We start from the raw sequence: 288,358 nt of genomic DNA, 5'->3' as shown, positions 1-288,358 counted from the left end.
GTAAGCGCACTGGGTCGTTGGGAATTAGCCACTTGTGATTTTTCTTATTTGTAAATAAAATTAAAGTGTGGCCAAGTAAGCGCACTGGGTCGTTGGAAATTAGACGCTTGGGATTTTGGTAATTAATAAATAAAAAAAAATGTGGCCAAGTAAGCGCATTAAGTCGTTGGGGATTAGCTGCTTGAGATTTTTCTTAACAATAAATAAAAACAAAGGCGGCCAAGTAAGCCCACTGGGTCATTGGGGATTATCCGCTTGAGATTTTTCTTATCAATGAATAAAATAAAAGTACGGCCAAGTTAGTGCACTGGGTCGTAGGGGATTAGCCGCTTCAGATTTTGGTAATTAATAAATAAAGAAAAGTGCGGCCAAGTAAGCGCACTGGGTCGTTGGAAATTAGCCGCTTGGGATTTTGGTAATTAATAAATAAAAAAAAGTGTGGCCAAGTAAGCGCATCGAGTCGTTGGAGATTAGCCGCTTGAGATTTTTCTTATTAATAAATGAAATAAAAGTGTGGCCAAGTAAGCGCACTTCGTCGTTGGGGATCAGCCGCTTAGGATTTTGGTAATTAATAAATAAAATAAAAGTGCGGCCAAGTAAGCGCACTAGGTTGTTGGGGATTAGCCGCTTGAGATTTTGGTAATTAATAAATAAAATAAATGTGCGGCCAAGTTAGCGCACTGGGTCGTTGGGAATTAGCCGCTTGAGTTTTTTCTTACCAATAAAAAAAATAAATGTGCGGCCAAGTTAGCGCACTCGGTCGTTGGGAATTAGCCGCTTGGGATTTAGGTAATTAATAAATAAAAAAAAGTGTGGCCTGGTAAGCGCACTGGGTCGTTGGGGATTAGCCGCTTGAAATTTTTCTTATTAATAAATAAAATAAAAGTGTGGCTAAGTAAGCTCACTGGGTCTTTGGGGATTAGCCGCTTGGGATTTTGGTAATTAATAAATAAAATAAATGTGCGGCCAAGTTAGCGCACTGGGTCGTTGGGAATTAGCCGCTTGGGATATTGGTAATTAATAAATAAAGAAAAGTGCGGCCAAGTAGGCGCACTGGGTCGTTGGGGATTAGCCGCTTGTGATTTTGGTAATTAATAAAAAGTGCGGCCAAGTAAGTGCTTTGGGTCGTTGGAGATTAGCCACTCGAGATTTTTCTTAATAATTGATAAAATAAAAGTGCGCATAAGTTAGCGGACTGGGTCGTTGGGGATTAGCCGCTTGGAATTTTGGTAATTAATAAATAAAATAAAAGTGCGGCCACGTAAGCGCTCTAGGTCGTTGGGAATTAGCCGCTTAAGATTTTGGTAATTAATAAAAAGTGCGGCCAAGTAAGTGCTTTGGGTCGTTGGGGATTAGCCACTCGAGATTTTTCTTAATAGTTAATAAATTAAAAGTGCGGCCAAGTAAGCGCACTGGGTCGTTGGGAATTAGCCGCTTGTGATTTTCCTTATTTGTAAATAAAATTAAAGTGTGGCTAAGTAAGCGCACTGGGTCGTTGGGAATTAGCCGCTTGGGATTTTAGTAATTAATAAATAAAAAAAAGTGTGGCCAAGTAAGCGCATTAAGTCGTTGGGGATTAGCTGCTTGAGATTTTTCTTAACAATAATTAAAAAAAAGGGCGGCAAAGTAAGCGCACTGGGTCGTTGGGAATTAGCCACTTGTGATTTTCCTTATTTGTAAATAAAATTAAAGTGTGGATAAGTGAGCGCACTGGGTCTTTAAGAATTAGCCGCTTGGGATTTTGGTAATTAATAAATAAAAAAAAGTGTGGCCAAGTAAGCGCATTAAGTCGTTGGGGATTAGCTGCTTGAGATTTTTCTTAACAATAAATAAAAACAAAGGCGGCCAAGTAAGCCCACTGGGTCATTGGGGATTATCCGCTTGAGATTTTTCTTATCAATGAATAAAATAAAAGTACGGCCAAGTTAGTGCACTGGGTCGTAGGGGATTAGCCGCTTCAGATTTTGGTAATTAATAAATAAAGAAAAGTGCGGCCAAGTAAGCGCACTGGGTCGTTAAAAATTAGCCGCTTGGGATTTTGGTAATTAATAAATAAAAAAAAGTGTGGCTAAGTAAGCGCATTAAGTCGTTGAAGATTAGCCGCCTGAGATTCTTCTTATTAATAAATGAAATAAAAGTGTGGCCAAGTAAGCGCACTTCGTCGTTGGGGATTAGCCGCTTGGGATTTTGGTAATTAATAAATGAAATAAAAGTGCGGCCAAGTAAGCGCACTAGGTCGTTGGGGATTAGCCGCTTGTGATTTTGGTAATTAATAAAAAGTGCGGCCAAGTAAGTGCTTTGGGTCGTTGGAGATTAGCCACTCGAGATTTTTCTTAATAATTAATAAAATAAAAGTGCGCTTAAGTTAGCGCACCGGGTCGTTGGGGATTAGCCGCTTGGAATTTTGGTAATTAATAAATAAAATAAAAGTGCGGCCAAGTAAGCGCTCTAGGTCGTTGGGGATTAGCCGCTTAAGATTTTGGTAATTAATAAAAAGTGCGGCCAAGTAAGTGCTTTGGGTCGTTAGGGATTAGCCACTCGAGATTTTTCTTAATAGTTAAAAAATTAAAAGTGCGGCCAAGTAAGCGCACTGGGTCGTTGGGAATCAGCCGCTTGTGATTTTCCTTATTTGTGAATAAAATTAAAGTGTGGCCAAGTAAGCGCACTGGGTCGTTGGGAATTAGCCGCTTGGGATTTTGGTAATTAATAAATAAAAAAAAGTGTGGCCAAGTAAGCGCATTAAGTCGTTGGGGATTAGCTGCTTGAGATTTTTCTTAACAATAATTAAAAAAAAGGGCGGCCAAGTAAGCGCACTGGGTCGTTGGGAATTAGCCGCTTGTGATTTTCCTTATTTGTAAATAAAATTAAAGTGTGGCCAAGTAAGCGCACTGGGTCGTTGGGAATTAGCCGCTTGGGATTTTGGTAATTAATAAATAAAAAAAAGTGTGGCCAAGTAAGCGCATTAAGTCGTTGGGGATTAGCTGCTTGAGATTTTTCTTAACAATAAATAAAGACAATGGCGGCCAAGTGAGCCCACTGGGTCATTGGGGATTATCCGCTTGAGATTTTTCTTATTAATGAATAAAATAAAAGTACGGCCAAGTTAGTGCACTGGGTCGTAGGGGATGAGCCGCTTCAGATTTTGGTAATTAATAAATAAAGAAAAGTGCGGCCAAGTAAGTGCTTTGGGTCGTTGGGGATTAGCCACTCGAGGTTTTTCTTAATAGTTAAAAAATTAAAAGTGCGGCCAAGTAAGCGCACTGGGTCGTTGGGAATCAGCCGCTTGTGATTTTCCTTATTTGTAAATAAAATTAAAGTGTGGCCAAGTAAGCGCACTGGGTCGTTGGGAATTAGCCGCTTGGGATTTTGGTAATTAATAAATAAAAAAAGTGTGGCCAAGTAAGCGCATTAAGTCGTTGGGGATTAGCTGCTTGAGATTTTTCCTAACAATAATTAAAAAAAAGGGCGGCCAAGTAAGCGCACTGGGTCGTTGGGAATTAGCCGCTTGTGATTTTCCTTATTTGTAAATAAAATTAAAGTGTGGCCAAGTAAGCGCACTGGGTCGTTGGAAATTAGACGCTTGGGATTTTGGTAATTAATAAATAAAAAAAAGTGTGGCCAAGTAAGCGCATTAAGTCGTTGGGGATTAGCTGCTTGAGATTTTTCTTAACAATAAATAAAAACAAAGGCGGCCAAGTAAGCCCACTGGGTCATTGGGGATTATCCGCTTGAGATTTTTCTTATCAATGAATAAAATAAAAGTACGGCCAAGTTAGTGCACTGGGTCGTAGGGGATTAGCCGCTTCAGATTTTGGTAATTAATAAATAAAGAAAAGTGCGGCCAAGTAAGCGCACTGGGTCGTTGGAAATTAGCCGCTTGGGATTTTGGTAATTAATAAATAAAAAAAAGTGTGGCCAAGTAAGCGCATCGAGTCGTTGGAGATTAGCCGCTTGAGATTTTTCTTATTAATAAATGAAATAAAAGTGTGGCCAAGTAAGCGCACTTCGTCGTTGGGGATTAGCCGCTTAGGATTTTGGTAATTAATAAATGAAATAAAAGTGCGGCCAAGTAAGCGCACTAGGTCGTTGGGGATTAGCCGCTTGAGATTTTGGTAATTAATAAATAAAATAAATGTGCGGCCAAGTTAGCGCACTGGGTCGTTGGGAATTAGCCGCTTGAGTTTTTTCTTACCAATAAAAAAAATAAATGTGCGGCCAAGTTAGCGCACTCGGTCGTTGGGAATTAGCCGCTTGGGATTTAGGTAATTAATAAAAAAAAAAAAGTGTGGCCTGGTAAGCGCACTGGGTCGTTGGGGATTAGCCGCTTGAAATTTTTCTTATTAGTAAATAAAATAAAAGTGTGGCTAAGTAAGCTCACTGGGTCTTTGGGGCTTAGCCGCTTGGGATTTTGGTAATTAATAAATAAAATAAATGTGCGGCCAAGTTAGCGCACTGGGTCGTTGGGAATTAGCCGCTTGGGATATTGGTAATTAATAAATAAAATAAATGTGCGGCCAAGTTAGCGCACTGGGTCGTTGGGAATTAGCCGCTTGGGATATTGGTAATTAATAAATAAAGAAAAGTGCGGCCAAGTAGGCGCACTGGGTCGTTGGGGATTAGCCGCTTGTGATTTTGGTAATTAATAAAAAGCGCGGCCAAGTAAGTGCTTTGGGTCGTTGGAGATTAGCCACTCGAGATTTTTCTTAATAATTAATAAAATAAAAGTGCGCTTAAGTTAGCGCACCGGGTCGTTGGGGATTAGCCACTTGGAATTTTGGTAATTAATAAATAAAATAAAAGTGCGGCCAAGTAAGCGCTCTAGGTCGTTGGGGATTAGCCGCTTAAGATTTTGGTAATTAATAAAAAGCGCGGCCAAGTAAGTGCTTTGGGTCGTTGGAGATTAGCCACTCGAGATTTTTCTTAATAGTTAAAAAATTAAAAGTGCGGCCAAGTAAGCGCATCGAGTCGTTGGAGATTAGCCGCTTGAGATTTTTCTTATTAATAAATGAAATAAAAGTGTGGCCAAGTAAGCGCACTTCGTCGTTGGGGATTAGCCGCTTGGGATTTTGGTAATTAATAAATAAAAAAAAGTGTGGCCAAGTAAGCGCATTAAGTCGTTGGGGATTAGCTGCTTGAGATTTTTCTTAACAATAATTAAAAAAAAGGGCGGCCAAGTAAGCGCACTGGGTCGTTGGGAATTAGCCGCTTGTGATTTTCCTTATTTGTAAATAAAATTAAAGTGTGGCCAAGTAAGCGCACTGGGTCGTTGGAAATTAGCCGCTTGGGATTTTGGTAATTAATAAATAAAAAAAAGTGTGGCCAAGTAAGCGCATCGAGTCGTTGGAGATTAGCCGCTTGAGATTTTTCTTATTAATAAATGAAATAAAAGTGTGGCCAAGTAAGCGCACTTCGTCGTTGGGGATTAGCCGCTTAGGATTTTGGTAATTAATAAATGAAATAAAAGTGCGGCCAAGTAAGCGCACTAGGTCGTTGGGGATTAGCCGCTTGAGATTTTGGTAATTAATAAATAAAATAAATGTGCGGCCAAGTTAGCGCACTGGGTCGTTGGGAATTAGCCGCTTGAGTTTTTTCTTACCAATAAAAAAAATAAATGTGCGGCCAAGTAAGCCCACTGGGTCATTGGGGATTAGCCGCTTGGGATTTAGGTAATTAATAAATAAAAAAAAGTGTGGCCTGGTAAGCGCACTGGGTCGTTGGGGATTAGCCGCTTGAAATTTTTCTTATTAGTAAATAAAATAAAAGTGTGGCTAAGTAAGCTCACTGGGTCTTTGGGGCTTAGCCGCTTGGGATTTTGGTAATTAATAAATAAAATAAATGTGCGGCCAAGTTAGCGCACTGGGTCGTTGGGAATTAGCCGCTTGGGATATTGGTAATTAATAAATAAAATAAATGTGCGGCCAAGTTAGCGCACTGGGTCGTTGGGAATTAGCCGCTTGGGATATTGGTAATTAATAAATAAAGAAAAGTGCGGCCAAGTAGGCGCACTGGGTCGTTGGGGATTAGCCGCTTGTGATTTTGGTAATTAATAAAAAGCGCGGCCAAGTAAGTGCTTTGGGTCGTTGGAGATTAGCCACTCGAGATTTTTCTTAATAATTAATAAAATAAAAGTGCGCTTAAGTTAGCGCACCGGGTCGTTGGGGATTAGCCACTTGGAATTTTGGTAATTAATAAATAAAATAAAAGTGCGGCCAAGTAAGCGCTCTAGGTCATTGGGGATTAGCCGCTTAAGATTTTGGTAATTAATAAAAAGCGCGGCCAAGTAAGTGCTTTGGGTCGTTGGAGATTAGCCACTCGAGATTTTTCTTAATAGTTAAAAAATTAAAAGTGCGGCCAAGTAAGCGCACTGGGTCGTTGGGAATCAGCCGCTTGTGATTTTCCTTACTTGTAAATAAAATTAAAGTGTGGCCAAGTAAGCGCACTGGGTCGTTGGGAATTAGCCGCTTGGGATTTTGGTAATTAATAAATAAAAAAAAGTGTGGCCAAGTAAGCGCATTAAGTCGTTGGGGATTAGCTGCTTGAGATTTTTCTTAACAATAATTAAAAAAAAGGGCGGCCAAGTAAGCGCACTGGGTCGTTGGGAATTAGCCGCTTGTGATTTTCCTTATTTGTAAATAAAATTAAAGTGTGGCCAAGTAAGCGCACTGGGTCGTTGGGAATTAGCCGCTTGGGATTTTGGTAATTAATAAATAAAAAAAAGTGTGGCCAAGTAAGCGCATTAAGTCGTTGGGGATTAGCTGCTTGAGATTTTTCTTAACAATAAATAAAAACAAAGGCGGCCAAGTAAGCCCACTGGGTCATTGGGGATTATCCGCTTGAGATTTTTCTTATCAATGAATAAAATAAAAGTACGGCCAAATTAGTGCACTGGGTCGTAGGAGATTAGCCGCTTTAGATTTTGGTAATTAATAAATAAAGAAAAGTGCGGCCAAGTAAGCGCACTGGGTCGTTGAAAATTAGCCGCTTGGGATTTTGGTAATTAATAAATAAAAAAAAGTGTGGCTAAGTAAGCGCATTAAGTCGTTGGAGATTAGCCGCCTGAGATTTTTCTTATTAATAAATGAAATAAAAGTGTGGCCAAGTAAGCGCACTTCGTCGTTAGGGATTAGCCGCTTGAGATTTTGGTAATTAATAAATAAAGAAAAGTGCGTCCAAGTAGGCGCACTGGGTCGTTGGGGATTAGCCGCTTGTGATTTTGGTAATTAATAAAAAGTGCGGCCAAGTAAGTGCTTTGGGTCGTTGGAGATTAGCCACTGGAGATTTTTCTTAATATTTAATAAAATAAAAGTGCGCTTAAGTTAGCGCACCGGGTCGTTGGGGATTAGCCTTTTGGAATTTTGGTAATAAATAAATAAAATAAAAGTGCGGCCAAGTAAGCGCTTTAGGTCGTTGGGGATTAGCCGCTTAAGATTTTGGTAATTAATAAAAAGTGCGGCCAAGTAAGTGCTTTGGGTCGTTGGGGATTAGCAACTCGAGATTTTTCTGAATAGTTAAAAAATTAAAAGTGCGGCCAAGTAAGCGCACTGGGTCGTTGGGAATCAGCCGCTTGTGATTTTCCTTATTTGTAAATAAAATTAAAGTGTGGCCAAGTAAGCGCACTGGGTCGTTGGGAATTAGCCGCTTGGGATTTTGGTAATTAATAAATAAAAAAAGTGTGGCCAAGTAAGCGCATTAAGTCGTTGGGGATTAGCTGCTTGAGATTTTTCCTAACAATAATTAAAAAAAAGGGCGGCCAAGTAAGCGCACTGGGTCGTTGGGAATTAGCCGCTTGTGATTTTTCTTATTTGTAAATAAAATTAAAGTGTGGCCAAGTAAGCGCACTGGGTCGTTGGAAATTAGACGCTTGGGATTTTGGTAATTAATAAATAAAAAAAAATGTGGCCAAGTAAGCGCATTAAGTCGTTGGGGATTAGCTGCTTGAGATTTTTCTTAACAATAAATAAAAACAAAGGCGGCCAAGTAAGCCCACTGGGTCATTGGGGATTATCCGCTTGAGATTTTTCTTATCAATGAATAAAATAAAAGTACGGCCAAGTTAGTGCACTGGGTCGTAGGGGATTAGCCGCTTCAGATTTTGGTAATTAATAAATAAAGAAAAGTGCGGCCAAGTAAGCGCACTGGGTCGTTGGAAATTAGCCGCTTGGGATTTTGGTAATTAATAAATAAAAAAAAGTGTGGCCAAGTAAGCGCATCGAGTCGTTGGAGATTAGCCGCTTGAGATTTTTCTTATTAATAAATGAAATAAAAGTGTGGCCAAGTAAGCGCACTTCGTCGTTGGGGATTAGCCGCTTAGGATTTTGGTAATTAATAAATAAAATAAAAGTGCGGCCAAGTAAGCGCACTAGGTTGTTGGGGATTAGCCGCTTGAGATTTTGGTAATTAATAAATAAAATAAATGTGCGGCCAAGTTAGCGCACTGGGTCGTTGGGAATTAGCCGCTTGAGTTTTTTCTTACCAATAAAAAAAATAAATGTGCGGCCAAGTTAGCGCACTCGGTCGTTGGGAATTAGCCGCTTGGGATTTAGGTAATTAATAAATAAAAAAAAGTGTGGCCTGGTAAGCGCACTGGGTCGTTGGGGATTAGCCGCTTGAAATTTTTCTTATTAATAAATAAAATAAAAGTGTGGCTAAGTAAGCTCACTGGGTCTTTGGGGATTAGCCGCTTGGGATTTTGGTAATTAATAAATAAAATAAATGTGCGGCCAAGTTAGCGCACTGGGTCGTTGGGAATTAGCCGCTTGGGATATTGGTAATTAATAAATAAAGAAAAGTGCGGCCAAGTAGGCGCACTGGGTCGTTGGGGATTAGCCGCTTGTGATTTTGGTAATTAATAAAAAGTGCGGCCAAGTAAGTGCTTTGGGTCGTTGGAGATTAGCCACTCGAGATTTTTCTTAATAATTGATAAAATAAAAGTGCGCATAAGTTAGCGCACTGGGTCGTTGGGGATTAGCCGCTTGGAATTTTGGTAATTAATAAATAAAATAAAAGTGCGGCCACGTAAGCGCTCTAGGTCGTTGGGAATTAGCCGCTTAAGATTTTGGTAATTAATAAAAAGTGCGGCCAAGTAAGTGCTTTGGGTCGTTGGGGATTAGCCACTCGAGATTTTTCTTAATAGTTAATAAATTAAAAGTGCGGCCAAGTAAGCGCACTGGGTCGTTGGGAATTAGCCGCTTGTGATTTTCCTTATTTGTAAATAAAATTAAAGTGTGGCTAAGTAAGCGCACTGGGTCGTTGGGAATTAGCCGCTTGGGATTTTAGTAATTAATAAATAAAAAAAAGTGTGGCCAAGTAAGCGCATTAAGTCGTTGGGGATTAGCTGCTTGAGATTTTTCTTAACAATAATTAAAAAAAAGGGCGGCAAAGTAAGCGCACTGGGTCGTTGGGAATTAGCCACTTGTGATTTTCCTTATTTGTAAATAAAATTAAAGTGTGGATAAGTGAGCGCACTGGGTCTTTAAGAATTAGCCGCTTGGGATTTTGGTAATTAATAAATAAAAAAAAGTGTGGCCAAGTAAGCGCATTAAGTCGTTGGGGATTAGCTGCTTGAGATTTTTCTTAACAATAAATAAAAACAAAGGCGGCCAAGTAAGCCCACTGGGTCATTGGGGATTATCCGCTTGAGATTTTTCTTATCAATGAATAAAATAAAAGTACGGCCAAGTTAGTGCACTGGGTCGTAGGGGATTAGCCGCTTCAGATTTTGGTAATTAATAAATAAAGAAAAGTGCGGCCAAGTAAGCGCACTGGGTCGTTAAAAATTAGCCGCTTGGGATTTTGGTAATTAATAAATAAAAAAAAGTGTGGCTAAGTAAGCGCATTAAGTCGTTGAAGATTAGCCGCCTGAGATTCTTCTTATTAATAAATGAAATAAAAGTGTGGCCAAGTAAGCGCACTTCGTCGTTGGGGATTAGCCGCTTGGGATTTTGGTAATTAATAAATGAAATAAAAGTGCGGCCAAGTAAGCGCACTAGGTCGTTGGGGATTAGCCGCTTGTGATTTTGGTAATTAATAAAAAGTGCGGCCAAGTAAGTGCTTTGGGTCGTTGGAGATTAGCCACTCGAGATTTTTCTTAATAATTAATAAAATAAAAGTGCGCTTAAGTTAGCGCACCGGGTCGTTGGGGATTAGCCGCTTGGAATTTTGGTAATTAATAAATAAAATAAAAGTGCGGCCAAGTAAGCGCTCTAGGTCGTTGGGGATTAGCCGCTTAAGATTTTGGTAATTAATAAAAAGTGCGGCCAAGTAAGTGCTTTGGGTCGTTAGGGATTAGCCACTCGAGATTTTTCTTAATAGTTAAAAAATTAAAAGTGCGGCCAAGTAAGCGCACTGGGTCGTTGGGAATCAGCCGCTTGTGATTTTCCTTATTTGTGAATAAAATTAAAGTGTGGCCAAGTAAGCGCACTGGGTCGTTGGGAATTAGCCGCTTGGGATTTTGGTAATTAATAAATAAAAAAAAGTGTGGCCAAGTAAGCGCATTAAGTCGTTGGGGATTAGCTGCTTGAGATTTTTCTTAACAATAATTAAAAAAAAGGGCGGCCAAGTAAGCGCACTGGGTCGTTGGGAATTAGCCGCTTGTGATTTTCCTTATTTGTAAATAAAATTAAAGTGTGGCCAAGTAAGCGCACTGGGTCGTTGGGAATTAGCCGCTTGGGATTTTGGTAATTAATAAATAAAAAAAAGTGTGGCCAAGTAAGCGCATTAAGTCGTTGGGGATTAGCTGCTTGAGATTTTTCTTAACAATAAATAAAGACAATGGCGGCCAAGTGAGCCCACTGGGTCATTGGGGATTATCCGCTTGAGATTTTTCTTATTAATGAATAAAATAAAAGTACGGCCAAGTTAGTGCACTGGGTCGTAGGGGATGAGCCGCTTCAGATTTTGGTAATTAATAAATAAAGAAAAGTGCGGCCAAGTAAGCGCACTAGGTCGTTGGAAATTAGCCGCTTGGGATTTTGGTAATTAATAAATAAAAAAAAGTGTGGCCAAGTAAGCGCATTGAGTCGTTGGAGATTAGCCGCTTGAGATTTTTCTTATTAATAAATGAAATTAAAGTGTGGCCAAGTAAGCGCACTTCGTCGTTGGGGATTAGTTGCTTGGGATTTTGGTAATTAATAAATGAAATAAAAGTGCGGCCAAGTAAGCGCACTAGGTCATTGGGGATTAGCCGCTTGAGATTTTCGTAATTAATTAAAAGGGTGGCCAAGTAAGCGCACTGGGTCGTTAGGGAATAGCCGCTTAGGATTTTGGTAATTAACAAGTAAAATAAAAGTGCGGCCAAGTAAGCGCACTAGGTCGTTGGGGATTAGCCGCTTGAGATTTTGGTAATTAATTAAAAGGGCGGCCAAGTAAGCGCACTGGGTCGTTAGGGATTAGCAGCTTAGGATTTTGGTAATTAACAAGTAAAATAAAAGTGTGGCCTGGTAAGCGCACTGGGTCGTTGGGGATTAGCCGCTTGAAATTTTTCTTATTAATAAATGAAATAAAAGTGTGGCTAAGTAAGCGCACTAGGTCTTTGGAGATAAGCCGCTTGGGATTTTGGTAATTAATAAATAAAATAAATGTGCGGCCAAGTTAGCGCACTGGGTCGTTGGGGATTAGCCGCTTGGGATTTTGGTAATTAATAAATAAAGAAAAGTGCGGCCAAGTAGGCGCACTGGGTCGTTGGGGATTAGCCGCTTGTGATTTTGGTAATTAATAAAAAGTGCGACCAAGTAAGTGCTTTGGGTCGTTGGAGATTAGCCACTCGAGATTTTTCTTAATAATTAATAAAATAAAAGTGCGGCCAAGTAAGCGCACTAGGTCGTTGGGGATTAGCCGCTTAAGATTTTGGTAATTAATAAAAAGTGCGGCCAAGTATGTGCTTTGGGTCGTTGGGGATTAGGCACTCGAGATTTTTCTTAATAGTTAATAAATTAAAAGTGCGGCCAAGTAAGTGCTTTGGGTCGTTGGGGATTAGCCGCTTAAGATTTTTCTTACCAATAAATAAAATAAAAGTTTGGCCAAGTAAGCGCACTGGGTCGTTGGGGATTAGCCGCTTGAGATTTTTCTTACCAATAAATAAAATGAAAGATTGGCCAAGTAGGCACACTGGGTTGTTGGGGATAAGCCGCTTAAGATTTTTCTTAACAAAAAATAAAATAAAAGTGCGGCCAAGTAAGTGCTTTGGGTCGTTGGGGATCAGCAACTCAAGATTTTTCTTATTAATAAATAAAATAAAAGTGCGGCCAAGTAAGCGCTCTAGGTCGTTGGGGATTAGCCGCTTAAGATTTTGATAATTAATAAAAAGTGCGGCCAAGTAAGTGCTTTGGGTCGTTGGGGATTAGCCACTCGAGATTTTTCTTAATAGTTAATAAATTAAAAGTGCGGCCAAGTAAGCGCACTGGGTCGTTGGGAATTAGCCGCTTGTGATTTTCCTTATTTGTAAATAAAATTAAAGTGTGGCTAAGTAAGCGCACTGGGTCGTTGGGAATTAGCCGCTTGGGATTTTAGTAATTAATAAATAAAAAAAAGTGTGGCCAAGTAAGCGCATTAAGTCGTTGGGGATTAGCTGCTTGAGATTTTTCTTAACAATAATTAAAAAAAAGGGCGGCAAAGTAAGCGCACTGGGTCGTTGGGAATTAGCCACTTGTGATTTTCCTTATTTGTAAATAAAATTAAAGTGTGGATAAGTGAGCGCACTGGGTCCTTAAGAATTAGCCGCTTGGGATTTTGGTAATTAATAAATAAAAAAAAGTGTGGCCAAGTAAGCGCATTAAGTCGTTGGGGATTAGCTGCTTGAGATTTTTCTTAACAATAAATAAAAACAAAGGCGGCCAAGTAAGCCCACTGGGTCATTGGGGATTATCCGCTTGAGATTTTTCTTATCAATGAATAAAATAAAAGTACGGCCAAGTTAGTGCACTGGGTCGTAGGGGATTAGCCGCTTCAGATTTTGGTAATTAATAAATAAAGAAAAGTGCGGCCAAGTAAGCGCACTGGGTCGTTGAAAATTAGCCGCTTGGGATTTTGGTAATTAATAAATAAAAAAAAGTGTGGCTAAGTAAGCGCATTAAGTCGTTGGAGATTAGCCGCCTGAGATTCTTCTTATTAATAAATGAAATAAAAGTGTGGCCAAGTAAGCGCACTAGGTCGTTGGGGATTAGCCGCTTAAGATTTTGGTAATTAATAAATAAAAAAAAGTGCGGCCAAGTAAGTGCTTTAGGTCGTTGGGGATTAGCTGCTCGAGATTTTTTTTATTAATAAATAAAATAAAAGTGCGGCTAAGTTAGTGCACTGGGTCGTTGGGGATTAGCCGCTTGAGATTTTGGTACTTAATAAATGAAATAAAAGTGCGGCCAAGTAAGCGCACTGGGTCGTTGGGAATTAGCCGCTTGGGCTTTTGATTATTAATAAATAAAAAAAAGTGTGGCCAAGTAAGCGCATTAAGTCATTGGGGATTAGCAGCTTGAGATTTTTTTTAACAATAATTGAAAAAAAGGGCGGCCAAGTAAGCGCATTGAATCGTTGGGGATTAGCCGCTTGAGATTTTTTTTATTTGTAAATAAAATAAAAGTGTGGCCAAGTTAGCGCACTGGGTCGTTGGGAATTAGCCGCTTGTGATTTTCCTTATTTGTAAATCAGAATAAAGTGTGGCCAAGTAAGCGCACTGGGTCGTTTAGAATTAGCCGCTTGGGATTTTGGTAATTAATAAATTAAAAAAAGTGTGGCCAAGTAAGCGCATTAAGTCGTTAGGGATTAGCCGCTTGAGATTTTTCTTAACAATGAATGAATAGGGCGGCCAAGTAAGCGCACTGGGTCGTTGGGGATTAGCCGCTTGAAATTTTTCTTATTTGTAAATAAAATAAAATTGTAACCAAGTAAGCGCACTGGGTCGTTGCAAATTAGCCGCTTGTAATTATCCTTATTTGTAGATAAAATAAAAGTGTGGCCAAGTAAGCGCACTGGGTCGTTGGGAATTAGCCGCTTGGGATTTTAGTAATTAATAAATAAAAAAAAGTGTGGCTAAGTAAGCGCATTAACTCGTTGGGGATTAGCCGCTTGAGATTTTTCTTAACAATAAATAAAAAAAAGGGCGGACAAGTAAGCGCACTGGGTCATTGGGGATTAGCCGCTTGGGATTTTGGTAATTAATAAATAAAATGAAAGTGCGGCCAAGTAAGCGCACTAGGTCGTTGGGGATTAGCCGCTTGAGATTTTGGTAATTAATTAAAAGTGCGGCCAAGTAAGTGCTTTGGGTCGTTGGGGATTAGCCATTAGAGATTTTTCTTATTAATTAATAAAATAAAAGTGCGGCCAAGTAAGCGCACTGGGTCGTTGGGGATTAGCCGCTTGAGATTTTAGTAATTAATAAAAAGTGCGGCCAAGTAAGTGCTTTGGGTCGTTGGGGATTAGCCACTCGAGATTTTTCTTATTAATAAATAAAATAAAAGTGCGGCCAAGTAAGCGCACTGGGTCGTTGGGGATTAGCCGCTTGGGATTTTAGTAATTAATAAATAAAATAAAAGTGCTGCCAAGTAAACGCACTAGGTCGTTAGGGATTAGCCGGTTGAGATTTTTCTTACCAATAAATAAAATAAAAGTACGGCCAAGTAAGCACACTAGGTCGTTGGGGATTAGCCGCTTGAGATTTATCTTACCAATAAATAAAATAAATTGTGCGGCCAAGTTAGTGCACTGGGTCGTTGGGGATTAGCTGCTTGGGATTTAGGTAATTAATAATTAAAAAAAAGTGTGGCCTAGTAATCGCACTGGGTCGTTGGGGATTAGCCGCTTGAGATTTTTCTCATTAATAAATAAAATAAAAGTGTGGCTAAGTAAGCGCACTGGGTCGTTGGGGATTAGCCGCTTGGGATTTTGGTAATTAATAAATAAAATAAAAGTGCGGCCAAGTAAGCGCACTAGGTCGTTGGGAATTAGCCGCTTGAGATTTTTCTTATCAATGAATAAAACAAAAGTACGGCCAAGTTAGTGCACTGGGTCATTGGGGATTAGCCGCTTGGGATTTTTCTTATCAATGAATAAAACAAAAGTACGGCCAAGTTAGTGCACTGGGTCATTGGGGATTAGCCGCTTGGGATTTTGGTAATTAATAAATAAAATAAAAGTGCGGCCAAGTAAGCGCACTAGGTCGTTGGGAATTAGCCGCTTGAGATTTTGGTAATTAATTAAAAGTGCGGCCAAGTAAGTGCTTTGGGTCGTTGGGGATTAGCCATTAGAGATTTTTCTTATTAATTAATAAAATAAAAGTGCGGCCAAGTGAGCGCACTGGGTCGTTGGGGATTCGCCGCTTGAGATTTTGGTAATTAATAAAAAGTGCGGCCAAGTAAGTGCTTTGGGTCGTTGGGGATTAGCCACTCGAGATTTTTCTTATTAATGAATAAAATAAAAGTGCGGCCAAGTAAGCGCACTGGGTCGTTGGGGATTAGCCGCTTGGGATTTTAGTAATTAATAAATAAAATAAAAGTGCTGCCAAGTAAACGCACTAGGTCGTTAAAGATTAGCCGGTTGAGATTTTTCTTACCAATGAATAAAATAAAAGTACGGCCAAGTAAGCGCACTAGGTCGTTGGGGATTAGCCGCTTGAGATTTATCTTACCAATAAATAAAATAAATTGTGCGGCCAAGTTAGCGCACTGGGTCGTTGGGGATTAGCTGCTTGGGATTTAGGTAATTAATAATTAAAAAAAAGTGTGGCCTAGTAAGCGCACTGGGTCGTTGGGGATTAGCCGCTTGAGATTTTTCTTATTAAGAAATAAAATAAAAGTGTGGCTAAGTAAGCGCACTGGGTCGTTGGGAATTAGCCGCTTGGAATTTTGGTAATTAATAATTAAAAAAAAGTGTGGCCAAGTAAGCGAATTAAGTCGTTGGGGATTAGCTGCTTGAGATTTTTTTTAACAATAAATAAAAACAAAGGCGGCCAAGTAAGCCCACTGGGTCATTGGGGATTATCCGCTTGAGATTTTTCTTATCAATGGATAAAATAAAAGTACGGCCAAGTTAGTGCACTGGGTCGTAGGGGATTAGCCGCCTCGGATTTTGGTAATTAATAAATACAGAAAAGTGCGGCCAAGTAAGCGCACTGGGTCGTTGGAAATTAGCCGCTTGGGATTTTGGTAATTAATAAATAAAAAAAAGTGTGGCCAAGTAAGCACATTGAGTCGTTGGAGATTAGCCGCTTGAGATTTTTCTTATTAATAAATGAAATAAAAGTGTGGCCAAGTAAGCGCACTTCGTCGTTGGGGATTAGCCGCTTGGGATTTTGGTAATTAATAAATGAAATAAAAGTGCGGCCAAGTAAGCGCACTAGGTCGTTGGGGATTAGCCGCTTGAGATTTTGGTAATTAATAAGAAGGGCGGCCAAGTAAGCGCACTGGGTCGTTAGGGATTAGCCTCTTGGGATTTTGGTAATTAATAAGTAAAATAAAAGTGCGGCCAAGTAAGCGCATTAACTCGTTGGGGATTAGCCGCTTGAGATTTTTCTTAACAATCAATAAAAAAAACGGCGGCCAAGTAAGCGCACTGGGTCATTGGGGATTAGCCGCTTGAGATTTATCTTACCAATAAATAAAATAAATTGTGCGGCTAAGTTAGCGCACTGGGTCGTTGGGGATTAGCTGCTTGGGATTTAGGTAATTATTAATTAAAAAAAAGTGTGGCCTAGTAAGCGCACTGGGTCGTTGGGGATTAGCCGCTTGAGATTTTTCTCATTAATAAATAAAATAAAAAAGTGGCTAAGTAAGCGCACTGGGTCGTTGGGAATAAGCCGCTTGGGATTTTGGTAATTAATAAATAAAATAAAAGTGCGGCCAAGTAAGCGCACTAGGTCGTTGGGGATTAGCCGCTTGAGATTTTGGTAATTAATTAAAAGTGCGGCCAAGTAAGTGCTTTGGTTCGTTGGGGATTAGCCATTAGAGATTTTTCTTATTAATTAATAAAATAAAAGTGCGGCCAAGTAAGCGCACTGGGTCGTTGGGGATTAGCCGCTTGAGATTTTAGTAATTAATAAAAAGTGCGGCCAAGTAAGTGCTTTGGGTCGTTGGGGATTAGCCACTCGAGATTTTTCTTATTAATAAATAAAATAAAAGTGCGGCCAAGTAAGCGCACTGGGTCGTTGGGGATTAGCCGCTTGGGATTTTAGTAATTAATAAATCAAATAAAAGTGCTGCCAAGTAAACGCACTAGGTCGTTAGGGATTAGCCGGTTGAGATTTTTCTTACCAATAAATAAAATAAAAGTACGGCCAAGTAAGCACACTAGGTCGTTGGGGATTAGCCGCTTGAGATTTATCTTACCAATAAATAAAATAAATTGTGCGGCTAAGTTAGCGCACTGGGTCGTTGGGGATTAGCTGCTTGGGATTTAGGTAATTATTAATTAAAAAAAAGTGTGGCCTAGTAAGCGCACTGGGTCGTTGGGGATTAGCCGCTTGAGATTTTTCTCATTAATAAATAAAATAAAAAAGTGGCTAAGTAAGCGCACTGGGTCGTTGGGAATAAGCCGCTTGGGATTTTGGTAATTAATAAATAAAAAAAAGTGTGGCCAAGTGAACGCATTAAGTCGTTGGGGATTAGCTGCTTGAGATTTTTCTTAACAATAAATAAAAACAAAGGCGGCCAAGTAAGCCTACTGGGTCATTGGGGATTATTCGCTTTTATCAATAAATAAAATAAAAGTACGGCCAAGTTAGTGCACTGGGTCATTGGGGATTAGCCGCTTGGGATTTTGGTAATTAATAAATAAAATGAAAGTGCGGCCAAGTAAGCGCACTAGGTCGTTGGGGATTAGCCGCTTGAGATTTTGGTAAATAATTAAAAGTGCGGCCAAGTAAGTGCTTTGGGTCGTTGGGGATTAGCCATTAGAGATTTTTCTTATTAATTAATAAAATAAAAGTGCGGCCAAGTAAGCGCACTGGGTCGTTGGGGATTAGCCGCTTGAGATTTTAGTAATTAATAAAAAGTGCGGCCAAGTAAGTGCTCTGGGTCGTTGGGGATTAGCCACTCGAGATTTTTCTTATTAATAAATAAAATAAAAGTGCGGCCAAGTAAGCGCACTGGGTCGTTGGGGATTAGCCGCTTGGGATTTTAGTAATTAATAAATAAAATAAAAGTGCTGCCAAGTAAACGCACTAGGTCGTTAGGGATTAGCCGGTTGAGATTTTTCTTACCAATAAATAAAATAAAAGTACGGCCAAGTAAGCACACTAGGTCGTTGGGGATTAGCCGCTTGAGATTTATCTTACCAATAAATAAAATAAATTGTGCGGCCAAGTTAGTGCACTGGGTCGTTGGGGATTAGCTGCTTGGGATTTAGGTAATTAATAATTGAAAAAAAGTGTGGCCTAGTAAGCGCACTGGGTCGTTGGGGATTAGCCGCTTGGGATTTTGGTAATTAATAAATAAAATAAAAGTGCGGCCAAGTCAGCGCACTAGGTCGTTGGGAATTAGCCGCTTGAGATTTTGGTAATTAATTAAAAGTGCGGCCAAGTAAGTGCTTTGGGTCGTTGGGGATTAGCCATTAGAGATTTTTCTTATTAATTAATAAAATAAAAGTGCGGCCAAGTAAGCGCACTAGGTCGTTGGGGATTAGCCGCTTGAGATTTTGGTAATTAATTAAAAGTGCGGCCAAGTAAGTGCTTTGGGTCGTTGGGGATTAGCCATTAGAGATTTTTCTTATTAATTAATAAAATAAAAACGCGGCCAAGTAAGCGCACTGGGTCGTTGGGGATTAGCCGCTTGAGATTTTAGTAATTAATAAAAAGTGCGGCCAAGTAAGTGCTCTGGGTCGTTGGGGATTAGCCACTCGAGATTTTTCTTATTAATAAATAAAATTAAAGTGCGGCCAAGTAAGCGCACTGGGTCGTTGGGGATTAGCCGCTTGGGATTTTAGTAATTAATAAATAAAATAAAAGTGCTGCCAAGTAAACGCACTAGGTCGTTAGGGATTAGCCGGTTGAGATTTTTCTTACCAATAAATAAAATAAAAGTGTGGCTAAGTAAGCGCACTGGGTCGTTGGGAATAAGCCGCTTGGGATTTTGGTAATTAATAAATAAAAAAAAGTGTGGCCAAGTAAGCGCATTAAGTTGTTGGGGATTAGCTGCTTGAGATTTTTCTTAACAATAAATAAAAACAAAGGCGGCCAAGTAAGCCCACTGGGTCATTGGGGATTATCCGCTTGAGATTTTTCTTATCAATGAATAAAACAAAAGTACGGCCAAGTTAGTGCACTGGGTCATTGGGGATAAGCCGTTTGGGATTTTGGTAATTAATAAATAAAATAAAAGTGCGGCCAAGTAAGCGCACTAGGTCGTTGGGAATTAGCCGCTTGAGATTTTGGTAATTAATTAAAAGTGCGGCCAAGTAAGTGCTTTGGGTCGTTGGGGATTAGCCATTAGAGATTTTTCTTATTAATTAATAAAATAAAAGTGCGGCCAAGTAAGCGCACTGGGTCGTTGGGGATTCGCCGCTTGAGATTTTGGTAATTAATGAAAAGTGCGGCCAAGTAAGTGCTTTGGGTCGTTGGGGATTAGCCACTCGAGATTTTTCTTATTAATAAATAAAATAAAAGTGCGGCCAAGTAAGCGCACTGGGTCGTTGGGGATTAGCCGCTTGGGATTTTAGTAATTAATAAATAAAATAAAAGTGCTGCCAAGTAAACGCACTAGGTCGTTAGGGATAAGCCGGTTGAGATTTTTCTTACCAATAAATAAAATAAAAGTACGGTCAAGTAAGCGCACTAGGTCGTTGGGGATTAGCCGCTTGAGATTTATCTTACCAATAAATAAAATAAATTGTGCGGCCAAGTTAGCGCACTGGGTCGTTGGGGATTAGCTGCTTGGGATTTAGGTAATTAATAATTAAAAAAAAGTGTGGCCTAGTAAGCGCACTGGGTCGTTGGGGATTAGCCGCTTGAGATTTTTCTTATTAAGAAATAAAATAAAAGTGTGGCTAAGTAAGCGCACTGGGTCGTTGGGAATTAGCCGCTTGGGATTTTGGTAATTAATAAATAAAAAAAAGTGTGGCCAAGTAAGCGCATTAAGTCGTTGGGGATTAGCTGCTTGAGATTTTTCTTAACAATAAATAAAAACAAAGGCGGCCAAGTAAGCCCACTGGGTCATTGGGGATTATCCGCTTAAGATTTTTCTTATCAATGAATAAAATAAAAGTACGGCCAAGTTAGTGCACTGGGTCGTAGAGGATTAGCCGCCTCGGATTTTGGTAATTAATAAATAAAGAAAAGTGCGGCCAAGTAAGCGCACTGGGTCGTTGGAAATTAGCCGCTTGGGATTTTGGTAATTAATAAATAAAAAAAAGTGTGGCCAAGTAAGCGCATTGAGTCGTTGGAGATTAGCCGCTTGAGATTTTTCTTATTAATAAATGAAATAAAAGTGTGGCCAAGTAAGCGCACTTCGTCGTTGGGGATTAGCCGCTTGGGATTTTGGTAATTAATAAATGAAATAAAAGTGCGGCCAAGTCAGCGCACTAGGTCGTTGGGGATTAGCCGCTTGAGATTTTGGTAATTAATTAAAAGGGCGGCCAAGTAAGCGCACTGGGTCGTTAGGGATTAGCCGCTTGGGATTTTGGTAATTAATAAGTAAAATAAAAGTGCGGCCAAGTAAGCGCATTAACTCGTTGGGGACTAGCCGCTTGAGATTTTTCTTAACAATAAATAAAAAAAAGGGCGGCCAAGTAAGCGCACTGGGTCATTGGGGATTAGCCGCTTGGGATTTTGGTAATTAATAAATAAAATCAAAGTGCGGCCAAGTAAGCGCACTAGGTCGTTGGGGATTAGCCGCTTGAGATTTTGGTAATTAATTAAAAGCGCGGCCAAGTAAGTGCTTTGGTTCGTTGGGAATAAGCCATTAGAGATTTTTCTTATTAATTAATAAAATAAAAGTGCGGCCAAGTAAGCGCACTGGGTCGTTGGGGATTAGCCGCTTGAGATTTTAGTAATTAATAAAAAGTGCGTCAAGTAAGTGCTTTGGGTCGTTGGGAATTAGCCACTCGAGATTTTTCTTATTAATAAATAAAATAAAAGTGCGGCCAAGTAAGCGCACTGGGTCGTTGGGGATTAGCCGCTTGGGATTTTAGTAATTAATAAATAAAATAAAAGTGCTGCCAAGTAAACGCACTAGGTCGTTAGGGATTAGCCGGTTGAGATTTTTCTTACCAATAAATAAAATAAAAGTACGGCCAAGTAAGCACACTAGGTCGTTGGGGATTAGCCGCTTGAGATTTATCTTACCAATAAATAAAATAAATTGTGCGGCTAAGTTAGTGCACTGGGTCGTTGGGGAATAGCTGCTTGGGATTTAGGTAATTAATAATTAAAAAAAAGTGTGGCCTAGTAAGCGCACTGGGTCGTTGGGGATTAGCCGCTTGAGATTTTTCTCATTAATAAATAAAATAAAAGTGTGGCTAAGTAAGCGCACTGGGTCGTTGGGAATAAGCCGCTTGGGATTTTGGTAATTAATAAATAAAAAAAAGTGTGGCCAAGTAAGCGCATTAAGTCGTTGGGGATTAGCTGCTTGAGATTTTTCTTAACAATAAATAAAAACAAAGGCGGCCAAGTAAGCCCACTGGGTCATTAGGGATTATCCGCTTAAAATTTTTCTTATCAATAAATAAAATAAAAGTACGGCCAAGTTAGTGCACTGGGTCATTGGGGATGCCGCTTGGGATTTTGGTAATTAATAAATAAAATAAAAGTGCGGCCAAGTAAGCGCACTAGGTCGTTGGGAATTAGCCGCTTGAGATTTTGGTAATTAATTAAAAGTGCGGCCAAGTAAGTGCTTTGGGTCGTTGGGGATTAGCCATTAGAGATTTTTCTTATTAATTAATAAAATAAAAGTGCGGCCAAGTAAGCGCACTGGGTCGTTGGGGATTAGCCGCTTGAGATTTTAGTATTTAATAAAAAGTGCGGCCAAGTAAGTGCTTTGGGTCGTTGGGGATTAGCCACTCGAGATTTTTCTTATTAATAAATAAAATAAAAGTGCGGCCAAGTAGGCGCACTGGGTCGTTGGGGATTAGCCGCTTGGGATTTTAGTAATTAATAAATAAAATAAAAGTGCTGCCAAGTAAACGCACTAGGTCGTTAGGGATTAGCCGGTTGAGATTTTTCTTACCAATAAATAAAATAAAAGTACGGCCAAGTAAGCGCACTAGGTCGTTGGGGATTAGCCGCTTGAGATTTATCTTACCAATAAATAAAATAAATTGTGCGGCCAAGTTAGCGCACTGGGTCGTTGGGGATTAGCTGCTTGGGATTTAGGTAATTAATAATTAAAAAAAAGTGTGGCCTAGTAAGCGCACTGGGTCGTTGGGGATTAGCCGCTTGAGATTTTTCTTATTAAGAAATAAAATAAAGGTGTGGCTAAGTAAGCGCACTGGGTCATTGGGGATTATCCGCTTGAGATTTTTCTTATCAATGAATAAAATAAAAGTACGGCCAAGTTAGTGCACTGGGTCGTAGGGGATTAGCCGCTTCGGATTTTGGTAATTAATAAATAAAGAAAAGTGCGGCCAAGTAAGCGCACTGGGTCGTTGGAAATTAGCCGCTTGGGATTTTGGTAATTAATAAATAAAAAAAGTGTGGCCAAGTTAGCGCATTGAGTCGTTGGAGATTAGCCACTTGAGATTTTTCTTATTAATAAATGAAATAAAAGTGTGGCCAAGTAAGCGCACTTCGTCGTTGGGGATTAGCCGCTTGGGATTTTGGTAATTAATAAATAAAATAAAAGTGCGGCCAAGTAAGCGCACTAGGTCGTTGGGGATTAGCCGCTTGAGATTTTAGTAATTAATTAAAAGTGCGGCCAAGTAAGCGCACTGGGTCGTTAGGGATTAGCCGCTTGGGATTTTGGTAATTAATAAGTAAAATAAAAGTGCGGCCAAGTAAGCGCATTAACTCGTTGGGGATTAGCAGCTTGAGATTTTTCTTAACAATAAATAAAAAAAAGGGCGGCCAAGTAAGCGCACTGGGTCATTGGGGATTAGCCGCTTGGGATTTTGGTAATTAATAAATAAAATAAAGGTGCGGCTAAGTAAGCGCACTAGGTCGTTGGGGATTAGCCGCTTGAGATTTTGGTAATTAATTAAAAGTGCGGCTAAGTAAGTGCTTTGGGTCGTTGGGGATTAGCCATTAGAGATTTTTCTTATTAATTAATAAAATAAAAGTGCGGCCAAGTAAGCGCACTGGGTCGTTGGGGATTAGCCGCTTGAGATTTTGGTAATTAATAAAAAGTGCGGCCAAGTAAGTGCTTTGGGTCGTTGGGGATTAGCCACTCGAGATTTTTCTTATTAATAAATAAAATAAAAGTGCGGCGAAGTAAGCGCACTGGGTCGTTTGGGATTAGCCGCTTGGGATTTTAGTAATTAATAAATAAAATAAAAGTGCTGCCAAGTAAACGCACTAGGTCGTTAGGGATTAGCCGGTTGAGATTTTTCTTAACAATAAATAAAAACAAAGGCGGCCAAGTAAGGCCACTGGGTCATTGGGGATTATCCGCTTGAGATTTTTCTTATCAATAAATAAAATAAAAGTACGGCCAAGTTAGTGCACTGGGTCATTGGGGATTAGCCGCTTGGGATTTTGGTAATTAATAAATAAAATAAAAGTGCGGCCAAGTAAGCGCACTAGGTCGTTGGGAATTAGCCGCTTGAGATTTTGGTAATTAATTAAAAGTGCGGCCAAGTAAGTGCTTTGGGTCGTTGGGGATTAGCCATTAGAGATTTTTCTTATTAATTAATAAAATAAAAGTGCGGCCAAATAAGCGCACTGGGTCGTTGGGGATTAGCCGCTTGAGATTTTGGTAATTAATAAAAAGTGCGGCCAAGTAAGTGCTTTGGGTCGTTGGGGATCAGCCACTCGAGATTTTTCTTATTAATGAATAAAATAAAAGTGCGGCCAAGTAAGCGCACTGGGTCGTTGGGGATTAGCCGCTTGGGATTTTAGTAATTAATAAATAAAATAAAAGTGCTGCCAAGTAAACGCACTAGGTCGTTAGGGATTAGCTGGTTGAGATTTTTCTTACCAATAAATAAAATAAAAGTACGGCTAAGTAAGCGCACTAGGTCGTTGGGGATTAGCCGCTTGAGATTTATCTTACCAATAAATAAAATAAATTGTGCGGCCAAGTTAGCGCACTGGGTCGTTGGGGATTAGCTGCTTGGGATTTAGGTAATTAATAATTAAAAAAAAGTGTGGCCTAGTAAGCGCACTGGGTCGTTGGGGATTAGCCGCTTGAGATTTTTCTTATTAAGAAATAAAATAAAAGTGTGGCTAAGTAAGCGCACTGGGTCGTTGGGAATTAGCCGCTTGGGATTTTGGTAATTAATAAATAAAAAAAAGTGTGGCCAAGTAAGCGCATTAAGTCGTTGGGGATTAGCTGCTTGAGATTTTTCTTAACAATAAATAAAAACAAAGGCGGCCAAGTAAGCCCACTGGGTCATTGGGGATTATCCGCTTGAGATTTTTCTTATCAATGAATAAAATAAAAGTACGGCCAAGTTAGTGCACTGGGTCGTAGGGGATTAGCCGCTTCGGATTTTGGTAATTAATAAATAAAGAAAAGTGCGGCCAAGTAAGCGCACTGGGTCGTTGGAAATTAGCCGCTTGGGATTTTGGTAATTAATAAATAAAAAAAAGTGTGGCCAAGTAAGCGCATTGAGTCGTTGGGGATTAGCCGCTTGGGATTTTTGTAATTAATAAATGAAATAAAAGTGCGGCCAAGTAAGCGCATTAACTCGTTGGGGATTAGCCGCTTGAGATTTCTCTTAACAATAAATAAAAAAAAGGGCGGCCAAGTAAGCGCACTGGGTCATTGGGGATTAGCCGCTTGGGATTTTGGTAATTAATAAATAAAATATAAGTGCGGCCAAGTAAGCGCACTAGGTCGTTGGGGATTAGCCGCTTGAGATTTTGGTAATTAATTAAAAGTGCGGCCAAGTAAGTGCTTTGGGTCGTTGGGGATTAGCCATTAGAGATTTTTCTTATTAATTAATAAAATAAAAGTGCGGCCAAGTAAGCGCACTGGGTCGTTGGGGATTAGCCGCTTGAGATTTTGGTAATTAATAAAAAGTGCGGCCAAGTAAGTGCTTTGGGTCGTTGGGGATTAGCCACTCGAGATTTTTCTTATTAATAAATAAAATAAAAGTGCGGCGAAGTAAGCGCACTGGGTCGTTTGGGATTAGCCGCTTGGGATTTTAGTAATTAATAAATAAAATAAAAGTGCTGCCAAGTAAACGCACTAGGTCCTTAGGAATTAGCCGGTTGAGATTTTTCTTACCAATAAATAAAATAAAAGTACGGCCAAGTAAGCGCACTAGGTCGTTGGGGATTAGCCGCTTGAGATTTATCTTACCAATAAATAAAATAAATTGTGCGGCCAAGTTAGCGCACTGGGTCGTTGGGGATTAGCTGCTTGGGATTTAGGTAATTAATATTAAAAAAAAAGTGTGGCCTAGTAAGCGCACTGGGTTGTTGGAGATTAGCCGCTTGAGATTTTTCTTATTAATAAATAAAATAAAAGTGTGGCTAAGTAAGCGCACTGGGTCGTTGAGGATTAGCCGCTTGGGATTTTGGTAATTAATAAATAAAATAAAAGTGCAGCCAAGTAAGCGCACTAGGTCGTTGAGGATTAGCCGCTTGTGATTTTCCTTATTTGTAAATAAAATTAAAGTGTGGCCAAGTTAGCGCACCGGGTCGTTGGGGATTAGCCGCTTGGAATTTTGGTAATTAATAAATAAAATAAAAGTGCGGCCAAGTAAGCGCTCTAGGTCGTTGGGGATTAGCCACTTAAGATTTTGGTAATTAATAAAAAGTGCGGCCAAGTAAGTGCTTTGGGTCATTGGGGATTATCCACTCGAGATTTTTCTTAATAGTTAAAAAATTAAAAGTGTGGCCAAGTAAGCGCACTGGGTCGTTGGGAATCAGCCGCTTGTGATTTTCCTTATTTGTAAATAAAATTAAAGTGTGGCCAAGTAAGCACACTAGGTCGTTGGGAATTAGCCGCTTGGGATTTTGGGAATTAATAAATAAAAAAAAGTGTGGCCAAGTAAGCGCATTAAGTCGTTGGGGATTAGCTGCTTGAGATTTTTCTTAACAATAATTAAAAAAAAGGGCGGCCAAGTAAGCGCACTGGGTCGTTGGGAATTAGCCGCTTGTGATTTTCCTTATTTGTAAATAAAATTAAAGTGTGGCCAAGTAAGCGCACTGGGTTGTTGGGAATTAGCCGCTTGGGATTTTGGTAATTAATAAATGAAAAAAAGTGTGGCCAAGTAAGCGCATTGAGTTGTTGGGGATTAGCTGCTTGAGATTTTTCTTAACAATAAATAAAAACAAAGGCGGCCAAGTAAGCCCACTGGGTCGTTGGGAATTAGCCGCTTGGGATTTTGGTAATTAATAAATAAAAAAAAGTGTGGCCAAGTAAGCGCATTGAGTCGATGGAGATTAGCCGCTTGAGATTTTTCTTATTAATAAATGAAATAAAAGTGTGGCCAAGTAAGCGCACTTCGTCGTTGGGGATTAGCCGCTTGGGATTTTGGTAATTAATAAATGAAATAAAAGTGCGGCCAAGTAAGCGCACTAGGTCGTTGGGGATTAGCCGCTTGAGATTTTAGTAATTAATAAATAAAATAAATGTGCGGCCAAGTTAGAGCACTGGGTCGTTGGGAATTAGCCGCTTGAGTTTTTTCTTACCAATAAAAAAAATAAATGTGCGGCCAAGTTAGCGCACTTGGTCGTTGGAAATTAGCCGCTTGGGATTTAGGTAATTAATGAATAAAAAAAAGTGTGGCCTGGTAAGCGCACTGGGTCGTTGGGGATTAGCCGCTTGAAATTTTTCTTATTAATAAATAAAATAAAAGTGTGGCTAAGTAAGCGCACTGGGTCTTTGGGGATTAGCCGCTTGGGATTTTGGTAATTAATAAATAAAATAAATGTGCGGCCAAGTTAGCGCACTGGGTCGTTGGGAATTAGCCGCTTGGGATATTGGTAATTAATAAATAAAGAAAAGTGCGGCCAAGTAGGCGCACTGGGTCGTTGGGGATTAGCCGCTTGTGATTTTGGGAATTAATAAAAAGTGCGGCCAAGTAAGTGCTTTGGGTCGTTGGAGATTAGCCACTCGAGATTTTTCTTAATAATTAATAAAATAAAAGTGCGCTTAAGTTAGCGCACTGGGTCGTTGGGGATTAGCCGCTCGGAATTTTTGTAATTAATAAATAAAATAAAAGTGCGGCTAAGTAAGCGCTCTAGGTCGTTGGGGATTAGCCGCTTAAGATTTTGGTAAATAATAAAAAGTGCGGCCAAGTAAGTGCTTTGGGTCGTTGGGGATTAGCCACTCGAGATTTTTCTTAATAGTTAATGAATTAAAAGTGCGGCCAAGTAAGCGCACTGGGTCGTTGGGAATTAGCCGGTTGCGATTTTCCTTATTTGTAAATAAAATTAAAGTGTGGCTTAGTAAGCGCACTGGGTCGTTGGGAATTAGCCGCTTGGGATTTTAGTAATTAATAAATAAAAAAAAGTGTGGCCAAGTAAGCGCATTAAGTCGTTGGGGATTAGCTGCTTGAGATTTTTCTTAACAATAATTAAAAAAAAGGGCGGCCAAGTAAGCGCACTGGGTCGTTGGGAATTAGCCGCTTGTGATTTTCCTTATTTGTAAATAAAATTAAAGTGTTAATAAGTAAGTGCACTGGGTCTTTGGAAATTAGCCGCTTGGGATTTTGGTAATTAATAAATAAAAAAAAGTGTGGCCAAGTAAGCGCATTAAGTCGTTGGGGATTAGCTGCTTGAGATTTTTCTTAACAATAAATAAAAACAAAGGCGGCCAAGTAAGCCCACTGGGTCATTGGGAATTATCCGCTTGAGATTTTTCTTATCAATGAATAAAATAAAAGTACGGCCAAGTTAGTGCACTGGGTCGTAGGGGATTAGCCGCTTCAGATTTTGGTAATTAATAAATAAAGAAAAGTGCGGCCAAGTAAGCGCACTGGGTCGTTGAAAATTAGCCGCTTGGGATTTTGGTACTTAATAAATAAAAAAAAGTGTGGCTAAGTAAGCGCATTGAGTCGTTGGAGATTAGCCGCCTGAGATTTTTCTCATTAATAAATGAAATAAAAGTGTGGCCAAGTAAGCGCACTTCGTTGTTGGGGATTAGCCGCTTGGGATTTTTGTAATTAATAAATGAAATAAAAGTGCGGCCAAGTAAGCGCACTAGGTCGTTGGGGATTAGCCGCTTGAGATTTTGGTAATTAATAAATAAAGAAAAGTGCGTCCAAGTAGGCGCACTGGGTCGTTGGGTATAAGCCGCTTGTGATTTTGGTAATTAATAAAAAGTGCGGCCAAGTAAGTGCTTTGGGTCGTTGGAGATTAGCCACTCGAGATTTTTCTTAATAATTAATAAAATAAATGTGCGCTTAAGTTAGCGCACCGGGTCGTTGGGGATTAGCCGCTTGGAATTTTGGTAATTAATAAATAAAATAAAAGTGCGGCCAAGTAAGCGCTCTAGGTCGTTGGGGATTAGCCGCTTAAGATTTTGGTAATTAATAAAAAGTGCGGCCAAGTTAGTGCTTTGGGTCGTTGGGGATTAGCCACTCGAGATTTTTCTTAATAGTTAAAAAATTAAAAGTGCGGCCAAGTAAGCGCACTGGGTCGTTGGGAATCAGCCGCTTGTGATTATCCTTATTTGTGAATAAAATTAAAGTGTGGCCAAGTAAGCGTACTGGGTCGTTGGGAATTAGCCGCTTGGGATTTTGGTAATTAATAAATAAAAAAAAGTGTGGCCAAGTAAGCGCATTGAGTCGTTTGGGATTAGCTGCTTGATATTTTTCTTAACAATAATTAAAAAAAAGGGCGGCCAAGTAAGCGCACTGGGTCGTTGGGAATTAGCCGCTTGTGATTTTCCTTATTTGTAAATAAAATTAAAGTGTGGCCAAGTAAGCGCACTGGGTCGTTGGGAATTAGCCGCTTGGGATTTTGGTAATTAATAAATAAAAAAAAGTGTGGCCAAGTAAGCGCATTAAGTCGTTGGGGATTAGCTGCTTGAGATTTTTCTTAACAATAAATAAAGACAAAGGCGGCCAAGTAAGCCCACTGGGTCATTGGGGATTATCCGCTTGAGATTTTTCTTATCAATGAATAAAATAAAAGTACGGCCAAGTTAGTGCACTGGGTCGTAGGAGATTAGCCGCTTCAGATTTTGGTAATTAATAAATAAAGAAAAGTGCGGCCAAGTTACGCACTGGGTCGTTGGAAATTAGCCGCTTGGGATTTTGGTAATTAATAAATAAAAAAAAGTGTGGCCAAGTAAGCGCATTGAGTCGTTGGAGATTAGCCGCTTGAGATTTTTCTTATTAATAAATGAAATAAAAGTGTGGCCAAGTAAGCGCACTTCGTCGTTGGGGATTAGCCGCTTGGGATTTTGGTAATTAATAAATGAAATAAAAGTGCGGCCAAGTAAGCGCACTAGGTCGTTGGGGATTAGCCGCTTAAGATTTTGGTAATTAATTAAAAGGGCGGCCAAGTAAGCGCACTGGGTCGTTAGGGATTAGCCGCTTAGGATTTTGGTAATTAACAAGTAAAATAAAAGTGCGGCCAAGTAAGCGCACTAGGTCGTTGGGGATTAGCCGCTTGAGATTTCGGTAATTAATTAAAAGGGCGGCCAAGTAAGCGCACTGGGTCGTTAGGGATTAGCCGCTTAGGATTTTGGTAATTAACAAGTAAAATAAAAGTGTGGCCTGGTAAGCGCACTGGGTCGTTGGGGATTAGCCGCTTGAAATTTTTCTTATTAAAAAATAAAATAAATGTGCGGCCAAGTTAGTGCACTGGGTCGTTGGGGATTAGCCGCTTGGGATTTTAGTAATTAATAAATAAAGAAAAGTGCGGCCAAGTAGGCGCACTGGGTCGTTGGGGATTAGCCGCTTGTGATTTTGGTAATTAATAAAAAGTTCGGCCAAGTAAGTGCTTTGGGTCGTTGGAGATTAGCCACTCGAGATTTTTCTTAATAATTAATAAAATAAAAGTGCCTTTAAGTTAGCGCACTGGGTCGTTGGGCATTAGCCGCTTGGAATTTTGGTAATTAATAAATAAAATAAAAGTGCGGCCAAGTAAGCGCACTAGGTCGTTGGGGATTAGCCGCTTAAGATTTTGGTAATTAATAAAAAGTGCGGCCAAGTAAGTGCTTTGGGTCGTTGGGGATTAGCCACTCGAGATTTTCCTTAATAGTTAATAAATTAAAAGTGCGGCCAAGTAAGCGCACTGGGTCGTTGGGGATTAGCCGCTTAAGATTTTTCTTACCAATAAATAAAATAAAAGTTTGGCCAAGTAAGCGCACTGGGTCGTTGGGGATTAGCCGCTTGAGATTTTCCTTACCAATAAATAAAATGAAAGATTGGCCAATTAGGCACACTGGGTTGTTGGGGATAAGCCGCTTAAGATTTTTCTTACCAAAAAATAAAATAAAAGTGCGGCCAAGTAAGTGCTTTGGGTCGTTGGGGATTAGCCACTCGAGATTTTTCTTAATAGTTAATAAATTAAAAGTGCGGCCAAGTAAGCGCACTGGGTCGTTGGGGATTAGCCGCTTAAGATTTTTCTTACCAATAAATAAAATAAAAGTTTGGCCAAGTAAGCGCACTGGGTCGTTGGGGATTAGCCGCTTGAGATTTTCCTTACCAATAAATAAAATGAAAGATTGGCCAAGTAGGCACACTGGGTTGTCGGGGATAAGCCGCTTAAGATTTTTCTTACCAAAAAATAAAATAAAAGTGCGGCCAAGTAAGTGCTTTGGGTCGTTGGGGATCAGCAACTCGAGATTTTTCTTATTAATAAATAAAATAAAAGTGCGGCTAAGTAAGCGGAATAGGTCGTTGGAAATTAGCCGCTTGAGATTTCGGTAATTAATAAAAAGTGCGGCCAAGTAAGTGCTTTAGGTCGTTGGGGATTAGCTGCTCGAGATTTTTTTTATTAATAAATAAAATAAAAGTGCGGCTAAGTTAGTGCACTGGGTCGTTGGGGATTAGCCGCTTGAGATTTTGGTACTTAATAAATGAAATAAAAGTAAGGCCAAGTTAGCGCACTGGGTCGTTGGGGATTTGCCGCTTGGGATTTTGGTAATTAATAAATAAAGAAAAGTGCGGCCAAGTAAGCGCACTGGGTCGTTGGTAATTAGCCGCTTGGGCTTTTGATTATTAATAAATAAAAAAAAGTGTGGCCAAGTAAGCGCATTAAGTCATTGGGGATAAGCAGCTTGAGATTTTTCTTAACAATAATTGAAAAAAAGGGCGGCCAAGTAAGCGCACTGAGTCGTTGGGGATTAGCCGCTTGAGTTTTTTTTTATTTGTAAATAAAATAAAAGTGTGGCCAAGTTAGCGCACTGGGTCGTTGGGAATTAGCCGCTTGTGATTTTTCTTATTTGTAAATCAAATTAAAGTGTGGCCAAGTAAGCGCACTGGGTCGTTTAGAATTAGCCGCTTGGGATTTTGGTAATTAATAAATAAAAAAAAGTGTGGCCAAGTAAGCGCATTAAGTCGTTAGGGATTAGCCGCTTGAGATTTTTCTTAACAATGAATAAATAGGGCGGCCAAGTAAGCGCACTGGGTCGTTGGGGATTAGCCGCTTGAAATTTTTCTTATTTGTTAATAAAATAAAATTGTGGCCAAGTTAGCGCACTGGGTCGTTGCAAATTAGCCGCTTGTAATTATCCTTATTTGTAGATAAAATAAAAGTGTGGCCAAGTAAGCGCACTGGGTCGTTGGGAATTAGCCGCTTGGGATTTTGGTAATTAATAAATAAAAAAAAGTGTGGCTAAGTAAGCGCATTAACTCGTTGGGGATTAGCCACTTGAGATTTTTCTTAACAATAAATAAAAAAAAGGGCGGCCAAGTAAGCGCACTGGGTCATTGGGGATTAGCCGCTTGGGATTTTGGTAATTAATAAATAAAATAAAAGTGCGGCCAAGTAAGCGCACTAGGTCGTTGGGGATTAGCCGCTTGAGATTTTGGTAATTAATTAAAAGTGCGGCCAAGTAAGTGCTTTAGGTCGTTGGGGATTAGCCATTAGAGATTTTTCTTATTAATTAATAAAATAAAAGTGCAGCCAAGTAAGCGCACTGGGTCGTTGGGGATGAGCCGCTTGAGATTTTAGTAATTAATAAAAAGTGCGGCCAAGTAAGTGCTTTGGGTCGTTGGGGATTAGCCACTCGAGATTTTTCTTATTAATAAATAAAATAAAAGTGCGGCGGAGTAAGCGCACTGGGTCGTTGGGGATTAGCCGCTTGAGATTTTTCTTAACAATAAATAAAAACGTAGGCGGCCAAGTAAGCCCACTGGGTCATTGGGGATTATCCGCTTGAGATTTTTCTTATCAATGAATAAAATAAAAGTACGGCCAAGTTAGTGCACTGGGTCGTAGGGGATTAGCCGCTTCGGATTTTGGTAATTAATAAATAAAGAAAAGTGCGGCCAAGTAAGCGCATTGAGTCGTTGGAGATTAGCCGCTTGAGATTTTTCTTATTAATAAATGAAATAAAAGTGTGGCCAAGTAAGCGCACTTCGTCGTTGGGGATTAGCCGCTTGGGATTTAGGTAATTAATATTAAAAAAAAAGTGTGGCCTAGTAAGCGCACTCGGTCGTTGGAGATTAGCCGCTTGAGATTTTTCTTATTAATAAATAAAATAAAAGTGTGGCTAAGTAAGCGCACTGGGTCGTTGGGAATTAGCCGTTTGGGATTTTGGTAATTAATAAATAAAAAAAAGTGTGGCCAAGTAAGCGCATTAAGTCGTTGGGGATTAGCTGCTTGAGATTTTTCTTAACAATAAATAAAAACAAAGAGCGGCCAAGTAAGCCCACTGGGTCATTGGGGATTATTCGCTTGAGATTTTCCTTATCAATGAATAAAATAAAAGTACGGCCAAGTTAGTGCACTGGGTCATTGGGGATTAGCCGCTTGGGATTTTGGTAATTAATAAATAAAATAAAAGTGCGGCTAAGTAAGCGCACTAGGTCGTTGGGAATTAGCCGCTTGAGATTTTGGTAATTAATAAAAAGTGCGGCCAAGTAAGTGCTTTAGGTCGTTGGGGATTAGCCATTAGAGATTTTTCTTATTAATTAATAAAATAAAAGTGCAGCCAAGTAAGCGCACTGGGTCGTTGGGGATGAGCCGCTTGAGATTTTAGTAATTAATAAAAAGTGCGGCCAAGTAAGTGCTTTGGGTCGTTGGGGATTAGCCACTCGAGATTTTTCTTATTAATAAATAAAATAAAAGTGCGGCGGAGTAAGCGCACTGGGTCGTTGGGGATTAGCCGCTTGAGATTTTTCTTAACAATAAATAAAAACGTAGGCGGCCAAGTAAGCCCACTGGGTCATTGGGGATTATCCGCTTGAGATTTTTCTTATCAATGAATAAAATAAAAGTACGGCCAAGTTAGTGCACTGGGTCGTAGGGAATTAGCCGCTTTGGATTTTGGTAATTAATAAATAAAGAAAAGTGCGGCCAAGTAAGCGCATTGAGTCGTTGGAGATTAGCCGCTTGAGATTTTTCTTATTAATAAATGAAATAAAAGTGTGGCCAAGTAAGCGCACTTCGTCGTTGGGGATTAGCCGCTTGGGATTTAGGTAATTAATATTAAAAAAAAAGTGTGGCCTAGTAAGCGCACTCGGTCGTTGGAGATTAGCCGCTTGAGATTTTTCTTATTAATAAATAAAATAAAAGTGTGGCTAAGTAAGCGCACTGGGTCGTTGGGAATTAGCCGTTTGGGATTTTGGTAATTAATAAATAAAAAAAAGTGTGGCCAAGTAAGCGCATTAAGTCGTTGGGGATTAGCTGCTTGAGATTTTTCTTAACAATAAATAAAAACAAAGAGCGGCCAAGTAAGCCCACTGGGTCATTGGGGATTATTCGCTTGAGATTTTCCTTATCAATGAATAAAATAAAAGTACGGCCAAGTTAGTGCACTGGGTCATTGGGGATTAGCCGCTTGGGATTTTGGTAATTAATAAATAAAATAAAAGTGCGGCTAAGTAAGCGCACTAGGTCGTTGGGAATTAGCCGCTTGAGATTTTGGTAATTAATAAAAAGTGCGGCCAAGTAAGTGCTTTGGGTCGTTGGGGATTAGCCATTAGAGATTTTTCTTATTAATTAATAAAATAAAAGTGCGGCCAAGTAAGCGCACTGGGTCGTTGGGGATTAGCCGCTTGAGATTTTGGTAATTAATAAAAAGTGCGGCCAAGTAAGTGCTTTGGGTCGTTGGGGATTAGCCACTCGAGATTTTTCTTATTAATAAATAAAATAAAAGTGCGGCCAAGTAAGCGCAATGGGTCGTTGGGGATTAGCCGCTTGGGATTTTAGTAATTAATAAATAAAATAAAAGTGCTGCCAAGTAAACGCACTAGGTCGTTAGGGATTAGCCGGTTGAGATTTTTCTTACCAATAAATAAAATAAAAGTACGGCCAAGTAAGCGCACTAGGTCGTTGGGGATTAGCCGCTTGAGATTTATCTTACCAATAAATAAAATAAATTGTGCGGCCAAGTTAGCGCACTGGGTCGTTGGGGATTAGCTGCTTGGGATTTAGGTAATTAATAATTAAAAAAAAGTGTGGCCTAGTAAGCGCACTGGGTCGTTGGGGATTAGCCGCTTGAGATTTTTCTTATTAAGAAATAAAATAAAAGTGTGGCTAAGTAAGCACACTGGGTCGTTGGAAATTAGCCGCTTAGGATTTTGGTAATTAATAAATAAAAAAAAGTGTGGCCAAGTAAGCGCATTAAGTCGTTGGGGATTAGCTGCTTGAGATTTTTCTTAACAATGAATAAAAACAAAGGCGGCCAAGTAAGCCCACTGGGTCATTGGGGATTATCCGCTTGAGATTTTTCTTATCAATGAATAAAATAAAAGTACGGCCAAGTTAGTGCACTGGGTCGTAGGGGATTAGCCGCTTCGGATTTTGGTAATTAATAAATAAAGAAAAGTGCGGCCAAGTAAGCGCACTGGGTCGTTGGAAATTAGCCGCTTGGGATTTTGGTAATTAATAAAAAAAAAAAAGTGTGGCCAAGTAAGCTTATTGAGTCGTTGGAGATTAGCCGCTTGAGATTTTTCTTATTAATAAATGAAATAAAAGTGTGGCCAAGTAAGCGCACTTCGTCGTTGGGGATTAGCCGCTTGGGATTTTGGTAATTAATAAATGAAATAAAAGTGCGGCCAAGTAAGCGCACTAGGTCGTTGGGGATTAGCCGCTTGAGATTTTGGTAATTAATTAAGAGGGCGGCCAAGTAAGCGCACTGGGTCGTTAGGGATTAGCCGCTGGGGATTTTGGTAATTAATAAGTAAAATAAAAGTGCGGCCAAGTAAGCGCATTAACTCGTTGGGGATTAGCCGCTTGAGATTTTTCTTAACAATAAATAAAAAAAAGGGCGGCCAAGTAAGCGCACTAAGTCATTGGGGATTAGCCGCTTGGGATTTTGGTAATTAATAAATAAAATAAAAGTGCGGCCAAGTAAGTGCACTAGGTCGTTGGGGATTAGCCGCTTGAGATTTTGGTAATTAATTAAAAGTGCGGCCAAGTAAGTGCTTTGGGTCGTTGGGGATTAGCCATTAGAGATTTTTCTTATTAATTAATAAAATAAAAGTGCGGCCAAGTAAGCGCACTTGGTCGTTGGGGATTAGCCGCTTAAGATTTTGGTAATTAATAAAAAGTGCGGCCAAGTAAGTGCTTTGGGTCGTTGGGGATTAGCCACTCGAGATTTTTCTTATTAATAAATAAAATAAAAGTGCGGCGAAGTAAGCGCACTGGGTCGTTGGGGATTAGCCGCTTGGGATTTTAGTAATTAATAAATAAATTAAAAGTGCTGCCAAGTAAACGCACTAGGTCGTTAGGGATTAGCCGGTTGAGATTTTTCTTACCAATAAATAAAATTAAAGTACGGCCAAGTAAGCGCACTAGGTCGTTGGGGATTAGCCGCTTGAGATTTATCTTACCAATAAATAAAATAAATTGTGCGGCCAAGTTAGCGCACTGGGTCGTTGGGGATTAGCTGCTTGGGATTTAGGTAATTAATATTAAAAAAAAAGTGTGGCCTAGTAAGCGCACTGGGTCGTTGGGGATTAGCCGCTTGAGATTTTTCTTATTAATAAATAAAATAAAAGTGTGGCTAAGTAAGCGCACTGGGTCGTTGGGAATTAGCCGCTTGGGATTTTGGAAATTAATAAATAAAAAAAAGTGTGGCCAAGTAAGCGCATTAAGTCGTTGGGGATTAGCTGCTTGAGATTTTTCTTAACAATAAATAAAAACAAAGGCGGCCAAGTAAGCCCACTGGGTCATTGGGGATTATCCGCTTGAGATTTTTCTCATCAATGAATAAAATAAAAGTACGGCCAAGTTCGTGCACTGGGTCATTGGGGATTAGCCGCTTGGGATTTTGGTAATTAATAAATAAAATAAAAGTGCGGCCAAGTAAGCGCACTAGGTCGTTGGGAATTAGCCGCTTGAGATTTTGGTAATTAATAAAAAGTGCGGCCAAGTAAGTGCTTTGGGTCGTTGGGGATTAGCCATTAGAGATTTTTCTTATTAATTAATAAAATAAAAGTGCGGCCAAGTAAGCGCACTGGGTCGTTGGGGATTAGCCGCTTGAGATTTTGGTAATCAATAAAAAGTGCGGCCAAGTAAGTGCTTTGGGTCGTTGGGGATTAGCCACTCGAGATTTTTCTTATTAATAAATAAAATAAAAGTGCGGCCAAGTAAGCGCACTGGGTCGTTGGGGATTAGCCGCTTGGGATTTTAGTAATTAATAAATAAAATAAAAGTGCTGCCAAGTAAACGCACTAGGTCGTTAGGTATTAGCCGGTTGAGATTTTTCTTATCAATAAATAAAATAAAAGTACGGCCAAGTAAGCGCACTAGGTCGTTGGGGATTAGCCGCTTGAGATTTATCTTACCAATAAATAAAATAAATTGTGCGGCCAAGTTAGCGCACTGGGTCGTTGGGGATTAGCTGCTTGGGATTTAGGTTATTAATAATTAAAAAAAAGTGTGGCCTAGTAAGCGCACTGGGTCGTTGGGGATTGGCCGCTTGAGATTTTTATTATTAATAAATAAAATAAAAGTGTGGCTAAGTAAGCGCACTGGGTCGTTGGGAATTAGCCGCTTGGGATTTTGGTAATTAATAAATAAAAAATAGTGTGGCCAAGTAAGCGCATTAAGTCGTTGGGGATTAGCTGCTTGAGATTTTTCTTAACAATAAATAAAAACAAAGGCGGCCAAGTAAGCCCACTGGGTCATTGGGGATTATCCGCTTGAGATTTTTCTTATCAATGAATAAAATAAAAGTACGGCCAAGTTAGTGCACTGGGTCGTTGGGGATTAGCCGCTTGAGATTTTGGTACTTAATAAATGAAATAAAAGTGCGGCCAAGTTAGCGCACTGGGTCGTTGGGGATTAGCCGCTTGGGATTTTGGTAATTGATAAATAAAGAAAAGTGCGGCCAAGTAAGCGCACTGGGTCGTTGGGAATTAGCCGCTTGGGATTTTGGTAATTACTAAATACAAAAAAGTGTGGCTAAGTAAGCGCATTAACTCGTTGGGGATAAGCCGCTTGAGATTTTTCTTAACAATAAATAAAAAAAAGGGCGGCCAAGTAAGCGCACTGGGTCATTGGGGATTAGCCACTTGGGATTTTGGTAATTAATAAATAAAATAAAAGTGCGGCCAAGTAAGCGCACTAGGTCGTTGGGGATTAGCCGCTTGAGATTTTTCTTACCAATAAATAATATAAAAGTACGGCCAAGTAAGCGCACTGGGTCGTTGGGGATTAGCCGCTTGGGATTTTGGTAATTAATAAATAAAATAAAAGGTGCGGCCAAGTAAGTGCTTTGGGTCGTTGGGGATTAGCCACTCGAGATTTTTCTTATTAATAAATAAAATAAAAGTGCGGCAAAGTGAGCGCACTGGGTCGTTGGGGATTAGCCGCTTGGGATTTTAGTAATTAATAAATAAAATAAAAGTGCTGCCAAGTAAACGCACTAGGTCGTTAGGGATTAGCCGGTTGAAATTTTTCTTACCAATAAATAAAATAAAAGTACGGCCAAGTAAGCGCACTAGGTCGTTGGGGATTAGCCGCTTGAGGTTTATCTTACCAATAAATAAAATAAATTGTGCGGCCAAGTTAGTGCACTGGGTCGTAGGGGATTAGCTGCTTGAAATTTTGGTAATTAATAAATAAAGAAAAGTGCGGCCAAGTAAGCGCACTGGGTCGTTGGAAATTAGCCGCTTGGGATTTTGGTAATTAATAAATAAAAAAAAGTGTGGCCAAGTAAGCGCATTGAGTCGTTGGAGATTAGCCGCTTGAGATTTTTCTTATTAATAAATGAAATAAAAGTGTGGCCAAGTAAGCGCACTTCGTCGTTGGGGATAAGGCGCTTGGGATTTTGGTAATTAATAAATGAAATAAAAGTGCGGCCAAGTAAGCGCACTAGGTCGTTGGGGATTAGCCGCTTGAGATTTTGGTAATTAATTAAAAGAGCGGCCTAGTAAGCGCACTGGGTCGTTAGGGATTAGCCGCTTGGGATTTTGGTAATTAATAAGTAAAATAAAAGTGCGGCCAAGTAAGCGCATTAACTCGTTGGGGATTAGCCGCTTGAGATTTTTCTTAACAATAAATAAAAAAAAGGGCGGCCAAGTAAGCGCACTGGGTCATTGGGGATTAGCCGCTTGGGATTTTGGTAATTAATAAATAAAATAAAAGTGCGGCCAAGTAATCGCACTAGGTCGTTGGGGATTAGCCGCTTGAGATTTTGGTAATTAATTAAAAGTGCGGCCAAGTAAGTGCTTTGGGTCGTTGGGGATTAGCCATTAGAGATTTTTCTTATTAATTAATAAAATAAAAGTGAGGCCAAGTAAGCGCACTGGGTCGTTGGGGATTAGCCGCTTGAGATTTTGGTAATTAATAAAAAGTGCGGCCAAGTAAGTGCTTTGGGTCGTTGGGGATTAGCCACTCGAGATTTTTCTTATTAATGAATAAAATAAAAGTGCGGCGAAGTAAGCGCACTGGGTCGTTGGGGATTAGCCGCTTGGGATTTTAGTAATTAATAAATAAAATAAAAGTGCTGCCAAGTAAACGCACTAGGTCGTTAGGGATTAGCCGGTTGAGATTTTTCTTACCAATAAATAAAGTAAAAGTACGGCCAAGTAAGCGAACTAGGTCGTTGGGGATTAGCCGCTTGAGATTTATCTTACCAATAAATAAAATAAATTGTGCGGCGAAGTAAGCGCACTGGGTCGTTGGGGATTAGCCGCTTGGGATTTTAGTAATTAATAAATAAAATAAAAGTGCTGCCAAGTAAACGCACTAGGTCGTTAGGGATTAGCCGGTTGAGATTTTTCTTACCAATAAATAAAGTAAAAGTACGGCCAAGTAAGCGCACTGGGTCGTTGGGGATTAGCCGCTTGAGATTTTTCTTATTCATAAATAAAATAAAAGTGTGGCTAAGTAAGCGCACTGGGTCGTTGGGAATTAGCCGCTTGGGATTTTGGTAATTAATAAATAAAAAAAAGTGTGGCCAAGTAAGCGCATTAAGTCGTTGGGGATTAGCTGCTTGAGATTTTTCTTAACAATAAATAAAAACAAAGACGGCCAAGTAAGCCCACTGGGTCATTGGGGATTATCCGCTTGAGATTTTTCTTATCAATGAATAAAATAAAAGTACGGCCAAGTTAGTGCACTGGGTCATTGGGGATTAGCCGCTTGGGATTTTAGTAATTAATAAATAAAATAAAAGTGCTGCCAAGTAAACGCACTAGGTCGTTAGGGATTAGCCGGTTGAAATTTTTCTTACCAATAAATAAAATAAAAGTACGGCCAAGTAAGCGCACTAGGTCGTTGGGGATTAGCCGCTTGAGGTTTATCTTACCAATAAATAAAATAAATTGTGCGGCCAAGTTAGTGCACTGGGTCGTAGGGGATTAGCCGCTTGGGATTTTGGTAATTAATAAATAAAGAAAAGTGCGGCCAAGTAAGCGCACTGGGTCGTTGGAAATTAGCCGCTTGGTATTTTGGTAATTAATAAATAAAAAAAAGTGTGGCCAAGTAAGCGCATTGAGTCGTTGGAGATTAGCCGCTTGAGATTTTTCTTATTAATAAATGAAATAAAAGTGTGGCCAAGTAAGCCCACTTCGTCGTTGGGGATAAGGTGCTTGGGATTTTGGTAATTAATAAATGAAATAAAAGTGCGGCCAAGTAAGCGCACTAGGTCGTTGGGGATTAGCCGCTTGAGATTTTGGTAATTAATTAAAAGGGCGGCCTAGTAAGCGCACTGGGTCGTTAGGGATTAGCCGCTTGGGATTTTGGTAATTAATAAGTAAAATAAAAGTGCGGCCAAGTAAGCGCATTAACTCGTTGGGGATTAGCCGCTTTGGATTTTGGTAATTAATAAAAAGTACGGCGAAGTAAGTGCTTTGGGTCGTTGGGGATTAGCCATTAGAGATTTTTCTTATTAATTAATAAAATAAAAGTGCGGCCAAGTAAGCGCACTGGGTCGTTGGGGATTAGCCGCTTGAGATTTTGGTAATTAATAAAAAGTGCGGCCAAGTAAGTGCTTTGGGTCGTTGGGGATTAGCCACTCGAGATTTTTCTTATTAATGAATAAAATAAAAGTGCGGCGAAGTAAGCGCACTGGGTCGTTGGGGATTAGCCGCTTGGAATTTTAGTAATTAATAAATAAAATAAAAGTGCTGCCAAGTAAACGCACTAGGTCGTTAGGGATTAGCCGGTTAAAATTTTTCTTACCAATAAATAAAGTAAAAGTACGGCCAAGTAAGCGCACTAGGTCGTTGGGGATTAGCCGCTTGAGATTTATCTTACCAATAAATAAAATAAATTGTGCGGCGAAGTAAGCGCACTGGGTCGTTGGGGATTAGCCGCTTGGGATTTTAGTAATTAATAAATAAAATAAAAGTGCTGCCAAGTAAACGCACTAGGTCGTTAGGGATTAGCCGGTTGAGATTTTTCTTACCAATAAATAAATTAAAAGTACGGCCAAGTAAGCGCACTGGGTCGTTGGGGATTAGCCGCTTGAGATTTTTCTTATTAATAAATGAAATAAAAGTGTGGCTAAGTAAGCGCACTGGGTCGTTGGGAATTAGCCGCTTGGGATTTTGGTAATTAATAAATAAAAAAAAGTGTGGCCAAGTAAGCGCATTAAGTCGTTGGGGATTAGCTGCTTGAGATTTTTCTCAACAATAAATAAAAACAAAGACGGCCAAGTAAGCCCACTGGGTCATTGGGGATTATCCGCTTGAGATTTTTCTTATCAATGGATAAAATAAAAGTACGGCCAAGTTAGTGCACTGGGTCATTGGGGATTAGCCGCTTGGGATTTTGGTAATTCATAAATAAAATAAAAGTGCGGCCAAGTAAGCGCACTAGGTCGTTGGGAATTAGCCGCTTGAGATTTTGGTAATTAATAAAAAGTGCGGCCAAGTAAGTGCTTTAGGTCGTGGGGGATTAGCCATTAGAGATTTTTCTTATTAATTAATAAAATAAAAGTGCGGCCAAGTAAGCGCACTGGGTCGTTGGGGATTAGCCGCTTGAGATTTTGGTAATTAATAAAAAGTGCGGCCAAGTAAGTGCTTTGGGTCGTTGGGGATTAGCCACTCGAGATTTTTCTTATTAATAAATAAAATAAAAGTGCGGCCAAGTAAGCGCACTGGGTCGTTGGGGATTAGCCGCTTGGGATTTTAGTAATTAATAAATAAAATAAAAGTGCTGCCAAGTAAACGCACTAGGTCATTAGGGATTAGCCGGTTGAGATTTTTCTTACCAATAAATGAAATAAAAGTACGGCCAAGTAAGCGCACTAGGTCGTTGGGGATTAGCCGCTTGAGATTTATCTTACCAATAAATAAAATAAATTGTGCGGCCAAGTTAGCGCACTGGGTCGTTGGGGATTAGCTGCTTGGGATTTAGGTAATTAATAATTAAAAAAAAGTGTGGCCTAGTAAGCGCACTAAGTCGTTGGGGATTGGCCGCTTGAGATTTTTCTTATTAATAAATAAAATAAAAGTGTGGCTAAGTAACCGCACTGGGTCGTTGGGAATTAGCCGCTTGGGATTTTGGTAATTAATAAATAAAATAAAAGTGCGGCCAAGTAATCGCACTGGGTCGTTGGGGATTAGCCGCTTGAGATTTTGGTAATTAATTAAAAGTGCGGCCAAGTAAGTGCTTTGGGTCGTTGGGGATTAGCCATTAGAGATTTTTCTTATTAATTAATAAAATAAAAGTGCGGCCAAGTAAGCGCACTGGGTCGTTGGGGATTAGCCGCTTGAGATTTTGGTAATTAATAAAAAGTGCGGCCAAGTAAGTGCTTTGGGTCGTTGGGGATTAGCCACTCGAGATTTTTCTTATTAATGAATAAAATAAAAGTGCGGCGAAGTAAGCGCACTGGGTCGTTGGGGATTAGCCGCTTGGGATTTTAGTAATTAATAAATAAAATAAAAGTGCTGCCAAGTAAACGCACTAGGTCGTTAGGGATTAGCCGGTTGAGATTTTTCTTACCAATAAATAAAGTAAAAGTACGGCCAAGTAAGCGCACTAGGTCGTTGGGGATTAGCCGCTTGAGATTTATCTTATCAATAAATAAAATAAATTGTGCGGCGAAGTAAGCGCACTGGGTCGTTGGGGATTAGCCGCTTGGGATTTTAGTAATTAATAAATAAAATAAAAGTGCTGCCAAGTAAACGCACTAGGTCGTTAGGGATTAGCCGGTTGAGATTTTTCTTACCAATAAATAAAGTAAAAGTACGGCCAAGTAAGCGCACTGGGTCGTTGGGGATTAGCCGCTTGAGATTTTTCTTATTAATAAATAAAATAAAAGTGTGGCTAAGTAAGCGCACTGGGTCGTTGGGAATTAGCCGCTTAGGATTTTGGTAATTAATAAATAAAAAAAAGTGTGGCCAAGTAAGCGCATTAAGTCGTTGGGGATTAGCTGCTTGAGATTTTTCTTAACAATAAATAAAAACAAAGACGGCCAAGTAAGCCCACTGGGTCATTGGGGATTATCCGCTTGAGATTTTTCTTATCAATGAATAAAATAAAAGTACGGCCAAGTTAGTGCACTGGGTCATTGGGGATTAGCCGCTTGGGATTTTGGTAATTAATAAATAAAATAAAAGTGCGGCCAAGTAAGCGCACTAGGTCGTTGGGAATTAGCCGCTTGAGATTTTGGTAATTAATAAAAAGTGCGGCCAAGTAAGTGCTTTGGGTCGTGGGGGATTAGCCATTAGAGATTTTTCTTATTAATTAATAAAATAAAAGTGCGGCTAAGTAAGCGCACTGGGTCGTTGGGGATTAGCCGCTTGAGATTTTGGTAATTAATAAAAAGTGCGGCCAAGTAAGTGCTTTGGGTCGTTGGGGATTAGCCACTCGAGATTTTTCTTATTAATAAATAAAATAAAAGTGCGGCCAAGTAAGCGCACTGGGTCGTTGGGGATTAGCCGCTTGGGATTTTGGTAATTAATAAATAAAAAAAAAGTGTGGCCAAGTAAGCGCATTAAGTCGTTGGGGATTAGCTGCTTGAGATTTATCTTACCAATAAATAAAATAAATTGTGCGGCCAAGTTAGCGCACTGGGTCGTTGGGGATTAGCTGCTTGGGATTTAGGTAATTAATAATTAAAAAAAAGTGTGGCCTAGTAAGCGCACTAAGTCGTTGGGGATTGGCCGCTTGAGATTTTTCTTATGAATAAATAAAATAAAAGTGTGGCTAAGTAAGCGCACTGGGGCGTTGGGAATTAGCCGCTTGGGATTTTGGTAATTAATAAATAAAAAAAAAGTGTGGCCAAGTAAGCGCATTAAGTCGTTGGGGATTAGCTGCTTGAGATTTTTCTTAACAATAAATAAAAACAAAGGCGGCCAAGTAAGCCCACTGGGTCATTGGGGATTATCCGCTTGAGACTTTCTTATCAATGAATGAAATAAAAGTACGGCCAAGTTAGTGCACTGGGTCGTAGGGGATTAGCCGCTTCGGATTTTGGTAATTAATGAATAAAGAAAAGTGCGGCCAAGTTAGCGCACTGGGTCGTTGGAAATTAGCCGCTTGGGATTTTGGTAATTAATAAATAAAAAAAAGTGTGGCCAAGTAAGCGCATTGAGTCGTTGGAGATTAGCCGCTTGAGATTTTTCTTATTAATAAATGAAATAAAAGTGTGGCCAAGTAAGCGCACTTCGTCGTTGGGGATTAGCCGCTTGAGATTTTGGTTATTAATAAGTAAAATAAAAGTGCGGCCAAGTAAGCGCATTAACTCGTTGGGGATTAGCCGCTTGAGATTTTTCTTAACAATAAATAAAAAAAAGGGCGGCCAAGTAAGCGCACTTGGTCATTGGGGATTAGCCGCTTGGGATTTTGGTAATTAATAAATAAAATAAAAGTGCGGCCAAGTAAGCGCATTAACTCGTTGGGGATTAGCCGCTTGAGATTTTTCTTAACAATAAATAAAAAAAAGGGCGGCCAAGAAAGCGCACTGGGTCATTGGGGATTAGCCGCTTGGGATTTTAGTAATTAATAAATAAAATAAAAGTGCGGCCAAGTAAGCGCATTGAGTCGTCGGAGATTAGCCGCTTGAGATTTTTCTTATTAATAAATGAAATAAAAGTGTGGCCAAGTAAGCGCACTTCGTCGTTGGGGATTAGCCGCTTCGGATTTTGGTAATTAATGAATAAAGAAAAGTGCGGCCAAGTTAGCGCACTGGGTCGTTGGAAATTAGCCGCTTGGGATTTTGGTAATTAATAAATAAAAAAAAGTGTGGCCAAGTAAGCGCATTGAGTCGTTGGAGATTAGCCGCTTGAGATTTTTCTTATTAATAAATGAAATAAAAGTGTGGCCAAGTAAGCGCACTTCGTCGTTGGGGATTAGCCACTTGGGATTTTGGTAATTAATAAGTAAAATAAAAGTGCGGCCAAGTAAGCGCATTAACTTGTTGGGGATTAGCCGCTTGAGATTTTTCTTAACAATAAATAAAAAAAAGGGCGGCCAAGTAAGCGCACTGGGTCATTGGGGATTAGCCGCTTGGGATTTTGGTAATTAATAAATAAAATAAAAGTGCGGCCAAGTAAGCGCACTAGGTCGTTGGGGATTAGCCGCTTGAGATTTTGGTAATTAATTAAAAGTGCGGCCAAGTAAGTGCTTTGGGTCGTTGGGGATTAGCCATTAGAGATTTTTCTTATTAATTAATAATATAAAAGTGCGGCCAAGTAAGCGCACTGGGTCGTTGGGGATTAGCCGCTTGAGATTTTGGTAATTAATAAAAAGTGCGGCCAAGTAAGTGCTTTGGGTCGTTGGGGATTAGCCACTCGAGATTTTTCTTAATAATAAATAAAATAAAAGTGCGGCGAAGTAAGCGCACTGGGTCGTTGGGGATTAGCCGCTTGGGATTTTAGTAATTAATAAAAAAAATAAAAGTGCTGCCAAGTAAACGCACTAGGTCGTTAGGGATTAGCCGGTCTAGATTTTTCTTACCAATAAATAAAATAAAAGTACGGCCAAGTAAGCGCACTAGGTCGTTGGGGATGAGCCGCTTGAAATTTATCTTACTAATAAATAAAATAAATTGTGCGGCCAAGTTAGCGCACTGGGTCGTTGGGGATTAGCTGCTTGGGATTTTGGTAATTAATAAATAAAAAAAAGTGTGGCCAAGTAAGCGCATTAAGTCGTTGGGGATTAGCTGCTTGAGATTTTTCTTAACAATAAATAAAAACAAAGGCGGCCAAGTAAGCCCACTGGGTCATTGGGGATTATCCGCTTGAGATTTTTCTTATCAATGAATAAAATAAAAGTACGGCCAAGTTAGTGCACTGGGTCATTGGGGATTAGCCGCTTGGGATTTTGGTAATTAATAAATAAAATAAAAGTGCGGCCAAGTAAGCGCACTAGGTCGTTGGGAATTAGCCGCTTGAGATTTTGGTAATTAATAAAAAGTGCGGCCAAGTAAGTGCTTTGGGTCGTTGGGGATTAGCCATTAGAGATTTTTCTTATTAATTAATAAAATAAAAGTGCGGCCAAGTAAGCGCACTGGGTCGTTGGGGATTAGCCGCTTGAGATTTTGGTAATTAATAAAAAGTGCGGCCAAGTAAGTGCTTTGGGTCGTTAGGGATTAGCCACTCGAGGTTTTTCTTATTAATAAATAAAATAAAAGTGCGGCCAAGTAAGCGCACTGGGTCGTTGGGGATTAGCCGCTTGGGATTTTAGTAATTAATAAATAAAATAAAAGTGCTGCCAAGTAAACGCACTAGGTCGTTAGGGATTAGCCGGTTGAGATTTTTCTTACCAATAAATAAAATAAAAGTACGGCCAAGTAAGCGCACTAGGTCGTTGTGGATTAGCCGCTTGAGATTTATCTTACCAATAAATAAAATAAATTGTGCGGCCAAGTTAGCGCACTGGGTCGTTGGGGATTAGCTGCTTGGGATTTAGGTAATTAATAATTTAAAAAAAGTGTGGCCTAGTAAGCGCACTGGGTCGTTGGGGATTGGCCGCTTGAGATTTTTCTTATTAATAAATAAAATAAAAGTACGGCCAAGTTAGTGCACTGGGTCGTAGGGGATTAGCCGCTTCGGATTTTGGTAATTAATGAATAAAGAAAAGTGCGGCCAAGTAAGCGCACTCGGTCGTTTGAAATCAGCCGCGTGGGATTTTGGTAATTAATAAATAAAAAAAAGTGTGGCCAAGTAAGCGCATTAAGTCGTTGGGGATTAGCTGCTTGGGATTTTTCTTAACAATAAATAAAAACAAAGCCGGCCAAGTAAGCCCACTGGGTCATTGGGGATTATCCGCTTGAGATTTTTCTTATCAATAAATAAAATAAAAGTACGGCCAAGTTTGTGCACTGGGTCGTAGGGGATTAGCCGCTTCGGATTTTGGTAATTAATGAATAAAGAAAAGTGCGGCCAAGTAAGCGCACTGGGTCGTTGGAAATTAGCCGCTTGGGATTTTGGTAATTAATAAATAAAAAAAAGTGTGGCCAAGTAAGCGCATTGAGTCGTTGGAGATTAGCCGCTTGAGATTTTTCTTATTAATAAATGAAATAAAAGTGTGGCCAAGTAAGCGCACTTCGTCGTTGGGAATTAGCCGCTTGGGATTTTGGTAATTAATAAATGAAATAAAAGTGCGGCCAAGTAAGCGCACTAGGTCGTTGGGGATTAGCCGCTTGAGATTTTGGTAATTAATTAAAAGGGCGGCCAAGTAAGCGCACTGGGTCGTTAGGGATTAGCCGCTTGGGATTTTGGTAATTAATAAGTAAAATAAAAGTGCGGCCAAGTAAGCGCACTAGGTCGTTGGAAATTAGCCGCTTGAAATTTTGGTAATTAATAAAAAGTGCGGCCAAGTAAGCGCACTAGGTCGTTGAGGATTAGCCGCTTGAGTTTTTTCTTACCAATAAAAAAAATAAATGTGCGGCCAAGTTAGCGCACTGGGTCGTTGGGGATTAGCTGCTTGGGATTTAGGTCATTAATAATTAAAAAAAAGTGTGGCCTAGTAAGCGCACTGGGTCGTTGGGGATTAGCCGCTTGAGATTTTTCTTATTAATAAATGAAATAAATGTGTGGCCAAGTAAGCGCACTTCGTCGTTGGGGATTAGCCGCTTGAGATTTTGGTTATTAATAAGTAAAATAAAAGTGCGGCCAAGTAAGCGCATTAACTCGTTGGGGATTAGCTGCTTGAGATTTTTCTTAACAATAAATAAAAACAAAGGCGGCCAAGTAAGCCCACTGGGTCATTGGGGATTATCCGCTTGAGACTTTCTTATCAATGAATGAAATAAAAGTACGGCCAAGTTAGTGCACTGGGTCGTAGGGGATTAGCCGCTTCGGATTTTGGTAATTAATGAATAAAGAAAAGTGCGGCCAAGTTAGCGCACTGGGTCGTTGGAAATTAGCCGCTTGGGATTTTGGTAATTAATAAATAAAAAAAAGTGTGGCCAAGTAAGCGCATTGAGTCGTTGGAGATTAGCCGCTTGAGATTTTTCTTATTAATAAATGAAATAAAAGTGTGGCCAAGTAAGCGCACTTCGTCGTTGGGGATTAGCCGCTTAAGATTTTGGTTATTAATAAGTAAAATAAAAGTGCGGCCAAGTAAGCGCATTAACTCGTTGGGGATTAGCCGCTTGAGATTTTTCTTAACAATAAATAAAAAAAAGGGCGGCCAAGTAAGCGCACTGGGTCATTGGGGATTAGCCGCTTGGGATTTTGGTAATTAATAAATAAAATAAAAGTGCGGCCAAGTAAGCGCATTAACTCGTTGGGGATTAGCCGCTTGAGATTTTTCTTAACAATAAATAAAAAAAAGGGCGGCCAAGTAAGCGCACTGGGTCATTGGGGATTAGCCGCTTGGGATTTTAGTAATTAATAAATAAAATAAAAGTGCGGCCAAGTAAGCGCATTGAGTCGTCGGAGATTAGCCGCTTGAGATTTTTCTTATTAATAAATGAAATAAAAGTGTGGCCAAGTAAGCGCACTCCGTCGTTGGGGATTAGCCGCTTCGGATTTTGGTAATTAATGAATAAAGAAAAGTGCGGCCAAGTTAGCGCACTGGGTCGTTGGAAATTAGCCGCTTGGGATTTTGGTAATTAATAAATAAAAAAAAGTGTGGCCAAGTAAGCGCATTGAGTCGTTGGAGATTAGCCGCTTGAGATTTTTCTTATTAATAAATGAAATAAAAGTGTGGCCAAGTAAGCGCACTTCGTCGTTGGGGATTAGCCACTTGGGATTTTGGTAATTAATAAGTAAAATAAAAGTGCGGCCAAGTAAGCGCATTAACTTGTTGGGGATTAGCCGCTTGAGATTTTTCTTAACAATAAATAAAAAAAAGGGCGGCCAAGTAAGCGCACTGGGTCATTGGGGATTAGCCGCTTGGGATTTTGGTAATTAATAAATAAAATAAAAGTGCGGCCAAGTAAGCGCACTAGGTCGTTGGGGATTAGCCGCTTGAGATTTTGGTAATTAATTAAAAGTGCGGCCAAGTAAGTGCTTTGGGTCGTTGGGGATTAGCCATTAGAGATTTTTCTTATTAATTAATAATATAAAAGTGCGGCCAAGTAAGCGCACTGGGTCGTTGGGGATTAGCCGCTTGAGATTTTGGTAATTAATAAAAAGTGCGGCCAAGTAAGTGCTTTGGGTCGTTGGGGATTAGCCACTCGAGATTTTTCTTAATAATAAATAAAATAAAAGTGCGGCGAAGTAAGCGCACTGGGTCGTTGGGGATTAGCCGCTTGGGATTTTAGTTATTAATAAAAAAAATAAAAGTGCTGCCAAGTAAACGCACTAGGTCGTTAGGGATTAGCCGGTCTAGATTTTTCTTACCAATAAATAAAATAAAAGTACGGCCAAGTAAGCGCACTAGGTCGTTGGGGATGAGCCGCTTGAAATTTATTTTACTAATAAATAAAATAAATTGTGCGGCCAAGTTAGCGCACTGGGTCGTTGGGGATTAGCTGCTTAAGATTTAGGTAATTAATATTAAAAAAAAGTGTGGCCTAGTAAGCGCACTGGGTCGTTGGGGATTAGCCGCTTGAGATTTTTCTTATTAATAAATAAAATTAAAGTGTGGCTAAGTAAGCGCACTGGGTCGTTGGGAATTAGCCGCTTGGGATTTTGGTAATTAATAAATAAAAAAAAGTGTGGCCAAGTTAGCGCATTAAGTCGTTGGGGATTAGCTGCTTGAGATTTTTCTTAACAATAAATAAAAACAAAGGCGGCCAAGTAAGCCCACTGGGTCATTGGGGATTATCCGCTTGAGATTTTTCTTATCAATGAATAAAATAAAAGTACGGCCAAGTTAGTGCACTGGGTCATTGGGGATTAGCCGCTTGGGATTTTGGTAATTAATAAATAAAATAAAAGTGCGGCCAAGTAAGCGCACTAGGTCGTTGGGAATTAGCCGCTTGAGATTTTGGTAATTAATAAAAAGTGCGGCCAAGTAAGTGCTTTGGGTCGTTGGGGATTAGCCATTAGAGATTTTTCTTATTAATTAATAAAATAAAAGTGCGGCCAAGTAAGCGCACTGGGTCGTTGGGGATTAGCCGCTTGGGATTTTGGTAATTAATAAAAAGTGCGGCCAAGTAAGTGCTTTGGGTCGTTAGGGATTAGCCACTCGAGGTTTTTCTTATTAATAAATAAAATAAAAGTGCGGCCAAGTAAGCGCACTGGGTCGTTGGGGATTAGCCGCTCGGGATTTTAGTAATTAATAAATAAAATAAAAGTGCTGCCAAGTAAACGCACTAGGTCGTTAGGGATTAGCCGGTTGAGATTTTTCTTACCAATAAATAAAATAAAAGTACGGCCAAGTAAGCGCACTAGGTCGTTGTGGATTAGCCGCTTGAGATTTATCTTACCAATAAATAAAATAAATTGTGCGGCCAAGTTAGCGCACTGGGTCGTTGGGGATTAGCTGCTTGGGATTTAGGTAATTAATAATTTAAAAAAAGTGTGGCCTAGTAAGCGCACTGGGTCGTTGGGGATTGGCCGCTTGAGATTTTTCTTATTAATAAATAAAATAAAAGTACGGCCAAGTTAGTGCACTGGGTCGTAGGGGATTAGCCGCTTCGGATTTTGGTAATTAATGAATAAAGAAAAGTGCGGCCAAGTAAGCGCACTGGGTCGTTTGAAATCAGCCGCGTGGGATTTTGGTAATTAATAAATAAAAAAAAGTGTGGCCAAGTAAGCGCATTAAGTCGTTGGGGATTAGCTGCTTGGGATTTTTCTTAACAATAAATAAAAACAAAGGCGGCCAAGTAAGCCCACTGGGTCATTGGGGATTATCCGCTTGAGATTTTTCTTATCAATAAATAAAATAAAAGTACGGCCAAGTTAGTGCACTGGGTCGTAGGGGATTAGCCGCTTCGGATTTTGGTAATTAATGAATAAAGAAAAGTGCGGCCAAGTAAGCGCACTGGGTCGTTGGAAATTAGCCGCTTGGGATTTTGGTAATTAATAAATAAAAAAAAGTGTGGCCAAGTAAGCGCATTGAGTCGTTGGAGATTAGCCGCTTGAGATTTTTCTTATTAATAAATGAAATAAAAGTGTGGCCAAGTAAGCGCACTTCGTCGTTGGGAATTAGCCGCTTGGGATTTTGGTAATTAATAAATGAAATAAAAGTGCGGCCAAGTAAGCGCACTAGGTCGTTGGGGATTAGCCGCTTGAGATTTTGGTAATTAATTAAAAGGGCGGCCAAGTAAGCGCACTGGGTCGTTAGGGATTAGCCGCTTGGGATTTTGGTAATTAATAAGTAAAATAAAAGTGCGGCCAAGTAAGCGCACTAGGTCGTTGGAAATTAGCCGCTTGAAATTTTGGTAATTAATAAAAAGTGCGGCCAAGTAAGCGCACTAGGTCGTTGAGGATTAGCCGCTTGAGTTTTTTCTTACCAATAAAAAAAATAAATGTGCGGCCAAGTTAGCGCACTGGGTCGTTGGGGATTAGCTGCTTGGGATTTAGGTCATTAATAATTAAAAAAAAGTGTGGCCTAGTAAGCGCACTGGGTCGTTGGGGATTAGCCGCTTGAGATTTTTCTTATTAATAAATAAAATAAAAGTGTGGCTAAGTAAGCGCACTGGGTCTTTGGGGATTAGCTGCTTGGGATTTTGGTAATTAATAAATAAAATAAATGTGCGGCCAAGTTAGCGCACTGGGTCGTTGGGGATTAGCCGCTTGGGATTTTGGTAATTAATAAATAAAGATAAGTGCGGCCAAGTAGGCGCACTGGGTCGTTGGGGATTAGCCGCTTGTGATTTTTGTAATTAATAAAAAGTGCGGCCAAGTAAGTGCTTTGGGTCGTTGGAGATTAGCCACTCGAGATTTTTCTTAATAATTAATGAAATAAAAGTGCGCTTAAGTTAGCGCACTGGGTCGTTGGGGATTAGCCGCTTGGAATTTTGGTAATTAATAAATAAAATAAAAGTGCGGCCAAGTAAGCGCACTAGGTCGTTGGGGATTAGCCGCTTAAGATTTTGGTAATTAATAAAAAGTGCGGCCAAGTAAGTGCTTTGGGTCGTTGGGGATTAGCCACTCGAGATTTTTCTTAATAGTTAATAAATTAAAAGTGCGGCCAAGTAAGTGCACTGGGTCGTTGGGGATTAGCCGCTTAAGATTTTTCTTACCAATAAATAAAATAAAAGTTTGGCCAAGTAAGCACACTGGGTCGTTGGGGATTAGCCGCTTGAGATTTTCCTTACCAATAAATAAAATGAGAGTGCGGCCAAGTAGGCGAGCTGGGTTGTTGGGGATAAGCCGCTTAAGATTTTTCTTACCAAAAAATAAAATAAAAGTGCGGCCAAGTAAGTGCTTTAGGTCGTTAGGGATTAGCTGCTCGAGATTTTTTTTATTAATAAATAAAATAAAAGTGCGGCTAAGTTAATGCACTGGGTCGTTGGGGATTAGCCGCTTGAGATTTTGGTACTTAATAAATGAAATAAAAGTGCGGCCAAGTTTGCGCACTGGGTCGTTGGGGATTAGCCGCTTGGGATTTTGGTAATTAATAAATAAAGAAAAGTGCGGCCAAGTAAGCGCACTGGGTCGTTGGGAATTAGCCGCTTGGGATTGTGGTAATTACTAAATACAAAAAAGTGTGGCTAAGTAAGCGCATTAACTCGTTAGGGATAAGCCGCTTGAGATTTTTCTTAACAATAAATAAAAAAAAGGGCGGCCAAGTAAGCGCACTGGGTCATTGGGGATAAGCCACTTGGGATTTTGGTAATTAATAAATAAAATAAAAGTGCGGCCAAGTAAGCGCACTAGGTCGTTGGGGATTAGCCGCTTGAGATTTTTCTTACCAATAAATAATATAAAAGTACGGCCAAGTAAGCGCACTGGGTCGTTGGGTATTAGCCGCTTGGGATTTTGGTAATTAATAAATAAAATAAAAGTGTGGCCAAGTAAGTGCTTTGGGTCGTTGGGGATTAGCCATTAGAGATTTTTTTTATTAATTAATAAACTAAAAGTGCGGCCAAGTAAGCGCACTGGGTCGTTGGGGATTAGCCGCTTGAGATTTTGGTAATTAATAAAAAGTGCGGCCAAGTAAGTGCTTTGGGTCGTTGGGGATTAGCCACTCGAGATTTTTCTTAATAATAAATAAAATAAAAGTGCGGCGAAGTAAGCGCACTGGGTCGTTGGGGATTAGCCGCTTGGGATTTTAGTTATTAATAAAAAAAATAAAAGTGCTGCCAAGTAAACGCACTAGGTCGTTAGGGATTAGCCGGTCTAGATTTTTCTTACCAATAAATAAAATAAAAGTACGGCCAAGTAAGCGCACTAGGTCGTTGGGGATGAGCCGCTTGAAATTTATTTTACTAATAAATAAAATAAATTGTGCGGCCAAGTTAGCGCACTGGGTCGTTGGGGATTAGCTGCTTAAGATTTAGGTAATTAATATTAAAAAAAAGTGTGGCCTAGTAAGCGCACTGGGTCGTTGGGGATTAGCCGCTTGAGATTTTTCTTATTAATAAATAAAATTAAAGTGTGGCTAAGTAAGCGCACTGGGTCGTTGGGAATTAGCCGCTTGGGATTTTGGTAATTAATAAATAAAAAAAAGTGTGGCCAAGTTAGCGCATTAAGTCGTTGGGGATTAGCTGCTTGAGATTTTTCTTAACAATAAATAAAAACAAAGGCGGCCAAGTAAGCCCACTGGGTCATTGGGGATTATCCGCTTGAGATTTTTCTTATCAATGAATAAAATAAAAGTACGGCCAAGTTAGTGCACTGGGTCATTGGGGATTAGCCGCTTGGGATTTTGGTAATTAATAAATAAAATAAAAGTGCGGCCAAGTAAGCGCACTAGGTCGTTGGGAATTAGCCGCTTGAGATTTTGGTAATTAATAAAAAGTGCGGCCAAGTAAGTGCTTTGGGTCGTTGGGGATTAGCCATTAGAGATTTTTCTTATTAATTAATAAAATAAAAGTGCGGCCAAGTAAGCGCACTGGGTCGTTGGGGATTAGCCGCTTGGGATTTTGGTAATTAATAAAAAGTGCGGCCAAGTAAGTGCTTTGGGTCGTTAGGGATTAGCCACTCGAGGTTTTTCTTATTAATAAATAAAATAAAAGTGCGGCCAAGTAAGCGCACTGGGTCGTTGGGGATTAGCCGCTTGGGATTTTAGTAATTAATAAATAAAATAAAAGTGCTGCCAAGTAAACGCACTAGGTCGTTAGGGATTAGCCGGTTGAGATTTTTCTTACCAATAAATAAAATAAAAGTACGGCCAAGTAAGCGCACTAGGTCGTTGTGGATTAGCCGCTTGAGATTTATCTTACCAATAAATAAAATAAATTGTGCGGCCAAGTTAGCGCACTGGGTCGTTGGGGATTAGCTGCTTGGGATTTAGGTAATTAATAATTTAAAAAAAGTGTGGCCTAGTAAGCGCACTGGGTCGTTGGGGATTGGCCGCTTGAGATTTTTCTTATTAATAAATAAAATAAAAGTACGGCCAAGTTAGTGCACTGGGTCGTAGGGGATTAGCCGCTTCGGATTTTGGTAATTAATGAATAAAGAAAAGTGCGGCCAAGTAAGCGCACTGGGTCGTTTGAAATCAGCCGCGTGGGATTTTGGTAATTAATAAATAAAAAAAAGTGTGGTTAAGTAAGCGCATTAAGTCGTTGGGGATTAGCTGCTTGGGATTTTTCTTAACAATAAATAAAAACAAAGGCGGCCAAGTAAGCCCACTGGGTCATTGGGGATTATCCGCTTGAGATTTTTCTTATCAATAAATAAAATAAAAGTACGGCCAAGTTAGTGCACTGGGTCGTAGGGGATTAGCCGCTTCGGATTTTGGTAATTAATGAATAAAGAAAAGTGCGGCCAAGTAAGCGCACTGGGTCGTTGGAAATTAGCCGCTTGGGATTTTGGTAATTAATAAATAAAAAAAAGTGTGGCCAAGTAAGCGCATTGAGTCGTTGGAGATTAGCCGCTTGAGATTTTTCTTATTAATAAATGAAATAAAAGTGTGGCCAAGTAAGCGCACTTCGTCGTTGGGAATTAGCCGCTTGGGATTTTGGTAATTAATAAATGAAATAAAAGTGCGGCCAAGTAAGCGCACTAGGTCGTTGGGGATTAGCCGCTTGAGATTTTGGTAATTAATTAAAAGGGCGGCCAAGTAAGCGCACTGGGTCGTTAGGGATTAGCCGCTTGGGATTTTGGTAATTAATAAGTAAAATAAAAGTGCGGCCAAGTAAGCGCACTAGGTCGTTGGAAATTAGCCGCTTGAAATTTTGGTAATTAATAAAAAGTGCGGCCAAGTAAGCGCACTAGGTCGTTGAGGATTAGCCGCTTCAGTTTTTTCTTACCAATAAAAAAAATAAATGTGCGGCCAAGTTAGCGCACTGGGTCGTTGGGGATTAGCTGCTTGGGATTTAGGTCATTAATAATTAAAAAAAAGTGTGGCCTAGTAAGCGCACTGGGTCGTTGGGGATTAGCCGCTTGAGATTTTTCTTATTAATAAATAAAATAAAAGTGTGGCTAAGTAAGCGCACTGGGTCTTTGGGGATTAGCTGCTTGGGATTTTGGTAATTAATAAATAAAATAAATGTGCGGCCAAGTTAGCGCACTGGGTCGTTGGGGATTAGCCGCTTGGGATTTTGGTAATTAATAAATAAAGATAAGTGCGGCCAAGTAGGCGCACTGGGTCGTTGGGGATTAGCCGCTTGTGATTTTTGTAATTAATAAAAAGTGCGGCCAAGTAAGTGCTTTGGGTCGTTGGAGATTAGCCACTCGAGATTTTTCTTAATAATTAATGAAATAAAAGTGCGCTTAAGTTAGCGCACTGGGTCGTTGGGGATTAGCCGCTTGGAATTTTGGTAATTAATAAATAAAATAAAAGTGCGGCCAAGTAAGCGCACTAGGTCGTTGGGGATTAGCCGCTTAAGATTTTGGTAATTAATAAAAAGTGCGGCCAAGTAAGTGCTTTGGGTCGTTGGGGATTAGCCACTCGAGATTTTTCTTAATAGTTAATAAATTAAAAGTGCGGCCAAGTAAGTGCACTGGGTCGTTGGGGATTAGCCGCTTAAGATTTTTCTTACCAATAAATAAAATAAAAGTTTGGCCAAGTAAGCACACTGGGTCGTTGGGGATTAGCCGCTTGAGATTTTCCTTACCAATAAATAAAATGAGAGTGCGGCCAAGTAGGCGAGCTGGGTTGTTGGGGATAAGCCGCTTAAGATTTTTCTTACCAAAAAATAAAATAAAAGTGCGGCCAAGTAAGTGCTTTAGGTCGTTAGGGATTAGCTGCTCGAGATTTTTTTTATTAATAAATAAAATAAAAGTGCGGCTAAGTTAATGCACTGGGTCGTTGGGGATTAGCCGCTTGAGATTTTGGTACTTAATAAATGAAATAAAAGTGCGGCCAAGTTTGCGCACTGGGTCGTTGGGGATTAGCCGCTTGGGATTTTGGTAATTAATAAATAAAGAAAAGTGCGGCCAAGTAAGCGCACTGGGTCGTTGGGAATTAGCCGCTTGGGATTGTGGTAATTACTAAATACAAAAAAGTGTGGCTAAGTAAGCGCATTAACTCGTTAGGGATAAGCCGCTTGAGATTTTTCTTAACAATAAATAAAAAAAAGGGCGGCCAAGTAAGCGCACTGGGTCATTGGGGATAAGCCACTTGGGATTTTGGTAATTAATAAATAAAATAAAAGTGCGGCCAAGTAAGCGCACTAGGTCGTTGGGGATTAGCCGCTTGAGATTTTTCTTACCAATAAATAATATAAAAGTACGGCCAAGTAAGCGCACTGGGTCGTTGGGTATTAGCCGCTTGGGATTTTGGTAATTAATAAATAAAATAAAAGTGTGGCCAAGTAAGTGCTTTGGGTCGTTGGGGATTAGCCATTAGAGATTTTTTTTATTAATTAATAAACTAAAAGTGCGGCCAAGTAAGCGCACTGGGTCGTTGGGGATTAGCCGCTTGAGATTTTGGTAATTAATAAAAGGTGCGGCCAAGTAAGTGCTTTGGGTCGTTGGGGATTAGCCACTCGAGATTTTTCTTATTAATAAATAAAATAAAAGTGCGGCCAAGTAAGCGCACTGGGTCGTTGGGGATTAGCCGTTTGGGATTTTAGTAATTAATAAATAAAATAAAAGTGCTGCCAAGTAAATGCACTAGGTCGTTAGGGATTAGCCGGTTGAAATTTTTCCTACCAATGAATAAAATAAAAGTACGGCCAAGTAAGCGCACTAGGTCGTTGGGGATTAGCCGCTTGAGATTTATCTTACCAATAAATAAAATAAATTGTGCGGCCAAGTTAGCGCACTGGGTCGTTGGGGATTAGCTGCTTGGGATTAAGGTAATTAATAATTAAAAAAAAGTGTGGCCTAGTAAGCGCACTGGGTCGTTGGGGATTAGCCGCTTGAGATTTTTCTTATTAATAAATAAAATAAAAGTGTGGCTAAGTAAGCGCACTAGGTCTTTGGGGATTAGCTGCTTGGGATTTTGGTAATTAATAAATAAAATAAATGTGCGGCCAAGTTAGCGCACTGGGTCGTTGGGGATTAGCCGCTTGGGATTTTGGTAATTAATAAATAAAGAAAAGTGCGGCCAAGTAGGCGCACTGGGTCGTTGGGGACTAACCGCTTGGGATTTTGGTAATTAATAAAAAGTGTGGCCAAGTAAGTGCTTTGGGTCGTTGGGGATTAGCCACTCGAGATTTTTTTTATTTATAAATAAAATAAAATTGCGGCTAAGTTAGCGCACTGGGTCGTTGGGGATAAGCCGCTTGAGATTTTGGTAACTAATAAATAAAATAAAAGTGCGGTCAAGTAAGGGCTTTGGGTCGTTGGGGATGAGCCGCTTGAAATTTTGGTATTTAATAAATAAAATAAATGTGCGGCCAAGTTAGCGCACTGGGTCGTTATGGATTAACCGCTTGGGATTTTGGTAATTAATAAATGAAGAAAAGTGCGGCTAAGTAGTTGCACTGGGTCGTTGGGGATTAGCTGCTTGAGATTTAGGTAATTAATAATTTAAAAAAAGTGTGGCCTAGTAAGCGCACTGGGTCGTTGGGGATTGGCCGCTTGAGATTTTTCTTATTAATAAATAAAATAAAAGTACGGCCAAGTTAGTGCACTGGGTCGTAGGGGATTAGCCGCTTCGGATTTTGGTAATTAATGAATAAAGAAAAGTGCGGCCAAGTAAGCGCACTGGGTCGTTGGAAATTAGCCGCTTGGGATTTTGGTAATTAATAAATAAAAAAAAGTGTGGCCAAGTAAGCGCATTAAGTCGTTGGGGATTAGCTGCTTGAGATTTTTCTTAACAATAAATAAAAACAAAGGCGGCCAAGTAAGCCCACTGGGTCATTGGGGATTATCCGCTTGAGATTTTTCTTATCAATAAATAAAATAAAAGTACGGCCAAGTTAGTGCACTGGGTCGTAGGGGATTAGCCGCTTCGGATTTTGGTAATTAATGAATAAAGAAAAGTGCGGCCAAGTAAGCGCACTGGGTCGTTGGAAATTAGCCGCTTGGGATTTTGGTAATTAATAAATAAAAAAAAGTGTGGCCAAGTAAGCGCATTGAGTCGTTGGAGATTAGCCGCTTGAGATTTTTCTTATTAATAAATGAAATAAAAGTGTGGCCAAGTAAGCGCACTTCGTCGTTGGGGATAAGCCGCTTGGGATTTTGGTAATTAATAAATGAAATAAAAGTGCGGCCAAGTAAGCGCACTAGGTCGTTGGGGATTAGCCGCTTGAGATTTTGGTAATTAATTAAAAGGGCGGCCAAGTAAGCGCACTGGGTCGTTAGGGATTAGCCGCTTGGGATTTTGGTAATTAATAAGTAAAATAAAAGTGCGGCCAAGTAAGCGCACTAGGTCGTTGAAAATTAGCCGCTTGAAATTTTGGTAATTAATAAAAAGTGCGGCCAAGTAAGCGCACTAGGTCGTTGAGGATTAGCCGCTTGAGTTTTTTCTTACCAATAAAAAAAATAAATGTGCGGCCAAGTTAGCGCACTGGGTCGTTGGGGATTAGCTGCTTGAGATTTTTCTTATTAATAAATAAAATAAAAGTGTGGCTAAGTAAGCGCACTGGGTCTTTGGGGATTAGCTGCTTGGGATTTTGGTAATTAATAAATAAAATAAATGTGCGGCCAAGTTAGCGCACTGGGTCGTTGGGGATTAGCCGCTTGGGATTTTGGTAATTAATAAATAAAGATAAGTGCGGCCAAGTAGGCGCACTGGGTCGTTGGGGATTAGCCGCTTGTGATTTTTGTAATTAATAAAAAGTGCGGCCAAGTAAGTGCTTTGGGTCGTTAGAGATTAGCCACTCGAGATTTTTCTTAATAATTAATGAAATAAAAGTGCGCTCAAGTTAGCGCACTGGGTCGTTGGGGATTAGCCGCTTGGAATTTTGGTAATTAATAAATAAAATAAAAGTGAGGCCAAGTAAGCGCACTAGGTCGTTGGGGATTAGCCGCTTAAGATTTTGGTAATTAATAAAAAGTGCGGCCAAGTAAGTGCTTTGGGTCGTTGGGGATTAGCCACTCGAGATTTTTCTTAATAGTTAATAAATTAAAAGTGCGGCCAAGTAAGCGCACTGGGTCGTTGGGGATTAGCCGCTTAAGATTTTTCTTACCAATAAATAAAATAAAAGTTTGGCCAAGTAAGCACACTGGGTCGTTGGGGATTAGCCGCTTGAGATTTTCCTTACCAATAAATAAAATGAGAGTGCGGCCAAGTAGGCGAGCTGGGTTGTTGGGGATAAGCCGCTTAAGATTTTTCTTACCAAAAAATAAAATAAAAGTGGGGCCAAGTAAGTGCTTTAGGTCGTTGGGGATTAGCTGCTCGAGATTTTTTTTATTAATAAATAGAATAAAAGTGCGGCTAAGTTAATGCACTGGGTCGTTTGGGATTAGCCGCTTGAGATTTTGGTACTTAATAAATGAAATAAAAGTGCGGCCAAGTTTACGCACTGGGTCGTTGGGGATTAGCCGCTTGGGATTTTGGTAATTAATAAATAAAGAAAAGTGCGGCCAAGTAAGCGCACTGGGTCGTTGGGAATTAGCCGCTTGGGATTTTGGTAATTACTAAATACAAAAAAGTGTCGCTAAGTAAGCGCATTAACTCGTTAGGGATAAGCCGCTTGAGATTTTTCTTAACAATAAATAAAAAAAAAGGGCGGCCAAGTAAGCGCACTGGGTCATTGGGGATAAGCCACTTGGGATTTTGGTAATTAATAAATAAAATAAAAGTGCGGCCAAGTAAGCGCACTAGGTCGTTGGGGATTAGCCGCTTGAGATTTTTCTTACCAATAAATAATATAAAAGTACGGCCAAGTAAGCGCACTGGGTCGTTGGGGATTAGCCGCTTGGGATTTTGGTAATTAATAAATAAAATAAAAGTGTGGCCAAGTAAGTGCTTTGGGTCGTTGGGGATTAGCCATTAGAGATTTTTTTTATTAATTAATAAACTGAAAGTGCGGCCAAGTAAGCGCACTGGGTCGTTGGGGATTAGCCGCTTGAGATTTTGGTAATTAATAAAAGGTGCGGCCAAGTAAGTGCTTTGGGTCGTTGGGGATTAGCCACTCGAGATTTTTCTTATTAATAAATAAAATAAAAGTGCGGCCAAGTAAGCGCACTGGGTCGTTGGGGATTAGCCGTTTGGGATTTTAGTAATTAATAAATAAAATAAAAGTGCTGCCAAGTAAACGCACTAGGTCGTTAGGGATTAGCCGGTTGAAATTTTTCCTACCAATAAATAAAATAAAAGTACGGCCAAGTAAGCGCACTAGGTCGTTGGGGATTAGCCGCTTGAGATTTATCTTACCAATAAATAAAATAAATTGTGCGGCCAAGTTAGCGCACTGGGTCGTTGGGGATTAGCTGCTTGGGATTTAGGTAATTAATAATTAAAAAAAAGTGTGGCCTAGTAAGCGTACTGGGTCGTTGGGGATTAGCCGCTTGAGATTTTTCTTATTAATAAATGAAATAAAAGTGTGGCTAAGTAAGCGCACTAGGTCTTTGGGGATTAGCTGCTTGGGATTTTGGTAATTAATAAATAAAATAAATGTGCGGCCAAGTTAGCGCACTGGGTCGTTGGGGATTAGCCGCTTGGGATTTTGGTAATTAATAAATAAAGAAAAGTGCGGCCAAGTAGGCGCACTGGGTCGTTGGGGATTAACCGCTTGGAATTTTGGTAATTAATAAAAAGTGCGGCCAAGTAAGTGCTTAGGGTCGTTGAGGATTAGCCACTCGAGATTTTTTTTATTTATAAATAAAATAAAATTGCGGCTAAGTTAGCGCACTGTGTCGTTGGGGATAAGCCGCTTGAGATTTTGGTAACTAATAAATAAAATAAAAGTGCGGTCAAGTAAGGGCTTTGGGTCGTTGGGGATGAGCCGCTTGAAATTTTGGTATTTAATAAATAAAATAAATGTGCGGCCAAGTTAGCGCACTGGGTCGTTATGGATTAGCCGCTTGGGATTTTGGTAATTAATAAATGATGAAAAGTGCGGCCAAGTAGTTGCACTGGGTTGTTGGGGATTAGCCGCTTGAGATTTTTCTTATTAATAAATAAAATAAAAGTGTGGCTAAGTAAGCGCACTGGGTCGTTGGGGATTAGCCGCTTGGAATTTTGGTAATTAATAAATAAAATAAAAGTGTGGCCAAGTTAGCGCACTGGGTCGATGGGAATAAGCCGCTTGTGATTTTCCTTATTTGTAAATAAAATAAAAGTGTGGCCAAGTAAGCGCACTGGGTCGTTGGGGATTAGCCGCTTGGGATTTTGGTAATTAATAAATAAAATAAAAATGTGGCCAAGTTAGCGCACTGGGTCGATGGGAATTAGCCGCTTGTGATTTTTCTTATTTGTAAATTAAATTAAAGTGTGGCCAAGTAAGCGCACTGGGTCGTTGGGAATTAGCCGGTTAGGATTTTGGTAATTCATAAATAGAAAAAAGTGTGGCCAAGTAAGCGCATTAAGTCGTTGGGGATTAGCTGCTTGAGATTTTTCTTAACAATAAATAAAAAAAAGGGCGACCAAGTAAGCGCACTGGGTTATTGGGGATTAGTCGCTTGAGATTTTTCTTATTTGTAAATAAAATAAAATTGTGGCCAAGTTAGCGCACTGGGTCGTTGGAAATTAGCCGCTTGTGATTTTCCTTATTTGTAAATAAAATAAAATTGTGGCCAAGTTAGCGCACTGGGTCGTTGGGAATTAGCCGCTTGTGATTTTCCTTATTTGTAAATAAAATAAAAGTGTGGCCAAGTAAGCGCACTGGATCGTTGGGGATTAGCCGCTTGAAATTTTGGTAATTAATTAAAAGTGCGGCCAAGTAAGTGCTTTGGGTCGTTGGGGATTAGCCACTCCAGATTTTTTTTATTAATTAATAAAATAAAAGTGCGGCCAAGTAAGCGCACTGGGTCGTTGGGGATTAGCCACTTGAGATTTTGGTAATTAATAAAAAGTGCGGCCAAGTGAGTGCTTTGGGTCGTTGGGGATTAGCCACTCGAGATTTTTCTTATTGATAAATAAAATAAAAGTGCGGCCAAGTAAGCGCACTGGGTCGTTGGGGATTAGCCGCTTGGGATTTTGGTAATTAATAAATAAAATAAAAGTGCTGCCAAGTAAGCGCACTAGGTCGTTGGAAATTAGCCGCTTGAGATTTTTCTTACCAATAAATAAAATGAAAGTACGGCCAAGTAAGCGCACTGGGTCGTTGGGGATTAGCCGCTTGGGATTTTGGTAATTAATAAATAAAATAAAAGTGCTGCCAAGTAAGCGCACTAGGTCGTTGGATATTAGCCGCTTGAGATTTTTATTACCAATAAATAAAATAAATGTGCGGCTAAGTTAGCGCACTGGGTCGTTGGGGATTAGCCGCTTGGGATTTAGGTGATTAATAAATAAAAAAAAGTGTGCCCTAGTAAGCGCACTGGGTCGTTGGGGATTAGCCGCTAGAGATTTTTCTTATTAATAAATAAAATAAAAGTGTGGCTAAGTAAGCGCACTGGGTCTTTGGGGATTAGCCGCTTGGGATTTTGGTAATTAATGAATAAAATAAACGTGCGGCCAAGTTAGCGCACTGGGTCGTTGGGGATTAGCCGCTTGAGATTTTGGTAATTAATAAATAAAGAAAAGTGCGGCCAAGTAGGCGCACTGGGTCGTTGGGGATTAGCCGCTTGGGATTTTGGTAATTAATAAAAAGTGCGGCCAAGTAAGTGCTTTGGGTTGTTGGGGATTAGCCACTCGAGATTTTTTTTATTAATAAATAAAATAAAAGTGCGGCTAAGTTAGCGCACTGGGTTGTTGGGGATTAGCCGCTTGAGATTTTGGTAATTAATAAATAAAATAAAAGTGCGGTCAAGTAAGTGCTTTAGGTCGTTGGGGATGAGCCGCTTGGGATTTTGGTTATTAATAAATAAAATAAATGTGCGGCCAAGTTAGCGCACTGGGTCGTTGGGGATTAGCCGCTTGGGATTTTGGTAATTAATAAATAAAGAAAAGTGCGGCCAAATAGGGGCACTTGGTTGTTAGTGTTTAGCCGCTTGAGATTTTTCTTATTAATAAATAAAATAGAAGTGTGGCTAAGTAAGCGCACTGGGTCGTTGGGGATTAGCCGCTTAGGATTCTGGTAATTAATAAATAAAATAAAAGTGTTGCCAAGTTAGCGCACTTGGTCGTTGGGAATTAGCCGCTTGTGATTTTCCTTATTTGTAAATAAAATTAAAGTGTGGCCAAGTAAGCGCACTCGGTCGTTGGGAATTAGCCGGTTGGGATTTTGGTAATTAATAAATAAAAAAAAGTGTGGCCAAGTAAGCGCATTAAGACGTTGGGGATTAGCTGCTTGAGATTTTTCTTAACAATAAATAAAAAAAAGGGCGACCAAGTAAGCGCACTGGGTTATTGGGGATTAGTCGCTTGAGATTTTTCTTATTTGTAAATAAAATAAAATTGTGGCCAAGTTAGCGCACTGGGTCGTTGGAAATTAGCCGCTTGTGATTTTCCTTATTTGTAAATAAAATAAAATTGTGGCCAAGTTAGCGCACTGGGTCGTTGGGAATTAGCCGCTTGTGATTTTCCTTATTTGTAAATAAAATAAAATTGTGGCCAAGTTAGCGCACTGGGTCGTTGGGAATTAGCCGCTTGTGATTTTCTTTATTTGTAAATAAAATAAAAGTGTGGCCAAGTAAGCGCACTGGGTTGTTGGGGATGAGCCGCTTGAGATTTTGGTAATTAATAAAAAGTGCGGCCAAGTAAGTGCTTTGGGTCGTTGGGGATTAGCCACTCCAGATTTTTTTTATTAATTAATAGAATAAAAGTGCGGCCAAGTAAGCGCACTGGGTCGTTGGGGATGAGCCGCTTGAGATTTTGGTAATTAATAAAAAGTGCGGCCAAGTAAGTGCTTTGGGTCGTTGGGGATTAGCCACTCGAGATTTTTCTTATTAATAAATAAAATAAAAGTGCGGCCAAGTAAAAGCACTGGGTCGTTGGGGATTAGCCGCTTGGGATTTTGGTAATTAATAAATAAAATAAAAGTGCTGCCAAGTAAGCGCACTAGGTCGTTGGAATATAGCCGCTTGAAATTTTTCTTACCAATAAATAAAATAAAAGTACGGCCAAGTAAGCGCACTGAGTCGTTGGGGATTAGCCGCTTGGGATTTTGGTAATTAATGAATAAAATAAAAGTGCTGCCAAGTAAGCGTACTAGGTCGTTGGATATTAGCCGCTTGAGATCTTTTTTACCAATAAATAAAATAAATGTGCGGCCAAGATAGCGCACTGGGTCGTTGGGGATTAGCCGCTTGGGATTTAGGTGATTAATAAATAAAAAAAAGTGTGGCCTAGTAAGCAAACTGGGTCGTTGGGGATTAGCCGCTTGAGATTTTGGTAATTAATAAATAAAGAAAAGTGCGGCCAAATAGGGGTACTTGGTTGTTAGTGTTCAGCCGCTTGAGATTTTTCTTATTAATAAATAAAATGAAAGTGTGGCTAAGTAAGCGCACTGGGTTGTTGGGGATTAGCCGCTTGGGATTTTGGTAATTAATAAATAAAATAAAAGTGTTGCCAAGTTAGCGCACTTGGTCGTTGGGAATTAGCCGCTTGTGATTTTCCTTATTTGTAAATAAAATTAACGTGTGGCCAAGTAAGCGCACTGGGTCGTTGGGAATTAGCCGGTTGGGATTTTGGTAATTAATAAATAAAAAAAAGTGTGGCCAAGTAAGCGCATTAAGTCGTTGGGGATTAGCTGCTTGAGATTTTTCTTAACAATAAATAAAAAAAAGGGCGACCAAGTAAGCGCACTGGGTCATTGGGGATTAGCCGTTTGAGATTTTTCTTATTTGTAAATAAAATAAAATTGTGGCCAAGTTAGCGCACTGGGTCGTTGGGAATTAGCCGCTTGTGATTTTTCTTATTTGTAAATAAAATAAAAGTGTGGCCAAGTAAGCGCACTGGGTCGTTGGGAATTAGCCGCTTGGGATTTTGGTAATTAATAAATAAAAAAAAGTGTGGCTAAGTAAGCGCATTAACTCGTTGGGGATTAGCCGCTTGAGATTTTTCTTAACAATAGATAAAAAAAAGGGCGGCCAAGTAAGCGCACTGGGTCGTTGGGGATTAGCCGCTTGGGATTTTGGTAATTAATCAATTAAATAAAAGTGTGGCCAAGTAAGCGCACTAGGTCGTTGGAAATTAGCCGCTTAAGATTTTGGTAATTAATTAAAAGTGCGGCTAAGTAAGCGCACTGGGTCTTTGGGGATTAGCCGCTTGGGATTTTAGTAATTAATGAATAAAATAAATGTGCGGCCAAGTTAGCGCACTGGGTCGTTGGGGATTAGCCGCTTGAGATTTTGGTAATTAATAAATAAAGAAAAGTGCGGCCAAGTAGGCGCACTGGGTCGTTAAGGATTAGCCGCTTGGGATTTTGGTAATTAATAAAAAGTGCGGCCAAGTAAGTGCTTTGGGTTGTTGGGGATTAGCCACTCGAGATTTTTTTTATTAATAAATAAAATAAAAGTGCGGCTAAGTTAGCGCACTGGGTTGTTGGGGATTAGCCGCTTGAGATTTTGGTAATTAATAAATAAAATAAAAGTGCGGTCAAGTAAGTGCTTTGGGTCGTTGGGAATGAGCCGCTTGGGATTTTGGTAATTAATAAATAAAATAAATGTGCGGCCAAGTTAGCGCACTGGGTCGTTGGGGATTAGCCGCTTATGATTTTGGTCATTAATAAATAAAGAAAAGTGCGGCCAAATAGGGGCGCTTGGTTGTTAGTGTTTAGCCGCTTGTGATTTTTCTTATTAATAAATAAAATAAAAGTGTGGCTAAGTAAGCGCACTGGGTCGTTGGGGATTAGCCGCTTGGGATTTTGGTAATTAATAAATAAAATAAAAGTGTTGCCAAGTTAGCGCACTTGGTTGTTGGGAATTAGCCGCTTGTGATTTTCCTTATTTGTAAATAAAATTAAAGTGTGGCTAAGTGAGCGCACTGGGTCGTTGGGGATTAGCCGCTTGGGATTTTGGTAATTAATAAATAAAATAAAAGTGTTGCCAAGTAAGCGCACTGGGTCGTTGGGAATTAGCCGGTTGGGATTTTGGTAATTAATAAATAAAAAAAAGTATGGCCAAGTAAGCGCATTAAGTCGTTGGGGATTAGCTGCTTGAGATTTTTCTTAACAATAAATAAAAAAAAGGGTGACCAAGTGAGCGCACTGGGTCATTGGGGATTAGCCGCTTGAGATTTTTCTTATTTGTAAATAAAATAAAATTGTGGCCAAGTTAGCGCACTGGGTCGTTGGGAATTAGCCGCTTGTGATTTTTCTTATTTGTAAATAAAATAAAAGTGTGGCCAAGTAAGCGCACTGGGTCGTTGGGAATTAGCCGCTTGGGATTTTGGTAATTAATAAATAAAAAAAAGTGTGGCTAAGTAAGCGCATTAACTCGTTGGGGATTAGCCGCTTGAGATTTTTCTTAACAATAGATAAAAAAAAAGGGCGGCCAAGTAAGCGCACTGGGTCGTTGGGGATTAGCCGCTTGGGATTTTGGTAATTAATCAATAAAATAAAAGTGTGGCCAAGTAAGCGCACTAGGTCGTTGGAAATTAGCCGCTTGAGATTTTGGTAGTTAATTAAAAGTGCGGCCAAGTAAGTGCTTTGGGTCGTTGGGGATTAGCCACTCGAGATTTTTCTCATTAATTATTAAAATAAAAGTGCGGCCAAGTAAGCGCACTGGGTCGTTGGGGATTAGCCGCTTAAGATTTTGGTAATTAATAAAAAGTGCGGCCAAGTAAGTGCTTTGGGTCGTTGGGGATTAGCCACTCGAGATTTTCCTTATTAATAAATAAAATAAAAGTGCGGCCAAGTAAGCGCACTGGGTCGTTGGGGATTAGCCGGTTGGGATTTTGGTAATTAATAAATTAAATAAAAGTGCTGCCAAGTAAGCGCACTAGGTCGTTGGAAATTAGCCGCTTGAGATATTTCTTACCAATTAATAAAATAAAAGTACGGCCAAGTAAGCGCACTAGGTCGTTGGGGATTAGCCGCTTGAGTTTTTTTTTACCAATAAAAAAAATGAATGTGCGGCCAAGTTAGCGCACTAGGTCGTTGGGGTTAAGCCGCTTGGGATTTAGGTAATTAATAAATAAAAAAAAGTGTGGCCTAGTAAGCGCACTGGGTCGTTGGGGACTAGCCGCTTGAGATTTTTCTTATTAATAAATAAAATAAAAGTGTGGCTAAGTAAGCGCACTGGGTCTTTGGGGATTAGCCGCTTGGGATTTTGGTAATTAGAAAATAAAATAAATGTGCGGCCAAGTAAGTGCTTTGGGTCGTTGGGGATGAGCCGCTTGGGATTTTGGTAATTAATAAATAAAATAAATGTGCGGCCAAGTTAGCGCACTGGGTCGTTGGGGATTAGCCGCTTGGGATTTTGGTAATTAATAAATAAAAAAAAGTGTGGCCAAGTAAGCGCATTAAGTCGTTGGGGATTAGCTGCTTGAGATTTTTCTTAACAATAAATAAAAAAAAGGGCGACCAAGTAAGCGCACTGGGTCATTGGGGATTAGCCGCTTGAGATTTTTCTTATTTGTAAATAAAATAAAATTGTGGCCAAGTTAGCGCACTGGGTCGTTGGGAATTAGCCGCTTGTGATTTTTCTTATTTGTAAATAAAATAAAAGTGTGGCCAAGTAAGCGCACTGGGTCGATGGGAATTAGCCGCTTGGGATTTTGGTAATTAATAAATAAAAAAAAGTGTGGCTAAGTAAGCGCATTAACTCGTTGGGGATTAGCCGCTTGAGATTTTTCTTAACAATAGATAAAAAAAAGGGCGGCCAAGTAAGCGCACTGGGTCGTTGGGGATTAGCCGCTTGGGATTTTGGTAATTAATCAATTAAATAAAAGTGTGGCCAAGTAAGCGCACTAGGTCGTTGGAAATTAGCCGCTTAAGATTTTGGTAATTAATTAAAAGTGCGGCTAAGTAAGCGCACTGGGTCTTTGGGGATTAGCCGCTTGGGATTTTAGTAATTAATGAATAAAATAAATGTGCGGCCAAGTTAGCGCACTGGGTCGTTGGGGATTAGCCGCTTGAGATTTTGGTAATTAATAAATAAAGAAAAGTGCGGCCAAGTAGGCGCACTGGGTCGTTAAGGATTAGCCGCTTGGGATTTTGGTAATTAATAAAAAGTGCGGCCAAGTAAGTGCTTTGGGTTGTTGGGGATTAGCCACTCGAGATTTTTTTTATTAATAAATAAAATAAAAGTGCGGCTAAGTTAGCGCACTGGGTTGTTGGGGATTAGCCGCTTGAGATTTTGATAATTAATAAATAAAATAAAAGTGCGGTCAAGTAAGTGCTTTGGGTCGTTGGGAATGAGCCGCTTGGGATTTTGGTAATTAATAAATAAAATAAATGTGCGGCCAAGTTAGCGCACTGGGTCGTTGGGGATTAGCCGCTTGGGATTTTGGTCATTAATAAATAAAGAAAAGTGCGGCCAAATAGGGGCGCTTGGTTGTTAGTGTTTAGCCGCTTGTGATTTTTCTTATTAATAAATAAAATAAAAGTGTGGCTAAGTAAGCGCACTGGGTCGTTGGGGATTAGCCGCTTGGGATTTTGGTAATTAATAAATAAAATAAAAGTGTTGCCAAGTTAGCGCACTTGGTTGTTGGGAATTAGCCGCTTGTGATTTTTCTTATTTGTAAATAAAATTAAAGTGTGGCTAAGTAAGCGCACTGGGTCGTTGGGGATTAGCCGCTTGGGATTTTGGTAATTAATAAATAAAATAAAAGTGTTGCCAAGTAAGCGCACTGGGTCGTTGGGAATTAGCCGGTTGGGATTTTGGTAATTAATAAATAAAGAAAAGTATGGCCAAGTAAGCGCATTAAGTCGTTGGGGATTAGCTGCTTGAGATTTTTCTTAACAATAAATAAAAAAAAGGGTGACCAAGTGAGCGCACTGGGTCATTGGGGATTAGCCGCTTGAGATTTTTCTTATTTGTAAATAAAATAAAATTGTGGCCAAGTTAGCGCACTGGGTCGTTGGGAATTAGCCGCTTGTGATTTTTCTTATTTGTAAATAAAATAAAAGTGTGGCCAAGTAAGCGCACTGGGTCGTTGGGAATTAGCCGCTTGGGATTTTGGTAATTAATAAATAAAAAAAAGTGTGGCTAAGTAAGCGCATTAACTCGTTGGGGATTAGCCGCTTGAGATTTTTCTTAACAATAGATAAAAAAAAGGGCGGCCAAGTAAGCGCACTGGGTCGTTGGGGATTAGCCGCTTGGGATTTTGGTAATTAATCAATAAAATAAAAGTGTGGCCAAGTAAGCGCACTAGGTCATTGGAAATTAGCCGCTTGAGATTTTGGTAGTTAATTAAAAGTGCGGCCAAGTAAGTGCTTTGGGTCGTTGGGGATTAGCCACTCGAGATTTTTCTCATTAATTATTAAAATAAAAGTGCGGCCAAGTAAGCGCACTGGGTCGTTGGGGATTAGCCGCTTAAGATTTTGGTAATTAATAAAAAGTGCGGCCAAGTAAGTGCTTTGGGTCGTTGGGGATTAGCCACTCGAGATTTTCCTTATTAATAAATAAAATAAAAGTGCGGCCAAGTAAGCGCACTGGGTCGTTGGGGATTAGCCGGTTGGGATTTTGGTAATTAATAAATTAAATAAAAGTGCTGCCAAGTAAGCGCACTAGGTCGTTGGAAATTAGCCGCTTGAGATATTTCTTACCAATTAATAAAATAAAAGTACGGCCAAGTAAGCGCACTAGGTCGTTGGGGATTAGCCGCTTGAGTTTTTTTTTACCAATAAAAAAAATGAATGTGCGGCCAAGTTAGCGCACTAGGTCGTTGGGGTTAAGCCGCTTGGGATTTAGGTAATTAATAAATAAAAAAAAGTGTGGCCTAGTAAGCGCACTGGGTCGTTGGGGACTAGCCGCTTGAGATTTTTCTTATTAATAAATAAAATAAAAGTGTGGCTAAGTAAGCGCACTGGGTCTCTAGGGATTAGCCGCTTGGGATTTTGGTAATTAGAAAATAAAATAAATGTGCGGCCAAGTAAGTGCTTTGGGTCGTTGGGGATGAGCCGCTTGGGATTTTGGTAATTAATAAATAAAATAAATGTGCGGCCAAGTTAGCGCACTGGGTCGTTGGGGATTAGCCGCTTGGGATTTTGGTAATTAATAAATAAAAAAAAGTGTGGCCAAGTAAGCGCATTAAGTCGTTGGGGATTAGCTGCTTGAGATTTTTCTTAACAATAAATAAAAAAAAGGGCGACCAAGTAAGCGCACTGGGTCATTGGGGATTAGCCGCTTGAGATTTTTCTTATTTGTAAATAAAATAAAATTGTAGCCAAGTTAGCGCACTGGGTCGTTGGGAATTAGCCGCTTGTGATTTTTCTTATTTGTAAATAAAATAAAAGTGTGGCCAAGTAAGCGCACTGGGTTGTTGGGAATTAGCCGCTTGGGATTTTAATAATTAATAAATAAAAAAAAGTGTGGCTAAGTAAGCGCATTAACTCGTTGGGGATTAGCCGCTTGAGATTTTTCTTAACAATAGATGAAAAAAAGGGCGGCCAAGTAAGCGCACTGGGTCGTTGGGGATTAGCCGCTTGGGATTTTGGTAATTAATCAATAAAATAAAAGTGTGGTCAAGTAAGCGCACTAGGTCGTTGGAAATTAGCCGCTTGAGATTTTGGTAATTAATTAAAAGTGCGGCCAAGTAAGTGCTTTGGGTCGTTGGGGATTAGCCACTCGAGATTTTTCTTATTAATTAATAAAATAAAAGTGCGGCCAAGTAAGCGCACTGGGTAATTGGGGATTAGCCGCTTGAGATTTTGGTAATTAATAAAAAGTGTGGCCAAGTAAGTGCTTTGGGTCGTTGGGGATTAGCCACTCGAGATTTTCCTTATTAATAAATAAAATAAAAGTGCGGCCAAGTAAGCGCACTGGGTCGTTGTGAATTAGCCGCTTGTGATTTTCCTTATTTGTAAATAAAATTAAAGTGTGGCCAAGTAAGCGCACTAGGTCGTTGGGAATTAGCCGGTTGGGATTCTGGTAATTAATAAATAAAAAAAAGTGTGGCCAAGTAAGCGCATTAAGTCGTTGGGGATTAGCTGCTTGAGATTTTTCTTAACAATAAATAAAAAAAAGGGCGACCAAGTAAGCGCACTGGGTCATTGGGGATTAGCCGCTTGAGATTTTTCTTATTTGTAAATAAAATAAAATTGTGGCCAAGTTAGCGCACTTGGTCGTTGGGAATTAGCCGCTTGTGATTTTTCTTATTTGTAAATAAAATAAAAGTGTGGCCAAGTAAGCGCACTGGGTTGTTGGGAATTAGCCGCTTGGGATTTTAATAATTAATAAATAAAAAAAAGTGTGGCTAAGTAAGCGCATTAACTCGTTGGGGATTAGCCGCTTGAGATTTTTCTTAACAATAGATGAAAAAAAGGGCGGCCAAGTAAGCGCACTGGGTCGTTGGGGATTAGCCGCTTGGGATTTTGGTAATTAATCAATAAAATAAAAGTGTGGCCAAGTAAGCGCACTAGGTCGTTGGAAATTAGCCGCTTGAGATTTTAGTAATTAATTAAAAGTGCGGCCAAGTAAGTGCTTTGGGTCGTTGGGGATTAGCCACTCGAGATTTTTCTTATTAATTAATAAAATAAAAGTGCGGCCAAGTAAGCGCACTGGGTAATTGGGGATTAGCCGCTTGAGATTTTGGTAATTAATAAAAAGTGCGGCCAAGTAAGTGCTTTGAGTCGTTGGGGATTAGCCACTCGAGATTTTCCTTATTAATAAATAAAATAAAAGTGCGGCCAAGTAAGCGCACTGGGTCGTTGGGGATTAGCCGGTTGGGATTTTGGTAATTAATAAATGAAATAAAAGAGCTGCCAAGTAAGCGCACTAGGTCGTTGGAAATTAGCCGCTTGAGATTTTTCTTACCACTTAATAAAATAAAAGTACGGCCAAGTGAGCGCACTAGGTCGTTGGGGATTAGCCGCTTGAGTTTTTTTTTACCAATAAATAAAATAAATGTGCGGCCAAGTTAGCGCACTGGGTCGTTGGGGATTAGCCGCTTGGGATTTAGGTAATTAATAAATAAAAAAAAGTGTGGCCTAGTAAGCGCACTGGGTCGTTGGAGACTAGCCGCTTGAGATTTTTCTTATTAATAAATAAAATAAAAGTGTGGCTAAGTAAGCGCACTGGGTCTTTGGGGATTAGCCGCTTGGGATTTTGGTAATTAAAAAATAAAATAAATGTGCGGCCAAGTTAGCGCACTGGGTCGTTGGGGATTAGCCGCTTGGGATTTTGGTAATAAATAAATAAAGAAAAGTGCGGCCAAGTAGGCGCACTGGGTCGTTGGGGATTAGCCGCTTGGGATTTTGGTAATTAATAAAAAGTGCGGCCAAGAAAGTGCTTTGGGTCGTTGGGGATTAGCCACTTGAGATTTTTCTTATTAATAAATAAAATAAAAGTGCGGCTAAGTTAGCGCACTGGGTCGTTGGGGATTAGCCGCTTAAGATTTTGGTAATAAATAAATAAAAAAATGGGTCATGGGACCCACGGTAAGAACGAAGTTCTCTGAACATGACGAGTATAAAAACACAATTTCTCAGGTAACAAGGGGGTCGCCAGACTCATTGAAAGAACGAAGCTCTATAAACGTTAATACTGCATTCATGTAGTTCACTAAACAAAAACTCAAAAAACGAATAAAAAAAAAAAATAAAAATAATAGTTCAGTACTCACGATGGTTGAACTTCGTGAGAACGTCGTGCATAAATACAGTACTCACGAAGTTCAACCATCGTGAGTACTGAACTATTATTTTTATTTTTTTTTTTTATTCGATTTTTAAGTTTTTGTTTAGTGAACTACATAAATGCAGTATTAACGTTTATAGAGCTTCGTTCTTTTAATGGGTCTGGCGACCCCCTTGTTACCTGAGAAATAGTGTTTTTATACTCGTCATGTTCAAAGAACTTCGTTCTTACCGTGGGTCCCATGACCCATTTATCCTCCCTGGTTTGTTGTTGTTGTTTTTTTTTTTATATTTTTCTATTTATATTCATTCTTTTGTATTTCCTTTATTTCATTTCTTTTTTCATATTTCATTTCTTTTTTCATATTTCATTTCATTATTTTTTAATATAGTATTTTATTTGTTCAAATTTCATTTAATTTCATTATTATTTTTTTTCATATTTTATTTTTTCATATTTCGTTTCTTTTTTTTTCATATTTAATTTCATTACTTTTTTTTATTTATAACAGTAATTATTAGCATTACTGTAATGCCAAAAAAACCTTAGGTTTAATGAAAATACAAATATTTAATGCGTTATAACGCGCCTTATTATATTTAATTTACATAACCATATTTATGCTAATTAAATTTTTTTTTTTTTTTTTTTTTTTTTTTTTTTTTTTAGATGTATTATTTAGAAAACAAATACACGATTTATAAAACAAATTTATAATTGAATGTATTGTCAGTGAATACATTTAAAAGTGGAATGTAATAGTTACGAACCACACGATAAGTACAAGAAACCGAATTTATATAGTCGGCAGCGCTCGTAGCAGAGTGGGGAAGGTACAGGTCTCATATGCAGAAGGTCGAGGGTTCAAATCTCTTTACTGGAAAATGTTTTTTTTTTTTTTTTTTTTTTTTTTAGAATTGCAAAAGAAGAAAAAAATTGAAAGTGAAAGAAAAATTACTGTGGGGAAATAAAATTAAAATTTGTTAAAAAATTAATTGCTTGGGAGTGTGAGGGGGAATGGTGGGTAAAGGTGTGTAGAAGAGTAACACGGCACGGTTGACAGATATACATATATAGTGAGGAGAGGGGAAGTGTGTAGAGAACACTTGGTGAGGGGGGACGGGGTGAGGGGAAAAACTTGAGAGGAAAAGATTTCTGATTCAAAAAAAAAAAAATCTGTCGGTTTTAAAATTTCAGCCCCCCGAGTAACGCGACATAAAGAACTTCGTTCTAATAAAAGTGCGGTCAAGTAAGTGCTTTGGGTCGTTGGGGATGAGCCGCTTGGGATTTTGGTAATTAATAAATAAAATAAATGTGTGGCCAAGTTAGCGCACTGGGTCGTTAGGGATTAGCCGCTTGGGATTTTGGTCATTAATAAATAAAGAAAAGTGCGGCCAAGTAGGCGCACTGGGTTGTTTGGGATAAGCCGCTTGAGATTTTCCTTATTAATGAATAAAATAAAAGTGTGGCTAAGTAAGCGCACTGGGTCGTTGGGGATTAGCCGCTTGAGATTTTGGTAATTAATTAAAAGTGCGGCCAAGTAAGTGCTTTGGGTCGTTGGGGATTAGCCACTCGAGATTTTTCTTATTAATCAATAAAATAAAAGTGCGGCCAAGTAAGCGCACTGGGTCGTTGGGGATTAGCCGCTTGAGATTTTGGTAATTAATAAAAAGTGCGGCCAACTAAGTGCTTTGGGTCGTTGGGGATTAGCCACTTGAGATTTTTCTTATTGATAAATAAAATAAAAGTGCGGCCAAGTAAGCGCACTGGGTCGTGGGGATTAGCCGCTTGAGATTTTGGTAATTAATAAAAAGTGTGGCCAAGTAAGTGCTTTGGGTCGTTGGGGATTAGCCACTCGAGATTTTCCTTATTAATAAATAAAATAAAAGTGCGGCCAAGTAAGCGCACTGGGTCGTTGTGAATTAGCCGCTTGTGATTTTCCTTATTTGTAAATAAAATTAAAGTGTGGCCAAGTAAGCGCACTAGGTCGTTGGGAATTAGCCGGTTGGGATTCTGGTAATTAATAAATAAAAAAAAGTGTGGCCAAGTAAGCGCATTAAGTCGTTGGGGATTAGCTGCTTGAGATTTTTCTTAACAATAAATAAAAAAAAGGGCGACCAAGTAAGCGCACTGGGTCATTGGGGATTAGCCGCTTGAGATTTTTCTTATTTGTAAATAAAATAAAATTGTGGCCAAGTTAGCGCACTTGGTCGTTGGGAATTAGCCGCTTGTGATTTTTCTTATTTGTAAATAAAATAAAAGTGTGGCCAAGTAAGCGCACTGGGTTGTTGGGAATTAGCCGCTTGGGATTTTAATAATTAATAAATAAAAAAAAGTGTGGCTAAGTAAGCGCATTAACTCGTTGGGGATTAGCCGCTTGAGATTTTTCTTAACAATAGATGAAAAAAAGGGCGGCCAAGTAAGCGCACTGGGTCGTTGGGGATTAGCCGCTTGGGATTTTGGTAATTAATCAATAAAATAAAAGTGTGGCCAAGTAAGCGCACTAGGTCGTTGGAAATTAGCCGCTTGAGATTTTAGTAATTAATTAAAAGTGCGGCCAAGTAAGTGCTTTGGGTCGTTGGGGATTAGCCACTCGAGATTTTTCTTATTAATTAATAAAATAAAAGTGCGGCCAAGTAAGCGCACTGGGTAATTGGGGATTAGCCGCTTGAGATTTTGGTAATTAATAAAAAGTGCGGCCAAGTAAGTGCTTTGAGTCGTTGGGGATTAGCCACTCGAGATTTTCCTTATTAATAAATAAAATAAAAGTGCGGCCAAGTAAGCGCACTGGGTCGTTGGGGATTAGCCGGTTGGGATTTTGGTAATTAATAAATGAAATAAAAGAGCTGCCAAGTAAGCGCACTAGGTCGTTGGAAATTAGCCGCTTGAGATTTTTCTTACCACTTAATAAAATAAAAGTACGGCCAAGTGAGCGCACTAGGTCGTTGGGGATTAGCCGCTTGAGTTTTTTTTTACCAATAAATAAAATAAATGTGCGGCCAAGTTAGCGCACTGGGTCGTTGGGGATTAGCCGCTTGGGATTTAGGTAATTAATAAATAAAAAAAAGTGTGGCCTAGTAAGCGCACTGGGTCGTTGGAGACTAGCCGCTTGAGATTTTTCTTATTAATAAATAAAATAAAAGTGTGGCTAAGTAAGCGCACTGGGTCTTTGGGGATTAGCCGCTTGGGATTTTGGTAATTAAAAAATAAAATAAATGTGCGGCCAAGTTAGCGCACTGGGTCGTTGGGGATTAGCCGCTTGGGATTTTGGTAATAAATAAATAAAGAAAAGTGCGGCCAAGTAGGCGCACTGGGTCGTTGGGGATTAGCCGCTTGGGATTTTGGTAATTAATAAAAAGTGCGGCCAAGAAAGTGCTTTGGGTCGTTGGGGATTAGCCACTTGAGATTTTTCTTATTAATAAATAAAATAAAAGTGCGGCTAAGTTAGCGCACTGGGTCGTTGGGGATTAGCCGCTTAAGATTTTGGTAATAAATAAATAAAAAAATGGGTCATGGGACCCACGGTAAGAACGAAGTTCTCTGAACATGACGAGTATAAAAACACAATTTCTCAGGTAACAAGGGGGTCGCCAGACTCATTGAAAGAACGAAGCTCTATAAACGTTAATACTGCATTCATGTAGTTCACTAAACAAAAACTCAAAAAACGAATAAAAAAAAAAAATAAAAATAATAGTTCAGTACTCACGATGGTTGAACTTCGTGAGAACGTCGTGCATAAATACAGTACTCACGAAGTTCAACCATCGTGAGTACTGAACTATTATTTTTATTTTTTTTTTTTATTCGATTTTTAAGTTTTTGTTTAGTGAACTACATGAATGCAGTATTAACGTTTATAGAGCTTCGTTCTTTTAATGGGTCTGGCGACCCCCTTGTTACCTGAGAAATAGTGTTTTTATACTCGTCATGTTCAAAGAACTTCGTTCTTACCGTGGGTCCCATGACCCATTTATCCTCCCTGGTTTGTTGTTGTTGTTTTTTTTTTTATATTTTTCTATTTATATTCATTCTTTTGTATTTCCTTTATTTCATTTCTTTTTTCATATTTCATTTCTTTTTTCATATTTCATTTCATTATTTTTTAATATAGTATTTTATTTGTTCAAATTTCATTTAATTTCATTATTATTTTTTTTCATATTTTATTTTTTCATATTTCGTTTCTTTTTTTTTCATATTTAATTTCATTACTTTTTTTTATTTATAACAGTAATTATTAGCATTACTGTAATGCCAAAAAAACCTTAGGTTTAATGAAAATACAAATATTTAATGCGTTATAACGCGCCTTATTATATTTAATTTACATAACCATATTTATGCTAATTAAATTTTTTTTTTTTTTTTTTTTTTTTTTTTTTTTTTTAGATGTATTATTTAGAAAACAAATACACGATTTATAAAACAAATTTATAATTGAATGTATTGTCAGTGAATACATTTAAAAGTGGAATGTAATAGTTACGAACCACACGATAAGTACAAGAAACCGAATTTATATAGTCGGCAGCGCTCGTAGCAGAGTGGGGAAGGTACAGGTCTCATATGCAGAAGGTCGAGGGTTCAAATCTCTTTACTGGAAAATGTTTTTTTTTTTTTTTTTTTTTTTTTTAGAATTGCAAAAGAAGAAAAAAATTGAAAGTGAAAGAAAAATTACTGTGGGGAAATAAAATTAAAATTTGTTAAAAAATTAATTGCTTGGGAGTGTGAGGGGGAATGGTGGGTAAAGGTGTGTAGAAGAGTAACACGGCACGGTTGACAGATATACATATATAGTGAGGAGAGGGGAAGTGTGTAGAGAACACTTGGTGAGGGGGGACGGGGTGAGGGGAAAAACTTGAGAGGAAAAGATTTCTGATTCAAAAAAAAAAAAATCTGTCGGTTTTAAAATTTCAGCCCCCCGAGTAACGCGACATAAAGAACTTCGTTCTAATAAAAGTGCGGTCAAGTAAGTGCTTTGGGTCGTTGGGGATGAGCCGCTTGGGATTTTGGTAATTAATAAATAAAATAAATGTGTGGCCAAGTTAGCGCACTGGGTCGTTAGGGATTAGCCGCTTGGGATTTTGGTCATTAATAAATAAAGAAAAGTGCGGCCAAGTAGGCGCACTGGGTTGTTTGGGATAAGCCGCTTGAGATTTTCCTTATTAATGAATAAAATAAAAGTGTGGCTAAGTAAGCGCACTGGGTCGTTGGGGATTAGCCGCTTGAGATTTTGGTAATTAATTAAAAGTGCGGCCAAGTAAGTGCTTTGGGTCGTTGGGGATTAGCCACTCGAGATTTTTCTTATTAATCAATAAAATAAAAGTGCGGCCAAGTAAGCGCACTGGGTCGTTGGGGATTAGCCGCTTGAGATTTTGGTAATTAATAAAAAGTGCGGCCAACTAAGTGCTTTGGGTCGTTGGGGATTAGCCACTCGAGATTTTTCTTATTGATAAATAAAATAAAAGTGCGGCCAAGTAAGCGCACTGGGTCGTGGGGATTAGCCGCTTGGGATTTTGGTAATTAATAAATAAAATAAAAGTGCTGCCAAGTAAGCGCACTAGGTCGTTGGAAATTAGCCGCTTGAGATTTTTCTTACCAATAAATAAAATAAAAGTACGGCCAAGTAAGCGCACTGGGTCGTTGGGGATTAGCCGCTTGGGATTTTGGTGATTAATAAATAAAATAAAAGTGCTGCCAAGTAAGCGCACTAGGTCGTTGGATATAAGCCGCTTGAGATTTTTTTTACCAATAAATAAAATAAATGTGCGGCCAAGTTAGCGCACTGGGTCGTTGGGGATTAGCCGCTTGGGATTTAGGTGATTAATAAATAAAAAAAAGTGTGGCCTAGTAAGCGCACTGGGTCGTTGGGGATTAGCCGCTTGAGATTTTTCTTATTAATAAATAAAATAAAAGTGTGGCTAAGTAAGCGCACTGGGTCTTTGGGGATTAGCCGCTTGGGATTTTGGTAATTAATGAATAAAATAAATGTGCGGCCAAGTTAGCGCACTGGGTCGTTGGGGATTAGCCGCTTGAGATTTTGGTAATTAATAAATAAAGAAAAGTGCGGCCAAGTAGGCGCACTGGGTCGTTGGGGATTAGCCGCTTGGGATTTTGGTAATTAATAAAAAGTGCGGCCAAGTAAGTGCTTTGGGTTGTTGGGGATTAGCCACTCGAGATTTTTTTTATTAATAAATAAAATAAAAGTGCGGCTAAGTTAGCGCACTGGGTTGTTGGGGATTAGCCGCTTGAGATTTTGGTAATTAATAAATAAAATAAAAGTGCGGTCAAGTAAGTGCTTTGGGTCGTTGGGGATGAGCCGCTTGGGATTTTGGTTATTAATAAATAAAATAAATGTGCGGCCAAGTTAGCGCTTTGGGTCGTTGGGGATTAGCCGCTTGAGATTTTTTTTACCAATAAATAAAATAAATGTGCAGCCAAGTTAGCGCACTGGGTCGTTGGGGATTAGCCGCTTGGGATTTAGGTGATTAATAAATAAAAAAAAGTGTGGCCTAGTAAGCGCACTGGGTCGTTGGGGATTAGCCGCTTGGGATTTTGGTGATTAATAAATAAAATAAAAGTGCTGCCAAGTAAGCGCACTAGGTCGTTGGATATAAGCCGCTTGAGATTTTTTTTACCAATAAATAAAATAAATGTGCGGCCAAGTTAGCGCACTGGGTCGTTGGGGATTAGCCGCTTGGGATTTAGGTGATTAATAAATAAAAAAAAGTGTGGCCTAGTAAGCGCACTGGGTCGTTGGGGATTAGCCGCTTGAGATTTTTCTTATTAATAAATAAAATAAATGTGCGGCCAAGTTAGCGCACTGGGTCGTTGGGGATTAGCCGCTTGGGATTTAGGTGATTAATAAATAAATAAAAGTACGGCCAAGTAAGCGCACTGGGTCGTTGGGGATTAGCCGCTTGGGATTTTGGTGATTAATAAATAAAATAAAAGTGCTGCCAAGTAAGCGCACTAGGTCGTTGGATATAAGCCGCTTGAGATTTTTTTTACCAATAAATAAAATAAATGTGCGGCCAAGTTAGCGCACTGGGTCGTTGGGGATTAGCCGCTTGGGATTTAGGTGATTAATAAATAAAAAAAAGTGTGGCCTAGTAAGCGCACTGGGTCGTTGGGGATTAGCCGCTTGAGATTTTTCTTATTAATAAATAAAATAAAAGTGTGGCTAAGTAAGCGCACTGGGTCTTTAGGGATTAGCCGCTTGGGATTTTGGTTATTAATGAATAAAATAAATGTGCGGCCAAGTTAGCGCACTGGGTCGTTGGGGATTAGCCGCTTGAGATTTTGGTAATTAATAAATAAAGAAAAGTGCGGCCAAGTAGGCGCACTGGGTCGTTGGGGATTAGCCGCTTGGGATTTTGGTAATTAATAAAAAGTGCGGCCAAGTAAGTGCTTTGGGTTGTTGGGGATTAGCCACTCGAGATTTTTTTTATTAATAAATAAAATAAAACTGCGGCTAAGTTAGCGCACTGGGTTGTTGGGGATTAGCCGCTTGAGATTTTGGTAATTAATAAATAAAATAAAAGTGCGGTCAAGTAAGTGCTTTGGGTCGTTGGGGATGAGCCGCTTGGGATTTTGGTTATTAATAAATAAAATAAATGTGCGGCCAAGTTAGCGCTTTGGGTCGTTGGGGATTAGCCGCTTGGGATTTTGGTAATTAATAAATAAAGAAAAGTGCGGCCAAATAGGGGCACTTGGTTGTTAGTGTTTAGCCGCTTGAGATTTTTCTTATTAATAAATAAAATGAAAGTGTGGCTAAGTAAGCGCACTGGGTCGTTGGGGATAAGCCGCTTGGGATTTTGGTAATTAATAAATAAAATAAAAGTGTTGCCAAGTTAGCGCACTTGGTCGTTGGGAATTAGCCGCTTGTGATTTTCCTTATTTGTAAATAAAATTAAAGTGTGGCCAAGTAAGCGCACTGGGTCGTTGGGAATTAGCCGGTTGGGATTTTGGTAATTAATAAATAAAAAAAAGTGTGGCCAAGTAAGCGCATTAAGTCGTTGGGGATTAGCTGCTTGAGATTTTTCTTAACAATAAATAAAAAAAAGGGCGACCAAGTAAGCGCACTGGGTCATTGGGGATTAGCCGCTTGAGATTTTTCTTATTTGTAAATAAAATAAAATTGTGGCCAAGTTAGCGCACTGGGTCGTTGGGAATTAGCCGCTTGTGATTTTTCTTATTTGTAAATAAAATAAAAGTGTGGCCAAGTAAGCGCACTGGGTCGTTGGGAATTAGCCGCTTGGGATTTTGGTAATTAATAAATAAAAAAAAGTGTGGCTAAGTAAGCGCATTAACTCGTTGGGGATTAGCCGCTTGAGATTTTTCTTAACAATAGATAAAAAAAAGGGCGGCCAAGTAAGCGCACTGGGTCGTTGGGGATTAGCCGCTTGGGATTTTGGTAATTAATCAATAAAATAAAAGTGTGGCCAAGTAAGCGCACTAGGTCGTTGGAAATTAGCCGCTTAAGATTTTGGTAATTAATTAAAAGTGCGGCTAAGTAAGCGCACTGGGTCTTTGGGGATTAGCCGCTTGGGATTTTAGTAATTAATAAATAAAATAAATGTGCGGCCAAGTTAGCGCACTGGGTCGTTGGGGATTAGCCGCTTGAGATTTTGGTAATTAATAAATAAAGAAAAGTGCGGCCAAGTAGGCGCACTGGGTCGTTGGGGATTAGCCGCTTGGGATTTTGGTAATTAATAAAAAGTGCGGCCAAGTAAGTGCTTTGGGTTGTTGGGGATTAGCCACTCGAGATTTTTTTTATTAATAAATAAAATAAAAGTGCGGCTAAGTTAGCGCACTGGGTTGTTGGGGATTAGCCGCTTGGGATTTTGGTAATTAATAAAAAGTGCAGCCAAGTAAGTGCTTTGGGTTGTTGGGGATTAGCCACTCGAGATTTTTTTTATTAATAAATAAAATAAAAGTGCGGCTAAGTTAGCGCACTGGGTTGTTGGGGATTAGCCGCTTGAGATTTTGGTAATTAATAAATAAAATAAAAGTGCGGCCAAGTAAGCGCTTTGGGTCGTTGGGGATTAGCCGCTTGGGATTTTGGTAATTAATCAATAAAATAAAAGTGTGGCCAAGTAAGCGCACTAGGTCGTTGGAAATTAGCCGCTTGAGATTTTGGTAATTAATTAAAAGTGCGGCCAAGTAAGTGCTTTGGGTCGTTGGGGATTAGCCACTCGAGATTTATCTCATTAATTATTAAAATAGAAGTGCGGCCAAGTAAGCGCACTGGGTCGTTGGGGAATAGCCGCTTGAGATTTTGGTAATTAATAAAAAGTGCGGCCAAGTAAGTGCTTTGGGTCGTTGGGGATTAGCCACTCGAGATTTATCTCATTAATTATTAAAATAGAAGTGCGGCCAAGTAAGCGCACTGGGTCGTTGGGGAATAGCCGCTTGAGATTTTGGTAATTAATAAAAAGTACGGCCAAGTAAGCGCACTGGGTCGTTGGGGATTAGCCGCTTGGGATTTTGGTGATTAATAAATAAAATAAAAGTGCTGCCAAGTAAGCGCACTAGGTCGTTGGATATAAGCCGCTTGAGATTTTTTTTACCAATAAATAAAATAAATGTGCGGCCAAGTTAGCGCACTGGGTCGTTGGGGATTAGCCGCTTGGGATTTAGGTGATTAATAAATAAAAAAAAGTGTGGCCTAGTAAGCGCACTGGGTCGTTGGGGATTAGCCGCTTGAGATTTTTCTTATTAATAAATAAAATAAAAGTGTGGCTAAGTAAGCGCACTGGGTCTTTAGGGATTAGCCGCTTGGGATTTTGGTAATTAATGAATAAAATAAATGTGCGGCCAAGTTAGCGCACTGGGTCGTTGGGGATTAGCCGCTTGAGATTTTGGTAATTAATAAATAAAGAAAAGTGCGGCCAAGTAGGCGCACTGGGTCGTTGGGGATTAGCCGCTTGGGATTTTGGTAATTAATAAAAAGTGCGGCCAAGTAAGTGCTTTGGGTTGTTGGGGATTAGCCACTCGAGATTTTTTTTATTAATAAATAAAATAAAAGTGCGGCTAAGTTAGCGCACTGGGTTGTTGGGGATTAGCCGCTTGAGATTTTGGTAATTAATAAATAAAATAAAAGTGCGGTCAAGTAAGTGCTTTGGGTCGTTGGGGATGAGCCGCTTGGGATTTTGGTTATTAATAAATAAAATAAATGTGCGGCCAAGTTAGCGCTTTGGGTCGTTGGGGATTAGCCGCTTGGGATTTTGGTAATTAATAAATAAAGAAAAGTGCGGCCAAATAGGGGCACTTGGTTGTTAGTGTTTAGCCGCTTGAGATTTTTCTTATTAATAAATAAAATGAAAGTGTGGCTAAGTAAGCGCACTGGGTCGTTGGGGATAAGCCGCTTGGGATTTTGGTAATTAATAAATAAAATAAAAGTGTTGCCAAGTTAGCGCACTTGGTCGTTGGGAATTAGCCGCTTGTGATTTTCCTTATTTGTAAATAAAATTAAAGTGTGGCCAAGTAAGCGCACTGGGTCGTTGGGAATTAGCCGGTTGGGATTTTGGTAATTAATAAATAAAAAAAAGTGTGGCCAAGTAAGCGCATTAAGTCGTTGGGGATTAGCTGCTTGAGATTTTTCTTAACAATAAATAAAAAAAAGGGCGACCAAGTAAGCGCACTGGGTCATTGGGGATTAGCCGCTTGAGATTTTTCTTATTTGTAAATAAAATAAAATTGTGGCCAAGTTAGCGCACTGGGTCGTTGGGAATTAGCCGCTTGTGATTTTTCTTATTTGTAAATAAAATAAAAGTGTGGCCAAGTAAGCGCACTGGGTCGTTGGGAATTAGCCGCTTGGGATTTTGGTAATTAATAAATAAAAAAAAGTGTGGCTAAGTAAGCGCATTAACTCGTTGGGGATTAGCCGCTTGAGATTTTTCTTAACAATAGATAAAAAAAAGGGCGGCCAAGTAAGCGCACTGGGTCGTTGGGGATTAGCCGCTTGGGATTTTGGTAATTAATCAATAAAATAAAAGTGTGGCCAAGTAAGCGCACTAGGTCGTTGGAAATTAGCCGCTTAAGATTTTGGTAATTAATTAAAAGTGCGGCTAAGTAAGCGCACTGGGTCTTTGGGGATTAGCCGCTTGGGATTTTAGTAATTAATAAATAAAATAAATGTGCGGCCAAGTTAGCGCACTGGGTCGTTGGGGATTAGCCGCTTGAGATTTTGGTAATTAATAAATAAAGAAAAGTGCGGCCAAGTAGGCGCACTGGGTCGTTGGGGATTAGCCGCTTGGGATTTTGGTAATTAATAAAAAGTGCGGCCAAGTAAGTGCTTTGGGTTGTTGGGGATTAGCCACTCGAGATTTTTTTTATTAATAAATAAAATAAAAGTGCGGCTAAGTTAGCGCACTGGGTTGTTGGGGATTAGCCGCTTGGGATTTTGGTAATTAATAAAAAGTGCAGCCAAGTAAGTGCTTTGGGTTGTTGGGGATTAGCCACTCGAGATTTTTTTTATTAATAAATAAAATAAAAGTGCGGCTAAGTTAGCGCACTGGGTTGTTGGGGATTAGCCGCTTGAGATTTTGGTAATTAATAAATAAAATAAAAGTGCGGCCAAGTAAGCGCTTTGGGTCGTTGGGGATTAGCCGCTTGGGATTTTGGTAATTAATCAATAAAATAAAAGTGTGGCCAAGTAAGCGCACTAGGTCGTTGGAAATAAGCCGCTTGAGATTTTGGTAATTAATTAAAAGTGCGGCCAAGTAAGTGCTTTGGGTCGTTGGGGATTAGCCACTCGAGATTTATCTCATTAATTATTAAAATAGAAGTGCGGCCAAGTAAGCGCACTGGGTCGTTGGGGAATAGCCGCTTGAGATTTTGGTAATTAATAAAAAGTGCGGCCAAGTAAGTGCTTTGGGTCGTTGGGGATTAGCCACTCGAGATTTTCCTTATTAATAAATAAAATAAAAGTGCGGCCAAGTAAGCGCACTGGGTCGTTGGGGACTAGCCGGTTGGGATTTTGGTAATTCATAAATGAAATAAAAGTGCTGCCAAGTAAGCGCACTAGGTCGTTGGAAATTAGCCGCTTGAGATATTTCTTCCCAATTAATAAAATAAAAGTACGGCCAAGTAAGCGCACTAGGTCGTTGGGGATTAGCCGCTTGAGTTTTTTTTTACCAATAAATAAAATAAATGTGCGGCCAAGTTAGCGCACTAGGTCGTTGGGGATCAGCCGCTTGGGATTTAGGTAATTAATAAATAAAAAAAGTTTGGCCTAGTAAGCGCACTGGGTCGTTGGGGACTAGCCGCTTGGGATTTTTCTTATTAATAAATAAAATAAAAGTGTGGCTAAGTAAGCGCACTGGGTCTTTGGCGATTAGCCGCTTGGGATTTTGATAATTAAAAAATAAAATAAATGTGCGGCCAAGTAAGTGCTTTGGGTCGTTGGGGATGAGCCGCTTGGGATTTTGGTAATTAATAAATAAAATAAATGTGCGGCCAAGTTAGCGCACTGGGTCGTTGGGGATTAGCCGCTTGGGATTTTGGTAATTAATAAATAAAGAAAAGTGCGGCCAAATAGGGGCACTTGGTTGTTAGGGATTAGCCGCTTGAGATTTTTCTTATTAATGAATAAAATAAAAGTGTGGCTAAGTAAGCGCACTGGGTCGTTGGGGATTAGCCGCTTGGGATTTTAGTAATTAATAAATAAAATAAAAGTGTTGCCAAGTTAGCGCACTGGGTCGTTGGGAATTAGCCGCTTGTGATTTTCCTTATTTGTAAATAAAATTAAAGTGTGGCCAAGTAAGCGCACTGGGTCGTTGGGAATTAGCCGGTTGGGATTCTGGTAATTAATAAATAAAAAAAAGTGTGGCCAAGTAAGCGCATTAAGTCGTTGGGGATTAGCTGCTTGAGATTTTTCTTAACAATAAATAAAAAAAAGGGCGACCAAGTAAGCGCACTGGGTCATTGGGGATTAGCCGCTTGAGATTTTTCTTATTTGTAAATAAAATAAAATTGTGGCCAAGTTAGCGCACTGGGTCGTTGGGAATTAGCCGCTTGTGATTTTTCTTATTTGTAAATAAAATAAAAGTGTGGCCAAGTAAGCGCACTGGGTCGTTGGGAATTAGCCGCTTGGGATTTTGGTAATTAATAAATAAAAAAAAGTGTGGCTAAGTAAGCGCATTAACTCGTTTGGGATTAGCCGCTTGAGATTTTTCTTAACAATAGATGAAAAAAAGGGCGGCCAAGTAAGTGCACTGGGTCGTTGGGGATTAGCCGCTTGGGATTTTGGTAATTAATCAATAAAATAAAAGTGTGGCCAAGTAAGCGCACTAGGTCGTTGGAAATTAGCCGCTTGAGATTTTGGTAATTAATTAAAAGTGCGGCCAAGTAAGTGCTTTGGGTCGTTGGGGATTAGCCACTCGAGATTTTTCTTATTAATTAATAAAATAAAAGTGCGGCCAAGTAAGCGCACTGGGTCGTTGGGGATTAGCCGCTTGAGATTTTGGTAATTAATAAAAAGTGCGGCCAAGTAAGTGCTTTGGGTCGTTGGGGATTAGCCACTCGAGATTTTCCTTATTAATAAATAAAATAAAAGTGCGGCCAAGTAAGCGCACTGGGTCGTTGGGGATTAGCCGGTTGGGATTTTGGTAATTAATAAATGAAATAAAAGTGCTGCCAAGTAAGCGCACTAGGTCGTTGGAAATTAGCCGCTTGAGATTTTTCTTACCACTTAATGAAATAAAAGTACGGCCAAGTAAGCGCACTAGGTCGTTGGGGATTAGCCGCTTGAGTTTTTTTTTACCAATAAATAAAATAAATGTGCGGCCAAGTTAGCGCACTGGGTCGTTGGGGATTAGCCGCTTGGGATTTAGGTAATTAATAAATAAAAAAAAGTGTGGCCTAGTAAGCGCACTGGGTCGTTGGGGACTAGCCGCTTGAGATTTTTCTTATTAATAAATAAAATAAAAGTGTGGCTAAGTAAGCGCACTGGGTCTTTGGGGATTAGCCGCTTGGGATTTTGGTAATTAAAAAATAAAATAAATGTGCGGCCAAGTTAGCGCACTGGGTCGTTGGGGATTAGCCGCTTGGGATTTTGGTAATTAATAAATAAAGAAAAGTGCGGCCAAGTAGGCGCACTGGGTCGTTGGGGATTAGCCGCTTGGGATTTTGGTAATTAATAAAAAGTGCGGCCAAGTAAGTGCTTTGGGTCGTTGGGGATTAGCCACTTGAGATTTTTCTTATTAATAAATAAAATAAAAGTGCGGCTAAGTTAGCGCACTGGGTCGTTGGGGATTAGCCGCTTAAGATTTTGGTAATTAATAAATAAAAAAATGGGTCATGGGACCCACGGTAAGAACGAAGTTCTTTGAACATGACGAGTATAAAAACACAATTTCTCAGGTAACAAGGGGGTCGCCAGACCCATTGAAAGAACGAAGCTCTATAAACGTTAATACTGCATTCATGTAGTTCACTAAACAAAAACTTAAAAAACGAATAAAAAAAAAAAATATAAATAATAGTTCAGTACTCACGATGGTTGAACTTCGTGAGAACGTCGTGCATAAATACAGTACTCACGAAGTTCAACCATCGTGAGTACTGAACTATTATTTTTATTTTTTTTTTTTATTCGATTTTTAAGTTTTTGTTTAGTGAACTACATGAATGCAGTATTAACGTTTATAGAGCTTCGTTCTTTCAATGGGTTTGGCGACCCCCTTGTTACCTGAGAAATTGTGTTTTTATACTCGTCATGTTCAAAGAACTTCGTTCTTACCGTGGGTCCCATGACCCATTTATCCCCCCTGGTTTGTTGTTGTTGTTTTTTTTTTTATATTTTTCTATTTATATTCATTCTTTCGTATTTCCTTTATTTCATTTCTTTTTTCATATTTCATTTCTTTTTTCATATTTCATTTTATTATTTTTTAATATAGTATTTTATTTGTTTAAATTTCATTTAATTTCATTATTATTTTTTTTCATATTTTATTTTTTCATATTTCGTTTCTTTTTTTTATATTTAATTTCATTACTTTTTTTTATTTATAACAGTAATTATTAGCATTACTGTAATGCCAAAAAAACCTCAGGTTTAATGAAAATACAAATATTTAATGCGTTATAACGCGCCTTATTATATTTAATTTACATAACCATATTTATGCTAATTAAATTTTTTTTTTTTTTTTTTTTTTTTTTTTTTTTTTTTTTTTTAGATGTATTATTTAGAAAACAAATACACGATTTATAAAACAAATTTATAATTGAATGTATTGTCAGTGAATACATTTAAAAGTGGAATGTTATAGTTACGAACCACACGATAAGTACAAGAAACCGAATTTATATAGTCGGCAGCGCTCGTAGCAGAGTGGGGAAGGTACAGGTCTCATATGCAGAAGGTCGAGGGTTCAAATCTCTTTACTGGAAAATGTTTTTTTTTTTTTTTTTTTTTTTTTTTTTTAGAATTGCAAAAGAAGAAAAAAATTGAAAGTGAAAGAAAAATTACTGTGGGGAAATAAAATTAAAATTTGTTAAAAAATTAATTGCTTGGGAGTGTGAGGGGGAATGGTGGGTAAAGGTGTGTAGAAGAGTAACACGGCACGGTTGACAGATATACATATATAGTGAGGAGAGGGGAAGTGTGTAGAGAACACTTGGTGAGGGGGGACGGGGTGAGGGGAAAAACTTGAGAGGAAAAGATTTCTGATTCAAAAAAAAAAAAATCTGTCGGTTTTAAAATTTCAGCCCCCCGAGTAACGCGACATAAAGAACTTCGTTCTAATAAAAGTGCGGTCAAGTAAGTGCTTTGGGTCGTTGGGGATGAGCCGCTTGGGATTTTGGTAATTAATAAATAAAATAAATGTGTGGCCAAGTTAGCGCACTGGGTCGTTGGGAATTAGCCGCTTGGGATTTTGGTAATTAATAAATAAAAAAAAGTGTGGCTAAGTAAGCGCATTAACTCGTTGGGGATTAGCCGCTTGAGATTTTTCTTAACAATAGATAAAAAAAAGGGCGGCCAAGTAAGCGCACTGGGTCGTTGGGGATTAGCCGCTTGGGATTTTGGTAATTAATCAATAAAATAAAAGTGTGGCCAAGTAAGCGCACTAGGTCGTTGGAAATTAGCCGCTTAAGATTTTGGTAATTAATTAAAAGTGCGGCTAAGTAAGCGCACTGGGTCTTTGGGGATTAGCCGCTTGGGATTTTAGTAATTAATAAATAAAATAAATGTGCGGCCAAGTTAGCGCACTGGGTCGTTGGGGATTAGCCGCTTGAGATTTTGGTAATTAATAAATAAAGAAAAGTGCGGCCAAGTAGGCGCACTGGGTCGTTGGGGATTAGCCGCTTGGGATTTTGGTAATTAATAAAAAGTGCGGCCAAGTAAGTGCTTTGGGTTGTTGGGGATTAGCCACTCGAGATTTTTTTTATTAATAAATAAAATAAAAGTGCGGCTAAGTTAGCGCACTGGGTTGTTGGGGATTAGCCGCTTGGGATTTTGGTAATTAATAAAAAGTGCAGCCAAGTAAGTGCTTTGGGTTGTTGGGGATTAGCCACTCGAGATTTTTTTTATTAATAAATAAAATAAAAGTGCGGCTAAGTTAGCGCACTGGGTTGTTGGGGATTAGCCGCTTGAGATTTTGGTAATTAATAAATAAAATAAAAGTGCGGCCAAGTAAGCGCTTTGGGTCGTTGGGGATTAGCCGCTTGGGATTTTGGTAATTAATCAATAAAATAAAAGTGTGGCCAAGTAAGCGCACTAGGTCGTTGGAAATAAGCCGCTTGAGATTTTGGTAATTAATTAAAAGTGCGGCCAAGTAAGTGCTTTGGGTCGTTGGGGATTAGCCACTCGAGATTTATCTCATTAATTATTAAAATAGAAGTGCGGCCAAGTAAGCGCACTGGGTCGTTGGGGAATAGCCGCTTGAGATTTTGGTAATTAATAAAAAGTGCGGCCAAGTAAGTGCTTTGGGTCGTTGGGGATTAGCCACTCGAGATTTTCCTTATTAATAAATAAAATAAAAGTGCGGCCAAGTAAGCGCACTGGGTCGTTGGGGACTAGCCGGTTGGGATTTTGGTAATTCATAAATGAAATAAAAGTGCTGCCAAGTAAGCGCACTAGGTCGTTGGAAATTAGCCGCTTGAGATATTTCTTCCCAATTAATAAAATAAAAGTACGGCCAAGTAAGCGCACTAGGTCGTTGGGGATTAGCCGCTTGAGTTTTTTTTTACCAATAAATAAAATAAATGTGCGGCCAAGTTAGCGCACTAGGTCGTTGGGGATCAGCCGCTTGGGATTTAGGTAATTAATAAATAAAAAAAGTTTGGCCTAGTAAGCGCACTGGGTCGTTGGGGACTAGCCGCTTGGGATTTTTCTTATTAATAAATAAAATAAAAGTGTGGCTAAGTAAGCGCACTGGGTCTTTGGCGATTAGCCGCTTGGGATTTTGATAATTAAAAAATAAAATAAATGTGCGGCCAAGTAAGTGCTTTGGGTCGTTGGGGATGAGCCGCTTGGGATTTTGGTAATTAATAAATAAAATAAATGTGCGGCCAAGTTAGCGCACTGGGTCGTTGGGGATTAGCCGCTTGGGATTTTGGTAATTAATAAATAAAGAAAAGTGCGGCCAAATAGGGGCACTTGGTTGTTAGGGATTAGCCGCTTGAGATTTTTCTTATTAATGAATAAAATAAAAGTGTGGCTAAGTAAGCGCACTGGGTCGTTGGGGATTAGCCGCTTGGGATTTTAGTAATTAATAAATAAAATGAAAGTGTTGCCAAGTTAGCGCACTGGGTCGTTGGGAATTAGCCGCTTGTGATTTTCCTTATTTGTAAATAAAATTAAAGTGTGGCCAAGTAAGCGCACTGGGTCGTTGGGAATTAGCCGGTTGGGATTCTGGTAATTAATAAATAAAAAAAAGTGTGGCCAAGTAAGCGCATTAAGTCGTTGGGGATTAGCTGCTTGAGATTTTTCTTAACAATAAATAAAAAAAAGGGCGACCAAGTAAGCGCACTGGGTCATTGGGGATTAGCCGCTTGAGATTTTTCTTATTTGTAAATAAAATAAAATTGTGGCCAAGTTAGCGCACTGGGTCGTTGGGAATTAGCCGCTTGTGATTTTTCTTATTTGTAAATAAAATAAAAGTGTGGCCAAGTAAGCGCACTGGGTCGTTGGGAATTAGCCGCTTGGGATTTTGGTAATTAATAAATAAAAAAAAGTGTGGCTAAGTAAGCGCATTAACTCGTTTGGGATTAGCCGCTTGAGATTTTTCTTAACAATAGATGAAAAAAAGGGCGGCCAAGTAAGTGCACTGGGTCGTTGGGGATTAGCCGCTTGGGATTTTGGTAATTAATCAATAAAATAAAAGTGTGGCCAAGTAAGCGCACTAGGTCGTTGGAAATTAGCCGCTTGAGATTTTGGTAATTAATTAAAAGTGCGGCCAAGTAAGTGCTTTGGGTCGTTGGGGATTAGCCACTCGAGATTTTTCTTATTAATTAATAAAATAAAAGTGCGGCCAAGTAAGCGCACTGGGTCGTTGGGGATTAGCCGCTTGAGATTTTGGTAATTAATAAAAAGTGCGGCCAAGTAAGTGCTTTGGGTCGTTGGGGATTAGCCACTCGAGATTTTCCTTATTAATAAATAAAATAAAAGTGCGGCCAAGTAAGCGCACTGGGTCGTTGGGGATTAGCCGGTTGGGATTTTGGTAATTAATAAATGAAATAAAAGTGCTGCCAAGTAAGCGCACTAGGTCGTTGGAAATTAGCCGCTTGAGATTTTTCTTACCACTTAATGAAATAAAAGTACGGCCAAGTAAGCGCACTAGGTCGTTGGGGATTAGCCGCTTGAGTTTTTTTTTACCAATAAATAAAATAAATGTGCGGCCAAGTTAGCGCACTGGGTCGTTGGGGATTAGCCGCTTGGGATTTAGGTAATTAATAAATAAAAAAAAGTGTGGCCTAGTAAGCGCACTGGGTCGTTGGGGACTAGCCGCTTGAGATTTTTCTTATTAATAAATAAAATAAAAGTGTGGCTAAGTAAGCGCACTGGGTCTTTGGGGATTAGCCGCTTGGGATTTTGGTAATTAAAAAATAAAATAAATGTGCGGCCAAGTTAGCGCACTGGGTCGTTGGGGATTAGCCGCTTGGGATTTTGGTAATTAATAAATAAAGAAAAGTGCGGCCAAGTAGGCGCACTGGGTCGTTGGGGATTAGCCGCTTGGGATTTTGGTAATTAATAAAAAGTGCGGCCAAGTAAGTGCTTTGGGTCGTTGGGGATTAGCCACTTGAGATTTTTCTTATTAATAAATAAAATAAAAGTGCGTCTAAGTTAGCGCACTGGGTCGTTGGGGATTAGCCGCTTAAGATTTTGGTAATTAATAAATAAAAAAATGGGTCATGGGACCCACGGTAAGAACGAAGTTCTTTGAACATGACGAGTATAAAAACACAATTTCTCAGGTAACAAGGGGGTCGCCAGACCCATTGAAAGAACGAAGCTCTATAAACGTTAATACTGCATTCATGTAGTTCACTAAACAAAAACTTAAAAAACGAATAAAAAAAAAAAATATAAATAATAGTTCAGTACTCACGATGGTTGAACTTCGTGAGAACGTCGTGCATAAATACAGTACTCACGAAGTTCAACCATCGTGAGTACTGAACTATTATTTTTATTTTTTTTTTTTATTCGATTTTTAAGTTTTTGTTTAGTGAACTACATGAATGCAGTATTAACGTTTATAGAGCTTCGTTCTTTCAATGGGTTTGGCGACCCCCTTGTTACCTGAGAAATTGTGTTTTTATACTCGTCATGTTCAAAGAACTTCGTTCTTACCGTGGGTCCCATGACCCATTTATCCCCCCTGGTTTGTTGTTGTTGTTTTTTTTTTTATATTTTTCTATTTATATTCATTCTTTCGTATTTCCTTTATTTCATTTCTTTTTTCATATTTCATTTCTTTTTTCATATTTCATTTTATTATTTTTTAATATAGTATTTTATTTGTTTAAATTTCATTTAATTTCATTATTATTTTTTTTCATATTTTATTTTTTCATATTTCGTTTCTTTTTTTTATATTTAATTTCATTACTTTTTTTTATTTATAACAGTAATTATTAGCATTACTGTAATGCCAAAAAAACCTCAGGTTTAATGAAAATACAAATATTTAATGCGTTATAACGCGCCTTATTATATTTAATTTACATAACCATATTTATGCTAATTAAATTTTTTTTTTTTTTTTTTTTTTTTTTTTTTTTTTTTTTTTTAGATGTATTATTTAGAAAACAAATACACGATTTATAAAACAAATTTATAATTGAATGTATTGTCAGTGAATACATTTAAAAGTGGAATGTTATAGTTACGAACCACACGATAAGTACAAGAAACCGAATTTATATAGTCGGCAGCGCTCGTAGCAGAGTGGGGAAGGTACAGGTCTCATATGCAGAAGGTCGAGGGTTCAAATCTCTTTACTGGAAAATGTTTTTTTTTTTTTTTTTTTTTTTTTTTTTTAGAATTGCAAAAGAAGAAAAAAATTGAAAGTGAAAGAAAAATTACTGTGGGGAAATAAAATTAAAATTTGTTAAAAAATTAATTGCTTGGGAGTGTGAGGGGGAATGGTGGGTAAAGGTGTGTAGAAGAGTAACACGGCACGGTTGACAGATATACATATATAGTGAGGAGAGGGGAAGTGTGTAGAGAACACTTGGTGAGGGGGGACGGGGTGAGGGGAAAAACTTGAGAGGAAAAGATTTCTGATTCAAAAAAAAAAAATCTGTCGGTTTTAAAATTCCAGCCCCCCGAGTAACGCGACATAAAGAACTTCGTTCTAATAAAAGTGCGGTCAAGTAAGTGCTTTGGGTCGTTGGGGATGAGCCGCTTTGGATTTTGGTAATTAATAAATAAAATAAATGTGTGGCCAAGTTAGCGCACTGGGTCGTTAGGGATTAGCCGCTTGGGATTTTGGTAATTAATAAATAAAGAAAAGTGCGGCCAAGTAGGCGCACTGGGTTGTTGGGGATTAGCCGCTTGAGATTTTCCTTATTAATGAATAAAATAAAAGTGTGGCTAAGTAAGCGCACTGGGTCGTTGGGGATTAGCCGCTTGAGATTTTGGTAATTAATTAAAAGTGCGGCCAAGTAAGTGCTTTGGGTCGTTGGGGATTAGCCACTCGAGATTTTTCTTATTAATCAATAAAATAAAAGTGCGGCCAAGTAAGCTCACTGGGTCGTTGGGGATTAGCCGCTTGAGATTTTGGTAATTAATAAAAAGTGCGGCCAAGTAAGTGCTTTGGGTCGTTGGGGATTAGCCACTCGAGATTTTTCTTATTAATAAATAAAATAAAAGTGCGGCTAAGTTAGCGCACTGGGTCGTTGGGGATTAGCCGCTTAAGATTTTGGTAATTAATAAATAAAATAAAAGTGCAGTCAAGTAAGTGCTTTGGGTCGTTGGGGATGAGCCGCTTGGGATTTTGGTAATTAATAAATAAAATAAATGTGCGGCCAAGTTAGCGCACTGGGTCGTTGGGGATTAGCCGCTTGGGATTTTGGTTATTAATAAATAAAGAAAAGTGCGGCCAAGTAGGCGCACTGGGTTGTTGGGGATTAGCCGCTTGAGATTTTCCTTACTAATAAATAAAATAAAAGTGTGGCTAAGTAAGCGCACTGGGTCGTTGGGGATTAGCCGCTTGGGATTTTGGTAATTAATAAATAAAATAAAAGTGTGGCCAAGTTAGCGCACTGGGTCGTTGGGAATTAGCAACTTAAGATTTTTCTTACCAATAAATAAAAAAAAGTGCGGTTCAGTAAGCGAACTGGGTTGTTTGGGATTAGGCATTTGGGTTTCATGTGTTCGGGCTTTGAGCGCTGTGTCTTTGAGTTTTTGACGTTCAAACGACGTGCAGTCGCTCGGCCAATCAGTGGCCGGCTGCGCACAAGTGTGCGCGAGTTCTCAGCACGATTTTGGCACACTGCCATGTGTTGGCACACTGGCGTACAACTGACGACACAATAGAGTGCATCTAATAGTGCAATTAATACAGCCACTCGTGGCGGTGGTCGTGGCTAAGTGGTCAGCGTAAAGTGTCACGAATCCTTAGTTGACGGGTTCGAGCCCTTACTCTGCCTTTTTGGTGGAGCATTTCACTACAATATTTCGGACTCTTTTATCAATTCATTTGATAAATCAGAGTTACCTGCTTTTTATCTACACGAGAACCCCTGAAGCCTGTTCCGTAACAAGACTCATACGCGTAATCTTGAGACCTTCATTGCAAAAAATTTTAGCTTCAATTTTCACACTCATACTTGATATTTCTGTAGGATCTGATAACCTAAGCTGCGATATTTATAGTTGCTCTTTATTCCTACTTTCTGTTTTTTTTTTCTGTTTTTACTATACGTTGATGAAACAGATGATCCTTATCTTAAGTCTTTCACCACAAAACAGCGTAGTCTACTGATGTTGAAATAAAGAAGTCCCTCACGGGTATGTGCGACTAATAAGAGTCATGTTTTGTTGTCAGTTCATAGCCATAATACAATTAAGGTGTGTAAAAGTTATCTAGTTATTAGTTATTAGACAATTTTATTGGTTCTCATTGTAAGTAGAATTAATGCAATGAAATAACAATTATTATGAGTTACTTATATCTCTTGATTCAATAAACAAAGCTAAGCACAGAGTAATGTATTGATACAAGGTTAGCGTCCGTGCATTATTAACGTTTAATTTGCAAATCATTCCCATAAAAAACTCTTTGCTTAGGCTCTATCTTGATATAATATTTAACCAGTTAGTAACAAAATGAGTGACATAGTAAAATGCAAACTTTGAATTCTTAATGGTATTTAAAGAAGCCTCCGATGCAGTAAAAATATTAACATGCTTACTTCACAATTTATCCCTGTACGTCTTATATAAGACTGCATCTTTATTTATTACAAGTTATTAGCAACAACTATCATTTAGAATTTTTAGATTCTTGTGATGTGGTTTCATTGAATTTTAGTAAATGTCTGATATTCTTATAGACTTATGATTATGTTATAATTATTTCAACCGCTAAATCTGAGTAAACTTGGTAGGGATAGTTAATGTTGTAAATGAGTATGATTGAGGGTTAGAAACATTTTTTTAGCTACTATTCTTGAATCTTTTTTAAAGTGAAAAAATTTACATCATGTATTTAATGTAACAAAGGCCGCTTTAGAGTGGGATGGTTACACTGTCTTTATTAAAGGATTTTTAAATATACTATTTCTTCTTCGGGTGATGGAGATTTTGTTATGAAGACTACCATTTTATATTTCAGAAGATTTTGAGAGGCTGGTGGGCCCTTAGTAGACAAAATAGAATTCACCACATAAGTGCCACGGGATCGTGGCTACTTTACGTCCCTCCGGCCACAAAATAGCCTCGGAGACGATGGCACTTATCTGACAAAAACTACCATTTCTTACCACAGGCACAAAGTGCAACTGCCACTTTGCACCCTTGTCATCACTTTCTGCTCTTGGGCCAAAAATAATTTATTGGATACCAAATGGTACTTTGTGCCCTCGGTAAGGAAAGTAATATATGTGACTTGGGCACAAACATACAACAACCACGTTCTTTGGGCACTCATGTTTGTACTTTGGGCACTAATGATGTAATATACCAGAAACATTATTAAATCTATGAAATTTAGATATTTGTATGAAGAATTTGTTATTGCTCAAACTTCTAAAAATAATACTGGTTTAAACGTAGGAAACGAATGAGATTGTTCTATCCTAAATTAATATGTACAAAGTTATTTACGTTCTGTACTTGACTTAAGATCATGGTTTGCAACTGGGTACATTCTTGATTCACACCACAAATTATAAATTCGTGTGGGAAAAATTTAAGTCTTTACGTACAATATAACACTTCTTATGCGCAATCTTATGATTTTCTGTGACATGCATAAACTTTAAAGTGATTCTTTTGTGAAATAGCTATGAACAGAATTGTTTAATAACAAAAGAAATTATTTTTCAAGTCATAATACTCTGTACATTGAAGAGTTACTGAGTTAATAAATACGTGAATATATTTAATAAGAACTTATCTACAAACACACGATCACACGTCATCTAAGCATCTCTTTACTAAAGTTTAAGCTGAATTATTTATCTACTAATGGCAATTAATAAGAAAAATACAAGAAAACATACGCAATGCTAAGGACACTACTATTCTAAAATATACATAAACTCGGACATCATCAAATGATATTGATACAAATGTAAGCATACGTGTTCATTAACTTATGTTAGAAGAATAGTAAGCAGTAACTGCTCATATTTTAAAGTTAAACTGTAAATTTTACATAATGATTTCTTTCATTAGGTATACCGTTTAGGTGAATGTAAGATTTAGAATAAATACTAAATTAAATTTAGTAAGCAATAATCACATATAATTGCTTGAAATTAACGTAGTTTGTGTACATATTCATTTCATAGTTACACATGTGGCTAAGGAATCGTAAAAATAATATTTTATTGTATTTTTATCAAAACATGCTTTCAGTAACGTAATCAAGAATGAGTAATTGCAATATAAATTAACGTTATTTTTAAAATAAGTAAGCAGTTGTGGATTTCATAAGCAGGCTTAAGCTTTTTGTAACGTAACACCAAATCTCATTGAAGCAGGTTTCCTGTTATACCAGCTCTTCTCCCTACGTCAGAAATCGAGGGGTCTTCTTAAATAGTTGAATACCAGTCTTAAGAAACACAACAAAATTATGTATTAATTTTAGTGAAGATATAATGACTGTGCGTCAAAATCTATTATTTAAAATACAAAAATTTTAAAAAACGGTCTTTGGCCGAAACGCAGTCCAACACCATTTTTGACAAAAAGCACTGTTAACTAAGTTTGTTAGAAAAATCTCAGAAAATTTAATATTTTATTTTTCTGTTCTAATTATTTTCCTAACTAACTGGCAAAACGTCCTATTATGTTTTACATCTTTATACTTGTTGGGTCTCACACATCAAAACATGCAAAGTTTTTTTCCGATGTAGCCTGTAATAAACATTTTGTCATTGAATTTCTGCCGTTTGCTATATCAAAGACGACTTAACGTTAGGATTAAAGTAGAATTGTTTTACTAATAATTTTGTTTTAAACTATAGAACATTGTTGTGACACAAAACAACTTACAATTATTGAAAATTTTCATGCAATGTTTATTAAAATATAAGATCAGATTGCGTGGATGTCCATTTAAGGTTTTGAAGATGTCTCAAAAGAAGCTTACATTTATTGTACATTATGAAATAAAATTCTCTGAAAAAACTTATTTTTATTAAAAATTTGAGACAAAATTAATGTGCAAAATTAAAAGACAAATTTTTTTAATCATTAACCTATTATAACTTGTCGTTTAACTAATAATGGCAAGATTTTTTGAAAATATGTATTAACTTTAGTAACTGTAAACATAAAAGTTAACACCATAAGAAACTGAAAAAGTCAAAACAGACTGTATTAAAAAGTTTGCTAAATAAAGTTCAACACATAGATTTATTTTCTAATTTACATGATGCTTACTGTTTATCCAGAAGCATTTATTGCAAACTTACATTGTTACATCGTGCGTAGCTGCTACGCCAAAGTATTGACAGAATTATACGTACATATCTTAAAAAAAAAAATTTAACATACGAAATTGTAAGCTGCCCTAAAAAAAAAACCTTACAAGATTTTTCTGTATTTTGCATAACCTTATTACATACGTTAATTTTTTTAAATTCAATTTTATCTACAACTGTACTAAGATACATAGGCAAACTAATTTTAAACAAAATCTTTTTCAGAAAAAACTTAGGAAATTACATACATTTAAAAAACTTGTGTATATAATTTTGTGAGCTTTTTAGAGTGCGAAGTAAGTGAGAAATAATGCTTATATAAAGCTTTATCTTGATATCAAAGATAATGGTAAATTTTGATAGTCTGACTATAATAACTTTATCGCTGTAGTGATGTAAAAACAGTTTTTATCCTTGTGATAGTAGTTTAAGTTCTTTTGCAAAGTTGAATTTTCTGTTACATTAATCAAATATTTTAAATCAAAAAAATGCCTGCACAATAGTTTAGTATTTCATAAGTTCTTATTTCAATCTCATCAAGTGCTATTATGTTGCGCAAAATACAAAAAAAAAACAATTATTCTCTCTATTCTGCATCTGACTGTTAGTGCGTTTATAAAAAAAAAATTTTTCTAAATATTTGAACCCGAAAAAGTAAAAGTCAAAGTTGAAAGTACAAAAAAAAATGATTAATGACACTTTCAGGTCTGAAAGAAATGAAAGAAATAATTAAATTAAAAATTTCCAACGATTCCTAACTACTATATTATGTTCCTATTCTTATTTAAACTTATTTTATAACTCTTTGTTTGTGTCTTTGATGAATTCCTTTCTATAGCACTTACCCTTTCTTTCTTCTCATTGTTACTTGATAGAATACCTATAGAATAAAGCGTGCATTTAGTGAATTTCTATTCAAGAGACACTTATTGACTGGTTCCTGCTTTAGTTAGTCTCTCTTCAATTGTTTGAAAGGGTGTGTCACACTGTATGATAGGTTACTACTGATATATACATTCCACTTTCAGAGTAATGCCATATGAATTATCCAATCAAAAGCTTACGTAGGCGTGGTTGGCAAGTTTGCATGATGTGATTGGCTTAAATAGTAGGGTGGTACGCAGTTGTACGGTGTTATCTTTTATGCTCTCTTCGTTTTGGTTCTATCCAATCGTAGCTGCTTTCCTTGGTTATCATACCTAGCCTAATCTAATCTTAGTCAATGCTTGTACGATTGTTACATATAATTGAACTGTATGAGTTTCTTCTCGTAACAAAGTTTGATAAAGTTCAAAAAAAATTTTAGAACTTAAAACATTTGTGTTGTTTAATATTACACAACTGTTAATTTATATAAGTAACTGCAAGGAAAAAAGTTTAAAAGTTAAAAAGTAAAAAGAAGTTTATTTAGCTATGTATTAATGTTTAAGTGCTATAAATACAAGTTTGTTTATAATTTAAATGACAAAAAAATTATTTTGTTAATTTTACGCGTGTTGTACGTATACAGAAATTCTACTCCTAAACAAACAGTCTTAAATTGTTCTATGATAGAAGGAGTGAGGAAAAAAAAATTAACTAATAAACAAATATTTTGTCAATATTCAGAGAAAAAATTAGTTTTCAAATAGTGGACCTACATCTGGCAAAAATTTAAGTTGAATAACATTTATATTTCCCGGAATGTAAGTTTTAAAAGAAATACGAAGAAAAATAAAGTTACTTCACTGCATTGAAGAACGGTAAGAATAATTTAAATCTCATGGAACTATAAGTGTATAAAGAAGTTAAAATGAGGGAACTAAATAGTTAATTACCTATAAATAACTAAAAGTTAACTGAGCGTTATATCCATTTAGATCCCTTATCAAGTAAATCTGATCCATTATCAAGAAATAAAGATCAAAACCCAATCCCAATGCAATGGAGCAACACGTCAGTTTTTCTATTCCATTAGTACCTTACTATGAAACAAATCCTCATAATAGACTATGTGCAACCCACTCAATTTTTTACCATGATACTAATTATTTTTTATTGTTTCTGGTTTTTAGTATCTTATCAGCATTCCGTACAAACATAGCATAATAAAACTGCAAACTTATATGTTCCTATATCTTTAAATTATAAAAAATGAGGTTGACCTTATATCCGGTTTTGAAAAATAAGTAAAATAACTTTTTGAAGATTAGCGTAAACGTAATAGTAGAAACTCGATACGCTACTTATTCAAAGAGTGTCAAGTTCTACGTATGTGGGTGTTGAACTGAAAAAAATTAAACTACTAACTACAATCATGCATAAAGAAATAGTTACTTACATATTGGCTTACATTGCAACAATTTCCTACCAGTTTTTTGTATTGAAAGAACAAAAAAAGTATCTTGTGATACTTTTACACACTGGTATATTGCTTTCTTCTTTCATTTTTATGCTACTAGAATAAATAATATTTTATTTTCTTAAAAATACAGGACAAAAATTATTTTTAAATCTTTCAAACCGTTAACTTAACTGGTCACATACGAAATTAAAAACCTTTAGTCAGAAACAAAGTTGCTTTTCTTAAATGCTACATAAAAAAATACCTACGATACAATTTATACAAAAAATAATTTTACCTTTATTAAGAAATATACAGAAACTACAATATTAGACGCTTAAAAAGTATCATGTTAATGTTTTCTAAGTAACTTTCGATTCAAATAACAAATAATTTTTCTAAAGTATTCTCTTTTCCTATGCTTACAAAAATAAAAACCCAAACTTCCACCATTCGTAATCTTTTGAATTTGTTTAGGCTAAGGTAAACTATTCTGCATGACTTTTTTTATCGAATTCAAGTACAATCTATAAAAAAGATATCCCATCAGGCTATGCTATACCAAATTGTCAATGCACCCCTGTATAGTGAGCTTCATGAATAGCTAACTCGTATTTAATTATGACGTATCTCGTCCTTTATATTATTATACTTTAGTTAATTTTTTGTTAATCTTTTGTGGCCAACTTCAGAATAAAAAATACAAACAAAATGTTTTTTATTCACAAAGACGCTTTGTCAACTAAAGCGTCGACCTTTTTAGACTTCATTAAAAAATTTAATAGTAAATCAGTACAAAAACCAACAAGTTATATAAATAAGTGCATGAGGTTCGATTAACTTTCTTACAAACGGCGAAGGGAATGATTTAAAGTAAAGACATTTGCTTACACGCAAGTCAAACAGGCCAAAGCATCCACATTACTCGAAGTTGTCAATTTATAGCACAGCACGCACATTAACATAGATACCTCATGAGGTTCATTTATCAAATTAATAGATATGATTAGTAACATATATTTTTAAGAATTTTCATAAGTGTGGCTCAATGTGTATAGGTCCTCCCTCTTATATATATTATTGTCGTTTGAAACTATACGGAGCATTTGAGAAATCAGTCGTTTCTTGTAATTTGGCTCATTGTTTAATATTCTAATGTCATCCCATTTAAAAGTATGATTGTAAATAATTTGCTGTACAAATACAACAGGTTAGGGTTTGTAATCATATTAATGTAATCTATTAAATTTGTTAACAAAGCCTAAAGAGGTAAACGAAACGTCGCTGTAAATAAAAAACGTGTTGTGTGTGTATTTTTTATTCCGATGTTTGCCTCAAAAAATTAACAAAAACGAAAAACTACTGAAGTAACTTGTATTTACATAATCATCTGCATACTATGATTCTGCAGCACAGTAGTAAGATTTTCCATAGAGATTACAGTTCAAATAGTGTTCTCCTGAATTTGCAGTTATTTTCTGGAGAGTTGTTATTTTTAACGTGAAAAAAAGGTTGATATGGACAACTCAGTTATAAATTTTAAGAATATAAGTCTACCTTTTTTTTAGTGCTACAGTATTTTTATAAGAGAAAATTTTTATCTATAAATTATCAACAAGAAGGGTACTTATTAACTTGTAGGTATCGGCTATAATCTAACAGTATCATTTAGAACGTCAGAATCGACAGTACATATACACACAATAATGGTCAACGTTTTTTTGTATCAACAAAAGAACATGCTAAATCTCAGTAATTTATTCTCAACGATTGATTAAATCTAAGTTGAAGAAATTCAGAAAATGGTGGCATTTTAAGGTTTCTTAGTGACGATACAAGAGAAAACGGAGCACTACTTAATTAGTTATGTCTTATAATAATGGCACACTGATTATGTAGAGTCTTATCGAGACAACTAAAAAAATTTTAAATTGCTTTTTAATAGTAAATTTTTGGCTTTATTCTGTAGGCAGCTTTAAAAAATCTAGAAGTAAAGTATCATAGTAATTTTTAGTAATTAAGGATTTTATAAGTATTTCAATGGTAAAGACAAGCATGAGTCCCCACAACTGCCTTAAGACGCCTTCACCTACTCTAAATGTAAGTTGTATCATATGTGCTCTCACAAGAAGAGATTAAAATTTATTTTAAGAACTGTTTAGCTACATTCGTGTCAAAAAAGGTTGTAGTCAAAACACTAGACTAGTAGAACCGTAAAAATAATACTCCCGATCAAGTAACTCAAGGTATTTTTTTAACGCTTTAAGATATATTGCTTCAAAATAGATATATGTGAAGTTATAACTAACATTCTACATTTCTGAGTGCGACTTACAGTATCTAAAATATTGCAAGTTATTCGTTATAATAAATTATGGTTGGCAAGGTGTTACGTTATCATACATATTCTGTAAGACTCGAACTTCCAGAAATTCAAAAAAATCAAGAGGTACATGATTGAACGAGAATACTAGCTCTGAATTTCTTAGCATAAATGCATATAATTTGCATGGGAATGGCTCTGTTTTAGTTAATTACAATTTTTTTATGAGCTAATTTATGGAACTGGTGTTATTTATAAGACATTGCAATATTAAAAAAAAAGAGCATTGAAAAGAACATTAATAGGCAGATAAACGATAAAACAAGAGTTATTGAGCTTTTCAGATAAACAGCACGTATGAGCTTCACCCTGTATATACAGAAAACCTAAAGATCTAGCTAACTTTACTTGGTTAGTATGAAATTGATTTCGAACATGTAATGGAGAAAGCGTTAAAGTATCTCCAAAGTTATTCGTATTTTATATAGTATGCCAATCTTAAACAACAAAAACTAGATTTATAAATCACCACATAGTAATTAAATTTTAATTGCTTCAAATACAACCACTTTAATAACACATAATGATTTTATTCTGGAAAATTAAGTATTGAACTTTAAAACTAGCGGCACTATCGATGATGTGATCGTAGTCAATATGATACTCACTGCACCAACTTTTTTGAAGCTGACAGTAGCTTTACTGAGGAGCTGGTAAGGTATTGGCTTCCTTCACAAAAGAAAGCCCCTCAAGGTCCAGACTTAACCAGAAAAAATAAAAATTTATTTCCTTAAAAATCAAACAAGTAGTTTCTCAGAATCCTGAGTACTTACGCCACATAAAAAGTTCTTGAAGAAAATTTGAATCTCAACGAGATTTAATCTACGATCTTTAAATAAATAGCTTTTTTTATTTACAATTCTGTGACCTTCTTTCAGGCAAATTTTCTCAGTTTTACTGTATGACTTTTTACTTAAGCGACGAAAAACGTGAGTGAAGTATGAATTAATCACAAACCAGCTTTTATATTTATTTACTATTAAGAGTGTTTCGTTGGACCTCACACCTACCGTTTTCAGCTAACCACAATCAAACAATAATCATGTAACAAAGGTTTACATTAAAGTCATTAGGAATAACAATTTAAATATATAACGGATTCAAAGAAGTGATAACTAAGTAGGTACATGTTATACAGAGCACTCGTTAACTAAGCGTAAAGGTGACTTACACGAAGTAGTGCAATTTTAAAATTATTATAATAATCTAAGCTAATAACAGTTTTAGTATCTTAGCACGCAAATAAGAATCAGTTATACATAGCTTAACAACTGCAGTGTTTGAAATCTTTCTGAATATAATGGCTACAGATTTATTAAGCTTTATTTTTAACAAAAATTACATTTTCTGCACACGTGCATTGTGTGTCACAAGATACGGAAAGTTTGGTGTAACTTTTTCGTCATCATAGTAATGTTATTACAAAACTTGTATTGAAATATACTATACGATTCTTGCGTCATTAGTTGTATTTTAATTGTAAGACTTTGAATAACGACAATCAACAGCCCTGATTAGTTCCATATTATAAGTTTTATGAATTTTATACTCCAAGGTTATAGAACATAATAAAATGATCAGCCATTTTTCACATTTAATGCATGCATAAAACATGCACTGTTTTAAAAACATAACTGTTATACTTTAATGAATATTGGTAAATCATTCTTATGATCTCGATACATAAATTTATAAAGGATCAAATCACCACCTTAAAAATTACTTTATTTGACAACGTAAGAAAATCTTTATCACAAGTCTTTACTTAGCTCCTAATTAATAAGGAGTACATAAATATCTGTGAAAGGTCACATTTGTGTTATTTTAAATGAGTTTTGATTTTACAAGTTCGATTATTAGGAGACTACATGTGTAACTAGCAACGCATTTTGAATAAGTGTGAAACATCTTAAAAGTTTTTAAAATTTTTTCATTAAATTTTTAAGCCAGTCGAGTTTGGATTTGCATCACATTGTCTGAATATTTCAGAAAAAGCCTTTTTTTATATATTTATTATAATGAGCTATAAAGTTGGGCACTTGAGTTATTATTAAACGATAAAATAAGTGCATTATGTTACGATATGTTGTAACTGAGTTTCTTACGAAGGATGTAGGAGAATGTAACGTGTTATTTCTGATGCAATAGCAAATTTTACAATTTGCATTAAATTTAGAATAATAGCTTAATAATCGTTAGGCGTTATTTCAGAACTTTGTATGACAATATCCTAAGATATAATAGGCACAAAAACTACTTAACATCATAAATGAGAAGCAGATTAATTACTGATTTTATTCGCTTATAGTTATTGGGCTAGGACTATTATTTCTGTTGCTTACACTGTAATTAAAAAAAATCATACGTTTACATTTCTCTAAAGCTTCTAAGGGCTAAAAAATGCAACACTAACATTGTTCTCAAGGTTCAAATATTTTAGTTCATTTAATGAAGTGTGTCGTATAATTTTATTTATCATTTTAGTATGAGAACCATGATACAATTTATTGTTACTTCTTAATTGTAACAAGAAATTATCTTTTGTGGAAGAACATTTGGCGTCAATGTTACAGATGATACAAATCCTACAAAAAAATAGGTGTTCTAAATGATTGTTCCTACTGCAGAAAGGTGCTGCTCCAAGATTATCGTGAGATAAGTTTGCGAGAGTCCCCTTGACATACGTATTATGTGATTCAACAAAAATATATCGTTCTTCTAATATTCAAAAATCTTATACCATTATGTTAAAAAAAGGATTTATTCCGTATTTTCTTACATGCCTACTATAACAAGGAGCTAAGAAATAAAAACTGAAAAGTTTTGAATTAGAAGTTTTTTAGAAGACATTTCATATACACCTTTTCTGTTGCTTATCGAGTTACAAATTTCGAAGTCATCAAAATAAATTTGTTTTATGTACCACAAATTTGTTTTTTTGGAACAAAACAGGATTGAAGTAAACTTTTGTGTCGAAAATTAGTGTAAGTGTTACTATTTATTAGGATATCACTAAACACATAGTTTTGAATTGCTCACTTTTCAAGTAATAACGATAATGCTTCTGAAACAGGTACACAAGTAGGAGGAATTTTAATGGTACGATGAATTTTAGAACCATTCACACTTTTAATACCTACAATAAAAATAGTTCTTATGTAACTGATTACTAATATACTGTTATACCTTATCCAGTCAATTTATAATTTAGTCTTATATACGGTCAAAAACAGATTGAGTCAATAGACGTAACCGAAGCGAAGAAAATTTTTTAAACTAAAACAAACTTTTTTTGTGGACTTAAGAAATTAAATGTTAATAAAATGTACAAGATACATATCGTCATAAGAGATAAAAATAATTTTTTTATATATTTTACTTCTCAATCATAATAAAAATTGTGTTGAAAATGATTTGAGATGATGACAGAAAAAAATATTGTACACACGGATGTCTTGCCTTACTTGCCATCTCAATTTATTTTTTTCATTTAAATTTATGATATTTTCAAAACAATACCATCGTATCTTTGAATAATTTTTTGACTATTTTTTGCTTATGATATTATCACAATTATTATATAACCTTAGGGTTGTACATCATTTCACTTTTTCTTTTAATATTGTTAACATGCACAAGGATTCTCTTTTGTTGTGCAATTATATGTTACGCTGGCGTGACAAGCTATTCAAGTTTAAATATGCTCCTCAGAGTAATTCGAGACTTACACTAACAGCGTTACTAGGTGAGACGCGGGACTAGAAAAAAGTCGAGAATACGTGTTAAAATACAAAAAAATAGCGGAAAAATGCCGTTGAGCAAAGAAAATCAAGTTGTCATGCCTCGATGACACTGTTGTACTGTATCACGATGCATTTACTTGCGACACGCCTTAGGGATGTCTATACCACCTAAAGCGGTGTATAGAAGGGGTCCCGTATCGCAATCTAGAAGCTACCGGTACCCTCACGAGTAAAGGTGATTGTCCTAGTTTTTACGTGTAAAGATCTAATTACTTATTTTTGTCAGAGATTAGTAGGGAGATTGCTGACTGCCATGCTATGGAGTGTGCCCACTTTTTTCCAGTGGTTCGAGCGCCTCACCGCGGCCAAGTGGCCGAACCAGGTGCACATTTTTTTTTTTTTATTTGAGAAGCATGGTAGGGGTATAAGAAGAGTGGATTCGCGTGGAAATGTCCATGTAGGTGCACATTTTCGAGATGCGTGAAAGGGGTATACCGAATGTGCGCCTACGAGGAGAGGAGTGGAAATGTGGGCTATATAGCTGTATAGCTGAGCGCACAGCCAAAGCAAGCGATGACACGAGTTTTTCTCTTTTGAGAGTTTTTTTTACTCTGCAACCAAGTACATGCTATGCATTTATAACTGACTTGCTCTCGCTCTGGCTTCAATGTTATCTATAAATCTTATTTAATTAAATCGTGGAACTAAATGCTCATTAATTATATCCACAGAATTTTGATTTCAATACATTATTTTTTAACTCACCCGTACTCTTAACATTCCCAAATCCATTTATAATTAAAAAAACATGTAGCTTCAACTATTTTTTAAGGTTTTCACTACAGCTTTAACCACTAATTTATTAATTTTACACATCCTAACTGCTGCAAACTGTAGAACAAGCTCCGGAGGATATTTATGAATATATGTGACTTCAAAAGGAATACAACATGTTCTTCGGATAGCTAAAATGGATAAGGTTTATGCCCCTTTGTAGATTGTTTTGCACTTAAGGGTTCAAATCCACTTCGTGGTAGATTTTTTTTTTCTTCTTTAATTTAATTTATCATTTTGTCTTCATTTCTTTTATTTATGTTTCATTAAAAAAAAAGTGTACATATATATATGTAGTCAACATTTTGTTTCGGATACATCAAAATAAATAAATATTGTTACTTTGATACTTCTTGTTAGCAAGGCAATTCTATAATTTTATAATACTAAAATAACTTTTAAGGATTTTAACATAATTTGTGTATTTTAAAACTCCTAAGAAATTATGAACATCCTATTTACGACAAAAAAAGCCGCCCGTTTACTGCTATTTACTCAATGTTGAAATTTTAATCAGTTAATGAATTTGATGAACACAATAGAAAATAGTTTTGTAAATATTTTAAAATTGTTTGCAAATCTTTAATAAGGTGTGCTACTTTTATTTATTTTCAGACAGGCAGAAGAATAATAATGAATGAAACAGTTCAATGAATAAGTAATGAAATTTATTCGGCAAGATTCTGAGACAAAACATTTTTTATAATACCGCAGTATATTATTAAAAAAAAAAAAAAAAAATGAATTTCCTTTAGGGGGAATAATTGTAATAAACATATTTTTAGGCTGTAGATTATAAATGAAGTTTAATCATTTATATTGAATGCAGGAAAAGCATCGTAATACTTTTACCAATGATACCATAGGGTGAGTGCAAGAAAGAGTCTTTTTAGAGTAAAAGTCAAGAAAGAGCCTTTTTAAATTTTCGGGCAGAAGAAAGTCTTCTTAAACTAAAAGAAAAAGCTTTTTTATACAGAGGTACACTCACACTGAGGTGTCGGCGTCGATTAGTATAATTAAGTCCAACGATTCGTCACTCACGATTATTCTTCGACATTTTTGAGTTCTTATTGGCTCCTCACCCAGCTCTTGGTTGGTCTCGTACCCCTGTACACGGAGGATTATTGTCCTAAATAATCACTGTTCTCACATGCAAGCACTGAAAACTTGGATGAAAATAAAAGAGCATCGTCAATAAGTATGTATGAACAGTAAAGTATAATGTATGACATGTTATTTTTAACGTACACTGATAATACAAAATTAAGGTGTGTGTGCACGGTTACTTTGCGTGTAAATATATCGTACATCGAAATTCTCGATGTACGACACAGCGTACACCGAGATTTTCGATGTTCGACGCAGGATGCATCCAAAATCTCGGTGAAACTTAAGGTGCCGTGTAGGATATTTATAAGTTGACACATTACAGGTTATGTGGCTCGTATCATATGGTCGTGAGTGTCAAACGTTCCTGGTTATACAAACGCATCATTTAAACTTTGTACCTTGCAACTTATTAAAAAGTCAAACCCTTTCTAAAAACTTCCCGTGTATTAATAACTATATTAACGTATCATTGTATCATGGTATATGGATACAAAATCTCAACTTGGGTGACAGCTTCAACGTACACTGAAAATTTCAGTGAATGCAACAGCGTTTACTGAAAACTTTGGTGTATATATTCTGACATCGAGATTAGCAATGTATGCACGCAATATAACCGTTTACATACACCTTAATTTTATGATGCTGCATGCACTTGAAATTTTTGTGTCATACATCGTACTTCTTGGTTTCAACACATTAATTAACGAGGACGCTATTTTAAGAATCGATTTTCATTTAGACAATAATCCTACGAATCCATACATTTATTCTATACTGGAGAGCAAAACGAGGAGTTCAACAAAAAGATATCAATGCCTTTTTAACTAATTTATTTACTTCTATTTTAAGGTAGTAATGTATATATTTTTATAGATCAATTATATATATATATATACACATAAATTTAGTACCAACTTAAAATCGGAGAAATAAAAATAAAAGGCTCCTTTTTATATTCAGTTTGAAAAGGCTCTTTTTGCCTATTACTCTGAAAAGACTCTTTATTATGCTAACGTGATAAATTATTTAGAATCAGGAATTGTGAGAACTAAAAAAATTTTTTAACTACAAATTTATGTATAAATAAAAACTGAGTCTGGATCTATTTCTGCTAGCAAAAACTTCGATTAATTATTTCCAACTTCAAGTAGGACTGTAATTTATATATACATATGTAAACACCCACACACATACACACATGTGTGTATTTATTTATGTACATGTAAATTACAGTTCTGCTTAGAAATGGAAATAATGTGTGTGTGAGTGTGTGTGGTGCCAACCCTCTTCTTCAACCTTATGCACCCATTGTAAAAAAATGTATTTACCACAAGAATAAAATTGTACTTAAGCTTTTTTTTACTGAGACAGCAGAGTACATACTCTAGGTATCTTTTGATATGGCGATCCAAAAGTTTTGCCATAGAAAAATAAAAATAAAAATTAGTTTTGTCCCGAGATTACTACAGGACACATGAGTCATAGAGAAAGAGCTGGGTCTTATTCAAACAAAAAAAATAGTAATCGGAAATTTCTCAAAAGTTGGGAAACATGATTTATGGAAATCCGAAGTATTTTGTGATAGGGGGACAAATAACCTTTGCTCATTAAAAATTGGAGGTGATCGGCATTGCGTTCGGAAATCAGGGAATACGAGCGCAATGCCGATCCCATCCAATTTCCGACGAAAAAAGGTCATGTGACCACACCCTTAGACACCTATTATGGTGGGATTCTAGACGCCTAATGGGATCAGAACTCAGCTATTAGCACCACGTACAGGCTAATTTTGTAAGCTAAAAGGCTGTGGTCTCATTAAGTGCGCTGTTTAATTGGGATCTTGAATAAAAAATTCTATTTGGTCGGTTTTGTAGATTGTAAAAAAACTTTAGACACGTATTTTATCTTTTTTCAAAAAAAAAACTGACAAAGATAGAGCAAGTCAAAGTTCATGGAGTGGGAGCTTATGACTTCAGAAGGACATACAACTTATTAGGTCATTATGACGTATTTACCCCCACTCCTGACCTTTGACGTGCTCTATCTCTGTCAATTCATGTTTATATGAAAAAAAAAATACGTATCCAATGTTTTTTTACTATCTACAAGACGGACCAAATAACATTTTTCATGCAAGATCCTAATTGTGTAATCATGGTAGAAAAACATTTGGCTTTAACAAAGTAAATATAAAGCAACTTTAAACAATAAAATGAATATTAAATATGCTAAAAAGTATATAGGTCTTATTGTAAGAAGGTTTTGTCATTATTTTCAACCTTGTATTAGTTAGACAATTAAAAAAATGTATTTAAAACTGGAGGAAGTAAGTATGCTTATTCGAAAGGTTTGGCAGCCCCTACAATGGGAGCAACAATTTAATAGCACAAGTTGTTTGGTCTCTGAATTGTTACTTCAGTACAGTCAATCAAAGCCCGAATCTTTTTAAAGTTTTAAAGACATTATGGTATGTTGTTTAAGAATGTTCTGAGAAAAAAAAAAATTTTTAGATACCTTAGCGGAAATTTGAAAAAGTGAAAAAACATAAGAAAAAGTAAACATGTGTAATAATATGCCATGACCCACAAGAAAACGTGAGAAAACGTAAGGATTTGTAATATTGTTATTAATTTGGGACTTTTTTTACATTTTATTATGGTTTGTTACGTTTTTTTACATTTTCGTTACATTTTGTTTTGATTTACCACGTGTTAATACACTAATAATTTTTTATAATAATAACTTACTTTTTTTTTAATTAAAAGTAAATCATACTTAAAAATGTAAAAAAATATGTCTTAAACTTATGAATTATAAATAGTGTAAATAACTGCCAAAAACTGTAAGCTGTTATAAAATATTATACATAACAACATTTCCTTACGGTTCAATAGAATTTATTACAGTTGCTTTTTTATGAGATTCAAGTGCCTTTTTAGAATCATAATAAGACGTAACGAGTCGCAAGATAATGTGTTGAGTTGTAGTCGACTATAAGTAAATGTAACAAACCGTAACAAACTGTAACTGCGTTACGAAATCCAAACAAACCTTACATTATATCACAGCAAGTTACGGTTGGTTAAGTTTTCTTACATTAATTTTATCCGTTAAAGTAACATTGAAAAAAAATCATGTTCTTTTTCAGAAAATTATAATTATGTACAATTTAATTTTTCAATATTTTTTTTTCCCAGTGTATTTTCAAGAAAAACGTTATTTACTTCCATAATTTAACAAACGTTCTTATGATAGTTAATGATTGAATTTTATTAAATGTAATTTTTTTTGAAGTTTTTGTAGGATTTTTTTTATTCCTTAATTTTTTTTTTTAGAAAGCTTACTTTGAACTAGTAGAAATTTTTAAACTGCTTTTAAAAAATTTTGATTTATTTAAATGGTAACTTAAATACAGTTTAATTACTAACCTCCATTAGAGCTTTCGTTAGGGTGCGTTTAGATGAAGTCTGGCAGACTCCCAGACTCCATCTAAACGCACCCTTCAATTGTGAAATTGAAAAAAAACGAGGTTTTTTCAAAAATACGTCTGAAAAAAAGTGTTGATTAAATGTATGCACCCATAAAATGATCTTTAAAAAAAAGTGATTATGTTTGAGCAGTAGCTATGATTTTTTTTTCCGGAGTCTCTTGAATACCTTCTTCTTACTTGGCCGATACACAGCACACTTTAAACCCGTAAATGTATTTCTTATTGCACGGAAAACCATGAAATTATAAATTTTAATTATATAAATATGGGTTTACTAGTACAACCTTAGAGCACATATGTATATGCTCTAAGAGTACAACCGTTAACATAGCGAGAAATCCAAGCTCTCTTGAGAGACCACACAGATTTTTTTTGTTGATCACTTAATTTCAAAAACTTTAATTCAGCCATCTTAAATACAAACTATTTCATTTTAACTTTACAGTAAGACAACAATCATGCCATAGTAATTATTTACACTAGTTAGTTTTTGTAAGAGCCTACTCTTCAAGCTTAATAGCACAGGGTCAGTGAAGTGCGACATGCGACGTAGGGGCAAAGTGCAAGTGTACATACATAGAGAGTCTCCAGACTAACGCCATCTAGTGAATGTATGTTTTGATTGGGATCCGAACAACGGTCAGGGTGGGGGTAAGGCACAGCATAGGCTAGCTTCCTGTCACAGCTTAGAGTAACTGCCACCTTACGTAAATTTACATAAGCTATTTGAGCTGTTGGCATTGTTTAGATGCCTATATATATATATATTACTAGTAAGGCTTCGCCCCCTTGCGTGCTTCACGCGCCGACCCCCTATTGTTCTAACTTAAAAGGAGAGTCTTTAAATTTTATCTTATAGTAAGGAGAGGTTGATGCCCAGAAATTCGTGAGGAAAAAAAGTCTTTGATCTTTATTGTTGAGCATTAGTTATTTATTTATCAGTAAATTTTTACACTATCCAAAAGGTACTATTGTGGTACGTTAAAAGTTTTTTTTGAAACTCTCCATTATGTTAAGAGAAAAAAAATATAAATTATTTTTTTAATGATTAAATTCTAAACAACAAAAAGTTTTAATCATTTTTATCACATAAAAATTTTTGACATTTTATTTAACATATACTTTAAACTATTTTTGTTACTATTATGCGTTCTATATTTTATCAATTCATATAAGTGGTTCGAAAAAATTTTTTATTTTTAGATTCAATGACAAATATAAATATAATTTCTTTACAGTATTCCACACTGTAAATTAAAAAAATTAATTTAAAATCAATCCAAATATTTTTAAAACTTTTAAAAATAAAAAATATAAAAGTTAGCGTAAAAGGGGACAGAAATCGTTTATTCGGAACTTTTTTTATTTACGGTATAATAACAAAGATTTCCACATGAGAGCTCATTTTTTTGTAATCACTGATGTTGTGAGTAAATAGCAAAATAATTATGAATTTATAGCATGATGCGATTATTATAAAAATGTAAAAAATAGTAACAAATATATTAACATAATGGCAAAACATGAGACTTATGGTACAAATATTAAAATTAAAAGCTTTTCAGATTCATTTAATGTTCACGTTATAGTTTATTTCTCGAACAACGATATTCAAACATATGAAAATTAAAATAGTAATTCCAAACTAAAAATTAATCTTAAGGGAGAAATATAATAAAAAAAATATTGCAATTAGTTGATTCAACATTGTATCTCCAAAAAATCATCAAAATTTTTTTTGAAACTTGTATTAAATAAAGTAACTGGTGGGACATCGTTCAAAGACATTAGAACATATGAAGAAGTAACTTATAAAACTTTTAAAGATACTGCAATTGCAATGGGTTTAATAGACAATTTAAAAAAATCGATAATATTTTCTAAAAAGCAATTGCTGTTATGTTTCCAAATCAATAAAGACAATTTTTTGCTTGAGTTTAAATTTCAGAAAACGTTTAAGGTGATAAAATATGGAATAAATACAAAGAATTTTTTACGAAGGGTTTGCCTCATAATAAAGATGATTTAGCTCTTTTACATATCAACCAAATTTAAGTATCAGAAAATAAATCATGTGGATGCTTTAATCTACCTACACCAAATAAAATTTCAAAATAAGAAATTAATATTCGTTCAAACTATAAAGAATTTTTAAAATTATTAATAAAAATCGGGGAAGAGAAAATAAAAAGTTTTAAGATTCCTAAAAATTGGATCCCAAATGTATGTTTTCAAATATTTTCTAATATCTACAAATGTTTGATAAATAGTGTTATACTTTTATCGTATAACAAGAACACCTCTTATTTAAATAACAAAATGCTTAAAAAATTGTATGGAGTAATTTAAACTTACTATAGTATAGATAACGCAACTTATGAAGGGGTTGATAAATCAGACGATAATATTTATTTAAATTTTCCGGTGGAATTGTTAAACAATATTTGTAAATGATTACCACCTCATGAAGTAATTTTAAAAATTGGTAAAATAGTGACGTTACTGAGAAATTTAAGTATATCAGACGGACTCCATAATAAAAAATGTTTACGAATCACAAATTTATTGCAGTCAAATATAGAAAGAGAAATTATGACTGGAAAAAAAGTTGGAAATAGAGTCTTCATTCCAAGAATAACGTTAGACACAGAAAACTTTCCAACATTACCATGTATTATGCATCGTAAACGATTTCCAATCGTTATTGCATTTGCTACGACAATAAATAACTCCCATGGTCAAAGTTTCAATACTGTAGGTTTGTTATTTTTGAAAGCCCTTATATTATCATGGTCAATTACATGTGGCCTTATCAAGATGCAAAGATGAAAATAATTTATTTATTTAAGTAGAAACGCAAAGAAATACAGAGATAGAAAATAGTGTTTGAGGAGAGATTTGTACTTAATTTATTGACTTAACTTGATAATTTTTATAAATAAATCGGTAATATTTATGGTAATAAATTTAATGTCACTTAATAATATTTTATCATTTATCAAGTATACATAACATAATGTATGAAAAATGGTGTTGGGGGCTTGTGGGGGAGATATGCGAAATGCCCTACAAAATATATATATATATATATATATATCGACGCTTGTTCTACTATACCCTTTACATGTATATATAAACGTCCTGTACTGTGCTCTCGTATTTTCTTTTTCAGGCTATAATCGAGTATTGCTGCAGGCCAACAATTTGACACCAATGTATACGTGGCATAAATGTTAATAAGATATGTTTAAGTTGTTTGTAAGTTGTAAGCCAGTTCAATGGGATACAGTCAATAAGATCGAGCAATACAGAAACAAAACAATGATTTTAATTAAAAATGTTGTAATGGTGGTTTTGGCAGGGGGATAATAATTGTAATACAGCGTGGTATTTTAAATTAAGAAAAAGAAACTTTATTGTGCGTTTCGTACAGAGCTGTTGGACACTACTCGTCGCAGCTGCTTAGCTGATGCAAAGTAAGTAGAATGATAGCAGTGTCACGTATAAAAAGTACGAACGGGGCAAGCGCGTAATTTCAAACAATTATGACTCCAACAAAAAACATAGCGTAATATACGTCAATCCTGGTTACGCCCTAAGTTTTATGACTAGTCATTTATTACCAACATGATTAATTACAATTATTAATTATTTCTCATATTTTTAGTGGTTGAGAAAAATTAAGAATCGAGAAAAATGAGAGCAAAAAAAAAAAAAAAAAAAGTTTGCATCACATGTGACACACCGCATAAGTAAGAACTTTAGATATAATCGAAATAAATATGAATTATCAGAAAAAGAGAGAGAGTTTGTGAATAAAAAACTGAGGAGTTAGAAGTTCTGACTATTTATAAACTTGTTAATAGATGTGTTCTAGAAAGTGTAAACTTATGTTATTATGTATAAAATAGCTACACTTTAATCAATCTCTTTCCAAGTCGATAATCCGATATTTCGCAAATTTAGAAGGATACCTGACATTTTTTAGCGTTACGGGCTCTTAGTTTTTATTTAAGGAAGAATAAATTTTAAATTTACGAATTTGCAAGTCTGTAACATTAACTCGCTTATAGTAGTAGAAAAATCGGAAACAATCCACGTATTATCTCTATTATCCATATAATACAACACGTTTAAACTATAACGCCAAAATTTAGTTGCATGGATTTGTAACAGAATTTTTCGAGGAAATACTAAATTTTTTAGAATTGTGGACCCGCAACTTTCACAGCATCGAAGTCTTGGATCCAATGTCATTGAGTTCTGCAAAATACATAAATATCTTGTTCACGCTAATAACTTTGAGATTCTGTGCATCAGAAAAAATAAGAGCTCCGTACTTTGCTTCAAGGTGTCGTCAAAACTGCAAATTTTCGAGTAAGACACGATCCCACAACCGTAATTTAGCCTTTATTTGCATCCAAAACTAAATTCATATACTTTTTTTATCTGTATTCTGTTCTCCTTTCAGCAGAAAATTTTCCTTGATTATTTAAAAAAGTTTTTAGATCGACATCTCTTTACTACATCGATCGATATACAGATAAGTTATTTTACCAAAAGTGGTCTTATTAATTACCTCGATTGCAACATGCAAATATAACATTTTTGTAAAGGATTGTTTAAATATTAAAATGCGTAATACTTTTTCTCATGAATTTAAAAAATTAATATGTTATTTACAAATATTTTACAGCAACAGCTTTTAATTTTCCAACGAATTACATTAATTTATTTCCGAATCAAAGTATTATCGTGTAAGTAATTTGCGCTGCTACCGTATATTTAAAACAAAAATACTTTGATGTTTAGAATTTGAATAAAAAATTAAGTCACAAAAGTTAAAGTACTCATAAGAAGTCAGTGAATTTCTTTGTTTAGTAATTGACTTAGATATTATTAACTTTTTGGTTAAAACACATTGACATAAATGGCAAAAATGACCTAAATGACAAAAATGGCGTAATAGTCCGGGTCGTAATCTGAAATTCGTGGGAGAAAGCATTTGGATAGGATTTTTTTGCATGATCTTACGCAAAATGATCACCTAAAAACGAATTTGCATGTTGCCAGGCTTCAAAGTTGTAGGAAAAATGTTTAAACAAAATTTTTTAAACAAATTAAAAATATTGTTTATTTTGCCCTGAAAAAAACTTTTTTAGCTTTTTTGGACAATTCTAAACGAAAAAGATGTCTTGCAAATTTTCTCTAAAATCAATACTTTTCGAGATATTATTTGTACAAAGTTTAAAAAACCGTGAAAATCGCCACTTTCAAGTATGAAAAACAACAATAAAAATTAAAAATTTTGATGTTGCCAAAGTTCTAAAATATTCTTCAAACATCCCTTGACAAAATCCTAAGGCGTTTCCGGATGTCATTTTATTGCAAACCCTTTATTTTTAATTTACAATTAAGCGTGTGCAGGCTTAACTTAAAATAATTTTTTTTATTTAAATACATGTATGTTTATACAGCAACAGTTAGGTTAACCTCATTTTTCATCAATATGAAAAATTGTACAATTATTTTTATTCCCACAATTACTGTAGAAGAATAATATACTTACCATTAAAATCAAATATGAGCGCCAGTAAATTCCGTGTACTCCTCGTGAGTGGGAAAGAGACGGAGCATGAGAGCCGCGGTCAGCAGCGGCCGACCGTAACGATGCACACGCTTGATTGTAAATTAAAAATGAAGGGTTTGCAATAAAATGACATCCGGAAACGCCTTAGGATTTTGTCAAGAATTGTTTGAAGAATATTTGAGAACTTTGGCAACATCAACATTTTTAATTTTTATTGTTGTTTTTTATACTTGAAAGTGGCGATTTTCACGGTTTTTCAAACTTTGTACAATTAATATATCGAAAAGTATTGATTTTAGAGAAAATTTGCAAGACATCTTTTTCGTTTAGAATTGTCCAAAAAAGCTAAAAAAGTTTTTTTCAGGGCAAAATAAACAATATTTTTAATTTGCTTAAAAAATTTTGTTATAACATTTTTCCTACAACTTTGAAGCCTGGCAACATGCAAATTTGTTTTTAGGTGATCATTTTGTGTAAGATCATGCAAAAAAATCCTATCCAAATAATTTCTCCCACGAATTCCAGATTACGACCCGGACTATAACTGTCATTTATGACGCGTGTCGTGTACGAAATACAAATTCCGTGTCTTTACCCATCCCTGCCTCTAAATGGGCCATTGGCCATTGGGCCACACAGCAGGGATGGGTAAATCTGGTCAGGAGGTATTAACGACACGTCACGTGTAATTTTTGTACTTTGTATAGTTGTGATTTATGTAATAAATGGCACGGGTTTCACAAAAGCGAATTTTTAATTATGAAAACTTAATAAAATATACGTATATGCTCGTGTACTAATTTAAAATTTATTGTTGCTTTTAAAAAAAGTATAAAATCGCTCATACACTTTCAATACAACGTTTTTCTTCTGCTACGTCTGTTTGTAAAGATATAATTGTAACCAGATTTTACGATAATAAATGCAGAAAGGGAAGATATTTTGAAATAAATATTAATAATCACATTTATACGTCAACCAGGAAGCGTTTTTTGTAATTTTTTCTCAGCTATTTTGTTCGCCATTTACAAAAAAAAGCGTCATTAACATACTCTTTTCGCAATACGTGTCGTGAGTTCACTAAATGTGATAAACTCATTTTTATGACGCGTCGTAAACATGATAAATGACGTGTCGTAAATTAAATTCATGATGTGACATAAATGACACGTTTACTCCTGGGCTACAGTGTTCTTGTACATTGATACATCGATACAATCGATACTTATGCATATTCGAGTCTTTGACTTGACTCGAGAAATTGTATTTTTCCACTAAGTTACCAAGGTGGGGCATAGGTGCTTCCGTATCTAGTTACAGAATAGTAGCGACTGCGGAAGTGCGGGAGTGGCAAATGGTAAAGAAGACGCTCGACGCTTGATGTGCACGTGTAAACATCCCTGCATCCTACGTCATTTTAATTTTGCTGTATGGTAGAACTGGTTGAGACAGTCAAGTTCTTGGTCCTTAGCTCCTCATTTCTCAGATGTTTCATTGTGTGCATGCATTCCTTAGTTTTTTTTACGACCTACAACCTACAACGTGTAACCGCATATTTTTACCGTGATATAGAACCAGATGAAGAAGAATCGTTTTTCTTTCTGAAAGTGTAAGACACAAATATTCGTACCGTATCGCTACAGACCACGCTGTTTCCGACATCCAAGAAAAGGTGAATCAGCCAGAGGAAAAGGCGAGCTACTTCAGGGAAGTGAGCTCAAAGTTAACAAAAGCAACGATCTTCCCATACAGCCTAGTTTGCTAATCAGGTATTAAACTTTTTTTTTCAAGTAGTTTACTTTTTTACATTAATCAAAGTTATAAAAAGTATAAATTTACCAGTTAGAATCATTCGTGATAACTAGTGTTGGGAACACTTGATCGCTGTCGCTGAAAAACAAGTGTTTTCACAAAAGCATCGTGCAGTATATGTATACATAATGTAGCTTGTGCATGAAGAGTCTAGAAGCTTTTAGACGCAAAACGTGCTCATGAATACGATGTCACATAGGATCATGTACGATAAAACGCTCCATGCTGTAGGACGTTACATGAGCTGAGTCTCGAGGTATCATAGAAATTTCCAGATTCTTCGGACAAGCACTTTTACTTTATTCGCTATGCGCCTCATCGAGTGAGAGAAATTGTCCCTCTCTAAAATCGCCAGAATGCATGAAGCCTTATAGGAAAACTTTCTAATAAGCTAAAAAAAAGTTTATTAAGAATGGATTGACCAAATGAATCAGTGATTTAAGTGTGTATTATGTTAATGTACAGTAATAAGTTTTGGTTGGTGTTGTCATATGTACTACAAGATTGGAAAAAATAAAAACATGGATTGCGACTATGCTAACATAACATATATGTGTGTATACATATGCTTGCACTTGTATGGAGCTTGAGAAACACAAGTACTGCTTATATTTATCTATTTCTCACAACACAGTGTTCAATAAAAATTTATACTAATGACAAGTTAGGTTAACTTTTACACATTTATACTTCGTTTCCATGGATTACTTCTGTTTTTTTAGCTTTAAAGAAGTGTAAGCATGTATATACACCCAAATATGCTGTGTTCTCATAGTCGCAATCCATATTTTCATTTTTTTTAATCTTGTAGTATACATGGCAGTACCAAACAAAATTTATTACTGTACACTAACATAAGACACACTCAAATCACTGATTCATTTGGTCAATTCACTCTTAATGACCTTCTTTTTAATTTATTAAAAAATTTTCCAATAAGACTCCATGCATTCTAGAGATCTTAGCAAGCGACAATTTCTCTCACTTAATGGCACCACCTGACATAGGCGCATAGTGAATAGACATTCATAGTACATACATATCAGACATCCATTTTTATCTCTCTTTTTCATGCATGTATATACAGGAATACATACACGTGCCACTCTCTATCAACTTTTACAATGCGAAATAATTATTATATATTGCCTATATAATGCTTCAAATAACTAATTAACGACAGGAATCTTGCATTAATCAGAGTTTCCAATCTTTTAAACGCATTAAAAAAAACATGACTAAAAGCAGCTTTTAAATTAATATAGGTAAATACATAAAATTATGTACATGCCTTAATTATGAATACACTATCTTAATTACTTAACATCTCTCTTTTTTTTTTACAGCTGGTAACTTATGACCATAAAACAATATTTTGTAGAGTAAAAATCACATTAGGCTTACCACCTTACTTAATTAATGCGAAGAACTATACAGCGTGAAACAAATAAAATAATATAGAATGGAATTGAGCATGTAGAGCTTTATGTCCTATTTGTCAATAGTTCACGAGTTACATCTACTTCTAAATACAGAATTAAAATTTTTAAGCTATCGGTCTTTCACTGCCAAAATAAATCATTTTTTTCCACTTTCATTTAACTGCTTGAGAGTCCCTCTTATTAATAATAATGAAATTCTGGATGTTTTTGTGACTATTCCAATTTCTTCTAGAGTGTTCTAAAAGATATGTATGCAATATTTTCTATGTCAGTACTAGTACCCTTTGAAGAGCTCAAAATGTGTAAACAAAAGTCTAAAATTAACATATTTCTTAGCATTGTGCAAAAAAATACAGGAAAGCTAAGATGTTTACAATTTAATTTTTCCTAAATGAAGGACTTTTAAGCCATCAAAAGTAAGTGGAAAGAAAGTTCAATTTTGTCGGTGACAGATTGACAGGTAAGAAAGTTGGATTCTACTTTTGGAAAGTAGCTACAACCTTTGGACTATTGACAAATATGACATAAATTCGACATGTCTATTTGAAATATTGTATTTTATATCGTTCTATTTGTATAATGCTGTATAGTTTATTCCATTCATTGTGTAAGCTGGCATTTTAAGCTAACTTGTGGCCTACACAATGTTTTAAATATTGTTTAAATTAATGATTGGGACTAGTTAAATGAAAAAGAGTTTTCATAATTATAACATGTAAAAATTTTTTAAGAATTTACTTTCCATTAATTAAAGGTTGTAGCCACTTTGACATGTAAAATTCGAATTCTTCCGCTATTGTTCTTCACCGACAAATTGAAACTTTATTTCTACTTACTTTTGACTGCTTGACAGACTTATATTTAAAAAAAATAGAATTCTGAACAACCTAGGTCTTATGTATTCTTTTGTAGAATACTAAGAAACATGTTTATTTCAAATATTTGTTAACACTCTTTTAGCTCTTAAAGGGTGCAAGTCCTGACATAAAAAATGTTGCATACACATTTTTTAAAACACTCTACGAGAAATTTTAATGGTAGCAAAAACATTTAGAATTTCATAACTTTCTAAAAGAAGAACCTTTTAGCAGTCAGAAGTAGGTAGAGAAAAAGTTTAATTTTGGCAGTGAAAGACTGATAGCTAAAAAATTTGAAGTCTGTATTTGAAGGTAGATGTAACTTTAGAACTATTCACAAATAGGTCATAAACTCCTATATTTTTATTTTATTTTACATTGTTCTATTTTTATAACACTGTATTGTTTTTCTCATCGATTATTTAAAGTGATGAACATAAGGTATTGTAACGTACGATAGTATAGGTAAGACTTTACGCTCCCTCTTCTCCAACCTCATAATAAGGGGCCCTAGGGCCAAGGGAAGGGAAGTGCGAGCAAGGAGAGAGTCTATTCAGGGAGTACACGACGAGCCTTTGAAGGGAACACACCCGCTATCTTGCCTCTGATTACGGTATCTTGAATAAAGGTCCTTGAAATAATAAGTGTTAATCATTCTCACAAAGCACTTCCTTACCAATATCTTCTCTACCTGACAGTTTTGGTGCTAAGTGTGGCATCTGGTAAGAGCCGGAATTTTTTTTTCTTCTCTTTCATTTTACGCGTTTCAAAAAAATTCTGCCGAGAAGCACACATAGTGCAGTGCCGCGAGAACACAACGATTTGAAATCAAAAAGCCGAGGATCCAACCAGAGGCAAGAGTACCAGTTTACAAGCAGTGGCGATATTAGCCCAGAAGCCAGTAGGATAGGGTAACAATTGCTGATAATCACAGGATCAAGAAGACAAGAGGCAAGGGAAATGGTACCAGAAGTTTTATTTCTATTGGTGTACATATCGACCAGCACGTGAGTACATATTTAGTAAAATTAATAGTAACCCTAACTCCAAAGGCAAAATAGAAGAGGCACTAATTAGGTAGAGAAAAGAGCGTTGGATTTTTATTCTTTTATTCTCGATGTATATATATTTTATCTACCATGTTTATACATATTATAAAAATAAATTTATTTTTTCGTTCGCTCCCCCTTTTAATGTTTTTTCTTAAAAGCAAAACATAAATCGCGCGATAAAATATACTTAAAACGCATTGGATTGGTAGAATTTTTGTTGGGAAAACGATTCACGTGATGAAAAAATTCGAGAACAGGGAGAAAAATCAGTGACTCATAACGCAAAAACTCGACGAGTCGGTTGAAAACAGGTAACAGGAGAGACCAGAGGAGAGAGAGAACAGCGTCTTAAGGAGAGGATAAGTGTTATAAATTGGAGCAAGCACGAAAAGTAGGAAAACTCTTTCACCCATCTGTTCTCTCTCAAGCTGCTGCAGCTAGGTGAATGAGGCCAAATATTAGGATCTGAACATAACATATATCGTATCGAGAGCTGGTAGAGGGACCCTCAGCATTATCTCTTCCAATACAACAAACCGACGCGTCTACACTCACTCAGAACATACTACACTGACTCAGAGTGAGCTGAATTTTTCAAATAAGAACAGTCCGTGTTGTGTGAGCAAAACAGATACATTTAAGAAAACCAAAACCACAGACACAGCAAATATGTCTCTTTCAGGGGGTACGAACTATGACGTTGCGAATAACAGAGACAAAGTACAAAACGATAGGGTGGAGATATGTGATTTATTCAATAGAAAAAAACAAAGAGAAGGCACAAAATAGCAAATGCTAGAATTATAATTAGAACCAAACGGGTGCGAAAAATTAGATGCGTTGGACAAGTAAATTAGAGCAGTGGTAATGAGGATCTTTGCTTCAATGAAGGTGAAAGTAAAGAAAAACCAGAGAAAAGAAATAGCCCACCCAACAGGCAAAGCAATTACAACAATGAATGAAACTGAGTCAACCACAAACAAAAACAGAGGGGATGAATTGAATGATACGAAAGGGGATAGACTAAATAGAGACATAGAAATAAAACAGTATGAAACAGATAGGACATATCGAAATTGGTGAGCAACACAAATTTTTGCGACCCAGGCAAAAGAAATGGGCCCACGAAGAACACCAGGAGATACAGATATTTTCGGGTGGCCTACCTCACCGGCCATACATGACGACTGGAGTGGCATGAAGAGCACATTAATAGAAAATGATGGAAGACGTTACCTGGAAAGCGGAGATCAGTGAAGAACTAAAATGGATAAAAAAAGGCGGCTTTCGCATCAACGGCTCGCCCCACGTATAGAGACCAACCCACTTGGATTGCCCCGCAATCACTCAAACAAAAGCAGAGAGATAATATATTTCTACACTTACAACGGGGTTACGAGAGAGCCTATATGGGCCTACACGAAGACCACTAAAAAATATTTTACCAACACTCTGCCATATGACCAGCAACATCCTGTTCTTCGACGGGGACCCAATTAACCTACCGCTATTCGGGAGAATGGTGCAAATGGTTGTCCGGCAAATAGGGCCAGAGAACGAATTATTTTTTTTGCGCACCCTTGCCAACAGACTGTAAGGAAAAGCAGCTGAGCATTTCGCGCCAAGACTGGCCCAGTTTAAAACGGTGCAAAAATTATTCCAGGAACTATCGAACAGGTACGGAAGCATAAACAACTTAAATACCCTAAAGGCAAGGCTAAAAATAATCAAGCAGCAAAATAACGAGTTAATAGAAGACTATGGCGGGAGGGTGCAATATTTGTACAATAGACTGATGATGCTACACGATTCGAACCCAAACCTACTACTTATCCAAAAACAGGTGCTAAAGGAAAGCGTGGAAGAAGAGGCAGTGAAGCAATTCACACACGGTGTGCATCCAACGTACAGATGTAAGATCACATTCTTGAACCCGAGGACCCTCTGCAAAGCAATCATAGAGGCGCTGAAAATAGAGAGCGACCTTAGTTTGTGGCATGCAGTACCAGTGAGTGCACTGCCTACATATAATACGACGACCGAGACCGGACCACTAGTAAGTCTAGCAAGCAAGGAGGAAAAAAGAACGGAGATTACTAAAGGGGCACAAGGAGCAACAGCAAGTAAAAAACGCTGTATATACTGCGACGGCTGAACCAGACACTTAGTCCAGAAACGCCAAAGATTGATGGCTTTCATAAATGACAGGAAAACATCAAGAGATAACGGGTGGGAACCAAATGGAAACCAACTATTGTTAGAGACCGGGACACTATGCGTGAGACTGCCGCTCACGTGAGCAAGACAGAGAGGAAGAGGAGAAACAGCAGAATGAAAAGTATAACCAACCTGTAAAAAATACCAATATCAACAGGAATGCCTATAATCACGGGAACGGAAATGACAATTCGCGCAACAATAATTACAATAATTACAACAATCATAACAGGGGTAGTAATAATGGCCCATCGGAGCCGTACTACAGAAATGATAACAACAACAACAGAAACAACAATTACAATACTAGAAATAACGGAAACAACAATTACAATTGTGGAAATTACGGAAACAGCAATTACAACAATAGAAATACCAATTATAATGATAGGAATAATAATAATAACAGGTACAATAACTATAATCCCACGGACAGTAACTATTACTCCAACCGTGGCCACGGTGACTCTTATAATAATAACAACGGGGTAACATTCAACCGTTATGGAAACAACAATAAGAATCAGGACAGTAGGGACGGCTATAATAGAAACGTTATAAGACCTAGGCCACTACAAGAGAGGGGCCCACCGCAGCAAAGAAACGGCGAATACGGCCCTGACAATACGAGACACGCACCCGCACCTTTAAACTTGCAAGATGTTTGGCGTGCTCCTCAAACTTCAAACATGAATTTGATAAAGAAACGGAGAGAAGCATGTCTGGTAAAAGAGAAGGTGTGAGAGAGAGGCTGCAGGAGGCAGAGAAAAAAATAGTGGAGGCAGAATTGCGCATCAACAGTCCGAGTACTTATGCAGAGCAGGAAAGTATAGAATGCAACACTGCAGAGTGCGAAGACACTCCTACACAACAGGGGGGCAAACGCCCAAGGAAAGGCAGGAGGGCCCGCAGAAAGAGTAATCGGATAAAGGCACCGGACACATATTTAGAGAATGACGAACCCAAGCTTCCAGAGTGTGACAAGGCAACATATGCCACTATCGGTTCAGTTACAAGGACCACCGCCAAAAAACGGAAAAGCAACTTCTTATGCGAATACTGGCGCAGAGATTTCTATCACGAAGGTTAATTTTTTAAGCACTGACACGCTAATAGACAGTAGGTATCGAGTATCTATTATTGGCGTGACTCACGGAGCACGCGAAACATTGGGCCCAGTACAGGCTTAGTAACAAGGGCTGAAGTGCACATTACATGTTGTCCCCTATGACTTCCCTATTGACGCGGATACAATCATAGGGTGGAATACGTTTAAGCGATATCGGGGCCAGATAAGCGCCGCAGAGAATATGATTAAATCAGAAGATGTAGAGATACAACTGTTGAAGCTGGAGTGTCTTAAAATTCCTGGAAGATCAAAACAAATTACTTATTTGCGAGTAAAAAATAGTAGAAATAAGGCAGAAAATGGCTGAATACCCGTATAAGAAATGGAAGAGGGAATATTATTTTGGAACTTTATAGCGAGAAATATTAACGGGAAAATAGTTGCAGAATGTATTAATATGAGTGATAAGACAAGATATGTGCCTGTTCTGGAACTAGAGCTGCTAAATTACAAAGAAATTTACTGAAAGCACTTAGACTTTGAAGGGGACAATGTTGAAAGTTTGGGGAAAGCAGTGCTGATGTTATTTAATGGAGAAATAAACGATGATGAAGAAAAAACGAAAAATTTTGCGAGAGATGAAAAGGAGCTAGGGAAAGAGAAACGGGTGGACAGAATAATGCAACTAGTAGACACAGCCAGTTGCAACGATAAAGAAATAGAGCATGTGAGAAGACTGATCGAGTCAAACCCTTACGTATTTGCCCCTGATGGAGAACCTCTAAAAGCAACGCATCTTGTCAAACACCGAATAAAGACACGACAATAAAACACGACAAATGACAACAGATGAACCAATAGTTGCAAAGAGGTACAGATACCCACCGTCAATCAGAGACCAAATGAAGACAGAACTAGAGAAAATGCTAGAGCAGGGGATAGTGGAACTATCTGCCCCCCCGTACAGCTCAAGCATTTGGATAGTAGCGAAACAACCGGGGCCAAACAACGAAAAAAAAGTAGGGGTGGTCACAGATTTTCGTCTCCTTAACGAAGTCACGGTGGGATCGTGTTATCCATTACCATTTCTAAGTGATATTTAAGAAAATCTGGTATCTGCGGGCTATATTACAGTAGTTGATTTCAAGTCAGGATTCTTCCAAATGAAAATACACGAAGATGACGCGCACAAATCGGCATTTTCGGGGCTAGACAGGCATTACCAATACAAAGGAATACTCATCAGGTGTAAAGACTGGCTGAACACATTTTTAAGAGCAATTGCGCTAGCACTCGCAGGCTTGCAAGGTCATGAGGTCGAAGTGTATCTTAATGACATAATGATTCTTGCAACTAATATTAAAGAGCATGGGGAGCAATTTACTAAATTATTGAAACGATTAGCAGACGCAACCTTAACAATCAAACCTAAGAAATGCCAATTTTTGAAGAGGGAAGCAAGGGTGTTAGGCCATATCGTAGGTAAAGAACGAATAAAGACAAGTCCTAAGAAGATCGGAGCAGCGAAAAAATACCCACGTCCAACAAACGCAAAAAAAGTCAAACAATTTTTGAGATTTTCTGGATATTAAAGGCAATTCATAAAACGCTATGTGAAGATCGCCCGACTCCTATCTATGCTTTTAAAGAAGGGCACAAAGTTTACGTTGAGCAACAACGAAGAAAGCGCATTTAAAACTCTTATCGAAATACTGTGTAGGGGACCAGTGCTTGTTGCCCCAGACTCAGAAAAATCCTTTATCGTCACGACAGACGCGTTAGATTACGCAATTGGAGCGATCCTTAGTCAGGGAGAGATTGGAAAAGATAGACCGTGTGAGTACGCATCTCACTGCCTTAAAGGGAGTGAACTTTGCTATCCGACATACGGCAAAGAGTTATTGGCGATCGTATTTGCAAAGGAGCAATTTAAACCATATTCATACGGGCACAAATTAACGGTGATTACAGACCACGAGCCGCTGAAGCACTTTCACTCATCTAAAAAACCAGACATTCGTTTTAACAGGCTTAAAGCGGAACTGAGAGGGTATAATTTTGCAGTTGTATACCAGCTGGGCGTAAACAACGGACCACCAGACGCATTATCGCGAAGCCCAATACGAAAAGAGGGGGAAGTGAATCCTGAACGGCCACGCCAAGAGCTATACCAGCTAGCAGACGAACAAGAGAATGAAGAACTGGCTGATAGCGATGGACCACTTGCACGTATATTTAAAGTACGGGGAACTCGTAAGAAAAGAATTCAAGGCAACCCGAAGAAAATAAAAATCCATGGCACCGACTTACAAAACTTGAACGGTATAACACGAAAAAAAGCACGATATTGTGGCGAGAATAGCGAAAAAGGTTCAGATATGAGTACAGAAGGTCAAGAAAACGGTGATGGGGACTCTGAATTAGAGGAGTCTAACGAAAACAATTCGCCGCTGCAGCAAGCACTAAGGAATCAAAATAAGGGAAAAGTACGAGAGGTTGCAGAAAAAGGAAAATTAATTTCGCAGGGGACAGCAGACGGAAAATTGGGCTATATCAAGAAAGAGCCAGGCTTTTGAAAGGGAATAACTGCTACTAATACGCCAGCAATACTAGCACAAAGAGAAAAATTATGAAAGGCACGTAAACGACAACTTGACACTTTACAAAGACAGAAACCGCGCATTTCAACTACACAACGGACAACAAATCCTTTGAAAGAAATAATAATAGCTAATTGTGACACACCATTACATGACGTTACTAGCAAAAATCAGGAAGCAATTACAGAGGAACAGGAGACTACTACGAAAGGAAAGGAAGAAAGCATAAAACAATTAAAAAAACTTGCAATTAATGAACAAAAAGAGCCAAACACACAATTTATGAGAGGGAAGGTCCGACAAACTACGGGCTCTAGTAATGATAGACGTTAAAAAGCGAGACGTAGAAGGCAGGCCAGGAATGAGGATAGATATGTGGGAGCCTAGCGAGATAATAACAATAGAAAAAGCAGCGTTACACACGTCAGCAGACAAAAATAAAAACACCCATGACGGGGTGAACATGGTTTAGTTGGAGGAAAGTGAGAACGTGGTACGAGACGAACGCAATGAGCACTCAGAAGTTGCACCCCCAGATAAATGGCTAGATTATTTAAAGGACAAAAGGTGAAGAGAAACTTGTGAATGCGCACAACCTGGTAGCAGCCTGACAAAAATATCGGAAATACCATACGACCCACCCGGAAACTGCTTATTCCACAGCCTTATATGGTTATTCAAACTCGACATCTGAGCTGCCGAGTTACGAACAATTTTGTGCAACTTTAATTTGTTACAAAAATGCAGAGAACCTGAAGAAACAAAAGAAATCTTGGAGTCACAAATAATGTACGGGAACAGCGATTGTACTTATTTGTTCTCCCAAGAATTCAAGAGAAATATCTGTGTGCATTTTGCGTTAACCAATGGAAGCTATATGTACACTCGTTAAATTGCTACGACAGACGGCAAATTTGGCCATTTAGATCTAGAAGGTGTAGGTAAAAATGCACATTACACGTCTCTCATACAGGCCTCTACCGCGACAAATGCGGAACATGAGTCATGGACAGAGCCACAAAAAGACCATAGTGGTAGTAAGGGAAGCGAGGAGCGTAAGCATGTGTCTGAACTAGACAAAAGAATAGACAGAGGCAAGCGATGGAAGAAGGACTAAAGTTATTCAGAAAAGGAGCAAGACACTTCCGAAAGTGCAGCGGATACAAGTAAGCACACGAAAGAACGGGGAGAGCAAACAAGCAGCGACGATAAGAGCAATGAAAGTACAGTATAGGAAGAAGGAGAACAAGCCAACCAGTTGAATGACGCGCTATGCAAAACAGAGAGCAAGGACGAAGCCAACACAGTCATACACTTACCATCGATGGAAAAATATAGAGTGTGCAGAACATGCCTACCAATGGCAACGCCACCATGGGCACCAAAAAAAGGGGAAGATCCAACCCTTTTACAAAAATTCAACAGGATCGAGGGCCACCCATTCAAGTTCTTAGACAATCTAGTGTTTATTACGATAACAGAGGCAGTACCCAATACAGAGGTCATAGATGCGCTGCACGAGAGGGGATACATTAATCCAGCATGCATGAATAACGAAGGAAAAAGCCTTGGAGAAACTAAAATCATAAATACAAGAAGAATAAAAATTATGCATATGTATGTGAAGCAACATTTTGAAGAAACGGCGCTTAAATTAAACGTTTAAAAATGTATTAAGACGCTTAAAGAGGTAGTAGTAGCAAACGAAATAAAAACGATTGGAATTGTCAGGGATCTAGCAATTCTCAATCTAACCCAGTGGGGATACTTTGTCGATACCTTTGAGGAAATATTCAAAGATATTAGACTAGCAGCAGTACTCTACAGGAACACTCTGGTAATCCCACCAGCAGATCGAAGATTTCAAATCATTAGAGAGTACCATGGAGCGGCAGTAGGTGGACATAGGGGAGTAAATAAAACATATAACATAATCACCAAAGACTATTACTGGAGAAAAATGCGCCCGAATGTAAGACAATTCATCCTGGGATGGATATCATGCCAGACGAGAAAACTTGTCTGAATTAAAACAAAACATGCAATGCTTGTCACCGACCCACTGAGTCGACCATTCGAAAAAATCTCTATAGATTTCTATGGGCTTATCAGTAAACCCTCAGCAAATCAGTATACACATATTTTATCTATACAAGACTCGCTAACGAAATTTATAGTTCTCGCACCTGTGAAGAGAGCAACAGCCGAAGAAACAGTAAGAGCGATTACAGATAAGTGTATAGCGTACTTTGGGCCTATGGAACATTTATCATCGGACCGAGGCACACACTATGAATAAGAGCATGAACGAACTTGTAAGGCTGTTTAAAATAAACAAAATGGGCAGCACAGCGTTCCAGCCGCAAACAAAAGGCGCCATCGGAAGAATGCACCATACTCTTACGGAATACATCTAGGCATATGTAAAACAAAATGATTACTGGGACTAACACTTACCTATGTGCATGCACTCATACAATACCACGGACCATCATAGTATGGGATACTAACCGCACGAATTAGTTTTCAGGCAAAGAGCTAGAACACCATCTAGTATCAGACTGCCACCTGTAGGACATACTTCGGATGAATATTTCAAAGAGTTAGTTAAGGCCCTGACAGAAATGAGAACTATCGCAGCAATGAACCAAGTTCAGGCTAAATACTGATCAAAAGTATTACTATGACCACCCACTGAATACAAGATATTTCTTAGAGGGAGAAATTGTTGATGTGCTGAAGGAGCCATCAAAGGGCAAATATGATTCGCAATACGAGGTCCCATATGAAATAACAGGCATTAGTTACATTAACAAAAATGTAAAACTACAGAGAGGTGACGGAATACGAGTGTCGCACGTAGATAAGATAAAAAAAACATGTATAGTTAAGGCACCACCAATGAATGCTAACAGTGTGAAGAGCACAAAAGAATCTCCTTAAACATCTGATTGTACGTAAAATTTTCGCAACCCCCGGACGCAGTGCGAAAATATGACAAGAAGAGAGGGATTAATTAGGTTTATGATAAAACTTTTTTTTGCGGCCCCCAGACGGGCCGCGAATTAGATATTCACATACGTTAGACTTAAATTTGCAAGCAAAAAAAAACAACTAGAATAGGGAGGTACGCATAAACAAAGCGTTAAAAAAATTAATTAATTTCAATTTGATATAACGTGAATGGAGAAAAAGCAAAGCGAATGAGGGTCGCGTGTGGCACTCTCTAGTGAGTAGACGTACTCGATAGGTGTATAATTAACTCACAGGCCAGATGTACAAATCATGGATGGTAAAGACAAATAAAAAGGAAAAAATATACGTATAGGCTGACATATACTTGTAAATAAAAATAATTTTATGCGAAAAGTACACGATAAAAGTTAAAGTGAAAATAGCGAACGAAATAAGGAATGAACAATCAACAATTTTCTTTGATACTCGATTGACTCCATCATTGTAAAAAATAAAAATAAAAATAAAAATTTTTAGCAAACATTGTTTGGTAGAGAGGAGCATGGAGTAATAATGAAAAATAAATAAAACAATTTCAGGAAGAATAAGACTATTTTTTGAAAAGGCTTACGAGCCCACGTCGAGTATAAGAGATGAAACCTTCTCTTCTTCCTTTCTTCCGTCGTTCTTCATCAGAAACATTCCCACTCCTACCATCATGATATGCTGATAACCACAACACCTGAAACGTTACACATAATCGTCACGAGATTTAGAATGGACTGTCATGTGTATAATAACGAACAGCCCGTTCGTCGGACCGTCCACCTCAAAAGGAATAATCAACCCGTGGTGTTGTTCAAACAGTGGCGTCGATACTGCAAAGAAGGCTTAGAGATCTACAACAACCCAAAAAAAAGGGCAAGAATGCTTATAATCATTAAAGCCACTACCTACACAACGATATTGTGCATTAGTGCACGTGGGCTGCTCCTGCAGAATTGCGTCCATAAGGACAGCCCACAGATATTCTCATGGTGCGAAAAATCATGTTGTCACATGAGCAGGGTCGAAGCTTAGCTTCAGAAGCTCAGACAACGGCGCAAACATCTTAGAAAACGCACTTTCTTTAGAGACCAAAAGAAAAAAAAAAAAAAAAAAATAGAAGTTTTGTTTTTAAGGGGAGAAACAGCGAAAGAGCAACGGTCGAAGTCAGCAAATGCATCTACAGCGTGGCGTTAAGAGTAAGAGCAAACAAGAAATATCCATATGATTCCTATCCTTAACGTCATCATGTTGGAGAAGAGAGAGAGGGGGAGTAGCAGAAAAAACATAGTATCAGAAAATGTAAGGATAAAAAAAAATACTAGAAAAATGTACTACAAAAGTCTTAATGTAAATGCGGAATGCATGGCCATAAAATGATTCTTTTTAATTCATACCTCCAAGCTCGTAACTACTAAAATACAAGTCAAATGTAAGGTAACCGATCGTCAAATTGTCTGATTATATAGTCTTCTCGAATATGTTTTATGACTTCGTAGACAAGATGGGGTGCACAATATTATAACCGATTATTCACATACTCAGTAACCGACTCATACGCACACGTAGAGCCAATGTGAAATAAGTAATGACAGCAAAAAAAAAAAAAAAACATATTTGCGATAGAAAATTTAAAATGTACAAAAAGTACTCACATAAATAAAAATAATAAATAGGCAATAATATTTGTACAAGAAGGTAAGCAAGATAATTAGAAAAAAAAAGACGTTTATTATTGTATACTTTATATGTAAGGGAAAAGCCTCACTCACAGCTCAACGCTAACCGAATTAAGATGAAATATAAGAGAAAGGGTAAGGTACACACGGTGATACATTTAAATAAATACCTATCGATGAGATATAAATAGTGTTAGGACAAGTATTCACCACAGAAACCAGGGTTGGCAACTAATAGCTAACAGCTTTATATATTACAGGGTTAAAAAATTCGGCATGGAGCTTCTTTTTCTTATATATAAGGGCCTTCTTCATCGGGGGGTCCTACTACTTATATGTTTTAGAATGTTCACAGAAAAACAAAAAGTTCAAGAAGAAGCACGAGAATTGGCTGTAATTCAAACCACACTGACGCTAAAACTCGGAGCAGAAACGCAACCGCAATCCTCTAGACGGATACTAGAATTGCCATAATATAAAATAAAAATTCATGAGCCTCGAGGATGAGCGTCGGGAGTCGCTCGACTGCATCGGGGAGCGCAGTCTGAAAGACGATACTTATAAAGAATTTTTTTTTCTTCCCAAAATGTATAAGAGCGAGGGAGTTCTGTTAAGGTCTATTGAAAAAAAATTAACTAAAACAAAGTAAACAAAAAAAGGTAATTGTGGCTATAATATTAATAATAATGATGATAAGAATGTGGATGAAAGGGAGCGCGGGGAGTAACTCGATTGTATCGGGGGGTGCAGTCTGGAGGACGAGATCCAAAAAGATTTTTTTTGTTCCCTTAAATACTATAATAAGAAGTTTGTACGGAATTTTTTTTTGTAATCATACAGATGCGGAAGTTAAAATGGAAACTACATTGTAAAACAAGATTTAATGTAAAGTAGTATTAAGCAAATGCCCCCTTCACGGCAATTTCGTACATGATTGTAATACAAGGCCAAGCGCATACACAAACAATATTGTTATACACTCAACACACGATGAGAAAAAATTGAATAATTGAAAGAGCAAAAACATTAATGTAAAAAGAACAGCGGTTCTTTACAGTTGAATGGAAGGTTGAGTGTGAAAGACTAAGCTACATAAACAACACAGACAACAGAATGCAACACACACACACACTAACACATATACAGTCGCAAACAGGTATAAAGACTCAACACTATATAAACTAAAAAGTCAGCGTCATCGAGGACAACGACGTCGCAGCCTCGGACGTGTAACGTACGATAGTATAGGTGAGACTCTACGCTCCCTCTTTTCCAACCTCATAACGAGGGGCCCTAAGGCCAAGGGAAGGGAAGTGCGAGCAAGGAGAAAGTCTATTCAGGGAGTACACGATGATCCTTTGAAGGGAACACACGTGCTATCTTGCCTCTGATTACGGTATCTTGAATAAAGGTCCTTGAAATAATAAGTGTTGATCATTCTCGCGAAGGACCTCCTTACCAATATCTTCCTTACGTGACAGTATACACAATTTTTTCAATATTGTGGAAATTTCTTTTTAATGCTCATAATTTGGACCATCTATGTATAAACAAGAACATAAAATTAAAGTAACTAGGTCATGTAAGAAGCATTTACCTTCCATACATTAACAGCCATAGCTACTTCCAAATGCAGAATTAAAATTTTTCAGCTATCGGTCTTTCACTGCCAAAATTAAACTTTTTTTCTACTTACTTCTGACTGCCTGAAAGTCCTTTTTTTGAAACATAATAAGTTTCTGGACAGTTTGCTACCAACTCAAGTTTTTGTATTTACGCATTTCACAGTATTTGACAAATAAAAACAAGACAGATAAGTTGCTAAGAACTTCATCTTTTTCCAAATAATGAAATTTTTGTCAGTCAAAAGTATGTTAGAAAAAAGTTCAATTGTGGTGTTGACAGGTAGTCTAAAGAGGCCTGAAATTCCTGGAAGAATTGTGTCACTCACGGTGACAGCTTTTCATCAATTCTTTTAATTACTACAATCAAGTAGCGTACGCAGTGTTCTCGATTACAGTGAATTATGAAGCGGGACAATTCAAAACTTTTTAATAAATAACACAAGCACATATCACCAGGTGACCCGGGATGCTTACTGGCCACTTTATAAGTTAATAAAACAGGAATGGTGTTGGCTCAGTGGTAAGCGTGTTTGGTACTGGTACAACGCCATTCTAGGGGTCGTGGGTTCGATTCCCGGTAAATGCAGATTTTTTCAAAGATTATTTTTATCGGACAAAGTTCCTATAAAACTGTAGCTGTTTTAAGGCGGGCTTTTCCGTGCAATTTCCTTTAAACTGATACCAGGGTTTTTTTTCTTGTCCCAGAGCTCTTCGGGCCTGAATGAATGCGAAACAGTGTTAGAGATATAGGTAGGGATTAGTGAATCCGATGCCAGGCATCAGGTAGGGAGTGCCGGTGGTCTTATCAGCAAGGAGTTGACGTCCTAAAATATGGAGTTCTTCTTCATCTTCTTCTAAAAAAGGCTACACCGTGACGAGTGGACCCAATGTACCATTGGGGCAGAGTGCCAGCTTAACTGGCAAGGTGTTACTTCGGTTTTACCGGAGATACTCCCTTTGTGCCCATAGGATAGTAGTTATGATAACTAGGTAATTAGTTCAATAGGTGCCGTGAATGCACCCCCACGCATAGGTGGTGAGTGAGTGGCCCTGGTGACTAGGCCAGTAGACTGTTGCGGTGACCCAATAATAAAAAATAAAAAAATAAATTTAACACTAACCAATAACACAAGTGCCTATCACTAGGTGACCCATGGTGCTTACTGCCTGGTTAACACATAATGAAATTGGTACAATGAATTATTGTTTGTCTCAAAAATGAGATGCTTTTTAGTTAAATTTAAAATGCGTATTTAACGTTAAGTAAATAAAAAACTAATTTTTGAATTAATATTTAAGTAAGGACTTATTTTTATGCGTCTTTACACAATTTGTTAATTTTATTTTAAAGGATATGTTACTTTTAGTTTAATTTAAAATCAATACGTATGCAGTCTTAAATGGAATAAAGGAAAAAAAAATGTTAAAGTATCTCAAGTCTAATAAGTGCGTTAATACTTAAATCCTTGTTAGACAAAAAAGTGCCCAGTTAGCACTCTTAATTGACTGGTAATAGGCACTTATGCTATTGATTTGTTTTATTAATTTATAAAGTGACCAGTAAGTGCCCCGAGTCACCTGGTGATATATGCTGGTATTATTTTCTAAAAAGTTTTGAACTCTCTCACTTCATAATTCACTGGAATCAAGAAGGCTGAGCCTACGTGTCTTAAAATGTATATGTAGTGTACCAACTCTTCCTAAAAATAAATATTTGTATATACATATATATATATATATATATATATATATATATATATATATATATATATATATATATATATATATATATATCCCTACATTATATAGTTTTTTGTGAGGGGCATTCAACAAATCCCTCCTGCAGCCCCTCCACAGACCCTAATCACCCCCCCAGACCCCACATGGCCCCCCCACAGACCCCCACATGGCCTCTTCCCACGGCCTCTAAACAAATAAGCTTAAATTTAACCGTTTTCATCGCTAATTTGACATTTTGTAACTTTTCCTTAGACCCCCACAACCGCCCACAGCCCCACCATAGACCCCTTACAGCCCCTCCACAGCCCCCCACACATTTTTGCCTGTCCCTTCCTAGACCCCCAAAAGCCCCCCACAGGCCCCTCACACCATTTAACTAACATTATGTCCTGTATACTTGTTAAGGATGAAACATAAATAAGTGACTTTGAATTTATAACCATAAATATTGCCGATTCCTATAGAAAAATCATGAAGTAGAGTCAATAAATTATGTCAAAATCACGTTTTAAACTATATTTTCTATTTCTGTATTTTTTTGCCTTTTTTCTTGAATGAATAAATTATTTTTATCTTTGCATCTTGGTCAAGCCACATATAATTGACCATGAAGACATAAAAATTTTTTTAAATGCAAACCTACAGTATCAAAACTTTGACCATAGAAATTTCTTTATTGTCGTAACAAATGCCAAAACGATAGCAAATTATTTACGATGCAAAATAAACGGTAATGTTGAGGAGTTTCCTGTGTTCAAGGTTATTCTTGGAATGAAGACTCTATTTCAAATTTTTTCTCTAGTTATTATTTCTCCTTCTATATTATACTGTAATAATTTTTTAATTCGTAAACGTGATCCATTACAGAGTCCATCTGATATACTTTAATGTCTCAGTAACATCACTATTGTACCAATTTTTGGATTTAGTTCGTAAGGTGGTAATCCTTCACGAATATTGTTCAAAATTTTCACTGGAAAATTTAAATAAATATTATTACCAGATTGATCAATGCCTTTATAAGTTGCGTTATCTATACTTATAGTTAGTTTTAATTTCTCTGGTTAATTTTTTTAAAAATTTCATTATACAAAAAAGTGGTGTTCTCGTTATGCTATGTAACTATAACACATTTATAAAATAATTGTAGATATCAGAAAACATTTGAAAATATTCATTATTAGAGACCCAATTTCAAGGAATGTTAAATGTCTTATGTCCCGTTTCCCAACTTTTAATAATAAGTTAAATAATTTTTTAATTATATATTTGATTATTCATTAGACAAATATTGATTTCTAGTTTTTAAATTCGAAATAAGCTCCATAAAAATGAAGATTTCATAGTTTGTTTAGGTATAATTTTTCTATTATCGTTTTTTATAACTGGGAGACCCTGAAAAAAATCACTTCCTAAAATAATTAATTTACTTCCAAAATATTTTTCAGTATAACATAAATCTCTAAACGTTCTGTTTACTATTTCCAATGCTCTTTTTGAAATCATTAAAGCCTTATCCCAAATAATTAATGAACTTCTCTTAATTTTTTTTTATCTAACTTGAATTCTGAAAATGCACTCTCTATATTATTAATATATAAAGGAAGTCTAAAGGTTCTATGACTGGTCATCCCCTTTGGAAGCAAAATTACTAATATGCCAGTCCATGCCATTGACATGATTTCTTTATTTTGAGAAATAAAAAAACAAATTAACGTTTCATATAAAGCAGTTTTTTCTGACCCACCAGAACCATCTATTAAGAAAATATTATTTCTCTGTTCACAAATAATATGATATACATTTTTCTGGTCATAATTCAAACTTCTATACATCAAGTTAAACGTTTCTTTACTGAAACCTATTTCACTATCTATATCTTTTTTTTCACTCTTCATTTTTTTTGGTGTAGGTAAATTTAACCATCCTTATAATTTATCTTCTCAATCAAAAATTTGATTAATATTTAAAAGAGGTCGTCATTTTTATAATCAGGCAAACCCTTCGTAAAAAATTCCTTATGTTTATTTCATATTTTGTCACCTTGAACATTTTCTATAATTAAAAACCAAGCAAAAAAGTGTCCTAATTGATACGGAGATATAACAGCAATTGCTTCTTTAAAAATAGTAATAAACTATAGAATAGGTTTTTTGTTACTCTAAAATTTCATTGCAAACAATATTTTTAAGTTCCAATTTGTTTTCTGATTCAGTTTGTATAAAAATTTTTTTTTGGTTTCTACATCTAGACAATGCAACATACAATTGCCCATGAAAAAATAATGGCTTTCTAAGGTATAATCCTAAGGCATTAAAACTTTGACCTTGAGATTTATTGATAGTTATAGAAGAAGCTAAAGTAAATAGAAATTGTTTTCTGTACAATATAAATGGTAGCGAAGAAGAATTGTTTGTTTGCAGTTTTATTTTTGGAATAAAAACTTTAGTTATTTTTTTCTCACCTGTGATTATTTCAGCTTCGATGTTGTATCTAAATGATTTTGTAATTTGTAATCTTGTACCATAGCAAAGTCCCTCAGATATGTTTAAGTTTTGTATCAACATAACAATAGCGTTAATTTTCAAATTCAATTCATGTGGAGGAAGACCTTTCATAGTATTTAAATATTCTGTAGGGAAGCTAATATAAATAGTATTGTCTGATTTATCTACTCCTTTGTGAGTTGCTTTATAAATACAAGTGTATTCATTGTGAGATGTTAATATAGCTTTACTTATAAAAGAATCATCATCATTATTAAAAATTTTAACGACTTTTTTTAAAAGGAAGTTATTTATGTCACGTAGTCCGGGGGCTGGAATCTTAAAACCGACAGATTCTTTTTTTTGAAACGAAAGTGGCTTACCCAAAGTCTCTTCCTCTCAAGTTTCCCCCCTTACCCCGTCCCCCTCACCTACTGTTCTCTACACACTTCTCCTCTCCCCACTATATATGTATATCTGCCAACCATGCCGTGTTACTCTTCTGCACACCTGTGCACACCATTCCCCCTCACACTCTCAAGCAATTAATTTGTAAACAAATTTTGATAGCATTTTCCCACAATGATTTTTATTTAACTTCAAATTGTTTTCGTATACAATCCTAAAGAAAAAAAACAAAAAAAAACAAAAAACATAAAAAAACACTTTCCAATAAAAAGATTTGAACCTTCGACCTCCTGCATATGAGTCCAGTACCTTACCCACTCTGCTACGAGCGCTTATGGTGTGGTTCGTAACTATATTATTTGTGCAACATGAGTAACTTTATGTTGTACTGATGTAAATAGAAAATTTAGTTAATGAGATTTAAAATCTTGCGCTTTCGGATATTCTCTGACCTATAAGGGCCAATCATAAACGTGCGCGCATCTATTGATACACCAATATACTCTGTTTATACTTACCTTTGTCCAGCAGCTTGCTACTGCTGCAGTTACCGTAAGTCGGCCTCAAACGCCCTTTTAGGTCAGTCGCTTAGCACTCGTATTTATAATTTTCACGTGTATCATTTTTATGTAAGATTTCTGTAACCAAAAAAATTCACATTTTCGATTGACACGTAATTTCTCCGTCTGACTCAGTAATTAGTTCTTCCTTTTTTTATCTTGCATGTAAGCAAGTATTATGACTTGTTAAAGTAAAATTAAATAGAGAGATTGTTTTTTTTATAATAAACGGCTAAAGTGATTAAAAGTGTGTTGTGCATTTATTCTTGTCTCCTTTTATTTACATCCTTTTTCACACTCCCCCTAATCTAGCGTGCGATATAAAACTATACAGTCCAACATCTTACTGAGTTCAATTTCAAATATGGTCCTTCAAGCCGGATGTAAGAAGGTGAAATAGGGGTGTAAGACATTATTCAATTGTGTAAGACACGCGGCCATTTTATCAGCCATCTTGGCTCCTTTTCACGTTCTTCTCGGGCGACGAGGCTGACGCGGTCAACGCGCTTGCACGTAGTCCGTACGCACACACACATACATATAGCCATATCTCTTTCTCTCTTATTATTCCTTTGTCATCGGGTGCGAGCAAGTCCATTGTTTATGTTAGGAACTCACTGCTGCTCATACATAAATCGTTATCAGCGTGTGCTGCTGCCTGTCTCTGCAGGCTATTGTGACAACACCACCGCTACTGCTCGTGCTTTAGTCTTCAGTGTGTGCTGCTGACTGTCTATATGCAGGCTATTGTGACAATACCACTGCTACTGCTCGTGATTTGGTCATCGTCAGCGTGTGCTGCTGCCAGCCTTTGCAGGCTATTAAGACAATACTGCTGCTGCTGCTGGCTCCACGGGTCCATCAGCGTGTGTTGCTGCCTGTCTCTGCAGGCTATTTTAACAACACCGCTGCTACTGCTCGTGATTTGGTCATCGTCAGCGTCTGCTGCTGCCAGCCTTTGCAGGCTATTAAGACAATACTGCTGCTGCTGCTGGCTCCACGGGTCTGTCAGCAAGTGCTGCTGCCTGTCTCTGCAGGCTATTGTGATAACGCCGCTGCTACTGCTCGTGCTGTGGTCATCTTCAGCGTAAGCTTTTGCCTGTCTCTGCAGGCTATTCTGACAACACTGCTGCTGCTGCTCGTGCTTTAGTCGTCGTCAGCGTGTGCTGCTGCCTGCCTTTGAAGGCTATTAAAAAAACACCGCTGCTGCTGCTGGCTTCACGGGTCCATCAGCGTAAGCTTTTGCCTGTCTCTGCAGGCTATTCTGACAAAACTGCTGCTGCTGCTCGTACTTAAGTCGTCGTCAGCGTGTGCTGCTGCCTGCCTCTGCAGGCCATTGTGACAATACCACTGCTACTGCTCGTGATTTGGTCATCGTCAGCGTCTGCTGCTGCCAGCCTTTGCAGGCTATTAAGACAATACTGCTGCTGCTGCTGGCTCCACGGGTCTGTCAGCAAGTGCTGCTGCCTGTCTCTGCAGGCTATTGTGACAACACCGCTGCTACTGCTCGTGCTTTGGTCGTCGTTAGCGTGTGCTGCTGCCTGCCTTTGCAGGCTATTGTGACAACACCGCTGCTACTGCTCGTAATTTGGTCATCGTCAGCGTGTGCTGCTGCCAGCCTTTGTAGGCTATTAAGACAAGTCTGCTACTGCTGCTGGCTCCACGGGTCCGTCAGCGTGTGCTGCTGCCTGTCTCTGCAGGCTATTGTGACAACACTGCTGCTACTGTTCGTGCTGTGGTCACCTTCAGCGTGTGCTTTTGCCTGACTCTGCAGGCTATTGTGACAAGACCGCTGCTACTGCTTGTGCTTTAGTCGTTGTCAGCGTGTGCTGCTGCCTGACTTTGCAGTCTATTAAGAAAACACCGTTGCTGCTGCTGGCTCCACGGGTCCATCAGCGTGTGCTGCTGCTTGTCTCTGCAGGCAATTTTGACAACACTGCTGCTGCTGCTCGTACTTTAGTCGTCGTCATCGTGTGCTGCTGACTGCCTCTGCAGGCCATTGTGACACTACCACTGCTACTTCTTGTGCTGTGGTCATCTTCTGCGTGTGCTTTTGCCTGTCTCTGCAGGCTATTGTGACAACACCGCTGCTACTGCTCGTGCTTTAGTCGTCGTCAGCGTGTGCTGCTGCCTGCCGTTGCAGGCTATTAAGAAAACACCGCTGCTGCTGCTGGCTCCACAGGTCCATCAGCGTGTGCTGCTGCCTGTCTCTGCAGGCTATTCTGACAACACTGCTGCTGCTGCTCGAACTTTAGTCGACGTCAGCGTGTGCTGCTGCCTGACCCTGCAGGCCATTGTGACAATACCACTGCTTCTCCTCGTACTTCTGTCGTCGTCAGCGTGTGCTGCTGCCTGCCTTTGCAGGCTATTGTGACAACACCGCTACTGCTGCTGGCTCCACAGGTCTGTCAGCGTGTGCTGCTGCCTTTCTCTGCAGGCTATTGTGACAACACCGCTGCTGCTATTCGTGCTGTGGTCGTCTTCAGCGTGTGCTTTTGCCTGTCTCTGCAGGCTGCGTGTGCTTTTGCCTGTCTCTGCAGGCTATTGTGACAACACTGTTGCTGCTGCTCGTGCTTTGGTCCTCATCAGCGTGTGCTGCTGTCTGCCTTTGCAGGCTATTGTGACAACACCGCTGCTACTGCTCGTGCTTTAATCGTTATCAGCGTGTGCTGCTGCCAGCCTTTGCAGGCTATTGAGACAACACAACTGCTGTTGCTGGCTCCGTGGGTCCATTAATCTTTAGCGAGTGCTGTTGCTTGCCTCTGCAGGCTATTGTGACAACACTGCTGGTGCTGCAGGCCCCACGGGTCTTTTCGTCGTCAGCGTGTGCTGCTGCCTGTCTCTGCAGGCTATTGTGACAAAACCGCTGGTGCTGCAGGCCCCACGGGTCTTTTCGTCGTCAGCGTGTGCTGCTGCCTGTCTCTGCAGGCTATTGTGACAAGACCGCTGCTACTGCTTGTGCTTTAGTTGTCATCAGCGTGTGCTGCTGCCTGCCTCTGCAGGCGATTGAGACAACACCGCTGCTGCTTCTGGCTCCACGGGTCCTTTTATTTTTAGCGTCTGCTGCTGCCTGCCTCTGCAGGCTATTGAGACAACACCGCTGCTGCTGCTGGCTTCATGGGTCCTTTCATCTTTAGCGTGTGCTACTTCCTGCCTCTGCAGGCTATTGTGACAGCACCACTGCTACTTCTCGTGCTTTGGTCGTCGTCAGTGTGTGCTTCTGCCTGCCTTCGTAGGCTAGTGAGACGAAACTGCTGCTGTTGCTTTCTCTATGGGTCCGTCAGCGTGTGCTGCTGCCTGTCTGTGCAGGTTATTGTGACAACACCGCCACTGCTGCTCGTACTTTAGTCGACGTCAGCGTGTGCTGCTGCCTGCCTCTGCAGGCTATTGTGACAACACCGCCACTGCTGCTCTTACTTTGGTCGTCGTCAGCGTGTGCTGCTGCCTGCCTCTGCAGGCTGTTGTGACAACACCGTTGCTACTGCTTATGCTTTGGTCGTCATTAGCGTGTGCTGCTGCCTGCCTCTGCAGGCTTTTGTGACAACACCGCTGCTGCTGCAGGCCCTACGGGTCTTTTTATCTTCAGCGTGTGCTGCTGCCAATTTATACAGGCTTTTGAGTCAGCACCGTTGCTGTTAACTCCTGCAGGTCTGTCAAAAACAACATAACTACGAATACTTGATCCTGTTTACACGGTTTGTAAAATTGTATAATTTGTGGTATGTAATACGAGTTTCTTATTGATTTTTCGTTTTTTTTGTTTACCGATTGACATGAATATATTTTTGCGAACTTATTTTCATGTAAGCACTTGTAAAAATTAAGAACACTACCGTCGTTTAGCGTTATCGTTGAATTAGTTAGCTTTTGTCTTACTTAAGTTTGGCTACGGTGCGCGGTTTGTATTTATTTATTTGATATTCATTAATTGAATTAAAATTCACCTTATTAAAATGGATAACCTTTATGAGGTACAAGTTAATCTGTTCAACAAAATTAAAGGTTTCTTTACAAACTTGAAGAAACTTGGCCAGGTAAAAATGACCAAGGGTCAGGCTGACTCTAGGCTGACTCTAGGCTTCAACAACTTAAAGATACTTTTGAACAGTTTAAATCTACTTATGATGATATTATGAATACAAAACCTTTACCCACAACTTATGATTATTTTAAAAATGAGTGCTATGAAGTAGTGAATGATACGTTTTATTCAGTTCAGGGTGATTTGAGTGATTTTTTCAATTCGCTTAATGATCATTCGAATCCAACAGGCACCTTACCTCCTACTGATACCAATGTTAGTTCGTTTCAGAGTCTCTTCTTTACCTCCAATAGACTTGCCAACTTTTAATGGTGATTCTGCTAGTTGGGAGAATTTTTGTGATGTTTATAGGGCTATAGTGCATAGGAAGCAAGTATTACCAGCTATTTTTAAATATCAACATATTAGGGCGCATCTAAAGGGTGAAGCTTTAGACCTCATTAAAAATATACCCTTGTCTGAAGAGAGTTATATACAGTTCTAGGATACCATAACCCGATATTATGATATAAAAAGCATCTTATTAATACGTATACAACTACTATTCTCAGTTTTCAAGCTATGAGAGGCTGTTTTTGCTCTGAAATGAGGCGCATATCTAAGGAGATTATAAGTTCTGTTGATTCCTTGATATCTTTAGAGAGAGCAGTAGGAGATGCTGACATATTTATCGCTCTTGTAGTTAGTAGATTTGATTTTCAAACGAACAAGGATTGGCAAAAAATGTTAGGTAGTAGCAGTGATCCTCCCACTTTAGGTCAACTACGAGACTTCATTTCGGCACAAATCATTACAATGGAATCATTTCCTTGTAAACCTGTCGATAAGATTGTCAATATTTGCGCAACTAGTCTGTTTAAAAATATGGGATCTTCTAGTGGTAAGCCTATATCTGGTGTTACTGCACATCAGACAGTTGTTTCAGATTCCATTGTTTGCTGATTTTGTAATTAAAAACATTATCTTGTCTCTTGTGATTCATTTAAATAGCAGGAGTGGAGCGATAAATAGGAATTTCTAAAGTCCCATCGTCTCTGTGTTAATTGTTTTGGTCCTCACCTTAATCGAGAGTGCTCTGGTAATAGTAAGTGTTCACACTGCAACCAAAAGCATCACACCATTATGCACAGAGGCGATAAGTCCAGCTCTACATCTGTCTCTGCTAAAAATAAGCAAACAAAATCTGTTAATAACTTGACGAACTGTTTTGCTGTACAAAACCAAGCTCAGATTTCTTCAGAGTCTAGTATGAATGTACAGTCATGTAGGAGTCATAAAATCGTCTCACCCAAGGCGCTTTTAGCTACTGCTCGTGTTTTTGTGTATGCCACTGATGGATCTCGCATATTGGTACGAGCTCTCAATGATCAGAGCTCACAGAGTTGTCTTATTACTAAATCTCTCTGTGATATGCTGCATTTGAAACCAAGATCAGTTAGTACGACTCTGTCAGGAGTGGGTGGACTGATTTCCATGGACGCTAGTAAATCAGTTGCTTTCAAATTTAGGCCTCATTTTGAGTCTGGTTTTGAGCACTTTGTTGATGCGTTAGTCGTGCCAAAAATTTCTTCCTATGAACCATCTCTAGGTAGTCGTTTGGCAAATTTAGATTATGGGAAGGATGTAATTTTAGCAAATCCAGAATTTTACAGTTTGGATAAAATTAATCTTTTGTTAGATGCATCTGTCCATGCAATTATTATCGGTCAGGAAGTTCGCAAATTAGTCCCTGACTACCCAATTGCCTCTGCTTCGCGAATTGGTTGGTTGTTATCGGGTCAGTTGCCCTTTGGTTCAGGATCCAACTTGTCACAAAAATCAAATATTTTGGTTTCAGGGCCCTAAGATTCTTCATAAATTGCACCCTAACTATCCAGAGTTTGGAGTAGAAATGATTGCCCAAACCTCTATAAATGTAAATAGTTCAATGCCTTCTGTAAATAGTCTTGTAAATAGTTCTGAGTCTTTTTATGTGACTCGATTAACTCGTTGTTCCAAGTGGGAACGGTTGCTAAGAGTAACAGCATATTACCTTCGTTTTACATACCGTTGTTTACGTAAAGTTAAACAAAGGAATTTATATTTACCTATAGCTGGAAATCTTAAACCCCTTTTACAGGCTATTTTGCAGTTTATTGACTTGTATTCTTTTATTGAAGTTGACTCGATTCATCTTTTAACATCAGAAATTGATTGTACTAGACTGTGTCTAGTTTATCATTATCAACAATGTCACCTTTCCGCTGAGTTCAAGGCACTCACTCAAAATCAAGATCGTAGCTTAGAAGATAGCTTACCACTACTTCGATCTAGCCGTTTGCTTAATCTCACGCCGTTCATAAACTATGAATTGATAAGAGTTAGGGGTAGATTGAGTAGAGCCTTACTTAATGATGATTCCTCTGAGCTTGATCCTCTTACTTCTGCTCATTTTTTAATCATGAGGTCTTCATTTCTTGTGCCAAAGCCCGATATTTCTATTAAAAAGGTATCACTGCTTAAACGCTGGAAGCTAGTGACACAATCCCTCCAAGTCTTCTGGAAAAGGTGGTCACTTAAATACCTTTCTACTTTACAAAGTCGTTGCAAGTGGTTAAATCCTCAACGCTCGGTTAAGCCTGGTGATCTCGTGCTCGTAAAAAAAGAGTCTTCTTCACCTGGTAAATGGCCTTTAAGCATGGTTGTTGAAGTCTATCAGAAAGCCAAGTCTCTCGTCAGAGTCGCCAAGATTAGAACCATTTCATCTAGTTTTGTAAGGCCAATACACAAACAAATATTATTGCGTACCGTATCTGAGCTTGAGTCAGGTCACAATAATAATTAGTCTTATTTAGATCAATTTATTTTCTTTCATTTACTATTATGGTTATTAAATCTCATATCTAAAAGTCACAAACTTTGCAAAAATTTATACAAAATTATCAGTAATTTGTTTATTATGTTTTATTTTATTTTATTTTTTAAATTATTTGCTATTGTACGTGGAAAGCGTTCCACTGCTTTATTCACACGGTACTTTATTGTATATTATTCCATCCTCCTGTCTACCAACCTTGGGACTATGTAAAACATTAGTATTACTTATTGTTACCGGCTAGATGTCATTATATTAAAAAAAAAAAGCTTTCATTATTTCGAATTTTTGTAAGTGGAATGCGATCCACCTTTTTGTCCTTCTAAAACTTGTTTTTGATATACATTCGTTACACTTCTGTCTATCAACCTTGCGACTATATGCAACGTCAGTAACATTGTACTGATGTAAATAGAAAATTTAGTTTATGAGATTTGAAATCTCGCGCTTTAGGATATTCTCTTACCTATAAGGGCCAATCATAAGCGTGCGTGCTTCTATTAATACACCAATAGACTCTGTTTATACTTACCTTTGTCCAGCAGCTTGCTGCTGCTGCAGTTATCGTTAGTCAGTCTCAAACGCCCTTTTTGGTAAATCGCTTTGCGCTTGTGTTTATAATTTTCACGTGTATTTTTTTTCTGTAAAATTTCTGTAACTAAAACGATTCACATTTTCGATTGACACGTAATTTCTCCGTCTGACTAGAAAATTAGTTCTTCCCTTTTTTATCTTGCATGTAAGAAAGTATTATGACTTGTTAAAGTAAAATTAAATAGAGAGATTGTTTTTTTCATAATAAACAGCTAAAGTATCTAAAAGTGTGTTGTGCATTTATTCTTGTGTCCTTTTATTTACATCCTTTTTCACGCTCCCCTAAATCCGGCCTGCGATGAAAAATTATACAGTCCACTATCTTACTGAGTTCAATTTCAAACAACATTCCATTTTTAAATGTATTCACTGATAATAGATTCAATTATGTATTTGTTTTATAAGTTATGTATTTGTTTTTTAAATAATACATCTACAAAAAAAAAAAAAAAAAAAATTTTTAAATAAACATGTAGAATAGAGTTAAAGAACGTATCAATTAAAAAACGTTATAATGGTTTTCAAAGGCGCACAAATTATGGTACATTATTACATAATTACATAAATGAAGTAATTCATTAAATCAATTATGAATGAATTATGTAAGATCATTATATAAATATATTTCGAGTCTTATATCATTTTAATGGTTTTAAAGGGCACTTATTTTAAATTTGATAAACAAATAATGGCACAATGCCATCTAGTAATTATATAAAAATAAAACAAAAATTGTAATAATGGGTTATAAAATCGCAAAAAAATAAGTGAAAAAAAAAATTTCGAAAAAGATTAATGAAATGAAGTATGAAAATATAATGAAATAAGATTACAAAAGACATGAATAAATACAATGAAATGGAAGAAAACGAAATAAGAAAGGGAATGAAAAAAAAAGATTGAATATAAATAAAAAACAAAATTAAATAAAGGAAATACAAAAAAATAAAAAAAATTTAATAAAATAAAATATAAAAATAATTAAACAAGAAATGAAAAAAAAAAAATAACATGAAATAAAGAAAAAATTAAAACAAGAAATCAAAAAACAAAAAAAAACAAATGAAAAAATTATGAAGGAAATTAAAACAACAAACCAGGGGGTATTAATGGGTCATGGGACCCACGGTAAGAACGAAGTTTTTTAAACATGAGATGAATGTAGACACAATTTCTCAGGGAACAAGGGGATCGCCAGACCCACAGGAAGAACGAAGCTCTGTAAACGTTAGTACTGCATTTATGTTGTTTACTAAAACAAAAACTTGAAAAACTTGAAAAACGAATAAAAAAAAAATAAAAAAAATAGTTTAGTACTCACGATGGTTGAACTTCGCGAGAACGTCATGCATAAATATAGTACTCATGAAGTTCAACCATCGTGAGTACTAAACTACTTATTGTTTTTTTTTTTCCATTCGTTTTTAAGTTTTTGTTTAAGTACACAACATAAGTGCAGTACTAACGTTTACAGAGCTTAGTTCTTCCTGTTGGTCTGGCGACCCCCTTGTTACCTGAGAAATTGTGTCTATACTCATCTCAAGTTTAAAGAACTTTGTTCTTACCGTGGGTCCCATGACCCATTAATACCCCCTGGTTTGTTGTTTTAATTTCCTTTATAAATTTTTCATTTTTTGTTTTTTTTTCTTTCTCCTGTGGTTCTAGCTACTTTCAATGTATTAAACCGTAGCGTGAGGTTTGCAGTTTACAGGGTACTCTTATAAACATTATTATGATGTAAATATTCTTATATCTTCGAGCTGCGATTGATATTAGACTTTTAAAGGTATTTAGAGATCCACCTAAAACTAAAGGTAAGTTAACATTGTCAACAAAAACTTCATTATGTATAAACTTATAATTTAAATCTGTACCTCAAAGTTCCTAAACTTTAACGTTCGGAAGAAAAGAATTTTTCACTAACAGCTTTGTCTTGGAACCTGATTATCAAAACGTTTTGAAGCCATAGATGGAAGTATTACTTTATTAAACACATTAGTCTCAGTTTTATAATATTATTTAGTTTCTTTGTAGAGTGAACATAACTGATAAAATATAATTACTATTATAGTGAGATGTTGTGATATTACAATAGTTAAGTTGATAATGTAAACGATGATAATTAAATGTTATTTTTGTATTGCACGATTATAGTTTAAAAACATAGTTGTTTTATAATACAAAGCTTAAATGAACTTTATGTATTGTAATTTTTGTATTTGTAATTTTATTGTTATTTATTTGCAATTTTTTCCATTATACAGTAAAGCAATTGTTGGAAAGTTTTCAACGCAAGCAGATTAAAAATAATAGACTAATACATATGTGACACGTAAACGTCTGTATACACATCAAGGTCCAAGAAATACGATAAATACGATGTGATCCACGGTCTCCAAAAGAAGTGTAGCAGACGGTGGGGGGGTGGGTGGGGGACACGAATAAATGCGTGGGGGACTGTGGGGGCAGCAGGGGTCTCCGAAAAACTGCGATATGTCAAAATAAAGGAAAAATGACAGGTTATTATCTTATTTTGTGGAGAGGCTGTGGGGCGGTTGTGGGGGGGTGGGTTGTGTGAAATGCCCCATCGAGATAACTATATAATATAGAAAGATATATATATATATATATATATATGCATTGTTTAAAAAAATTTTTTGTGTTAGGTAAACAAAATGGTTGTGACATAGCCCGTGTTAGGTACATGTATCAGTAAATTGTTAGTAGGTAAACCATGGCAGTTCTGGCGCCCCCACAGCTTCTCCCCTGAGGTGGTGGTGGGGGAGAGTCTCTAGCTATAGTTGGGCTATAGTAGGTGGAGGAGAGGCGGTGGTGGGGGAAGAGGCAGATCGGGCGGTGCCAGAAGAGGCTCAGGCGGTATAGGAAAGGTAGTGGGGGAGCTTGGGTGGTGGGTGCTGAGGACTACTCGGGCGGTAACGTCAGGGACAGGGGGGCTTCTGGATGCTGTGACGTCAGATGGTACTGACAGCTCCACTTCTTTTTGACCGCGAATCAAGCTCCAACGTCATCAGGATGGGTCCGAAACGTGTAGGTGATAAGCCCAACGTACAGCGTGAAAGGAAGATAATCAAGCATAAACGTATATTTCTTATCAGCGGAGGTTTTTTTTCTTCTTCCGCTCATTGTTTTAGAAGTCTAAGCGTTATCGTTATTTTTTTTTGTTCTTCTCAAGAGCGGAAATATCAAGTTGTTGGAGAGAAGATTTTATTGGAAAAAGTAAACCGTTCCACTATGCCCAACGTTGGCTTACTCAAGGCAGTACCTTGCCAGAGAATTCAGTCAGCTCATGAATTTCTGTTTGACATTGTTAGGATAGTATGTAAATGGGTTTTACTAGTAACAAAACTTTAAATTTAATATATATATATATATATATATATATATATGTATTTATAGTAGCTTAAAAAGAAATACACAAAAATTTCATGCTTATTAACTATTTTTTTTCAATACATCATATCCATCTTTATTTGGATAAGAGTGAATATTTTTAGAATAATAATTTCCCTCCACTTTTGGTTGAGACGGCTCAACGTGCTTTTTTGTAAGAGGTTATTGGCTATTTTAATCTTCCTTCTTCTCCTTACTGAGGCTTTCGTATTTTGGTTTGCCAAAAATCGGACCCATGTTGTTGATGTTGACTGCTCAATGGTCACATAACTAAAGCTATACCCAAATTTTCCTTAGCTTATTAGACGGCGCTCATTTCTCTGTACCAGCACACGGCAAGATGTACTTTAATTTTTTAATTTTAAATTTTATGTTTACTTTATTCTTTTTTTTTGCCTACACACAGTCATCGTTTTTGACACCAACATTAGTATCAGTTTCAGAGTCACTAGCAGTATTATCAGTATCATCAGTATTAATTCCATTAACAGTATCCCTACTGGAAAGCGTTTCAGAAATTTTCTTCTTATAACTATTAAGTGCGTCAGAAAAACATTCTGAGTCTAGTTCAGTGCTACTTTCCACCATAGAGCAAAGCCACAGTCTTATTTGATGAGCTTTACTAAGCGCGCAATATTCCTTCCCACGTAGACTTTTTTTTACATCATGAATACCACACTTTACGCCTTTGTTGAATATACCATATTAAGAATGTGACACGATGGCAACATTTACTGCTAAATGTTAATCACAGTACACCCTGAGGTTGATTCCAAATAAGTGGCTGTATTCTCTTCATAAACGTAAATTCGATGTGAATTTCTTGCAACAGTGTACAAATCTTGCTGTAACTTTCTAATTGAATAATCACCCTCGAACCAGCGAAGTCCATGCACTCGCTTTGACTGAAAGTCGTTGTTTTGGCATACATCCATAGTTAAGGTGGAAAAATTGCACGGGGGAGGTACAATCGAATGATTGATCAATGGTCTCATAAATGACACCACAGCCACTTCTTTTGGTAAATACTGTCGAGAAGCGTCGAGAAAACCTCTAATCTCAATAACGTAATCCTTGTAAAAATCCATTTTTATTTTGCAGCTTGAAAGCGTCGTGCAATATTCCTTCCCACGTAGACTTTTTTTTGCATCATGAATACCACACTTTACGCCTTTGTTGAATATACCATATTAAGAATGTGACACGATGGCAACATTTACTGCTAAATGCTAATCACAGTACACCCTAAGGTTGATTCCAAATAAGTGGCTGTATTCTCTTCATAAACGTAAATTCGATGTGAATTTTTTGCAACAGTGTACAAATCTTGCTGTAACTTTCTAATTGAATAATTACCCTCGAACCAGCGAAGTCCATGCACTCGCTTTGACTGAAAGTCGTTGTTTTGGCATACATCCATAGTTAAGGTGGAAAAATTGCACGGGGGAGGTACAATCGAATGATTGATCAATGGTCTCATAAATGACACCACAGCCACTTCTTTTGGTAAATACTGTCAAGAAGCGTCGAGAAAACCTCTAATCTCAATAACGTAATCCTTGTAAAAATCCATTTTTATTTTGCAGCTTGAAAGCGTCGTACAAATTGCGATAAAAACGCATATCTGTCACGTTTAATGCTGCGTTACAAACTAAGCAGCATTCTGCATCAAAATTGATTCATATACACGTCAGTGTAGTTACTGCGCAAGAGTGTATGTGTGTTTTATTAGAATAAATCATCAGTTCTTAGTAATTTAAATTTTAAGCTAGTTTTAAGAGCAGGGTTACATATATGAAAACAATAAAATAATTTAATACATTTATTTATGAAAAAATTGAAAAAAAAAAAAAAAGTACAGTTCCATTGAGTTTTTTCATTGTACATCTTCTTCAGAATCAGTAACATCTTTCCATTCCATATGAAAATAGAACTTTTTCATTCGTTGGTAGTTCAAACTCTGGATAATTGACCATATCAATAACTTGATAATTAAACCTTTTGAGCCACCTTTTCTTTACTTCTCCAATCATAAAAATATCCTTAGAATTTTTAAGATTCTCCCGAAGAACATTACCAATTTCTGTGTAGTCAATAACACCTGATTGCCAATCTAATCCACGCAAGAATAGCTCAAGCCATAAATTTTCACGTTTGTAATTATCATTTAGTTTGCGTCAAGCAAATGGTGGCTTGAAGAGAAGTACTTCAGGCTCATAATCTCCATTGAGTGGAAAAATCGACAACTCTTGGGGCATATAATCGTTGCCAGGCTTCTTAAAGCCCTGCATGTCCATTATGTACTCCATCATGATAAAGACTGACTTCACTGCTAGTGCTTTTTTTAAAATTAAATATATGTGCTTAAACAAGTTTTCTTGCGTTACCACTAATGGGATTGTACTCAACGATGCAATAGTGTAGAATGAGACAGTAAGCAGATACATTTTCCAGATAATTCTCTCGTGCTTTAAACTCCAAGCGCAAATCCACTGGTGCGCTTTTCAAGGGTTCATTCTGCTTAGAGCAGTTAATTACAATAAGAGGCATGTGTGTGATAAAATCTTTTTATTCAGCATAGGTTCTGGTTCTTTCCCGTAATAGGTGGCTTGAAAATTCTTATACAAATTATATAATGTTGAAAACTGATTTTTATTAATATCCAGATTAAGATTTCCATAAGGACAGTAGTGTGAGTTTAAGAAAAGCTTTACATTGCTGATATTATAGTGATCAAAGAGACTGGCATTAAAAGCAGAATTATATTTTCGCTTATTCTAAAACCCCAAAATAACAAAACGAGGCTTTTTCAACTAATAAAAAGTTGAGACAGTCCACACATGCCTAGAAGTTTTTGGCAAAAGAGGATACTCATACAAATCCCAATTGTGGAAACTCATAAAAATAGGCTTGTCTTTTGCAATAACATCAAGCAAACGAATTTTTCGTCTGTCTGAAGCAGTTATGTAAGGCACAAGCCACTCAATCTGAGTCAAATCAAGCTTATACTTTTAAAAAATTTGATTTTCAGGTACTTGTATAACGACGCTAACATCATCTCTTGATCTTGTGAGAATAAATTCATGTTTTGCATTAACCACAACTTTGCGATAGTCCTCAGCAAATCCAAATATTATACTCAAAGGTATTGACACTTCAAAATAAGAATAATCATTGATAATAAATTTTCTTCTCCTCAATGTCTATCCAACCAGCATTTTCAAGCATTAAACTTTGACTAGGAGAGAAAGATATCCATCCTTTTATTTAAGTTGTCAATCCAACATTTATATACTTATTAGTTTCCATACTATTTAGTTCATATCATATTTCTTCAAACAAATGACCAATGGCGTTATTAACTAGTTTTGTTTTTTCAAGAGATTCATCACCTCCAGTTGAAGGAGAATTTTATCACTGCTACTAAATGAAGATGCAACGTGGGGTAAATAAGCATGAATTTCGTAGTGTACTACCGACTCATTGAATCTGATGCCTGACTAAATCCCTAAAGCTTCTTCCATCACGACTTTTTCTCGTTTACAGGCAGCAAAAAAAGCACAAGTTATTTGTCACCAAGTGCTCTTACTTTGAGGCCTGAGTTTTTTAAGAACTGCACGTTGTGATGTGTTAACAACCTGGGCGTTTGTCGACGACTGCTCCGTCTCATCCATTTTGGTTCATTCTTATAGCTTCGTTCCATTTTGTTATCTCGTGGATGACTATTCCTTCTCACCCTCGTTAATTTGTTTTCATAGCCTTGTCCAACTTTTCTGTTATTGTACACTATGCCCATTTCAGTTGAGTTATTTCAAATATAGTCTTGTATTTATAACTACTCCACAAAAATTAATCAAGTTACTTTTCTGATCAACAATGCGTACTTAAAGATGATCTATGATTTTAATAGCAACGGGTAAATAAATGATTTGCGACGAAACTTTGAGAATCTTGTATCGCGGTGGTACAGCAGGAAAAAACTCGTGGATTGTATAAACCTTTTTTCCGTTTATATAGGCTCCACTAGTGATATTACACTCAACTCTCAATGTGTTAACCTTGAAAATAGTAACAGGTAAATCTGATATGTAAGTACTGGTATATTTAAGAATTCGTTCAGTAAAGCCTAAAAGACGGCCTATAGAATCTTTTGGCCTGAAGTCAATAGTATGACTACATGTTATCACACTGCGAAGAGTATTATATTTTGGTTTGATGCTAATAGCTTTATCGTAAGGATGTAACACGTTGATTAGAAATGACTCAATATCTTGAATTTCATAGCTGCCAGTTGAAAAAACAACCACTTGTTTGCCTACGTTAAATTTATTGTTACCTTCGTCGATATTTGGAATTGAATTAAAAGTTAGTAGTTCTATCAATAACGTAGTTATGTGCTGGTGACAACTCGATAGGTAGAAAATATTGTGCTTTGAGAATAGATGATGTTCCTGATAAACTTAATGCCGATGATTTTTCCATGAGGGTTTGTCAATGACTTATGTTACTTGAGTATTGGGATACATTTCTATTAGCTTATAATGCATTTTTTTTACAAAGGGAGCTTAAGCAAAGATTGCCGCAGTTGTATGTACGAAAATCTTGGAACCTTTTATAATTATATTTGACATATTTATCACCAAGATATAGCAGTAGATCAATTGGTGGCTGTAGGTCACAAAAACTGTCAAAATATATCAAGTTATTGCCTCGCTTTCTATAGGCAACCCAGTGAGTACAAGAAACATGTTTATCATCGAGATTCACTATTGCTGATTAGGAAAAGCGTGGGTCATCGGCTGGCAAAGCATTTCTCACGAAAACTCTACGGAAATGCGGTATTTTCAAAATTTGTGCATACTTGATAATGTCATAGTCTGTGAGAGCTCGGTAAGGCAGTTTTACGTAAATTTTTTTTTTTTTTTTTTTTTCTCTTTAGAGCTTTTTCCGAACCTTAAATGTAGACCTAAGCCGTTCTTCTATAGTTTTTAAAATAGCACCTTTCTAAGTAAGACTGCTTTCATTTCTTTATTATCCCTCTTACTTTTCTCTAGCTGTTTTAGAGCAACTTTAGCATCATTATTGGCCTTGACAACTCCAGTTACACCATTAGTGATAGTGCCTATACCACTTGGGCTAGCAAATGCAGGAATAAGGTATGTCAAGAATTCTTCGGATTTCTGCAGGATAGGCAATACTCAAGGCTTTACAATATTTTTCCTACCACCAGCTTTTTTCACAGCATTCTGCGCTCTCTTTGAAGCCACTCTTATAGCTTTTTGAGCACTACAATTAGGAATCTTGAACTTCAAGGCATTTCGGACCAAGCTTTTTTAAGTAGTTTTCTTCGGCTTCATTTTGTTCTCACTCACTTAACTAGAATTCGTAATAGGAAATGCTTTCATGCCGAGTTTGGATTTTAATTTTATGGCACTGGTTATAGTAAAAGCAGCAGCTTTTGTCCCTAAACTAGCATAAGTGGCTTTGAATCTTTTTCTCGCCTTTTCAGCTAGAATTTTGTCAGCGGTGTTTCTTGCTGTAATATTTCTTTGATCCTGAGAATAAGCTGTATCGTGTTGTTTGCACGCCTGATCCAACTAATTGATACCGTGATCGATGTGATCGATCTCTTAGATAGGTAAGTTCTCGGTCCATAGTATTAATATCCTGGTCCGTGCAGCTCTATAGAAAGTTTATCGATAAGTGTGTTTATAATTTCACAGCCTTTGCGACAATGAATGATCATTACTTTTTAAGTGCTCAACGATGAATGAGCTCGGAAATATATGTAAAGCACTATTTAAAGTTTAATGTCTTAGCAAACAGTTATCACGAGCTCCGGGAAACAAAATATTTAGCTTTCTGTCATAAATTTTAACAAACTGATGAGCGAGATTAAATAATACGATGACAGATGAGTTTAAAAATATTAAGGCAAACTATTTACAGTATAACGTTTCAGTCTCAGTTGAGTTAGCATACAGTAAACATGAGCTTCGTTTATCAGATTACAAAACTTCCTGTCGTAAATTTTGACGAAATCGTTTAGCAAGATAAGAAAATCCAACGCCATGGTGATTCGCTATTCGATACGATAAGAGCTGTTATTTGTGGTCCGTCAAACTGTGGAAAAACGAACAGCTTGCTGGCTTTAATAATTCACCACGACGGATTAAGATTTAAGAATGTTTATCTATACTCAAAGTCGCTGAATCGGCCAAAGTAAAATTTTCTAGAACAACTGTTGAAGCCCATAGATGGTGTAAAGTATTTTTCATACAGCGATCATGAATCAGTCATATCCCCGGATAAGGCACTACCCTACTCATTTATGGTACTCATGCTTATTAAGTGCGTATTAGTTTCTTGTTAACCATCAAGCGATCAACATGGACACTTTTCGTGAAAAAAAGGCGTTCTTCGGCAAGTTGAAAAAGCTAGAGAAGCTGTTCGACGTAAGCATTGATTGTTAAAGTCAGGAAGAGAAAATTTTGAAAAGCAGATTGGAGAGACTTTCAGGCCTATTACTGATCCACTTCTTAAAATTATCGATGACACGAAGAAAGTAAAAAACGTGCCACCTAGCCATGAATCTTTACTTAAAAAACGCTTTAAGCCTTTGAAGTCAAAAATTAATAATATCGACGCATCAATGTTCCAATTAGCTAATAGTGACGGTGATGATAAAGAAGATACTTATTTGTGGAACGATACTATCAGAGATAATGATAACGTTGTTAAAAAAGTGACGATGATGATTCAAAATATGATATTGATAAAAATGAACCTATGAATCCATACTAACCCATACTTAATAAAAAAGAGTCAGAACCTGATCGAATTTATGGGATAAGAAAGGAAAAAAACGTACAACATATACTTGGTGATTCGCCTATATATATCATAAATAATCCAATTTAAACAAAGGATCGAAGATATTTAATGACTGATAGATTAATAAAGTTACTTATAAAAAAGCATCCTGATAAAAAGCACACGACACCAGATAATCTTATTAAATATAAACAAGTCTTGAAAACGTCAAGTGCACATAAGAGAGAATTTGACAAAAATGAGACGAATTGTCCATACCATAGTAGTAAAGTCAATAATGTTATTGCCGTATTATTGATTTTCACTTAAATAAAGAAGAAGGGCGGATCCATACCTTCATTTAAAATTGCTAGGCTGAACATGTAAATGGACAACGTTTACTAGGACAACCCTAACGAGCTGGTCAATCAGCTAAGATTACTAGTGGCAGAAAAATTAGCCGGTAATCCTAGTCACACTAATAAAATAAATTCAATTGTTGAGGAGCTTTGTAAAGCTAATATCATATATTGAGCATCGTTATCAATGCTACTTCAGTGTCAAAATGAGCATCGACGTGTTCGGATGTTAATCAGCTAAGTCGGAAGGTGGTAGTCGAGGTCCTCGAGGAATTGGATGTAAGCTTACCACAGATGGTAAATTTGACTTGGAAAATAAAAGATTGTGCAATGTTAAATCAGCTATTGAACCTCGCAATGCTGTAAATCTCACTACTTTACAGAAAGAAAAAAGTTTTATTTTGGATGAACAAGAGAAAATAAATGTACTATTGAGCAATTTAAGTGATATACTTTCAGAAATAATACTTAATTTGCAAAGTAAAATAAATACTGCTAGGAAGATCGTAAGATAGATTTCTAATATAACTCCAGAAGACAGTTAGGGAAGATAGAAGTAGTAGTGAAAGAGCTTCATGAGCCTGCGAGACGCAACTACCTTTGCCGAAAGATTGAAACTCGAGGCTTGGATGAAACACGGCAAGCTGATCTTGTGGAGATAATACCTTGTGCTCATGAAAATAAAGGTTGTAGGTATTTGCTTACAGTTATAGATGTATTCTTCAAGTATGCATGGGCTGTGTCCGTAAAGAATAAGACCGGTAAAGATGTGACTGCAGCTATAAAGTCCATATTAACAGAGAGAAGAGTTCCAACCAATTGGCAAACAGATCATGGCAAAGAGTACTACAATGTGAATTTTCAAAGTCTCATGCATAAGAACAAAATTAACTTGTACTCGACTTATAGTAGCCTTAAAGCGTCTATATGTAAGCGTTTTGATTGTAAACTAAAGCATGATACGTGGAGAAATTTCAGCTTGTGTGGCAGATATAAGTGGATGGACACCTTACCTTAGTTACTGATGGCCTATAATAATCAAAAACATCGGACAATAGCTATGAAACCAAAGGATGTGTCAGCTGCTACTGAAAATGGAATTTAAAAAAAAATTTTATCAAGAACAATGGGGATGAGAAAATAACCGAAATTTAAAGTGGAAGATGAAGTGCGAATAAGTAATGCTAAGCAAGTTTTAAAAAAGGATACCCACCTAAATGGTCGACTGTGGTATTCGCTATAGCATGAGTAGCTTTAATTAATCCACCAACTTACCATTTAAAAGACTACCAAAATTACCTAGTATCTGGAAGCTCCTACGAACAGAAACTGCAGGAAACTAAGTATCCTGATACTTATCTTGTTGAAAAAATTCTTTGTCGACGAGGAAATCAAATATTCGTCAAGTGGTTAGGCTTTGACGATACCCATAACAGTTGGGTTGATAATAACAAAGAATAAAAGTGATATGTACTTTAAAAAATTGTTAAATTAAGGAGTTGTAAAGTAATTGTACAAAACTTATTGTAGTCTTTTAATGTTTTTAAATATGTGTGAAAATAAAATTTTTTTTTACCATGCATGCAAATGATAAATCTTACATGAGATTTATTGAGATTAATAAAAACATTAAGCATGTAATAGATTGTATTATTTATTATTTTCACGTTAAACTAGTTTCACAAAAATAACTTTTTTTTTCTTGTATTTGTATAATGAAACATTTATTAGAAAAAAAATTCAACACTATCACCATTATAGCGAACTGACAGCTTTTTTCTATTAATAGATTCTTACAAACTATTGAATGATAGTTCATTACTCACAAGATACTCAGATACTTAATTAGGTAAAAATATCTGGAAGTGAACGTCTAGTTCAGCGATAGCTTTCATGCCGAATTTAGTGTTAGCTTTTCTTAGCTTGGACACTACATGACTTTGCCCCTTAACCATTTTGTTGATCTTTTTTGTTGGAAGGAATCTTCCACAGGCCAGCCGATTAAGTGCTGCTAGATCAGCCATCTGAAACATAACAAAATTATATGAGTTTTATGAATAGTAATAAAAAATATATACGAATAAGAAAACACGTTACAAACATTATTTTTGAGCTTTGCTGTTCCAACCAGATCTGCTTGTCTCTGTTAAAATTTTCCAACTCTAAACGTGTTTTTTTTAAGCTTGTTGTTGATCTGAGCTGCTTGCGTTGAATGATGAGGCAGTCAATACTTTAGGCTGCTCACTACAGCTCTGCTGGTAGATGCTGCCAATGATATACGGACTCTCCCACTACTGGAAAAATCTTCCCCTCTACATTAGCTGCTGGTGTGCTATGAGTTACTATACACTCTCTAACTCTTTGTTCTTCTATTATTTTAATCTTATAATGGCCCGAAGGTAGCGTATCTGTAGTGTTTGATAAAATATATCGTTTATCATCTCGGAAACTAAGAGCAATTTTATTTTGCCTCTCAGTGCAGAGCTTATGATGACGTGATCTTATATTAATTTGCTCTCAATTAATGTTTATAATTTGGTCATATAGGCATTTAGTATAGTCGTTGAAATCGATAGTTGCTTTTACGACGCTACTCTTAAGACCCTTTGCTTTTTTAATCACATTTTCATTTTAAAAAAGAATACTTTACATCTTACTTCTAAGCTTAATTAATTTGAATATAATATTTTCATTGCACTCATCTTCCATGGGCCCAACGATTTTTTTATTTTTTAACGGCATCATACATTTATTATTTTCTGTATAATCTGATGTGTCAAATTCATTAATATCCAATTTCATTATTTTATAAGTATCATGGTTTGTTGCCTTATATATCAGGCTGTCTGTATCAGTGTGTAGCAGTTTATAATTATTTATGAGTTTAAAGAGCATATAATTGTAGTGAAAACGATAAATTTAAGACACTAAGCCCAATGTATATTGGCTTTTTTATCATCACTTCTGCACGTTGTAGCTGTATGGCTACAAAATTCTTATCAAAAATATCACAGCTGTAAAAATTTGGCTTTGCAATGTACGATGCCACACCATAGCGTCCATCCCAATGGTTGAGAAGTTTGACATTGATACGCTTTCTCTCACTTTCCATTGTTTTACCAAACATAGCATTACTAAATAGTTTGAAAAACATTTTTTCAAACTCATTCTTAGAATTCTTTTTTTCAATGCTATTAAGATCAATATATTTTTTTAACCATGCACTTTGCCAGAACTTGAAGGCTCGTTATATTTTTGTCAGTCGTAATCCTTGATTTATTGCTTGCTTAAGGGCTTCATTATGAAGTTCACATTTATGCATGTTATTAAATGTTGTCATTAATTAGACCCCTTTGAACCTGGTGCTGAAATATGTTTGGATCAAAATGGGAGATCTTTATGAGAATCGTGGAGCTATTCCGGATACTTTAAACCACTTCTAAAATATATCTATAAGCACTTTTATTTCCAATATTACAAAAATCATGAGGCTGTTGCTTAACATTTCTTACCCACTAAAATCCACCATAAGGGAGTTTTTTAGTCATTGCCCAACTATAAAAATTATTTACGTCAAAATATGCTATGTATTTTTCAGTTTCATCTTTTTTATAATTTTTCATATACTGATTATTGACTTCTGCATATCTGTTACAGCCCTGGCTTATTCCACTTACCTTGTATGCCTTTTTCGATGAACATAAACATGTCTATATCAGCAATAAGTTGTAGCGAAATCTGAAAAAACTTCTCAATTAATAACTACAGCACAATTGACATTATATTCTTTCACATAATACACGCTTTCGTTATTTTCAGTATCCTAAGTGAAGCCTGGAGTAGTAAAATAGTGAGCAGGATCTAATTTATAAACCTTGAGAAAGTACATCAGTTCTGAGGTAAAGATCTGAATCTTGTCGAAGAGTTATAGAAGCAAATGTTTTCCATACTGTTTCAGCATGCGTATAATCTTCACTACTTATGAGCGCATTATATAATTCACTGTAAAATCATCTTTAGATGGGAGCGTGGCTTTTTCAAGTTTTTCGAATGATGCTACATAATCGTATGGTAATACACTCTTCCTCTTCAGCATATTGATTTGCTCGGAAAAGTATTTATCATCTTGACTAGAACCCTTTCCTAGAGTATCATACTGCTGTAAGTAAGATTCCAACTTATCAAGCAACGACGGCGGAAATCCATACGAGTCACTTAAGCGTAAGTTTATGCTTGTTACTTTAACGTACTTTGTAAAAGAAATGTATTTTTCCGTCGTTTGAGGGATAACTTGTACTCTTCCGAAAAAGCAATTAACAAGTTCTTGTACAAATAAGTGGGAACCACAATTGCTGAGATTACGGAAAATTATTGGCACTGCTCGCGAGTCCTGATACTTAAGGTTACATACATTGTGAGCTAAGCCTCGATATCTGCGTTAAAAAAAAGCGAATTTTAGTTTAAAGCGAAAAATTTTCTCAATGAAAAACTCATAAATATAATACTGACTCTTCAGTAAAATGGCAATGATCGTGAACTTTTTTATCAGTTTTAATAGACTTCTCGCATATGCGACATATTAGCATCGAAAAAATCAAAGTCCTCTTCTTTTGTTAATGATCTTATTGGCACTGGATTGTTGTACGTTCTATGTTAATCTAAGGCAAGATCTTGCATTTTTTTTACAAACCAAGTAGCTGGATTCTCACTGCTTTTAGTTTTTTTCCTGTAGAAAAAACTTCGTGATTTCGCGTTATCAAATCTGCACTTTATACAATATTTAAAACTTAATTCTTCATGGTGTTGTATTTCTCGCTCACTATTATGCACAGTTTTTAATAAACACTGAAAGTCTGTGTAAACTATGAATGGTACACGATTTTTAGTTACGTGATTTTCAAATTTTAAAATTCTTCTATCATACCTGGGCAAGCTTATTTAACATTTATTCACTTTAACGCACTCCACCGTATGTGTTCCGTCGAGAGACGGAAATCAAACGGAGCGTTCGTATACGGTTCAACTTAAATACACCTTTTTTCTCATGTTTTCTCTGCGCCCGCTTAAGCTCATCGCTGGCTGGCTCGCGGCTGGCCAATGTACGAGCGGCCGTGGGTGGGGTGTCGAGACTTTACGCGTGTGCTTGTCGGCTCTCTCTCGCTCTATTGCTTTTTGCACGCCTGATTGCACGCATCTCCTCTGCTTCTAACGCCTGCATTTTGCTGCCTTCCCGCTTTCAGGTCATCGTGCAACAGGAGTTGACGGTTGATGGTTGAATATTTAATAATAAGTTATTTCCTAGGCAATAGTTATTTACGCAACAAGTGCGGAAAAGACGATTTCCCGCACAAGTAGTAATTGACTCACACGAGTGGCCGGAGTTGACGGGAACGAGTACTAGTTGAGCTCATGAGTGCGCAGCACGAGTGTGATCGCAAGGTACGAGTTACCGTCACCGGCCATTAGTGCAAGTCTATCACACGAGTGCGGGAAATCGTCCCACACGAGTTGCGTACAAGTTTTTTCGCAATGTGTGAGAAAAATAGGTACAAAATAGGTATGAATTTTGATTTCCAGTTTGTAGCAGAATTTTTTTCGGTGTGTGGCAAAACCTTTTCCACACACTGTGCGGCAAAAATCTTTTCCGCACACTTTTTCCACACACTGTGCGACAAAAACCTTTGCCACACCCCTTTGTCACACACTATGTGGGAAAATCGATCTTCCAGACTAATACCAGTGAGAAAAACACCCATTTTCCGCACACTATTACAAAAAATAATAGTTGTCACATATTCCTTACATTCTAAGTCAATTGTTATTTATGGACATTCATATGGAATTGAAAGCTCATTACAAAAAAACAAAGGTACAAATTTTTTGCGTACAAATTCGCAGAAAACATTAATTTTTCGAGTTTCATTATTTAGTTAAAGAGGAATCAATGCGATTTCAGGATGATATGCAAATATTTAATAAATAAAAAATTTAGCTGTATACATAACAAGCGACTTTTATATGAGTTTATGGCAAACTACTATCAGTAGTAGTGGTCAGTACTATTATTTTAACAAGTTATCGAGAAGTGAATCAATAATTTATTGGTGTTTACGGGAAATACCTTACAATAAATTAATGTGACTTTATGATCGTATGCAAATATTTAATGAATAAAAAATGTAGCTATATATACCACAAGTAACTTTTATTAAAGTTTATGGGAAATTTATCAGCACTTATCGAGAGTTTAATAAGCCTGTACTATACAGCATTCTATAAGCTCCGTCCAGTAAATGAATGGTTGTGGAGATTATTGCACAATAAATTTTATTGGACTTTGCAGGTGCATCTAAATTCTAAAAGCCCTGCGTTAAAATTTATCGTTGTATTGGAATTCACAAGGAAAATCTGAACATGGCACGATACTTTTGTGGAAATATTGGTTTTTATTACACAGAACAGCGATTTAAGGCATTGATATTATTAGTAATTATTAAGAATCCCTGCCCAATTTTAATTGTAGTTATTTTATACTACTAAATTAGTGTACTTGTTTTCTATTATAATTGTTAACAGCATTTGTACTACTACATGATCAGTTTCTTATGGATTCCTTTCGTCATTTTCAGATATATCTGTAGCTTTTCTCATGGCCAATGAAGTTTATTAAAATTTATAAGAAAAACGCGATTTCTGCGCGTGATTGCTAAAAATTTGTTGGGACTTATTTTACTTTACCGCTATTTATATGATTATTTCTTTTAATTTGTATTAAGTAAAAAACTATTGTATTAAAAACTGTATAAGATTCAATGTTAGAAAAAAAATCATCTATTGAAGAAGACGGTACATTAAACCAAACGTAAAATCGATCATAAAAAATAATTCATTTTGAAATTGATGACCCTGAAAAGGGCATGTACAGCGGTATTCAGTTTTACCCTTTCCACTAAACACTTGCGCATGATTGTTACCCCTTCCACCGTAACATCGGCGAAGCGACAGCAGGGTTCATATAAGAGGGCGCTTTCAGGGCCTCGCGGCAGTCGGTCCTACACCACGGTGACATACGGAGTCATTGGCCAGCTGGACGTACCGGCTACCGATTGGATCTCCAGAGCCACCCAGTGAGCCCAGGAGCAATCCGACCAGGACCATTTGAATCAATAAAGAGCAGTTGTTCACCAACACAGCGTCCACTTATTTACCTCGGTCTTTCCATTTCCCGTTGCGGGACCCACACCTCCCATTCATAGAACTAGCAGCCACCCAGACCCTCGACACAGAGATCCTCCTGGAGCTACTCTACCACGACACACCCGGACAGGCCACGAAGGCACTCCATGCACCTTCCACGGTGGGTCTGCTTAACAAAAAGAAACGCTCAGAGAGGCAACGAATTCGGCGCAACACCAGGAGACGCACATCCAAGTCGACCACCCGGCCACGTAGTGTAGTGGTAATACCACCCAGAAATACTTACCTGTGGAACTACTATCAGAAGGACCGATCTGCTCCAGAAGTCTCCGACCCAAGCCTAGCTTCCACATCGTCGGCTCAGGCTCCCACTCCATCATGACGAGTGAACCTGGCCTCTAGGTCTCCCTTAGCCCAACCAGCACAGACTAGCCCCGAGCCACCTAGGGTCACGAACCTACGTGCTCGAGCTTCAGCGGTAGTGGGAACTCGGGACGCTGAGGGACTGGCAGCAATAAGGAAGCTGACTTGACCCAGGCTCTTCGCCCCCCTCTGGCACGCCACTCGTACGCCGAAATACCTCGAAGTAGACCCCGGTCATTCAGGGTGAGACTTCCTGAGCTAAGAGACCCCCAGCGGTTTGAGCACGTGAAGAGGCAGTTACTCGTGAAACCTCCGGTACCGTACCGTGGAACCATCATACTCCCATAATTTGACGCAACACCATCGATCGGCCTTTGTCAGGGCCATAAATAAGTCAGCGTAGTGGAGCTCTCTTCCGGCTCTACAAGTCCAGGAAGGGCCAAGCTCCCCTCATTTTTACAACAAAAGTACTGCAATCGAATAATGACCGGCGTGGGTCTGCCTATAGTTTTACGATTTGTACGCATTTATACGAAAGTTTTATTGCCAAAACCGGATAAGTATCAATAAAATTTTATTTGCTATAAGCGCTAACTGTCCAATAAATAACAGACAAATAATTCAACGTACAAATTATAAAAAGTGCGTATAACATTATTAAGACTAGTTACATATAGTATGCAACAGTTACCTAATGAGATTAATTAACTATATATGCTATAAAATGGTGATTCTCAAATTAAAACACAAATAACTGATCAAGACAATATAATTATGAGTTAAAATATTTCTAAATAGTTATATAGAAATGAGAGTTGACTAATTCCTATCAAATTAAACTAATACTTCATTCCACTTTGCAAATAACACGTAAACTATTTACCAAAAATAATGTATGGGCTGTATACGATAGGTTCATATAGAATTTATTTATCGTATTGGAAGCAAAAGTTACATGACGGTTTTACAGATGAGTCCCAACATGTTTTTTAATGTTTTTTCGTCAGATGTAAACTTTTTAAATATGATGTAAGCTGCAAAAATCAATAACGAATATAACACATTAGTTCATGCAGATATTCATTATTTAGCAAACTCAAAAACGATAATCATTAAAAAATATTATGAGTAGGAGAATTAAAGCTTGTTACATCATACATGCGTAATTAAAATTAACTAGTACCCTAAGAAAAAACAAAGTTTCGGATTAAGGGATCAATGCCTAAAAATTCAACACAATTTGTAACAAAATAAATTTATGTACACTGATAAACTGGGAGAGACAAATAAATTCCAATAGATTATGGCCATCGGTATTTGCACCCGTACACCTCAATTTCTATATGTAGAATTCTAAACATATGTTAACTTTATAAGTATAGTTGAAAAATGTACTTTTCTTTTAAATTGCAATAAAAAAAAGGAAAAAAATAACCACCTGATGCATTTGACGCATCTGATAGAAGGTACTTAAGCTAACGGCTTAAGACAATACTTTTTAATAAAAATTTAATTGGTTATTCATAAGAAAAAGTTATTAAAACATCCGTTACCAAATAACTATGAACGCACATAAAAAATACGATGAGATTACCAATGGTAATCATCACGTAATAATCAAAAGTAATTGAAAAAAAAAACTTATGTACACTCATAAATCAGGAGCGACAAATAAATTCCAATACGTTATTCAAGCTATTGGCCTTATATTGGTTTTTGCACCTGTTCATTCCTATTCTGTCATATAAACTTGCAAATGTTTGATAATATCACAAGCATGGTTATGAATTGCGATTTGACTCTAAAATACAATAAAAAAATTATAAGAATTATCTGATAAACCTTTTAATGGTTTCACAAAATTCTTTTCAGTAAAAATTTTCAAGGATTTTGACTCATAAAAACACATAAAAATTTTATCAACGAATAACTATAAACACCCATAAAATTTATTATAGCATTACCTCATACGATTAGATTTAATGTTATTCCTATAAACTTCAATAAACTATTCATTTGGCTCTGAAAATACGATCTTAAAAACTATTATTTGAAAAAAATAATGGGCTTTTTACCATATACTTGAATAAAATAAATTTGCTATGTAAGTGGCAAATAGAAAACAATAAAATTTTTATTAGGTCTATACTTTGTGCAATCAAACTCACCGTTTTCTTATTGGTTTATATTGGACTGCAGTACTAGGGTTATCCATCCAAAATATATGTGACCCTTGATGGCAAAAGTAGTTAAAATTAAAGAAACTTTGTTTATTAACAAGATTTTTTAATTTGTATTTTCACTTAAGCTCATACCCCAACCTACTTTTAAAACAGAATCATTTTATTGTTCTTCACTACATGCAGGTAAATAATACATAATTTTGACTTGATTACTTATAAATTAATAAGTCTTTAAAATCATATATCCAAGCAGCCACGAAAACTTACATTTTATTACCTCAAGTAATTATCTAAATGACAATGTTTGAAGTAATTTAATCGCAGAAATACCACTTAATATTTGTGATTACTTGTAGTAGTAAATAAATATTAAAAAATCAAGCACCTACTAGTACTGTGTAACGAAATAGATATTATTGCGTTATTTAATACATTGTTATGAAATTGATTGCCTTCTACTTTTAGATAGTATGGATGAAGAAAAGCTACGCAGAGTACAGTTGTAGTTAGGTACATAAATTATATAATTTTGCTTGTACAATATATATGACTAATAAAATAACAATTGGTTTTTTAACAATAGATGAAGATTCCGAACACAAATACTGTATGAATAATACAAATCAAGTGACCAGGAATGTAGTTATGACTAAGTTTGATGAAGAACTGTCTGATTCTTAAGATACGGAAAAATCGAACAACTTTAAAAAAAACGTATTATTTGCTCCGTGCATAAACGGCAAATATTGGAACTTTAATACCCAAATCTCATTTAAAATATATGTATTCACCGACACTAGTGCCAAAGTGGTGAATTTGGCGGTAGTGTTGGTAATTAAATGTATTTTAAATGGGATTCGGATATCAAAGTTCTAATTTTTGCCGTTTGTGCACGGAGTAAATAGATGATTTATATGTCTTTACGTATAACACTATATTACACAGTATTTTGTTGTTCTGTTCGTAGAAAACAGGAAACAAAAAATAAGACAAAAGAATTAAAAAGGTAACAAGTACACAAAAAGAGACGTTAAATGTGGGAAAAACAATAGACCCAAAACCAACAGCAAGCATTAAGTTCAACTAGGAACAAGGTAAGTTCACTCTTGATTTTGAGTGGCAGCATGTTAGGTAATCTCATATTAATAGTGCAATAAATATTAGTAAAATATGAAAATATACACCTACACACATTAATTACATCGTACAACTGTTTTGTATAGAGTATCAATACAATTTTGCATGTGTAGATAAAATAGTACATTTCACACCATGTTCGTGCAAAAGCTGCGAACAACGTTCTCCTTATCACAGGCATAAAAAGTCATTTTGTGCCTATGAATAAACTTTTGGCCCTCTTATCATATCACGTTTATAAGCGCAAAGTGATTTAAGGGCAGAAAATGTATCCCGAGGGTGCAGAGGTCTTGTCGCACATTTACCACCGTAGATTAACGAACGGAAAAAGTACTTTTAAGCGAGTTAGGGACGTATATATGTATACTTGTTTAAATAAACGATCATTCTGTAGTTTGCTACATTAATTAGTGATAGTTCACCTTAATTACTACCAACACAGCTTAAAGAAACTCATTAACTAAAATCACAGAAACTCCAACACATATTGAGAAATCCCCAGAATTAAATCTACGATTTCAAAAATTTCTCGCAAAAATTATGTGATGGAAGTAAATTTTAACATTTTTTTCAGGAAATTCTGAAAACAATAATAATCAAAAAAAAAGAAAAAAAAACGATACTAGTGAATTTTTAATTCATTCCTCAATTCAATTTCTAAATAAACAAAAAAACCCACTGTCTACTAGAAACGAACCAGCAACCTTATGCACATTAGCCGAAGATCGAATCCACTCAACCATGAGCTAAAGGTACCTAACCATGAGCTAAGAGAACCTTACCCATTACTTGTCTTATATTGCAGTTCACAGCTTGTTTTTAATTCAAATATTTTTTTACTTTTATTAACTAATTTGTTTTTGAATGTTATATTTATTATATACATTATAAAACCAAGTATTCAATTATGAAATTTTTTTTAACTTTTATATCTTTTGTAGCAGAAGTTTTTTTAAATTTTAATACATTCTTTAAATGTTAATTATTTGTTAATTAAGAAATAAAAAATGCTGCTTATTTAATTTTATCATTTTTTTCGAACTATATTCAAGCATAGTTCTATATCGTTTCAATCTTTTTTCTACAGTTGGTTTATTCATACACGGTTCTATGGATAAATTATTTGATTTTTGTTGCGTTTTATCCTTTCAACATTTTTTTATTTCCTAATATGGTAGTTTTTGAGTTAAAAAACATCCACCAGCATGTAGGACTACCCCATTTCAAATAAAGCGGTACAACAGGATGTTTCTTCTAAGCCTTCTTTTAGATATATATTATAATTGTTGTATAAATGAATAATTATAAGCATGTGTGTCTGAATGAATATGTGTACAGTACGTCGTGCGATGGCTGTACACTGTACTTCTCTTACCTAGATAACATATTCCTTTAAATATTCAGTTGATATTAGAGTACTTATTAAAACCAGATCTAATTAAATATTCTTGTAATCCGCAGTAGGGTTATGTTATTCAAAAAATCGCTTTATAAAAGATATATTTACAATTATATATTGTCTGCTATAGAAGTATAACTTAAGACTTGAGTACCCAAGCACACACTGACTCCTGGCTTACGCATTTCTAACCCGTAATTTTTCTACAATGACTACAAGTTTGAGATTTTTTACTCCTATGCCTGACACACGAGTTAAAAGAATTAAGCTTCTACGCTTATAACTCAAAAACTACAGTGGCAATCGCTCTACAATTTTAACACAAAATAGTTAGTGATAAGATGAGTCCTTACCTCAAATTTCGACTCAATGACACAAATGGTTGTAGCACCACGTACGTTTATCCCTAGGGCATAAGTTAATTAGCGAGCTAGAAGTGTGTCCATGGGCAAATAATAGAACTTTCTGCCTTTTAGGTGTATTAGTCGCACTTTTACGCATGAATACGAAATAAAATCTTCTTTTTTCTTTGAAAACTAATCATATGATTTAGCATTAGCAAGATGTTCTTTACCTTTAATTCGAGTTATTTATATCGCAAAAACGCAGTGAACTTACTTTTGCAGTTGTCATACGATAGAATATTAAGATTGCATTGATTTATATTAGAATTTGTTATTTTACTTTAAATATTGGCTAGAAGATACTTAAATGACGATATTGTGATCAGTAAATTTCTATTATTTTTTGGAGCTCAAACAATTGTATAAAGTAAATAGAAATCGTTTGTACTACGCATGGAAACGTTGTGTAAACGCATCCTGCTCTTTTTTTTTATTTTGTGAGTTTTTTTTGTAATGACATTGTTTGTTAGAGATTCCAATAGTAATTATTATGGATCTGAACGTAGGAGACCAAAAATCTATAAAGACACTGTATAATTTATCTAGATTGTAATTACAAAGCACGTACAACACATGCTTTTTTTTATAACATTTATTTTTAATATATCTTGTTAAAAACTTTCATTTTGCATGTCATTATCAGCCTTAAAATGTTGAGGAAAAATCTACACGTAAACTCAGAAAAATGTATTTTCGTGGACACATTTCAAACGAATTGAATGCAAGTTTGAGGACGTTTATCACAGTTGGTAGGGGGAGGGGGGGGGGTGCTAGAGAATGGTAAGGGGAGAGCGAACATGCAGTAGCACTGGCAACTATATTGCATGGATGAGTATACCTATACACATGCACCTGAACCTGTTTTTTTTTTATTTTGTTGCAAAAATAACTGGTTGATGCCTTTAAAGATTTGATATAATATTTGTTTTTTCAACATTTCAAGTGTAAAAAATCGTGATTTGAAACGGTCTCAGATTTTACGTGTTACTTTGTAACATCAGTTCAAAAAAACTTTTGAAATTTTAGGAACATACTACGGAAAACGCTACGTGTGATAAACGTCCTTAAAAAAGTTTAATAACTCAGTATCATTTTCTTTAGATATCTTGCTTCTCAAGAAATGAAGACAAAAACTTACCAGCGATCCCACTTCCCTTAATTTTAAAATTTCCTAAAATGATGCTAAAAAGTAGCATACGTTCATTGTATAGTAGTTGTTAGCCTTTAAGGGCCGTTGATTTGCACTTTCTGATGTTGTAATGTATAAAAAGGGCATAAAACTGTTAATATACTAAGCTGACAAACAATATACAATAAAACATTTTTTTCCAATCTCAATTTTTGTTACTAGACCAACAAAGTCTTGGAGCCTAACCTCTTGATTTCTTGTGCCACAATAAATACTAATACATTACTTTACTCATTTTTAAAGCTTGAAAGTTTAAGTGATAACTATCAGAGTTATGAATGCCGTGAATTTGAGCCATCCTAGAATAATATAACTTTGCGTAATTTGGCTCATTGTCTAATTTTCTTTTCTCACCCAGATAGCCTGCTCATCGCAGTTGCCTGACTGTTTACGTTAGGAGCGACATCATAGTTCCATAGCAGACCAGTCTCCAATATTTTTCCCGACAACTTGGGTGTTACTTTTAAAATTTCTTTTACCTGTCAACTCACTGGATTATCCCGCATCCTCTCTCACACATCCATACTCTCTCTTTTAAATTAATGGCGTACTGCCATGTCTAACAAGTTCAACCCATTCCTATACTCTTGAAAATAAATGTTGGCTGCTCAGATTGCGCAGGCTCTGTATTCTTTGTCTATTAGGTTCACAACCATTTTTTTCTGTATTATACTATACTCTGCTATTAAGCCTAGTTCTGTGTGTGACAATGATTCGTCCAACTTGTTAATACAACGACTTTCTTAGCTCGCCATGAGCCACCAATTGTCCTGCCTAATCAAAATGGGAGGACGTGCTCCATGGTATGACTGAAAAAAAAACACTTGCTTTCTTTACGATATCGTGAACGTTCTTTGGTGTCCACGTTTGCGAAGAACAAGGCTAACCCAGGTACTGCCAGTGCGTTTCTAACCACATAAATGTCACCTGCTGTATTGAAATTTACCAACGTGCAAGATGTATACTTTTCATTGTAGTTGCGTATGCCTTGTATGCTAACACGTGCTTTTATGCTTTACAGTTCTGACTTTTCGGCCAATCCTCTGTCAAGAAGCATGACTAATCAGCCGTTGGCAAATAATGTGAAAGTATTTACCGAGCACGTTGGGCTTATAATTTGCATCACGCGCACCTTCATCAACGAATGTCACATGAATGTCACATCTGTGGCCCATTGTTTTTAAGAAATTCTCGCTCTTTGAGACGGTCATCGATTCTCGCTGATGTAGTTTTTTTTTAAGAATGAACACTGCTTTTTACCTCGGAAATCGGGATGAGGCGGAAGCACATGATCTGCTCCTGATTATTAAGCACAGCTAGGTACCTTGTATGACAGCTGCGTGTGACCAGCCTTGAAGCACTTGAAGCACCTCTTGAGTCTCTACATAAGAAAACAACGTAAATTAATAGTTAGATAGGCCAATGCATAGCAGTTTACTGTTCTATGGTTGTCTCGTTCAAACACTATGCATGCGCTCGCACTTTGCGGATTAATGAACGCTTGCTCAGCTTTGTCCGTAGTGGTAAGCATATGTCAGACTTGGGTTGGTTGGATCATTTATTTTTATTTAAGCAACATTACTTTTAAGCTTACCCGTGTCTAACTCAAAAATACCCCGCACTACTGCTTATTTGGCTTCGCAATACAAGAACTCTAACAATTTTTCCAATTTTGTTTTATTGTCCAGCGTAGCAGCCACAAATCAGTTTTAAGCGTCATTAAGTATTATTTGAATTTTTTTTACAATACTCAGCGGTAAATTGGCACTACATAAAAAGCTTAGAAGTTTAAGGCTCTTAATCGTGGCCACTGCATTTCTTAAGTTGGTAACGTAGTGCGTGAGCGTGATTTGTTGAGCCTCAAAAGAGGGTAGCTTACATATGTGGCGTACGAGGGGGCACGCGATCACTTGCATGTTACCATAATATAAAGCCAGCATGTTAATCATGTCATATGCGCCTTAACCCATCGCCAACAACGTATTTACAGAATTTCGTGCTTTCCTTTGTAGTAAAGTAAAAAATCGTTTTGTGTTCTCTTGATTGCTATACCCTGCTTCGTCTGTGCTTGTATCGTATGTTTTTTTCTTATGACGCTATCCTAACGGGTTTCCAGAAAAAATCAAAAGAGATTTTGCTAGGATGAGACCCAAGAGGAAGCACGTATTGTTTTTATTAGATACAAACGTGTGACCCACGCGTAAAGTCGACTTAAATACTTCCACAAATTGCTTAAACGTGTCCATGCTACTTGAAGCGCTTCGTTGATTGTTGGTACTTGGTGCTGACGTTCGTTGACCTTGGAAACCGTGAAATAATTTTTTCTTAACGTCTGATATCTTTTCAAGTCTTTGGTCAGACTGACGCTAAGGGTCTTCAGGCTGCTGCAAGTTGTCTCTAGCCTTGCCTCCACGCATTCTCTGGCTGAAAGTACCTGATAGTTGTCCCGAAATTTTTCCCCTAATTACTCTCTTTTGTCCCACCATTTTGTTGTTTTGCATGTCTTTCACTATGTTTTATCTTCCTTGAAGAGGATGAATCTTGGGCTTTTGCACAAAGTTGTTGACAACAGGAAATAAAAGAAAAAACATGCGTGAGGTGTCTCGGCACCCCTGGCAGAAGCGAAGCTGCCCCATTACATGTGGCAGAAAGACATTATCTGACATTGATTATACTTATAGTATCTGTAGATGCATATATACATATATACGTTGAGGTAAGGGCTTTTATTTACACCCAAAATTTTATCATATTTTTTCTTTGATTTTCATCTTTAATTTTGCGCTTTAATGACTAATAATTACGTTTATTTGAAGAAAACTTTTTCAAAAAGATGAATTAAAAAATATAGTTAAAGACAATTCTAGTTTTTCACTTGAATCAAACTAGTAAATTCATCTAGAACTGTATAAATTTCTAGTTTAAAATTTTGTACAATCATATATTGAGTTCTAAAAATAGATGACGCTTGACTTTTTTCCTACTTACAAAATTATATTTTCCATGTATCGTATATATTATAAGATATCTCTCTTAAATTCACAAAGATAATTAACACTTACAGCTACAATAAATTTTTACCAAATGTGTTGCGTAAAAAATACATGAATTTCTATGTTTCATGAATGGAAACAAGTTCCGAAAAAAACCACGTTTACCTTATGTGTTTGGTAAAAAATTACTTTTCAAAAGTTAAGACTCCTGTGTTATTAAAAAAGGAGGTAGATTTCTGTTTGGTGACATGTGTTAGCTAAATTATTTTTGGATTTTTAGCACAAGAAACTAGGAGGAACACCTTATGTATACATATGCATGAAGCAATAGCTACAGCAGCTATTGTTTATTCTCACAGAGCTCAACTCAGCAATACAACTATACAGGGCATTCTGATTTTGAGCCCGTGAAACTATACCACGAAATAAAGCTCATCAAAAGCTCTCAAAAAGCTTTTTACAAAATTTGGATTCGATGGATAATTAACGAGATATTGTTGATTTAATAATCGATCAATTCCTCTAATCACAGAGCACTTAGCCTCAGAAAGTGGGGCCCAAGCATTGTGGAAGGGCGACTATGCATAGCTCAACTCTTTAACAAAGAAGGTGGTAATAGGTATGCCAAGAGACAAGGTAACCGACTGCAGAGATTTGATCAGTTACCCTACCAGCGCAAAATTCAAATAGCAAGGCCGAACTACTTTAACCAGAGATCTGATTTTTAAGAAATTATTACGCACGTCCACTATGCTTATTCAGTGCATATTTTTTTCTCAGTAAATTTCACAGATTAACAATTCCATTCCAAGTTTTTTGAGCATGCATCGCCTGATAAAAAAAACCAGAATGTGAGAGGGTCTCATGCGTTGAGCTTAAATACTTAGCAAAATTCTTGATCTTTCAACGTTGAACTACTTGGAGCTAAAATTTTGATTTTTCAGATACTGTAGAAGAAGCTCATTTCAAGCATTAACTTAGTCAAATTTTTTAATTTCATCAAACTTTTTAGTCTAATTTATGAAAATAAAAAAAATAAAAAATAATTAATGAAATAACGATTAAGCAAGACTTGTGTGTTTATAGGGCACACCTTCTTTACCTGTAAGATTTTACTAAAATAGGATCAGTATTTAATCCATACAAAGCTTCATCGTCTGAGAAATAACAGCTACATTCAGGAACTAGAGAAAATCTCACGCTTTTAGCGCGATTGCTCAGTGCAAATGATTATGCTTGTTTTTCAATCTGCGTGTCCATAGATCTTGAACCTCTTGGTGTCTGGAGTACCACACGACGAATAAATGAAAAAAAGCTTGAAAATACCGTGCATCAAGCTTTTTCGTGTATCGCAAAGCTCTTATGTTAATCGCATTATTATCTAAGATGACAACATAATTATTCTTAATCCCTCCAACGTCCTCAGCATTAAAAGTTGAAATATGTGGTACGGTTCAGCATGGAAAGCGTGTTTGATCAGCAAAAACCTCCATTTTTTTATTTTTTACTTTGAAAAAAAAAAAGATCTTTTATTATCTATGGAAAAGCAGGTTTTCAATTAATTATTACATCAATAAACGTTATCAACAAGTTAGTTATGCTTGTTTTTTGTGGAATTAAATAAAGACCATGGTTTAGCTACATTCGTAAAATGAAAGACTCTGGATTTTTATATCTTATGGTCGAATCCGTCGGATGTCAATTTTTTCTATTCAGTACACGAAGTGCCTGTATTCGAATTTGCCTTTAAGCAAGCGTTCATGTTCGTGCAGGTCAGACTGACTTGCTTACAAAAAATAACCTTCTTAAGAATCCGCTAGGCTCATTAGGACATCGTTTTTCGTGAAAAATCGATCGTACTCTTATTTTTTATTTCGCGCAAGAAGGTTGCCTTGGTCTGTTGTGTCCGTTTGTAATTATCGTGATGAATCGTGCTGTGCAAAACTACGCAATTGAGGACTACACGCAGATGGTTCATTTTTTTATTTTGCCGGAGGAAATCTTGAAGAAGCTGTTCGCCAATACCGTGCTCGTTGGCCTCTCCGTCGTCATCCAAATCCAGAAACGATCAGTGCTTGTCGACGTCGTTTGATAAAAACGGGCAACGTCTTACCATTTCGTGGGGATGCTGGTCACCCACGTGAGGTTTAAGCTAATTTTTTATGATTTCGTGGTATTGTTATATTAACAAATGAAAAATACCATTAAAACCGTTTTACTCAATTATTTTTTTTAAAAATAAGAAGTCTGATTAGGATTAATTAACGTTTTGATATTGACTCTACGATCCACTTAATTTGTAGATTGGTCCCGTATTTTTGCCTCCTCAGCTGAACGGGGCAGCGTATATCAATTTTTTACGAAATCAGTTACCTGGGCTTTTAGAGGACGTCCCACTTGAAACACGACTGAGACTCATCTACCAGCATGATGGAGCCCCAGCTCATTTTACACGTAATGTCACGAGGAACCTGAACGACACCTTCCCGGAGAGGTGGATAGGTCAAGGAGATCCAATAGCGTGGCCAGCCCGTTCCCCTGACCTGAACCCGCTGGACTATTTTCTGTGGGGCTGCGTCAAGGAATCAGTGTACAAAACTGAACCTGTAGATGCTGAGGATTGCTGACAGAGAATAGTCCAGGCATTCGATGAGGTGCGAGAGAGAGGAATGGCCCAAAGATCTGACCACAATATTGTTCGAAGAGCTAATTTAGTTGTCGAAAACAACGAAGGACACATCGAACAGTTGTTGTAAAGGTATAACATAATTCGAAATGTTATTGTAACTGTTTTGCAGTCCATTAACATGATTTTTTACATCTTGTTGCAGATTTTAGAGTAGATAAAAAATAAGGCAGTCGAAGAGTCTTGTAGAACCAGCAATAAAATTAAATTTTTTTTTAAACACGCCAGATATATTTGATAATATACAGCCAGTCCAAAGCCTGCGAATAGTGTGACAGGAAAAAAATCTTATAAGAATAACAGATACCAAGTGGTTTAAGAATTATCGAGACGCAGATTAAAAAACAAGCATAATCATTCGCGCTGAGCCATCACGCTGAAAGCGTGAGATTTTCTCTAGTTTCTTGATGTAGCTTTTTTTTTATTTATTCGTCATGTGGTACTCCAGTGACAAAGAGGTTCAAGACCTATCGATATGCAGATTGAAAAACAAGCATTATAATTCGCGCTGAGCAATCGTGCTGAAAGCGTGAGATTTTCTTGCTTTTCTAAATTTACTTGTAATTTCTCAGAATATAGAGCTTTGTATGAATTAAATACTAATGTTTTTTTTTACGTTGACGATTTACAAAATGCATAAAATTTGACCAATTAATAGCGTAAAATGGGCTTCTTCTTTTCTTACACTTTTTCTTTTAATGAAAGTAGTTTCAAAATTTTGTAAATTTTTTTCCATAGATAAAAAAAAAAAAAAGGAAACAAAAATTAAAATTGGGGCTTCTGCTAGTCAATTACTCTCACCATGTTAAACCTTTCCGCCTACTTGAACTTTTAGTGCTTCTGACGTTGGAGGGCATGAGAATAGTTATCTTTTAAAGTTAGATAATCAAAGCTCTAGATTCAGAAAATTTTTGATAAATGAACTAGTTCGATGCGTGGAATTTTGTTGCTGTTTTTAAAAAAGTCATGTGTTACTCCAGGGACCAAGAGGTTCAAGACCTATCGACACGTTGATAAAAAAATAAGCATTCTGATTTACGCTTAGCCATCGCGCTGAAAGCGTGAGATTTTCTCTAGTTTCTAGATGTCGCTGTTATTTTTCAGACGATAAAGCTTTAGATGGATTAAATGCTGATCCTTTTTCAGTAAAATCTTACACGTTAGACAGGTGTGCTTCATAAATACACAAGTCTTGCTTAATCGTAATTTCATTAATTATTTTTTTTTTTTTTACTTTCGTAAATTAGACTAAAAAGTTTAATGAAACAAAAAAATTTGACCAAGTAAATGCTTGAAATAAGCTTTTTCTACAGTATCTAAAAAATTAAAATTTTATCTCTAAGGAGTAAAACGTTAAAAGATCAAGATTTTAGCTAAGTATTTGAGCTCAACGCATGAAACTCTCTCACATTCTGGTTTTTTTTATTAGGCGATGCATGTTCAAAAAAATTTGATTGGAATTGTTAATCTGTGAAATTTACTAAGAAAAAAATATGCACTGAATAAGCGTAGTGGACGTGCGTAATCATTTCTCAAAAATTAGATCTCTGGTTAAAATATTTCGGCCTTGCTATTTGAATTTTGCGCTGGTACGGTAACTGATCAAATCTCTGCAGTCGGTAACCTTGTCTCTTGGCATACCTATTACCACTTTCTCCGTTAAAGAGTTTAGCTATGCATAGTCGCCCTTCCACAATGCTTGGGCCCCACTTTCTGAGGCTAAGTGCTCTGTGATCGGAGAAATTGATCGATTATTAAATTAACAATATCTCGTTAATTATCCATCGAATCCAAATTTTGTAAAAAGCTTTTCGAGAGCTTTTGATGAGCTTTATCTCGTGGTATAGTTTTTCGGGCTCAAAATTAGAATGCCCTGTATAGTTGTATAGCTGAGCTGAGCTCTGTGAGAATAAACTATAGCTGCTGTAGCTATTGCTTTATGCATATGTATAGATAAAGTGTTCCTTTTAGTTTCTTGTGCTAAAAATCCAAAAATAATTAAGCTAACACATGTCACCAAACAGAAATCGATCTCTCTTTTTAATACCATAGGAGTCTTAAAACTTTTGAAAAGTAATTTTTTTACTACGCTTATCATATTGAATTAACTTAAGAAGTTATACATTATCTTAAATAGATATAAAAATACGTGCTGAATCTTTGTGGTCAAAAAAAGTCTTTCGAAAAATTCTGCATGGGTAGAGCACGAAGTGTTGAAAATTAATTTATTTGCCTTGAATAGCAAATAAACATTGCAGCTGCTATTAAAAGACAAGAATTACGAGAAAAGGCTTATTCATTAGGTTCAATAACTTTTAATCTTTTACCCACATTTAATACTGACTTCGTTATAAAGAGATTTAGGTATTAATAAGAGTAAGATATATGAATCGAAAGTCAGTAACTAACATATGACCAAAGGGACATCATTAATTTTGTAAGTAATAGCAAAGTTCGTATAAATAGGTGTTACGACGACCACAGGTTAAAGGGACTTAACACAGACAAATTAAAAAAAAAAAAGAGATAAAGAGAGAAAGAAACAAAAAGAGAAAAATCGAAAAGAAGGCCTCACCCCTGGGTCACCAATTACTTGTGGATCTAACAGTGATTCTAACGGATAAGCTGGCCCAAAGTTAACCCCTATCAAAGAATTCAACGGGCTAGTTTGTCTTAATGTTGACCCCTACGAAAGGATGGCTTGCTGAACCCACTAGTAAATCAAATAACAGAACAAAAAATAAAACTGGCTATCTCCTAGATGTCCTTATCCAAAAATTAATGAAGACTTGTCTAACAATGTACTAATGAAATTTTCTACCGGTGCAGTGGATGTCATAGCTAAACCTGGTGTTACCCCTATGCAGATTCGTCGAAAGGAATCAGCACCACTCCTAAGCTTCAGTAAATATAGTCTTGCTGACTGAAAGGTGTTGTGGCTTTTCTGATTACAGTTATCTGGAAGAACTATTAACATTTTTAACATATGAAAAATCGCAGAAGCAGCAATAAGATGACTTAGCTTTTGTGCAAAAAAAACTATTCAATTTTCCCAAAGTTTCACTTCTTATAATCTCAATCATCAACTTGCATGCTTGCGCTAATGACGCTATATCAACCAAGAGTATTCTTTCCACAAAATTACCAAGAAATACTAAAAATATGTTTTTTAAAATTAAGAATCTTGTTTAAAAATGATAATAAAGGACGGTATTACAAGCATACAATACAGTATATGAGACTATAGTTTTCGATGTTTATACCTATAACAGGGAGATAGTTAAATACTGCAGCAATCAGCACAGGCGTCCAGCTCATGCTGCTTCTGTGGCTCACTGCTGAGACTGAGCGAGATTAAGCGTATATAGGGAGAATCACGTCAACTGCTTTAGCGCTGTTGCGCACGGCCCGCGCGAGCGTAAAATACGACGTTTTTAACTCGTCATTTCGGTCTCAAAGCATTAATAAAAAAATTATCAAAACACATACTTTTACGGATTTTTTCCTCAGCCTCCTAGTAATGGCATCTGTTTTTCAAAGTTCTGCCTCCATAACCTCGAAAAATGCAAAAGTTCAGAAAACACGTTATATTTTCATGGTCTCGAACTTTTGGCATTTTTTTGACTATCTACATCGAAAGATACAAATTTTTTAAGTAGATAATGACAATAGAAAAAGAGGGGTCTTTCGTTTCTACGTAATATTTAAATGACAAATAAAACCGTGCTAGCCGCTGCGGCCACGCTAGCAGTGGCAGACAATATGTCAGTCATGTAGCCAAATAGTTAAAATACGTTTAGCCGTACATTCAGCCATTAATTCAGCAAGACATTGAGCCATACTTTAAAACAAACGTTTAGCCACTTGTCGCGTGACACACTTATAGCACACTGAATAAAAAATCAAGCAATGCACTTTTTTGCAACGATTGTAACTGACGAATTGATTATAACTTTGTTGTGGAAAGATGAGACAATTTTTTCTCAAGTGAATAATGTATTAATGATAGTATTTTAGTAAAATTCTATAAATAAATATTTGTTGATTTATACTTTGTTAATTGTTTATTTTCTTTCTATACCTTGTGATTGCTCAATAGCAGTTCAAAGAAATAATCTAATTTCAAAGATTAAGAATTTCAATCGCCAATAACGGCCATGAAAATTCTTACGTATGTTGTATTAAAGTAGAGTCAGCTTTTCTTTTTTAATAAAAACAATTGTGACAACTTATATTAATAAACCTGATTAAGTAGTTTCTGACAATCTGTAGTTAGAAAAATTATAAAGACAATTGTTTATTGGTTAATTACGATAAGCACTTGCCCATATAAGAGGCTCTTTTTAGTTATCTAGACATAAAACTACCGCACAAGGCAATAACGCCCCGGAGCTACGCTACTACTGACTTATTAAGAATAATTTCACCTTGAGCCCATTGATAGTCAAGAATGATAAATACACTCGAATAACCTTTTCGGTGCATATCTCTGTACAGGGTGCGAGCTGTATTTATTGGCTGTACTTAACTGCATCACTAGTCAAACCTACTGTTTCCGAAATTTGGGACTGTAAATGAATAGATTTTGTTTTTTAATATGTCTGTTTTTGAATCTTGCGCCTACGGTAATTTTTGTTGAGAAAGGCATAAGCTATAATCTATTAATATTTCAGACTATTGGAAACCACAATCCCATCCGGTTGGTGGAGATCCTTTAATATGTAAAACTGAGTCAGGAGTTTTTTTTAAGAATATCTACTAGATGAAAACCGTATTGAAGGGCTGTGTGAGCATAATATTTTGAAAACAATTCTAAGTTTTTTTTCACAGTTAAAATTTTTTGTAACGGCGGGACAAAATGTCCCATGATTTACAAAATTTAAAAGTGCTTGAAATGATGTAAATAAATTGATGGAGCAGCGTTGCCTCCGTGGTAAGCGTGCTTGTTACTGATACGACGCAGTTCTAAGGATCGTGGATTCGATTCCCAGTGAATGCAGATTTTTTCAAAAACTGTTTTCATCGGGAAAAGTTCCTATGTAACCCCAGCTGTTTTGGGGCGGGTTTTTCCGTAAAATTTTCCTTCAGAGTAATTCCAGCGTTTTTTCCTTGCCCCAAAAATCTACAGGCCTGGGTAAATGCGAAACAGTGTAAAGGCTATAGGTAGCGATTAGTGGACCCGATGCCAGGCATCGGGCAGGGATCGCCGGCCTAACTGACGAGGAGTCGCCCCTGAAACACGGGGCTTCAGCAGAGAGTACCGGCTTAACAGGCGAGGAATGGACGTCCTGGAATAATAGAGTCTTCTCCGGGGAAAGGCTACACAGTGGTGAGTGGACCCAATGCACCATCGGTGCAGAGAGTGTCAGCTTAACTGGCAAGGTGTTCCACTGGAGATACTCACACTGTGCCAATGGATTCAGGTAGGATGCAAGAAAAAAAGGTTTAGAGATAGGTGTGGCAATACACCCCCACACAAAGGTGGTGAGTAGGTGGCCCCCGCGACTAGGCCAAGTAGGCTGTCGTGGTAACCCGGTATGAAAAAAAAGAAAAAAAAAGATATAAATAAAGTGAATTGACCGAACAGTTAGGCGTTTGACCATGTTTTCAACAAATATTCGTGCCCTCGTAGAAAAAAGTCATTAAATTTAAGTGAAACTACTTAAAACTTAGTAACCAAGAAGACGACTGTTGCAAATTACTTGAGTTAAGTTAATTATTTTAAGGGGTTAAGACTCCACAAGGCGGTGGGTTTTGTAAGCCCAGCGATTATGCAAGGTAGATTTCTAAGGTAATCAACTGCTCCGAAGTTTCTATGTTTAACAACTCGTGTGGTCTAATAGAAAAAAAAAAAAATTTGAAGGTTTTTGTCAGTTTGTCAGTAATAATCGACACCCTGGCATAAGTTCAATAAGCAATCAATGCACCTGTCTAATATATTAGATTTTGTGAAAAATGTTATGGCTATCACAAAGTTGTCTTCACAACTTCAAAAGAAACCGTAAAAAAATTTTCAAGTCATTTATAGTATTTAATTTATAAAATAAGTGCAATTTTTTTGTTTAACGATAACATACCTCTCTTAATCAAATATATAATGATACAAATATTACGAAATAAATTTAATATTATAGTTAGAAACGTTACAAAATTTAATCTAGCTTTGAATAAGAACTTTTAACCAATGTGACTGATCGTTTTATTGGCAAAGATTCAGTACAATTTTTTAAAAGATTTGAAATAAATACACTATTTCTGGAACAAATTTTCCAAACGTGAATTAATAACCAAAATAAAAGAAAAAGGACAAAAGATTTGCAAGTTATCGATAGCAATGTTGAGAGAGCTGTTTACTTAGTTAAACAGTATATTGAAGTGCTAAGCACTAAGGAAGATTAAAGACAATTCATCTTTAATGGTGTCAATAAATTAAATCAAACTTAAGAGATGTAACAAAAAAACTTACATTAAAAAGTCAGGTAAACGCACCAATAAAATGAAAATATACAAAAAAATTTATGGTCAAATTTTATTTCTGCTCTAAAAAGCGAGCTATTTATTCTATTTCACTCAAGTACTTTTTATTTATAAAACGACAGAGACTTACTGAACAACTAAGACTTTTTTCTTAAATGTCTTAATATAAGACCTAATATCGTTGTTGTTATACGGAAAAATAAGGTCATTTAATATTTTGATTAAATATGGTTAAGGTATTTTGATGTTTCTATAATATTCATAAATTTTTTATTAGTATTCATATCTCACAGCCTTTTATGCTTATTTAATTTATCGAAAATGATTGTAAAGGGCTTTTCAATTATTATATTAGAATTCAGTGTGAAATCGGTCGTACCAACTAATAATTTTGCCTTGTTTATACGCTCAATTCACAATTAACTCTGTGCTGCAGTATCATAGTGTTTCCCTGTTACAGATGAAAGCTTTAAAAACTATGGTTTTATTAACTGTATTGTATGCTGATAATACTATCCTTATTTTTTTTTTAGTTTTAAAATAACATTTTAGTTGGAAAAAACATATTCTTAGAATTTTCTCGTATTTGTGTTAACAAAATACTTTTTATTATTATAGCCTTATTAGTGCAAGCTCGAAAGCTAATAACTGAGATGATAAGAACTGAAACGTTGTACAAGTAAAATAGGTTTTTTAACACAAGCCAAGTCATTTTATCGCGGGTTTTATGATTTTTCATGTGTTGAAACGTTGATGGTTCTTTTAGGTATCTGTAATAGAAATAGCCAAGGACACTTTTTTGTCGGCACGGCTACATTAACTCTAGTTTATGAGTGGTGTTAATTTCTTCCGACCAATCTGCATGGGCATAAGACCATGTTTATTTATTATATTTACTGTAACTGTGAAATATCACAGTAATTCTCCGGAACACTGTAACGAAACTATTTTCATAATAGTCATTGAATCTGAAAATAGAAAACTCTTTCTTACCACTTATATTGATTGATAAAATATACAATGCAGAATTGTTACAAAAAGAAAATAAAGTTAATGGCACATAAAAATTTAGATATTTTATATGTAATTAAAATAATTTAAATTTATATTTTGTTGCTTAGAATTTAATCATCAAAAAAAAATGTTTAACTTTTTTTTCTAAACTTAATGGAGAGTTCTGGTAAAACTTCTCATTGTACAACAATAGTACCTTCTGAGTAGCGTAGAAATTTACTGATAAATATATCACTAATGCTTAACGATGTGGATCAAAAGACTTTTCCCTCACGAAATTTTGGACACCAACCTCTTTCCACTAACAGATAAAAAATAAAGACTCTTTTAAGTTAGAACAGTAGGGGGTTGGCACACTGAGCGCACAGGGGAGCGAAGCCCTACTAGTATATATATTCGCAATTAACTATTATCACATTTTTACACGTTGTTATGACATAAAATCAATGCTTTATAGTGTCTTACATCACACTTACCTCATATAAAATTATGAAGGGATAATTTAATATTTAGTTACAAATTGAACTACCTTACTCTTCTCTCCAACAACTCTGTAATTAGTAAAGAACATCTATTTTGAAAATATTTTAATGGGTTTCTCAGAAAACTTAATTATTTAAAAAAAAACTCATAATTACACTCTTTTTTACGTAAGTATTTAAAGCTGCTGTCGGAAAGTCAATTTGATAACTTAACTACTACATGTACAGGACTTTAAATAAATTCATCTAAATATAATATTAAACCTTTATTTGTCTAAGTTCTTTAATTTTTTTTTCCTTACTTCTCAGTATCTGTTGTAGTCAAATTTAAAACGAATATTTTCATGACAAATCGCACAATTTCCAGAATTTTTAGCTTAAGGAATACCTTTATTATCGTGTAGCAAGCTCTATCTTTAAATATTTAAGATATATATAATAAAGAGAAATGCGTGTTATTATATTTATTGTTACGACCCATATAATTATAGAAATACTATTATCTTAGATTATGTATTCCAAAAACAGTCAACAAAGTAGATAGATACTAATTTATTTCAGAATTTAAGTAAAAATATAATTCGTAGTTCTAAGTTTCCACTTTTATTGGCAGTCCCATGACTCTTTTTTTTCATGGAGGGAGAGGAAATGCATTGAGGCACACCGCAGGAACAGTGGTAGTGTGGGACTCAGTGGATTTTTATTATTAGACTACCCATACCCACTAAACACCCCCCCCCCCTATGCCGCGTGGCTATTGATATGACCCGGAACCGAGTTAGCATTACTTCAGGGTGAAGCCACCAGGGAGACCATCGCATTTCGCAGCATTAACGAGCTAATTCACCACCATTTGTTAGAGGTGCCAGTCCTCTCGAGTACTGAAAAGGACTCGGGGTCCCAGAAGATTGGCACCCGTTTTCTAGCGCTACAGCAATTCTTGCTTTTCCATGCTGCCACCTAAGGTGCAGCATCGGCTTCCTGAGCGGCGGCTTTCTCCTCTTCCTTCTTGCAACGGACCACTGACCTGACGTAACCGTCCACTGCCCTCCATCTCTCTTCGGTGCGAAGCATATCAGAAATGATTTTCTCGAGAGTGAGCATCACGGCGAGCTGGTTCACTTGTTGCTGACGCTTACGGTGCCATCTCTCGCACACGAAAAACGTGTGTTCGACGGTATTAACCACCGCGGGGCAGTCAGCACATCTGGAGGATGCTTTCACCACCACACGATGGAGATAGCATCGAACTGACCATGCCCAGAGAGGAACTGAGTGAGGTCATTATTCACCTCTCCGTGCCCTCCCTCCACCCATGGTCGCAGGTTTGGGATCAGCCGGTGCGTCCATCTACTCACACTAGCCTGGTCCCACTCCTATTGCCACGTCGTCAACGTTTTTGACCACCTGTCACCATTACTTTCGTCACCAGAGCCCAGGAATTTTCTTCACCACTCCAGCGCAAGTAACACGACGGGATCCGTTCGTGCTATTACCATAACAGTAGCAGAGGAAACCCCACGGTAGGTGGAAGCGATCCTTAAAGAGTCGATGCGCTGCACCGAAATGAGGCGCTCTCAGACGTCTCGTCTCGCAACTGCATCTACCCACACCTCCGCGCCGTACAGCAGTATCAAGTTGGAGACCGACGCCAAAGGCTGTCTTTTGGCCTCTTGCGGGCCCCTAACGCTTAGCATTAACCGTGTTAGCGCTCCCGCAATCTTGGTGGCTTTGTTGGCTGCTCTCTTGATGTGCTCCCAGAATGTGAGCCATGAGTCAACCCATACCCCCAGGTAGCGCACAACTGGGCTTGCGCAAATTGCTTCACCCGCAAACGCTTAGGCGAAGGTCCCCCTCGAATCACCTTTGCCTGGTAAGGACGACCATCTCCGTCTTGTCGATCGCAAGTATAAGACCGTGATCCCACAGCCACTTTGACACTCTCGCAACCACCCACTGAATCTTCCGCTGAGCCTCCTCTTGAGATCTTTCTGTGACGTGCAGTGCTAAATCATCGGCAAAACCCGTCAACTTGACCCCCGGAGGCATTTCAAGGCGTAAAAGTTCATCGTAGACCAGGTTCCATAAGTCAGGGCCACTGTCGGAGCCCTGTGCGACTTTCGACGTCAGGCGCCTCTCTCTTGGTTCATGCTTTGTATCCTACCGGAGTACACGATCCTGAAGATAGCTATCCAGTATCTTCCTAAGGTTATCCGGTGCATTCTGGCAACTTAAAGCCCTCATTATGTTGGACCATTTGGCCAAGTTGAAAGCGTTTCTAACGTCGAGAGTCACCAGGACACAGGTGCTTCTCGTCTTATGTCAGGATTTCCACGCCTCCCTCACTGACTCAAGGACCTCAGCCACAGCCATGACCGCCAATCGTCCCCCATGAAACCCGTACTGATTGTCCAAAAGACTGACTTCCCTTTTTAGACGAGTTTGTATCAGCCTCTTGAGTATTTTTCCAGCATTATCCAGCATGCACGAAAGTCGGAGCGACGACGGAACCAAGGGGGGTGGTTTATCCTTGTCCAAAAGGACAAGCCTTTAGATCTTCCACCGCTCGCTAAACAGTCTGTTGCACAAAGACGCATCAAACATGTCCAGCACTACGTGTGGTTTTTTCGTGTTGGGGGGCTTAACCACAAGCGCCTTCAGGTCAATCATCGAACTCACAAGTATCTTAAATGCGATATCAGCGCTTTTCCGAAACTCGACCCCTGGGTCCAGCTTGGACCCTCCACCAAGCTTAAAATCGTGTGGCTCTGAAGCAGAGTCAGACCTTAATCGTTTCAGTTCCGCCATGATTCTCCTTACTAAGAGAGTAACGTCTTTGTGGCCTCCCCCCAGAATCCGTGGAGCCAACGGCAGCCACCTGGACTTTCACCAGATCAGAACTGCCCGCGGATTTTCTCAGAGAGGTTACCGCCTAAAGTAGTTGTTTTTCATTGACGCTCTTCATTTTGACAACTTGTTTAAGTAGCGTACTTACCGGCGAAGGGCAGCATTACCCTTTTTTCGTAAGGCACTATACTGCCGCCATATAACCTCCTCAGTGGTAGTAAGCCTAGATTAGTCAGCCCAACCCGTCTTTTGTGACCAATAGTAAGTCAAGTTACAGAGCAAGAAGTAAAGTGGTAACCTCCTGCATGTCCTCATCTAACAAGCTACGAACTCTTGTGTAACGGAGAATTAATGTAATATTTCACAGTTACAGTGAATATAATAGATAAACATGGTCTTATGCCCATGCAGATTCGTCGGAAGGAATTAACACCACTCATAAACTAGAGTTAATGTAGCCATGCAAACAAAAAAGTGTCCTTGGCTATTTCTATTACAGATACCTAAAAGAACCATCAACGTTTCAACTCATGAAAAATCATAAAACCTGCGATAAGATGACTTAGCTTGTGTTAAAAAACCTATTTTACTTGTACAACGTTTCAGTTCTTATCATCTCAGTCATTAACTTTCAAGCTTGCACTAATAAGGCTATAATAATAAAAAGTATTTTGTTAACACAAATGCGAGAAAATTCTAAAAATATGTTTTTTCCAACTAAAATGTTATTTTAAAACTGAAAAAAAATAAGGATAGTATTATCAGCATACAATACAGTTAATAAAACCATAGTTTTTAAAGCTTTTATCTGTAACAGGGAGACACTCTAATACTGCAGCACAGAGTTAATTGTTAATTGAGCGTATAAACAAGGCAAAATTATTAGTTGGTACGACCGATTTCACACTGAATTCTAATATAATAATTGAAAAGCCCTTTACAATCATTTTCGATAAATTAGAAAAGCATAAAAGGCTGTAAGACATGAATACTTATAAAAAATTTATGAATATTATAGAAACATCAAAATACCTTAACCATATTTAATCAAAATACCAAATAACCTTATTTTTCCGTATTACAACAAAGATATTAGGTCTTACGTAAGGACATTTAAGAAAAAAGTCTTAGTTGTTCAGAAAGTCTCTGTCGTTTCATAAATAAAAAGTACTTGAGTAAAATAGAATGAATAGCTCGCTTTTTAGAGCAGAAATAAAATTTGACCATAAATTTTTTTGTATATTTTCATTTTATTGGTGCGTTTACCTGACTTTTTAATGTAAGTTTTTTTGTTACATACCTTAATTTTTATTTAATTTATTGACAGCATAAAAGATGAATTGTCTCCAATCTTCCTTAGTGCTTAGCAACTTCAATATACTGTTCAACTAAGTAAACAGCTCTCTCAACATTGCTATCGATAACTTGCAAATCTTTTGTCCTTTTTCTTCTATTTTGGTTAATTATTTACGTTTGGAAAATTTGTTCCAGAAATAGTGTATTTATTTCAAATCTTTAAAAAAATTGTACTGAATCTTTGCCGATAAAACGATCAGTCACATTGGTTAAAAGTTCTTATTCAATGCTAGATTAAATTTTGTAACGTTTCTAACTATAATATTAGATTATTTTCGTAATATTTGTATCATTATATATTTGATTAAGAGAGGTATGTTATCGTTAAACAAAAAAATTGCACTTATTTTATAAATCAAATACTACAAATGACTTGAAAATTTTTTTACGGTTTCTTTTGAAGTTGTGAAGACAACTTTGTGATAGCCATAACATTTTTCACAAAATCTTATATATTTGACAGGTGCATTGATTGCTTATTAAACTTATGCCAGGGTGTCCATTATTACTGACAAACTGACAAAAACCTTCAAATTTTTTTTTTTTTCTATAAGACCACACGAGTTGTTAAACATAGAAACTTCGGAGCAGTTAATTACCTCAGAAATCTACCTTGCATAATCACTGGGCTTACAAAACCCACCGCCTTGTGGAGTCTTAACCCCTTAAAATAATTAACTTAACTCAAGTAATTTGCAACAGTCGTCTTCTTGGTTACTAAGTTTTTAAGTAGTTTCACTTGAATTTAATGACTTTTTTTTACGAGTGCACAGATATTTGTTTAATACATGGTCAAACGCTGTTTGGTCAATTTATTTTATTTATATGATTTAAAGCATTCTTAAATTAAGTAAATCATAGGACATTTGGTCCCGCAGTTCGAAAAAATTTTAACTGTCAACAAAAACTTGGAATTATTTTTAAAATATTATGCTTACACAGTACGTAGAGAAGGTTTTCATCTAATAGACATTTTAAAAAAATACTCCTGACTCAGCTTTACGTATCAAAGGATCCCTACCATTCGGATGGGATTATGGTTCCAAATACAATAGTCTGAAATCTTAATAGGTTATAGCTTATGCCTTTCTTAACAAAAATTACCATAGGCGCAAGATTTAAAAACAGACATGTTAAAAAACAAAATCTATTTATTTTCAGCCCTGAATTTCAGAAACCGTAGGTTTGACAAGCGGTGCAGTTCAGTACAGGCAATAAATACAGCTCGCTTTATGTACAGAGATATGCACTGAAATGATTATTCAAGTGCATTTATCATTCCTGATCTTCAATGGGCGCAAAGTAAAATTATTTTTGTTAAGTCAGTAGTGGCGTAGCTTATTGGCGTTATTGCCTTGTACGGTAGTTTTATGTCTAGATAATTAAAAATTGCCCCTTGTATGGGGAAGTGCTTTTCGTTACTAACCGATAAACAATTGGCTTTTAACTTTTATAACTATAGATAGCCAAAAACTACTAAATCTGGCTTATTTATATAAGTTGTCACGATTATTCTTATTAAAAAAGATAAGCTGACCCTACTTTAATACTAAAAATCGATTATTTAACATCATTATTGTGAGCAGAATCTATGCTGTTGTTAATAAGATTTATCATTGACTAATGAGGAATAGATTATATATTTAGCGTTTTCTTACTATTTTAGTTTTGCTTTTGCTTACAGGTAAAGTAAGCTTAGATCTTGACTCCATCACCACTTCCTCGTCCAGTTTCCAAATTTTACTATTTCTAGATCCTGCGTTCTCCTGAACCTTTTCCTATTGCAATGATTGCACATTATCAGGTACAAGATTATTTCTTTTTGAGACAAATAATTATATCTTGCAACACATAATACTTTTGTTCTTACAAATTTTCTTTCAAAGAATTATGAAAATATTTTATTTGTAAACGATGAAAGCATTGTTAAGATTCACTAGTGTTACAATTTCTGTGGTTCAATAAATATAAATGTGATGATACTTTATGTCAAATTCTACAACAACTTAATTAATTTTAATATTTTAGTAGCTCATGATTTAGTTCTGTTTATCAACCATCGTACTTATACAAGCATATTAATTGTGTAAAATGTCATAATTCAGCAACTCTGAATATGAGCCTTAATTTAAGTGTTTGTCAGGTTGCTATTGGCCTGGTAGTCTCATTTCCCAACTGGGATAAGCAGTATACACCTTTTTGACTCAATTGTAGACCTGAAGTGTATGCTCATGTCACTGATTTTAATGTGAAAATTCCATTGCGGTGAAACATTACTAGTTGGTAAAACTGATCTAATACTGAACTCAAATATAGTGAATAAAAGTCCTTTAAGGATAAATTTTGATGAGTTTAATAAGCAGAGAATGCTGCGAGTCAGATATACTCATGAAACATTTCTGAATGAATAATGAAAACATCAAATTAACCTCAGTTCTTCGTATGACAACATAAATATAAGATTTCCCATTAAAGCACTTGAGAAAAAAACTAAGAGGTAATTTGTATGTCTTTATCCTTATATAAATTAAATATTTGGAAGCAAATATAAGCTAACAAAGCTAATATTATAGTTTGTTTTGTGAAACAAGCAAAGCTATGTTATAATAAGTCAATATCAATGAATGCAAAAATTGAATTTCAATACAGTATACTATTGTTATACTTACTATTACATCTATGATTATAATTATTATAACTATTATTATAATCATTATTATTTTCTGTATTATTGTTTTTGTTATTATTATCATGATTATTATTATAATAACTATTATTATTATGATTATTACTATCATTATTATTGCAACTGTCATGAAAGCAATAGGAATCAATGTTTTTGCAAGACAGCAGATAACCAGATAGAATAGAGAGAAGGAAACATCAAGACGGTGGAGATACACCAATGGAAGGCCACGTTTATCGTTAACACTTAGTTGCCCTAGCTCGAAGTATTACTGTAAAAGTGGATTTCAAGTTCAGTGCCCCATGTGAAAGGTCTTGCCACTTTCGTGAGTGTTCACTCAAAATTGCTTAGAATATTAAAGCGAGAAATAAACATGCTTAGGCATACGGCAAGTCCCACACAGGAAAGGGTTTTAAACCTCCCTTTATGTCACATTAATGCATTCTGGACGACCTCAAATAAAGAAAAAAAAAATAGAAGTAGAAAGAACAACAATAATAATAATGATGATAATAATAATACTAATTATTATTATTATAACAATAATAATAATAATAATGATAAAATAATAACAATAATAATGATAGTCATTATAATTTAAGTAGTAATAATAATTATAATCATAGTAACAATAATAATAATAATAGAAATTCCAAGTGATCAGTCATCCGTTGGGGGCGAAATGTGAGAAAATAAATACATACAAGTAAAGTGAATTTAAATTTTCTTGCGTTGATTTATTAATGCGCAACGTTTCGCTGACAATATGCGTCAGCCTCATTAGGCTACAAAATTAAAATTAAAAAACACACAATGAGTGATCTGGAAGGCTCAAACACAAAAAAACAATACATTTTTTATGTAAATTGTTACCACAGGTACGCGAGAGCTCGTAAGTTTGGTTGACTTACTCGTCACCTGTCGTGCTATCGACTGACAATAAATTACAACAACAAGCCAGCGCTTATATAGGCGGAGCCGCAAAGGTAGACCTTAAAGAGCGATGAACTCGATCGGGACATTCAAACTTTCGTAGTAATGGAAGGTATGCTCTATTAAAGGAAAGCACATCCTCCTTTCTATTAATGTTGTGTTTGTCGAGTTTTACATAAAGCATTTTGGTAATAATTCTTTTTTTGGTAATTGGATTCTTTGTCAAGGATTTTAAAGTTATCCCAATCGAATTCATGGTCAAAATTGATTTAGTGTGCACAAACAACGGAATCAGAGATTTTACTTTTCATATGTTTACTAATGCGGACCTCCGCCGCTCGCTTTGTTTCACCCACATAAGACGCAGGACAATTTTTACAATAAAACTTATATACTACATTCGTCTGTTTATGTTTATTCGTTGTATATTTTCCTAAGTGGACGATATGCTGCAGTTTATTGTTGATAAGAGGGTAAGTGTGAATGTTGTAGGGTCTTAACATGGTTGAAATTTTTTCAAAATTATTGTCAATGTATGGTATGCCAATTTTGCAGAGAGGGTAGGTGTTTGTAGTGCTTCTGTTATAATTACTATATTTGTGTCTTTTTAATCTGACCTTTATGTTTTTACAAATAATGTTCAAAGGGTAATTGTTTTTTATCAACAGGTTTTTCACCCTAGCAACATTCACACCGTGAAATCGTGTACTGGCAAGTAAGATCGCCCTATCAACCAAATTAAAAACAAAATTTTTCTTATTGCTAACTGGATGACCAGAAAAATAATTTAAGATTTGTTCGGAAGAAGTAGGTTTTTCAAACAAGTCAAAATCAAAATAATTAGAATTTCTTATTATCGTCAAGTCTAAAAAGTTGAGTTTCTTGTCAATTTTTATTTCATATGTAAATTGAAGTTTAGGATGATATGAATTGAAAATGTTTAAAATTTGGTCAATATCGCCAACATTAATAAAAAGTAATACATTATCCACGTAACGAAAATAAAAAGATGGAACAAAATTATAGTTATTTTTTAAGATGGAGAGACAATCATTTTCCAGGTCATCCATTACAAGGTCAGCAAACAAAGGTGAAATAGGAGAACCCATTGGCGTGCCGAAAATTTGTTAATAAAGTATGTTGTCAAAAGTAAAAAAAGTATTATTGAACAAAAATTCTGTTCATCGTCGAATTTCATCAACTGGGATTCGACATTTATTCATTATGGTCACAATACGTCAATTGATGCTCCGTAGTACCAACTCTAGAGGAATATTAGTAAATAGGGAGCTGACATCTAAAGACATTAGTCTATAATTAGTAGTGGGTTTTATATTTTTTAGTTTGTTTTTCAATTCAAAGCTATTAATAATGTGTGATATTGGAACGTTGACTGACTTCTTGAGTTCATCGTCAATTACTTTTGCTAGAAAATATGTAGGGCTATTGATGAGAGAGACGATAGGACGTAAAGAGGCATCGACCTTGTGAATTTTTGGCAAGCCATAACATTTAGCTAGAGTTGTATCTACGGATCAACGGATCACTGATCACTTTGAATTTCCAAATTCACTGGAGGGCACTGATATATACTAACAAATCATTAACATGAGTCTTTGATCAGAGGAAGACTCGGACACCATCCCACACTTCTACCAAAACACCACAGGGAGATTTGGGGCTCATACCTCCAATGCTTTAAAACGCTGGAAGGACCTGCACATACAACTATCAACCAGTATGGCACAACGAAGATTTTTACTTTAATGCAGGTACGCGAGAGTATTTCCTAACCACATAAAACACCTTAACAATAAGTGTTTCAGTGTCAATTTCCGTTGTAAACCGATACATTACTATTTCAACAAAAGTACCTTACATTTCTGTCAGAAATTTCTGAACTTCGAAATTAGCGACATTAACACACATATTATATTTTTGCAAAACTCAATTTTCCGTTTAAAAGATCACATCGCGTCATTAAAATAAGACTAAAATATTTGTGAACTGCATAATAAATTTGTCAACATCAAACAAAATACCATCTACAGAAGATCAAATCATACGTTACATGAAAATTTTAAAAAAATCTTACCGAAAACAAACACCACAACCAGTAATAATGATTCAATACACAATTTGACGAATATAGCCATTCCTAAAGATGTCGCCGAAATTGTATCTCTTGGACCGAATTTTAATCTCCCATCAACTTTTCGTGATCGCGATTTTTTATGTATTATCAAAAACCTAGAAGTTGGTCTCTCACACCTTAATACGAACGATCGAGTGAAGACCGAAATCCGTGACAAATTATCGCAATATTTAGTTAATGCTCGTAAACAAAAGCCAGCTATTTCTAGAAAGGACCGCCAACGTGCAAAAAATTTAAAATTAACAAAAAATTTTCTAAACAAAAATCCCGATATATTTTTCACCTCTCCTGACAAAGGCAACGTTACGGTTTGTCTCAAAAAAAGTGACTATACGGAAAGAATGCATAATTTACTGTCTGATAAATCGACGTATAAAATTATTTCAAAAAACCCATTAAACTCTCTACAAAAGAGAACCTCTAACATTTTAAAGAATCTCAACTCCAACAGCTTCCTTTCTAGAACATACCATCTCGACGCTTTGTCGCTCACACATACAACTCTAGCTAAATGTTATGGCTTGCCGAAAATTCACAAGGTTGATGCCCCTTTACGTCCTATCGTCTCTCTTATTAAGAGCCCTACATATTTTCTAGCAAAAGTAATTGACGATGAACTCAAGAAGTCAGTCAAAGTTCCAATATCACACATTAATAATAGCTTTGAATTGAAAAACAAACTAAAAAATATAAAACCCACTACTAATTATAGACTAATGTCTTTAGATGTCAGCTCCCTATTTACTAATATTCCTTTAGAGTTGGTACTACGCAGCATCGATCGACGTATTGTGACCATAATGAATAAACGTCGAATCCCGGTTGATGGAATTCGACAATGTACAGAATTTTTGTTCAATAATACTTTTTTTACTTTTGACAACATTTTTTATCCACAAATTTTCGGCATGCCAATGGGTTCTCCTATTTCACCTTTGTTTGCTGACCTTGTAATGGATGACCTGGAAAATGATTGTCTCTCCATCTTAAAAAATAACTATAATTTTATTCCATCTTTTTATTTTCGTTACGTGGATAATGTATTACTTTTTATTAATGTTGGCGATATTGACCAAATTTTAAACATTTTTAATTTATATCATCCTAAACTACAATTTACATATGAAATGAAGATTGACAAGAAACTCAACTTTTTAGACTTGACGATAATAAGAAATTCTAATTATTTTAATTTTGACTGGTTTGAAAAATCTACTTCTATCAGACAAATCTTAAATTATTTTTCTGGTCATTCAGTTAGCAATAAGAGAAGTTTTGTTTATGATTTGGTTGATAGGGCGATCTTACTTGCCAGTACACGTTTTCACGGTGTGAATGTTGCTAGGGTGAAAAACCTGTTGATAAAAAACAATTACCCTTTGAACTTTATTAATAAAAATGTAAAGGTGAGATTAAAAAGACACAAATATAGTAATTATAACAGAAGCACTACAAACACCTACCCTTTCTGCAAAATTGGCATACCATACATTGACAATAATTTTGAAAAAATTTCAACCATGTTAAGACCCTACAATATTTACACTTACCCTCTTATCAACAATAAACTGCAGCATATCGTCCGCTTAGGAAAAGATACAACGAATAAACATAAACAGACGAATGTAGTATATAAGTTTAATTTAAAAAATCGTCCTGCGTCATATGTGGGTGAAACAAAGCGAGCGGCGGAGGTCCGCATTAGTGAACATATGAAAAGTCAAAACTCTGATTCTGTTGTTTGTGCACACTAAATCAATTTTGACCATGAATTCGATTGGGATAACTTTAAAATCCTTGACAAAGAATCGAATTACCAAAAAAAGAATTATTACCGAAATGCTTTATGTAAAACTCGACAAACACAACATTAATAGAAAGGAGGATGTGCTTTCCTTTAATAGAGCATACCTTCCATTACTACGAAAGTTTGAATGTCCCGATCGAGTTCATCGCCCTTTAAGGTCTACCTTTGCGGCTCCGCCTATATAAGCGCTGGCTTGTTGTTGTAATTTATTGTCAGTCGATAGCACGACAGGTGACGAGTAAGTCAACCAAACTTACGAGCTCTCGCGTACCTGTGGTAACAATTTACATAAAAAATGTATTGTTTTTTTGTGTTTGAGCCTTCCAGATCACTCATTGTGTGTTTTTTAATTTTAATTTTGTAGCCTAATGAGGCTGACGCATATTGTCAGCGAAACGTTGCGCATTAATTAATCAACGCAAGAAAATTTAAATTCACTTTACTTGTATGTATTTATTTTCTCACATTTTGCCCCCAACGGATCACTGATCACTTTGAATTTCCAAATTCACTGGAGGGCACTGATATATACTAACAAATCAATAATAATACTAACAAAAATAATAATAATAATAATAGTTATAATAATAATAATAATAAGAATAATGATAATAATAATGATAATAATGATAGTAATACTTATATTAGTAATTCTAATAATAATAATAATAATAATAATAATAATAACAAGAATAATTTTAATAACTATAATAACAGATAAACTAGGCCGGTTCTGGCAGCCCCCCAAGCTCTCCTTGGGATGTGGTGGTCGTTGAGGCTGGAGGAAAAGCGGTAGAGAAGAGTAGGTGCTGGGGAAAAAAAGGCGGCTAGAGAGGTTCAAGCATGATCAGGTCGTAGGAAGAGGCAGTGGGTGGGGCGGGATTGTGCCACTTAGTGGTGGGGGAGATTGAGCAATCGGGCATTAGGGATTACTTGGGCAGTAAGGCCTTATGATCCAGATGCTGCTAGCTGTAATGTTGAATGGTACTAACGACTGCCTTTGTTTCTGGTGGCGAATCAACTTCCGACATCAGGATGGTTGAAGAGGTGTAGGCTACTAAGAAGCTTATTGTGTAACAAAAGAAACATGATTAAGACTGAACGAATATTTCTTGTCAGCCAATATTATTTCCTTTCTTCCACTCATTATTTTAGGCATCTCAGCGGAATGACTTCTTCTTGAGAGTGGATGTCTCGAGTTGTTGAAGAGAAAATGTATACTCTTTTATTGAGAAAAGCACATGCTGTTTCAACTGACCAACGCTGGCTGACTCGATGCAGTACCTATATAGCTATTTTTTTCTTATTCATACAGATGTGTTAAACGTAACCGATAGCTCTTTGCTTGTTGTTTAGGTGAAAAATGAATCAGCTTAATATTTTTAATTTTTAAGTATGGGCGTATTGAGTAATGCAATATGTCAGAGAAACTAGGTGTACTGTTCTATTCCCACAGCAAATTGCGTATTCCTTTAATTTGCTCAACTCTTGCTCACTTATTTCTAATACTGTATCTTGCCGACGCTGAGAAAAGCTCTTATTTCTTATCCATCTGCATACATTAGCTGTGACTAATGATTTACCACTTTCTACTTAGGCGTATAGTGTACTAGCATAACACTTTTTCTTCTTAAGAGCAGGCACATCGAGTGGTGTAATCTTTTCTTCTCGAGAGCGGGCGTATCGAGTCGCTAAGGAGAAGACCTATACTCTTCCTTTGGGAAAAGTGTATGCCCTTTCAACTATAAAACACTGGCTTACTCGATGCATTACTTTGCCAAGTAATGAAGCCATTATTTCTTATCCACTTGGATGTGTTAGCCGTGACTGATGACTTTTCGCTTCGGATTCAGGTGTATTATGTACCAGAGTCATACTGTTTTTCTTCTCGAGAGCAGGTGTATTGAGTGATCAATCTGTTGGCGAAAAGATGTATACTATTTTATTACTAAAGGTAAATCGTGTATCCCTTTAAATTTTTCAACGCTTGCTCCCTTATTTTTTAACTCAGTACCTTGCTGATCAATGTAGCTATCACTTATTACCTTCATGAATGCTTCAGCCGTGACCAATTATTTACTGCTTTTTACTTGGGCATATAATGCACCAGCATAATATTTTTTCTTAGCAATAGTGGGCGTATCGAGTGATACGAGTTGCCACACAGAACATGTATACCATTTTATAACCAAAAGCGTATCTCAAGTTTACTGAATACTCCTTGTCACCGCAGTACCTCGCTAATGAGCAGAGTCAGTTTATTCGATAAAGTAATTTTAATCGATGTAGTTATAAGAAGGTGTGAATTTAAAAAAATGACATAAATTCATGAAGAACTAGTTTACTGCATCAGTATTGTGTATCAGGTGTATAATAAGTAAAGAATATCGTTTTGTCGTTGCTGCTCCTTTAAAACTCATTTTTTTAAGCTGTAGCATTTTTCACGGCACATCGAGCTGAATTAAGTTAGTGATTGCACGATTCACCAACTAAATTAAGCTCATTGTAAGATTCAATATCATCCATACCAATTTTTTCTAAAGATAGGGATTGCTTAATATCATATATGTACCTATAAAATAATAAGATGACGCAAATGTAAAGTAAAACGTATGAATTATACTATGAGTAATACACCTATTAAATAGCACACAGCGCAACCATTCAACTTTTCCAAGACCTTTTACGTATATAACATCACTCTCTCTGATAATGGCTCGGAAGGTTGTAGCTACATCCATGTAGGGAACTTCTCCTGAGCTTCCACGGAAACCATGGTCATTAAACTCTAACCATCGATTTTCACGATTGTTCTTAGGCAAAAGCTGTGCCCAACAATATGGGGATTTAAAAACAAAAAATTACGATGAAGCATTTTTTTGTAGAAGTATAATAGCGACCTTTATAAAAATAAATTTATTGTGCATGGCTTTGAAACCTTCAATATCAACTACGTACTTCGTCATTTTAACGTTATGACGATTATTAGTTAAATAACCCATCTATAGATGTGACATCCCTTTATATACAACTGCTAGTCACCACTTGTAATTACTCACATCGCTTAAGCAGAAGCAAATCAGTGTAAAAGAAAAGTTCAAGCAGCATGCCATTTATTGAGGTACGTTAACTCGAGCTGTAAGCATAATGGAGCAACACCACGAGTATTTAGATAAGGCCAACACCGTGAAGCGTTACGGGATTTTCTGTGAAGTAGTGCGAATAGAATACCAATGCTTGCTGCTTAATAATAATATAAACAAGATACGGGATTTTTTTATCAAAAGTGAAATAGTGCTTAGAATTATTTCTGACTATAACAAGTCTGTAAAATTGTCATCATGGGTGGAAAATTAGTTCTTTAATAATGAGTGCCTTTTACCAACGTTTTTAGCAGCATTTTATAAAATGCTAAAAGTGCAAGGATCAAGGCTCGATAAAAAATTGGATAATCAAGATGATGATGAGTCTGTGACATGAAAAAATTTTGATAGTGCTTTCAGAAATCTCATAAGATCAACTGTAATAGCAAATAGTAGGCATTCTGATAAAATAAAATTTTTAAAAAAATACAGTTCGTGGGCAAAATATTTGTTTCAAAAGTGTCAGAAACTCTCGACAAGTAGAATAATTTAAAAAATAAAACAGTATTAGCAGCAGAGTTTTTGATGGTGAAAAATGCTACAGAGACTGTCGAAGTTAATTATTTTAACACTAAGTCAGAATGTTTTTTTCATACTACAGACTTACATGAATGGTTTAGAACGAATGTCCAGAAGCCTATTTCTACATATAAAGAAGAGTTTCAGGAGCCCGATTCTGGATGGACTTTAATTTAGTAACAAATGTCAATAAGTACAATGCAATGAATGGTAGTTTTTACATAGAAATTCCTTCTACTATTGAGAAAGAAGAACTTGCAAAGATGTGCAGAATGCAGATCAACAATGCTTTAAATGGCCCATTTTGTGAGCTTTAAATCCAGTGAATAAAAATGCATAATGGGTGTCAAATTATACACAGTACGAAAACAGTTATAATTTCGAGGGAATCACCTTTCCAGTGCAGCCTAAGCAAGCTTTAAAATTTGAAAAACAGAATGATGTGTGTGTTAACGTATATTTTTTGGTAAAAAGTAAAAATTGTTATTTTATTTTACCACTTTATTTGACATTATAAAAAAAAAAGAAAGATGATAGCTTGCTGCTTTAACAAAATTATTATGTTGATACGCATAGTAAAGGAAAATTAAAAAAAATCATAAACAAGGATACTGGTAATTTTTTTAATGCTTAGGTAGTGGATAAAAATGAGATGGAAGAAGACCAAGAAGATTACTTAGAAGAAACCCAAGACGGTTATAACAATGCTGATAATGACATAAAATACTTCTCCGTACGAATTAAAGACTTATCAAGGTTGGTGAGCAGTTCTTTAACAAAACATCAACATAAAATATTTGTTTGTGACCGTGGTCTTTATTACTTTACAACTGATAAAAAGTTAGAAACACAGACGTTAAAGTAGGTTAAAGTAAATTAGTGTAAAATAAGATTGCTGAGGTATGAAAATAAAATTTCAATGTTTGAAAATCATATAAATGAAAATAGTGTACCATTAACAGTATGCACAAACTTCGAGTGTTTATTAAGACCTGTGCATAATAGCGGTCAAGAAATACACCACCATCAAGCATTAAGTGTTGGATATTATGTAAAGTGCAGTTTTGATACCGCAAGATCACGATACATTTGCTACAGAAAAAAAACTGAAAACAATGAGAAACCAGCTACTTGGTTTGTGAAAGAAATGCAAAATCTTGTCTGAAATTTAGAGAGCATGTACAACAATCCTGTGCTAATGAAATCATTCACTAAAGATAAAGACTTTAATTTTTTCAATGCTGATATATGTCACATATATGAGAAGTCTATTAAAAATTATGAAAAAGATCATGACCATTGTTATTTTACTGGAGAATAAGTATTACATTACCTTTTTTACTGAGAAAATGTTTTTCTTTAATCTAATATTCGCTTTTTTTTACGCAGATTTCAAGGCCCAGCTCACAATGTACGTAATCTCAAATATCAAGACTTACGAGCAGTACCGATAGTTTTCCATTATCTCAGCAATTGTGATGCCCACTTATTCATACAAGAACTTGTAACTGGATTTCTCAGAAGAGTAAAAGTTATATCCCAAATGAAAGAAAAATACATTTCTTTCAGAAAATACGCTAAAGGGACAAGTATAAGCTTACGCTTCATTGACTCGTATAGATTTTTACCATCGCCACTTGATAAGTTAGGAACTTACTTAGAGCAGTATGACCCTGTATAAAAGATTGTCAGTCAAGACGATAAATACGTTTTCGAGCAAATTCATATGCTAAAGAGGGAGGGTGTATTTTCATACGATTATATAGCATTATTTGAAAAACTTGAAAAAACATCCCTCCCATCTAAAAATGATTTTTACAGTAAACTACGTGATGCACATATAAGTAGTGAAGACTATGCACATGCTTAATAAGTAGAAATACTTTTGATACTATGACTTTTGGGCAGTATTTAAATCTTCACCTTAAAACTGATATACTTTTATTAACAGACGTGTTTAAAAAAACTTTAGAAATAATTGCCTCAAGGTTCATAAATTAGATCTCACTTACTATTTTAACACTCCAGGCTTCACTTGGAATGTCATGTTAAAAAAAAACAAAAGAAAGTTTTATGAAGAAAAATATAATGTCAATAGTATTTTAGTTATCAATCGAAAATTTTTTTCAGATTTTGCTAGAACTTATTGCTGACATAGATGTGTTTATGATCATCGAAAAAGGCATACAAGGTATGTGGAATAAGCCAGGGCTGTAACAGATATGCAGAAGTCAATAATCACCATATGAAAAATTATAAAAAAGATAAAAATGAAAGATACATAGCATATTTTGATGTAAATAATTTGTATGGCTGGACAATGACTAAAAAACTCTCTAGCGGTGGATTTCAGTAGGTCGAAAATGTTGAGCAACAGCCTCATAATTTGCATAATTTTGGCAACAAAAGTGCTTGCAAATATATTTTAGGAGTGGATTTAGAGTATCTGGAAGAGTTCCACGATTTTGACAGAGATTTGCAATTTTGCTTCGAACACATTGCAGCTCTAAGTTTGAAGCAGCCTAAATTAATGACAACAGTAAATAACAAACATAAATATGTACTTAGTTATTAAGCCCTATATTGAGCCACAAATTGTGGAATACAACTGACAAAAATTTATCAAGCCTCAAAATTTTCGCAAAGTACATGGCTTAAAAAATATATTGACCAATAATATTTATAGCAAGAGAGAAAAATGGCTAAGAATGAGTTTAAAAAAATGCTTTTTAAACTTTTTACAATGCTATTTTCGAAAAAACGATGAAAAACGTGAGAAAGCGTATCAATGTCGAACTTCTTAATCGTTAGGATGGACGCTATACTGTGGCAGCATAGATGGCAACAGCAAAATTTTCCTAGCTGTGATATTTTTGATGAAAATTTTGTAGCTGTACAGCTGCAACATACAGAAGTAATGATGAAAATGACAATGTACATTGGGTTTAGTATCTTAGACTTATCTTATACAATTGTGTATTTTTTTCACTACGACTTTATGCTTACTAAACTTAAAAATGATTGGAAGCTCTTGTACACTGATACATACAATCTGATATGTAAGATAACGAACCATGATATTTTGAAAATGATGAAATGTGATATTATCGAATTCGACACATCAGATTATTTAGAAAATTATAAGTTTATGATGCCGTTAAAAAATAAGAAAATCATTGAGCTTATGAAAAACGAGTGCAATGGCAATATTATACTGAAATTCGTTGAGGTCAGGAGTAAAATCTATAGTATTCTCGTTAAAAATGAAAATGTGATTAAGAAAGCAATGGGTATTAAGAGTAACGTCGTAAAAGCAACTATTAATTTCAGTGACTGCACTAAATGCTTACGTGACCAAATTATAAACATCAATCTGGAGTGAATTATTATAAGATGACGTCATCATAAGCTCAACACTTACAGGCAAAATAAAATTGCTCTTAATTTCCAAGATATTAAACAACACCTTTTATCAAACACTACAGATACGATGCCTGGAGGACATTATAAAATTAAAAAAATAAAACAACAAAGAGCTGGGGAGTGTGAAAAATCATAGCAGGCCAGCAATGAATGAAAAAGCAGCTAATGTAGGGAGAGAGAGATTTTTGTAGTAGTGGGAGAAAACTTCTATCTTGAGCAGCATCAACCATCAAAGCTTAGTAAAAACTATAGTGAGCAGCTAAAAGTGTTGAGTACTTTATTATTCAACGCAGGCAGCTCAAGTCAACAACAAGCTCTTAAAAGAACAAGTTCAAAATTTGAAAATTAATAGTAGTTAAACCATGGCAGTTCTGGCACCCCCCAGCTCTCCCCCTGAGGTAGTGGTGGGGGAAGAGGCTGTAGCTATAGCTGTGGGTGGAGAAGAGGCGGTGAAGGAGAGGCGGTGGTGGGGGAGTGGCTGTTTGGGCGGTAGAGGAGAGGCGGTGGTGGGGGAGAGGCTGATCGGGCGGTGGGAGGAGGGGCACGGGCGGTATAGGTAGTAGGGGTGGTGGGTGGTGTGGACTACTCGGATGGTAACGTCAGGGGAAGGGGGCTTTTTCCAGATGCTGTGACGTCGGATGGTACTGACAGGTTCTTTCCTTTCCGATTGCGAATCAAGCTCCGACGTCATCAGGATGGGTCTGAAAAGTGTAGGTGACAAGCCCAACGTACAGCGTGAAAGGAAGATGATCACGCATAAACGTGTACTTCTTATCAGTGGATGTAGTGGATCGCGTATCCTGTTTTGCTGCGACCAACGGTGGCTTACTCATCGCAGTACCTTGCTAAGTAATGGAGCTATTATTTCTTATCTATACGGATGTGTTAGCCGTGGCCGATGACCTTTCGCTTCTTATTCAGGTGTATAATGTACCAGTGTTATATTTTTTTCTTAGCAAGAGCGGGTGCAACAGGTCATGCTAGGATACACGTATATGTAAGCCGTGGCCGATAACTCCTCGCTTCTTATTTAAGCGTATAATATACCAGCATCATATTTTTTTTCTCAAGAGCGGGAGTATCGAGTGATGCTTGTTGCCAGAGAACGCAGTACCTTGCCAAGGAATTCAGCCAGCTTATGAATTTAAGTTTGAGATTTTTAGGAAAGTATGTAAATGGGTTTTAATGACAACAAATTTTAAATTTAATACACATATATTTTTGGTAGCTTCAAAAAAAATATATAAGAATTTCATGGTTATTGATTTTTTTTTAAAATATATTATATCCATCTTTATTTGGATGAGAGCAAATATTTTCGGAATAATAATTTCCCTTCACTTTTGGTTGAGATGCCTCAACGTGCCCTTCTAAAAGAGATCTTCAGCTATTTTTATTTCCTCCTCTTTCTTCTTTTTACTGAGGCTCTTATATTTTGGTTTGCTAAAGATCAGACCCATGTTGTTGATGTTGCCTGATCAATCATCACAGGATAACTAAAGCAATGCTTACTTTACTCTTTTTTTTGCCTACTCACAGTCATCGTTTTTGACACCAACATTAGTATCAGTTTCAGAGCCACTATTAGTATCAGTATCATTAGCATTAATTCCATTAACAGTATCCCACCTGGGAAGCGTTTTAGAAAATTTCTTCTCATAACTATTAAGCCCGTCTAAAAAACATTCTGAGTCTGGTTTAATGCTACTTTTTACCAAAGAGCAAAGCCACAATCTTATTTGATGAGCTTTATTAAGTGCGCAATATTGCTTTCTACGTAGACTTTTTTGTACATCATAAGTACACACATTAACGCCTTTGTTGAATATCCCATATTAAGAATGTGACACGATGGCACCATATACTGCTGAATGTTAATCACAGTACACCCCATGGTCGATTCCAAATAAGTGGCTGTATTATCTTCATAAACGTTAATTCAATGTGCATTTCTTGTTACAGTGTACAAATGTTGCTGTAACTTTCTAATGGAACAATCACCCTCGAACCAGCGAAGTCCATGCACTCGCTTCGACTGAAAGTCGTTGTTTTGGCGCACATCCATAGGTAAGGTGAAAAAATTGCACGGGGGCCGCACAATCCAATGACTGATCGCTGGACTCATAAGCAACACCACAGCCCCTTTTTTTAGTAAAAACTGTTGAGAAGCGTCCAGAAAACCTCTCATCTCAATAACATAATCCTCGTAAAACTCTATTTTTATTTTGCAGCTTAAAAGCGTCGTACTAACTGTAATATAGGAGCGTATCCGTAGCGTTTGATGCTGCATAATAAAGTAAGCAGCACTCTACACCGAAATTAATTTATATACACATTAGTGTTGGCACTGCGCAAGTGTGTGCTTTATCAGAATGAATCATCGGTTCTTAATATTTAAATCTTAAACTAGTTTTGAGGGAAAGGCTACATAAATAATAACAACAATTTAATTCAATACCTTTATTTGTGACATAATTTAAAAAAAAATACAGTTTCATCAGGTTTTTTTATCATACATCTTCTTCAGAATCAGTAACATCTTCCCATTCCATATAAAAGTAGAATTTTTTTATTCGTTTGACATTGTGCGTGGCACACATAGATCTATACGCACCATTATAATGAGGACATGCAGTAGCTTATGTTGGAAGTTTAAACTCTGGATAATCAACCATATCATCAACTTGAAAATTAACTCTTTCAAGCCACCTTTTTTTCACTTCTCCAATCACAAAAATCTTTTTAGCATCTTTGAGATTCTTCCAAAGAACACTACCAATTTCTGTGTAGTCGATAACACCTGATTGCCAATCTAATCCATGATAGGATAGCTTAAGCCATAAATTTTCACGTTTGTATTTATTATTTAGTTTGCGCCAAGGAAATGGCGGCTTGAAGAGAAATACTTGAGGCTCATCATCTCCATAAAATTAAAAAATCGCCAACTCTTTAAGCAGATAATCGTTGCCAGGCTTCTTTAAGCCTTGCATGTCCACCATGTACTCCATCATGATAAAGACTAACTTCACTGCTAGTATTTTTTTTAAATTTTATAATCGTGCTTAAAAAAGTTTTCTCACGTCACCACTAATGGAATCGTACTCTACGATGCGATCATGTAGAATGAGATAGTGAGCAGATACATTTTCCAGGAAATTCTCTCGTGCTTCAATTTCCAAGCGCACGTCCACTGGCGCGCTTTTCAAAGCTTCATTCTGCTTAGAGCAGTCAATTACAATAAGAGGCATGTGTGTGATAAAATCTTTTTATTCAGCATAGGTTCTGGTTCTTTCCCGTAATAGGTGGCTTGAAAATTCTTATACAAATTATATAATGTTGAAAACTGATCTTTATTTATATAAAGATTAAGATTTCAATAAGGATAGTACTGTGAGTTTAAGAAAAGCTTTACATTGCTGATATAACAGGGATCAAAGAGACTGGCATTAAAAGCAGGATCATTTTTTCGCTTAATTTAAAAGCCCAAAATAACAAAACAAGGCTTTTTCAACTGATTAGAAAATTTGACAGTCCACACATGCCTAGAAGTTTTTGGCAAAAGAGGATACTCATACAAATCCCAATCGTGGAAACTCATAGAAATAGGCTTGTCTTTTGCAATAACATCAAGCAAACGAGTTTTTCGTCTGTCTAATGCAGTTATGTAAGGCACAAGCCACTTAATCTCAGTCAAATCAAGCTTATACTTTTAAAAAATTTGATTTTCAGGTACTTGTATAACGACGCTAACATCATCTCTTGATCTTGTGAGAATAAATTCATGTTTTGCATTAACCACAAATTTGCGATAGTCCTCAGCAAATCCAAATATTATACTCAAAGGTATTGACACTTCAAAATAAGAATGATTATTAATAATAATTTTTTTTCTCCTCAATGTCTATCCAACCAGCATTTTCAAGCATTAAACTCTGACTAGGAGAGAAAGATATCCATCCTTTCATGTAAGTTGTCAATCCAACATTCTTACACCTATCAATTTTTATACCATTTAGTTCATATCATATTTTTTCAAACAGATGGCAGATGGCGTTATTAACTAGTTTTGTTTTCTCAAGAGGTTTATCATCTCCAGTTGTTATATGTCCAGAAATACGTAGGGAACTTTGAGAGGATAAAAAACATACATCTTGATGTTGAATTAAGATGCGAATTTTATCACAGCTATTAAATGCTGATGCAATGTGGGGTCGATGTGCATGAATGTCGTAGTGTGCAACCGACTTATCAAACACGACACCTGACTGAATCCCAAGAATCTCTTCCATCACAACTTTTTCTCGTTCACAAGCAGCAAAAAAAAGCACAAATTATTTGCCATCAAGAGCTCTTACTTCTAGGCCTAGGTTTTTTAAGAACTGCATGTTAAGACGTGTTAACGCTTTGAGCGTTCATCGACGACTGATCCATCTCAACCATTTTAGTCTATTCTTATAGCTTCTTTCAATTTTGTTTTCTCGTGGATGACTATTCGTCCACACCCTCGTTAATTTGTTTTCATAGCCTCGTCCAACTTTACTATTGTTGTACACTATGTCCATTTCAGTTGAGTTGTTTAAAGTGTAGTCTTGTATTTATAACTTCTCCACGAAAATAAGTCAAGTTACATTCCTGATCATCAATGCATACTTGAAGATGATCTATAATTTGAACAGCAACGGGTAAATAAATGATTTGCGAAGGAACTTTGACAATCTTGTATCCCGGTGGTACAGCAGGGAAAAACTCGTAGATGGTATGAACTTTTTTTCCGTTTATATAGACTCCACTAGTGATATTACACTTAACTCTCAATGTGTTCACCTTGAGAATAGCAACAGGTAAATCTGAGATGTGAGTACTGGTATCTCTAAGAATTCGTTCAGTAAAGCCTAAAAGACGGCCTATAGAATCTTTTGGCCTGTAGTCAATAGTATGACTACACGTTATCACACTGCAAAGAGTATTATTATTTGGTTTGATGCTAATAGCTATATCGTCGGGTGGTAACACGTCGATCAGAAATGACTTAATATCTTGAATTTTGTAGCTGCCAGTTGGAAAAACAACCCCTTGATTGCCTTTTTAAAATTTATTATTCCCTTCATCGATATTTGGAATAAAATTGAAAGTTAGGAGTTCTACTTGACTAATAACGTAGTTATGTGCTAGTGACAACTCGATAGGTGGAAAATATTGTGCTTTAAGAATAGATGATGTTCCTGATAAACTTAATGTCAATGATTCTTCCATGACGTTTTGTCAAGACTAATGTTACTTGAGTATTGAAATACATTTATATTGGCTGATAATAGAGTTTTTTACAAAGAAAGCTTAAGCAAAGATGGCCGCAGTTGTATGTACCAAGATCTTGGAACCTTTTATAATTATATTTGACACATCGTACACCAAGATATAGCAGTAGATCTATCGGTGGCCGTAGGTCACTAAAACTGTCGAAATACGTTACGTTATTACCTTGCTTTCCATAGGCAACTGATTGAGTATTAGGACCATCTTTATCATCAAGATTGACCATTGCTGATTTCAAAAAACGTGGGCCATCGTCTGGCAAAGCATTTCTCATGAAATTTCCACGGAAATGCTATATTTTCAAAACTTTTGCATACTTGATGAGGTCATAGTCTGTGAGAGCTCGGTAAGGCATTTTTACGTAGAAATTTTTTTTTTTTTTTTTTCTATTTCTTACGCCTTTTCTAAGCCTTAAATGTAGACCTAAGCCGTTTTTATGTGGTTTCAAAAACAGCCCCTTTTCAAGTTAGAGTGCTTCCATTTTTTTATTATGCCTCTCACTGTCCACTAGCTGTTTTCGAGCAACTTTAGCATCATTAATAGCCTTGACAACTCCAGTTACACCATTAGTGATAGTGCCTATAGCACTTAGGCCAGCAAATGCAGGATTAAGGTATGGTAGGAATCCTCCAGTTTTCTGCGGGATAGGCAATACTCGAGGTATTGCAATATTTTTCCTACCACCAGCTTTTTTCACAGCATCCTGAGCTCCCTGCAACGCCGAACTAATAGCTTTTCAAGCACTACGATTGGGAATCATGGACTTTGAAGCACTTTGAATCAAGCTTTTCAAAGTAGTTTTCTTTGGCTTCATTTTGTTCTTACTCACTTTACTAGAATTCGTACTAGGGAATGCTCCCATGCCAAGTTTGGATTTCAATTCCATGGCACTGGTAATAGTTAAAGCAGCAGCTTTTTTCCCTAAACTAGCATCTGTGGCTTTGAATCTTTGCCACGCCTTTTCAGCAAGAATTTTGTCAGCGGTGTTTCTTGCTGTAATATTTTTTTGATCCTGAGAATGTGCTATATCGTGTTGCTTGCACGCCTGATCCAATGGATTGATACCCACATCTCCGCGAGCTAATTTCCTGGCTAGTTTAGTGCACGGTCCACAATATTGATATCCTGGTACGTGCAGCTCTATAGGCAGTTTATTGATAAGTGGGTTTATAATTCCACAGCCTTTGCGATGATGAATGATCATTACTTTCCAAGTGCTTAACGATGAATGAGCTTGAAAATATATGTAGAGCACTATTTATATTTTTCTATTTCAGCATGCAGTAACCACGAGCTCCGAGAAACAGAATATTTAACTTCCTGTCAGAAATTTCAACAAACTGATAATCAAGATTAGGAAATTCGATGACAGATGAGTTTAAAAAGATACAGGCAAACCATATATAGTATCATGTTTCAGTCCCAGTTGAGTCAGCATACAGTAAACATGAGCTTCGTAGATCAGAATATAAAACTTCCTGTCGGAAATTTCGACGGACTTGTTAAGCAAGATAAGAAAATCCAACGCCATGGTGATTTGCTACCCGATACGATAAGAGCTGTTCTTTGTGGTCCGTCAAACTGTGGAAAAACAAACAGCTTGCAGGCTTTACTTACTCACCTAAAAGAATGGATATTTAAAAATGTTTATCTTTACTCAAAGTCGCTGAATCAGTCAACGTATAAGTTTTTAGAACAACTGTTGGAGCCCATAGATGGTGTAAAGTATTTTTCACATAGCGATCATGAATCAGTCATATCTCTGGATAAGCCACTAACTAACTCCATAATGATAATTGACGAAATCGCCTGTTAAAAACAAGATAATGTGAAAGCCTTTTTCTGCTTGTGACGTCACAAAAGCGTTGACTGCTTCTATCTATGCCAATCCTATGCTTAAGTTCCAAAGCACTTAGTCAGAGATAACTTAAACCTTTTAGTAATATTTCGACAAGATGACATGAATTTGAAGCACATCTATAATAATCATGTTAATACTGATATGACGTACAATGAATTCAAAAAATTCTGTGTAAACTGTTGGAGAGTTGGAAAACATGGATTTGTCGTAATAGACAAGGAAAGAGATGTTGATAATGGTAGATATAGGAGAGGATTTGATTCTTTTGCTATAAATATTACTCATACTTATTAAGTGCGTATTAGTCTCTTGTTAACCATCAAGTGATCAACATGGACACTTTTCGTGAAAAAAAAGGCGTTCTTCGGCAAGTTGAAAAAGCTAGAGAAGCTGTTCGACGTAAGCATTGATTGTTAAAGTCAGGAAGAGAAAATTTTGAAAAGCAGATTGGAGAGACTTTCAAGCCTATTACTGATCCACTTCTTATAATTATCGATGACACAAAGAAAGTTAAAACGTGCCACTTAGCTCTGAATCTTTACTTAAAAAAACTCTTCAAGCCTTTTAAGTCAAAAATTAATAATACCGACGCATCAATGTTTCAATTAGCTAATAGTAACAGTGATGACAAAGAAGATACTTTTTCGTCGAATGATACTATCAAAGACTATGACACCGTTGTTGAAAAAAGTAACGATGATGATAAAGTGCATGACATCACTTAAAATGAGCCTATAAATCCATACTTACGAATACTTGATAGAAAAAAGTTAGAACTAGATCGAATTTATGGGATAAAAAAGGAAAAAAACGAGCGACATATACTTGGTGATTCGCCTATATATTTCAAAAATAATCAAGTTCAAACAAAGGATCGAAGATGTCGAATGGCTCATGGATAAATGGAGTTATTTATAAAAAAGTGTCTTGATAAAAAGCACATGACACCAGATAATTTAGTTAAATACAAACAAATCTAGGAAACGTCAAGTGCGCATACAAGAAAATTTGACAAAAATAAGACGATTCGTTTATACAATAGTAATTAATTCAATTATGTTATTGCCCCATTATTTAATCTCACTTAAATTAAGAAGAAAGGTGGGTCCATACCTTCATTTAAATTTGCTAGGCTGAACATGCAAATGGACCACGTTTACTGGGACGATCCTAACGAGCTGGTCAATCGGCTAAGATAACTAGTGGCAAAAAAATCAGCCGGTCATCCTAGTCACACTAATAAAATGGATTCAATCGTTGAGGAGCTTCGTAAAGCTAACATTATATATTGAGCATCGTTATCAATTCTACTTCAGTGTTAAAATGAGCATTGACGTGTTCGGACGTGGATCAGCTAAGTCGAAAGGTGGTAGTCGAGGTTCTCGAGGAATTGGATATAATCTCACCACAGATGGTCAATTTGACTTGGAAAATAAGAGGTTGTGCAATGTTGCACTAGCTATTCAACCTCACGATGCTGTAAATCTAACTATTTTACAGAAAGAAAAAAGTTTCATTTTGGATGAACAAGAGATAATAGATCTACTATTGAGCAATTTAAGTGATGTATTCTCAGAAACAATACTAAATTTGCAGCGTGAAATAAATACACTTAAGAAGATTGTAGCACATATATCTAGTATAACTTCAGAAAACAGTTAAGAGAGATGAAAGCAGTGGTGAAAGAGCTTTATATACCTGCCAGATGCAACTACCTTCACCGAAAGTTTGATATTCGAGGCTTAGATGAAACATGGCAAGCTGATCTTGTGGAGATGATACCTTATACTCATTAAAATAAAGGTTATAGGTATTTGCTTACAGTTATAGATGTATTCTCCAGGTATGCAAGGGCTGTGCCCGTAAAGAATAAAACCGGTAAAGATGTGACTGCAGCTATGAAGTCGATATTAACAGAGGGAAGAGTTCCAACTAATTTGCAAACAGATCATGGCAAAGAGTTTTACAATGTGAATTTCCAAACTCTCATGCAAAAGAACAAAATATACTTGTACTCGACTTATAGTAACCTTAAAGCATCTATATGTGAGTGATTTAATCGTACACCAAAGCGTAATATGTGGCAAAAATTGTAGCTTGCGTGGCAGATATAAGTGGATTGACATCTTACCTAAGTTACTGACGGCCTATAATAATTGGAAACATCGGACAATAGCTATGAAACCAAAGGATGGGTCAGCTGCTACTAAAAATAAGATTTCGAAAAAAAATTCATTAAGAACAATGGGGATGAGAAAACAACCTAAATTTAAAGTGGGAGATAAAGTGTGAATAAGTAATACTAAGCAAGTATTTGAAAAAGGATACACACTTAACCGTTCGACTGAGGTATTCACTATAACACGAGTAGCTATAACCAATCCACCAACTTATTATTTGAAAGATTACCAAAATCAGCCAATTTCTGGAGGCTTCTACGAGTAGGAACTGCAGAAAACCAAGTATCCTGATACTTATCTTGTTGAAAAAAATTCTTTGTCGACGAGGAAATCAAATATTCGTCAAGTGGTTGGGCTTTGACAATACCCATAACAGTTAGATTGATAATAACAAAGAATGAAAGTGATATGTACTTTAAAAAATTATTAAAATTCAGAAGTTGTAAAAAATTTGTATAAAACTTGTTGTGGTTTTTTAATGTTATCAATTATGTGTGCAAATGAAATTTTTTTACCATACATGGTAATGTTATATCTTACATAAGATTTATTGAGATAAATAAAAACTCTAAGCATGTAATAGATTGTATCATTTGTTTTTTCTCACGTTAAACTAGTCTCACAAAAATAACTTTTTTTTTCTTGTATTTGTATAATCAAACATTTATTGGTTAAAAAATTCAACACTATCACCATTATAGCGAACTGACAGCTTCTTTCTATCAATAGATTCCAACAAACTATTAAATGATAGTTCGTTACTCACAAGATACTCAGATACTTGATTAGGTAAAAATATTTGGAAGTGATCGTCTAGTCCAGCGATAGCTTTTGTGCCAAATTTAGTGTAAGCTTTTCTTAGCTTCGACACTACATGACTTTGCCCCTTGACCATTTCGTTGATCTTCTTTGTTGGAAGGAATCTTTCACAGGCCAGCTAATTAAGTGCTGCTAAATCAACCATCTGAAACATAAGAAAATTATATGAGTTTTATATATAGTAAAAAAAAATATATGAATAAGAAAACACGTTACAAACCTTTATTTCTGATCTTTGCTGTTCCAAACAGATCTGCTTATCTCTGTAGAAATTTTTCAACTCCAAACCTGTTCTTTTTAGAGCTTGTTGTTGACCTTAGCTGCTTGCGTTGGATGATGAAGCAGTCAATACTCTTATCTGCTCACTACAGCTCTGACTGAGCTCCGCTGGTTGATGCTGCCGATGATATAGGGACTCTACCACTACTAGAAAAATCTCCCCCTCTACATTGGCTGCTTCTTCATTGGCTGCTGGTCTGCTTTGATTTTCTACACACTCTCCAGCTCTTTGTTCTTCTATTATTTTAATCCTATAATGGCCCCATGGCAGCCTATCTGTACTGATTGATAAAATACATCGTCTAGCATCTTGGGAACTACGAACAATTTTATTTTGCCTCTCAGTGTAGAGTTTATAATGACGTGATCTTATATCAATTTGCTTCCGATTAATATTTATAATTTGGTGACGTAGGCACTCAATGTAGTCGTTGAAATCGATAGTTGCTTTTACGATGTTACTCTTAACACCCTTTGCTTTTTTAATTACATTTTTATTTTTAAGAAAAATACTAAACATTTTACTCCTGAGCACAACAAATTTTAATATAATTTTTGTTATGCACTCATCTTTCATGAGCCAAACAATTTTTTTTATTTTTTAACGGCATCGTAAATTTATTATTTTCTGGATAATCTGATGTGTCAAATTCATTAATATCTAATTTCATCAATTCATAAATATCATGGATTGTTACCTCATATATCGGACTGTCTGTATCAGTGTATAAGAGTTTACAATCATTTTTGAGTTTGGAGAGCATATAATGGTAGTTGAAACGTTACACAAGTGTCTTCAATAAATCTAAGACACTAAGCCGGATGTATATTGGCTTTTTCATCATCACTTCTGCACGTTGTAGCTGTATGGCTACAAAATTCTTATTAAAAATATCACAGCTGTGAAAATTTGGCCTCACAATGTACGATGCCGCACTATAGCGTCCATTCTAATGGTTGAGAAGTTTGACATCCATACGCTTTCTCTTATTTTCCATCGTTTTTCCAAAAATAGCATTATTTAATGGTTTAAAAGACATTTTTTTAAACTCTTTCTTATTCTTTTTTCTCTTAATGCTATTGAGATCGATATATTCTTTAAGCCATGCACTTTGCCAGAATTTTAAGGCTCGATATACTTTTGTCAGTCGTAATCCATGCTTTGTGGCTTGCTTAAGGGCTCCATAATAAAGTACTTATTTATGCTTGTTACTTAATGTTGTCATTAATTTAGGCTGCCTCGAACCTGGTGCTGAAATGGGTTTGGAACAAAATGGCGAATCTTTATGAGAATCGTGGAGCTCCTCTTGATACTCTAAATCCACTTCTACAATATATCCGTAAGCACTTTTATTTCCAATATTATAAAAATCATGAGGCTGTTGCTCAACATTTTCGACTTACTGAAATCCACCATAAGAGAGTTTTTCAGTCATTGCTTAACCATACAAATTATGTACGTCAAAATACGCTTAATATATCTTTAAGTTTCATCTTTTTTATAATTTTCCATATAGGGATTATTAGCTTCTACATATCTGTTACAGCACTGGTTTATTCCACCTCGTATGTCTTTTTCAATGAACATAAACATATCTATATCAGTAATGAGTTCTTGTAAAATCTGAAAAAAATTCTCAATAATTAACTTAAGCACAATTGACATTATATTCTTATACATAAGACTTCCTTTCGTTTTTCTCAACATGGCATCCCAAGGAAAGCCTGGATTAGTGAAATAGTGAGCAGGATCTAATTTATAAACCTAGAGGCAATTATTTCTAAGGTTTTCAAATACTTTTGTTAACAGAAGAGCGTCAGTTTTGAGGTAAAGATCTGAATCCTATCTAAGAGTTATAGAGGCAATTTTTTCCATACTGTTTCAGCATGCGTATAATCTTCACTACTTATGTGTGCATTATATAACTCACTGTAAAATCATCTTTAGATGAGAGCGTGGTTTTTTCAAGTTTTTCGAATGATGCTACATAATCGTATGGTAATACACCCTTCCTCTTCAGCATATTGATTTGCTTGAAAAAGTATTTATCATTTTGACTGAAAACCTTTTTTAGAGTATCATACTGCTCTAAGTAAGATCCCAACTTATCAAGCGACGACGGCAAAAATCTATACGAGTCAATGAAGCGTAAGTTCGTGCGTGTCCCTTTAACGTACTTCGCAAAAGAAATATATTTTTTCGTCGTTTGAGGGATAACTTTTACTTTTCTAGAAAAGCAATTAACAAGTTCTTGTACAAATAAGTGGGCATTATCATTGCTGAGATAACGGAAAACTATTGGTACTGCTTGCGAGTCCTGATACTTGAGATTACATATATATTACATATATATTACATATATATATTAGAGATTATATATACATACATTGAGAGCTGGGCCAAGATATCTGAGTAAAAAAAAGCGAATTTTAGTTTAAATAGAAAAATTTTTTTAATTACAATCTCATAAATATAATACTAACTCTCCAGTAAAATGGCAATGATCGTAAACTTTTCCATCATTTTTAATGGACTTCTCACGTATGTGACATATATCAGCATTGAAAAATTAAAGTCCTTTTCTTTAGTTAATGATCTCATTGGCACTGGATTGTTGTACATTTTATGTTAATCTCAGGCAAGATCTTGCATTTATTTCACAAACCAGGTAGCTGGATTCTCACTGCTTTCAGTTTCTTTTTCTGTAGAAAATGTATCTTGATTTCGCGTTATCAAAACTGCACTTTACATAATATCCAACACTTAATGCTTCACGGTGTTGTATTGCTTTCCCACTATTATGCACAGGTTTTAATAAAAACTTAAAGTCTGCGTATACTATAAATGGTGCACGATTTTTATTTATGTGATTTTCAAAATTTAAAATTTTATTACCATACTTCGGCAAGCTTATTTGACACTTATTCACTTTAACGCTCTCCACCGTATGTGTTTTTAACATTTCATCAGTTGTAAAGTAATGAAGACAGTGGTCACAAATATATATTTTATGTTGATGTTTCGTTAAAGAACTTCTTACTAACCTTGATAAGTCTTTAATATATACGTAGTGGTATTTTATATCATCATCAGCACTATTATTACCATCTTGGATTTCTTCTAAATATTCTTCTCTTTCTTCTTCTACTTTATCTTCGTCCATTGCCTCAGCATTAAAAAATCCTTCTCTATCTTCTTCTATCTCATCTACATTCATTGTCTCAGCATTAATGAAATTATCACGTTTTCCGTCAATATTTTTTTTGTTCCTTTGATTTTTCCTCACTATACGTGTCAATATAAAAATTTTGTATAAGCAGCAAATTAATATGCTTATCCTTTTTTTCTGCTGTCAAGTGAAGGGGTAAAGTTTTATAACTATTTTCACTCTTCCCCAAAAAATACACGTTAATAGACACATTATTCTGTTTTTCAAATTTTGTAACTTGCTTAGGCTGCACTGGAAAAGTGATCCCCTTGAAACTATAACTGTTTTCGTATTGAGTATAATTTGACACTCGTTGTGCATTTTTATTTACTGGATGTAAAGCTGACAAAATGGCCCATTTGAAGCATTGCTGATCTGCGTTCTGTACATTCACGCAAGCTTTTTTTTTCTCGATAGTAGTAGGGAGTTCTACGTAAGAACTACCACTCATTGCATAGTATTTATTTACATTTACAACTAAATTTAAAATTGAGCGTAAAGTCCATCTAGAATCGCGCTCCTGAAACGCTTTTATATCTGTAAAAATAGGCTTCTGGACATTCGTTTTTAACCATTCATGTAGGTCTGTCGTATTAAAAATGGAATCAGATTTAGTATAAAAATATTTAAATTCAACAGTCTCTGTATCAATTTTTTCTTTTAAAAACTCTGCTGCTAACACTATATTTATTTTTAAAGCATTTTGCTCGTCAATAATTTCTTGCACTTTTAAAATGATTATTTTTTCCGCAGACTTGAAGAATTTTATTATATCTAAATGCCCACTATTTGCCATAACGGCCGTTCTTATGCGATTTTTAAAAGCATTATTAAGATCTTTTCATGTCACAAAATTATAATTATCTTGATTGTCTAAACAACTTATTTTCCACTCGCGATGACAATTTTACAGTCTGCTTGTAGTCGTTAATATTTTTAAGCACTATTCCACTGTTATCAATAAAATCTCGTATCTCAATCATATTATTACTATGCAGTTAGCGTTGATATTATATTCACGCTATTTAACAGAAAAGCACGTAACGCTCCATTGTGTTGGCATTAGCAAAATTCTAGTGGAGTTGCTCCATTATACTTACAGCTTGCGTTAACGTTTTCAAATGAATGACAAGCTGCTTGAACTTTTCTTGTATACTGATTTTCCTCTGCGAAAGCGATACGAGTGATAACTAGCGGTTACTAGCAGTTGTATGTAAAGAGATGACACATTGATAGAGGGGTTAGTTAATTAATAATTGTCACAACGTTAAGATGACGAAGTACGTGGTTGATGTTTAAGGCTTTAAAACCATGCACAACGAATTTATTTTTAAAGAGGTCGCTATTATACCTTTACAAGAAGATGCTACACCGTCAGTTTTTGTCTTTAAGCCTCCATATTCTTGGGCACAGCTCTTACCTAAAAACAAATGTGAAAATCGATGGTTGAAGTTTAATTACCATGGTCTTTGTTAGAGCTCAGAAGAAGTTCCCCACGAGGATCTAGCTACAACCTTTAGAGCCATTTTTAAACAAGATGATGTTATTTACGTAAAAGGTCTTGAAAAAATCGAATGGTTGCGCCGTGTGCTATTTATTAAGTACATTACTTATAGTATGATTATACGCTTTACTAAATATTTGCATGATTTAATTATTTTTATAGGTACATTTATGATATTAAGCAATGTCCAGCTTTAAAAAAAAATAGTATGGATGATATCGAATGCATGAATCACCAATTTGATTTAGCTCATTGTGCTGTGAAGAATGCTACAGCTTAAGAAAATGAATTTTAAAAGAGCAGCAACGACAAAACGATATTTTTAATCAATGTACACCTGATACACAATACTTATGCAATAAACTAGTTCTTTATAAATCCATGTCAATTTTTTTCATTTATGCCTTCTTATTACTGCGCCGATTAAAATTATTTAATCGTATTAACTGACTCTATTCTTTAGCGAGATACTGCGGTGAAGGGGAGTAAGCCAAGCAATGTTGAGATACGCTTTCGATTATAAATTGGTATACACGTTCTCTGGCAACACGCATCACTCGATACGCCCGCTCTTGAGAAAAAAATATGATACTGGTACATTATACGCCTAAATCAGAAGCGAAGAGTTATCGGCCACGGCTTACACATACGTGTATCCTAGCATGACTCGTCGCACCAACTCTTGCTAAGAAAAAAATATTACACTGGTACATTATACGCCTAAATAGGAAGCGAAAAGTCATCGGCTACGGCTAACACATCCGTATAGATAAGAAATAATAGCTCTATTACTTGGCAAGGTACTGCGTCGAGTAAGCCAACGTTGGTCGCAGCTAAACAGGATACGCGATCCGCTACATCCACTGATAAGAAATTCACGTTCATGCTTAATTATCTCCCTCTCGCGCTGTAGGTTGGGCTTGTCACCTTTACCTTTTGGACCCATCCTGATGACGTTGGAGCTTGATTCGCGGTCGGAAAGGAAGGGAGCTGTCAGTACCATCCGACGTCACAGCATCCGGAAGAGGCCCCCTTCCCCTGACGTTACCGTCCGAGTAGTCTGCACCACCCACTGCCCCTACCGCCCGTGTTCCTCCTTTCACCACCCGATCAGCCTCTTCTTTACCACCGCCTCTTCTCTACCACCCGATCAGCCTCTTTCCCCACCACCGCCTCTCCTCTACCGCCCGATCAGCCTCTCCCCCACCACCACCTCTCCTCCACCACCTCTTCTCAACCCACAGCTGTAGCTAGAGCCTCTTTCCCCACCACTACCTAAGGGGGGGAGCTGGGGGGGTGCCAGAACTGCCATGGTTCACCTACTACCTTGTCAGCTTCACCTGTTGAATCCATCCTGATGACGTCGGAGCTTGATTCGTGGTCAAAAAGGAAGGGGGCTGTCAGTACCATCCGACGTCACAGCATCCGGAAGAGGCCCCCTTTCCCTGACGTTACCATCCGAGTAGTCTGCACCACCCACCGCCTCTACCGACCGTATTTCTTCTTCCACCGCCCGATCAGCCTCTCCCCCACCACCACCTCTCCTCTACCGCCTCTCCTTTACCCACAGCTATAGCCAGAGCCTCTCCCCCCACCACTATCTCAGGGGGGGGAGCTGGGGTGGTGCCAGAACCACCATGGTTTACCGACTATTATTACAAGAATATGCAGATTTGTATGAGATAGTAGAGCTTAGACAGAAAGGCTTGTGACATGCCTCTTTATTCATGTATCCCCCCCCTTTTTTTTTTTTTTTTTTTTTTTTCTTGCTATTTTAAGACTTACGTAATTTTTTTTCGTTTAAGATGGCTGAGTAAGCAGCACCTAATCAACTGGCTTGTGGAAAATTGCAAGTTCCAGTGTAGTTATTCTATTGACTTCAGACTAAAAGATTCTATAGGCTGTCTTTTAGGCTTTACTAAACAAATTCTAAGAGATACCAGTACTCACAACTTTGATTTACCTATTGCTATTCTCAAAGTTAACACATTGAGGGTTGAGTGTAAGATCAATGGAGCCTAAATAAATTTAAAAAATCTTATTATTTACAAATTTTTTTCTGCTGTACCACCAGCAGACAAGATTGTCAAAATTCCATCACAAATAATTTATGTAACTGTTGCTGTTAAAATTATAGATGATCTTTAAGAGCTTATTGTTGATCAGGAAAGTAACTTGATTAATTTTTGGCGAGAAGTTATAAATTGACGGCTACACTTAAGACAACTCATCTAAAATGGTCATACTGTACAACAAACATTGAAGTGAGAGGAGGCTATGAGAGAAAATCAGCAAAGTTTAGGACAATTACTCATCCACGAGGCTAGAAAATTGGATAAAGCTATAAGAATAAACGAAGATGGATAAGACAGATCAGTCATCAACGAACGCCTGGAGCGTTAACACGTCAAAACGTGCGGTTTTAAAAAAAGTTAGGCCTGAAAGTAAGAGCTCTTGATGGCAAATAACTTGTGCTTTCTTTTGCTGCCTGCAAACGAAAAAAGGTCGTGATGGAAGAAATTCTTGAGATTCAGTCAGTCGTCGTATTCGATGAGTCAGTTGCGCATTACAAAATTAACGCACATTTACCCGACATTGCATCCGCATTTAATAGCAGTGATGAAATTCGTATCTTAGTTAAACATCAAGATTCATGTCTCCTACCTTCTCAAAGTTCTCTACGTATTTCTGGACGTATAACAACTAAAGATGATGATTCTCTTGAGAGAACAAAGCAAGTTAATAACGCTATATACCATCTGTTTAAAAGAATATGCTATGAACCTAATAGTACGGAAATCGACAAGTATGAAAATGTTGGATTAACAACTTTAATGAAAAGATTGATATCTTTTTCTCCCAGTCAGAGTTTAATGCTTAAAAATGCTGGTTGGATTAACATTAAAGAAAGGAAATCTATGATTAATGACCATTCTTATTTTTAAGTGTCAATACTTTTGAGTCTGATATTTAGTTTCGCTGAGGACTATCGCAAAGAAGAGGTTATTTTAAAATATCAATTAATTATTACAAGATCAAGAGATGATGTTGGCGCCATCATACAAGTACCTTACAATCAAACTCTTCAAAGGTATAAGCTTACAGTGACTCTGATTAAGTGGCTTGTGCCTTACATAACTGCATTAGACAAACGAACAATTTGTTTACTCAATGTTGTTGCAAAATACAAGCCTATTTCTATGAGTTTCCGCAATTGGGAATCAAATAAGCATCCTCTTCTGCTAAAAACTTCTAGGCATGTGTAGACTGTCAAAACTTCCAATCAGTTGAAAAAGCCTTGATTTGTTATTTGGGGGTTTCAGAAAAAGCGAAAAAATGAGCCTGCATCTAATGCCAGTCTCTTTAATCATTTTAATATCAGCAATGTTAAGATTTTCTTAAAATTTTTACTACTATTCTTGTAGAAATCCTCATCTTAATATTAATAAGAATCAGTATTTAATGTTATTTCATGTGTATAAAAATTTTTAAGCAGCCTCTTACGGGAGAGAATTAGAACCTATATTAAATAAAAAAGATTTCATCACACTCATGCCTCTCATTATAATTGACTGCTCCAAGCAAAATGAAAAGTGAGTAGACGCACGCTTGGAGTTCGAAGCATGAGAAAATTTCCCGAAAAATTTATCTGCTTACGGTCTTATTCTACATGATCGCGTCGTAAAGTACAATTCTATCAGCAATGACGTGAGGCAACTTGTTTAAGCACGTATGTAAAATGAAAAAAAATAACTAACAGTGAATTCAGTACTTATCATCATGGAGTACGTGGTGGATATGCAGGGCCTTCAAAAGCCTAGTAACGATTATGTGCTTAAAGGGTTGGCGATTCTTTCACTCCATGGAGATAATGAACTTCAAGTATTTATCTTCAAGCCACCATTTTCTTGGCACAAACTAAATGATAAATACAAACGTGAAAATTTATGGCTTGAGCTATTCTGTAATAGATTAAATTGGTAATCAGGTGAAATTGACAACACAGAAACTAGTTATGTTTTTCGGAAAAATCTCAATGATGCCAAAAAGATTTTTGTAGTTAGAGAATTGAAGAAAAAGTGTCTCGAAAGGCTTTATTTTAAAGTTGATAATATGGTTGATCAACCAGAGTTTAAACTCCTTACATCAGCTACTGCATGTCCTCACCATAACGGTGCGTATAGATCTTTGTGTGCCATTCACAATGTAAAATGAATGAAAAAGTTTTACTTACATATGAAATGGGAGGATGCCAGCGATTTTGAAGAAAATGTATAATGAAAAATTAATAAAACTACGTTTTATAAAATTTTTTTATAAATAAGTGTATTAAATTATGGTATTGTTTTTATTTCTGGAGCCCTTTTTTTGAAACGAGCTTAAAATTAAAATACTAGAAATCAACGATTTATTCTGATAAGATACACACATACTTCTGTACAGTGTAGGATGTATATAAACGAATTACACCTCAGAGTGCTGAGTTTATCACGCAGCATTAAACTTTACGAATACGTGTTTATGTCACAGTCAGTACAACGTTTTTAAGCTACGAAATAAGAAAAATTGATTTATACACAGATTATGTTATAAAAATTAAAGGTTTTCTTGACGCTCCTTGACAGCTGCTACCACAAAGAAGTGGCTGTTTTGTCTCTTATGACACCAGAGATAAGTCATTAGAGTGTGTGGCCCCTGTGAAATTTTCTTACCTTACGTATGGATACGCGCCAAAATAACGATCGTTAGTTGATAAAAGTACATGGACTTCGCTGGTTTGAGGGTAATTGTTACTTTAAAAAATCACAGCAGCACTTGTACGCTATAGCAAAAAATGCTAACCATATCAACGTTTATAAAGATAATACAGCTGCGTATTCGGAATCTACCATTGAGTGTGCTAGAAATATTATTTAATAACATATGATGCAATCATGTCACACTCTTAGTATACCATATTCAACAAAGGCGTTAGTGTGTGGTACTCATGAAACACATAAAAGTCTACGTAGAAAAAAATTTGGCGCACTTAATAAGGCTCGTCAAATTAAATTATTTCTGTGCTCTTTGGTTGAAAACGACATTTAATCAGACACAAAATACTTTAAAGTTGCACTAAGCAATTACAAAAGAAAAATTTCTAAACTGCCTCACAGGGAATATCGCTGATAGACCTAATACAGCTAATACTGTTGGTAACTTTGAAACTGATAATAATGATGATTATAAAAACAATGACTGTGTGTAGCACAAAGAAATTAGTTCCTTTTTATAAGCTAATGAAAATTTGTGTAAAACTTTGGTTACCCTGCGATAATTAAGTAGTCAACATAAAGAAATGGGACCGTACTTTCGCAAACCAAAATACGAAAGCCTTAGTAAGGAAGAGGAGAAGGATATGAATAGCCAAGAACCTTTTACAAAAAGCACGCTGAGGCATCTTAACTAAAAGTCAAGCAAAATTATTATTCCAAAAATGTTTGCTTGCATTCAAATACAGATGGATGTTAAAGATTGAAAAAAAGTTGATAATCAGTCTTTGCTAGAACTATCAAAAATTGTTTGTATTTTGTAAAACTCCTACAAATATATGTATTACATAAAAATTTTTTTTATTATTCAAATAGTTAACATATTATTCTAACAAGCTCAAACATGAATTCATAAGCTGGCTGTATTTCTTGGTAGGATACTGCATCGAGTAAGCCAGCATTGGTCGGTTGAAAGAGCATGTGTTTTTTTCAATGAAAAAGTATTCATTTTCTCTCCAATATCTCGATACGCCCACTCTCAGAAAGAAAAGATTCCACTGAGATGCCTAAATTAGTGAGCGGAAGAAAAAAAAACACCCACTAATAAGGAATACTCGCTCAGGCTTGATTATCTTCATTTTGACATACACTGAGCTTCTTAGTAGCCAACACCTCTTGAACCATTCGTATGTCAGAGGTAGAAACAAAGGCAGTCGTCTGTACCATTCAACGTCACAGCTTGTAGCATCCGGGGCATAAATCTCTACGTCACAACCCAAATAATCCTCACCACCCACCACCTTGTTAGTACCATCCAACGTCACTGATACCAGCATCTGGTTCACAAGGCCCTACCACCCAAGTCATCCTAACCACCTGATGGAATAATCTCCCCCACCACTAAGAGTCCCAATCCTGCCACACCCACCGCCTCTTCCCACAACCTGGTCGTGCTATAGCTTGAACCTTTACAGCCGCCTTTGTTTTCTCTAGCATTGCCTCTTCTCTACCACTTTTTCTTCAGCCTCTACCACTACCACACCTCAGGACAAGCTTGGGGGGGGGGCAGAATCAGCACAGTTTCCCTATAATTATTTTCATTATTTTTATTATTATTGTTATTATTATTATTATTATAATCATTATTAATATTACTGTCAATATTATTATTATTATGATGATGATGATTATAATGATGATGATCATTATAATCATCATCATCATCATTATCATCATCATCATCATCATCATCATCATCATCATCATCATCATCATCATCATCATCATCATCATCATCATCATCATCATCATCATAATTATTATCATCATTATTATTATTATTATCATTGTTATTATTATTCTTATCATTATCATTATCCTTATTATTAGTATAATCATCATAACTATTATAATTGTAATTATTATTATTAAAGTTGTAATCACTTCAACTTTTATTTTTTATCTGGGGTCACCCAGAATGCGTTGATGCACTATAAAAGGAGGTACAAATCCCTTTTTCGTATGGGACTCGTAGTCTGACCAAAACCGCTTACATCTCGCTAAAATGTTCTTAGCAGTTTTAACTAAGTACTTACTAAGTTAATAGGACCTTTCTTATGGGACACTTAGCTTGGAAGCCACCTTTGCAATAATACTTCGAGCTAGGGCTACGAAGTGTTGACCACCGATGGGACCTTTCATTAGAAAGTCGTTACCTTCATGATGTTGCCTTCTCTCTATTCCATTGGATCATTTGCTATTTGACAAGAACATTGAGACCTTCTGCTTTTCCTTGCTAGTGGCTTGGGTGAGTCAGCACAGTTTACTTTTGACTATCTTCAGCAGCTTCTAAAATGCTAAGCAGCTACCACTACCTGCTTTCTATTTGGCACCTTCTGATTTACGAGCAAAATATTGGGGCTCCTCTTTGTAATTATTTCTGTGGTAATTGCAGCTGCCACATTAAAAGCATAGCTTCAGCTTATCCATCATATTGCAGTTTTAGGCTACGTGTATATACCTAACACACTTGGAGCATCTGAGGCTTTCAACACGTTTTCTTACTCGGCAGCTTGTAAAGCCAATCCACAACCTTTTGTTTCTTCTAAAGCTCTGGCATTGGTCTAAGGTAATCACCATGGCTATCTTGCACCCTTCCTTATTCACTTCTAACAGCTTCACTGTTTTCATCTGTGGCAAGCAACCAGCGATTTTACTCAATGCACATTTGACGTCAATCTTCTTGGTAATCAGATCCAGATTCCGAATTTTAAGCGTTACTTTTTTTTAATATGCTTAAACGGATCCTGTACCTCACACGGTGTTAACTATACTGCTATGAAGCGCTCTTCTGTCCCATAATCCATTTATTTAAACGAAAAGATCTCTCTTCTTACCCATAGTAACTTCTTTGACAGTGATCGCAGCCGTTTCAGTCTTCAAATCAGTCCTTATCTTCTTTAGAACCTTGGCAAATCTTTGCTCTGCTAAAAACTCAGCAAGAAACTTCTTCTTCTTTTTTCTAGAATTATTTCATTTCCATTTTTCATTGCTATTAATTCTTAACTTGAAGAGAAGCTCTGGATTGCCTGTGTCTTTTTTCCTTTTTAAAAAGGGGGAATAGGGGTCTTCTTAAGAGCTTCGAGACTCCTGTTCCACTTGATTGTCAGCATGCTTTTTACTTATCTTGGTTAAATAGAGCGTGTTAATTTTTTTTTTTTTCCTGATCCATACATTTTTCTTTTTAGATTAACATCAGCTTGGTCTAGGAGATTTTTTATCTTTAACGGATAATCTTAAAATAATACAGTAGGTTTAATGCCACTTCTAAACCTTCGTTTAATGTGATCTCTGTATTAGTGTAGATTTTTGTTGCTGCTTCTACTATACCATTTATTATTTTTTTTAATTTTATAAATACAACATCCTTCTTTGTCTGCTTTAAAGTAAGCCCTGATGTTGAGTTTCTGGTATATTCCATGTAATAGATATATTCCAAGTTATTCTTGGTATGGTTACTGGAAAAGCTAGTAGCACTGACGTCAATCGCTCCACTGCTGGTGTTTAGTGGTCTGTCTCATCCATGGCTAGGAAAGATTGTGAAACCCATCTGTGAGGGGTTTTATCACATGTTCTTTCCTCACTTTTGTGCTGGACACCTTATTGACCACTTTCAGCATCCATGAGGCCAACACCAGTCACCTGAGTTTAAACCAGCTTGGAACTTGCAGACTATCTCTGAAAATTATTATTATTATTATTATTATTATTATTATTATTATTATTATTGTTATTATTATTATCATTATTATCATTATTATTATTATTATTATTATTATTATTATTATTATTTAACTTTTAAACTGGCATAGATAAATCAAATAGTTGCTGAAGAGACTTATTTGATTTCTTAAAAAAACTAACAAATGATTGAGCACAAGCAAAAAAATTTTATGATAACTGTTTTCTATTACAGATAACAACGAAAAATGTAAATATATGAATCTAAAATTAATTATAATAAACTTAAACAATTACGTAACTAAATTTAGCTTAGTTTGGCAAGGGTTGTTTATCTATTTAATCAAAAAATGCTACAAATGACTTGAAGATGTTGTAGAAAAAAATGTGGAGTGTTATTAAGAAGTTGAAAAAAGTCATTTCGAACTCAAAAACGAATGAGCAAAAGTTTTTTTAGAAAATAACTTTATTCATAGAATTGTTATAAATATATAAAGTAATTAGACGTGGTGTATATGAAACAAGTAAGATCTTTATCATTAAAAAATTGGTTTTGTGGAATGAAATATAATGAGGTAAAGATGATGTTGTAACATTACTAACTTTAATTTTTGTAGATAATATCTAAGGTTATGCAATTTATTGATCGTTACAACTTTTTGTAAAACATGGAGGTATAGTTAATTGTAAACAAATATCTGGAACATCCTTTAAACAAAAAAACAAACATTTAAGAACGTTGAACTTATCAGAATGCTATTAAGCCTTCGGTAGATAACTACCGTGTCGCAAGCATAAGTTACACCTTGAAGTTACTTTTCCAATATGTTTGCGTCAATCCTAGACCACCAGAAATAGGACCCTACAGAGTATACCTGGACTGTACCCATATGATGATTAAGTTGTTTTTAAGCCTTGTTCTTTAAAAGTTTTAATTTAGCACTGACTACGTTTGGATAACTTTTTTTACTGTATTTACAAACAATTTTAAGCCCTGGCCAGTCATTGTTCGCAAATAAAAAAACAAGCACGGCTAAAGAATCTATTTTTTGTGGGACAAAATTAAAGTTTTAATAATCTTAAGAGTTTTTTTACTCAAATCAGTCAAATTAAGTCTTTATACATAATACTATGCTCGTTGTTTTTCCTCTAAACATTACTAATGTCATAGTCGTCACCCAATAAGAAAAAAATTTACCTTTAGAGACAGATTATAGACATTCGAAGAATACCTCACCTGTTTTCTGGCTTGTATTTCATCCTAATAATAAAACGAAAATCCAACATAAATCATAGGAATTTAAAGACTACAAAAACAAATAGCTAACGCTTTGAGATCTCTGTGTGCATGATTTTTCTCAGCTCAAGTAAGAATATGAGATGTAAACGCAACTGTCCTTTCAGAGCTATCGGGTATTACATATTTAAAAACAGCACCAATACGTTTGACTCACAAATTGCTGGTTACCTTCATAGGTCAATTGAGGCCAGAATGCATCATTACAAAATGAAACTTCACAATGCTCAAAAATCTAGTAGTTCTTAAACGTCCTTTGGTCTTGGAATTCATAAAGTTGCCTTTTTTTCTCATTAACTACATGTAGACACTTGTATTTTATGCTATTAAAAATTGAGCAAAAAAAATTAGTGATAACTTACCTAAGCTCACATTGCACTAAAGCTGACGTTGATCTTAACTTTTGCAATTTAAATTAAACATGTCAGCATCTATTGTTGGATTTCACTTGGTCACGCTCTCCTACATAAATAAAGCCAAAAAAACTGTAAATTTGGAATATTCAACAAAAGCGTTTCCGTTTTTTTTTTGAATCAAGCCAGTTGCTAATATTATACATTGAACAAGTAAAATAACATAAGTTTTTTTGTGTGGCAACAGTAGTTAACAATTTTGATGCTTATGACCTTGCAAAGCCACCAGAAAATCTTGAATATGAGATATTGTATGCCTGTCTATATTTTTAAAAGTATTTAATGTGGTCTTAACGTTGCAGCAAACTCTTATTTAATTGTTTCTCTTAAAAATAAGAACAATAGAACTAGCGTATCCGTTATTATTACATTTGAACAAATATTTCTACGTCTATCAAACGATTTCACTCTCTTCCGTATTATTCTGACATACATCTTACTCTTAATTGTTATTATAAAACCGTGATGTAATATTATATGAGTACGAGTACGTATACTATGGTATCAGAATATTTTTGTTATATTAACAAAAAAACATTAACTTGCCTGTCTACTTGCCTCAACCGCAGTCTGGAAAAAAAAGACAAAAAAATACTTAATTTATTTAAAAAAAAAACAGTTTAACTTCATATGAGGTTGGGCTGAGAGGGGGAAATAAAAGCATAGAAAAAGAATAAGGAGGGTCATGCAGGCGTACTAAATATTTGAGGGCTAGGGAGAGGGCTAAGAAGGGGTAATAAAAAAATTTTTGGGCTTGTACCGTATTAGAATAAAAACAATTTAAACTTGTTTTTAGGGTGGCTGAGAAAGGGCTGAGAGGTGGCTGAGGAGGGGGAATCAATCAGTTAACCCACAGTCTTCTTTGTCATAACCAACTATATTGGTCCCAACAATGCCTTGCCTAACCATTGCGCTGTTCTTTTTAACTTGTTAATTTTACAGTTATACTTTCAATCAATGATTGTTCCACATTTGAATTCATGTAAATGTTAAAAAAATATACTCTTGCTTACCATGCATTCAGTATACTCGTTATCTGTGACTGACATTACTAACTACACAGCAAGTAATTACTTATTGCACGTTTGTTCTTCACTCGTAGAGTGTAATATGAATAGTCTTAGCGAGAATAATGCAGCAAAATGAAAGTCAAAATAGGAAGCTTAACTATAAATCCTCTTTACCAGTGTAATATTATAAGAGTCAAGTTTATTTTTATGTGTAATTGTAAGAATAAATCAATGTATAAATATTAATATCAACGCTTACTATGGTCTCCTAACGGTTCCATTCACATATGCTACACTGTAAACTATAAAATCCATAATTGTTTAACTAGATAATTTTTAACTAATCTATCTAACGTAAATTTGTAGCCATTCACAGTAAAAGTGTCTGGACTTTTGCATGAAAATATTTTAGGAGAAGTTAGATTAGTTATGAGATGCACGCTAATTGCACCTCAATTTTTTACAATAATAAAAGTAACGTGCGTGACAAAAATAATAATTATCATAATGATATTATTCTCGATAGCTAGAATAATGCTAATAAATAAAAAAGTTATGATGATAGTTTTAATTAGGATGGTCATACTATTAAAACAAATGACAGCTTTTATAATAATAACGATAGACATGATAATGATAAAAGCCATAATAAGTATAATAATGATGTTGACTATGGTTATAAGTATAAAATTAATCATAATAACAAAAATAATAATAAGTAACATAATGGCAATAATTAGATTGATAATAATAATAATAATAACAATATTATTATTATTATTAATAGTAAAAACAAAAGTAAAAAAGAAAATAAGGAGTACCATGATGGTTATGTTGAAAATAATAATAATAATATTAATACTGACAATGATGATGATAACGATTAAGCAGATAATATTAACGATAACAATTATGAAAAAAAAGATGGTTATTATGATAATAGTGACGGTAAGGGTCGAACTAATCGTTTTCAAATCCCTAAAAACAAAATTACTAATAATAATAATACTGATGATTTAAGTGATGATCAGAATAATGTTCATGATGTTGCTGACGATAATGATTATTATGACAGTGACAATAATAATAATAATTATAATTATAATAATAATAATAATAAAAATAGTAATAACAATAATAATAATAATGATTATAATAATAAAATTGAAAATAACAATAATGATGTTGATAATACTGTTAAAAATAATAATAATAATGAAGAATATGATATTTATAACGTTTGTATAATAAGATTTATTATAATGATAATTGAAACAGTGGTTAACACAATGGTAATGTTAATAATAAGAATAGTATCATAAAGAATAGTGATAATATTAATTATTTAAATAGCAATAATAAGGAGGATGATAATAATAATGATAATCTATAGTAACTATAAAAGTTATAACTACAATAATGCTTATAAGGATGATTTTGATATAAATAAGATAATTTATAATTATAATAATAGTAAACATAATACTAAAATAATATTGATAACAAAAATAATCAAGGTGACAATGATAGAAATGATGACGGTGATACTTAAAATAACAAGAATTAAAAAATTTTATAATAATGATAATGATAAAAAAAATAACAACTATAAGAGTTATAACTACAATAATTCTTATAACAAGGATTATAATGAAAATAAGATTATTTAGAATCATAATAATTATACTGATGATAATACTGTAATAATGATCATAACAAAAATGAAAAAGTTAACAATCATATGAATAATGATGTTGATAATTATAATAATAATTGTTCAGAATATTTGTAATAATAGTAATGGCAATGGTCATAAACAACATTGTAATAGGGAAGTTAATAATAATCATAAGAGTAATAATATTAATGTTCATAATAATTATAATGATGTAGATAATAGTAATGATGACGGTAATGATTATCATGTAAATGATGATTACGACGACGATGATAATAATATAAACAATGATAATAATGTAGCCGATAACAAAAATAATGGTTATAATATGGTTTATGATGTAAGAAAAGATAATAGTAATAAAAGTCAGAATGACGATAAATCTAAGAAAAAAAATAGAAAGATTGACAGTATCTATGATAATGATGATAACAATAATAAAAATTATTGTAAATAGAATAGTAATAATGATAATTATAATAAAAATAATTATACTATCAATGATAGTAATGTTAATGATGTTAAAAATTTTGATAATGATAAGTTAAAATATGACAATGATAATGATAATAACAATAATAAAAAAATGGTTATAAACGTAATGATACTGATAATAATAAAATAATTATATTGTCGACAATAAAAAAAATAATTATAAGAGTAATAAGAATAACAATGTTCATCAAAAGTATAAAATTAATATTTATAATAATGACAATGATGTCAATGCTTAGGTGGATAATGATAATTGATTAAATAATAATAGTGTTATAATGTTGGTATTAATGTTAAACGAAGTAATAGCGATTATAAAAAAAATAACTATAGAAAAGATGATAAGAACTATAATAAATAGAATAATAAGGTTGGAGAAGAGACAAATAATTAAGGTGCCAATTAATTTAATGACAATGTCAATGACGTTAATCAAAATAACAATGACTATTGTTATTATGGAAGCAAATTATAACAATAATAATGATCATCAATACAACGATAAAGACAATATCTTTAATAATAATAATGACAGCGTTGATAAATATAATGATAACATTAATAATAACGATAAAAATAATGATAATAATAATGATCATAATAAGGATAATTAAGAGGATAATGTCACTGAGAATGATGATAACGATGATGATTATGATGATGATGTATATAACATTAATAATAATAATAATAACAATGTTAATAATTGTAATGACGTTAACAATACAAGAAATTTTTATGATAATAATTATCGAATACAATATAGTTAAAATAACAATAATGACGACGATAGTCATGTTGATGACATTACCAATTTTAGTAAAATTAGTTAATGTTATGACAACTATAATAAAAGTAGTAATAATAATCATAATGGTAACGAATGTGATTATAATGATAAGGTCAATTATAATAATAATAGTCATAATAATAATAATAATAATAATAATAATAATAATAATAATAATAATAAGAATAATAACAATAATGTCAAAGATAAGGATAATAGTGAGAATAAGGTAAAGAGTAATCTCAATGGGTTTTATAATAAAAATTTTAATACATTAAAAGGTTTTCGCTGTTATGATTATAATAATTGTTATACTAGTAATGGTAACTATCATAATGGTTGTAAAAATGTTGAATATGTTCATAACTGTGATGATAAAACTGATGATTCTGACGATGATTACAAGCATGATTGTAATAAAAGGGTTGATTATGATAATGATCATAGTTATAACGACGATAATAACAACAATGATGATAATAATAATGTCATAGATAATAAGAAAAATCGTATTCATTGCGTGTCAGTGATAATGTCAGTGCTACTTATGATGATTAATAAAACAAAATTTGTTATAATATCTATAACGATATTTATCATAATGGTGATAAACCTAACCACGAATGTTGAAGAGATTAATATTAATTATATAAAAGGTGACTTTAATGATAACGAAAAACATCATGATAGCGATAATAATAACAATCATTATGATAAAAATGTTAATAGTCATTCAATAATGACGCTGATGATCATCATAATAGAAACGGTAATAATAATTCTATTATCGATAATGATGATGACAAAGTAAAAGATAATATTGAAATAAATAATAATAAAAGGCATAATAATATTTATATTCATATCAATAATGATATTAATAAAAAAGATTGTCATGATGCTGATAATAATGATAATTATTGTTGTCAAGATAATACTAATCTTAATAATAACTTTGTGGTTAGTAATAAATAATTTTGTAATAATAACTAAAGATATTACAACGATAATAAAAAGGATCAAGAAAATTTTAATAGTGATAACCAGCAAAGTAATAGCTATAATAATAATTTTAATCATGTTAATAATTAAGACGATAATACAATAGAATAAATTATAGTTATAATAATAGTTTAAGTAATATAAATTAAAATACTTAAAAAATTATTGTTTGTATGGTCATGGTTATATGAAATATAACGATAAACATAGTAAATAAAGTGTTAAGGTTATCGACAATACTAATAGAAATATTTTTTTTAATATCAGGACAATAAGAATATCGTTGAAAAAAGGTATTATGTTAAAAATAATATTGACTCTTATCATAATAATTACAGCGATAATAATAGGAACATACGCGTTAGGAACAACAACAATAGTGATTAAGGAGTCATAATGAGGTTGATAAAAATAATAATAATAGTGATGATGATAATTATCATGATGATTATGATAATGATGACAGTAATGATAATAAATAAGATGAGGATGAGAATGATGATGGTGATTATAATGATAGTGATAATAATTATAATAACACCAACAGTAAGGATAGTAATAAAGATGATAATAGTGACAATAATAATAAAGATAATGCTGATAGTTATTATTATGATGATAATGATAATAATAATATTTATAATAACGATAATAATGATGATATAATTCAGTGTTATCATGTTTTCAATAACGGTAATGATATTAATAATATAAATGACGTTATTGATGGTAATAATAATAAAAATTTTATGATGATAATAATAATAATGATAATAATAATAATAATAATAATAATAATAATAATTATTATAATAATAATAATAATAATAATAATAATAATAGTAACGATAATGATGATAATGATAATAAGAATGATAATGATAATAATGATAATAATGATGACAATAGTGACAATAATAATTAGACCATTATAAAATATGGAAACAGTAATAATTTTAATAATTATGATAGTGAAAGTGGTGATAGTTCTTATGACAATGCTGATGTTTATCAGGAAAATTGTGATGATTATAATAATAATAATAAAAACAAGAATAAAAATAGTTATATTCATGGTAAATATGATGTAAGAGATAATAATGATAATAATAATAATGGTAGTAATGATGTTGATGATGGTTATGATAATAATGATAATAATGATACTGATAATAATAATGATAATAATGATATTAATAGGAATGATAATGATGCTAACAAAAATGATGATTATGATAAAAAAAACGATTGCATTATTTATAATAATAACGACGAGAAAAGCAATAATTATAATAATTGTAGTAACAGTACCAGTGATAATAATGATAACAACAATCGTAAACATAATGCTGATCATAACAAAAATTTGTAAGACAATGATAGTGATGATTACGTTGATGGTGATAATAATATCAATAGTGATAATAAAAATAATAATAACAATAATGTGAATAATGATAATATGATAAAACTGATGTTATTTATGATAATAGTAATAATAACAAAAAGTATGATAATAATATTGTTGTTCTTGTTGATACTAATAAAAAAATGATAACAAAAATAATGATGATCAAAAAAGTATAGATGAAGATTATAATTAAAATAATAATAGTTACGACGATGAGAACAATAATTATATTGGTTGTAGGGACTATAAAAATATTACTTATAATAACAATAGTCAATATTATATTTATGATGTTCGTAATCATAACAGTACTTATAATCATAATAAAAATATTACTGACGACTTTAAAGATAATGATAATGATTATAATGATGATGATGAAGCTGGTAATAATAATAATAATAATCATAATAACGATAGTGATGATGATAATGATAATAATAATTATGATAATGATAATGACAATGATGGCAATAGTGATGATCATAACGATGATAGTGATAATGATAATAAGAATAAAGTTAATAATAATGATGAAGAAGATATCAATAATAAAAACGAAGATGACAATAATAATAATAATCATGATCTTGATATTAATATCAATGATCTTGATGATAATGATGACAATTATGATCATGATAATAATAATGATAAAGATAATGATAATGATGACAATAATGATGATGATAATAAGGATAATAATAATAATAGTAATAATGATAATGATAATGATAATGATAATAATGTTTATGATATTAATGGTGATGACGATAATGATAATGATGCTTATGATAATGACAGCGATGGTATTCACAATGATGGCGATAATAAAGTTAGTCATGATAATAGCGATAATGATGAAAATCATAATAGGCAAATTAATAATAATGACAACAATAAGAACCGTAGAAATGATAATTGTAGTAACAATACGAGTGAAACTTATGATGACAATAATTGTGAACATAATAAAGATAATAATAATAATTATTGTTTTTCTATTAATTATATCAAAAATATTTATAATTATAATAATAAAAGTAATGATGATAATAATAATAATAACAATAATGATGATGATCATTATAATAATGATAATAATAGTAATAATAATGATGATAATTATGATAATAATGATGATAATCATAACGTTGATGATAATATGATGATGACAATGGTGATAATGATAGTGATAAAAACTCTTATGCTCATAATTATGATGGTAATAGTTATGATAATAATAATAATAATGATAATAATGATTGTGAAAGTAATTATGATTATGAGATTCATAATAATAATTGTTTCAATACTAATTGTAATAATATTAAAAATGATATTTAAAACTCTGATAAAATTGATGATAATAATAATGATAATAAGGATGATGAAAATAATGATAATAATATTGATAATGATTGTTATAATAATAATGATAATGACGATGATACTAGTGGTGTTTATTTTTATAATGATTATAATTATAATAATGATGACGCCGATGGTAACGTTAATACAAATAATAATAATAATAATAATAATAATACTAATAATAATAATAATAATAATAATAATAATGATGATAATGGTGAAAATGATGATTTTTATAACAGTAATAACGATAGTTATGGTAACGATACTGATAATAATAATGATAATTATGATGACGATGACGATGATGACAATAACAATGACGTCTATGATCATAATAATGATAATGCTGATTGTTATGATTATGATAGTAATCATGATAATGATAAAGATGACAATAAAAGTTAATAGTAATGATAATGATAATGAGAATGATTAAAATTATAATTAAAATTATGATCTTGATAATGGAAATAAGAATGATGATAATAATTATAATCTTAATAATAAAAATATAGATAATAATAATAATATTGATGACGATAATGATGACGTTGATGATGTTAATGATGATAAAAAAATTGATGATGATAATGGAAATAGTGACCATAATGATCATACTATTACTAACTATAAAAATAGTATAAATTATGATAATAACGATAATGAAAAAAAAGATACTAAATATGATAATGGTTATGTTTATCAGGAAAATTGTAATGATTACAATGATAATGTTGATATAAATAATAAAAATAATAATATTTTTGGTAAATATGATGTTAAAGATAATGACGATGGTAAAAATGATGGTAGTAATGATGATGATAATGTTAATAATGAGAATAATAATAATGATGATGATAATAATATTGAATATAATGATAATAATAGTAATGATGATGATAATGATGAAGGCGAAAGAAATAACTATAATGATGATTATGACGATGGTAAAAATAATAACTGTAGAAATGATTATAATAATGACAAGTAGAACCATAATGAGAAAACTTGTAGTGACAGTACTTGTTATATGGATGATAACAACAATCGTAAACATGCTGTTGATCATGATAATAATTATTACAATATTCACCATCATGAAAAAAATATGTAAGACAAGGGTCATAATTAAGATGTTCATAATAATAATTATATTATTATTAATAATAATTATAATGATAAAAATAATGAAAAAAAAAATAACATGTATTATATATTTATAATAGTGGTAATAATGATTATGAAAATAGTAATGATAATGATGATGTTCTTGATAATAATAATCACAGAAATTATTTTAAAAATTATTATGATGACAAAAGTAATTAGAATAATTTTAATTATAATAATGATAATGACGACGATAAAAACGACAGTAATAATAATTTTAGAGACTGTAATAGTGATATTTCTAGTAATAACAATTAATATTATATTAATGATGGTGATAATTATTACAATACTAATAATTATAATAAAAATATAACTGACGATTTGGATGATAATAATGATGATAATAATAATGATGATAATGATCATGATGATGATAATAATAATGATGATTATGATGATGATGATGTTGATGTTCATAATAATGATAATGATTATGAATATCTTAATGATAATGATAATTGTTTCGATACTGATAGAGATACTGATAATAAAAATTAATATGATAATAGTGATAATGATAGTAATAATAGGGATGACGATGATAACGATGATAATGACAATAATAAAATTGGTGATAAAGATGATGATTATGATGATTATGATGATGATGATGATAATAATTATAATGATAATAATTGAGATAGTAATAATTATGACAATTATAGTAATTATAATAAAAATAATAATAACTATGATTATAATGCTGATAATAATAATAATCATGATAATAATGATGACGTTGAAGAGGACAGTACTAATATTTATTGTTTTAACGATCCAAATAATACTTATAATGACAATGATGATGTACTCAATAATGATGTACTCAATAATGATGATAATGATTATCATTATTATACTTTCGATCGTACTTAAAATACTAATAATAATAATGATTTTTATAAAAAAAGTGATGAAAAAACATATTATAATTTTCATAATAATGATAATAATTGTCATCATGATTTCGATAGTAATAATTATAATAATAATGAGAATAAAAATGAGAATGATGATGATAATTATGATGATGGTAATGACGATGATGAAGAGAATGAAAATATTAATGACAATATAAAAAGTGATAAAAATGTATGTAGTGATTATGATATTGTCTTAAACGATTTATTAAAAAGAAGTAATTATGCTGCAGACCATAAATATTGATAATGTTTGTGATAGTTATAACAATAATTATTAAACTTTAAATAATCAAAACGATGATAATAATAAAGATGATGAAGATAATAATAATGTTGATAAAAATAAAAATAATAATAAAGATGAGAATAATAATGATAATAATGATGCGTATGGTTTTCATAAAGTTAAAGATGATTATGATAAAAAAGATAATGGAGATGGTAATGATATTGAAAATAATGGTGCTGGTGATAATATCGACAGTGATGATGATTATAATAATAATGACAATATTGATAATGCTTGTTATGATAATGACGAATATAATAATGATTGTGACAGTAATGACAATTATAATGATAACAAAGTTAATGATAATGATAATGATAAAAATAATAATAATAGTCACGACGACCATAAGGACAATGCTAATGACGATTTTAGTGACAATTCGATTGATACTCATAAAGAAAATAATAATAAACATATTAATAATAATAATGATAGATATTATTATACAAATGCTCGTTATAAGAATATTGATAATTATTATAATCATTGTAATAAATATAATGAATATAATAATAATATTAATGACGATGATGCCGATGATCATGATGATGATAATGATTATAATTATGATAAGGATACTGATGATAGTGATAATAATAATGACAATAATTATAATAATAGTAATCTTAATACTAATATTAATTGTGACGATGAAGATACTGAGGATGTTAATAAAAATTAAACCGAAAATCATAATCTTAATAGCAAAAGTGGTAATGATAATAATATAGTTCATGACGATGTTGACGATGATTATCATGATAAAAAATATTAAATTTATAGTTTTAATAATGATGGAAATAATGACATAAAAATCATGATATGGAAAATTGTTATATTGATAATAATTATGATGAAAATAAAGATAATAATGATACTTATATTAATGATGATGTTGTTGATGATAATGCTGAGGATGATGATGATGATGATGATGACAATGATAATAATGATGATGATAACGATAATGACGGTAATTAAAATACTGAAGATAATAATGTTAATATTAATGACAATAACAATAATAAAAACAATATTCATAATAATAGTAGTGATGATACCAGTAAAACTTATAATGACAATTATGTTAAACATAATAATGATGATGATAATAATTAATAGTATACCATTGATTATCGTGAAAATTTTAATAATAATTATGACAATAGTAATAATGATTATGATACTAAAAATAATAAGAATGATAATGATAATAAATATAATAATAATAAATATATCAATAATGATGATGATAATAATGATGATATAATTCATGACAATAATGATGATCATAATGACAATGATAATGATAATAATAAAATTAATAATGATGATCATGATAATAATAATGACGATGATAATAATTATAATAATAATGATGATGATTTGAATGATGATTAAGATAATTTTAATGATGATAAAGATTTTAATAATGATTATCATTATGACGATAAAAAACATGATGATAAATGTTATGGTATCGATAATAATAAAGATGCTTATAATTATAATTATAATATTAATAACGATAATAATAATGATCATGATAGTGATAGTAAAAAAGATGAAGATTATGATAATCATAAAGATAATAATAATGGTGCTGTTATTGATGATGATAAATCAGATAATTATGATTATAATAATTTTAATGCTGATGATCATGTTTTTGATAGTAATAATAATAATTAGGATAATGATGATCATGATCTCAATAATAATAAAAAAAATGTTGATAATGATGATAATGATCGTTATGATGATAATGATAACGATGATGATTATGATAAAAATTTTGATATTAATAGAAATAATAATAAAAATAATGACGATGATAATAATGATCCTGATGATAGTCATTTTGGTACTGAAAATAATAATAATAATAATAATAACGATAATTATGATAATAATAATAATGATGATAATTTTTATGAAGATTGAGATAATAATAATAATGATAATGATTTTAATAATGATGATAATTATAATGAAGACAATCGTTATGATAAATGTTACGGTACCGATAACACTAAAGATGCTTATGATTATGATTATAATATTGATTACAACAATAATAACGATCATGATAATGATACTAAAGAAGATAATGATTATGATAATAATAATAAAGATGATAATGATGGTGCTGTTAATGATGATGATAAATTAGATAATTATGATGATAATAATTATAATGTTAATGATCACGTTTTTGATAATAATGATGATAATTATAATAATGATGATCATGATCTTGATAATGATAAAAAAATATGATGATGCTGGTGATAATAATCATAATAATGATCATGATAACGATAATAATCATGATAAAAACTCTGAGATTGATAATAATAATAATAAAAATAATGACAATAAAAATAATGGTATTGATGATAGTCATTTTGATAATGAAAATAATTATTATAATAATGATAATAATAATTATAATAATGATGATAATGTTAATAATGATAATCATAAAGATAATTATGATGAGGATAACGATGATGATAATGACAATGATGAGTATAATGGTCATGATGATGATGATGATGATGATAATAGCAATTTTAATACTAATAATATTTGTGACGATGAAAGTACTGAGGATAGTGATAAAAATTATACTAAAAATCATCATTTTAATAGCAAAAGTGATAGTGATAATAATATAGTTTACAACGATGTTGACGATGATAATAATAATATAAAATATAAGATTAATAGTTTTAATAATGATGAAAATAATCACATAAAAATTTTGATATGGAAAATTATTACATTGATAGTAATGATGATGAGAATAAAGATAATAATGATACTGATGATAATGATGATGATATTGTTGATGATAATGATGATGATGATGATGATAATGATGATGATGATGATAATAATGACAATGATAATGATGATGATGATGATGATGATAACGATAAGGTGGTTATTGTAATTCTGAAGATAATGATGAAAATAATTATAATAATAACCAAAAAAAAAACAATATTAATGAGAATGGTAGTGACGATACCAGTAAAACTTGAATTGACAATCATGTTAAACATAATGATGATGATGATGATAATAATTATTAGTATACCATTGATTATATTTTAAATTTTGATGATAATTATGATAATAGTCATTATGATATAATAGTGAATATGATAATAAAAATGATAAAAATGATGATGATAATGATCATGATGATGGTAATTATAATGATACTGATGAAAATAATAATGATAATATTAATAATGACGATAATAATGATGATTATGACGATGATAATAATAATGATAATATTGATGAGGATGATGATGATAATGATAATGACGATGATAATGATGATAATGATTCTAATAATGATTATTATTATGATAATGACAATCATAATGATAAATGTTATGGTATCGATAATAATGAAGATGCTTATGATTAAAATTATGATCTTGATAATGATAATAATAATAATCATGATAGTGATAGTAAGAAAGATAATGATTATAATCATAATAATAACGATGATAACGATGGTGCTGTTAATGATGATGTTAATAAGATAATAATAATGATGATCATTCTAATGTTGATAATTATGATCTGGTTAATGATAATGATAAGTATGATAATTATGATCATGATCTTGATAATGATAAAAAAAATTATAATGATGATGATGATAATGATCATGATGATGATTATGATAATGATGATAATTATAATAAAAATCTTGAGTTTTATAATAATAATAATAATAGAAACAATAGCAATGGAAATAATGATATTGATAATAGTCATTTTGATAATGATGATGATGATAATAATGATGATGATAATAATGATAATAATGATAACGATGATGATAATTTTGTTGATGATCATGATGATGATGATGATTATGATGATGATGATGTCGATGATGATGATGATGATGATGATGATGATGATGATAATGGTGATGATGATAATGATGACGATGACGATAATGATGATAATGATTCTAATAATGATTATTATTATGATAATGACAATCATAATGATAAATGTTATGGTATCGATAATAATGAAGATGCTTATGATTAAAATTATGATCTTGATAATGATAATAATAATAATCATGATAGTGATAGTAAGAAAGATAATGATTATAATCATAATAATAACGATGATAACGATGGTGCTGTTAATGATGATGTTAATAAGATAATAATAATGATGATCATTCTAATGTTGATAATTATGATCTGGTTAATGATAATGATAAGTATGATAATTATGATCATGATCTTAATAATGATAAAAAAAATTATAATGATGATGATGATAATGATCATGATGATGATTATGATAATGATGATAATTATAATAAAAATCTTGAGTTTTATAATAATAATAATAATAGAAACAATAGCAATGGAAATAATGATATTGATAATAGTCATTTTAATAATGATGATGATGTTAATAATGATGATGATAATAATGATAATAATGATAACGATAATGATAATTTTGTTGATGATCATGATGATGATGATGATTATGATGATGATGATGTCGATGATGATGATGATGATGATGATGATGATGATAATGATAATGGTGATGATGATAATGATGACGATGACGATAATGATGATAATGATCATGATGATGATAGTAATAATGATGTTGATAATAATGATAATGATCATGTTGATAATAGTAATAATGATGTTGATAATGACAGTAATTGAAATGATGATTTTTTTAATGATGATAACGATGATTACGACAATAATAATGATGATAATTATAAAAACACTAATTATGCTTATATAAATAATGATAATAATAGTAATGATGGTGATATGGACGATAAGAATATAAATTGTATTGACGATACAAGTGATACTTATAATAACGAGAATGGTTAACATGAGATTGACGATAATAATGATGACAATAGTCATAATAAAAATAATAATTACGATGATAATAATAGTGATTATGATTATTATTATGATGAAGATAATCATGATGATGATATTGATGATGATAGTGATGATGAGAATGATGATGAGAATGATGATAATAATAATAATGTCGTTGATAATAACGTTTATAGTGATGATAATGATGATAAAGGTAATGGTAATGATGATGATTATAAAGATGATAATGATCATAACGATGATATTGATTGAAATAATAATGATACTTATAATTATGATGACGATAAGGACAATAATAAATATGATTGTTGTTACGATATAAGTAATACTTATAATAACAATGAAATAAATCATAACATTAATAGTGATGATGAATATAATACAAATGAGTTTGTTAAAAATAATGATAATGATAACGTTGATAATAATGGTGATGATAATGATAATAACAACGACTAAGACGATGATAATAATGATTATGATAGTAATGATGATGATGATGATGACAATGATGATGATAATAATAAGGATGATGGTTATGATGATGATAATAATAATGATAATAATTATAATGATAATGAGGATGATAAGGGTGATTACAATTATGATTATGAAAAAAATGATGATAATAATAATAATAATAACGACAATGATGATGATTTTGCCGTCAATACCAATGATAATTATAATGGTTATGATTTTAAATATGAGTATAGTGATGAGAATAATTATTAGAAATTTTGCTGTAATTTACTTTGCTAAGGAATGATGGCTATAGCGAGCCTTAAATTACTTGTGCAAATTTTTTTTTTTAATTTGTTAGTTTAGTCGGAGAGTGACTATTAGTAGAAGAAGAGGCAAAATTGAAGTCAAAATGATTTATATTACACTTGTAATCAATAAGAAAATCGTGATTTATCCATTAATTTACATACATGGGATATTTTTAGGCACTTATGAAGCATAAACCAGCGTGTAGATCAGCTTCCCCTGAGTCAAAATCCGTTTACAGAATAATTTTTAACAATTATTTATCAAGTAAATGGATTTCCAAAAGTGTTCAATTTTAGCGTGTTTAGAACGCCAATTACAATGGCACGGGCTGCCATGAAGTGCAGTGTCATCGATCGCAACAATATAGCAACAAACCTCTAGGGTGGTAAACAAAGTCTGAATAGATCCCCTAGCGGGCAGGTGATGGCGTTCGAATGCTACTAAAATAGTAAAAACGTGTAGCTTTACAATTATCAGAAGAAGATGAACGGCTGAGTATTCAAAACGTAAAGACACATAAATAAGCGTAAGAAAAGGTTATTTACTTAAACCAAGATATTATTAAAAGATCATTCTACATACGATGAAATTGACTATGACGATGAAGATGATGATGACTACGATAAAGATAAGAAACATAATAATTAATATAATAAAAGAAAGAAGATGCAATTTTAAAAAACATCAATAATAATAACAAATACTTGTAATAAATACAAATGTTTAACTAAATCAGCTATCAGGTGAAACTTGGGCCGCACTTAAGTAGTACTTGAGCAGTGGCGCTTGGGCAGTACTTGGGCAGCATCGGGGCGATACTTAGGTGGTACTTTGGTGGCTTATGGGCAGAACTTGGGCAGAATTTGAGCAGCGTCACTTGGGCAGTACTTGGGCAGCACTTGGAAGGTACTTTGTCGGAAACAGGGCAGACTGTGAGCAGCAGTACTTAGGCGGTACTTGGGTGGCACTTGGGTCGTACTTTGGCAGTACTTCGTCGGCACTAAGGTAGAATGTGAGCAGCGGCACTTGGGCGGTACTTGGGCAGTACTTGGGCGGCACTTGGGCCGTACCTTGGCGGTACTTTAACGGGACTTAAGCAGAATTTGAGCAGCGGCACTTGGACGGTACTTGGGTAGCACTTGGATTGTACTTTGGTGGTTCTCAAACATTGTGGCTCCTCAAATTCTGCCCAATTGCTGACAAAGTACCACCAAAATACCGCCCAAGTACCGCCCAAGTGCCGCTGCTCTAATTCTGCCCAAGAGCCACCAATTTACCGCTCATGAAGCACCCAAGTGCCGCTGCTTAAGTTCTGCCCAAATGCTGACAAAGTACCCACCAAGTGCCGCCCAAGTACCGCCCAAGTGCCACTGCTTAAATTTTGTCCAAGTGCTGCCGAAGTACCGCCGTAGTACCGCCCAAGTGACACCAAAGTACCGTCCAAGTTCCGCCCATGTGCCGCCCAAGTACCGCCCAAATACCGCTGCTCTAATTATGCCCAAGTACCGCCAAAGTACCGTCCAAGTACCGCCCAAGTGCTGCCAAAGTACCACCCAAGTGCCGCTGCTCAAATTCTGCCCAAGTGCCGACAAAGTACCGCCAAATACCGACCTTCTGCCACCCAAGTACCGCCCAAGTGCCGCTGCTCAAATTCTGCCCAAGTGCCGCCAAAGTACCGCCCAAGTGCCACTGCTCAAATTATGCCCAAGTGCCGCCAAAATATCGTCCAAGTACCACCCGAGTTATACCGAAGTACCGCCCAAGTGCCGCTGCTCAAATTCTGCTCTATTTCCGACAAACTACCTCCCAAGTGCTGCCCAAGTATCGCATAAGTGCCGCTGCTTAAATTCTGCCCAAGTTTTGCCCACGTACCACCTAAGTACCACCCAAGTACTGCCCGAGTACCGCCCAAGTACCGCCCAAGCGCCACTGCTCAAGTACTACTTAAGTGCGGCCCAAGTTTCACCTGATAGCTGATTAAGTTAAACATTTGTATTTGTTATAAGTATTTATTATTATTATCAATGTTGTTTACAATTGTATCTTCTTTCTCATGTTATATTAATTATCATTTTTATTATCTTTATTATTATCATCATTATCTTCATCGTCATTGTCAATTTCATCGTATGTAGAATGATCTCTCAATAATATCTCGGGTTAAGTTAATAACCTTTTCGTACGCTTATTTATTTGTTCTTAAGTTTCTGATACTCAGCCCTTCATTACCTTCTGATAATTCAATAGCTACATGTTTTTACTATTTTAATGGCATTCAAACGTCATTACCTGCCTGCTAGGGGATCTATTCAGACTTTGTTTACCAACCTAGAGGTTTGTTGCTATGTTGTTGCGATCGATGACACTGCACTTCATTGCAGCCCGCGCCATTGAAATTGGCGTTCTAAGCACGCTGAAATTAAAAACTTTTGTAAATCCATTTACTTAATGAATAATTGTTAAAAAATTATTCTGTAAACGGATTTTGACTCAGGGGAAGCTGATCTACATGCCGGTTTCTGCTCCTCAAGTGCTTAAGAATATCAGGGATATTCTTAAGCACTTGAGAATATATATATATGTACAAACGTAAAGAAATATTTTGCTGATCGCAAGGAAAGAACCATGACGTGAGCACATTTTTATTTAAAGTAAAAAAAGCTTAACAAGTTATTCTAACACAATTTTACTAGAACTGTTGAAGTTTCGCTTGAATGAAGACGTCAAGTTGACCGGGGCTACGATCTTGTTTGTTTGATTTAAGACGAAGATTCAATGAAACACGACTGCAAGATGACGAGTCGATATAAAACATGACTTAGCTGATTTTATTACAATCCAAAAAAAATTTACTTATGCTCTAATACCGATGCCTGGACTGAGACTGGTGAACTTGGGCTGAGCGAAAGAGTGGCTGCGTTTAGTACTTGAGCCGACAACGGTAAAAAGAAATAACATTGCAATGCTACTGGTTGGCTTATAACTAAGGAATACTTTCTATAATACATACTACTAACGCTCGGAAGAAACTTAAGCCGTCTCGGTTAAAAAGAGAACTAGTGAGAGTGCTTAGGATTGGGCCAACACACACACACACCAAACTAGATCTCAAGCGTTCTCAACATTATGAGATTTACAGATGCGGTATTATTGTGCGCCTGTGTGAGCCCCTTTTGACTTGTAGTACCCACTCGCTGAACTGTATGTGTCGCGCACCTTCGTCTAGATTATACTTATTGAAACCTTTTCGCCCATCTTGACGGAATCCCATCAAAAAATAATAAGCAAAAAAAACTGCCCGGAGATAGAATAGCCTAATTTCGAATAGAGCTGGCCCTAGACTGCTTCTAGGAGCAAAGCTGCGTTACAATATAAACAAAGAAAACAATCAAAGTTTTATAAAGAAAAATAAAATTAAAATTAGGATATGTTAGTAATTTAACCTACTCGCGAAGCTACGTTGCGTTTGAGTTAGTTATGATTTTACCTATTGGTTTTAACAAATTAATTGAAAGCATTCAACAAAATTTGCAATTAGTATTTTATTTTGCTAACATTTATCTATTACAGTTTATTGCACTTATTCACTTTGTCCTTGAAATGCTTATTCGGTTCTAGTTCGTCAAGCAATTTGATGAGCTTAACGATTAGTCGATCAAACTTGGTTTCTGCTGTTTTGATCGTAGAGACTTGTTTCAGTCCATTGGCACCTTGGTGTATAGCAGTGACTATTTCCAAGGGCTACTTAGGTGGTGGTGAGAGCTCATCTTTGATAAGAACGATGTCGCCCTTGGTGACATTAGAATGGGGCTTCAGCCATTTGTTGCGCTTTAAATGCTGGTAGAGAACCTCCTTTCTTCAGCTAGACCAAAAGGAGTTGGGTAGATCCAACAGCAACTTCCAGCGACTGTTCAGCCAAATTGGTTGCTGCAATTCGTCGTAAGGCTCGGGTTGAGACAGAAGCGCAAATCCAACGAGAAAGTGTTATGGTCCTGTAAAGTTATTTTAGCAATTACCAAGTCGGGGCCAATCATCCAAGCGGGTCAAACAGATGAGCAATCACAGAAAAGATGGATCGCTAAGTGACTTCAGCATTAACAGAGACAGGCTTTGTGCTGAATGTGAAGACATCAATATTAGGTAGCCACTTCAGGCCTTAAGTTGATATTACATCATCGAACTTAAAACTTATCTCCTTAGCTGAAACGGAAGCTAGACCTTGCAAGACCCTTGAATCGTTTGTTGCCCACTTACACAAAGGCATACCAGTGGATGCCAAGAGTTGAATAAGTTGATCTCGCTGCTCTTGTGCTGCCTCGATCGTGTCAGCGCCTGCGAAGAGGTCATCGACGTAGAGCTTGTGTCACAGTATCTCAGATGCATGTGGGTGAGATTCTAAGCCGTCCATTGCCAGCTGCTGCATGACCTTTAGAGCGAAGCATAAGGCCGATGATGTACCATAAGTAACTGTAACGAACTTATAATCACAAATGGGCTGATCAGTTGTTGGGCATCATAGAACTTGCTGCCAGTCCACATCGTCAGAATGCACCAAGATTTGTCTCAACATCTGCACGACATCTGTGGTGAAAACAAATCTGTGAAAACGCCACTGGGTTATTACTTGAAGAATATCGGCCTGAAGCTTGGGGCCCAGCAACAGGTGATCATTCAATTAAAAACTGTTTGAAGCCCGTTGCGATGCGTTGAAGACAATGCGTATCTTAGTCAGGTTCTCAGGTCGTTTAACAGCGTGATGCAGGAGTTAATAAGTCGGCGATCAAGCTCTTCTGGCGGAACAAGCTTCATGTGTTATAAGTCAATGTATTTTTTTATAAATTCACGATATGACTCTGCGAGATCTGAACTGCGACGAAGACGCTTTTTAGAGCGTAATAAGCAAGCCACTGCTATGTCTCGGGAGCTTATGAATTAAGGATTGCTGCAAAGAGGCAATCGAACTACAAAACGACCTTCCTTGGTTCGTGAATATGTTCAAACGATTAGCTTCTCGCAATAGTTCTCGTCCTCTGTTAGCAGGGACTTACGGTGCACCTCCTCAATCTCCCAAAACTTCCGAAGGTTTTCCGAGATAGGGGGTTCGGCGTGAAGTTTCTGCACCTATACCGATTACCTTAATGTTGATGTGTTTCGAGTCAAGGCTGAGGTCAGAGACAATATTTTACAGAGACAGCTGTAGAGAAGGTACGGAGGTGTGAGCTTAACTTATAAGGTTAATGTTCAACGGCAAAACTGGATCGAAAGACTCGTTTTTCTTAAACATTGCAATTTTACCTAAAATTAAGGCTTTAGCCGACCCATATGCAGTCTCAATTTTCGTATAAAAATTTCTCTTAAAATACTCGGTTTGCTTTAGATCATCCTCATACTTAATTAAATCCTCGTAACAACTAATAAAGGTTTTCCAATGAGTCTCTGAAAGATCCAATCGCGTCTTGAAATAATAAAGTGCTTGCAGTTATATGCCTACTTTGGTTGTTAAATTCTTATAAAAAATCTGTGTATTAGTACACAATTTTAACTGAGCATTATATATTTCATCTATCTTGGAAACGAAAATTAAATTATAAGAACTAGGAAGACATTAAAAAATACCAGTCGTCTGACCACAACGCTACCCAAAACACTAAATTCTATGTACACAATATACAATATTTACGATGTCGAATTTCGATGCGCCTCACCAGTGACAAGCTTAAAGACAACTCTTGAAAAGAAACTAGTCATCTAGCCTTGACGCTAACCAAAACACCAAATACAGTAAACATAATATACAATATTTACAATGTCGAATTTCAACAAGTCTCACGAATGTCTAGCTTGAAAGGAAACTCTTTGAAAAAAACTAGTTGTTTAGCCACGACGCTAATCGAAACACTAAATACTATACACACAATATACCATTTTTACAATGTTGAAGGTCGACGCGTCTGACCATGGGTTGATAATATTTCTTGACGAAAGAGAGAGAGAATGAGAAGAAAAATTGCGTTGCACTTACCCAACATCAGCTTTTACCTGTCCCTCCCCGCTCACTCTACTGTCCAGTCCAAAGACAAAAGCTGTGAGAGTACACAGTGGGTCCATGAAATAGGACCTGTCGTGGGGACACTGTTGGCTCCGGCTGCGAAGACCCACACGAAGAGGAGACCGATAACTGCTTGGCCAATGCTAGATACTTTCTTTTTTTGTTTTGGATTGTATTGGATGGATGCGATGCTAGATTTTTATAAAAAAAAAAACATCTATAAATTCAATTTATTTTTCGACTACTAACCACGCTCTGCTACCATGTAAATTTTGCTGTTATTTGCTTGGCTAAGAAATAATGCCTGTAGTCAGACTCAAATAACTTGTGAAAATCTTTTGTATTAATTTGTTAGTCGAGTCAGGAATCGACTATGAGTAGCAAAAAAAACCAAATTTAAATCAAAATGACTTACATCATACTTATGATTAATGAAAAAATCGTGATTTATTCATTAATATACACGCACATATATACATAAACGTAAATATATATATATATATATATATATATATATATATATATATATATATATATATATATATATATATATATATATATGTATGTATATATACATACATATATACTATCCCACAAGAAATATGTCACTGTGTGCAAGAAAAGAACTACAATGCGAGTACAATTTTTATTCGAAGTAAACAAAGCCTAAAAACTAAATCCAAACCAATTAAACTTAAATTATTGGAGCTTCGCTTGAATCAAGATGACGAATCGATAGCAGCTACCACCTCATACGTTTGATTCAAGGCGAAGATTAAATGAAACACGACTTTAAGACGATGGGTTTACATGAAACACGACCTTGCCGATTTCATTATGATTAAAAAACTACTTATGAAGGAATACTGATGCCTGGACTGAGGCTGGCGAACTCAGGCCAAGCGGGAGAGTGGCTGTGTTAAGCATTGAAGCCGACAAGGGCAAAAAGGAATGACATTGTTATGCTTCCTTTGGCAAACTTGGGCAAAGCAAGAAGTAACGTACTGGTTGGCTTCTAACCAGGGAATGGGCCAAGACGCTTGCTTGAAAGGTGCTCAAGCCGTCTCGATTAAGAAGAGGAAGTGAGAGTGCCAAGAGTAGGGCTAACACACACACATCAAACTGGATCTCAAAGCTTCTCAACATTATGAGATATACAGATGCGGTATTGTGCTCCTGTGTGAGCCCCCTTCAGGCCTCTCTGACTGGTAGTTCCCATTCGCTGAGCTGTGTGTATTGCGCGCCACTGTCCAGGTCATACTAACTTGAACACAAGTAACAAACTATTAAAGGTAAATGATTACTGTTGAATTTTTGATTTTCAGCTGTAAAAGTACTTTTTTGACTAGTTTTCTTTCCAATACAAATGACTTTATTTCTTTTTTTCGTCCTTGGTACCTACTGTTTGATTGACAGTCATGTGGTAAAGCAAAAGGACATGGTGCAGATGCAGAGACAATCACAGAACAGTTTCGTTATGGATTTGTTGTGGTAAAAACTTGTGCAACTAATGTTTTAAAGCACAGCTATGTTTGTCAACTTAGAAGCTTTGATTTTTAAGCAGGCTATAGCTTTTTTTTTTAAAAGCAATTTAAATTTATTTATGTAATAAATCATTAAAAGTACACAACTATTGTTAAATTATTAATTTTAAGCTATAGACGTAAGCGTATACATATGATAATTAGACATCCTTTTTTTATGACTGTTATAAGGTGCTTAAGAGCTGTGTTTAATAACTTAAAATAAGGTCAATAATAAGATAAAGGTATAAATAGTCTCTTTGTACTCATTATTTTTGGACTTGAATATTATACCAAATAATAGATATGTCATTGGAGGAGTCGAATAAAAGGCCAGGGTACAAGGTTAAATGAATACTTATAGAAGAGAGTGCTAACTGTTTACCTTCATTTATTTAATACAATATAAAACCACACGGCCTCTCTACAGTGCCACTCTGTAGGTTTGGTAATAAGATTTGTAATGATATAACGGTGTTAGTGATAGCACGGGTGCTCCAGAACTGACTTAACTCAACGGCGTATCTTGCCGTAAGCCCACGCTATTACTGAGTGTAACGGTTGAGGGGGAGAAAAAAAGGAACTATCTGAGAAGTACTGGCAGCGATGATGATAAAGCTATTCAGCATGACAATTTTTCCCTTTTCCACTATATTAGCTCTGGTCGTCTAATTTCTCTCCACCTATAAACACAAAGGAATTAAATCTAAGTACTCTTCTTTAAGAGGCAAACCTCTAAATTTATAAATTTACGGTCCAACTTAGTCGATTTAATTCAAATTCATAATGTTATGTCTTAGTTCTCTATGCGCATCCAATGGTAACGGTTTAGTCATTATACCAGCAACATTCTTTTTTGTGTGTATCTAATGAACTTTCTTCACCTTTTCCTGATCTACATATTGCTTTATATTGTCTTCATACATTACTAACATATTCTAACTTCTAATCTTTTTTCTTCTCTTAAGTAGGTTATTTATTATTTCCTCCCAATCCTTGTCCAATGTCTTAAGTTTATGTTAATCGTCCATCATAGTACACTTGATAGCCGACATGTGCTCACACCAAATCATAACTGGCATCAGAGATCTTCCTAGTATGGATCTTATCGACTTGTCTTGTGATGTTAACTCTTGACAAGCATTGCTCTTTGCCAAGTATTCAACTTGACAGGTAGATAGTGTAACATATGTCTGCTAATATTTTTTCCATGCAACTGGGTCTACGAACAGCCTAATTATATAGCCACCCTTGGAGGAAGAGTCTTCACAATCTCTTAAACTTACATCTGTCGACGCCTCTAGTGTTTCAGCTCTGCCACTAAAAATTATGGTTATTTTATCACTTCCCCTTAAAAACCTAAATATTCTCTTCACCTATAGCCCAGCCGTTTCTGATGGATTTAGTTGACTTCAAGATCAATACTTTACTGAAAAAACTATGTCTGGTCGTGTAGCATTAGCTGAATACATTAGACTCTCTATAGCTTGTCTATATAGTAATCTTTTGATTTTATCTTTAACTGTGGAACACTTAAATTCCTTTTCATAAAGCTAGTATCTCTTAGATCTGTTACTTACTTGTCTAGTCACCATGGGCATATTCTGTGGCTTACATTCTCTCATATTAATTAACTTTAAGATATTCTCTATTGTAGGCACTCTGATAAAATACCAGGGTTTTGTCAGTTCTATTTCTCTCTACAATCATTCCAAGAAAAACTTCAGGTTTTCGTAAGTTTTTCATCTTGAACGCTTTTCTCAAACTATTTACGATCTCATTTATTTTATCTTGAGCGTTTCCTATATCAGCCAATTATCTACGTACAGTACTAATAAGAGTAATTTTTCTTCTTTCTTTCAAGAGAACAAACATGGCTTATGGAAATCATTTTCTAAGCCTACCTGTATTACCCCTGCACTAAATGTTTTGTTCCATCTCTTTAAAACTTATTTTCAAACCATAGAAAGCTATCTTTAATTCGCAAATTTTTTTTAATTTAGTAGTTTCTTCTACATCTAAACCGTTAGGGATCTTTATATATATTTTGTCTTCAATTTCTCCGCTTAACAAAACAGTTTTTACGTTCATTTAAATAATGTCTAAGTCAGATTTGTTCACAATTGCTAGAGTTGCTCTAACCACAGCCAGTCTAGAGGCTAGACAATAAGTTTTGTTTTGGTTGGATATATTCTTGTCTTTGAATCTCCTCATGACAAGCATTGCGCTGAATTTTGTTAATCTATCGTTTTTCATTTTTCTCTTAAATTCTATTATGTTAGATTTTTTCTTATTAATTCCAGCCTTTGGTATTCCTATCAGATCACAAACTTAATTAAGCTTTATCAACTCTAACTCTTTTTCAATTGCTCTCATCCAGTTTTTGTCCTCCCTAGTTTTAATGGCATCTTCACATGATAGGGGATCTCTGTTAAGGTATACGAGGAAAAGATATCCAAAATCTTCTGTCCGTAGGTCTTTTTCATAATTTGTATTAACAAATCTCACATTACTTATGACCTCTACATGCCTTACAGCATTTGTTCTTAGTGTCTGCTCTTAAATTTTCAGCTTTCTTTTGAATTTACTTCTAGTTCCTATACTTATATATTCTTTTATGTTCGTCTTAATGTTCTTTATTTCATCTAACTCCTGCTTTGTTAGTCTTCCTTTTTTCTTTATTCCTTAGATTCTTCTTCTTCCTCCTCTTCCAAATTTGTCATTCAGTTACAGTCAATTTACTTGATTTGATTTTGTTTTCCTTTGTACTCATCTTTGTAGAAAAATTTTTCATTGAATTTAACATGTCTAGACTCTAAGAATTTACTAGAATTTAAATGCCAGGGAATGTACGACGTTGATTTATATCCAACTAAGGCAGCTTTAATTGCTCTTGCTCCGAAGTTTGTAATTGGTTTTAGTAGTTACCATACGCTATATATTCAAACCTTCTTTTTTGAGTGAAATGTATTTTTGCTTCTGGGAAAAATTTCCTCAATAGTGTTTCAAATTGTATTTATCTGTATGGTAATCTGTTGAATGCACGTACAGCAGCTTCTACGGCTAACTCCCACATACTTTTGGGGAGGCCTGATTGAACATCAATACGCTAATCTTTCTTTGTAATACATTATTTAATATATCTCCGAAGCCATTAGCCTCAAGTCTGTAAGGTGGTTAAAACTCTGACTCTTTTCTCTCCTTTTGAAGAATCTCGAAAAATTTACCTCCAGTCTACTTTTTACCTTGATCTGATTTAATAAAGCATACTTTTTCATTTTTTCCTGATATATTTCTCCCTTTTATAAGAAAATTCTCGAGTGCACTTCCTGACTCCTCTTTAGTTTTAATAGGATAAGTTCTTACTAGTTTTAAATATTTGTCTACAAATTAAATTATAAATTCCTTATTACCGGGGTTTGAGGTTGGCATAATGGGTTTCATGCTATCTGTGCGTATAGTTTGAAAAGGCCTTTGTGGCCTACCTCTTGGTTCACTTAACGGGAGCTAATTTATTGTTACCATAATGCAAACCTTACAATTCAGTAAAGGTGCACCAACCTTCACATTTTCTAACTCTTTCCCGTATTTTTAGAGTTTTCTCAAACAACTTAGAGATGTGTGACCTAACCTTAAGTGCCATAACATACCCTCTGTAAATTTGTTTTCCTCAAAACTACTGTTCTCTTACTTATTCTGACTGATCATTCTCGTCATGCTTTCTATCAATTATAATTTATCTATGTTGATAGTATTCCTAGTCATCAGATTCGTGTCCCATTCGATTAGAGTTTCTTTCGATTTCTCTGCAGTTTCAGTTAACTCCAATTTAATGAGTTCTTCTTTCTCCCTCCCAATTGAAGATGGATTTTTTCCTAAAGTAGGTGTCTGTCCCTCAAGATTAGGCAATCCTATATTGTGATATCTAACTGCAATTGTTAAATGGACTCATTGTTTGGACACATTTGAGCTCTAGAACAGTAATTTACATTTTTTCTGCTCTTTTGACTTTGATTGTTTTTGTCATAGATTTTGAATCTTGTTGTCCAATTGGGTATTTCATATCGCATTCTAAGATTGTTTGATTCGAATTTTTATCATATACTCTAAATACCTTATAATCGCTGTCCCTCTTTATGATGTGCAACAGTTTCTTCATCCATCACAGGGTTGCACAAATGACTCAGACATATGTTAATTAAATGCTCTTACCACAGTTTGAACTTCGAATCAGCCACTCTGATTATCAATTTACAATTAAATTATGCGATATTCTCAAATATTCTAAGCCTATATTCTGTGAAAAATTGTGAAGTAAACTCTCCTAATCTAGGTTACCATGTGTTCTAATTTTACTGTCAATAGTTCCTTACTTCTAAGGCTCTAATAGACTACAAAAACTAGAACCTCGAAACTATTTTAATATCTTGTGATATACAGGCAACCTCTAGTAATTTTAAAACTCATCTGAGTGCTCCTGAAACAAAAAAAAACGAGCGTCAACTTCTCTTGAATCAAAACAAAAAACGAGCTCTCCTGGCTAAGCAAAATGCGTGTTTGCACCTAGTTACCAAGTCAGAATTTCACGAACGGAAATGAAATTTTTTGGAGGTAGGTTGATCATCTGCTTGCACATGGCTCGAATGGGTTCATACAGTTTTTCTAGTCGTCACCAGATTCCATGGGCACAGCACGCTTTCCACTGATCACAACCCCGAGACGTATCGCTGAGTTTATAACATGGATTTTAAAAGTGTGCATGCAACTTCAAAATTTTGCTCAGCATTTTTAAGAGAATGGAGACCAACTTGCAGCAAGGTAGCGCGCTGCTGTATACATGCATGTACGTGTGTAATAACACGAAAGTACTAAAACGAGAATGTATATCAGTATGCTTCACGTGTTCTCTATCTCTATTCAAAGTCAAATGCACCACATACAACCGTCCAAGGTAAAGATACTCAAGAATAACCATAAACAGCACATCTGCCCACACTGCAGTCTCTCATACAACACAACGCATGAAATTACGCCAAGAGATTCAACTCTTAGGCTGCATGCATGCACGGCTGCGCATGTGAACATCTCTGCTATCCCTCCTTCAAGGACGAGAATTTACTCGAAGTTAGTTATGTCTACTCTCTATCTCTCTTAGTTTATCAAGTAAAAAGACAATGTGCGCCCACCACCGCCGACGAACACAACCGTTGCAGACCTCGCGTCAACAGAGCAGAAGGGGAGGACGAAAGAACACTCGTGTGGGAACAAAACTCTTTCTTGGAAAAACAAAAATTTTCACATGACGCTCCTGCTCGTCTCAACACCTCCATGAACAGCACCAGTCTTTCATATTTATACACTGTACTCGATAGTAAAGATAGAGAAGAACAAAGCCACACACACATAAATATTCCACTCAGCGCGTTTCCGGTGAAACTTTTCTTAAGACTGTCATTACTTACCACCGTGCTGTTCACTCTTCTCGAAATAACGGTGATAACATGCAGGTAGCGTACTCTCTGTTTCTCTTACTCTGCTTCTAATTTCAGCATTTTGATTTTCTGATTACGGCAGAAAATTACTCTAACGCAGTGGCCCACGGGCCCTGGGCCCATAACCTACCGGAGGTATGGGATGAAAGGCCAGGGTACAAGATTAAATGAATACTTATAGAAAAGAGTATTCGTTCTTTAACTCTAATTATTAACTACAATATAAAACCACACAGCCTCTTTACAGTGCCACTCTGTTGGTTCAGTACTCAGATTTATAACGACATAATGGTGTTAGTGGTAGCACAAGTTCTGCAGAACTGACTCAGCCTAACTGCACGTCTTGCCACGAGCGCATGTGACTGCCACGCGCAACGGCTGAGGGAGAGGGGTAGGGGGAAACCTTTTGAGATATACTGGCAGCATTGATGGCAAAGCTATTCAGCTAGACATATTTAATAAATATACATTTTGTACCTGGGTTAACTTGTGGTGACGCAATCTGGTCTACCTTTAATACGCCGTTGACGTAAGCAGAAGTTAAGGCCAAGAGAGTTCTTCTGAGTGGACGACGAAGGTTCCGTCTCGCCTTTTCCAACAGCAGAACAAGGAGCGCCGTGCCTAATCACCGCGGCTTTGCGAGTGTTACCGTTTCCTTCTAACGGCTATGACATCAGCCTAGGTATCTACAGCTAAGAGATTCAACGCTGGCACCTCATTCTGTTCCCTCTCAGCCCTTAACCTAAAAGCACGCTATGACCAACACGAACTGGACGATGCGAGTACGAAGAGCTTAGGCAGCCGTGAAGCTCAAGAAGAGAGAGACATTATTGAAAACATTGTTCAATTGACTTAAATTTTTATTATCCTCTATGAGTGCATGATAGGTAACCCCGAGTGCCGAAGAGCAGTGTTTTATAGGAAATGGCCATCTTAAAGGACAAGAAAAATCTCATGCCAACACATGTGCGTGTGAGTTGGGAGAGGTGAAGTTCGAGAGACCATGGGCATTTATTTCGTTTTTATAAGCACAAGTGTTTTTCTCTCTTTCTCTCTCACGAGTGATAACGTGGTGCGAGAGTCTTTGTGCGTGATTATCGGCGCTGAGGGGCCCAGGGAAAGAGTCAGCGGGAGGAACCAAGCGTTTGAGAGCCGAGCACCGGGAAGAAGGTATCTGAGAAAATACTTCTGCAGGGTGGCACCCCAGCCAACATCACGGTCTGCAATAATGACAGCCCTCTCTTTCCGGTCCTACACAGTTTTAGCTCAACTCGGTCCCTGTTGGCAAGGACAGGCTGCTGAGGGGACTTTCAGCGCAAGCTGTGCCTTCAGAGCCCTGCGACTTTTCTGGTGAGGAGCGGTGGATAACGGTGAGCCACCCTCATCACCACCATTACTATCGTCAACACCGAGTATCGCAAGTAACCTCTCGCCATTTGACCCTCAAAACAAAGACGCACGGCTACATTGCTAGCATGAGCGCGCGAAATCAAATGCCACCATTATGGCGCAAGCATCCTAATCTCTGATTTATCCAAGTAAAATCGTTTTTCGTCACGAATAATATTACTGATGACACCACATAATTTTACCAAGTGCTCACAGCATTGGACAACGCAACTATTGAGGACGTTGCAGATATTTTGGTGACTCTTCCGGCGTCCGATAAATACAAATCGCTCAAAGAAGCAATACTCAAGTAAACTACGGCAACGAAAGAGCAAAAGTTTTACAGTCTCTTGACGGATCTTGAGCTTCAAGATAGAAAACCCTCGCAATTGTGAAGAAAGATAAAGGACCTTGTGGGTTCTAAGATCAATGAAGATACGTTAGAGGTCAAATAAAAGAATGAAAGTCCTTACTCCCTTAATACACCCAAAATATTCTGGAGACCGCAGACACCATCGTTTGTTCCAACACACTGACAATCCTGGCAACGCAGCACAGGCGCACCCTGGAGGATCCACTGGTGCAGTGCCTAGAATCCTTAGAGGCTGTCATCCTCCAGATGGCTGGCAACAGCTACAACAATGGTAGAGATGGTAGTGACCGGTCTGGCCGTTCAAACCAGCGCTCTCAACGATCTCGTTCACGTGCCAGGTCAGCCTCCAGAAACCGCAGTCAAGCATCGCAAAAAAAATTAAACACATGCTGGTATCACTATAAATTTAGTTCAACCACGCATTATTGCCTCCAGCCCTGCGATTTCCAAAAAGACCCACAGGGAAACTAATGCCACCCCGTCTGCAGTCAGCAGGGGTAGACGGCAATGCCAAAGTCCGTCTGCATCTTCGTGATCGACGCAATGCTGTATGGTTCCTCGTCAACACTGGCTCAGTCATCTTCCTCATGCCTCCTCCAAGGTCTACTGAGGGCCTGAAGCAGCAGCAGCTCACTTTCTACGCAGCAAATGCCTTACCAATCTACACGTACGGTAGCAAACGTCTAATGTTGAAGCTAGGTTTAAGACGGGAGCTGGATTGTGAGGTTATCCTGGCTGACGTTCCCGATGTGATTTTGGGCGTGGATTTTCTGGCAAAGCATGGGTTGTTAGTACATCGCAGAAATCTCTGCCTGATCGACCCACTCACCGAGTTGTCCTTGAGGGGCATGTACGGAGCGGCAACACTACACATTGATTCCACGGTACTCCCTCTGCCGCTCGCACAAGTCAAGGCACATGCTCATCGATATGCATCCCTCCGGCAAGAATTCGAAGACATTTTTAGGCCAAACGTAAAGCTGATTTAGACGCCAAACCTATCAGTCAGGCACACAATAGCCACAACTGGCCCACCAGTGTTCGAGCGTCCACGCAGGCTTGTTAGGAAAAAACTGTCAGCAGCTAGAGAAACATTCGACAGCCTGCTGGAGAAAGGTATAAAACGCCCGTTATCAAGCCAATGGTCAAGCCCTCCACACATGATGAAGAACAAGGATGGCACGTGGTAGGTTACGGGAGATTATCGTCAGCTGAACGCGTGCATAACGACTGACCCGTACCCCTTACCCCATATCGAGGACCTCCTATAAGAGAGCCAAGGTAATGTCTTCTCGATGCTAGACATAAGCAAGGCATTTTTCCAAACGCCTATAGCAGAAGAAGACGTTGAAAAAACAGTCATAACAACACCATTTGGGCTGTACGAGTTCTTAGAAATACCATTGGGCCCGCGTAACGCAGCCGAGTCCATGCAACGTACGACAGATTTCATTCTGCGCAAGCTTCCATTTGCCAGAGCCTATGTCAACAATATAATCGTGACCTCTTGGGACCATTATCAACATCTTAAGCATCTCCAGAAGCTGTTTAGAGTACTGCGCACCTGCAATCTGTGACTGAATGAAGACAAGTGTTGTTTTAGTCGTGCGGAGATAAATTAGCTGGGTTACCTGGTATCCATGGACGGGTTCCAGCCACCGGTCACTAAAATTGAGGCCGTCCAAGGTTATGCAAAATTCTTTATGACTACGGAGCTGCGACGCCAGTTTGGGATACTAAACTAGTATCGGCGCTGCGTTCCCCATGCAGCGGAGGCCCAGGTATCACTGCACGACCTTTTGAAGGGTCTGCCCAAGAAAGTTATCATCACTTGAACGCTGAAGGCAGATAAAGCCTTTTTTCGCTGCAAGAGAGACATTACCAAGGCAGCGTGCACAAGCTTTCTTTAGCCGGATGCAGTCCTGGCCCTTCGGGCGAATGCGTTGGATGCCAGAGAAGGAGCGGTGCTGGAACAGCAGCTCACCCCGGATGATGTTTAGCACCCACTTGGGTTTTTCTCGCAGAAACTTACTCCAACAGAGAAGAGATACTCCACGTACGACAGAGAGCTGTTGGCAATTCATTCTGTGATAAAATATTTTGAAAGAATTCTCGAAGGGCGCACCTTCAAAATTTATACTGACCGTCTGCCAATTACCTACTCCCTGAACCAGCTTTCAGACAAGGCATCGCCTTAATGTGCTTGCCAGCTTGAGCATATTTCTCATTTTAATGCCAAAATCGTTTATTTACCAGGAAAGGACAACATTGTCGCTGATACACTCTCACGGACGCTGCCAGCAGAAGACAGAAACGAGCACAGCAGCGGTGGAATGGCCAACACTGATACCGCTCCCGACACCTTGACGGTGTCCATGCCTACATCCTGACATGCTGCAACGATCGCAGAGGCCCAAGCATTGAACGATAAGCTTCAGTCACTGCAAGAGTCATTCTTGCGTCTCCAGCAACTGCAAACTGAGGGACGTCCGGTTTACTGTGACACCTAGGGCAGGATTGTTCAGCCATACCTCTCAGGACCTCTCCGACGCATGGTTTTCAACGTGGTGCACGGGTTTGCTCACCCCAGTGGCAGAGAAATGTCCAAGACGTTGTCACAAAAGTTTGTTTGGCCAGGTATTAAGAGAGATGCCATCACATGGGCGCGCCAGGGTAAGCCCTGCCAGCGTTCCAAGATCAGCTGACATGATAGAGCTGCCCTTGGAAAATTCACGGAGCCCAGAAATCGTTTTGAGCATGTTCATATAAACAATATAAAAATGCCTTTAATCCGTGGTATGAAATATTGCCTTACCATTATAGATAGGTTTACTCGGTGGCCTTTAGCGATTCCATTGGCAGACATCAAGGCTGAGACCGTAGCAAAGGCGTTTAATGATAACTGGATAAGTATGTTCGGGACCCCACTCTTCATGACATCCCACAGAGGAGCGCAGTTCAAGTTGGAAATTTTTAAAGAATTGGCAAAAGACATTGAAGCAAAAGTTATACATAGTGTGGCCTACCATCCTCAGTCAAATGGTATGGTCGAAAGCCTTCATCGAACCTTCAAGGCATTGCTGAGTTGCTGTACGCAGTTATGGCTAGATAGCCTCCCAACGGTACTGCTGGGACTAAGAATAGCATATGAGCCCGACTTGGAGGCCCCTCCAGCTGAAATGCTGTACGGAGTCTCCTTGCGAGTTCCAGGAGAGCTTTTGTATTAGCAACTCTACAATCAGACAAATCTACGTTTGTCAGAAGTCTGAGACAGCTGTTCAGATCGATTCACCTGGTTCCTGCATCAAGATATACAGCACACCGTGTTTTCGTTTTCAAAGAGCTGCAAACTTGTTCTCATGTCTTCAGACGAGTGGGCAGCATTAGAAAACTACTAGAGTAACTGTACATGGGCTCTCACCGAGTCGTTCGTCGTACCAAGCAAAGAACTTACGTAATCGAGGAAAACGGACAGAAAAAAGTCGTTTCAATTGACCAGCTAAAACCAGCTTATCTCGAGACAACTGACTTCATTTCCGAGCAACCCACTAAACAAAACGATTAGACAACGAAGTAAGACGAGCAACCTATTCCGCATGAGGACCAACTCCAGCCAAAAGCTATCAAGGTCAGCGAGCCATCACAACCTACCCAAGATGATGCTCAAGCCGCTCCACCTACTCTGCTCAAGCCGAAGTGGCATGTTTAATTCTCAGCAGAGGACAAGCTAGTCACTGTGGGGGGAGAGGAAGGTAGTCGTGGCGACGCTGAAAACCAGTCCTTTCCAAAAAAATGGCATTAAACACCAATTTTTTTTATATTTTGCTCATGCAAAGAGCTAAAAGACTAATTCTTTTTTTACTTACTTAATGCTTACATGCAAATCGTGGAAAAAGCTCTTAACACCTTACCTCAAATTTTATTTTAATGTTAATCTCATAACTATCTTACAAACAAAAAAGTTAAGAAGCATAATTAATTAGCATTATTTTACTATTTTGTAGAAAAATTAGAAAAACATACTAGAAGGAGGCCTAGGTTCGACTCCTGCCCAAAGCGGATAACTTTTTTTACGGCTCTGTAATTTTTAATTGACAAAATTTTTCGCACTCTAGCGATTTTCACTCTAAAAATAAGCGTGACGTTTCTATAAAAAATATACATAGAGCAATTAAGATGGAAAGAGGTCAATGTACAATAATTTGCCATTGTTTAAATCTTATTAATATTAAGTACAATTTAAAAAATAAGGTTATTATATTAGAACCTCCTTTATAAATAAGTCTTACACCGTGAATTCTTGGGTATCTTGCCAATACAAAGAGATAGAGAGCTGATTTTTTTTATATATATCCATATGAATTATTTAAATGAACAGAATTTTAAAAAAAGCCTATAAATCAAACCTTATTATTTTCTTAATCTTGCTACTGCAAACACACTCAAAGCTAAATTTTTTTATTTATTTTTTAACTTTCAGGGGAAATAAAAAAAAATTTAAAAAGGGCACACAAATCAAAATGTCCTAAAAAATCTAAATTCAACATTAATTTTTTAAGCAATTTGAAAACCAAGATACACAAATGTAAACTTTTTTATATTTCATCAAAACTTAATATGGATGCAGAAATAAAGTTTTTAGCAGGACAGTGAATGCAAAAATTATCGAAAAATTATTAATGAATCCCATTTTTCTGATACCTTGCCAGCACTGACAGATAAAGAGCGAAATTTTACTTTTAATGATCTTATTAACGACAGCAGCAAGGATGAATTAAAAAATTGCGCGAAACTAAAACCTCTTCCTATAAATTTTGTATAAAATTTCTACTGCGTGGATATTTTCAAAATAATAATATGTCAGACGTAACAGTTTTTCATCTTACAGTTTACGTTAGTGTTGGACCAAAAAAAGAGATAGAAGAGGTAGACTTGACAATTGAATACTGACAAACTTTATCAGCAGTAGTGATGGTACGATTGTTTGTAAATTTATATAATTTATAGTTAAAGCAATTTATCGTTCGTAATTCTGTACACTCTCCTCTTATTTATAGTATACTTAATCTTAATCCCATGTAACTAGTCGTAAGTAATATAATACACCTGCTTGTAATGTATTGACTTTTGTTTGATGATGTTATTATGATATTTTTTAAAAACACTAAATCAATAGTAAATGTATATTTCTGTTTAACTACAAATTTGTTTCAAGAATAAACAATCAATGTCAAAATAAGCTTATCTATGTTCATTTACGATCTTATTTGTTAACAGTGACCTGTGAAACAATAATATAGTTGGGAGAAATTTTAAGTAAAGTTAGTTAATGAGGTAAATTTTTCGTTTTCTTTACAAAGTTAAAGTACATGAATACCCACAAAACACAATAGTTTGATGCCATTTCACAAGAAAAGGACGTATTTCTTAACCTGATATAAATTACTGTATAATTTTTGAAGGACTAGGGAAGAAAAAAAAAGGTCAACGAGGCTGGCTGTGAACATAATCTCTCATTAAAAAAGAAAAAAATTAAATAACATTTTCGTTATATTTTACAACAGTAGTAATTTCTTTACTTCCACTAAAAAATATTTAAAAGGAAAAATCTAACTAAATACGCAAGTGCATTTATCGAAACGCTGAAAAATCCGTACAGAAAATTTAAATTAAAAAATATTTTTGTTTCAAGTATAATTTGAACATAATCTTCACCAACTTCTTTTTAACTTTGCTACTTATAACAGAAAATTTAACCGAATACAAGCTGTATTGACCATCCTGTTTTATAGATTAGTGTTCAACTGTGAGACCTTTTTAATGATTTTCTCACATCACGTGATACAGGAGAAAAAAAATGTATCTATTTAGGTATTAATATTTAAAAAGTCACAAAGTTATTATAGTGTAATATAAATTTGCAAGTAGGAATTTTTTATCTTTAAGAACTATATGGGATGAAAAAAAAAACACAAGAATCTAATCAATCTAAAATACACAAGATTAACAACTTTATTAAAATTTGTTGTTTTAGTTTCAGATTTTCAGCCTTTCTTTTATTGATTAGCTGTTATTTTTCTTACTAACTTAAAGTGTTATAAACGAAAAGCAATGGTTTGGTATCGCTAATGAAATAAGATTTTTTAACCGGCAAGTAAAGAGGTGTCACATACTTAGCTTCCTAGGAACCTGTTTTGGTACTATCATAAATGTTTGTACAGACAATTAATGATACAAGGATATTCAGAATTGAATGAATTGGTAGTAAATAAAGACTGCCTAAAAAAATGTTCACTAACTAAACACTAATATTTTTTTTTTGTAAACAATTTTTTAAAGTTTTAATAATTTATTTTAAGAGTGACAGTACTCTGGGCAAGCCTAAACTTGAAGACCATTTGTATCAAGTTTTCTTACAAACAATATCTAAACATAGATGATGTATCAAAAACTGACCTCTCTGATATTTTTCTGCATTTCTAATGTTTATCGTAATGTAAACTAGGAATTCACAAGTATTTAAATTATTAACTTACGTACTTTAAAAATACGTACTACCAACAAATGTTAACATATACTTTGTAACAAATACAGATTATAAGTAAAAGAGATTTGTTAGATCCTGATAGTTATCATGGCCAAGTTTAATCAAAAATGGAAAAAACTACATAAATATTACTTGTGCTTGATGGACAATGATTAGCTCGGGTTTTGTACTACAAGTGCGTGTCTCTCTTTCCATCGATTTCAATATTCAATAAACACATAAAGACACCCACTTATGAGAAACAAGTTATTCATACGATGCTTTTTGGAACACTACCTCTGTGTCCCACTTTTGTTTATGATAAAAAAAAGAAGAAAACAAATCTGCTCTCATCGAATTTTTAAAGCAAAGCGTGAAATCATAGTACGCTTTCTGTGAAAAGTGGTTAATGAAGTATGATGGTATGATTGTCTACTGTGTAGATAAAACTAAAGCTAAATGTGTCAAGTGTGACAGAAATATCTGCACAAATAAGTGTTGTAGATAAACACCTTAAAAGTGTATCACATCTTCAAAAAATCGGAGCTGAGATACAGTTTGATCGTGATACTGCGAAAGCAGGAATCAGAATATCTGTGATGTGTGCTGTACTTGACGTGTCTCTTTTAAAAACGGAAAAAATAATTATATTTTTTTATTCCACAATATCTGACTCAGAAGTTATGAAAAAAATAACTTTAGATTGGTTCACGTGTAGAGACATCATAATGAACGTGCTTGCCCCGTATCACAAGGTAAAACTAACGGCTATCTTGAGGACCACAAAATTTTTAATTTAAGAGGACAAATCGACAGACGTTTTAATGGAATCGTATCTTATCATAAATGTCAGATATGCATATAAAGAAAAAAATAAAATACGAGAGATCTTGTGGGATCTAATTTCATTATAGGATGAAGAAAAAAACTCCATTGTGAACGTGGAAACTTTATTTGAAAAGATTTTAAAAATCTTACACTCTACTAACGTTGACATTTAAAATATTATTGGATTTTTCTTTAATAATGCTAACGTGATGATTGGTGAGAAAAACTCTGTAGCATCAAAATTAACGAATTTATGACCCGATATCATTGCGGTAAAATGGGCGTGTCATCTTGTTTATGTTTATTCCAAAGATGCATTTAAAGGAATTTCTGCACAACTCATCAAGCTTATCAACTAAATGTACAATAATATTTCAAGCAGAGACAAACTTATAAATAAGTGGGTTCAAATGTAAAAATGCGATTAGAAAAACACTTTAAATTTGAAGTAATCAAGGACAAAGATGTAAATTTTGTACATCCTACTCACACGGTAGGCTTGGAGTTTGATGCAAAATGCGAAGCTTCAAATAAAAGTTTTCCTTTGTACAAGTTTATCGTGCATGAAAATGACGAAGGGTTAAAGAAAAGTGTTGAGGAGTGGCATAGATTATTACGTTTAAATGTAGAAGTACCGTCAGAAAAAAAAGCTTGAGTAGATGAATTTTCAGTCTGGTGTTGATTTGTTTCCAAACCTATCAAAATTTGTACTTGAAGTGCTAAGCGTACCTTAGTCCAATGCAACGCTTGAAAGAACATAAAGCAAGTTAAACAATGAAAAAACAAAACTGAGAGACTCTTTGCTGTGTATATAACCACGCGTGCAACACTTTTTTCAGTACAATTTGCACAATTTTACGGTATTGGCATCTTACGTCACATTTAAAAAAAGCAAAGTATTAAGTGATTCAGTTGAGCGTTTGAAGGAAGAAAGCTCGATAAAAATTGCACCACGTGCTATTGAAAGACCGTAAAACCCTCAAGACACGTTAAACAAAGAAACAATAATGTACATTTGCTCATCAACTGCAGAAATATGATGTAAGTAAGTTTAAAGAACTAGCTGACCAAGTATCAAGCTCTAAACAGAACATTCTTAAGGAAAAAATTAACATTTTTTAAAATGGTCTATTTTCTCCTTGATTGTATTTCACTCAAAATTTTTATTTTACGTTTGGTAGATTTATATCTGAGTCTTAAAGCTAAGCTATATCATCCTTGTAGAGACCGTAGAGAAGTGAATAATAAATTATTTTGCTGAAGATCATAAATTTCAGTTATTTTCAAATGATTTCCAAATACTATTCAAAACTAGCAAGTTAATAGATGCATTTAGGACGCAAATAGAAAAGCAGTGGATAGATACGTTTTTTGTTCCAATGCTAAATTTCTTGAATAATCCTTTTAACTATGAAAGACAATCCACCAAAATAGTTATTTACGTAACAAGTGCGGAAAAGACAATATCCCACATGAGTCTATCAACCGATGACGGGAAATCGTCCCGCACGAGTTGGGTACAAGTTTTTTCGCAATAAGTGTGCAAAAAATAGGTGTTTTTCGCACTGATATTACTGTGAAAAAATTGATTTTCCCACATAGTATCCGGAAAAAGGTGTGCGGCAAAGGTTTTTTTCGCACACCTTTTCCGCATACTGTGCGGAAAAACCCTTGCTGCACACCTTTTCCTCACACTATGTGGGAAAATCAATTTTTCATGCTACTATCTCTTTTCCGCACACTTATTGTGAAAAAACTTGTACGCAACTCGTGCGGAACGATTTCCCGCACTCGTGTAATAGACTTGCACTCGTGGCCGGTGACGGTAACTGGGGACGTGCGATCACACTTGTGATACGCACTCGTGTACTTAACTGGCACTCGTTCCTGTCAACTCCGGCCCCTCATGCGATTCAATCACGACTTGTGCAGGTAATCGTCTTTTCCGCACTTGTTGCGTAAATAACTTAATTAAATTACGTTTCACCTCCAAACGAAATTCAAAAGGTAAATTGCTAATGCCGTATGCATAACAAGATGATTAATGCTTAAACGTAGTAGATACAAGAAATAAAACCCTTGAGCACATTAACCCAAGTATACAATACATGACTATAACAGCATTAGCCCAAATTCTAAGATATATTACAAGAACTTTATTAAATATATTGAATTATCATCTAGACATACAAAGAGTAGTATTAATTCTGTAGAAAAGTGGTCAAGAATTGTAACAAAAACCAGAAGACAATTGAAAAAGGACAGTTATAATTGTGGTGTTCCTGTTTTGTACTATATAGACATGATGAGGCGCAGTAACAAATATTCTTTATCGTTTGAGACCAATATTTATCGCATGTTTATTACAAGTCTACTGCTGTTTACATCTGAAGATATCAGAAGAACATGCATTTTTCGTTTTTTAGACTTACGTACAGAAATATGTTATACATGCTCACATTGTTACAGATTTTTTCACTCCAGATGTGTGGCACACTTTCCACCAAATGACACACTAGATCTGTGCATACTATGTTTCAATTTGATGTATGATGCTTGATTTTGTAGCGATAAATGTCACATATATATATATGTATGTATGTATAAGTACATACACATACATATATTTACATTTCAAACGAACGGCTGTAAATGGTGTGTCTAGAGATCCTTCGCAGTCAATATACTTTAAGAAATTTTCGGATCCTTGGCAGAGGATGAAGATCTAAATTATCATTTAAATGAAATAAGGTTAATGTAATAAAACTGATTTCACAAATGAAATTGAAATTTTCTCGATGTAAGCATCGCTAATTTTTTTTTTAAGGGATTCCTGTCGTACTAATATTCAAAAGTTTTGTCACTTAACGCGAGCCAATCTATTGAAGCTCTCTTGAAGAAGAAAGCGAAAATACAGCTACATTGAAAGGAAAAGTTTAATGTATTTAATACACCGCTTTTTATGAAAATTTTTTTTATGCTTATACCGTTACATTTTCAGTTTAAGCGAGTATGGTATATCCAAAGAAGTAAATCGCTTGAAAAGTACTTAACATACAACTAAAAAAGGATAGATATAAAAAATTTTTATATAAAACTTCGGCATTTTTATTGTTTTTTCATCTGTTATTGCTAAACGTTAAAAATTCAACCAAATAGTAGATATTAATATAATCGAATAATTAATTAAACTTTCATAGAAAATATTTTATGTAATCTTTTCGCAGGCCCCTGCAGTTCCATAAAATGTGTTAGTCCAAGCTAAGTAACAAGTTAACTAACTAAACGCGAATAACTGTTGAATTGTTATATTCTTTACTCATTCTATTTCTACTCAATTTTTCTTGACAGAGTGACCAATGGATTTTTTTGTGGTTTGTAGAACGACACTCTAACAAAAAATTTTGTTACTTTCCAAGCACAAATAATCTTATTTACTTAACAATTATGAGAAAATAGTAACGAACAAAAACTAATAAGAATAAAAAATAATAAGAAGTAATGATAACATTTAGTTAATTTCATTTAAATTCTGAAGTTTGGATCTTATTCGATCTTATTATCAGTCTTGTTACTTAATATTACTTATTTACAAAGGTGGGTTTTGCTCAGGTTCAATTAATATACTTTTTTTATCTGCCCTGATTAAATTCTAGTATTTTTCTTCAAAAATTCCTAATAATGTTGCGATGGATTCCACAATAAAATAAACTTTTTTTTCAAGCCTAATGCGCCAGGTATGTACCTCACTAGTAAAATAAATTAAAAACATATTATACGTATCTTATCATAGACACAACTACAGATTACTACTTCCGTACGATTTTTTGATCACAAAATTTTAATTTATAACTAAATATGGTGCATTATATTTCTTCTGGACCTACTTTACTACCAGGTGGTGAGAGAATCTACTATTGCAATCAATAAATGCCATATATAGAACAGGGGTATAATCAAATATTAGATAAATATTTCTCTTTTGTTATATCTTTCATAGACTATACGAAGTCTACGATTGTAAAGCCTACAATAAAAAGAGAGCACGCTTCATCAACGACGATACGGATTTTCTGTTTGTCCTGCTGGTAAAAAAATTCATGGAGAATGCTTGTCAAATAAGAGCCAAAATTAGAGACGTCATTAACGCATCAACTTCTAAGCCACTTTAACTGCAATTCGGAAAAATCATAATGCTCTCCATGTTGCAAGTGTAAAGCTTATATAACTTTAATTTTTTTGGGATTTTGTTGCACGTCAAGAGTACTTTTTTTTTAACAAAGATGAGATATTAGGGTAACGTGTACAAAAATTTAAATGAAATTATTTATTTTATGTAGGGCATCAAGACCGTTCAGTATAAGATAGAGAGCAGCTGAAGCAGAAATAAATCGATAGCGCATGAAATATTGAAAGTCGAGTTTAACAGTTTTTGCTAATTATATCGGATTTTTGTAGCAGATCTTCGATAAGTAAGTTTAATAATGGTGATGCACACTAAAGATTGGACAAAAGTTAAAAAAAAAGCGACATGACAACTGGACCAAATCTTCTAGATATTTGTAATATAAATTTATGGTTGTGTTTTTAACATAAAACTATTTAAAGATAATATTACGAAGATACAGGATCACAGCATGAGTGCCAGCGTTACAATTTACGAAAAAATTAATGCAAAGGGATCCCCCTCAAAACACGGTCCAAAATAGTCATCCTTTTACATCTAAAAATATATCTAGATGTTATTGGAACTGTGACTTATTTTCAATATTAAATGACAAAGTTTGTTACGCGATAATACAGGTATTTGTTAAGCTGGAAATTCTTAAAATTATGCGATTTGTCATGAAAATATTCGTTTTAAATTTTGCTTTAACAGGTACTCAAAAGTGAGAATAAATTCATAAAAGAAAATGGACAATTTATTTCTAATATACGTTTATCTTCATTTTTTTTAAAATTCATTTGCAGTTCTCGACATGCAATTTGTAAGTAATTAAATTGATTTTTCAACAGAAACCCAAAGTACTTACGTACAAGAAAATGTTATTTAATTTTCTTTTACTTACAATTGAGTTTTTTAAGATGGCTACTAAACAAGTTGTTAAATAGTTATTAATGACAAGTAATAAATTTGTTTAAGGAAGAGACTAAGGTAATTAAACTCGCAATTTAATATTAAGTTGTAACGTTATGAGATTAAATAATTTTAGTATAATCTAAGATATTATAAAGCATGATTAAATTAATAACGAAAAGAGATGATGTGACGACAGTTAATTGCGAATATAAATGTGTGTGCGTATGTGTACAGGAAAAGAGCTTATAAAGACTTACTATAGTCAAGTATATACACCACACATCATCGCGTACGTGTGCAACTATATACGAAGTTGAACTTGCATCGATAGTTGATACTATTGGATACACACAATACACTTAAACAGTAATACTGTAGTAACAGGAACTGTATACAGTTTACAGTATACACATTGACACATGGCAAAAAGATATATACCAGTAGTTACACATAGTTTAAAGTTTCCTTGGTAGCTTAGTACCTGAGTACCTGACTCGATTGTTACGTACACCATTAAGCCATACATATGCGGTGTGAATCGAAATTCAAATGCGTGCTATACGCACTGCGCAGTGGCTGCCGTTAGTTAAGGAGAGAGTAGGTACTTAGGCCATATGCATACCCATACTACCATACCCCACCGCTCTCCACTGCACCACCAAGCTACTCTCCCCTTCTCTACCACCAGTGAATACAGAGTGGGCTCCCTCTCTCCCCCCACCGCCTTGCCAGCACTTCATTATCTCGCAATTAGAGCAATCTTACGCAAAACCAAGAATTTTTTCCCATCCAGAATCGCCCAATGCACTTAAAGAAGTTTTTACTTAAAAAAAATTTTATGTCAAAAATTTATTGGATTACATTTAAAGTGATGAAATAAATGTAAAAATATACTTAAACATTTGATCCTATCTTAAAATATTAATTTTCACGTGACAGTTATTTTGATGTGAAACTTCTTATGGCACGTTGTGAATTTTTTCGAGCGACACGAAATTTCTGAGCCCCCCACCACTCCAGCCGCTCTCTCTCTCTCCGCGTCCCCCTTGCCACCACATGCTATACTAACAGGCATCCCTACTACTCCAACTCCAGCCGCTGTGTGTGTGTGTGTGTGTGTGTGTGGGTGTGTGTGTGTAATGAGGTATTTGTTATCAAATTACCTCAAATTCGTATTTTAGTTGTACTTTTCTGACGTATGAGTTATAAATTGCGAAAAAATTATAGTATACCTTGAAAATTAATAGAGATGTCCACACATTAATTTAAAGTGTTTTTATAACAATATAACCTCATAAAGTAAGAAAAATCGTCATATCTCGTCGGAGAAGCAAAATAGGCCAAAAATACCAATTTTTTACGGGTATCCTAAAGGGAAAATAAAATATCGAGACGCACAAATAGAGGTGTCATTTTTTGTGATTACATAACCTCAAATTCATATTTTCACTCTATCTTTATAAAATTGGAGTTATAAATTGCGAATAAATTACAGTATACTTTAAACAATAATAATACAGATGTGCGTGAAGAAATTGAAAGTGTTTTCATGACAACATAACCTCATAAAATAAAAAAAATCGTCATATCTCGACAGAGAAGCAAAATAGGCCAAAATTACTGATTTCTTACGGGCATCCTACAGGGGAAATAAAATATTGAGACACACAAATTAAGGTGTCATTTGATATGATTACATAACCTCAAATTCGTATTTGCGGTCTATCTTTATGAAATTGTAGGTCTATCTTAACTCGTAACAATAACACATATGATTGCTTCTCATATAATTTTCTGTATAAAATAAGTTGAATATTTGATACTTGAAGTTTCACTTCTATCGTGGGTCCCACGACCCATTTTTTAAATTCATTTCTTTCTATCCTTAGAGAATGATTATCATGAGACTAAAGCATTTTTTATTCGTTGTGCGATAAGTCCCTGTGGTTTGTCTTATTATTATAAAGCCTAAATATCTGTTCATTGTAAATTATATTTACTTTAATTTTTGGTCAAAAAAGCGCCTACGATGAGTAGCTTCAGTGCTTTTTTGTTATAAATCATAATAACAAATAATTCTTGGCCAGGCAATTGTCTGCTTTAAGAAGCTGAACTGTTATTCCAACTGTAACTTATAATTGTATTAATTTTTGGGCGAGCAAGCCACATTGATGAGAATCTGAATTATTATTTACTTATGAATAATAAAAGTAAGTGTTTTACAAGTAAGTGCCAGCAATAGTTAGGCAAACTTATTTGTAGTTGTGTTTGATAACTCAATTAATGTTTTGGCCAGTCAGCGCTGGCACTGAATAGCTTCACTATTTTTTAGTCGACATTATAATTCATTTTATTCTTGGGCAAGCAAACGCCTGTAACGAGAAGCTTAACTATTTATTATTTATAAATAATAAATATATTTATTCTAGAGCAATTAGTTTGTTACAAAATAGATTTTTTTTTTTAAATATTATAATTAAGAAATGTAAAATCATAAGCTTTTTTAATCCAAAATCTGATATAATACAATGTAGTTTACAATATTAACTCTTCAAGTTCATCATCTAGGACAGACGTGAAACGTAAACTAGAATCTTTCAATTAAAAAGTAGGTGGACTACTCGGCACTAGAGCTCGTTCACCAGATAATCGATTCAATACATAAACCTTATTTAAGATGAGCTACAACCTATATGATATTTATCACTGGCACTTACTTGCTGAAAAGTTTTTTTAAATTATTGAATATAACTGAAAAACAGTTAGAATTACTCGTGCCCTATAATTTCTTGCCCTACAATTATTGAAAATTTAAAATGTAACAAAAAAACAGTTGAGCTACTTAATGCAAGCACTTGCTCATGGAAGAAATAATTAAGCCACTAATCATAACACGGAACAGTTAGGTTTCTAGCTTATTACAGGCACTTGCTTACACTAAAATAAATATAATTATTAATTACAGCAAAAATAAGCTAAACTACTTATCACAGGCTCTTGCTTTACAAAAAGTTATTGAAGTCATCATTCATAACAAAAAAGAGTGAAGCTTGTCATAGCAGGCACTTGCAATTGTTTAATTATAAATTATCCAGGAAAAAATGAGCCGCTAAAAATACAGCTTAAAATGCACCTGATAATTGAGCAGTATGACGTGTATTTTAGCTATATTCAACTATATTTTCTGCTAGACTTTTCAGCTCTATTTTAAACTAGAAATATAGCTGTATATTAATGTATGTGCGCCCAGGAAAGAAGATTCATTTGCTCACATGTTACTGTACAGAAGATTAGCAGCCACAAGATCTCTTTCGGCACAGGCCAAGACATAAGTATCGCCCAGAGACGTAAGTGCCCCTCCTCTCATAACTTTAAAATTAAGCTGACTTCGGAAATTCTCTGTTATTTTCGTTCTACTTCTTCTCTTATACCTTTTTGTCTTCTAGGCAAGTAGTCCTCACGGACCTATCCCATGCAAGGAGGTTAGTTTCTTAGTTGGTAGACATACCGGGTGAATCCGACACTACCACTGGATTAGCTGAAGTGCCTATGAAGATTCTCCCCTCCCTGCTCTATCAAACAAAAACAAAATCAGGCACTCTAGGGCTTATCATGTATTAAGCAACGCATGAAGTGGTGGGTTCAGCTTATCTATTATAATTTTCAGAAATAGCGGTCACTTCTTAATAACTTAAATAACTTGTAAATGAGTTCAGTTCTTTAGTTTAGACGTTGTCATCCACATAATGACACCTTAAAAGGCCGATAATTTTGCGTACATAACGGTGTAAGCAAATAAAATTTTTTTACTGGTTGTGCGTACATAGATTAACATGTATATTTTTCCTTGAAGATAAAGTGGAGAGGTAAAGCTAAAATTAAAGTTTAATATAGCTGAAAATACACACTATGCAGCTAAATTCTTAGCCACATTTTTAGCTATAATTAAGTGCTACATTTTCAGCTATTAATTTTTTTCGAGATACAACAAAACAAGTAAGGCTACTCATGAGAGACGCTTCCTTACCAAAGAAATAATAAAATTGTCATATTAATAAGAAATAAACAGTTAAGCTCCATATCAGTGGCGTTTACTTGCCTAAGAATTATTATAGTTATAATCTTTTGAATAAAAAATATAGGAGGGCTGTACTAGATACTTGCATTCGTTCTCCGGAGAATTAATTCAGTGAATCAACTTAACTGAAAATTAGTAAAGCTCTTTATCGTTGGCACTTACTTGTCAGAAAATTATTTTAGTCATCATACATAATTAAAAAACAGTGGCACTAAGCTTTACTAAAAAATGCTAACCCGTTAATAAATCAAGTGATAATTTAATTAACACACATGATTAATAATAAATTAACTGGCCATCTACGTTGAGTACTTGCCTAAGAATTAACTAATTTACAGTTAACCTTATAACTGAAAAATAGTAAAGCAACTGATAACGGGCGGTCCCTTGCCTAAAAATTGATCAAGTTCATTTGATGTAAACATATATATTCTTAATTGTCTAATATTTGACCGCAAGATGCTGGTTCAAAGAAACAGCGAAAAAATTTATTTATTTACATTTTCCATATAACACGTATCAAACATTCAAACTACAGGATGTATTGTTATAGGGACATAAAAAAGAGTTTTTCGTTGCAAATAATTATTAATAAAAAAATTGATACCAAACTATATTAACAAATAAGGTTTTAAAGAGCTCAAGTTGTTTTTATTATTGAAAAGTTCTTCATGGTGCATGTCTAATCATACATTTACTTTTATAGCTTAAAATAATTAATTTAACAGCAGTTATGCACTTTTAATAATTTTATACACAAATAAATTTAAATAGCTTTAAAAAAATTCAATTAAAGCCTGCTCAAAGTTCATAGTTTTTACGTTGTTAAACATAGCTGTGCTTCAAAATATGTGTTACACCAGTGCTAACTCCAATAAATCCATAACAAAATTGGTCTACGATCGTCTGTGCTTCTTACATGATCTACTTTTTCTTTATCACATGATAGTTGATTGGACAGAACTTACCAGGACTAAAAAGATAAAGTCATTAGTATTACAAAGATAATTAGTCAAAAAAGTACTTTTACAGCTGAAAATTAAGAAATTAAAAGTAATCATTCATCTTTACTAGCTTGTCACTCGTTTCAATTTAAATCTGTTTAACAGAAATTAATTGTAGCCTGTTCAATGCTCATCCCTTTCAAGTTGATTGTCATAGCTGTGTTTAAAGTATGTGTTGCACCAGTGTTTACTTCAACAAATTCATATCAAAATTTGATCTAAATTAAATCTAGACGTAGTTGAACTGCTTATGAAGGTGTGGTAAGCATTCTGCAGACTTAGGATCTGCCTTTAAAGATTTGCTCTTAGTGCTTTGATTCTCTGTCTATATGTAAGCATCGAACACTCCTAAACAACTCGTACACATTGAGCAGGTGTTTTAACTCATCTAAAAAAAGCCAAATATTTCAGTTATTACAGCTAAGACTGTATGAATTAGATTTTGAGGCATAACTCATGACAACATTTTGGGCTCATTTAGTAGGTAAACCATGGCGGTTCTGGCACACCCCCAGCTCCCCCCCTGAGGTAGTGGTGGGGGAAGAGGCTCTAGCTATAGCTCTGGGTGGAAAAGAGGCGGTGGAGGAGAGGCGGTGGTGGGGGCTGATCGGGCAGTAGAGGAGAGGCGGTGGTAGGGGCTGATCGGGCGGTAGAGGAGAGGCGGTGGTGAGGGCTGATCGGGCAGTAGAGGAGAGGCGGTGGTGGGGGCTGATCGGGCGGTAGAGGAGAGGCGGTGGTGGGGGCTGATCGGGCGGTGGGAGGAGGGGCACGGGCGGTGGGTGGTGCGGACTACTCGGATGGTAACGTCAGGGGAAGGGGGCCTCTTCCGGATGCTGTGATGTCGGATGGTATTGACAGCTCCCTTCCTTTCCGACCGCGAATCAAGCTCCGACGTCATCAGGATGGGTCCGAAAGGTGTAGGTGTGACAAGCCCAACGTACAGCGCGAGAGGAAGATGATCAAGCATGAACGTGTATCAATGGATGTAGCGGATCGCGTATCCCGTTCAGCTGCGACCAACGTTGGCTTACTCAATGCAGTACATTGCCAAGTAATGGAGCTATTATTTCTTATCTATACGGATGTGTTAGCCGTGGCCGATGACTTTTCGCTTCTTATTTATAGGCGTATAATGTTCCAGTGTAATATTTTTTTCTTAGCAAGAGTGGGTGCAACGAGTCATGCTAGGATACACGTATGTGTAAGCCGTGGCCGATAACTCTTCGCTTCTTATTTAGGCGTATAATGTACCAGCATCATATTTTTTTCTCAAGAGCGGCCGTATCGAGTGATGCGTGTCGCCAGAAAACATGTATACCATTCCATAACCGAAAGCGTATCCCAACATTTCTTGGCTTACTCCTCTTCACCGCAGTACCTCGCCAACGAACAGAGTCAGTTAATACGATAAAGTAATTTTAATCGGCGCAGTAATAAGGAGGCGTCAATAAAAAAAATCGACATAGATTCATGAAGAACTAATTTATTGCATCAGTATTGTGTATCAGGTGTACATTAATTAAAAATATCGTTTTGTCGTTGCTGCTCTTTTAAAATCTATTTTTTTAAAGCTGTAGCATTCTTCACAGCACAATGAGCTGAATCAAATTGGTGATTCATGCATTCGATATCATCCATACTGAATTGTAGCAAGAGTGTTGCTGCCCTGTTGGCTGCGTCTATTTTGACGAAGTCAACTTATTTGTTACTTAAAATGTAGGAGGGATCGTGGCACAAAAAACTACTCAATTTACAAATGATTAATCAATATCCTCCTAAAAAAAGACAATTTTGCTGAATTTATCGGAACGGAGGATGGGAATGAACTATAGGTGAAATAAATTCAAAATGCACTGATTATGAGCCACGAACGAAGATATACTTCGTGGCTCAAGGGAAAAACTCCGAAGAGAAAAACCCAAGAGAAAAAAAATTAATGAAAAATACAAACGAGTGAGGTTAAACAATAAATTTAAAATAAACTTCCTGCAAACAAGAGTGAGTACTTGTGTGTTGCGTGTCGAAAACGTATACGTGCGCGTCCGCACGTGTCTCGAAAAACGTCGCACTGTCCATGAAGCGGATTTTCGCCGTGCTTTACTCACAGCACGCCGAGCTTCTCGAAGATGATGCAGATGACGATGATGATAGAAAAAGGAAAGCGTGAGAAAAATTAACCTTATAAAGGTGACTACCAGATACACGTGTGCGTGATGATAATGAGAAAAAATGTAGAAACCACTAGGACGAATATTATACCCAACTATGCCAGATACTCAAATTCGCAGTTGACAACTGTAGACCGCTTTGTATAGACAGATAGTTCGGAACTGACCCAAATCACCTACCCAAAGTAGTCGCAAGACCCCCCTTCCCTTTTTAATTCTCCTACCCGCTGCAGTCGTCAGGACCCATCAATCTCTTACACCTTATGTGAAAAGCCGGTAAAAGAGAGAGAGAGAATGATGTAAGCAGTTAAGAGAGGGGGAGAGACCTATGACTCGAGGACACTTAATGGGAGCAAAGGAGATGGAGATGTAGATGCATAATAGAGAAGGAGAGAAATGTTTAGCTAATGAGAGTATAGAGAGAGACTTAATGAGTTGGCGCGAGAGCGATTAATTGTACTGACTGACACAAAAGGAGAAAAAGGATGAAGGTAAGAAAGAAATTGACCGGCGCTTGCATATGTGAATATGTGATGAATTTTGTGTGAACTCGGTGTGTTGCCACCTTCGGCGTGCTGCGTGGTTGATCTTCCACCGCTCACGAGGTGGTCTACGAATTTTTGTCATTTCGACTAAACATGCTCCCCCCGTTGCGAGAGAAGGCGAGCAAATCGAAAACATCATATGTGTAGCGTATTCGAAAAAGTGCTTACTGTGCGAATCCTACGATGGTGTGAGAGTGTAGTAGTGTGTAAGTGTGTTTACAATTCGAGCGATGTTTACACAAATCGGTTTAATATAAGACAGACAACACGATTGAAAATTTAGTCTTCTTGTGACGATGAGATCAGAAGTGGACACAACGATGTGACGTTGCGTTTGAAGCTCCCTTCCTCAGTTTTAACGGTGACGACTCGTACGATGCCATCAGCGCCTGAGTGGATCTCGATGACAACCCCCAGCCGCCATCGCATGCAGGGTTGATTTCTATCGATGAGGAGGACGACGGAATTGATACCGATCTCATGATTGGACTTGCTCCACTTTTGTCGAGGTTGAAGTTCGTGCAAATATTCCAGGTGCCATCGCTTCCAAAAATCTTGTCGTGCTCTCGTCATGAAACGCCATGCTGACAATCGGTTACCTAAAGCACAAAAAAGGTCAGCTTCCGGAAAAAAATTCAACGGTCTTCCGATTAATAAATGTGCCGGCGTGATGGCCGCTATATCATTAGGATCATTCGAAATACTATAAAGTGGTCTAGAATTAAGAATGGCTTCGATTTCGATAACGAGGGTATTAAGTACTTCAAAGGTTGAGAGTTGTTCGCTAATCACTCGCTTAAGATGGTGTTTAAACGATTTTACTACCGACTCCCAAATCCCACCAAAGTGTGGTGAAAGCGTTGGATTGAAATGTCAGATGATGTTTCTCTGGACTGCGAAATGATCAGCATCGTCACGAAACTGGTCGGAGTTAAACAGAGCAAATATTTCCTGTAATTCATCACTTGCTCCGACAAAATTCGTGCCGTTGTCTGAAAACACATGTTTGGGACTGCCGCGTCGGCCGCAAAAACGCTCAAACGCGCCTAAAAATCCTTCAGTGGTTAAATCGCTCACTATTTCGATATGTACTGCTTTTGATGCCATATATACAAACACTTAACGATAAACCTTGACGCGATTACGATTCCGCAGTTTTTTCTCTTTGATGTACATCGGCTAAAAAAATCTATTCCCACGAGAGTAAACGCGCCTGACTCGGTAACGCGTGCTGATGGCAAATTTCCCATTTTACTATGTAAGGCTATATGGAGATAGAGTAATAAAAAATGTCAGAGAAAGTCTTATGTTTAGTGGTGAAAAACTATCATGCACTACTACTCAATACCCTTTTTTACCACACTTTAAGTTTATGACACACTAAGATAAATTTTATGGCAGCAGATGTGTCATGCAATAGGATTATATTCTTTCAATGTGTTTAAATAACCTACCGTTTTAGAAGATAAATCTTTTTCTGTCCTCCACGCTGTACCTTGAAAGTTCACAGCAGCATAAAAAAGTATAAGTATCCTTTTTAAAATATAAAATCACGTGCAATGGGTTCGCATTGCTTTTAGCCGTATAGTATAAGCGATATGTCCTCCATGTATTTCTCTCCGTAATCAGTTCCGGATACACACGATTTACTTGATCTAATGCAATGTCCCACAACTGAAAAAATCTATAGTGATTTTTTCACAATAAAATTTCCACAATCACGTTTTCTCTCACACACTTGAATGGAAATCGTTGACGAGATCTTAACGTTAACAATGCGTCAAATCTGGGGTTTTCTATTGGCACTGTTGCACTCTTGATAACATGTGTATGAGTATCGTGGAAGACAACTGCTTCCTCGCTTGGAAACATCTCAACGACTGCAGCCTCTACCAGCAGATCTTTTTGTTATAAAAAATTTTAAGCTAGTAGACTTGCTTACAAAATTACAATATAGGGTGATATTCAATACGTCTCAATAATAAGAGAGCAAAAGCATGGTGTAGGATTTATTCCTAAACATGCCTGTGCTGGAATAAAAAGCGGGTACGTCTTTTGATACGTAAAAATATTTACTTGATAGTGCGCATATTTATAAGGTGTTCATACTGTATTATGTGATTGCCTATTTAGAAAAGGGAGTCTCTCTTTCAGTTGCATGAGATGTAACAGACGGAGCGATAAGAGCTTAGTCAATGTGTTGTATAAATAAAAGTGACCTGTTACCATGGCTCAATTGCGAAGGTACGAGTATGAAAAAGTGTATCTGTTTGCAAAAGAGCAAGTGATAGATCTTACACGAGAAAAGCTCTGCTGAAGTATATAAATAATAAAACTAATATAGATGTGACTGCAGCTATGAAAACAATAATAACGGAAGGAAGAGTTCCAACTAATTTGCAAAACCGATCGTGGTAAAGAGTTTTACAACGCAAATTTTCATGGTCTCATGAAAAATTACAAAATTAACTTATACTCTACGTACAGTAATCTTAAGGCGTCTATATGTGAATGATTTAATCGTACCTTAAAGCATGCTATGTGGAAAAAGTTTAGTGTAAGAGGTTATTAAAAGTGGCTTAATATTTTACAACAGCTGATAACTTCTTACAATAATCGAAAACACCGAACGATTGGTGTGAAGCCAAAAGATGTTTCAGTAGCTAATGAAAAAATATTTTACAAAAATTTATTTATTCGAAAAAGGAACAAAATCAACATTGAAAGATGGTGATAAAGTACGTATGAGTAATACTTAACAAGTTTTTGAAAAAGGTTATACGCCTAATTGGTCGACAGAAATTTTTAGTGTTACCCGAGTAGCACCAACAAAGCCATTCACTTACCATTTGGAGGATTATCAGCAGCAGCCAATCTCTGGTGGCTTTAACGATCAAGAACTGCAGAAAACCAAGTATTCTAATACTTATCTTGTTAAGAAAATTTTACGCCGACGAAAAAATCAGATTTTCGTTAAATGGTTGGGTTTTGACAGTGCACACAATAGTTGGATTTCAAAAGATCAATTATAATTTTAAAAAATATGATGTATAGAAGATACGAGAGAAGATATGTTTTAAATGCATGAAAAAAATAAAGTAAATGAATATATTTAAATTGTAAAGACACTAATTTATTAAAAAAATTTTTTTATGGAAAATAATGCAACACATGTTTTTTTGCTATTTTCACAGAAACTTTTTAACCTATTCACTTGAAAATTAAATATGAGAACCATTATAAGTTATAAAGAGCTCTATTTTCTGTATGGAATCTAATAAATTATTATATAGCACTTCATTATTAACTATATTCTTTGACACTGCACTGGGTAAAAATATTTGAAACTCGTCATTGAGTTCCACAACTGCTTTTATTCCGTATTTAGTATTAACTTTCTTTAATTTTGTAACCATGTAGCTGTGGTTTACTATCATCTCGGTGATTTTCTTGCACGGGAGGAAGCCTCCAGAAGCGACTTTATTTAAAGCTGCTAGATTGGACATCTGTAACAAAGAAACACAAATTTTACTAATTTTAATATTCATGAAAAAAAGAAAAATGGGTAAAAAATATGGTTATGAAGAAAACAAATTTATATTTACCTCAAAATTGTTTTTTACCCTTTTTCTTAACGGGAGTTCTTCAAAATTGTCTGTCTTCACACTTGTTCTCTTGGGAGGTTGTTGTTGGACGATACCCTTTGCTTCAAATACTAAACGATCGATGACTTGTCGTTGCTGTTTGGCAACTCTGATCAAACTGGCCTGTCGTTGTTGTTGCGGTTTTTTATACGAGGTTTTTACTATCACATAAGGGAGCTCTTCTATAGTAATCCCCCCCACTCGTTTCTTTTTGACAAGTTACTTTGAGCTCATTGTCGTCACCCTTTTGTTCTTCTCTGTTACGTTCTTTATTTATTTCATCATTCTCGCTGGACGATGAGTCAATCATAGAGATAATATTACATTGCTCGCTATCATGAAAACTAAAAGTTATTATATTTCGCTCATTGTTTTGCATTTGATCAATGATACGCTTATTTTTTAGTTGCTCTGGATGTGAAGGTTCCTCTATTTTTTTTCGTGATGTCGTCATGTTGATCCCTCCTCGAATTCTCTCTCCTATACAAGCTGTTTTCCGTCTGTCCTCTTCATTTTTTTTCTTCGCCTCCATCCGTTGTAAATCTCGATTCTCTATTCATTATTTTATGGTCACTCGGTGACATATTACCATGACTGTCATTTCTTGGACTTGTTATGTTTTCCCTATCTTCCTTAGCTTTCTCTTTTATATCTCCATCTCGCCGTTTTTGATTAATTTTATCATGCGCCCAGGGTAATGTATCAGTGATATTAGGGAAAATACATCGCTTATCATCACGAGAGCTAAGAGCTATTTTTTTTGTTTTTTCAGTATAAATCTTGTGCAGACGAGATCTAATATTAATTTGCTTTTGATTTATATTTATGTTTTGATCGCGTAGGCAATCAATGTAATCATTAAAATTGATAGTGGCTTTAACAACATTGATCTTGACACCCTTTGCTTTTTTTTATTATGTCTTGATTCTGAACAAGAATGCTGTACATTTTACTTCTAAGACCGATGAATTTCGTAATAATATTACCATTACACTTATCCTTTATAAGTCCTACGATTTTCTCATATTTAATTATAATAACTGTAAGACGTGTAACTGTCTGTATCAGTATACAACAGTTTGCAATCATTTTTTAGTTTAGAAATTGATCAACTGTGCGTATAGCGAGATAAGGAGCAGAAAACACGCGGAAAATAATCGTATTAAGCTCGAAAGTTCTCACTTCACCTTGGTGATACCACAAAATACGTTGAAACCGTCTGCGATCGGTGTGAACGAGTATTTGCCGGTACATCTGTGCGATGTCGGCCGTGATGACATATCGATAGGTGCGAAAGCGCAAAAGATGATCAAACAGTTTAGACTGGGGAGAAGTCCTTACTGGCCTTAGCGAATGCATCAGGAGTAAGCAAGAAACAAAAGTAGGAAAAAACGTATGGTACAATTATAAAGACGAATATATGTGTATATAAGTATCCTCGTTAGTATCAGTAAGCTATGTGCACGTATTCACAAACTCCTTTTCCATCAATTTGAAACCCATATAGTAAATTATAGTTCTTATTTTTCCTATATTTTGCATACAGTAAAACTATAAAATACAGATTTCTGAATACTCTTTACGCTGGACCCTCTAAGCAGTCTCTCAAATATAAGAACTTATTAAAATCGTTAATGTTGGTACGCGAATCTATCATCGACATAAAGGTGTTTTTAAACGAAAGCCATTTATCGTGATCACCGTTAAACTGAGGGAGATTTGCAACCGGTAGTTAGAAGAAGCGTTGTTTTTCGACGATTGTTAAATGCCCGAAGGCAACACGAGGATATGTGGAAAATTTATGCTAGTGACAAACACTGATCAACGAAGCACGAAATATCTAACTACCACGAACTATTAGGTCCTCGTGTTGTATTTCTCTTTTGTTTTCCAGCGCATCTCGAACTTAAGATAGCATACGATAGGGTAATGAATGAGTATATTGAGTTAGGTCACATGTCATTGGTGCGTAACGAGTCTTTGAGTGGCTATTACATGCCTCATCACCCGATAATAAAAGAGTCAAGCAGCACCACGAAGGTGCGCGTCGTCTTCGATGCATTCGCTAAGGCCAGTAAGGACTTCTTCCCAGTCTAAACTGTTTGATCATCTTTTGCGCTTTCGCACCTATCGATATGTCATCACGGCCGACATCGCACAGATGTACCGGCAAATACTCGTTCACACCGATCACAGACGGTTTCAACGTATTTTGTGGTATCACCAAGGTGAAGTGAGAACTTTCGAGCTTAATACGATTATTTTCCGCGTGTCTTCTGCTCCTTATCTCGCTATACGCACAGTTGATCAATTTCTAAACTAAAAAATGATTGCAAACTGTTGTATACTGATACAGACAGTTACACGTCTTACAGTTATTATAATTAAATATGAGAAAATCGTAGGACTTATAAAGGATGAGTGTAATGGTAATATTATTACGAAATTCATCGGTCTTAGAAGTAAAATGTACAGCATTCTTGTTCAGAATCAAGACATAATAAAAAAAAGCAAAGGGTGTCAAGATCAATGTTGTTAAAGCCACTATCAATTTTAATGATTACATTGATTGCCTACGCGATCAAAACATAAATATAAATCAAAAGCAAATTAATATTAGATCTCGTCTGCACAAGATTTATACTGAAAAAACAAAAAAAATAGCTCTTAGCTCTCGTGATGATAAGCGATGTATTTTCCCTAATATCACTGATACATTACCCTGGGCGCATGATAAAGTTAATCAAAAACGGCGAGATGGAGATGTAAAAGAGAAAGCTAAGGAAGATAGGGAAAACATAACAAGTCCAAGAAATGACAGTCATGGTAATATGTCACCGAGTGACCATAAAATAATGAATAGAGAATCGAGATTTACAACGGATGGAGGCGAAGAAAAAAAATGAAGAGAACAGACGGAAAACAGCTTGTATAGGAGAGAGAATTCGAGGAGGGATCAACATGACGACATCACGAAAAAAAATAGAGGAACCTTCACATCCAGAGCAAATAAAAAAATAAGCGTATCATTGATCAAATGCAAAACAATGAGCGAAATATAATAACTTTTAGTTTTCATGATAGCGAGCAATGTAATATTATCTCTATGATTGACTCATCGTCCAGCGAGAATGAT

The 288,358-nt window shown here is 35.7% G+C and overlaps 1 protein-coding gene across 1 annotated transcript; it reads left to right on the top strand.

Moving 5' to 3' along the window:
• The first annotated feature begins 261,617 nt into the window (after positions 1-261,617).
• Positions 261,618-262,539, top strand: LOC149375710 (uncharacterized). Its single transcript, XM_089598044.1, has 3 exons — positions 261,618-261,687; positions 261,785-262,233; positions 262,339-262,539. Exons 1-3 carry the CDS (start codon positions 261,618-261,620, stop codon positions 262,537-262,539), a joined length of 720 nt encoding a protein of 239 aa, XP_089454170.1.
• Positions 262,540-288,358: the final 25,819 nt, after the last annotated feature.

This window comes from Copidosoma floridanum, unplaced genomic scaffold (genome assembly GCF_036245765.1).
Source record: "Copidosoma floridanum isolate Cflo_tuat_1 unplaced genomic scaffold, Cflo_Japanese_pri ptg000004l, whole genome shotgun sequence".
Taxonomy (NCBI): domain Eukaryota; kingdom Metazoa; phylum Arthropoda; class Insecta; order Hymenoptera; family Encyrtidae; genus Copidosoma; species Copidosoma floridanum.
This window is presented reverse-complemented; position numbering and strand designations above follow the sequence as displayed.

What these genes read in the sequence shown, in the direction of transcription:
- LOC149375710 (XM_089598044.1), top strand. Translation starts at nt 261,618, where the DNA reads ATGGTAGAGATGGTAGTGACCGGTCTGGCCGTTCAAACCAGCGCTCTC. An exon ending in CGATCTCGTTCACGTGCCAG is followed by an intron (nt 261,688 to 261,784) that starts GTCAGCCTCCAG and finishes TATTGCCTCCAG; the next exon opens with CCCTGCGATTTCCAAAAAGA. An exon ending in CACTACACATTGATTCCACG is followed by an intron (nt 262,234 to 262,338) that starts GTACTCCCTCTG and finishes AAGCTGATTTAG; the next exon opens with ACGCCAAACCTATCAGTCAG.